Raw genomic sequence first — 248,505 nt, forward strand, 5'->3', positions numbered from 1 at the left:
CAATAAAGACATATTTAAAAAAAAGAAAAAAAAGATTGCATCAATCTCTTCATTATTTTTTGAAAAAATTTTCAGTACCAGTTGACATACAATATTATATTAGTTTCATATGTACAACATAGTGATTAGACATTTAACTTATGAAGTGATCCCGATAAGTCTAGTACCCACCTGACCCCATACATAGTTATTATAATGTTGTTGGCTATATTTCCTGTGCTGTACTTTAAATCCTGGTGACTGTTTTCATAGCTGGCAATTTGTCTATTTTAATCCCATCCCCCTTTTCACCCACTCCCCCAACCCCCCCTCCCATCTGGCACCCATCAAAATGTTCTCTGTACCTATGAGTTTGTTTCTGTTTTGTTTGTTCACTTATTTTGTTCATTTGTTTTTCAAAGCCTTTAAATAACGTGTCTGAATTCCCAGTGTAAGAAGCTAAATCTCAATCGTGGCTCACTTCAAAGATACTGTGATGAAAGCACTGTTTCCCCAGGGCCACCCATCCCACCGAAAGATCCTGTTAGGTTTTCAGGCTGCACCATGGAGGGTAAGATCATGTGTTTTAAGCAGAGAACACAGAATTCTAAACAGGGTTAGAATTCTGCACCACCATGAGACAGGTTTCTAAACAGCCCACCTAAAGAGCACCTGCTACCTTGCTGATGGCTTCTCCCTCCCTCCCCCTTGGCAAGGGAGGAGACACATTTCCTGGGCGGTGGGTAGGAGTGAGGATCAGCTGCCTGCTGGTGTGGGCAGACCCGTTTTCTCAACTGCGGGAAAGAATGCCAATATTTCAGGTTAAATGGGGAGGCTTCCCATGAACTCTTAGCCTCTGTGTCATTATGGGGTTGCTGGGTGGGGAGATGGCTCCTCAGGCCACCCACCTGACCTTACCCTCTCCAGCCAGAATCTCTGAAGCATATTTGGATTGACAACATCCAAAGTGAGTCACAATTGGTCCGTAAAGATATTTGTGGCAGTAAGGAGAAAAGTTACCCACTGTGCTGATTTACCCATCCTCTGGGTCATACACCTAAGGATGACCCCAGGGACAGGAGTTTCTGGCAATTACATGGCATTGATCCAGGAGCACATTCAAGGAATCCCAGCGCCGGGATCGGCCTGAGGGAGAAGGCCAGGGGGAAAGAGAGAGTGAGCTATGTTAGCTGTTGAGAAGATTCAGATGGTTATCATGGCTGGGGAATCGATGAATACTGGAATCCAGCCCTGCAAGGACCCTGAAGGAGACAGATGCAGGAGGAGAAATGACCAAGAAAAGCAGCACAATGCTGCACCATGAGCTAAATACTGTGTCTCAAACTTGCAAAAACATTACGAATCCATGTCCCCCTCCAGATCATATTCCAGTACCCAGGAGCCCCACCCCCCAAAAAACCCCAAGCTTCTTCCCTGGTGGTGTGCTGGGTCCAAGAGGTGGCCTAGGGTGGCTGTTTGGAGGGGAGGGGTATAGATACATAACGAGCTGCCATGGGAGGCTGGAGTGTCCATCCTCACACCAGGAAAGTCCTTCTTGGTGCAGGATGAAGCAAGGGGTGGGTGGGGCAAGAAGGGATGGGGGAGAGGTCTCTTGTTGTATCCATAGCCCAAACCCCACAAATGTCAGGGGCAGGCCTGCCCTCATGTGACAGCCAGCAGCGTTGGCTGTCAGTGTCCCAGGGGAATCAGGCCCAGGAGCTGAGTGGAGAGAACCTGTGACACTGGTCAGAGTAACTCCTCCTGCCCTGGCAACCAAGTCTCCACAGCTGGTGAAGCTATGCTGGCCAGTTAGACGACACGGTCTATAGGGGACGTGGCTAAGATGACCAATGGTTGTTTCCATGGGTGGGTTCTAGGATCCCCACCGGGCCAGGAAAACAGGTAAAGTGGCTGAAGCCCTTTCCTTCCAAAGGCAGACAGACAGTGGTCTTGGGGACCCCTGATATACCCCCATCCTGGGCTTCCAGGTAGGGCCTGAGACACAAAGTGCCCGCTACTGGCCTGGGCCTCAGGACTCGGTCATGGATGGGAATTACCGATTCTGCTGCTGAATTCCGTTCTCTGCCCAGGCTCCACACCCACACTCCAAGGACCCTCACGAGTTGAGGAATGTATTCCTGGGAGCAGCTCTCTCCAGGCAGCTCTCCAGACAGTGCTGACATAGAAGGTAGCAGGACCTTCCAGTCCTGAGCCTCCTGGGCCCTGAAGCTTCGGACCAGAGGACGCTTTCCTACCTTAGATCCAGCTGGCCTGCTCACCCAGCACAATCGAGTGACATTGGGATCACACAACCAATACCCAAGGGCGTTCAAACCCATGGCAACAGCCTACAGAAGCCCTCTGCACCAGGGCATGAAGGGACCTCAGACCATTCATTTCCCAAAGGGGAAACTGAGGCCCACCTGGGTTATGCCAATGCTGCTGCGTCCCCATGCGATCCACTGTCCATCATGCCACTGTTCCCAGTCTCCATCTCTCTCCCACATGGGATCATGAGACCCCAGGGTATGGCCGAGTCTAGGCACCCCGGGAGTGCTGATGGATCTGACTCGCCCCAGGTGACACAGCTCGTCAGGGGAAGGACGAGGATTTGATGCCAGGTCCCCCGCCTCCCAGGGCGATGCTCTTGTTAGGGGGCTGTTAGGGGGGCTCCCTACTGACAGCTGAAAAAGCTACAGAGTCCACCCCGCACTCAGAGCATCCACACAGGAAAGAATTTGCACAGGGAGGCCCTCGAGAGACACTGCAACCAGCTGTGAGGGCCGGGCTGTGCTTTCTCCCTCTGTCCCTGCCTGGATTTCGGGAGGCACAGAAAGCTCCGCCCTGGTCAGCATCAACCAGCTGACCAGAAAGAGCCAGCCCAAGATTTACCCCTTTACTCTCGGAGTGGAGACTGGAAACAAATAAGTGGACGGCAGCATGTAAGAGAAATGATTACAGTTTATAAAAAATGTGATAATACAGCAAGATTTGATTGGGGGTTTTTTTCCTGGCAAATGAGGTTTATAAAAAACACCTGGAATAAAAATTAGAAACATAACTAATAAAAATCAGAAACAAACATTTTGAGGAAATAGAGTCATTTAGAAAGACAGTGAAAACAGTGAGCAGCAGAAGCAGCAGCAACAGGAGAGAAAGCTGGTTCTGCTGAGATGACAAAACAAGGGGACCGAGCGGAACCTGCCCTTTCGCTCCAGGCTGGCCCGAGGGGCTGGGGAAACGGTGGGCAGTGACCGCGAGAGAGGCATGAAGGTTCGCTGAGGGGACCCTGCTGATGGCCGCTGGCCCGGAGAGGCGGGGGAGAAAGCAATGCCTCCTGCACACAGACCCACCCCACCCTCCTCTTACAGGGCCCCACCCATGGGCAGTGATTCCCAGCCATGTCCCCAGGACTGGACTGTATGACCAGCCTCCTCCTCTGTCCACCTGTCCCTAACCTGCGTCGCTGCAGGTCCCTGTCCCACCGTGGTGAGCTCAGTGGGAGACAACTCACCGGAATGTCAACCTAAGCTAGGATGATAAACTCGCCAGGGAGAACCAAGGAAACTAGACATACAAGGCTACATACAAAACACTTTCCAAAATGTCTGTGCCGCAGCCGAGGCAGAGGGAGGGCCCCCTTGGCAAGGCAGGCTGGGAAGCCCCAGCAAAACCCCCAGCCTGTCCTTCTAGGGGAAGGTCCTACAGCTGGCGGCTGGTGGCCCAAAGGACGCTGGGGACATCCTTGACTACATTCTGAGGTAGTCTAACCGTGACTTGCACAGGTAGCTGAGCATGGGGGGGGGGGGGGAAGGGGGGCAGAAAAGTTGCCACAGAGAGAAAAGGTTAATGTATATAAGGAAACAAACTGTGCTACAAGTAGGCTTAGAGATGACCAGACTGTGGCTTGGGATCAGGCAGGGGAGGCGGCAGGGCCCACACAGACGTGGGCGCACACAGCTCTTGTTGCAGCCATGTGGAAGGAGATGAGGGAATCCCTGGGGGGATTTCCTGGCCCAGGGCAGCAACAAACTCTGAGGTGAGGGGGTCCCTCCTACTGACTCATGTCGTGATGGTTTTGAGTCAGAGACCTTAGGGGCTTTGGGGTGAAGAGTCCCCAGGTTCCCTTCAGGAGGACTCCTCTCATCTAATGAGTTTTAGGGGAAATAACTGCTAAACTTGAGCTGGGAAAGCACTAGAGGTCCCCGCGCTGAGGGAGCAGTCAGACCCTAAGCCACATGGCAGAAAGCAAAGAGGCTGCTAGGCTCCCCTACTTCTTTATGCTAACTGACAGTCTTTCCTCTCTGCCCCAGCACTCAGACTTCCAAGTCAGGACGGAATGTTCCGAAGGTTCAGACAGCAGCAGCTGTGTGGATCTTAGTATTTTCTCTGCTTTGCATATTTCCGCGGACGCCTTCTAGGACGGAGCTCACCAAAGTCCTCAACTTCATTTTCATAATCATCTTCCTGAATGATTCCTATTTAACAAGCAAACAAATAAAGAAACAATGTGCAGAATGGTGATTTTTTTTCCCCACTCCGGTTCAAAATATAACACCCTAGCAAAACCTCATGTCTCTGTAATTGTTGTCGTAATTTAAAGGGAAAACGGCCTTCCACCAGGGTTCCAGAGAGTAAGGATGTATCCTGGAGCACTGATATTGCTCTCCAGGATAAGCCAAAGCCCAAGGAAGCCCTAGTCTCTAGAATTAAGCTCTCTTACAGGCTGGCTCCTCTGGCCTTATTTTAGAGGCCACTGAATGAAAGAAATCAAACAAAAGCTAAACTCAACCAGACTTGAGTCGATACGTCAGTTACCCTCCTTTTGAAACAATAACAAAAATCATAGTCCCAGATTTTTTTATTGGCACAGACATTTGTGCCAAGTCCCCTCAAGTTTTCCCCAGCTCTGAAGTCTGGATTAAAATGACTCACAGAAGGGCAACCTGAGACAGGTGAAATACTCAGAGCAAGGAGAAATGTGAGCAGGTGGGGAGGGGGCAGCAGTTGGGATGGGCAAGAGAGAAGACTTTGCAGATCAAACAGAATTTGGCAAGATAATTCTTACTGTCAGGAGAGAAACCTGACTCATCCAACACCGGCCTTACTGCTCTGAGAAGACGCATGCAAGCTGCCCCAATGATTTTGTTTGTTTTATATCCCCAAGCCCAGGACACTAGTGACACATACTAAACACTCATTAATAATCATTAGCCTACATAAAAACATATTTATTAAGGAATGGCTTTGCAATACTTTGTGTATCCCCAGGAGTCACTGTTCTGAGCATGAGTAGTGGCCGAACATTATGGATAATAGCTTTTGAGTGGCAAGAGGTTTATGAGAAAGCAACTAACATGGGCCCAGAATAACACCCTCACAGTCCGATGGAGAAACTCAGATACTATGTGACTAATAATCTGACTCGGGGCAATGCTCCTAGACAAAGAGTGGCCAATGCTGACATCATAGGCAGCCCTGCAGCAGACTGACCTGAAAGTCAGCAGAACCAAGAACCACGGGGCCCAGAGCACTATCCTAGGGTAAAGGGCTCCTTACCTTCCTCCTTCAAGTGCAGCTCTGTTTTCCTTAGCCACTCCCTCGCATCCTTGACTGACAGGCTCAGGATGTGGACCAGCTGAGTCATCACCTCCCCAGCTGTGGGAACCAAAGAACAGGGCTCTGAGCGAAGGGGCCGCTGTAAGGCCTCGAACACCCACTACTAGAACCAAAGACCCCAAGAGTTTGTCTCTGTGCTTTAGCTGAGGAAAACAACGGACAAGGACCCACAGCCACCAGAAGCATAAACTGCCATTAAATCCCAGCCTGCCGCCATAGCTGTGTGTCTACAGACTGCCAACAGCAAGCCTTTAAGGAAGCTTTGTTCAAAGTGTCATTACACCTTAAACTGCAGTGTCTGAGTTACAGAATGATTCTAAAATATGCAATTTCACTAATCTTATACATAAAAGAACTTCTACCCCGTGTTGCTGAGAAGTAGCTAACAAGGGAGTTAGAGGAAATCTGATTCAGAGACCACGTTAGAATTCTTATCGTGGCCCGGCCGGGCGTGGCTCAGCGGTTGAGCATCGACCTAGGATCCAGGAGATCAGGGTTCGATTCCCGGTCAGGACACATGCCCAGGTCATGGGCTCGACCAATGACTCTCTCATCATTGATGTTTCTGTCTCTCTCTCTCCCTCTCCTTTCCTCTCTCTAAAATCAATAAAGATATATTTAAAAGAAAAAAAAAAGAATTCTTATCGTGAACCCTGGCCAGTGTTCTCAGTGGTTAAGGCGTCAGCCTGCCCACAGAAGGGCTGAGGGGTGCCTGGGCTGCACGTTCAATCCCTGGCCCCAGTGGGGGTGAGAGAGGGAGACAACCAATCAATGTGTCCCTCTCACATCGATGTTTCTCTCTCTCCCTTCCACTCTCTCTAAAAATCAATGGAAAAAATATCCTCGGATGAAGAGTAACAACAAAAAAGAATTCTTATCCTGAAAGCTCACACTGGGTGTGGTTTAAGGACGCTCCAAAAAGGAAGCGACCACTATGCACCTCCAGATCTTAGTACAGAGCGGGTGCTCAAGAAGTGATCACTGAACGAATGAACCAGAAGCTTAAAGAGTTTCCTCAGGACTTTAAACATTTCCCTGTATCGTCTTCACAGAACTATTCAACAAGGCCAACTATAGTGCCAGGGGAACCATCCTGGCCCAAGATAATCAGAAAGTTTTAACTAGGGAAAGGATGGTCCAAACCATGGGGTTTTGCTCTAGCTTGAGAACACACAGTTCTCACTTGTATTTCTGCAAACGCCAAGCTCCATCATTCCAGGTCAGACCTCAACGCAAAGGGCTTGGCTCTGATGTGTGTTCTCAAAGCCCAGTTCTACCACCACCTGGGCCCCATTTCCGAGGGCCCCTTACCGCGGGCCCAGGCCTTCTGCCTGTAGAGGTCCTCCACCACGTCTGAAACTCTCCTGATGTTCTCCTGGACCTTCCTCTGCAGCATGTGGCTGTGCTCCTTGGAGCCCAGGTGACTGCGAATCAACACGCTCTGCTCGATGTCCTGCACCACCTGCTTGCCTTCGTGAACAGCCGGGTCCACCCTTTCTCGGAAAAATTCCAAGTATCTCTGGTAGGCCACCTGCTGCCTCTGGTGGCCTTCGAGGAGGATGTGGTGCTCATAAGACTCGCTATTCCTCTCTGGACCTTCCTTGTCATCCAGCTCAGCCTCGGAAAGGGCCACCGCCTCGGAAGTCTCTCCTTCAAAGGCATTACTGGGGCTGAAGTAGCTCTCAGGGCCCCTGGTGAATTTCACTCCGCACAGGTCACACTGGGTCCTGTCAATGTCTGCCTTTTTGAAGATGCCAGGCCCGGGCTCCCTGGTGTCCTCCCTGGAGCCCTCCGTGTGGGCACCCACCCTTCTCTTCCAGCTGACACACAGGGCCACCACCAGGCATGCTCTCTTCAACTTCCGCTGGATGGAAGCCTTCCGCTGCTTCTGGGACAGGATGGTGGCCAGGAGGTGGTCTCGGTCTTCTAACGCCAGCTCATCCGTCTCATCGTGACCAAACTCACACTCCGGTTCAGCGAAGCAGTCCACGGGGCCCAGGCAGAGCAGGCGGTTTAGCTTGACCTCCTCGTGGTAGAGGCCGCGGACCATGACCCCTTTGGTGTGCGTGCTGTCCCACCGCCAGTGGCAGTCCATCAGGTACTCTTCGTCCCGCTCAAAGAGCAGGTCCTGCAGCGCCTCAGCCACAGACTTCACATCGACCGCCATCAAGACCCGTGTTACCACGTTCCGCAGCCTCTCGGGCACCTGGCCTGGGTGGTCCGTGCTCATCAGCTGCAGCCTCTCCTCGACCTCCTGGAAGTGGCGGCGCAGAAGCGACTTGCAGATGGGCTGCAGAACCACCTCAGCGTTCACCAGCATCACCAGGCACAGCACCAGGGTCCGCTCGGCCTCCCCGGAGACCACACAGTCCATGTCACTGAAGGCATCGAGCAGGACGTTGAAGTTCTCATTCTCGTAGCCACAGAGCACCTTGACGAGGTAGGAGAGGTGGAACCGGAAATCCTGGATGGCTCTTGTCACGTCCTTTGGTTTGTATTCCTGAATGATGGAGAACACGTCCCCAAGCTCCTTGTCCTTCTTGCTGAACAGAAACTCCCAGTAGTGCACGAGCGAGATGTAGCTTTTGGGAAGGCACAGGATGGCGCTCTTCCGCAGGCGGGCCAGGACCATCCCGCAGTGGACGAACTGGGACTCCAGCAGGGCCACCGTGTTCCCAATGCTGGGGATGAGCGGCTCTTTGCACCTCTTGACAAGGACATTCATGAACCGGAAAAAGAACCTCTTGTAGTTTTCCGGGTTCCTGTGCACGTAGAGCTGGTCGATGCAGCTCTCCAGCAGCCGGATGAAGCACAGGTGGATCTTCTCGGCGCTCTCCTCACCCTTGTTGGGCGCCAGCATGCCGAACTTCCCCTCTATTCCTTTCACCCTGCTGCCCCTCGCCCTGCCCCGTTCCTCCTTCTCAGATGCTAGAGCTTTGAGCTCCCTGTGGTAGTCGTCCTCCTCCTGATGGAGCAGCTTTCCAAACTCCTCCGGGTAGCTGGAGGACAGGAGGAAGGCCTGCATGGCACTCAGCCACAGGTCGGTGGACTCCCGGCGGCTTCGCGCCCGTTCGTTTTGAAACAGAAAATAGACATAGTCTTTCAGAGCGAACCTGTAGGATCGTAAGGATTTGTAATTGGGTTTGAGGATTTCTTTGCATGCCATGGGGTTTTCGGACAACACTCGCTGATGGAAATGCTTAGGGAAGGCTACATTCACGAAGGATCTGCAATGGCGATACATATCTGGAGACAAAATACAATCAATTCTTTTAAGTTCTTCAGCTAAGATTTTAGGGAATACTTTTTTGGCTTCCAAAAGCAACCCATTGATTGCCACCTGGTACATTTTTGACTGAACCAAACACTTGGCCTCACAACGCCGCAAAGGCCTGTGGTAGTCTTTACAGTTTTCATCCTCACATTTTAAGCCAACAATAAACCTCATGCAGATGCCCGGGTAGGTCTTCCCAAGCAGGCTCTGCGTGATCTGACACAGCCTGTTCAAGAGGTGTTTGTTTAGGGCCAGTTTTACTTGGTCAGTCATTATCAAGAAGTGGTCTTTTGTTTTCTTCTCTCTCAAGTTCAAATCCAGTTCAAAAATTATTTTTAATATAGGGCCAGGGTCATTCTGAGCTATCTGGCAATACTTGGCATCTACTTGAGAAACCCCAAAAAACTCAAAGCAAGACTTGACCATGTCCTTCTCAGCATTGTTGGTCACTCTTTTGAGGGCCCTGACCAGATTGAGGAGGACTTCCAAGCCCCCTGGAACCAGGGCCAGAATCTTCTGAGGGTCAGCCTCATAGTGGCTGGTGGCTTCATAGAGCACTTCCACGACGCCGGCTGGGTGGTTGAGGGTGTCAAACTTGAAGAAAGCATCCTTGAGCTTCTGAAAGTCTTTCAGGATCACCCCCAGTAGGAACTGGGCCTCAGCGATGCCAAACAGCTGGTTGGTTTGATAGCAGAGATCGAGGGCTTCTCTCAGAATGGCCTTGGTGTGTTCTATGTCTGAATCCATGGCCACATTGAGGCGGGCAACCTCCAGCAGACACGAGGCCTGGAAGCCCTTGTCAGCAGTGAGCCTGGCGGCCTCCAGGAGGAAGCCATGTTGCTTCATCAGCAAGGCAGCCTCTTCTCTCCGGCCTTCCCTGTTCAACAGCTCTGCAGCCTCTGCTAGCCGTTTCCGAGACTTCAGGAACATCAGCTGGTCGTCTGTGTCCAGCTTCGAGAGGACAGCCATCATCTCCTTGATCTTATTTGCATTCAGGTACTTGGCTGCAGCTTCCAAGTAAAACTGACTGGCGGAATAGGAGAGCTTGGATACCGGTAGGGTCTTGGCCCTTAGCATTTCTTCATACCTGCAATGACAAATGACCCAAATAAGAACTCATTACCACCCAACCAATGGAAAACCTCCTCCAAAATAGAGCACAGAGCAACTTAAATAAAATTGCCGTATGTAGATATAAACGACAAAATAGGACCTCAACATATTCAGCTTCTTTAGAAATGCTTATTCTACAATGATAAAATATAGTAGAGCTGCAACCTAATCAAGTGAGAGGTAAGTTTGAAAGTCAGTCTCTAGGGCAAAAATTATGCATAGTCAAAATTACCCCTTAAACTTTCATAAAGCATGCTAACTCTTCTGGGTATGCAACCCCGCTCAGTTAGTTATGTGCTTACAGAGAGTATGAAGGCGGGGGCCCACACCTATGATTGCAGTAGTCTTTCTAGGTTCCTTGCTTTTCCTAGATTTCTTATCAACCTTTAACCCCACCCATCTCCACTTTCCCTCTGGAATATCAACCAGGCTAAAGGCTCAACGGAGCCTCCACTGGGTCACATATGAAATGTTTGTGTCCTACAGCTGAGGGTGTGTGCACATACATATCATACACATATTTATAAGTACATGGCTGAGCATCTACCAGTAGATCACAACGAAGCAAAATCCTGACTGCCCATACTAGTGCTCTCACCTCTAGCCACATCAATGAAACTGTCATCTCAGTAGGTAAAGGTAAGAAGACAGAACCATCATTAAACACAAAATTGCTGTGCATTTTATATACACACTTGTAATGTCTTCTTCAGCCCCTTCTCTTCATGACCCTGTGTCAAAGCTTATAAAGAGCATGGACGCCTGGCCAGTATGACTCAGTGGTTGAGCATCAACCCAGGAACCAAGAGGTCGCTAATTCAATTCCCACTTAGGGCATGTGCTAGGGTTTCGGGCTCAATCCCCAGTAGGGGGCATGCAGGAGGCAGCCAACCGAAGATGTTTCTCTCTCATCAATATTTATATCTCTCTCTCCCTTTCCCTTCCTCTCTCTAAAAATCAATAAAAACAGATTAAAAAATAAAATAAAATGTTTAAAAAAAAAAAAAGCACGGAGAACACAGGGTTCTGCTCTGAGAGCTCTTGACCCAGCATAGAGGCCACCACTCAAGTGGAAGAAGGGTGACATGGCCAGGCCACTGTGGAGAACAGGGCAACATCACCCAGGGCAGGCTGCCCCAGAAAGCAGGGGGTGGGCAGGGAGAGAATAAAACCACCTACTTTTCCACTGCAACAGCTGCTTCTTCATAGAGCTCCTCTTGACAGTACATTTTGAGAGCTAGATCAAATTCCTGAATTTGCTCAAAGCATCTGAAAGCATCTTGGTAGCACTGGCTTCGCTTGTAGAAATAGGCGGCATCTTTTATCTAAGACAAAGCAAAATTTTCCCTTGAGTATCCAGAACATAACTTTTTACCTTAAAAGGAAACTAAACACCTTGAATAATAAAGAGGATGGACACATGTCTTGCTATTTGTTAGAATCAAGTGAAAAACACCGAAACACAGGTAATGTGAGGAACACTAATTCTTTAGAGGGAGAAAAACAAAGTTAGATCCCAACCTCACACCATACACCACACACAAACTGAAGCTCCAGATGGGTTAAAGCTCTAAATGTGAAAGCTATTGGGGAGAAATGTATGAGACTATCTTTTGTGACTTGAGAGGTAAAGAAGGTCTTCAACAAAACCCAAAACACACACTTCAGGGGAGAAACTGATGGATTTGATTACATCAAAACTGTTGAAAAATGGGCATGTGAAACACAGTTAACAAAGAGAAAACAAACACTGACATCTAGATAAGCACTGTCCAATCGACTTTTCTGTGAAGACAGAAAAGTCCCATATCTACGAATTCCAACATGGCAGCCACTCGCCATGTGTGAATTGTGAGCACATGAAATGTGAGCAGAGCAACTGAGGAATTGATTTCATTTAATTTTAATTAATTTTAATTGCCACATGGGGCTAGTGGCTACTGAACTAGAATAGGCAGGTCTAGAACATAAAATGGAATCCTGCAACCACACACACAAAAAAAGGCTTTCCTGAAAACACAACAGAAAACTAGGTCAAGGATATAAACTGGCAGTTCACAGTGGGGGAAACTTAACAAATGAAGATGCTCAGCCTCACTTATAATCAGAGAAATGCAAATTAAAACCACAGTGAGATCCATCCATCAGGTTTGCAAAAAACAGAAAATCAGTACCTACTGAATGTGGTCAAGAATGTGGGGCACAAGGAATCTTTGGACACAAAGTGGCATGAACTATTCTGGAAAGTTAACACCTTCACTTAGTGATATTAAGTATATGTGGACCCTGGAGCCAGCAAGTCCATTTCTAGCACCATACCTCCCGGTCCCACACAGAACTGGAGGAGACATGCTATGTCACAGTACTATGTGTGGCAGCCAGGAGTGGGTGGCCACTTGGAAGTCTACCCACCACTAGGGAAATGGGTAAGGAATACAGGAGATGCCCACTGTGGAATACTATGAGCAATCAGAAACCTGGCCAGACATAACACTATAGCAGGAGGTGAAAAAAATTAAAAACAGTAAGATGCTATTTAATAAGCTTAAAATACATATGCAGAGAAAATACTACTATTTATCCTTCTGTCACAGATGCACATGGGGACATACAGCAAATGCATGGGGATGGCTGCCAATGAGAAGAGAACAGGAATGGAGAGGGGCTGTGAAGGGGAAGAGCATGAACAAAATGTGCAATGAGGGCGGCCCTGTGCCATGTTCACTGGTGAGTTTGCCACGAAGAGAAGAGTATATTCCACTCCTCTTCCTCTCATACTTCCCGTCCAGCCCATCGGTTAATCCTGTCTGCTTAGCTCTCCCGTTGTTTCCTAGACATGACCCCTTCCCACCACCCCCATCACCATCGTGGCAATCCACGCCACGTGTCTCAGCCTCAACCACCACTAGGCTCTTTTGACATGTCTGCTTCTACTCTTCCTGCCTACAAACCTCTTGACAGAGCATCCAAATAATTAGCTTCATGTCACTACTCCAATCCAAACTTCCCCCTGGCTCCCCACCACACTTGAACAAAGTCCAGTCCCCTATCATGGACTCTGAGGCCCTCCATGTTTTGTTCTTGCCCCCCTCTCTTGCTCATTTCACCATTTCTACCCCACTTGCTCTGCTCCAGCCAAACGGCTTCCTGGTGTTCTTTGAACTCGCCCACATGCTCCCACCTCAAAGCCTTTTGCCTGCAGGGATCCCTGGCCTGCTCTGCCCTCTAGCATCTGTTCTCACAGTCTCTGCTCAAAAGTCAGCCCCCCAACACCCCCTGTCTAAAACTGCAACCCTAACACCCTCTCTCCTCTCACCTAGCCCTCATCACCGCTGACATCTTACACGCCACTGGCTTATCTATCATCTCTCTCACACCAGCAAGGGAAGCTCTGCAGGGGCAGAGCCCCTGCTTTGCTGCCTGCTGCTTGCTGAGCACCCACAGTGCCTGGCACACAGCACGGGTCCATGGATTTGTTGAATATTTAGCTTCATAGCTCTACTTGCTGCACCTGAGGTCTGAAGAGAAAACAAAATCAAAATGAAACAAAATACAGATGCCAGGCCCTCTAATAAATCTCCGCTGGGTTTTATTCAACAAGACAAGCTCCCTGAAGGGCCAAAATATACACAAGATTCGGGTGTGACGGTGTTCTGTGTCCAGAGACCCCAGACCAGGGAGCTCTTAGGCCCGTCTTGCAACATCGATAAACCCCACATCCAGTACATCTAACCACCCTGCCTCCTTGCCACCACCGTCCAGAGCAAGGGCTCGGAGAGGTTTCCAGGGAAACCAGTGTTGCTCTCTGGAGAGAAGCAGGAAGGGTCCAGGCAGAGGAATCCCTGAAGGAAACCTTCCACGACCATACCTCTCACAAGCATTTCTTCCCAGGGGCAGCACCTGGGTGGGGGCTGGGAAAAGGGAAGCGATGTGGCTGAAGGGTTCTCACAAAGGCTGCTGCCAAGCTGCTCAATTTGAGTTGGGCTGGTTGTTAGGGGAGATGACCTCAAGAGGCCTGAAGCTGGCTGAGGGTCGAATCCCCTTCCAGGAAGGGGCCTGAGCCCAAAAAATAGGGGGGAGACCAGACTTCCCTGGCGGTGGTGGGCTTGTAGCTGCTAAATATGCTGATCAAGCCTGTGAAGATGGAAAGAAAGGGGGAGGCTGTGCCTCTGGGAGCAGGGTGGCCTCCACACAATGAAGGCACTGAAGTCCTGGAGAAGGGAACCTGGGCTCTGCTTATGGCCTCCTGGGCCCATCACCCCACCCACTTTCAGAAGCAGAGCTTGGCAGGCTGGGGAAGGCAAGGTGAACTGATAGGAAGGGGGCTCCGGCCCATTCATGACAGGCACTGGTAGGCAAAAAGGGGAAAGCAGTAGGCTTAGGCCTGTAATTGTCACTGCTTGGGGTCCAGTGGTGACATTAGAGATTGGAGGGCGGGGCATTAAGGAGCATGGAAAGGTTGGAAACTCTTCTAGTTTCTGGAATCTTAGGACCCAAAACTTCCAGCCACACTGAAATCCCTATTCCACCCCCACCTCCCACATCCTAAGAAGGCCCATCCCATAATAAACACGGGGCAGGGCAGACAGCATCAGGGCCACACTTCAAACTTCCCAGTAGGTCCCACCCCCACCCCACCCAATGCCTGGCGTGCTCTGAGGATCCAGGAGTTGCTACATTTCACGTGCAGACATGGAAACCCACCTCTCTACTGAAGGGTCATAAAGCCCATGAGGGCAAATGCACCAGCCGCAGCTGGATGCTGCAGAGCACAGCCTCTCAGACCACCTGTGGTGAGAGACCCAATGGTTTTACACGTCCAGTCCATTGCCACTGATACATTAAAACAAACAGCGTAATGTCCAGCATGGTGACTACGGTCAATAATGCTAACCACTCTGTGAGCTGCTGTACTCTAGACCAGCATCACTGTCCAGCAGAGCTTCCTGCGACGATGGAAATGTTCTATAACATTGTGGCTAGTGAAGCTAAGGAAATGATTTTTAATTTTCTCACATTCTAATTAACTTAAATTTTAAATTAAATAGACACATGTGGCTAGTGGCTGCCAGAATGGTCAGTGCCGATCTAGAGCAATCACAGGGAGCAGAGAAAAACTGCCATGCAAATACCACGCCATTCACCCGGGCAGATCCAGACTGTGAACACAGGGAAAAAGAAGGAAGGAATATTTTAAAGCCTGTCTTCCCTTTGATTTGAACATATGGCGTCCCCATGGTTAATATCAGGTCTCAAACATTCACACAGACATAGACATGAACACACACACACACACACACACACACACACACACCCCACATGTCCTTGGAGCCCTCTAAACACTTGTGCAAGTGGAAAAAGGACTACCCTAGAGTTGACAGAGCCAACCTCTCCCTCTTTGGAGGACTGGAGCCCCCTCCTGAAGCAGCAGAGGCAGCCCTCCTACCCCTCAATCTGCCTAAGGGGATCCCAGTTCTCCCAGGAGCAGTCGTGGGCCGGGCTGTACCTTCCCCAGCCTCTCACACAGCTGAGCGGAGAGCTGGAACTCCTTGGCGTAGCTCAGACACTTAAGGGACAGCTTTGGCTCATTGCATTCCAAATAGGTCTTAGCCAGTTCCAAGTACTCCACCTGCTTTTCCCTGGGAGGGGAAAAACAAAACAAAGTTTCCATGGGATGCTGACCTAACACCAATATATTTACCTACTGAGCTCATCAGAACAAACCCAAAATGACTTAAGACTTACTTGGGGCTGACTTTCTTGGATTTCATGTTGAGGGCGGTGTTGTGGGCCAGCGCAAGTTTCTCCTTCTCATATGCACCTCCTTTTTGGTAACATTTGGCTGCAACCTGGAAAAGGCAAAAGGTTTTGATTCCCGGAAAGGTAATGGAAGTGACCAGAGTTAGAGCATGCATTCTGTGTCTGCACTGACAAAACAGTGAGTCTCATCCCAGCCCAACCTGAGAGGGAGAAGCAAGAAGGTGCTGGTGAGCTAAAGGAAACGGCCTCCAAGGATAAAGCCCAAAAGTGTTACCAGCTAACAGTTCACACTCAAAGGTTCCTTCTGGCAGTACCCAGAACCATGGAAAGGGTACATAGTTTATATCTTTACAGGCCACCATAATAACACCCTTGGTTAATCTTCCAACAGCCATGCATGAGAAGTTACAGCCTTCTCTTGTATAGAGCAGCAACTTCAGGTAAGAGACACAGAGTGATTGGCCCAAGGGCACCCAGTACCCAGTGGCTTTTCTGGATTCAACACAGGTTCTCTCCTGGTGTTAACTACAATGGCTAACTGTTGGCGGAACAGCCTCAGTGCACCTACTGGGGGTAGAAGTGGAGATAGAAACATTATCACAACAAATCCCAGAAGATAACTAAGCAGATCCTTGGGACATGCAGATCTGTGTAAACCAAACAGAAGGTGGGCAACAAGTGTCACAAGGAAGTCAGCCTGCACCCCAATCCCTGCCAGCAAAAAGCTGCTTTCTCAAACAGGAATGCTGCCACCATGTCTCCACGCACAGGTTACAGGGGCAGAAAGTTCACATTGTGTCCAGTAGGTAGACTGGGTCTCAGTGTAGGCAAGGGAAGGGTTAAGTGGCACTTGCTGATAAGATGGACAGGATGTCATCTCTTCTCCTCAGGCTCTTTGCTGCAGCCTCCCCAGCCTCATGGGCCTCCTTTCATTCCTGTGATCTGTGCCATGCCCCTTCCTACCACAGGGCCTTTGCACATACTGTTCCTCTGATTGAAATGTTCTTCCATCCCTTCTCTGCCTGGTTAACTTCATTCATCCCATAGGTCTCAGCTCAACATTCCCTTGCTCAAAGCAGCCTTCCCTGTCCAGGACAAGTGGTTCTAGGGGCAGCTGGTCTCTCATGTACGACATCTGCAACAGCTGGGACAGTGAGCTCTTCAATATGCCTGCCTCACTCACCATCATATCCCCACAACCTAAACACAATGCTGGCTAAGAAGAATCTATTGAATGAAGAAATCTCAGGCAGTTTTCATTTCTGAAACATTCACTGACATGCAGCCAGAAACTCAATAAACCACCTGAGTCCTGCAGTCCTTTAGCGGAATCGAAATAACCTTTGCATCTGTGCTGGCTCCCCTGAAAAGACTTTAGATTCAAATATTCAATAGGCATTTTTAAAGGGCTAAAGAATTGGAAATCCATGGGCAACCGGTATGGGTAACACCAACAGTGTCCTGAAAGAATAAAGGGACTTTATATAGTTTTCCAATTATTACCACTCCCTTCTCTCCCTACCCCCTCTCCAAAAAATAAAAATAAAAAAATTCTTGGTTGTATAACAATAGCCAAGTGTTTGATATTTGTTTGCAGTTATAACAAGGATGGGCAGTGAATAAAGTTTTGAGGCTGCGTCTACTTCTGCAGCTAAATACTACATATTTATGGAAATACTTTGCAGACACGACCAACAGTACAAATTCTGTTTTCTCACCCCTTAGGATTGATTCGAGGGTGGCCACAGTCCTTTGTTCCTCCCTGTATCTGTCCACATCCCTTTACCGAATAACCCTGCACCCTCTCCCATCAAAAAGACTGCCAAGCCCTGGCCAGAGTTGCTCAGTGGTTGAAGCATCAGCCCGTGCATCGAAGGGTCTCAGGTTCAATTCCTGGTCAAGGGCACATACCTGGGTTGAGGGTCCCCTCCTCCCGCCCCAGCTGGAGTGCATGCGGGAGGCAACCAGTCCATGTGGCTCTCTCATAGCGATGTTCTTCTCCTCCCCCCCTCCCTTCCACTCTCTCTGAAAGGCAATGGGAAAAATATCCTCAGGTGAGGATTAAAAAAAAAAAAAAGGCTGCCCATTTCCCCTCCCTTCTGATCTGAGCTGTGACTTGCTTGGCCAGCAGAACACAGCGGAAGCAACACTGGAACAACTCCCAGGCCAGGCCAGGTCAGGCCTCGAGAGGACTGTATGTCTGCCACCCTCTTTGAACCCTGCTCAGGCATCATGTGAACAAGCCCAGGTCAGCCTGCTGTAGGCTGAAGGGCACGTGATCCAGGAACCCATTCACCTCCAACACCCAAACCAAGAGCCAGCCAACCCCCAGAAGCAGCCTGCTTGCCAACTGGCAGCTGAGTTCGGACATGTGAGGCCCCCAGCTGAGACTAGAACTACTCAGCTGGACTCAGCTTTGCCAACCCACAGAACTGGGAGATGCATGAGTGACTTGTTTTAAACCACTAAGTTTTGGGGTTGTTTTTTATGCAGAAAAACATGAACCCCAGATATGACTTACTTGCTGTAGACTTAAAACCACTTTCCCTGCCATAGGAGACAAAATTCTCCTAAAAATTGTGGGGGGAAAAAACTCTTGGGATTCCTTCTCCAGGCAGGTCAGACAGAAGGCACCTCCAAAAGTGACTTCCAGTAAGTTCTGACTTGCATTTTCATTGCACTCCTCACTTCCCAGTACCTTCACTCGGGTCCAATGCTAAGAAATTCCAATGAAAAGAAGGATCATTAAAGCAGCCGGACAAGCTCTTTGGAGAAATCACTCTCTCAAAACATTTGCTCAGGTGCAGCAAGAGAAACTGCAGGCACTTTTCTGGTAACATTTGAGGACCTGGACCAAAGCCCAGCGTGAGCACAGAGGCAATAGGAAGGACAAACAGTGCTCTGCCCCAAACTCAGCCCCAGCACTTGCAAGCACGGGGCCCTCCAGGGACCTGGGGGAGTGAGATCTTAGGGAAATGTGCATTTCCGTGTGGTCATGCCCATGGTGGCAGACACTGTTGGTCTGCTACCCACACCCACTCCTCCATTTCTTGCCCTTGTCTCCCATGAAAGACCCTAACTACCAGATGAGATTGCTCCCCCAGGCTCCCCTATAGCCAGGCATGAGCATGCGACCTAGTAGTGACCAATGAGATGTAAGGAGAAGTCCACTGGGGACTTCATCATAAAAAAAGAGACCCGTGAGAAGAAAGTGCCTGCCCTTCCTTCCTGCTTGGGATGCTGCTGAGATGGCTGGCACTGCCACAGCCATCATATGACGGTGAGGGGGATGCCTCTGACAAGCTGCAGATGACCCAGGAGGAGATGGAATGAGACTGGGCCCATGTGGACTTGGTTGAACTGAAGGTGTTTGTGACCTGCAGGTGAAGACGCCATTAACACAACATCACGGCAGACATAACATGCCTTGGTACCCCACCCGAGACCACGTGATCCACAGGGATGCTGTGAGGGAAAGGAAGGGGCTCTTTAAGCTGGTTCCAATATTTCAAGAGGACTGCCAGTGATAACATTTCTCGGAAGAAGACCGCTCAGGCTTACTAAGATGTCCTGTGGCTAGAAATTAGTCAGCTCAGTCCAGTGAAAAAGCTTAACCTATGCCCACCAGACTCACATGGGGAGTGAAGTCTGTCCGATCAACTTTTTAAAAAAAACAAGAGGACCAATCCATTACTGTGTTAAAATGTCATATGACTGCCCCGGCCAGGCGGCTCAGTTGGCTGGAACACTATCCCATCCACCAAAAGTTGCAGGTTCGATCCTCGGTCAGGGCGAGTAGGGGAAGCAACCGATCGATGTTTGTCTCTCGTATCAATGTTTCTCTCCCTTGCTCTCTCTCTCTCCCTCTTTTTCTAAAATCAATAAACATATCCTCAGGTGAGGATTAAAAATAAAGTCATATGACTGAGCAAAAGCTTTTAAGAGTAGAACACAGGAGGGAAAGAAAATAACCAGAAGTGTTCCTCAGTGGGGCAAAATCTTCCATTTTCCTATCACACATGCTGGCGCTCGGGCAACGTGAAGGGCTGTCATGGTTGTATTGGGGAAGGAGCACAACAGGGAACACCCCTCATCAAGGGGTGACCTGATGCTTCAATAAGCACCAGCACCCTCGCCCTGCCCTGGTGGAAAATATGACCAAGACCTCCCCCGCCTCCTGGCCCAGCTCTTACCTTCCAGCACTGGTGTTTAGCATAGTATTCCCCTTGTGCGATCCACTCCTCAGGAGTTGAGGTCTTAACAAACATGCTATCATCGAAGTCTAAAATGGAAAAGAAAAGTTAATTTCTTCTCTGGGCATCTGCCCACTTAAACCCGCTGTTGTGGGGTGAATTGTCCCCCTCCCGTCCTCTGAGGATGTACAGGTTGAAGCCCTAATCTAGTCCCTCAGAATGTGACTGTATTTGGACATCGGGCCTAAATGAGGCTGTTCTGGTGGAGCCTGATCCAATCTGACTGCTGTCCTTATAAGAAAAGGAGACTGACTCATAGGAGAGATGCCAGGGGTTCCCACAGAGGACAGGCATCTAGAAGCCAAGGAGAGAGGCCTCAGAAGAAGCCGAATCTGCCGGACTTGTAGCCTTCAGTACTGTAGCCTAAATGTCTGTTGTGTAAGCCACCCAGTCTGGGTATTTTGTTATGGCAAACCTAGCAAACAAACACACCTGTGGCTATCTTCCTGGCATTCACTTACAGATATACCACAGCTTACCGGGCCAGGCTGCTGTGGGTTTTGGAAGGACAGCGCAGAGGTGAGAAAGATGCTGTTTGGTTTTTGAACACTGCTCTGCCTTCCTTTTCTACGGCTATGGATTAGAAGGCAGGTAGCATTTCTAATTCCTCCTTGAAAATCCAAAGCCATGTAGCTCTTCGCAAACTCACGTCGGGGCCATAGCAAGGGACAGGTGACAGGATTTTACAGTGCTTCCAAATCTGCAGACACTCCCCTTGGTGGACAAACTATTGTAACCACCTGCTGTCAGACCCACCTGTTATCCTCACCAGTCAGCTGGTGACTGTATCGGCTCCCCTCCCTCCACCCCCTGAGCATCACCAGCCGTGGGCAACACTCTCTGTGAGTTGAGCCACAGCTCCATCAAGCACATGAATGACAGTGACGACCAGGACAACTTGGACAGCCAAAACTGAGAGTAAGGGGTCAGAGATGCCCAGGACAATGGATATAAACCAGGGAGCAAGGCAGATATGCCGGCTTTGTTTAGAAGGTGCAAAAACACACGTTAAGCCTTGCAACCTGCCCCTGCCCCATGGGCCCTCTGCCATGCTCTACAGCATTGTGTGCAAAGATGACTTCGCAGCATCTTGTCCTGACTTGGTGTGCACTATCAGTGCCCGGGTGATTTTTATCCCCAAGCAAAGCTCTGTAGTTTCTCTGCAGAGGGCAGTGAATTCGGCTGGCACCATGTTGAAGAAACCCAAATCGCAGTCACTACACTCATCCCCAGCTCCCTTGCACAGAGGGAACTGATGTTCTCGAAAACTTTATCATATGCAACTTACAACACAATTAAGACTGTACTTTCTTGTATTCTTAACGCTACCAAGACATAATGAATTATAATCCTTTTTCATTTTGAATGTTTAAATTTCTAAAATGCCTATCTTGATGATCTCTTATAAAGGGTGCCTGAACAGGTTTTGAGAATGAAAGGCGTGCAGGAAAGATGAAGGATGGCCACAGTAGGCTAATCCACTCGTTTTCCTTTTAGCTGAGGAAGTGAAGGCCCAGCGAGAGAAAGTGGGGCCTGAGCAAGGTCCTGTGGCCACACAGGTGGAGAATGCTAATAAGATGCTAGGTTAACCCCAAGCCCTTGGCTTTTCCCACACCAGGGACAGAACGTCTGATCCTGGGTCCCAACTGAGCCATTGGCTGTGACCAGAAATAGCCTCCACAGAACCTGCCGAAACATGCTCAGGAAGCCAGCGAATACCTCTGTGCAGCAGCCGAGACCTGCGCTTGCTCCCGTCTTTGGAGAAATTAACTAAGACCTGGAGGAGCCAACTCAACAGCTAACGCACAAGAAAGGCCAGTTTTCTCCCTCATGAAGGACTGATCATTTCTCCCCAAGTTATCCTACCAGGACACCTTCACTCCATTTTTTAATTAGTTAGTCTTTGTAAATTATGAAAACAATGTATGAAAATGTTTAAAAAACAACACTGCAACCAGCATAGAGCGTATAAAGGGGAAAAGTAAAAGGCCCACATCGCCACACCCACCTGTGAACAGTTTCACACTGGGGGGCATGTAGGTCATTTTTAGTTTTGTATAATCACAAACAGGGCTATGATGAGCACTCTTGTTCATGTATCTTTGAGATTTTATACAAGAATATCTCCAGCCCAGCTGGTGTGGTTGCGTGTCATCCCATGCACCAGGAGGTTGCCAGTTCGATTCCCAGTCAGGGCACATGCCCGGGGTTTTGGGCTGGATTCCCAGTAGGGGGCGTGCAGGAGGCAGCTGACTGGTGTTTTTATCTCATCAATGTTTCTCTCTTCCTCCCTCTCCCTTCCTGTCTCAATAAAAACATATTTAAAGAAATAAAAAAGAGTATCTCTAGATTCCTAGAGTGGAATTACTGGGTCAAAAGGTTTGCTCATTCTTTATTTTCACAGATACTGCCAATCAGCGATCCAAAAGCCCACAGCAATTTGGATTCTCTCAACAGACCCTATCTCCTCTAACCCTTGATCATAAGCCTCACTATGAAAGGACAAATTAAAAATCTTCCCTAAAGGAGTTAACCTTCCCAACACCATTACAAGCACACTGCCCAGCACACCTCACCAATAAATAGGAACTCACTTCTCAGAACAGAAGGAGCTTTCAAAGCCTATACCCTTTACACCTGACCATAAGGACAACTGGGAGTAACATACTTTCTGTCCCACAACCAAAATATGTTAATGAGATCTTACCTTTATTTTCATCTGTCTTCACAACTTGTACAAAATTTCTTCGAATGAAATATTTGAAAGCAGGAGCCCGCTTCTCCGGGTTTTCATCGAAGATCCAGAGGTTGGCGCGAGCCCGGGTGATGGCCGTGTACAGCTGCTTCAGCTCTCCGTTGAGGAGCTAAAGCCAAGATTGAGGACAAAGATGATGAGCCCTTTGTCTGGAGCTATAAGGGGACACACTTCAATGGGCTTACTCTGATTCTGGAGAAATACAGAGAGTAAATTATAGGGAAGTCTAGCACAGGCCATGAAGACCTGAGGTGCTCACCATGGCCTCAGCACAGATAAGCACAGTTAAGCTCTAGCAGGGAGCACACCATTAGTTCAGGACCACCCTTGAATTTGCGGTAATTTTATCTTTTGAAATAATCATAGATTCACAGGAAGTACAAAGATCGTATAGAGGTCCCATGTACCTCCACTCCACTTACTCCAATGGTTATATCTTACACAGTTACAGCAACTTAGTTTTAAAAGTGAAACCAGTCCTATACTTCTATTATAACTATCGCTAGGATGAATAACTCATGGCCTACCCCATGACTGAGCACTGTGGATACAAGGAGATTATGACTTGGACACAGGGACAGCCTCCTTGATTAAATAGCACACCTTTCAAGACAACAATGGATTTGCGGCTACCTAGAAGTTTGCAAAGCTTGGCAGTGATTTAACTTCTATTTCCCCAGAGACTTCGAGGCATTTACAGAACTAACCTTATAACTGCTGTTCTGTTTATTTTATACTCCGTTTGAGACATGAAACTAAGATAGTACTTTCTCCTAGTTGTTGGTTTTGCTGGTTCAACTTTGTGTGATGCCACCCTCACTTTCTTGAGTTACCCATCAACCCCACTGTAGAGAACTCCAGAGAACTTCTCAGCTTTGCCTCCTTCTCCGTGACATCACTGGATGTAAAGGGCAAGGAAAGCCGAGTGCCTTAACAGCCAAGGCTGCTGCACAAGTCTCTACTAAATATAGTTCCGGACCTCACTTCTGAGTTCCCATCAGCAACATCGAAATTTCTAAACAGAGCCCAGTTCCCGAGGGGAACAGAGGTACAACCCACCCCTCCACTTTCAGACAGTGCCCCACCCATCAGGCCCAGCTCCCGGCTGAGACAAGGAAGTTTGAAACAGGGAGATCCTTGCTGCTCCCTCGCCTGCCTCCACCCCCAGGGCTGATGTAGAGGAAGGCAAGCCAGGTGCCAGCGTCCATCTTCCATCTCATCTTCTCGTCCAAGACTGTTCACTGGCTCGCTGTCAAACACTCGTGCGCATGAACAGCATAAAATCACCTTGTACATTTCTGGATTCACCATGAGAGAGCGACTCTGAGACGGGCTGGGCTTCTCCAGGGGCACGTCAACCAGCGGCCCGCTTTCCTCTCTGGAGTCCGATGACAAAGGTGTAAATGAGGAAATGACCTTCCACTCCTTGTAAGCCTGAACAACAACGACAAATTAAAGACCAATGGAATATGCTTTTCAACTCTACATACAGCCACCCTGGGCCTCATAGAGAACTGAGCCCCCCTCTTCCTGGCCTGGGAGCCAGGCCATCAGCCCCAGCTGTGAGGAGGGGCCATCCTATGGCCTCAGAATGGTGGGATGGGACTCAGGTTGTGCAGGCAGGGATCAGGGAAGCTTCCAGGAAAACTCCCCCAGAGACTTGGTCAGGAGAGCTGAGAAGTCAGGCACATTGCCCACTTCCAGAAGGCACACTAAGGGCCCAAGAAGTTCTCGTTGAAAGAATTTCGACAAGTAGCATGGAGAAAAGAACACAGTGTCCTCACCCCTTTTCACTATATGTTTAAGAGATGCCCTTAGAGTCAGAAATACAGTAGGCAGAATTTTCTAACTCAAGTATTCAACCATGGATGGGAGAATATTCCAGAGCTGCTGATACACTGCGCAAGGTAGACTCTGAGCTCAGACAGAACAAATTCATATCTCATTCCTTTCACTTACTAGCTGTGTGACCTTGCACAAACCATTTGTCTCTTTGGTCTCATTTTTCTGCTCTATAAAATGAGGATTCTGGAACTACCCAAGTTTGTTGGGAAAATAAAAGATCATCAATGTCAAACTCAAACCACAAAACCACACTGACTATATGGACCAGAGGTAGGCAAATTTTTCCTTTAAAGGGTCAAATAAATATTTTTGGCTTTATGGGCCCTGTGGTCTCTCTTCTAACTACACAACTCTGCTACTGCAATATAAAAGCAGCCATGGTCAGCATGTAAATCAATGGGCATGGTGTGTAAATTTCAAAACTAAAATTGAATTGAAAATAATTGTCATGTGTCACGAAATATTACTTTCCTTTTAATTTTTTTTAACCACTTTAAAATGTATAAACCACTCTTAGCCCACAGGCCATACACAAACAGCCAGTGGGCTGGGCTGGGCCCTGGGGCCATGGTTTGCAGACCTGGTGAAGCTAACGTGCCCAGATCACATGCAGTATTTAGAGTCCAGAATTCCTATGAAATGTCAGGCTTCATACTTTACCTGTCTTATGTTAGTAGCGTGTTAATTCTCCTAGACTTTTCTATTCCTAAAATGGTGCTACCCGCCACCTACGTATCTTTTCAAAGAGGAGTAAAAAATGGAGTGAATACAGTTCATTACCTCCTGGAAGTTACCCCAGAACATAAACTATATGAACATTAGGTGAAAGGCTTTAACACTAACAAATACGAAGGGTTATGCTCGTAACCAATTATGGGATTAATCACCAGGTTCTGAAAAGAGATGTGAATCATGTAATCATTTAAGTAGTCGGAAGTGAAAAAGTCAGCTTCAGGACACACGATGACTGTCCTCTTTGTAAAGCTGCAAGCCTACCGTGGTGGCGCCTGCTCTCTAGGTTAGTTAAGCAACCCACGAAAGTTGTGGTTTTCAAAGTTCTTCCTGTGCTATTTGCTCATGAGTGTGAAGGAAAGAACTCCCCACTGGGGCAGACTGTAAGTGGAAGGCATCCTTCCAAGTCCCCACAGGAGGGGAGTTTGGGGGTGACAGGGAGAATTACTGTCTCTCCCCAAAATGAGGCAAAATTCTATAGGAGAAGGACTTGGTGTAACATTCCCTGGTTCCTTCCCCATCTCAGAAAGTGGCCCTGGTGGCCTGCGGTGGAACGGGTAGTAAATGCTCCAGAGAGAAGAATCACAAACCAGGGCAATGAGAACCCCCCACTACACGTGCACACATGCACACATACCCAAGTGGCAGATTCTGCAAAGACAGTGGCTGCCAGAGACATAAACCAGGGCGGGGTGGGAGAAGAGACAGAGGATGGAGAGGAGCTCTCCACAGTTCCTCCACCCCACACAACAATCTCTATTGCACGCCTTCATCCAGTCCCCCGAGAGAAACCCCACTGAGCAGCCAGCCCACAGGCGACCAGGGACTTATGTGATCCCTGTCTTTCCTCTGCTTTGATTAAAGCTTTTCCTCTCACATGCTGAATGATGCTTTGGGGTCTTGAGGTTGTAAATGACAGACTGAGGGTGTGCTCTGTACCAGGGATGCACAATTACATTCCTGGTACGTTGGGAAGCACCACATCAGAGGTCCTTCTATAAGTCTTACTGTGTGCATAGGAGGAAGTGGATGTTACCCAAAGATTCCATTTCTGATTGTTTTAATTTCATGCAACTCACTGAGCCACTGGTGGGAGCACAGGGTCAAGGTATTGGGCCTTTGCCATTTCCAGGATCAAGGTGAGACAACCACTGGACTTTTCTTTCACAAAACAGAGGCAATCACAAGTTACAGATCTGTAAGTCCAGAGCTCCTTGAGCTTCTTACTGGCACAAGCATACAACTGGCATTTAATAAGGGACAGGAACAACAAAGTCTTACCCCTTCCTCTTTGGGAGAGCCTCGGTCCAACCATAACCAATGGATGTATTATGAGAGAAAACAGTTAGTCCTCAGAGATTAAAAATGGTCCCAGGGTTAAGGAGAGTGCATCTGATTTTATTAGCAAAAGTCAATAGAAAAGGAATGCACTTAAGGTACGGCAACGATATACTACTCACTGTGGAAGGTTCTGGAGGCTGATTTGCATGCAGGGCTTTAAAAGGAAAGGGGTACAGCAGAATTTAGAACTCAAAGCATCTGAGTTCATTTCTAGGCTCTGCCACCTACATTATGACTATAGGCAATTCACTTAATTTTCATGACCCTCAGCCTTATCTGCAGAATGAGGGTAATAAAAATACATACAAACTCAGAGGGCTGGTGGAGGGTAAAGTGAGACAACACATGCAGAAGGTATTTCACAAACTGTGAAGCACCCATAACAATATTAGTCGTAGATATTAGCAAGTCAAAAATGACATTTTCTCAAAGATCACACAAAAAATAAATAAGGACTCCACGTAACGGGTCGATTCTGGGGCAGAGTTTAAGGTGTCAAAGCTAATGGTCCTCCTGACTTGGCTATGAAAACAGCCCTTCAAGCATGCGTCATGTGCAGAAGTCTGCAATAGGGACCAGGGCACAGCCATTTAAGTCCCCAAAGAAGATGCCACAGCAGTCAGCAGCCAGCAGCCAGCCTGAGTCCCCACCAAAGACACTGGTGAAGAGAAATCAGTGAGTAGAAAACCAAGGACAATGGTCTTGAATTAGTGGCTCTACCCATAATGCACTGGGTTTGGGGAGAAAGACCATCAAGTCAAAGCAGTGAGCTGGCACAGAGGTCACTGGGGGTCAGTCTGGGGACATTTTCGCTGCCGCTGTCTGCATGGGTGGCAAGCAGTGGAGGCGAAGCCGTGCCAGCAGGGAGCTCCCGGGCAGGGCGGGCGGCTGTCCTCATGCCCCGCATTACCTGATCCAGTGGGCAGGAACCAAGCCTCATCTGTCCTCCTGGAGTTGTCTCTCTCTACGGACTGACCTTGCCCAGTTCTGTCCTCACTGGTGGACACTGCTAACCTTGCCTTCATTTGTAAGGCTCTCCTTAGAGCTGACTCCAACTTGAGCATCCTTGGGAGTCAAGGATAACAGTAGCTTGTGAAAACCAGAAGCTGGCACTTGGGTACCAGGCATTCAGAAGAAGACTACAAGAGAACAGGGAAGGGAAGGGCACAGGGAGAACCAGCCCAGGACACACCCTGAAACAACCCACAGCCATTGTCAAAACCACACTGAACACTCCAAGCCCCACACTAAATGGGTGATGCTCCAAAAAGAAACAGGCACCTGTGACAAACTCTTCTACTCAGCTCCAAATTCTCTTTCCTGGAGTGGCAGTGTAACTCACACATATACATGCGGTGTGTGAAAAGAAGTGGGTGTGACGTACCTCGGAATCGGTGAAAAAGTTGTAAAGGAGGACATCATCAAATTCTAAGCCTTTTGCTTCATATACCGTTAGCACAAGTGCTAACCCCAGCTCTTCTGGAATTTTCTCCTTTGCCATTTCATTGGCTACAAGGATTACCTAGAAAAAGAAAAGGGAGATAAGAGAAAAAAACACATCAAATTCTACAAAGACAAATCTGGCGAAGCTCAGACCATTTCTATAGGAGGTAGGAAATGTGATTAGGAGAAGTGGCCAGTGTGGACTTGGTCAGTCAGGCTAGTGGAAATAGTAATAACAATTAGTCACTCACCCATCTCTGAAACTTACCCATTCTGGGAGAAGGGCTACTGAATTCTACCTTGTAGAATAATTTAGCCTCTCAAACCTTTTTTCAATTGCAAACTGCCTTTTATTTCAAAGCATACAATCCCAAGAAGCTCACCTGGTGCGCCCCAAATTCAATGGTCTGGGTTTTCCTCTTGTTCCCTTGTAGCAAAATTGCTAAGTCGCTTACACTACAAGACTCCAGGACCGTCGGTTTGGGACCATCAAAGAGGCCAGAATCCCTTGGAAGGCGATCAAAAGATTCTGGGAAATAGAACTGAAGCAAATCTACCACTCCTGATGCCAGATTAAGGATTCCTGGGATAAAACAGAAAACACAAGTCAGATATTGAACAACATGACAATATGGCTGAGTTTTGTGGAGCTTTTTTTTTAGGGGTTGGTTTTGTTTTTGTTTCCTAAGAAGCAATACTGGCTCTGATAATACATATAATTGCAGCCAACCTCCAGTTCTCATTAGATTATCACTTCAACCCTCAGCATATTATCCCTGGTACAATGGATAAAGGCAGAGATATGCTGCTGTGCTAAGAAGGTTTTGTGGGATCTCATTCCTGACCTATATTCATATCAGAAAAAATTACCTCATAAAGAAGAGTCAAGGCAGAAATGACTTGAACAATCAGAGCTGTCAGAATGCTAATAGAAGGGGCTAGTATAGATGGTAAGGAAACAAGACTTAGCTTATCCCCTCATTGGTATTTAGAGCACAGGAGACAATGTTGCCATGGTAACAGCAGTGCTGGCTATTAGCTGGGGCTACACCAAGGCCACCATCGCCCTTTTCCACCAGGTTTATAGCCAGCTGAGAGAGGACTCTACCAAGAGAAATCGTCAGAGCTGGAGAAAAGATTTTCAAAGCTGGGCTGAGCTGTGTGGTATATGCTATACTCTGGTAGGCCACCTGGCTTCCAGTCATTTCCTGAGTCTTTGGCTAAGCAAATCAGAATTTTAGTTTAATTTTACAATGTGGGTGTATATGAGTATGAATGTGTATGTATATGCATGTATGTGTATATGCATGTATGTGTGCATGTATGGATATGTGTCTGTGGTATGTATGTTTTCTATTTCCACTAAATCATAGCCTGCTTCAAATGCATCTAGAAAAAGAGCACCTATCAAAAACGTACAATAAACATCACACTTAAAATGATGAAATGTTATAAATATTCCCATTACCTTCAGAAATAACATACAAATGCCTGTTATTGCTTCTATTTGAGATCCTAACCAATATGAAAGAGAAATAACATGTAAAAGAAAATAAAAACTGCCCTTATCTGCAGAAAAATGCCAAAATCTGTAAGTTAGAATATTCAGCAAGATTGTTAGATACAGATCAACAAACAAGAACAAACAGCATTCTCCTATACCATTAATAACTGATTAGAAAATGTAAAAAAAGAAAAAAAGGCAGCCATGACAGTAACAAAAAGTATAAGAACAAATCTAACAGCTGTGTAAAATGTCTGGAGGAAATTATAACATATTCTTGAAGGCAGTAAAAGACCTGAATAGAGAAATATGTCATGGCTCAGAAACCCCAAGTGATGTAAATATGTGATTTCTTCCCCAAAGAGCAGTAAATTCAATGAAATTCTAGTCCAAATTACAGAAAGTCATTGAACAAGTTTGATGACTATCATAAATAGTACAGTATTAACAGCACAAGAATAGACAAGTCAAATAAACTAGTGAGCCCGGAAACAAAATCACAGACATGTCGGGGAAAAAAGCATTACAAATCAGAGGAGAGGGTGGACTATGAAGTAAATGGCGTCAGCACAACTGATTCTCTATATGGAAAAAGTAAAATTAGATTACAGAGGGTTATATAGCGCCAAGGTGGAGAAACCCTGAAATAACCTTGTTAATATTCCAGTAAGATCCTATATTTCAGGACCCTTGAATGTGTAATTATATCTTGAATGGTGTAAATAAATGGAAAGTATTTGTCGGGTAGGTAGCCAATTTTGAAACTTAATTCACTCCAGGATGGTATGTCACAGTAAAAAACTGGCAGGAACCTGATGTCCATCGCTGGAAAATGGACAATAACCTGTTATAGTCACAAAATGGAATACTAACAAGTTAGAAACTCATGGACTACGGCTCCATGTCATCGGCATGCAGAAATCCCAAAGTGTAAAGTTGTGCAGAAACACGAAGTTGCAAAAGGATACCTCTGGCGTGATCCCATTAAATAAAATTTCTAAGCACATAAAATAATACTGTATATTGTTCATGGACACATACAGGACACAGGAGGTGAATTTGTGAGCATTCTATAAACCACAAAGTAGTATTCTGGGATTGCTGTTATGTTATTTAAACCCTCTGTGCCTCACTTTCCTTCTCTGTAAAATGGGAATGATGCCTACCTGATGGGTTGAGGAGAAAGCACAGGTATTAGATGAAAACTGCCTGGCATCATGCAGGCACAACTGAGGTACAAGTTCAAAGCACCTGAGAATGTGTTATCTCCCACCTGCCACTCCTGTTTTTTGGCTTCTCTTTAATAGAAAAGGTAGTTTAAGAATTAATAACTTGTAATTCATGCATTACTTTCCATTGCATAAGCAGGTGCTCCCAAAGTGCTTTAATGCAAGTTCTCAGCAGTTTAAACATCCCCCTGAAATGTTTTCATGTCATGGGAAACTCCCTAAGATATAATTACATAGCCTTTATCTGATGAAAGGGAACTTTAGTTCCTGGCAAGGAGTGGGCCCCGCTGGCCGAATTTAAATGCTGACAGAATTTAAATGCCGTCTTTTAAAGGTTAAATACTCAGAAACCTAAGCATATACGTTCTTTTTTACAGGCAAAAGGAAAGAAACCATTATTTGTACAGTTGATCCTGGAAAGTATATGGAGTTTGTATGATGCTGTCTTTTAAATGCCATCTTTTAAAGGTTAACTGTCCATTTCCACTCAACCACAGCTTAATTATCAACCTAGAGATAAGTGGTGGCAAAAATCATAAGACCTTGTTTGTGAGTGTATTTACTTACTAACAAACTCCAAAATACTACCCTTACTGAAGCTACAAAAGCCTAACAAAAGCTAGCCTACAGCTCCCAAAGCAGCCCGAGGTAAGTTCCCAAGCCCTGGTCATACCCGAATGGGACCGGTAGTTCTGGTACAGCTGGTGGATCCTCTTGGGCTTCCGGACGGCCCACTGCTTGTCCACGGTGCTTCTGCTGGCGTAGTGGAACAGGGAGCGCAGGTCGCTGAAGCGGAAGGCCACGCCCTTCATGATGCTCTGGGCCGTGTCCCCGGTGAGGAACATGGCATTGGGGTCATTGATGCACTTCATCAGCAGCGCGAGCTCGGCCTGCGTGAAGTCCTGAATCTCGTCACCGTAGAGCTCGTGGATGGACCACGGGAGCACCCTGAGCTCTGACAGCCGCCGGGACAGGTTGAACAGAACGTCCTCCTCGTCGAAGTAGCCTTTCTGGGACCTGATCTGCTGATACAGGCAGAAGAGGCTGTAAATCTCGCTCCGGTCTTCCTTGAAATTGGGGCACCGCTTCCTCCCTAGCTTCTTATATTCTTCTTCCGTGAGTCTCCCCTGGGGGCAGCTGAGGGCCTCGAAAGACCCCTTCAGGAAAGATTTTATTTCCTTCCAAATCAGCGCAGGGTTGTAGGAGGTTTTCCCTTTGTTCATCTTGGGCCATATTTCACTGGAGAACACCTCGAATGTCACGTACACCCGGGGGTCAACGTCGCACGACCGCGATTCCACAGCCCTTTCCTCCTCCCCGCTGTCCCCATCCACCTCGGGCTCCTCCTCCTCGTCCTGCCAGTTGGAGATGGACGACTCTTCCTGCGTGGACCACCCAACGATGGTTCTTTTCAAGCTGCCGTCCTCGTTTCTCAGGAAAAACGGATTGGGCAGGGAGGCGTCGAGCAGGAGGAGCAGCTGCTTGGAAGTGAGGAACAGGGGGAAGTTCTCGTCCCGCAGGTCCTGGAGTCTGTGAACGCTGGGCTCCAGCGGTCTGTAGTGACTGGTGGCCTTGGAAGACTTGGAGAGCTCAATGAAGTTCCTCTGCACCTCCTGGCACAGCACATGGTTCTTGGTCACGAAGATCTGGTGTAAATGCTCCAGCTGCTGGGGACCGTCTGAGGCACCTGCTTCTGCCCCCTGGCCGGGCACCGCAGGGTCCCCACCGGCTCCCCCCGCGCAGGCGTCACTCTCCTGCTCCTCCTCTAAGCTGCCCGCCGTCTCCGCTTCCATGGAGTCTTCCTCCTCCCCCTCCTCTTCCTCCCCGTCCTCCTCCCCGCCCGGTCCCTCAGTCCTGGGCGTCACGTCTAACCTCCTCCTCAGCCAGACCTGCCTGGCCAGCAGCGGGCTTCCTGCCTGCTCGGCTTTTTCCCAGTAGCTGTGGAACTTCTTCCACAGTCGGTACAAGCAGCAGGTGGTCTTCCCGGTGCCACTGCGCCCGATCAGGATGATGGGCTCTGGCGGCTTGGGGTTGAGGTGGATCACGGCGTACTCGAGCTCGCCCACGCGGAAGGGGTACTCCACCGTGGCCGTCATGTCGTTGAGGATGTTGAAGGCCATGTTGGTGCTGAAGCTGTGGAACTTCATGATGTTGTACTCCGTTTGCACCGCGCTGGCCGGGGGGAAGTACTCGGGCTCCACGGGATCCCCGCCCTTCTCGGCCTCCGTGTCCTCCACGTAGCAGCGGGGTATCCGCTTTCGGATTTTCATGTTGGCCAACACCTGGCCTTTGTTGATGCCCTTCAGCTTCTTCCGCAGGATGCAGGACAGGCCCCGGTTGTAGGCGCTGCAGATGGCCCTGATGGAGTCCGACAGCTTGCAGTGGTCCAAGACGATGTCCCAGATCCGGATGATCTCTGTATAGATCCGCCCCGACTTCTCCGTGGAGTGTGAGCCCCGCTCCGTAGCGATGATCTTCTCCGGGTTCTCACTGCAACGGGGGGAGAAGTCAATGGCGAGCTCCCACAGCATCCGTGCTCCTTTGTCCAGCTTGGCCTCGAAGAGCTGGATGTTCCCTTTCAGGTTCTTCAGCCGCTTCTGCAGGCCCTGGGTCCACTCGCCATTCCCCAGCCGATGGATGGCTAGGATGACTTTCTTCTTCATGACCTTGGTCATCACCTTACTGGATAGCTTCTTCAGCATTTCTGAAGTACACTCAATCTCCCACGTCATATTCTCGAAGTCCTGGAGGCAGGTCTCCACCTCCTGCCAGTTGTCCTGATCACTGCTGTTCTCCCTGCCTCTGGGACCAGCAGGAATGAGCTGCAAGGCAACAAGGTCCGCCTGAGCATGTTCACCCCCTGCCTCAGGGCCAGCAGGGTTGTTCCCAGCACTGTCAGAGCACGCCACCCCCAGGGCTCTCTGGAGCTCGTCCTTCTTCACTTCTGTGCCAGCTCCTGTCTCCAGAGGCTTAGAGTCCTGGAGACGGTCCTCTGGGAGGGGCGCATCCAATGCTAGCTTCTTGATCAGATCCATGATGTCCTGCACAAGGCAGTCTCTCTGAGAGCAGGGCGTGACCACTGGGGGCTCCTGCTTCGTCACCTGGGCATCTGGAAGAGTCTCCCAGCTGTCAGGGACCTTGGCTCCTTCGGGCAGGGAGCTGGCAGTGACATCACACAGCAGAGGCTTGGATGGAACCTGGGACTTGAGCTGAGACGTGTGACCAGGGGCATTCGCCCTCGGGAGCTTCCCTGGGTGGGCGGCAGAGTCCTGCCGGGTCCTCCGCCGGCTCTCCGACACAGCTTTGTTCCAGGCCACGAGCAGAGGGTCATTCTTCTTAATCCGGTGCCGTGCGTCCTTGCCCTCTCTGTTCTTCAGGTTGAAGTTAATGTCGAACTTTGCCAGCAGGTCCAACAGCTTCTTCATGCGCTTCAGCATGCCCCGCTGGAAGAGGGTGTGCATCAGTGTGTTCCCGTTGCCGTCCTGGATATTGGGGTTGAGGTAGTCAAATTTGGAGGGGTTGGACCAGAACAGACCCAACAGGTGGTTGAGGAAGCTGAAACCGATGTCGGCTGAAAGACACAGACAAAACCCTGTGAGTGCTGAGCATCTTCTCGGGGAACAGAGACCCCTGGATTTAAGAGAGATGCCGGCCAGGGGTGTCTTAGAACACCTAACTCCCCTAAGTATTTGATAACCGGGTGGTTCCCAACCAGAGGCAATTTGCTCCCCAAGGGACATGTGACAAAGTCTGGGGACATTTTTGATTATCACAATCTGAGAGATGCTACTGGCATAGAGTGGGTAGAGGCCAAGGATGCTGCTGAACATCCCACAGAGCACAGGGCAGTGCCCATGGCAAAAAATTATCCAGCCCAAATGTTAACAGTGCCAATGAGAAACCCTGAGATAACCTTATAATATTCTAGATCTTTATGTCAGGATCCCTGAAAACGGTGTAAATAAACAGAAAGTATCTGTTAGCTATGGAGCCAACTTTGAAACTTAAGAATCCTCCTCAATCGACCCACCCTGATCATTCACCATGATGGTTACTCCATCCCATCAAGCCAGGGGCAGGCCTTGCCAAGAAACAGGCTTTTTCCAGATCACTGGTTTTCCCAACAGAAAAAAAACACACCAGAGCATGGGTTCTAATATCCAGCCTCCTTCTTGAGGAAAAGACAGTTTGAAAATAGAGGCCTACCGTTGACATCTAAAAAGATGTGGAGAGCCGCATGCAGAGGAGTGTCACCGTCTGAGAGAGAAATGCCACGGGGGTCCGCACCCTTGGTTAGAAGGAGAAAGGCCAACTCAAAGTCCTTGTGCTTCAGGCTCGTGGCCAGCGGCCTTGCCTGGCTGTCCTGGAGACCCTCTGGCAAGGCTGGGGGAGAAACAAAAGGGCACCCGTGAGCTGCATTTATGTGGCAAGGTATAGCCCGGCTCACCTGGGAAGGGCAGGACCACCTCTGCCATTTATCCCCTGGGAAGAGCTGATGCTCACCTGACTTCTGAGGCCCCGCTACCATCTTCTGGGAGGCAAAGGCTTCCCAGCACCTTCAGAGTGAAAGCCCAACTCCTTCTCAAGTGCCCTCCATCTGCCTGGTTTCTCCCAGCTTTCTAGCTCCCCCTGTGGTCCCACCACAGGACACGGACTCCAGCATCAGCACTGATGGGGAGGAGGGACAGGGCCTGCAAACAACTGAACCCCAGTGCTTGCCTGGCACCATACCTACCGCACAGTTGGTGATCAGGACATGAGCACTACTCCTAACATCCTATGTTTCTACGAAGCTTGTTCTCGAGAATGCTCACCTACCCACAGCTGCATCTTCCCTGACACCTCTCCAGCCCCACACACCTTCCTTTAGCTCAGTCCATGCCTCCCCTCTGCACTGCAGGCTCCCCAACCTGCACCCGCTGGAGATCTGCAGCCCTCCTGCACAGGCCTCCAACAGCCATGCACTCACTCTCTGTCTGGGCCCTAGCACCTGATCCCAGGTTGATGCTCCATAAGGGCTCAGTGACAAAGGAATAAAACTGGAATCCCGCGAGAGTCACAGTTTCTGGGCAAAGGGAGTAACACTCCATACAAGGAACAGGTTTAAAGAAATAAACTATCGAAGGCATCCATCCACTTCCTGAAACCTGTGGTTGGAGTCAATGCCTGAGGGCTTCGTATGGCACTTTGAGAACTGAGGACCAATGTGTTATCACTCCCCTTAAACAGCAAACCAAGCAGAAAACCCACAGCCCTGGTGCTATACGAGAGCCAATCTGTGAACTCACTTAATATTCAAAACATCCCTAAGAGGGACTATAATCATTCCCATTTTATAAACGAGGAGACGAAGGCACAAATAGCAGGCCCAAGGCCACATAGCTAGCTAACAATGGCATTAGTGGGGATGGGGGGGGCGGGAGGAGGTTGGTGTTTCCAAATTTGTTTTAAAATAAAACCCAGTCCAGCAAGATGCTGCACACTCCAGACGTCCATCCAACCAAGTGTGATTGTGCTGACTGAAGAGGCAGGTGTTTCCGCCCACCAATTATTTGAGTGTTTCTTTGAAAACAAGCATCTGAAATCCCAATGTGTTGATTAGAAAAGAAAAACCACCGAGTGGATCAGGACCCATGCAGTATATGCAGTGCAGGGAAAAGTCCAGCCACGGGCTAGGGGGGGCAGTGACTGCCGAGGACCAAACCAGGGCCAAGGACTGCCTCCATGTACCTGAGGTTTCTCCTAACTGTAATTCACAGAAATGTAGACTTCCTAGGGCAACACCCACTGACAGGCCTCGCTGTTTCAAAATGAGAAGATACAGAGGAAGGGAAGGAGGCAGAATTTAAAGGAGTCTCCAAAATCGAGTGAAAAACACAACAGGCAGTGACCTGAGCTCTCATGGGAGGGAACCCCCAGTGCTCAGCACCTCGGCATTCTCACCTCCACTGTCTATCAGGCACTCCAGGAGCTGTATCCGGCGCTGGTCCCAGGCCCTGAGCGGGGGGATGACAGAGCAGAGGTCGAGGTCCGAGAAGTTACAGTCTTTGAGGAGGCTCTCTCCGAGTGGGGGCTCCCCACTCACTTTGCGGGTCAGCAGAAGAAGCACTTCAGGCCATCTCTGCTTTTCCAGTAAAAACTTGATGAAGGTGTTGGCACAGTCACGGTTAATGTCACAGACCAGGTCAGGAGGAATTTCTTTCAAAAACAAGAACACACCAAATTCCAAAAAGAGGTTCATATAGTTTCTGTCCCCAACCACAACTTAACACATATATATGCAATTAACACAAGTTACTGATCAGTAGGGTTTTTTTGTTTGTTTTTAAAATGTTTTTATTGATTTTAGAGAGAGAGGAAGGGAGAGGGAGAGAGAGATAGAAACACTGATGAGAGAGAAGCATTGATCAGCTGCCTCCTGCACATTCCCTACTGAGAATGGAGCCTGAAACATGGGCATGTGCCCTGACTGGGAATTGAACCGGGGACCTCTTGGTGTATGGGAGGACCCTCAACCAACTGAGCTACACAAGCCAGGCTGATCAGTAGTTTTAAGCACTGGAGAAACTATAAACAAGTAATGAATTACTCTCAAAGCTTCTTGGGAAGGTTAGAAATACTCTAAGGAGAGTAGAGTCTGGTCCAGGAGGAGAGCAGAATTTTGACTGTCTTAAGGAAGAATACTTGAGTTAAGGTAGTCTACTGAGATCAAAGGGCAGGAGCCCGGCTTAAATTCTGCATAATATAAAGAGTTTGTCCTGCTTAAGGAACACTGAAATACAGGGAGGCACTACAGAATAATTAAAAAGTCAAGAATTACAGATAATGGTGAGAGGATGGTTTGACCCCCAATTCCTAATTCTGTTCCCAGAAACCTAAATGTTTCCAGCTGGTCTCTAATGTCTAGGGACAGGGTAATGGTTATCCCTGTTCATGATGCTGGTGTATCTTAAGTGTGGAAAACTTAGCAAGTACATTGCCAGATTTAGGAAATAAAAATATAAGATGCCAGTTAAATTGAAATTTCAGATAAACAAATTTCAGATAAACAAATTTTCAGCATTTGTATGTCTCTTGCAATGTTTGGGACATACCTATACTAAAAATATATTCATTTTTTATCTGAAATTATAATTCAACTGGCATCCTGTATTTTGTCTGGCAATTCTATCAGTAAGAAAAGCAGGAAGGAAGGGAAAGGAAGAACGATTTGATTTGTATTTGCTAGTTTTTGCTTCCCATCTTTTCCTAAGACTTCTAAATGAATATTCATTTTAATATTTAAAATGTTCATTTGAAAACAAGAAAAAAATGTCAATACAGGCTATCCTATTATCTTAACAGGAACCAGCAAAACAAAAGCATAAAATATAAACTTTTGTAACAAACATTTGCAACTTTTGTGCCCCAGAATCTATGCTCTTGTCTTCTGATAAAAGTGTTCTCCCACCCGTCAGTACTGTCACAGATCTGGTAAGTGGTAGAGTTAAGATCCAAAACTCCAAGCCTTAAACTGCATACCCTGAAGAGCATTGTGGGTCTTCTAGCCCTGCCTTCCTGTATTCTCTGTAGACTTAAGAAATTTCAGCCCTACACATGGTCCAAGTGAATGCTTCATAGCCCATACTGACTGCCGATGTTAAAAACTAAATTTCACCTACTTGGTATTTCTAGAATCTTCCCTAATTATCTCTAGTTTGTCATCTAAAATTCTTTTCTGGAATTTCTCGGATTTCCTCATAATGAAAAAAATTAACACTCAATTCTACAATAATTATATGCCCCAATGTTAGCCAGTATCTACAGAAGAGAGACATCTGTGGTATTTTTAAAAGGATAGTCTACGCAAAGAGTAATCTAGGAGGAGGCATGAAAAACTAGTGATGGAGGTTGCCTTGGGGACAGGACTTAGGGACTAAAGTTCATGGGTGGACGACGAACTTTTCACTGGTAATAATTGATGTTCGGAGCTGTCTGGCTATTTTACATGTAGGTTATTACATTTTTAAATCCATTTCTAAAATATATTCAAAAAGAGCTTTAATGAGCATAAACCACCTTGCACACAATTGAATCTGTGAGAAAATTTACCTTGCAGAGAAGAAAGGAGGCGCAAGAACTTCTGAACTACATCTTGCTTCAGAAAGTTCTTATGCAATAACTGGCTTCCTGAGTTCATGTACTTCACCAGCTCCGCAGAGGCCCTCTGGAAAACGTCGCTCTCACTAACGGGTCCTTCACCATTACTCAGTCCTGCAAAAAACGCCAGGGGATGCTGTCAAATTCAGAGATCACAGCTGTGGAAGACTGCAATTACAATTCTGTACCCCTCCAAGTACCCACATGCTTTGCCATGTGACTTTGCAGCTCCTCCCATCGAGAGGCGGAGCCTATTCCCCACCCTTGATTCTGGCCTGGCTGCATGACTAGTTATGACAAATAGAATGCAGGGGATGTGATTTTTGTGCCACATGTGAGCCTAGGCCTCAAGAGGTCTTGTTTAGTTCTATTTGCTCTCTTGGGACCTTGGTCTCTGCCATGTGAACGGGTCCAGGCTGGTCTTCTGGGGGATGAGACAGCATAGAACAAAGAGGAATCAGTCCAGTTATCCCAGCTGAGGCCCCATAGATGTTAAGGAGCCTGGCCAAGATCAGCAAGGTAGAGACACTTGAAAGCGTTCAGTTAAGACTATGAGAACAGCCCAGCCTAGACTGCTGATCTGCAGGATCAGGAACTGAATACATGTTTATTGTTTTAAGCCAGTAAGTTTCGGGGGGTCTGTTATGCGGCAGCCAGTAACTGATATCACAGTTCAGGGAAGTAACAGAGGAGGATGACTTAAAGCAACAGCAATGTCTAGCTACAACAGTCCCCCCTTATTCATGGACAGCCCTGAAGCAGGGCCGGTCTTGGTGCTGAGAGATGCGAAGATGGGAAACCACGCCTCTGAGCCACAGGCTCCCTCTGTGAGGGAAACCAACACACAGAGAAGGTTCCAGTATCCTCCCAGTCCGTGCTATAGATGCTGGCACCAGCACAGAACAGAGAGCAACTGGCTCCCCCTGGAGGACCAGGAAGGAAAGCTTCAGAGGGCTGCATCTGTTCCCACTTGAAAAGTCCTGCATTATGAGTGAGAGATCAAAGCTTGTCCTAGGGCCCTAAAGAGAGTTGAGCTGCCAGGGGTGGACATGCTGCCATCTGGTGGTGAAGGCGGGTAAGACAGTTACATAATCCTGGCTCCTCAGGACTGAAGCCCTCCTCAAAGTGGGCTCTGGCTCCCACTGGCAGATTGTGAGAATCTTGAGTCCTGCTCTGAACCTGCTGAATAAAAATCTACCCTCTTAACAGGCTCCCCAGTGATCCGTGTGCATTCACACCTGGAAGCTCTGGTTTAAAGAACAGCAGAAATCTTCAGCAAGACCCTTTATTTCTCACCCAGATGCAAAAGCCATCCTATCCACAGACACCATCACTAGCTAGCTCTTCCTGATAACTGTCATCCACTTCTTTTCTGATTTATATCAGTTCCTTTTGCTTCTTTTAACTCAGTGTTTCCCTGTGGCCATTCAATATTCCTCTAGAGCAGCAAGGAAACCTTCCTGGTCAATGATCTGGAAAACTTTAAGGTAATCAAACATCCGGTAAATTTACCAATGAGCACTGGGGACTTGAGACTTGACTACATCTACTGTCATCGCAAACTACCCAGTCAGCCCAAGGGCAAGCCTGGAACAGGGCACACCCCTCCTGCATGTGTTTCTCAGCCAAGCAAGTGCAGTTGAGTCCTAATAAGTAAGAAAGGGACCAGCTGCAATTCTGAGTGTCTTCTTGTGGTTCCAAACTGGACCAGAATTAGTGGTGAAGGAGGGGAGGAATGGAGAGCGAGACCCTGTCTCAGTAGATGAGATGTTTTTAAGATCAGCAGATATTCAAAAATTCTACTATACAAAGAAATTGAAATATAAAAATTTTAAAAACTAAATAAAAATGAATGACTTACACTAAAGTCTATAACACTAAATATAACATACATGTACACATATACAGTATTCTAAGAATATTAGAATTAATAAACAATATATTGGCAAACGAAGCAGCCATTTTCTACCATTAACTGGTGGTGGTTGTTTTTTGTTTTTAAAACTTGGAAATTCTTTGGCAAAGATAGTTTCAGTTTCTCAATTTAACAGACCATTAACCCAGGGCACGTCAGTGATGATGAAACACATTCCAATTTCGAAGATGTTAAGATCGGGGGGGGGGGGGGGGGGGGGCGGCAAAAAAGTGTAACTTGGAATCGATGAAATACAATGCCTACATTCAGACATATTATCAACCAATAAAGGATAAGAAAAGGCCTTTTCCAAAACTCCGTAAGTCTGCTACCCATGACTCTTCCAAGAAAAACTTACACGAGTCGGTCCTCTCAGAGCACAAGGGAGAAATCTAAACAGACAACAGAGCCACAGGAGTCCTGTATGCGTAACAGAACTAAAAGAGGCATAATGTACACATGCTGGGAATAAAGTCCAAATAAAGTCTAAAAACTGTATGTGTGTACATGCACATATACACATATATACAATAATGTATATGTATGTGTCATTAAGCTGGAATGCCTAAACAGAGCCATATTTTTTTAATTTTTTCATCTTTCAATGAAAACTGACATTCAATATTCTATTAGTCTCAGGTGTACAGCACAGTGGTTAGACATTTGCATAACTTACGAAGTGATCCCCCCAATATGTCTAGTACTCACCTGACACCATACATAATTATTTCAATATCTAAAGAGCAAAGTTGTCAGGACACTTGGTAATTCCTTTTTCTGTGGGTCCAGTTATGCTACTTATTGTAGAAAGTGTAACATTTACATAATCATTCTACCATGCAAATGCCATTTACTGGTTTTCAAGTTTTAGAATCAATCTATAGATGAAGCACAGGAAACTTAAAGAGTTAAGCAACAGAATGTAAATGACACAAGTAACATCAGTAGACAACATTCAACAAGTGGGGCTGACTCGCTGTACTTCATCTTACATACCAGCCAGTCAATGGATGCTGTCCCAAACTAATAAATCAAGAAATAGAAACGTAAGTTAATATATAAGTGCCTAAGTGTAATTTAATGTAATATAAGTGTATTTTAAATTGTTGGCTGTGGCTGTTTCTGAAGAGTAGGATTGATTTTTGTTATCTCCTGTTCTGTCTGAATTTTTTTTTTTTTTTTTTTACTGTGTGCATGCATTATTAGAAAAAAAATCCCCCATAGAATTTAAAGGAGAACCTGGCGAAGTTCCCAGGATGTGGCAGGTGCTCTCTCTACATAAGAAAGAGTTGTCTCATTCTAGCTTCCAAAAAAAGGCAAACAAGTTTTCCAAAGATTGGGAGTCTCATTTCCATCTTTATATACCAAGAAAAAATGAACTGATTTGTATCTAATATCACAGAACCAGTTTTACTCCCACCCCCCAAAAAAATTAATTCACTGGAAGCTGTACCTGACAGGTCCTTAGAACACGCAGCCAGTTTTTCTAAGTGACTATTGATTTTCTCGATGGCTTTGAAGTTCTTATTCCTCTTCAGGACATCCACGGGGGTCCGGGACTGTCGGTCCAGCAGGGTGGGGTCTGCCCCAAAGCGCAGGAGCATCTGCACATCCTCTGTTTGTCCTAGGGCAGGCCAAAAAGGAAAAGGGGACATTGTCATGGTTCCTTCCCTAAGGAGATGTCCCCATGAGTGCTCGTCCTCCCAGTTTCCTGCCCAAGCAGCCCAGGGCAAGGGGACCAAGGTCCCTCTGCCTACAGAACCTGAACTGCTGGCCTTGGGCAATTCACCCAACTGTCTGAAGCAAGGAGTCCTGTGTGGAGTGAGAAGGACAATAGCTTTCAAGAGGTTTAGAAGTGCGCTCCTCTATACCTTTCTCCCCTCTCCTTGGCAACAAGCAAGGAGAGGGGGAATCTGGTTACTAGGCAACAGTTACAGCTGCAAGGATAGCAGCAAGCTGTGACTTTAGATTTCTTTATTCCCTGGAAACAAAATATTCTTCCAAAAAAAGCCTGTCTGGGGACAGGAGAAGAAAGTGGTGATTGCTTTCACATCAGGGTCTTTTTGTCGTCACTGTTTCCACCCTCCCAGCCGCTACCCTCTGGCTGCCAGCTCTATTTACTGCTTTGATGAATCTATTTGCCAGGCATCAAGGTGTCTCTGTGATCAGAGATGCAACAGTTTTCAGAAATGGAACAGGTGTATCTCTGGGGTACAAAGACTTATGTGGGCATGGAGAGTTAAATGAATCAATGCCTGATCCCCAGCTTCCATACCCATGCCTTCCTAAAATTCACTGCCTTGACCAGGCACTTGTCCAGGTATTGTCCTGCTCATGGTGGTGTCCTTTCCCATCTTCCCAGTAACAACTGCCCTTCTGCCCTTTACAAAACTAAGACAAAATTTAAAAGTTCTACTTTTTTCTCCCCCATCGAATATCTCACACTCGCAGGCAGAATTCTAAGACACTTCTTAGATTCCCAGCACCTGGTATACACATACCTTCTCCCAGTTCTTCAATCAAATACTAATCCAGGTACTGCTTTGATGAGGCTCTGAAAATGTAATTAAGGTCCCAAAACAGCTGACCTTAACATAGGGAGATTTTCCAGGTAGGCCTGACCTAGTCATTTGAACTTTAAAGGTCAAAAATGTAGAGCAGAGATTCAAAATACAACAGGGATCTGACACACAAGAAATTCTCCCCTGCCGGCTTTGAAGATAGAGGGCGGCCCCATGACAAGGAATGTGTGTGGTCTGTTGAAGCTGACAGCAGCCTTTGGCTGATAGTGAGAAAGGAAATGGGACCCCAGTCCTACAACCACAAGGAACTAGATTCTGCCACAACCATGTGAACTTAAAGGAAGGCCTGGAACTCTAAGTAAGAACACAGTCCCAGCCAATACCTGATTTCAGCTTCGAGAGACACTGAGCAGAAAACTCAGTCATATGGAAGCCCATCTTCTAAAAGGGAGGCTGCTCTGTGTCCTCTAGGGAGGAAGAGGGATGGAACCCCATTCCCATCCTGTCACTCATCTGGAGAGTGACACAGGTTCTAGCAGCCTGAGCTTCGTCATCTGTGAAACTAGCCTCCTGATACCTTCCTCACAATTGTCCCAGAGGGTGTATGAGAAAACCTGCCTAAGTATATGGCATGTGGTGACTCAATGACCCTTGAAGTGTTGGGACACAGCAGCAGGGGCTGGCTGAGCCTCAGGGCCAAGGCTGGCATTGTGAAAAGTCATTTCTCATTGTTTCTCCTAATGAGAATATAGGCATCTTTTTGAAGGAAGCAAGTATTTCTCAGACATGCCTTCAGTTCAAAGTTTTTAATACATACAAAGTAGACTTTTTTAAAAACTGAATAGACAATGTGTGTGTGTGTGTGTGTTTTTGTTCCCTCTAGCTCTATCACCCGAAATACATGCTCACAGTTGGAGCTTTATCCTCAGTTTAGACCGGAGCTGGACTTCCAATCTCAAGGTTAGATATCCCAGAAAATGTGCTTTTATATCCTAGAAAAGTGATGGATACAGAAGGATTGCTCCAGTTAAGTGAAAATCCAGAAACGCTGGCTGTACCCACAAAGTCAAGCCCCCAACCTCCATCCTTCCCAGCCCCCTTGCTGAGCCCCCATCTGAGATTCTCAGAACTGAGATCCTGAACCAGGCCACCAGGTGGCACCACGTCTATCTCCATTTTTGTTCTTTTTTACTGAAAAGGAGTACATTTTGCAGAGTGAAAAAATATCATGAAACAGTTTACTAAGATACCAATTATGTTTCAAATATTCATATGTACATTAAAGCAGTTCCCTCTGCTGCTGACCCTCCACCAAAAAAAAGAAAACTCAGTCACATCACTCTGGACTATTGACCCATAGAACTGTGAGCTCATAAATGTGTTGTTGCTTTTTTTTGCTTTTTAAATGTATCTTTATTGATTTCAGAGAGAGGAAGGGAGAGGGAGAGAGAGAGATAGAAGCATCAATGATGAGAGAGTCATTGATCGGCCGCCTCCTGCACGCGCCCGACTGGGGATGGAGCCCGCAACCGGGGCATGTGCCCCGATCGCCTGGATCCTAGGTTGCTGCTCAACTGCTGAGCCACACCCGGCCAGGCATGAGTGTTGTTTTAAACCACGTAGTTTATGGTGGTCTGTTACATAGCATAGAAACTAACACAGTTACCATAGCATATTGTCCCAAAAGAGGTGAAAGCTCTGACCTCCAGGGTATCATCTAAGGGAAAATTAAGTGCCTAGCAAGCCCCTTTTAAGCAGCTCTATAACCCATTCTCCTCTTACTTTGCCACAAATTTTTATTCTCATCTTGAATATTTATTAAAAAATGTAATATATTTCTGTTGTTTCAATAATTTCTGTAGTAATAATTTTAGAAATAATTCAATCCCCCAAAAAATGAACCCTTACAGTATTACACTCACAGAAAATTTTGAAATTTAAAGTTATAATACTTATTGTTCCAGGCCTGTCTCACTAAGAGAGTTTGAAGCATAAAATACATTAGGGCAAACTTCTGTTCATATACATAAACTGGAAATATAAATCAAAAGAGAGAAATTCACATTTGGTATTTTTGACTACTAAAGAACTTGTCCATAATTTTTAAATGGATATTAGAAGATATCAAATCATTATGTACTTATATTCTACTATATATACAAGTAAAGGAGATAAAAGTTTTATTTTAAAATATCAACGTGTTCAAAGTTCTGAAAATTAACTTTTCTTACAATTATTTAGACTTACACATAAAAAATTCTAGATGTCACCTTAAAAACATATAAAGCGGTATACAGGTTTTTTAAATTCTTTAAGGGAATAAGAAAGCAAATTTTAAAGACCACTGACATACTCGACTTTTAATTTTTTTATTTGACTAGCATCCATTCTTCTTTTTCCTGAGAATGACACCCAGTTTTCCTTTAGGAAAGCACCTCTGCCCATTCCCTGCCTACCTGATTTGATAGAAGTGAACACACACGCCTCCTCCTGGCTCTAGTGACTTGTTCATGGGGGGAAACAGAGGGTAGTGTTACCAAAGTCAAATTATCAGACTCTTTCCCAGGACTTTGACTGAAATATTTGAAGGAGGTACCCTCTTTGGCTGTGATTGGCAAAATGGCAGAATATAATCCTGCAGAGTCTGGTGGCCTCAACTGAAAGAAAACCTGTCTACGAAAGGACCTAACACAGAAGAAGCAGAGTTCAGAGGTGAGACAGATTCTGGAAGATACCTTGGGAGCACCAGACCAGACTCAACTCTTCAGTCACATAAGCCAATAAATTCCCCTTCCTGCCTAAATCAGTTGAGTGTCTGTAGCTTGTAACCAAGACGGATGCCACTACTCCGGATCCATCCTCAATTTTTCAGTTCGAGGAGATGACCATTTCTAGGCTTTGGGTCCTGCTGCTGCCTGGCTCTGGTGATTCCCTGAGACTCTGTCCCTGGGTCTTTCAAACCACTGCTCCAGAGCTAGGGGGCCATCGTAACAACCAGCATCCACCAAAACACCAACAGAACCGAAGACTCCTAAGGCCCTATGATGCTGCAGTTATTTCAAATGGTGGATTTGCAATTCAGGCCACCTTAGAGAATCTGCAGAGTTCTTGACTCGGTGTAACGAGAATATATTCAAGCCCAGCTGGCATGGTCCAGCGGTTGAGAATCAACTTTTGATCCAGGAGATTGTGGTTCGATTCCCGGTCAGGGCACATGCCCAGGTTGCAGGCTTGATCCCCAGTCCGGGATATGCAGGGGCAGCCGATCAATGACTCTCTCATCATTGATGTTTCTGTCTCCCTGCTTGTCCCTCTCCCTTCCTCTCTCTGAAATCAATAAAAACATATTTAAAACATATATATATATGTGTGTGTATATATATATATATATATATATTCATTTTCAAGGTGGAGATAATTTCATACACCACTGGGCAACCTCTCTGGGGTTCAGGTAAGCAATAGCTTTCAAAACCCAAATACATATCAACATGCTAACACCTTAAAACTGAATATATGCTTTACATACGTAAAATATGTGTGGAAGAAAACATCAGTTATTAATAACATTGGTTCCTGAGTGGCTGAAGGACAGACATAGGATAGAGACTCTCAATGTAGACCTTCTGTACCTTCTGATTTTTTAAGGTAGTCTATTTAAAATTTGAATAAAGTTAGAGTTTATCCAAATAAATAAAGTGTACAAATTCTTTCAATTAGCAATTTCTCAACTAAGAAATTATCCCATAGATACATTCATAGCAGTTCACAAAGATGGGTGTAGAAAATGTGCCCTGAGCAATGTTTTCAGTAATGAAATAACAGAAAAACATTTGAATATGCATCAGTCGGGTAAGGACGGCACAGTGATAAGAGGCACAGACTTTAACCACAAATTATAGGCTAATGGAAGCGCTGGACCAGCTCAGAACAGCCCATGAGGACCAACTGTTCCATGTCCAGGAAGGCTGCAAACATCAATAAACATAGCCATCATTAACAACTAAGTTATTTAAACTTACAACTAAATTATTTAAATATAAGCAAATAAATAATATTAAAAATAAAACTCATCCCTTCCTAATTATCTTCCTACATTTTGCAATTACCTATGATGAGGTTTCTTTACATATCTCTACATATCTCTTAACATGTTTCGAGTGTAGAAAATGCAATATAATTGTGCGCTATTGCACATTACCCAGTTCAGTGGTTAATGACATCAGCTCGGTAGCTTGAAATCAGTCAGGGAATTTATACCAGGGAAATCAGCAAACACTACAATTCAGGGATTTTCTTTGTGAGGAACCCATTGTCAAACACTTGCCAGGATACCACTCTCTTTAAGAAGGTACTAAAATATATAGGACATCAAAAAGATATAGAGTAACAAGTGCAGGCAACAATATAGAAAAATTAGACCCTCACACATTGCTAGTAGGAATGTAAAACGGTGCAGCCTCCTTGGAAAACAGTCCAGCAGGTTCTCAAAAGATTAAACATAGTTACCATAGGATCCTGCAATACCACTCCTAGGTATCCACCTGAGAAAAAGGGAAATATATTCTAACACAAAAGCTTACAAATGTTCATAGCAGCATTATTCATAATATCTGAAAAGTGGAAGCAAGCCAAGTATCCATCAACTGATGAAAGGATAAACAAAATGTGACATATCCATACAATGGAATATTACTTGGCAAGAAAAAGGAATGAAGTACTGATACACACTACAACATGAATGAACCGAGAAAATGTGCTAAGTGAAAGAAGCCATTCACAAAAGACCACATTTACAGGATTTCATTTATATGAATGCCTAGAATAGTTAAGTCTATAGAGACAGAAAATATATCAGTGGAATGCTTAGGGCTGAAGAGGGAGGGGAAATGGGGAGTAACTGCTAATGGGTGTGGGGTCTTTTTTGGGGTGATGAAAGGTTCTAAACTTGTGGTAATGGCTACACAGCTCTGTGAATATACTCAAAAAGCATAGAGATGAACACTTTAAAAACGTGAACTATATGGGATATAAATTATATTTCAATAAAGCTCAAAATAAAAATCTATAGGAAACATCTCAGACATGGATTCCTGGAACCCAGGTCATAGGGGGATAACAACAGAGAAACAAACTGCACGGGCTGGTCCTGGGACACACTGAAAAGAGAAAACTGCGATTTCCCAGGGGGACCCACCAGACCAGAGGTCCCCAACTGCAGGATTTAGGCTGTCAGTCCACAGGCACGTTCAATTTCAAGCCAACATGCTATAATTATGAGTTTTCATATTTTTTAATCCAGCCTTCCAATGTTTCTTGCTATCAGAAGACAGCAGCATGATCTGGTCCCCATGACCAGTGAGTGCCAAGTTACGGTCACACCAGGCACAAGCTCCCCATGGCTCCCTGTCACCTCCCTTTAACTGGGGCTGAGAGTCCATTACCATTATCATCACAGTGATCCCTTATTTCACAGAGCTGGGTGTGAGTGGACACACTCTTCCCGTTTCACAGGCTAACGAGGTACCTCTGCATCAGAGAGCCAGTTTTTCCTCACATGTCAACCCCACTTTTTCACATGGCCTGTCTGGCCCTGGTGGGTACAGGAAGATGCAATTCCTGTGTTAGCTCCTAAGGAAGGCAGGACTATGTCTGTTGAATGGTGCACAGTTTATCTCTGCTGGAGCACAGATGTGGCATAAAATAAAGCACTTAGTAACCACATGGTGAGGGTGAGAACAAATGCAGCCAAAGCCCAGGTCCCGGAGTGCTTTAACCCCACAGACGCCATTCAAAGCCAACAGAGCACACAGAGCCCAGCAACCCGTCCTTCTCTCACCCCACCCCCTTTCTGCACACCGCCTACCCTCCCCCCTCCCAATCACATTTAACTCAAAGCAAAGTTTACCCCCCAAGCCTGTCACAGGATGGACTGGGGAAGGTGTAATGGCCTTTCATGTGGGTTCTCCTGCCTGGAGTCCTCCAGCCCACAGCATGGCCCCCACCATAGTGTTGCCACTTACGCTTGATGAGGTATCCGGAGGAATGGGCTGCAACCATGTGCAGGATGGTGCAGCCGTCCTGGTCCTTCTGGTTGACGCGGCCTTTCCACTCGGGCTGGTGCTCCATCAGCCACCGGAAAAGGTGGTTTTCCCCTGCAGGGCATTAACAGGAGTCATTGATGCTCTTTCCAGCATACAGAAAATCACCAAAGCATGTCCATGTGTACTACACCGAGGGAACCAAGTGGGGAGTCCAATACACGTTGCCACTCACCACACACAGGCATGGGAGACACAGGAGCTTGTGCATTGAAAGGATGAGTTTTAGAAAGTTATCCATAATGTGCTTAAGTCAGACTCCCCAAAAGCAAAGCCTAAGCCAAAGATTCTTGGCCACATGACTTAACTGAGTGAGGGAGCTCAGGAGACAAGAGTTGGGGGAGCAGGACAGGACAGGGGAAGGAGGCAAGCAGAGATGTGGTCCCAGCGGCATCCATCTCAGCCTGACCCCACGGGAAGCTCTGGAGCATGAACTGCACCGCAGAGCTGACCCACCTGGAGGCAGAGGCTGACCTCTGTACCCCCAGGTGAGTCAGTTGAGACCTATGTGATGTCCCTGGGAGAAAGGTGAGGTTGAGGAAGAACCGCCCTGGGATGTAATGCCTGTTGGCAAAGAGCAGTTCTCTATTCCCTGTCGGAGCCTCCAACACGCAGAGCAAGTGGGGGTGAGTACTGGTTGTAAAGAGGACCTGGACAGGGTCAAAGAGTGCCCATCAAGTCAGTAGCTCCGAACAGATGACTGCACTACTATCAATAGGACATATATTTTAAATGATTTTCCCAGATTCCTTTCCTTGTAGCTCCCGGGATTGAGGAAAAGTCACACACATCTGCCAGCTCAGTGGACACCACCTGTCACCATGTCAGTTTTCCTCTCAGAAATGAATAGGAGATGAACTTGAAGACCTGATCTTATCAACACCCGCCTATACCCACAGGAGCTACTTTAAAGAGTGGACACAACGAGAATCGTGACTTTCTTACCCAGAGGCACACTTCTCTGGGCTCCAGATTCCTAATTTGAAAGTGGGAAAACTGGATTAGATTGCTTTCAATCAAACTTTACTCGGTGTTTTATCCACCAATCCCTGTGTAAGAATAAAATCTCTTAGAGGTTCCCCATCACATAAACTGAATGATGGGAACGCAATCTGGCTGCAGCAAAGATGGGGGCCCAAGTCTTCAAGCCTCTGGCGACCACCACTCCCTCACTCCCAGGGAGATGGCACAGCCTAGAAGAGGAAGACTGTCTAAACCAGTTCTCTTGGCCCTTCCTGCTCTAAAATGATACGGTACATGTCCAACAGTGATGCCACACCAGCTTGGAAAGGAAAAACAAGCTCTGATCTAAAGTATAAAACGTGTGTGTGTGTGTGTGTATTAATAATAAAAATATTTTAAAGACTTTTATGGAAACAGGAGTCCTTTAAAAGAACCACAAGCCATCTGTATCAGCAATAGCCAGTGTTTCCCTTGGAAATCTACCCTACCCCCCCCTCCCCCTGCAGTCAGCCCTCTAGGCCACAGAGAAAATGAACCTGGACCTAGACAACGACCACATCTGCCTTGGCCAATGGGAGGAAACTCCACAGATCTCCTGGAAGCTCTGCCCAGCAGGGGCTATCTGTCTGTCCCATCCCAGTCCTTGGGTCCCGAGGCTTCAACCTACAGCCAGGATCTGTTTAGGAACACAGAATCCTTTCAATCCAGCCTCCTATAGCTGCGAGGTCCCAGGAGAAATAAAAATGATGCCGTTTCCCTGCTGCCTTCATGCATTTGAATAATCAATCACTGAATATTCAAAACATCTGAATGGTCTCCACTCCAGTGGCTAAATTCTGCTCTTACTTGAGCTCAGTGGAGCACCAGAGCTCAGAGCTGGAAGGGCACCTGGGAGGCTGTGGAACCAGGAGGATACTCACTTGCTTGGATACAGAGCCGCATGAGGGCATGGAGAGGATACGGTCCTATCGTCTCAATACTTGCACCAATGGAGATAAGCCACTGGACTAACTTGGGCACCTGTTCCATTTTCTCATAAGATCCAATGAAGACATATTCCTAGAAAATAGAACACACAGGAGCAATCATGAAAGTCACTGTATCAACATGAAACTTCCAACTCCTTCGCCCATAAAAGTTCAGAATCAGTAAAACCTGGATTTGCTGTGGCCCAAGCCTAAGATTATTATAAATAATAAATCTGCAGTTAGGCAGCAGAAAAAGAAGGTCCCAAATCCAAGCCCAAAGGAAAATCATAGGCTTCACAAAACCACCTTACCTCAAAGAGACTCTTCAGTGATAACTCTGGGACACGGATGTTTCTCGGTAGTCGATCTTTCTTTGCTGACAGAAGTAGAAATGACTGATGAGGCAGAAAAAGAAAGGGTTGGAATAATGTGTTCTCCACATAGGCTACTAGAGTAGAAGTTACCGTAAGCTTTAAAACGGACAAACAAAAAACACCCTCCGGCCCTGTCTCTTTCAAGCCACCTGGCTAGTTTTTCAGCCTGAGCCATGATAATCAAAGTCTCCCTGCGTAGCCAACTTCCTGTTCTTGTGGAGAGCTAAACTCTCATCCCCCAAATCCTGCTGAGGACAGAAGCAGTGGATATCAAGCAGGACTGCAGAGAGCACGGTGGCAGTGGGGTAAGAAAGTAATTCCCTGCAAAGTTCTTAAATCTGAGCAAGCAGAAGAAACAAGTCCTTTAGAAATAGCCCAATTAATTCTTTGGCACGTAAGCCCCAAGTCTTGGGGGCCCATGGGACCCTATCAAGTGGTAGGTTGGAGTTGGCTCCTATCAGCTAGTGAGAGTTGACTGTGCACATCTCTTCCCAACTCCAAAGCCTGTGGTTGTTTTAGTAGCTTGAAACTGGCCAGGGTCGAGAGTATTTACACCACAGAAACTGGCAAACACTACATATCAGGACTTTTTTTTTTCTCAGAAAGCACCTTGTTAAACCACTGAAGAAACTGAATCCCAGAGAGGTTAAGCAATTTTTCCTGGGTCACACAGATAGCAGCACATCCTTAGAGGCCCTTTATTGAGATCACCCAGGTATGCCAACAGGTCTGAGTCCCAGGCACTGGTGTGGCCATGACTGGAGACCCAGTCTCAAAATCAACTGCCCTCATGTGTTCTCTTGCCAAGAACTGAGCCTATGACCACACTTGCTTTCAGTTTCTTTCAGTTTGATACCCACTCTCAACCACTCACTTTTTCTTGTATAAGTGCCTCTGTTTTTAATATTTGAAAATGACCTGGGCCCCACTGCTAGTAGGATATTGGACCTGCCACTTGGGCTGGATTCCTGGGTCTTCCTAGGCTGCCTGTCTTCTCAAGATCTTTTATTATGGGAATAAGCTTCCAGGAACTCATGGCTGGACACCCTGAAACCATACCCATAACTGTATATGTATGCTAAGAGAGTTCCACCTATTTCATTAGACTTTCAATGGGGTACATGCCCTTCCCAAACTTGAAGAATTCTGTATTCTAAAGTCATCCAGACTGTCTGGCTCTAGAGTCTTTACAGGTGGCCCTTGCTTTGGTGACTTTCCTGGAATTCAAAGCTTTAGAAAGCTCAGTGGGTCCTTTCTAATGAAACTCCCAGCCTTGGCCAGCCCATTCTCAGGTGCACTTACAGGCCGCCACCAAGGACAACTACTATTCAGCGAGCACTTAGCAGATGCCAGATATTATAAAACTTCTTTAGCTCAGTTCCTGGCACACTGTAAACCCCGAATAAACATTAACTGATATTCTTAGTAGGTGCTCTTGGTCCATTATTTTGAATCCTCACCAAAACCCTGAGGAAATAGGTTTACATCCTGCAACTTACAAATGAGGAAATGAGGCTGAGAGGGGAAGTAATTAGTCCAAAATAGAAAGTGGAGGGTTAGGATTCACAGAGACATCTGTGTGACACTGTAGCCAGGCTCTACAGTCCACTCTACTACTCCATTCCATGGAGTCCTGGCTCTGGGTTTGGGTCCTAAAGCCTCAAAGCTACCTCTGGGTAGCAGGCCCTTAAAGCTGCACAGAAACCCTCCAAGCCACACAGGCAGGTCACCAGGGCCCACACTAGCAAATGCAATGTGACAGGATTATGAAGATGGACATGCATTGTTTCTTTCCCTCGTTCCATGTCACCATTAGCACTTGGACTTCACATTCCTTTGATGACGATGGCAATACAGAACAAGAAGTGAGGTTGCCACAAACTAAGAATATTTCCTATCTTTTAAAAAAATGGAAGCTAGCTAATTAATATATCTCAGTGACTTTCTATCTTTAATGATGTTATAGTTAAGGTTATTTTGGCATCAAGATAAATAATAAATTACAGTCCCCCAGGCTGGCAGAAAGAAACCACTCAATGTAGAACGTGCTTTCCCCACAAAGGAGCCATCTCCTTTTACTTACGTGCCACAATCCTTTCTTTGCCAACTTTTCTATTACAGATTGCCACACTTCTGTGGAGAATCCAGTAGTGAAAATGTGATCAAAGCAGGGCAAGAAACTTTGCAAAACAATGGGGTCATCTGAAAGAAAGTTCCATCGTTTAGAAATTTTAACCTGGGGAAAGTCTAAAACATTTGGGAAAAGATCTTCCAATTAAGACCACACACAGACAAATGGTAAATTAAAGATGTGTGAAGTTGTAATAATCTTGAATTCAGGTGACAACCAATCCCCTAAGAGTCAGACAGCATAATGTGAGCCACCATTCACTTAGTTTTTCTATTCACCAAACCCAGTAACTTGTGTTTATATTTAATCTCTCAAACAAACCACAAGGGTATGGCTATTATCCCCATTTATGCGGGAGGAAACGGAAGCTTAAGGGAAGTTTCACAATTCACTTTCTTGAAGAAAAATGTGACAAATCTTATTCTCATCAACAGATGAGAAACCATCATGAATGAGTGTCATGATGATGGCAATACAGAGCAAGGAGCAAGGCTTCATGGGCATCATGCTGCTACTTCATGACCAAAACCGAGACTGGAACCCACATCTGACAACTCTTTTAGTCAACATACATTCTTCTAACCTGGGGTCTGTCAACCTTGCACCCGTGATCCTTCAGACCACATTTCTCAAACCCACAGATAAGAACACCCAAGCGGACCAGCCAGACAGAATAACATGGCACCTCTTCCAGGGCCATTAAGTTCCAACAATAAGTAAATATCAAAATAATCATCTATTATATAAAAGGATACAAAAGTTCCGTGTTTTTCAAAATTTAGAAACTGGGCATGGGCATACTTTCCCCCTCCCAATAGGAGTACCTGGATAGAAAAGTCTGGGATGCACAGCCCTAAGAAGTCCTGCTAACTGCTCCCTCTAAGGATGGGGGCAGAATGGAAACCATCCAGATTTCTTCAAGGGACAGTCACCAAGAGCTGTTGTATAGCCAGCCTGCCTTCTGACATTACAATGACTTCCAGCAGATATAGACAAGACAATGAGGAAGTGTAGGGAAGGACAAGCCATCTGGTTCTGAAAACGGGAAGCAGGCTGCAGGCACTGTCTGCAAGTGGACAGCTCAAAATCTGAGGACCTTCTACCTCTCTGTCTAGGGGACATGCTGTGCCCACCTCTAACCCTGTCCCACTTACTGCCTGGCACTGCTCTTACCCCTCTCTGTGCCTAACTTGCCAAAACCTGTAGGACTCCACCCACAGATCAGAGAAGTCACTTTCCCACAATTGCAATGGGAATGGCTGGATGCATGACAGCTGAATCTGTTGCCAGCAGTAATTTCCCCACTTCTGAAAGCTGAAGACCACATGCCATTTTTCACTTTCTAACATCTCTAGAATTGGGATATGTGTTACAATCGATGTTGCCTTTCAATGGCAGAACATTGACTAACGGCACATCTTAAATCAGCGCAATCTTAAATCTGATCAAACATAATATTTGAAAACACTGGCCTGGTTACTGGCGGAACTTTAGAAGGAGGCCCTTTGTCACTGGCAAGGAGTATACTACATGTGCTTTATGATTCTCTGTCCAGGCCACTGACAAAGCACCTCAAGGGCCAGGTCATTAGAGTAAGAATCTAGAGATGCTCAAGGCCTCCCAGGCATCCCTCCCAGACTGAGCAAAGGTCGTCAGCTGCAGTGAGCATCGCAGCCCCGACACCATCAGCTTCATAGGACCCTCTGCCAGCCCTTTCGAGTTATTTTCATAGCAAACCAGAATATTTTCTGAACACATTGGAGAAATATGCAAAATTCACATGGAAGAGCAAAATCACATAAAGTAAGTAGTATAAATAGGGAAAACTATGAATAGCAATAGGACTTAGTCATTTTTACAAAGGCATGAGCCACCAAAGCTTTCAAAATGCTTTCTAATGTGAAAACAAGTTTCATTCAAACTGCATAAATTAGCAACCAAAAAAACACCTGTAATTATCTCCCCAGGAGCCTGAGTCTGCAGAAGGAATTCAAATAAAATAACTAGGACTGTAATATTTTAAACAAAAATATAATTTAAAAAAATAATTTAAAAAAATAATTTAAAAAAATAATTTAAAAAAATAACTAGGATGGGGAGGGGAGGGGAGGGGAGGGGAGGGGAGGGGAGGGGAGGGGAGGGGAGGGGAGGGGAGGGGAGGGGAGGGGAGGGGAGGGGAGGGGAGGGGAGGGGAGGGGAGGGGAGGGGAGGGGAGGGGAGGGGAGGGGAGGGGAGGGGAGGGGAGGGGAGGGGAGGGGAGGGGAGGGGAGGGGAGGGGAGGGGAGGGGAGGAAGGCTTCCCCAGTCAGACTTACTGCCCATAGTGGTAAACACTCCCACAAGGAAATCAGCAAACTGGCTCTGATCGTTGCTGCCCTGCAGAAATTTAAGACCCTTAAAAAACATGTGAGCAGCTTCATAATGTTGGAGCAACTGCAGCAAGGAATAGCCAGCTCGGTAGTATCCCTGGAACGAGAAAAAGGCAAACCTCAACAACACTCATCTCCTCTCTTGTGCTGCGGAAAGGACGAGCAGGACTGAGGACACGCGGAAATGGACTCTAGAAAGGATCTCACCTCTGTGTAAACAGATTTCTAACAGGCACTGCACATGGGTTGCCACATGAGGTTCTGGACCACACTTCCTCTGTCATTTTCTAACTGCTAAGAAAATAATCACTTTCGAATCTGTGATATACACAACATCTACCATATGACACAGAGAGAAGGAAGCTGGCCTGCTTCCAGTTACATGTGTGGTTTATTTATCCATGACTCAAATCACAGCCTGAGCAGGAAGAAAGGAATGAAAAAATCCTAGACTACAGTGTTCCGGGAAAGGAGGCTGTCAAGTAACACTGAAGTTGTTCCCTGCTCCCTTCAATCAAAGTAAACAATCTGCACTGGTATGTAGCTGAAAAAACAATCAGATGGTTATTTATTGACCTTAGGGTCTTACTAGCCTCTCAAACTCCCCTAGATCCCTCCAAAAGACTTTATTTCTACTGTAAGAAATGCTGCCTCAAGAATCAGTGTCATGTCATCCACCAAGCTTGCATCAGAAGTAAAGCTTTGCTAAAGTGAAACCTACAAACAGCAAAAAACATGAACAGACTGAATTTGGGTGTCACTAATTCATAACAAAACAAGCTCCAAGAGGATCTCCACCGCACTCCTTCCACCAAGAGGCCCAGCTCTGCTCTCCCATACAAGGGCATTTCAACACTTGGCCATCACTGGTTTCACTTTTCTCTGGGTACCACTCACAGGCCCCATGGGCATCTGTTTGAAGTGCAGAGACAGTTGGGAGAAGCGCTCTCATTTTTAAAAGAAGGGAGGGAAGGAGGCAAGCTAAGAGGAAGGAGGCAGCAGCCCCCAGCAGTCACTCGCATCATACCTTCACGTAGGTTGGATCCCACTGCAGACACTCCTTGGCAGCCACAAATGCCTCGTTCCACTTTCGAAGGTTGTAAAATGCATTGGATTTGTTGCACAGTAGCACAGCCAAGTCCCTGGGGGGAACCCTGTGAGAAAAAACAAGCTGGAGATCCATAAAACTATCTTCCTGCAAATATAGAAAATAATCCTTGAAGACCATCCCTGCTGCTGCCATCCTGATGGGGTTTCAGCAGAAAATGTCCCAGGTATGCCTATCAGAGCTGACCCTTATAGATCCCTAAAAAGCCTGAGATACTTTCATGGTACAAATTTGTTCTCACTCCCAAATCCTCTGCTCCCAGCTTTTAATGACATTGAATTCAAGACACACAGCAGGGGAAAGGAAGACTTATAACTTCTTTTCTATTGAATATATTTTAATTGTGAATATGATACAAATCACCCCAGTGCTTTGAGTGTCCGGCTTCTCTCAGCACCCATCATTCCATCTAGGGCAAGAGATGAGGCCCCAGAAACACAGAAGAGGAAGTGGGGCATCCAGTGGGTGACTGGCAAGGGAGCTGTGACTGGTGTGTAGTAGATGTCCTGTGGTGTCCGGCCCAGACCCAGGCCAGTGCAGCCATCCCCACCTGCAGTGAGTGTTGGCTGCAGCTAGGGGCTCCAGCGATTTATCCTCAGCTTAATGGGAGCACCCTCTCCCCAGGAAGTTATGCTCCAACAATGGACTGAATTGTGCGCCCCTCCACATCCCAATTCATATGTTGAAGCCCTAGCCCCCAATGTGATGGTGTTTGTTTGTTTTTATTGTTCAAAATATTACAAATGTCCCCTTTTCTCCCCATTGACCCCTTCCACCCCGGACCCACCCCCTTCCCCAGTGATGGTGTTTGTTGATGGGACTTTGGGAAAGGAGATTAGGTTTAGATAAGGTCATGAGGGTGGGGCCTTCTCAATGGAGTTAGTTCCCTTATAAGAGACACAAGAGAGCTTCCTTGTATTCTCTCTCCATCATATAAGGACAGAGTGAAAAGGTGGCCATCTGCAAATCAGGAAGAGAGTTCTTACCAGGAACTGAACTGGCCAGCAGCGTACCAGGCTCCAGAACTGTGAGAAATAAATTTCTGTTGGTTAAACAACCAGTCTATGGTATTTTGTTATGGAAGCCCAAGCTGACTAATACAGCCCCACTCCCTAGCACAACTCCCAGGGGCCCAACAGCCTACAACCAATGATGGACTAACATGGGAATCAAAAGGTCAAATCCCTGCCCTGGCTGGTTTGGCTCAGTGGTTAGAGCATTGGCCTGAGCACCAAAGGGTCATGGGTTCAATTCCAGGTCAAAGGCACATACCTGGGTTGCAGGTTCGATGCCCGGCCCTGGTTAGGGTGCGTGCGGGAGGCAACCAATAGATGTGTCTCTCTCACATCAATGTTTCTCTCTTTCTCTCCCTCCCTTCCTCTCTCTCTAAAAAAAATCAGTGGAAAAACGGGTAAGGATTAACAACCAAAGAAGGGTCAGCCCCCTTGCCCCAAAGCAGGGCCAGCTCTGCAGTACAACTCATACTCCAAAGTTCCCGGGGGACCAGGCTGAAGGGAACTCTGGATGAGACAACATCTCTACTTGGAGCCTTCCCCTGCCCTATCCTGCTTCTCTCAGTCCCCTTCTCTGTAAACCACATGCGTCTAAATCCCTATGTCTGCAGGAACGCAGGCAGCAGGTAATGGGCAAGAGACGCAATGTCGGGAAGGTCCATGAAAAGCAACCTGTGAGGGTCCAGGCAGAAGTCCCATTAGTAGTCATACAGCTATTAAGTGGTGGAGCTGAGGTTTGAGCACTCACAGTGTGGGGTCGGTCTGTCGCCATAACCACTTTCCACCACCTTCCTCTTTAAGAAAGCCCAATGTTTTGCCCTGAATGAGAGCTCCAGGCCCGGTTCTGACACAGTTCTGATCTGAATCAGAAGGGGGCAGAATGACAGAAATACAGGCCCAAGTCGATTACACTCAACTCAAATCCAGGCAGAGTATAGATACCATGGTGAGAGGGAGGTAAGGAGTGGGAGCCATGTTTCAGTAATTTAATTCAGTGCCATTTCTAAGAACAAGTTTAGGCTGCATCTACCCTACAAATGCCAAGCTCTGTTTCTTCTGCTACAGCTGTTACCAAAATATGATCTGGAAACTTCAGGGGGAAAGGGGGCCCCCAAGACTATTTCAGGTAGTCCACAAGGTCAAAACTGTAGTAGACTGAATAATGGCCCTCAATAATGTCACCTTTTATGGCAAAAGGGACTTCAAAGATGTATTTAATTTATAAATCTAGAGAAGAGATTGTCCCAGAATATATACAATTACAAGCAACCTTGAGAGAGAGGGAGGGAGTGAGGGAGAAAGAGGAAGAAACTGGGCTATAGCAGAGGAAAAGGTGATGTGATGATGGACACAGCCTGGAATGCTGAGCTTTGAAGATGGGGGAAGGGGCCACAAACCAAGGAAAATAGGCAGCCACTCAAAAGTTCAAAAACACAAGGAAATGGGTTCTCCTCTGCAAGGAACCATCACTGCCAACACCTTGATTTTAGCCTTGTTAAGACTCATTTTGGACTTCTGACCTCCAGAACTGTAAGACAGTAAATTTGTATTGTTTGAAGCCACTAAGTTTGTGGTAACTTGTTACAGCAGCAACAGGAAACTAATACAATAATAATACTAAGACACTGCGTACCTTGTTCACGCTCATTCTCTCACACGTGTTTAGGAGATGTTCAGAGGCTACAAGACGTGTGCTATCAAAACAGATTGAATGTAGAAGCCACATGTCTTCTACTGAGACAGATATTAAAGGGATTTGTAAAAATGTAAAATGTGCCAGTCTTCTCACCAAACTGTTTGTTTGGAAAATATAGTTATTTTTCTTTAAAATGTTATTTATATTAACATGTAATGGATTTCTTATTGATATTTTAAAATAGATAAATAAATGTATACTTTAAATTTCTCTCCATTTTAAGTTCTGATACAGACTATACTGACAGCTAAAAACCTACATAAACAAAAGCTCTTCGGGTCCTCCATTATTAAGCATTATCATGATATTAAAATGTTTGGGAACAAGTCTATTAGAAGTGGAAGGAGCAGGGGAAGAGGTGAGCCTCAGTTCTGAAGTGGTGTGCACTGTGGCCAGGGGGTTAGGGTGTGGGTACTCAAGAAGACGAAATGAATGACAACTGAGAAGTTTAGGGACTTCTTCGGTCATCCCAGGAACTCTGATCCCGTAACCAGACAGAAGGAAAAGTTTTGTAAAGTTTACCAACAGTCCCTCATGTTTCACTTTCCATTTCCCTTAGTGTGCTCTGTTCAGTTTCTGAGCTGGCTACGTAGAGAAGATGAACAGGATGTGGGCGAGAAAGAAAACAGAAACTAGGCAGTGTGATAAGAAACAACAAGAAAACAAAAGCAGCTAAGTTCCAATTTACTTGAGAAAGGTGGGAAGAAAATACAAACACTTACCCCCACTGGTATAACTGCAGGAGAACCTGGATAGCTTCATCGTACTTTCTGATGGCCAAAGAATAGTTCCCATTCTTAAAAACCTGGTTGCCAGATTCTTTCAACAGCTCAGCATAAGCTGCAGGGTCCATCCTGTGAGGAGACAGAGGAAAGGACTGGCTGCCAGGCTTGCATGGGGCGCACTTCCCTTCACATCTGCACTGCTGAGAGTCTGGAGAGGCAGCTGTCCTTTCTGGCTCCACCCACCTGTGGCAGGCACACCCTGACAACACCCCTCGCCACCACGGAACCAGACAGAGTCTGACCAGGTAATTTCTTCCTCAGCTCTTTTCTGACCTCCGGGGTAGAGGCCAGAAGGATTCCATTTAATCTGTCTTAATGATCAGCTCTGCACTGAGCAAGGGAGCTGCAAGACAACATAAGCCTGGAAGGGAGTTTGGCTCAAGAAGTGGCAGCAGTTCCTATAACTGGCACCATTATTATACTCTCATTTACCCGTCACTACAGCCCATAAGGAGGCGCTGTTCAGATAAAACAGTTCTCAAAGAGGGTCATACCACTTGCCTTAGGATCTGCTAATGGCATTTCCCAATTCAGACCCCAAATTCAGGCCTCTGCTCTTGACCACTGTGCAACTCGCTTACTGGTACAAGCAAAACTCAGCTGACGGTCCTACTCAGAAGGTTGGGGAGGTGCAGTGCAGAAGGCCACAATACACAAAAGGATCTAAGTCACAGGGCCCCCATCACTGCCTCTCCCGTCCTCCCGCCCGAAAGCAGTATAAAATAAGGCTTGGAACGTTCGCCCCTGAACTTGCCATCGCCTTCTTACTCGTCTGTGCCCCCTCTCAGGAAGGACTTGCTTCTTTCAGGTCATGACTTCTGTTTTGTTCATTTGTACCCCTATGGCCTAGCATATAGTGGGTACTTAAATATTTATGGTGTAACCAATTTGAATGCTTGACCCAGAGGTTGCCTCTCACTGATTCTCTCTGGTGTGGTCTGAGTAGTCAGAGAGAAGTGCTTGTAGCCCTGCCCACATGATGGGCCTCAGGAAAGCAGCTTAGAGAGCCTCAAGGAGGTAGGGGAAACGGGGGACAGAAGAGATGTCCTTTAGGATTTCCTCCTCCCAAGGCGGCAGCGGGAAAGGGAAGGTCTTAAATATGAGGACTATTCGGGTGTTCCATTGGCGGTCTTACTGACCAACACAATTCTTGGACAGATAATTCTTATTATTTTTATCAGTTCAAAAAAAATTTTTTTTAATCCGCACCTGAGGATATGTTTTCACCAATTCAAGAGGGACAGGAAGGGAGAGGGAGAGAGACAGAGAGAGAAACACTGATCGGTTGCCTCCCATACTTGCCCCAACCAGGAACCACACCTGAAACCTGGGTATGTGCCCTGACTGGAATCGACCCACAATCCTTCGGTGCACAGGACAACGTTTCAACCAACTGAGCCACACCAGCCAGGGCTCTTTATAAATCTTGATGAGGAATTTCTGGCCAGGGAAAGCAAACCCATGTGGGTACAAGTGGTGACTTACTTCAAATCCGTATAAGCTTATGGGCAATGGGGCTTTGTAGCTGAGCTGCATTCCTCAGGCAGAGCCAGAGCCACAGCAGAATGAGGCATGATTCTTAAACAAGTCAGAAGGGGAAATTCCACCTACACTTTTCATTAAATAATCTCTCGGTCCTATGGCTTGAGTTGACACAGAGATGTCTGAGAACATGGAAAAAATTAAAGAAGTGGTTGACCAGAGAATAAAAATAAGATTCTCTTTCAAATATTGTCAGCCATATGTCCCTAAATACTTTTTAAACTGGCCATGATTGGACTAGAAAAAGGAAGTCACTATTAACCACTGACAGAGGGTTAATAGCCCTCTTTTGTAAATATCTTTCCACCGCAAGGAAAGGCCAACACCCCGGCCAACATGTGTAAGGCCCTAAACAGACAATTCACAAGGAATACAAAGAATGGCTAAGTATATGGAGAGAGGAGAAACAGGATCACCTCACTAGTAAGCAAGAAATGAAAAATTAAAACAAGGTATCTTTGGAAAATAATTAAAAGAATGACCCCAAGTGTTGGGCGCTGTCATATTCTGCTTACAGGGGAAATACACTGTATCACGGATAGATTTAGGCCCATGGATGTTTACCACAGTGAAAAACTGGAAACAGCCCTGAATGCTCCATACCGTGTAACACCATGCAATTATTTTTAAAATCATGTTGCAAAAGAACATTTAATGATAGGCCAAGTTGGTAAATAAAGCCTACAAGCTCCATAAAAAAATGTGTATAATGTCAAATTAAAATTTTAAAACCATATAATGTATTGAAAATATGCCAAAATGTTAACAGTCACACCATTGGGATTAGGCAGGGTTTTAATTTTTCCAACTTCCAATTGCTCTACAATGGACTGCCTTAATAATCAGAAATGAGTTTTTTACAGTTCTGCCTCCACTACGCAGAATAAGCCCCACCCTTTATTCATTCTGCTTAGAGTGCAGCTCTTCTTTCATTCACTTATTAATTCGATTAAGCATGTGCTCCATAGGAGTCATGGAGGACCTCAACTCCAGGCGCCAAGCGACTTCTCTGCGTGGGTCCTTCTTTAAACCTCACGAGCTGCCTGCAGGCATCTCAAGGTGGAAGCCATTGTCATCAGCTGGCATATTCTTAAAAACTATTAAAATGCCAGGCCCTGTGTTTCCCCCTTGCTTATTTCTGCAAGTGTGTCTGGTTGACAAATCAGCCTCGGGTACTTATTGGGGGTGGTAACAAGTCCTTCTGGGCTCTCTTCAATGCACGATTCTCAACTACTCTCATTCTCTCCCTACTTGGCCTTGTCACTGTGATCATCTTTTCCCATTGGCTAGTGGGAAGGCATTCTGGTCGTCACCAAGTGTCCCCTTCTCAGCAGCCTCCCTAAAGAGCAGCCTCACTGGGATGGGTGCCTTTCTTCCAGGAAACTCAGACTTACCACCTCCATTCCGGGTTTGGCTCTCACGAATGCCCCTCCACATTTCCATAGACTCAGGTCCTGTTTATGGTCCTAATTTCTCCGGGAAAGATCTCCAAATGTAAACAAGAGGATCTTATGTCTTCTAAATATGGAAGATACGTTATTGAAACCTCACTAGATGGAGCCCTATCGCAGGAAGAAGAATCAGTGAGACTAAGCAAACCTAAGCTTCAAACCCAAAACTCTCCTTCACTGAGTCCCCAGTTGGCTTCCCCCACTATGCCTTCCAAAACGGTGCTTTGGTTTCGCTCTAGAACCTTCTACCTGGCCAAAATTCACTGGTGACCTATTTGGTACTTGGTGGGCTGAGGTACTGATATGGAGTCGTCAGCCCCTTTGAAAGGCCATGGTGCTGGAATTCAGCAACGTGGGGCCTGTTGGCTCCGTGATACCCAGATGGGGCCAGGTAAGTGGTTCCCAAAATGTCAGTTTCCTTGGCGGGGGTGTATGGTTCTCTACTTTCTAGCTGGTCAACTAGAGAGGAAACTCTCTGATGTCCAAAGTCTTTAACCTGGTCCTGTGTGTGCTTTGGCTTCATCTCACAGTGATAAGAGCATTGTGCCTGGTTTCCTCTCAGCCATTTCCTAGCTGTGAAACTATGGGCACATCGCCTGACCCCTCAGCTTCATTTTCTTCATCAGCAAAACAGGGCTGATTTAAGGGTTAAATGAAATAGTGTGAGTTATGCACAGAGTGAGTTTAGCTCAATAGAAATCACCCCAATTGCTCTAGGTCTGTGCTGTCCAATACAGAAGCCACCAGCTCCACATGACTATTATACATTTAAGTTTTTAAAAATAAGCTTATACCCCCTTCACCCATTTTTCCCAATCCCCACCCCCATCTATGGCAACCACCAATTCATTTCCTGTATCTATAAGCTTGGATTTGTTTGTCTTAGATTCCACGTATAAGAGAAATTGATTATACGGTACTTGTCTTTCTCTGATTTACTTCACTTTGCCTTTGAGGTCCGTCCATGTTGTTGCAAATTTCAAGACTTCATTTTTTTTAGAAATAAATAATATTTTTTACCCATTCATCCACTGATGGACATTTAGGCTATTTCCCTATCCTGGCTATTGTAAATAATGCTGCAATGAACAGGGGGTGCACACATCTTTTCGAGTGTTTTTGGTTTTTCTGGATAAATACCCAAAAGTGGAATTGCTGGATGTAGTAGTTCTATTTTTAATTTTTTTAGGAACCTCCATACTGTTTTCCATAGTGGCTGCACAATTTATATTCCCACCAACACTGTATGACCCTTTTCTCCATGTCCTCACCCACATGTGTTGTCTTTTTTATAATAGCCATTCTAACAGGTGATATATCATTGTGGTTTTGATTTGCATTTCCCTGATGATTAGTGATGTTGGGCATCTTTTCATGTAACTGTTGGCTGTCCAAATATCTTCTTTGGGAGAAAAAATGTCTATTCAGATCTGTCCATTTTTTTAATCAGATTATGTTTTTTTCTGCTTTTGAGTTGTGTTCTTTATATATTTTGGATATTTGCCCCTTCTCAGATATATGACTTGCAAATATTTTCTCCCATTCAGGAGGCTGCCTTTTCAATGTGTTGATGGTTTCCTTTGCTATGCAGCTCTTCAGTATGATCTAGTTCCATTTATTTACTTATTTTTCTTTTCTTGCTTTTCTTTTTGGGATCAGATTCAAATGCTCACCACCAAGATCTATGTAAGGAGCTTGCCGCCTAGGCTTCCTTCTAGGAATTTTATGGTTTCAGGTCTTACGTTCAAGCCTTTGATCCATTTTGTGTTAATTTCTGTGTATGGTGTAAGGTAGTGGCCGAGTTTCATTCCTTTGCACATGGCTGTCCAGTTCCCCCACCACCATTTACTGAAGAGACTGTCCTGTCCCCCAGTGTGTATCTTGGCTCCTCTGTCAGACATTAATTGACCATATAGGCATGGGTTTATTTCTGGGCTCTCTATTCTGTTTCACTGATCTCCATGCCTGTTTTTACACCAATATCATACTGTTTTTACTTACTATTTTAAATAACATTTAATCAATGTTATCAAAACAAGACTCTTTAAGGGCTTAATTGAAGAACACAAAATATTTCCACTGTGCTTACAAATATAATAAACACTATTCACATCAGAATTTGGGGGTTTTTTTGTACTCCTCTAGAAACCAAGAGTAGGCTGTTGATATTCTATATGCAAACATCACATGTATTCATGCATTTACGTTTCTGCTTTTTCTTGGTACCATCATGTCACAGGGAAAGTGAACTGCCACCCCAGAAGGCTTTGTGCATCTTAAGAGGATTTACTGACAGTTACATTCTCTTTATAGGGAAGGATGCTCTTTATCTCTGCCTTATAACACAGAGGGCTCTGTTGTTGAGTCTTTTTTAAAAAAAACTGGGTGGTCTATTTATAGGATGAAATTATTAAATACAAGTGGTAATAATTTAACATAATGACGGTACACTTGAGCACTGACTACAGGCTTTACATCATCAAGTCATTTCATTCTTGCAAGAAGCCCCATGAAGTAGGCATGACTGTGTCCCCATTTGACATATAGGAAAACTGAGGCAAACAGAGGTTAAGCTACCTACCACAGTCACACAGAAAGTGGTGGAGCTGGAATCTGACTCTAAGAGCTCAACTACACACTGAAGGGCCAAGACAGAGGCCAAAGTTCAGCACCCAGTCAAATCACTACACTATGTGTTAGTCTGGCCGGCACTCACTCCCCTGCACTTTCGCTTTTGTTAATGATACAAAAGCTGAAAGATAAGTAGAGACGGTTTCACAGCTGCAGCACTGGCTTTCAGTCAGTTTCACTACATACATAAGAGAATTCAAGGTCCAGTTGTTGAGAGGTGTCATCGGCTGCCTAGCTACACCCAAGGAAGCAGAAGTAAGAGAAATACAAGTGCACTGAGTAGTCTTTGAAACAAACAAGTCTGAAGGAAAGCAGACCCAGGTTGTTGTGGTTTTTATCATTCATTGTGTGTATGCCCTTGAAATTATGTAACTAACTTATAGGAACAGAGCAAAAACTGCCAACAGGAGTGGGCTCGGGGGCAGCTGAGGTAGGCAGAGGAAGGCTTTACCTTCATAAGTTATCTGGGTACCACTTGAAGACTTGAAAGCAAATTAGTTTCCTTTTTTGGTATTTGGTAGTTTTCTTTTTTTAAATAAAATCCTTTCAAAGGACTCTAAAAGCAATCACTGATCCAAAATCAACTCTGGTAGGGTCAACAAGAGTTGCCGATGGGGCAACATGGGAATGAAGGGCAGGAAAAACCAACTCCAGAGCTTTTATTCAAAATTTACTTTGCATTACAGAAATACTGAGCTTTGGTTTCAAATATAAATGCATATAATATGGAATTTTTACACACACACACACACACACAGCCTAGCCTCTGAGAGGAACCATTCTAATGGGGTAAAAGTACATGCCCTATGAAGGAATTTGGGGGAAACACATGAAAGCCTGAACATGGGTCACTTGCGACTATCAGGACGTACCAAGCAGAAATACATTCTATAGGAAAATACATCCTGTGAGGCAAATGTAGTATTATGAACCCTTACAGTGTTCCAGCACCGGCAGCAGCCGCCGGGCAGGGTGGGGCAGCAGCTGATACAGGCAGCCTTTCTCCCCTCTAGCAGAGAGGGAGGCATCCCTACACCAGGACTGGAAAAGAGATGTCTCTGCTGCAACCAAGCCAAAGTCAGGAGGTTGCCTCTTCTGCTTGTGTTTAAGGGGTGGGGGTACACCATGGGGAGGTTGAAGAGTTAGGTAAAGAAAAGAGAGCAGAGGTGAGTTTAAAATTTTCTTCAAGTGCCATCTCTGTCGTTACCAGGATATTTAGCAAATTTGGGGCTGCCTCCATATACATTAGTCTGGCAGTAATTTTCCTTATAGCATGCACCAAGGGAGCCATACTGTCCCCCAAAGGGGTGAAAAATGGTTCCTGAGGAGTGAAAATTTTTATTCTTTTTATGTACAAAGCACAGATATGTATACAATGCACAACTAGATATACAATGTATCTGTGGTTTTAAAATTTCATGGGGGTAGAAAGCTGTATTAGCAAAAAAAAAAAAAAAAAGCTTACACGGTTGGAGGCAGTCTAGAAGGAAAAAAATTGTTAAGAAACATTGCCCTAGTGGAACCTGAGATTAAAGAACTGTTAAAAGTAAACAAAAGATCCATCTACAGATGAATGGATAAGCATAATGTGGTATTCACATACAACAGAATTCTGCCTTAAAAAGGCAATTCTGGCACAGGCTACCAAAATAGATGAACCTGGAGGACATACGCTAAGTGAAGTAAGCCAGTCACAAACAGATAAATACTGTCTGATTCCACTTACATGAGATACCTAGAACAGTCAACTTCATAGAGACAGAAAGTAGAATAGTTGCCATCTATAGAAAGTAGGTGGCTGCCAGGGGCTGGGGGAGGAAGCAGAGTTGTTGTTTGATAAGTATAGAGTTTCCATTTTCCAAGTGCTGGAAATCCATCACGCTTAACATTACCGAGCTGTACACTTAAAATGGCTAAGATGGTAACTTTGATGTTGCATGTTTTTTGCCACAATTAAAAATTTTTTAGCCCGGCTGGGCATGGCGCAGCAGTTGAACGTCAATCTAGGATCCAGGCGATCGGGGTTTGATTACCAGTCAGGGCACATGCCTGGGTTGCGGGCTTGATCCCCTGTCGGGGGCGTGCAGGAGGCGGCTGATCGATGGCTCTCTCACCATTGATGTTTCTATCCCTCTCTCTCCCTCTCCTTTCCTCTCTCTGAAATCAATATAGATATATTAGAAGAAAAATAAAATTTAAAGTAAAAACAAACCAAAAACCCAGAAAGGAAGAAAATGAAACACTAATACTCCAGTGTAAAATAATATTTTCCAGCTTGATATTTCTAGTCCAACTCTGACAGAAAATTTATTTCTCTGTGTACTATGCTATAGGCTAAGACAGCCAAAATATGGCAGCAGACCAAAACCTCCCGTCTCACAGTGGTACTGACTTACACGCACATCCAGGAAAGGGAAGGAGGCCAAGATACTAACTTACCAACCCAGGCTAACTGCTGACCCCACCGAGAAGACAGCAAGCAAAACCTATCCTCCCATCAGGGTGATCACTTCATAAGTTACGTAAATGTCTATACAACTATGTCGTACTAGAATATCGTATGTCAATAATTGTACGGAATAATTCTGTGTAATTAAAAAATAAAAAATTATTTTTAAAAACAATGCTCCAAATCCTTTCTCAGTATATATCAAATCATCACTTAAAATAAGTACCTTACAATTTTGTCAGTTACACCTCCATAAAACTGGGGGGGAAACATCCTCCAGAAGGCATCACACGCATGTGGTTGACAGTACTCAAAGGGTAATTTCTGTGACCACAAAAAAAATTATGCAAATAATGTATTTGGGCTTATAGTCAAATTGTCAGACAACATACATCAACACATTACCTTGAAAAGGCCCAATTTATTTCTTTTAACACTGTCACTGAAGTAAAACACAGTACTGTGCATTACATGCATTAATCTTAGGTGCTCAGATCAGTGACGTTTTAACACATGTAACCCCCATACAGATCAATATATAGTACACTGCCAGGTCCCAGACGGTTCCCTCTTGCCCCTGCCTCCTGTAAACATACCTTCACCACTGTTTTGACCTCTAAACTATAAATTAGTTTTGCCTGCTCTTGAACCTCAGTTACACAGTGGAAATTCTTGAGTCTGGTTTCTTTCCTTAAACATTGTATGTGGAAGACTCACCGATGTTACTGTGTGTATCAGTAGTTCATTTATCTTATTGCTGTACAGTGTTTCATTGCATAATTTATACCATAATTTATCCATCCCATTGATGGATGCTGGATTGTTTCCAATTTGAGGTAATTATGAATAAAGTCGTTATATAAACATTCTTGCATATGTCTTCCATCATCTGCATTTCTTTTAAGTGCATAACCCAGGGGTGGAATCGCTGGGTCACAGAGTGCTGTGCTGTATAGTTTTGTAGATACTACCAGTTTTTCAGGTGGTTGGACCAATTTGTAGTCTCAATAGCAGGGTGTTGGGAGTATAAATTGCCAACATTTGTCAATACTAGGTATTATCAGTCTTCTCAATTTTAACCAATGTGGTATCTCACTGTGATTCTAATTAGCATTTTCCTGGTGCCTAATGATGTTGTTTGCTTTGACATAAAGATATTAGCCACATGACTGTCCCTTTTTGGAGGGCCAAACAGACCCAACCTTAAAAGTAAAGAGTTATTTGTTTTGTTTTTAATAAGTAACCACTAGACAACAATATGCCAGACCCACTTTAGCTCATTATTTAATCAATATATCACTACTTGACAGCAGGGAGAGGAGTGGACTCTGGCCTGGACACCCAACAACCATTACTCAACTAAACAGCACACAAATAACAAGGTCAGGAAATAAATTTTCTAGGGGCTTTACAAATAAGTGGCTAATGAGACTTCAGTGGATTCTATAGCAATAGCATGGTGTCACTGTAAAAACTAAAAGCAGGTTAAACTTCTATGGCAGAAACTAGAAAGTTGGCCCTGAATATCAATTAATGGTGCTTATAACTCAGAAAGCCCGGACACTACCCATCTGGCTGTAGTGAACCATCTTGGGGCCTTTAAAGTGGCTACTCCTGCCTAACTGAACCCCTGTTGTTTCCATTACCGCTCCCTCACCCCTAGAGCTGCTGGCCTTTTGGGAAGCCGACCCCAGCCCTGGTCTCTGAGGAGGGTCTAATGAGCAAATCCCATCTCCCTGCCAGGGACTGGTTCAGGACTGGGTGTGGGACTCAATTTTGACCCTTGAAACTTAGAGATGTTTGTTGGAGGCTTCTGGGAACAGTTTTTCTAACCATTCTGAATAAGCTTCCAGAAGCAAATCTCTGTCATTTAGGGCGCCAGCCAGTGTAGACGTGAGGCTGTGAATGTCGACACCGCATGCGCACATGTGCAGCCCCAAACTTCAGCCTGAGGACAAAGCCGACACCAAATGGAAGAGAAGAGAGCCCAGGGAATCACAGGACAGTATGTGGGTACCACTGCTTTGGGAGAATCCTGAGACCTGCCTTATTTGTGTGTCTATTTACATTTTAAACTAAAATAACTAAAACTAAACTCAATTGAAAGTTTCAGTTCCTCAGTCATTGTCACCACATTTCAGGTGCTGAGTAGTCACATGTGGATACCATACTTGACAGATACAGAATATCCCCAACCCTGAGAAAGTTCTATTGGAGAGTAGGTTCCAGATAGAATAGTGACCTGGGTACAACATCTGGAACATTATTTTCCTACTCAGTCAGAAATGCAGCCTTTGTTGTGTGAGAGTGGTAGATATGAGGGTGCTGCCCCAGGTATTGGTGTGTGCAGTCTCTGCCCAGGACTGGAGACCCCCACATCACGCACTCCCATTCCCACCACTGAGCACCGTGTGTCTTTCCATCCCACACAACACCTAATACGCAGAGATTAGTTATACCTGCAGCCAGGGACTAAGTTCTCTGGGAGTTACTTCTGCAGCCTTTTTGGATAGAATGTGGGGTCGCGGGTTGTGCTGAGTAAGCCGGGCCGGATCTCCTCCAAGCATCCCTTAGTGCCCGCAGCAGTACAACTAGAAACCAGCACACTGCTCCACAGCTTCCCCACAAACCCAGAACCTTAAGTTTCTATCTCGCTTACTCCCTTAACAGAGCAAAGCCTTGCAAAACCAAGGGGCAACCTAAGAGAACTGCTACTGCCTTGTAAAGCAAGCATGGAGAAAATCTCCTGGCATGGTGTCACAAAGCAACGTGGGTTTTTTTATTTGAGGGGGGATTAAATCGTTTTCTTCTGCCCTTGCAGTCTTATCCCTGCTGAGTAACTGTTTAGAATTTTCAATACAGCCAACTCTAGAGCCCTAAGTTTCCCTGGATATGCACATTAAGGCTTGACTCACCTCCAACTGACTCCTCTTGTTCCCCCAAACAACCAGTATTTCAAAACATGGGTGTTTTTTAAATTCTAGATCATAAATGAAACACTTTGCTATGTGGAGAAAAGCAGGAAGAGGACTCCTGGGAAGGTTAATTATATTCACACTGCTTTACAACTGAATTTTATAAGCTTAAATTAATACAGGAATAAGATAACAATATATCTGTTCAACCTGAGGGGACAGACACAGATTTTCAAGGAAAAACTAGGGTAATAAAAAAAAAAATTTAATGAAAAAATATGTAAGTATAGGTATATAAAAATTTCTCATAGATTTTTTTAAAGGCTCCAAACAGAATAACCACTAACACTCATAAAATTGCAAGACTTAAATGGATTAAAAAATTTTAAAAAAATACTTTACTCAAAAAAAGTCTTGATTTTTAAAAATACCCAACACATTTCTGTTTGAGCAAATTCACTCTTATAAAATGTCAAATCCTCTCCATATTAATGAAAGTATAGTTTCAACAGAATTTCTATTTAAGAAACAGGATGTCTGCCTTGCTGGAGTGGTTCAGTGGTTGAGCATCAACCTATGAACTTGGAGGTCACAGTTCGATTCCTGGTCAGGGCACACGCCTGGGTGGAGGGCTTGATCCCCAGTGGGGGGGGGGGGGGTGCAGGAGGCAGCCAATCAATGACTCTCTCATCACTGATGTTTCTATCTCTCTCTCCCTCTCCCTTCCTCTCTCTGAAATCAATAAAGACATAAAAATTTAAAAAAAGATGTTTAAGGAAATTAAGGAAAAAATTCTCAACTTCATCAAAAAGAACAAACCAGAATAGCTAAGATATTTTTAATAAGAGAAGAAGGAAGAGAAAATCTTCTCTACCAACTTTAAATTGCATTTTCAAAGTTATCTAATTTTTAAAGTGTGATACTAACATAAGAGTAAGGAGATCAATGGAACAAATGGAATATAGAGAAATAACGTATGCTACAAAAGAATTCCATCCATGATAACAGTGGCTTTTTAAATCAATAGGGAAAGAATGTATCAGTTGGTACAACTAGCTAGATATTTGGAATAGAAGTTAAATCTCTCCTTCATACCATGTGGTAGACCAATAATGGGCACCCCCCCACACAAATGTCCATGCCCCAAACCCCAGAACCTGTGAAAACATTACACTACAGGGCAAAAGGACTTTGTAGGTATAATTAGGATTACAGACCTTAAGATAAGAATAGTATCCTGAATGATCTGATGAGCTCATTCTAGCTCATGAACCCTTGAAAGCAGAAAACTTCATCTGGCTAGAGGGAGGAAGGAAGGAGAGACTAGCAGCAGCCATGAGAAAGACGACCCATCACTGCATGAATTGAGGATGGATGTGGCCTTGGAAACTGAGAGGTTCCTGGGTGACAGTCAGTAAAGAAACAGGAACCTCAGCCCTACAGCTGCAGGGAACTGGACCCTGCAAACAGTATGAATGAACCCAGAGGAGGATTCCTTGGGACTCTGGAAGAGCCCAGCCAACACCTCGATTTCCGCCTGTGAAATGTGCCAGGTTAACCCAGACTTCTGACCTACAGACTGTGAGATTATTACATAATGAGTATTGTTTTAAGCCACTAACTTGGCGATCATCTGTTATGGCAACAATGGAAAACTAATACACATCATACAGCAAATTCGTTCTAAATGAATGAAAAAATGTTAGTGTAAAAAAAACACACACCATAGCATAAATTGTTTAATTGTCTAACTACTATGTTGTACACTTGACACTAATATAAAATACGGAATGTCAATTGTAATTGAAAAGTAAAATTTTTTTTAAATGCACAGTAATAAAAAGCAACAAGCTGCTGACACACACAGCAACATAAAAAATATCAGAAACATTATGTTAAGCAAAAGAAGTGATTCCACTTAGATCGAGTTCTAGAATTGGCAAATTTAAGAAACTGAAGAGAGGGAGAGCTATAGACTGGAAAGGGGCTCGAAAGCACTTCCTGGGCGACAGAAATGTTCTCTGTGACTGGGGTGGTGGCCACTTAGGTATATACAATTGTTAAAGCTTAATGGACAGTACACTTAAAATCTGTGCCTTTTATCACATGCAGAAACTTTATTTTCTTTTTTAAAAAAGCACTGAGAGAAAGAAACCATAAAAGTGATACCGTGGTAAATAGCTAGTTATTAACAACAGAAAGGAGCAAAGGGAGGGAGGGAGGGGGGGAGGAAGGGGAGGGGAGGGAGGGAAAATGAAGCCGCTTTCTATGTACTGATTTGGGAAAGTTTTCAAAATATATTTTTAAAAAGCAAATGCAGAATAGTGTGTACATTATGCTCCCTTTGGTGTAAGTTTTTTTGAAAAGAGGGAAGGGCTGAATAAGAATACATATTTGCATTTGCTTGTATATGCATGAAGAAATTCTGGAAGGATCTACCAGAAATAAAGCTATTTACCCTTACTGTGGGGTGAGGGGTGGGCTGAGAAGGGAGACTACTCCCTCCTTTTCACTGTAAACTTTTTATATTTTTTTTATTCTTAAAATTACATAAATTCACAAGTTTTAATGCAACAACAAAAAATTTGTATGTAATCTTCACATTTGAGAAAGCCATTCTAATGACAACAAAAGCGGAAACCATAGAGTGACAGTCCTGAATTCATAAAAAATTTAAAACTTCTGGACATCAAAAAGCCTGGAAAGTAGTTTAATAACTAACACCCTCAATCAGCAAGCTTATGGGTGGGGAGTCACTGTCCTGTACTGCTGATGGTAGAATTAAGAGGTGAAGCTCCTGCCTACAGAAATGTTAAACACACAAACTTTTCACACAGCTCTTTAGCAGCTGGGAGTTGACTCTACAAACCTATCTTGTTCCAGTACAGGAGGATATTCACTGCCTTGTTCTTTGTAAAAGCAAGGGCCAGACAAATCCAAAAGCCCAACAACTGCGTTTTATATTTTTAAAAAGGTACAGCTTAGTACAGAATACCATACAGTTGTGAAAAACTACAAGGCAGGTCTAGATAGAGGAAGAGAAGTCAAAATGTATAATTAAGGAGAATAAAGCAAGTTGGAGAACAGTTTGTAAAGCAACTTGGAGGGCCTGAGGATATATATTTGTGTGCATGTGTGTGTGCACTTGACCTATGAGGAGGCTTTCTGGAAGGACACTTAAGAAACTAACGAGAGTGGTGATCTGAGGGAAGTAGCTCTGAGAATAAGACCACTCCTGCCTGAACTATGACACAATAAATTTCTGCATGTAATGCGAGTGTAAACCCTGCAACATTTACAGAACCTTTGCTTTGTTGACTCAGCATAGAGAAAATATTTGTTAGAAACATAGCCCTAGTATTTGCCTGTTTTCTCAGGGCTTTCCTGAAATGACCAGTCAGCTAAGCAGCTAAGAGAATCTATGAGACTCAGGCCTCGGATGAGGGTGGGAGGGGTCAGAGCTGGAACATCTGAAAAGGGCCCCAACTCTTCCCTTGTGATTGTTCCTTTGGGCTGAAGGGAATAGCACCTACTCCCAAACCCTAATAAACCCTTTTCAGCTGGAGAGCTGTCACCATGGTAAGCACCCTCTGGGATGGTTGCTCAGTTCACCACAGGCTGGAGCTCCTCCACAGGAGTGTGCCAACTGGGACTTTGGGAGGAGCTCCTCCAGTGGTGGAGCTGAGGTTGGAGGCTCCTTTTGGTCTTGCCCCTACCCTGTGAAAAAGCCACTTTGGGGTGAGAGAAGGCAATACTCAGACACAGGAGAGGCAGAAAGCGAGATGCCACTGCCTCTGAGGTCCAGCTGCTCCCCGGCCCCTTTCCTAATTACCAAAGACACCAACAGCCTTCCAGAACTTTCCTCTTTTGGCCTGAGTGGTTTGTTTTTTCTTTCATTCACTAGAAAGGAGAGTGGCTTGCCTATTTCACCCCTCAGTACAACTTCACATTAAACAAGGTCTATGTCAGGGGTGTCCTGCCCCACTCTCCTGGCGCCAGGTCTCTGAGCTCCGAGCTAGACCCCTGTTTTCCCGCTTTCCCCAGTATACTGAACTCTTAAGGCAGGAACTAAGTCTTATTATTTCTGCAACCCGAGGACTCAGGGTCGTTGCATGAATACATGATTTTCTGGCTCTTTACTTTGATCAGAGACAGGTGATTAAGCTGAAGGAACGGGAAAGGAAGAAATGTTTGGGGGGGTGGGTAATTTCACTGGTGGTTTTGGATTTCTGACCATCTCCTGGCAAGCCAAAAAATGTTGAACTGTCAGCTGTTCCCTGGGAGGGCACACACTTAATAAAAGCCAACCAAGCAAAATACAAACCAGAAACCACCAGATAAATCCAACCAAAGTAAAACTGCCAAAGCTGCTAGCTACTTGGGGAAAACAAAGGAGAAAGATGTTTACACATTTATAAGTACCTGCTGAGAATTCAATGGTCAGCAAATAGTGCCACATATTCCCATGTGAAATTATAGTCCCTGAGATTCAGAAATGCTCAAAACAAAGAAAAATCCATTGATTAGTTTGGAGCTGGCAAACAGTAACATTTGTATACAAAGAAAAGAAGTTGAAAGAAACCTAAATAGGGTTGCTAGCTCTTTATTTTGCCAAATAAGAACTTTTTTTTTAAAGTGTACCATCTCTCCCCATAATTTCACAAAAGAAGGAATATTTTAACTTCGAAAAAAGGAGGAAAATATAAACTCAGACTTAAGAAAGCCATTCTCAAGGAAGGACGAGCAAAGAACCTTGCAGCACATTTTAGTCTTGGACAGCGTGAAGATGGTTTGGACCTTGAAAGGCAGATGTTCCAAGTCCCTAAAACCACACCAGGCCCCTGGAAGATGCTCACGAAATATTGCTAAAGGGCAAAGATGGATCAATTTCAACTCCTGGTTCTGCAGCGGAGTCTCCACATCACCTGACCTCCAAAGAGAAAGGCCGTAAGGATGCCTCCCTCCCAGCTGGTGGCCAGAGATGGGCACAATTTCTCCTCAGTGTGTGCCACTGACTGGTGTTTTTCCATTTTGCTATTTGAATTAGAGTAGTCCTGGGCAGCTACACAATAAAAAGTAAAATTTATTGAGTACTTACTATATTCCACATACTAAGCTCTTCTTGGGCATTTGCTCATTGAATGTCCCTAACAATGCCAGTGAGAGATGTACAATTATTATCCCAACTTCCCAGGTCAGAAAACAGGTTTATTCAAGGTGAAGGGACTTCTCCAAGCCAGGCACAAATCCAAGTTAGTACCAGAATCGGTGTTCACAAACTCTAGGAGAGACAAGGTGAACAAAGGGAGAGAGCAACAGGGGGAAAAAAGGAAGGATGGCCTTCAAAATTAAAATTAAATCCTGAATCCCTGCAAAAGCAAACCCAAAGAAAGCCCAAAAAGTTAGCATTCCACACTCTGCCTCAAGACAAACGAGGAAGTGAAGCATCAGCCAGCACAGATTGCTCATAAATCCTGACTCAGTAGCTGTGTTAAATCCAGGCTGCCCAACAAATGCCATATTCCTTTCATATTCCCCACTCTCCCCAGAGCATCTGGGAGCTACAGATGATTGTAAAGTTTGCAAAGTTTGGAGCCCCCAAGAGGGCACAAAGGCCTCCTGCAGCAGCCCTTGAACAAAGATGCTTTCTCATTCACAGAGAACTTGAATTGAATGATAGCAATCCAGTCATCCTCTTCTCCAGACCTCTCCCCACTCTCTACTGTAATATTTTAAATGCTGGTTAATGGCCTCCATTCCACCTCCCACCCTCAAAACCAAAGTAATCTACTTCTTCCTCCACCTGAATGAAGGTCAAGACAAACCCAGCAAGGGGGCTAAAACACATCCTCTGTGGCGTGGGGAGGGTCCAGAGGTGTCCAGGAAACCCCCATAAACAAAACAGTTTCCCCCAAACAGGAATCCCTGAAGGGGCAGCCCCTCAGCAGTGCTGGGAAAATCTGAATTCTAGCCCCAGTTCTAACACTAGCTAACAGTCCAGAAACATGAGTCCTTGAACTTGGCCTTGAAAAAAGTAACCAGACTGAAAGATCTATTCATCCACACTCCCAGTCTTCTAAATAAAACTCAGATCTGTTAAAACACACACACACACACACACACACACACACACACACACACAGATACTTTCCATGGCTCCTAACTCTATTTAAAATAAAGCTCAAATAGCTCAGATTCCCATTCCAAGTCCTATATATGCATACAGACTGAGACACATCCTCAACTTACCTTTCTAGCATTCTCCAACACTATGTGCCCACAACGTTGTAGCACATGACCTCAAATTAATCTGGCTCCCTCCCTTTCACATGCCTTTGCACAGCAATGTAACAGGGCTGGGGCTAGTGTCAGAAGGATAGAAGAATATGAATGTGTCCCCCTGATAAAAAGAAAAACCCAGAAGCCTAGGATCAAGCCCCACTTTACCTCTGCCAGGCCTGGTGTCAGGTACCCAAATCACTTAACTCTAAGCTTCAGTTTCCTTACGGGAAAACAGAGACAGTATTGCCTACGTGACTAGACTCCTGTTTCCTCAATCAGTCAACAAACACTGAGTGCCAGGCCCTCTGCAGGATGCTTGGAATACACGAATGAACGAGACTGACCCAAAACACTGTGGCCCTTATGAAGTTTACATTCTGCTACAGGGAGATCTGTAAAGTGGGGATCACTCATAATAGTTCTGTGAGATAATATATGAAACACACTTAACGTAGAGCCTGGCACAGAATCAACTATTATGAAGATGACGAAGACGATGATGATGTTTATAAACCCTTTTGCACACCATTACTCTTAAAAAGAAGCTGCTCCTTTTACCTGGAATGTCTGTCTCTCCCTCATGGAGCCCCTCAATCTGCCTGCTAGTTCTCTTCACCTGTCGAGACACAGCTCAAAACTGACCTCCCAAATGTCCCCCTGGGAAGGATCCAGGGGCTGGGAACTCTCTAGGAGTGCTTGTCTGCATCTCCACTAATCCTTTCTCACGGGTCTGCCTGGCAGTAATTGTGTTCCACCACTGTTAGCAGTGCCTATGTGTTATATGTTTACATCTTCCATGGGACAGGGCCCTGAGTTTTGTGAAGGGTGACACTGCTGTGAAAAACAGAAAGCAAAAAGAAGTGAGAAGAGGTAAGACACTGAGGGGAGAAGAGGCATATTAGACAGAAAGTCTGAGGCCAGAATAAGGGGAACCTTAGTACCTGGCCTGTGAGTTCAGACTTGAGTGAGCCCTAGAAGTCACCAAATTTTAAGCCTCCAGGTAGAGTGGACCCTGATGGGCAGAGGATGAGCTGGCCCAACGGTGGCCAAAGAAGAGTGCCTTACAGGCCACAGCTGGACATGAAGCTCATCCCAGTTCAAGGCTATGATCCAAGTATTCTTGTCACAGAGAATCAAATTACCCAGTATAGCACTGTGAGTCTATTTTCTGTGTTCTTCAGTTTCCTCCAAAATGGCCTGGTTTCCCCAAAATATGTCACTTTGACATGCTAATTGTTTTGAATTAAATGTATTGAGAAATAGCCAGTGCAAGAAGGACACTCTGACCCTCCTTTGTGAGATAAATCTTCCTGTACCAGGAGGGTAGAAGGCATTCTTATCACCACACACAGGGAATTCAGGGCAGAGAAGGCTATATAAACAAACCTTGTTATTTCTTTACCAGTTTACTACCGCAAACCCAGACCCCTTTGTCTTATCATTGTTCACAATATATTGTTTCTTTGTCTAAAAGGTATAAAAGCTTCTTGCTTTGGTCACTTCTTTGAGTCTCATATTTTTATGGGCCTCCCATACACACAAAATTAAATTTGTTTTTCTCCTCTGGATCTGTCTTCTGTCAATTTAACTATCAGAACAGCCAAAGAACCTAGCAGAGAAGACAGGAAAACATTTTCCACCCCCTATACCTCCAAAATGTCATCACCATTTTCTAGGGATAGCAATCCTACCCCCCCCCCTTCCAAATGCTGCCCCCATTGACAGGAGGACCCAGTGCTTAAAAAAATACAAACATCTTAATCTAAATGTCTTTAGAACTTCAAACACAGACATAGCTAAACCTAGAATTGGTTTGGCTGACAGACACACAGGAGTCCCACCAGCTCACCAGGCTCTCAGGAGCTCAGATAAAGGTGCCATAGTGAGTACAAGTGGGCAATGATACTGAGGTTCAACACCCAGGCAAAAGAGGAAGTAGATTCAGGTAAACTGAGTCAGGGTATCAGAGGTAAGGCTCATTCACACTTCCAGATTTTCCACAAAAACAAGGAAACGAGGCAATGTTTACTTAAGAAATTTAGACCCAAAAAAAGGTCTGGTCAAGCAGCATGGACAACCTCACTGACCAAAGGAAGAACACTGCTCTTGGTTTGGGCAACATGACATTTTGGGGTTCCAGAGATGCCTGTTTACCTGGTTCGATGCTTTTAAAATTTTAAACCTGCCACTGCCACTGTCCCCACCTTCAATCTCTGCTATAACTTAAAGTGTCATCTTTGCTAAGGAGACTACTTCCCCTCAAATTCCTCTTTCATTTCTTGTAATAAAGATTTCTTGGCCTTAAGAACCTCAGGCTGTGCTCTAAGGAAACTTGATACAAAACCAATGACCTTACAGTCAATTGTGTCACTGGCTGGGAAATTGCAGGCAAGAAACTGACCTGTCGCTCCACTTCCCCATCTAAAACGGCAGAGAAGAGCTTGTTCCTTAAGGCCAACTAAAACAATGCCATACTCCTGACAACTGCCAGAGGCCCACATCCCAACCTCCACTTCAGTTCTTAAAAACATCCCGGGATCACTTTATCTTCCCCTCCCAAACAAGGGGCCTGCAGGCTTTACTCTAGCTGCTAAAAGAAACTTTATCCCAAGAAGCAAAGATCAAATAAGAGGGCATATACCACAGCAATGGGCCTTTGGTAGCAGCCATGGGAAAACACAAGTAAACAGCAAAGAGAACTTCAAGAATCCTACAAAAGCAAAGTCTCTATTTGGTCCCTCAGAGCCTTGGGCTGGGAAGTCAAGAAAACTGGTATCTTTTTTTTTTTTTCCCCCAGAGAGTGTAAAGCGGGGGGGGGGGGGGGGGGGGGGGGGCATTGATGTGAGAGAGACACATCAACTGGTTGCCTCCCTCACACACCCCAACCTGGACCAGAGATGGAACCCAGGTACATGCCCTTGACTGAGAACTGTACCCAAGACCCTTCGGTGTGCAGGCTGACACGCCAACCACACCGGCCAGGGCAAGAGAACTGGTATCTAATCCCAGATCCCCCACCAGTGACTAATAGGTGATGGGCCTTTGTTTCCTTATCTATAAAATGTTCATGGCCCAGCTCCTGACACAGCAGGTGTGAAATTCTGAGCAGAGACTTAAAGAATCCCCTTTGGAATTTATGAATCCAGAGTTTTGGGCAGCCTTGCAGCACTCTTAAAAAAAGAAGGGAAGCCCGCTGGGCGTGGCTCAGCGGTTGAGCGTAGACCTAGGATCCAGGCCATCTGGGTTCGATTCCCAGTCAGGGTACATGCCCCGGTAGTGGGCTTGATCAATGACTCTCTCATCATTGATGTTTCTATCTCTCTCTCTCTCTCTCCCCCTCTCCTTTCCTCTCTCTGAAATCAATAAAGGTATAAAAATAAAAATAAAAGGGAAAAAAAGCATAATTGAACAAAAACCATTATTCCCCTACACCACCCCTCCTTCCCCAGCACTCACACAAGGCCTCACTGGGCCCAGGGCAAGCAGCCAGGCTGGTGTAGGCAGACAGACCCAGAACCAGAGTAACTAGAAGCATCCTCCAGCCCGCCTTTGCAGCCACTAATGGTGCGAACCACAGAGCCGTGTAATGTGGTACTCTCATTACTCAGGCAAGAATTTCCTTACTCAAGTATGAATATCAGCCTCCATCTCTCCAACACCAACTCCTCCCTTCCCAAGTTACTTCCCCGGGAAAGGCTGGTATTCTCCTCGGCCTCTCCAGAGGTGTCCCAAAGAGAGCCTGCAGTTGCCACCTCAACTGATTAGTCACTCATAAAATCAAGTTAATGGATTATGCGTAGCTTGAAAAAGAAAAGAAAATATCACTGTGCCTCATCCTGTAGAGAGAATAAATACACTGTGAAGCTCTTGCTGCAGTTTTATACTTATGCTTGTATGGGGGTGGATGTGCATGTGGTCTCTGTTGCTGGTCTTTGTCACGCACATGCCTGACAAAGTGGGATCTGACTCTGGGGATGAATGCCACACACCCCAATCCCACCTCCGTCCCCTGTGGAAGACGCAAGGGCCAGCAAAGGGTACTGAGAACTCAAGCACCCATCTTGCAATTACACAAAACAGAACTGACTGGAAAACAACTGAAATAAACTTCTGGCTCTCCAAGGTGGTACTTCCTTTAAGACACAAAACAGGATGCTCAACAAAAAAGCACAACGTCTGCTCAACAGCCTTGCCTAAGAAAGGTGCCCCGCACCTGGGAGGCTCAGCAGCGTCGGAGAATCTGGGTGCTGGGCATGAGAGGCCCTTTTGCTCGCTGGTATTTCTTCCAGCTAAGGATTGATTGGACTAATAGCAACTGGGCTGGCGACCAAAAAAATCAGAGCCCCCTTTCTCTGTCCTCTTTTTAAAATTGTTTCCTTTATTATTCAAATTGCACGTCTCCCTAAACATTTTCCCCAGGAAGCACCAGAGCTCGCTGCCTCCCAGAAACAAGCCCAGCTCGGAAGGGGGCTGGCCGGGGCTGCAAGCGGAAAGAGAGGCGCTATTTCAGCGGCGTTGCAAGTGCTCTGGGCTCCCCGTGGGTGCGCGCCTAGGGGGTGCTCAGCGCGCCTCCCAGGCTCCAAGTTAGAAAACGCACGGAAGCAGGAGCCTCGGGGCTTCTGAGGATTTCCCCTTCTCAGCCTTGGGCCCCTGCTGCTCCCCAGCCCTAGACTCGGTTAGCCGAGAACGTAGGGCGGCGCGGCCCCTTTCGGACAAGCCCCGCTCGCGATCGGGGTGCTGGGCAAGAGGCCTGCCGGGGGCTGGAACCGCGAGCCCCCCCGCCTGGACGCGGCCACTCTCCAAGTTCCCGGCGAATCCCGCCAGCCCGAGTGCGTGCCCGGGGGCGCGTCCGCAGGTCTCCCCGTCACAACGTCCCAGCGGCCCCGGGGTCCCCCAGGCGGTGGGAGGCGGGCGCGGGAGCCTCGGGTTCGGTCCCCGGGTGGGTGTGCGGCAGGCCGCGCGCCGCCGCAGTCCTGTCGCAGCGCGTGCCCTCGTCCCCCGGCGCCCGGAAGGCCGGAGCCGTCCTCCGTCCGACCCCGCGCCACAGGCCCGGGTCTGCACCTGGATGAGCGCGGGGCACGGCCCGCTCGGCCTCCGCCTCTGGGGGCGCGGGCCCCCGCGCGCGGCCGCCTCCCGCCAGGAAGGGTGCGGGGCCCAGAAGGCCGGCGGCTCCCCCCGCGCTTCCCGCGCCGCTTACGCACCTAATTACCCGTGGGTCCCACATGGCCGGGGCCTGAGGGCCCGCGCCGGGCCCGCCGCCGCCGCCGCCGCCTCGGGAGCCGCTTCCCGGCGGGCAGGGCGCGGCGGGCGGTGCGGAAGCCCGAGAGCCGCGGGCCTGGACAGGGGCGGCGCGTGCAGCGGCCGCGCGGAGCCCCCTGCTCCGGGTGGCGCGGCGCCCGGGCCGTGACGAGCTGGGCGGGGGCGCGGGAACCCCGGCGGCCGGCTGTGTGCAGCCGCAGACCTATTCCAAGTTTCCACGTAGTTGCCAGAGCCCCAGCCTGTCACGTGCACGCCCCGGGTGGGAGGGGGTGTTTGTCCCCGTGTTCAATAGCGGCGTTTCGACGTCCCTCACGCGGCGCGAGTGAGCGCCCCAGGGGGGCCCTCCGCCGCCCCGAGGGCCCGGGCGCACACACTCCCCCCCACACGCTCGGGCGCCGCGCGCTCTGCTCTCCTCGGCGGGGCCGCCACGGCCGCGGAAACTGAGGCCGGGCCGACGCCAGGGCCCAGACGCGCCTCTCCTCCCCTCGCCCCCTCCTCACAAAGAAACTGAGGCCCCGCCCGCGCCCACCAGCTCGCGCTCGCTGTGGATCGCGGGCACCCCCGGTCGGACACGGGGCACTTACCCCGAGCTCCAGCCGCCGGGCTCTCGGCGCGGGGCGGCCGACGTCGGGATGCTCGCGGCGCTCATGGCGCCTGCCGTCGAGGGCGCCCCTCGCCGCGGGCCGGAAGTAGCCCGGGGCCGCCTGGGAGCGCGGCGTGGTGCGGGGCTGGAGAGCAGGTAGGACTCCCCCCGCCTGCCATTTCGGCACCGATTGGGCGCTAGGAGCGGCACAGGCCCCGGCCCACGGCCCCTAATGCGCCCTGGGCGCCTCTGGGACGCCTCTCCCACTCGCCGGGACCTGGCCCCGAGAGGAGCCCTCCGCCTCTCCCGAGGCCGGCTCCGGCCTAGACCGCCTCCTGCTGGTCCTCGCTGCCTTCCGAGGCACCACCGCGCCAGGCGCCGTGGCCCAGAGCAGGGCGCCCCAGAGCAGGGCGCCACGGAGCATTCACAGAAGTTTCCAAGGAAGATGAAACGATTTGAGGACAGTGAGCCCAAGGCGCGCAGCCCGCGTACTTCTCTGAGCTGAAAACTAGCCTCTCAGTCTTCCCAGTGATCTCCTTGCTTCTCGAGTCCTACCTCCTCCCCTTTCTTCTGTGCGTCCATCTCCCCCCGCGTCGCTGTGCATCACTTCCCGTGCAGCAGCCGTCCGCGGCACCCCGTTGTCTCCTAGAGACCGTACCGGGTGGCTGGGCCTCTGAGACTCGTGGCAACTTTTCCCTGCCCTTCCCGTCTTAGCACAAACACTGTGCCAGTGGCTCCCAAGCTTGGCTGCACACGGGTATCACTTGAGGGCTCTTTAAAATTACTGATGTCAGGCTCCTACTCCCAGATAGTCTGATTTAATTGGTATGGGGTATGACCTGGGCATGGGGTATAACATGGGGATTTTTAAAAGCTCCCCAGGTGATTATAACATGAAGCAAAACTGGGGAAACACTCCGAGAGAGAGAAATACTGACCTGCTGTATCACTTACCCGTGCACGCATTCATTGGTTGCACTCACTGGTTGATTCCTGTATGTGCCCTGATTGGAGCTTGAACCCACAACCCTGGTTTATGGGGATGACACTCCACACAAGTGAGCTACCTAGCCAGGGCAACACCGCTACTTCTTGTTGGTGGTCGTGTGCCCCCCCCCCCCGTTTTATGTATCATCAGGTATAAAAAAAAAAAAATTTTTACACTGCGCTGGTCTGAAAACCTTCACCCTCCAAATAGTTTGGCTGGGTATAAAATTCTAGGTTGAAAATCATTTTCCTTCAGGATTTTAAAGCTATTACTCCAGTGACCACTAGCTTCCAGAACTGCTATTGAGAATTCTGAAAACATCCAATTACTTGTTTATTGACCTCTTGGGGTGTTTTTTAATTTTTATTTTTTATTTTTTTCTGAAAGCCTGAAATATCTTTTTTCTCCCCAAATGTTTCAAAATTACACAATGATGTGCTTTGATATGGGCCCATTCATCTGTTCCACTGTGTGTTGGATGGATTCTTTCAGTCTTAAAACTCAAGCTCTCTAGTTCTGGGAAATGGTCTTGCAAATTTTTGTTGGTTATTTCTTCTCCATTTTTCCTAGTCTGTCTTTTTGGAAATTCTATTGAACTTCCAATATTGAACTTCCAGGATTGGTCCCTGTGAAACAGTCCCTTGATTTTCAAATCACTTCTCTCCTAAAGTTAAGATTCCCTCAACTTTATCTTCTGATTCTTATTAAAAAGTTTTTTTGTAAGTTTCTGATATCAGCCCAGCCAGGCGTGGCTCAGCGGTTGAGCATCAACCTAGGATCCAGGCGATCAGGGTTCGATTCCCGGTCAGGACACATGCCCGGGTTGCAGGCTGTAGCCAATCAATGACTCTCTCATCATTGATGTTTCTATCTCTCTCTCTCCCTCTCCTTTCCTCTCTCTGAAATCAATAAAGATATATATATATTTTTAAAAAGTTTCTGATATCATACTTTGATTTTTCCAAGTGCTCTTTCTTATTTTGTGAGCATCCCTTTGTTGGAGCACTCCATTCTCTTTTTCATGGTCACTATGCAGCTGGACTAAGAAATGAGGAGGATTGCTATGTAATACTATGAGGCTGAGGCCAGGAAATATTAAGTGGGAAAAAGCTAGGTGAGAACAGTGTTTATTGTATGTCCTCTTTAGAGTAAGGAGGAGAGGTGAATATTTTTATGCATTTGCTTTTATTTCCTGATAGAAGCAGTGGAAGGAAAACCAAAAACTAAGACAAATGGTTACTTATAAGGAGGAACAGAGCAGAGGGAAAAGACAGGGCAGGTAGCCTTCTTTAAAGAATATTAATTTGAAAGAACAGGAAAATCACGTGGCAAGTGTCCACAGGTCTCTCTCCTCCGAGTCTGTAACTTGTCCCTTACTATGATATTTGAGGACCAGAGTCTTGCCCCACATATCGTTCTGCTTCTCACATGGGATTGGTTGGTTGAAAGAATGCCAAGCTCTTCTCCCTTGAAAGTGTACAAGAACTCATTTTGATGACCTTGAATAACTGAAAATTGACAGATGATCTTAGGGACTTAGGGAGGCCAGAATCATTACTATTCTGAATCAAATTAATATTCTTCAAAAACATCAATGAAAACAACTGATGAGTCAATAGTGGACCCAATGGCCACTATGCCAAACGAAGATACAGACCCAACCCTATGTACCCAGGTAGCTAGCCAAGTAAGACAAAGCCCTGGCTGTTTTTGTTCAGTGGTTAGAGCACCAAAGGGTCCTGGGTTCGATTCCGGCCAAGGGCACATACCTCGGTTGCAGGCTTGATCCCTGGCCTCGGTCGGGGTGAATGAGGCAATCAATAGATGTGTCTCTCTCACATTGATGTCTCTCACTCTCCCTGCCCCCTTCCCACTCTCTCTGAAAAGCAATGGAAAAAATATCCTCAGGTGACGATTAAAAAAAAAAAAGACAAATAGATAGATGATAAAGAGCATAAATAAACATCAGTTGACTTTTTTAAAGTGAAGAGTTTACATAATGCCAAGTAAAAAAGGGAGTACAATTTATTTTCATTCAACACTTATATGCCACAAATTTTTAAGTCCTTATGATAATGTAAGCTGTTGTCAAAAGGGTTCTCTAAGAAGTATATTAATTATCCTCCATATAGTTTGGCTGGGTATAAAATTCTAGGTTGAAAATAATTTTCCCTCAGGAATGTCATCCCCATAAGCTAGTATGGTATCAAAGTACAGTATCAGAAACTTAATAGGAAAAGGAAACTAAACAAATGAAACATTAAACAGTTTGTTGTGCAACCAGTTGGTCAAAGGGCTGAGGCTAGAAAACACTGATGAGCTCATAATGGGTTTGGCTGTGCTTCTTGGACCCTGAACTTAGTCCACCCTGGGTTTTGGTGCTAAAGAATGATGTCATTTGGGGCATTTTCTATTCATGACACATTACATATGCCTAGAGGCAGACAGGTCTACACAATAGGAAAAACCATTCTGTTTTCCATTTCCACTTCAGTAGAGCTGATTCTTACTCTGTGTAGCACTCAGAGAATACTAATTGTGTCATATATGATACCTGGCTGTGAGCTTTAGAAGACTCTAGGACTCTGGCTCTCCTCTGACCATGCCCCTCTCTAGGGGGTGAGGAGTCTACTGGCCCAAAAGGGATGTGCCCATCCAGAGCCCACACCTTCCTTCTAGACCTTGAGCTGGGTAATAATTCCCTGCCCAAGGCTCTGAGCTTGCTTTCAGGGTCTAGCCAGGCCTGGTTCTTGAGTCTGTCCTTCCAAGAATGGACCAAGCTTCTGGTGTCCACACCTCTAAGCCAAGGGGTAGCCAAGGGGCAGCTGTTTGCCAGGAGCATGGGGGAGCTGTGACAGAACTTCACTCATGGGCTGGGGTGTCCACACACATGAGCGTCTCATGCTGTTGGACAGAGATGGGACTGGGAAGAGAAAGACAGCAGGCTCTGGGCTCTGGATCTCCATTTGTACTAGTGTCCTGGACCCTGAAATGGTCAGGGGTGGACCTATTTCACCCTCACAGACCAGGATCAGTGTCCAAGGGGTGGGTCCTGGGCATGTTTGTTCATCATTCTCTTTATTCCTGGTGGAGGTTCCAGCCACGGGAGTGCTGCCTCATTTCTCTTCCTTCGTTCTGACCCATCTCCCTGCAGAGGGTGGGACCTCTGGGTGGCCCTCTACACAACCAATCTCAGCAGCTGGGTCAGCTCTTGCTCCCCCCACCCCTTCTTCCTCACTGCCCCCAGCAGTGGGATCTGCATCAGGATTCTTAAGAATCCTAGCCCACACCTGTAGCTGAGACGGGATGTCAAAAGCAGAGGTTACAAACTCAGCTGCCTACAGGGACCAGGCAAGTATCACAACTGAGCATATCTGGCCAGGTGTAAGTACTGGCGAGAGGTAAGATTTGCAGCAAACCAGGACAGCCAGGCTCCTTCTAAAGTGACTCCAGCTGATTGTTGCCATAGGGAAGATGGGCTTGATATCAAAAACCTCTTGATATTTTGATAGAAACCAGAAATCTTTTGGTTGTTATTAATCTTCACCCAAGGATATTTTTTTCTAATGATTTTTTTTTAGAAAGAGAGTTGGGGGAGGAGAGGGGGGGGAGAGGAGAGAAACATCCATTTGAGAGAGACACATTGGTTGGTTGCCTCCCACGTGCACCCCAACAGGGGCCGGGGATGGAACCCGAAACCCAGGTATGTGCCCTTACGAGGAATCAAACCCGCGACCCTCTGGTGCGCAGGCCGATGCTCTAACCACGGCCAGGGTGAAACCAGAAATCTTGATATTATTATGTCAAGTTCCTACTTAACTAATCAAAATTTTTTTTATTTTTTACTAATCAAAATTTTAACACAGTGGACACTAAATAAAAGCCAGTTATCCATAGCCCACACCTTCCTTCTAGACCATGATCTGACCAGGTAGGTCACCAAGTTGATTGCCACTAATAAAACTAAATACGATACCAGGTTAGGCCGGGAAGCTGGGAAGTTCCCCACACGTGGTTTGCCCTGAACTCACCGAACTCCAGACAGTTTGAGGAATTAATAACAATGTTTTCATTCCACCCTCTTCTATCTGGTCAACTCTAAAAGTTCCCCTACATGACTTATCTCCATCACTACCTCCCATGTGTAAGCCTGGGCTGACTCATCTGCCCAGCCCAGGCTTCTCCATTCTCACCACTTCCTGCTCACTGTTCCTTATGTAAGTTTCTATTTCGACCCATATCACATTGTTTTATTACTGTTTACTTGTCATCCATCACTAGACAGCAAGCACCTCGACATCTAGGATTTTATCTTACTCACTGTTTCCAGCTTCCTGGCAGGCAGCTGACACAATGCCTGTGGAATTAATGAACAAACTATATCAGTAGTGAGACTAACGTCACGAACCTGAATTGGTGCCCCAGACAGTAAGTGTATTGACAATGTTTATGAGCCATGAGGAGTGGGGCCAGCTCACATTGGCCACGATGACCAAGCAATGTGCATTTCAACTGGGAAACTGATTCTCAAGGTATAAGGGGAGGAGCAACAGAAGAAACCAGAAATGGAACTGAAGCCTCTGGGAGGGGCAGCAAGACGACAAATGAAACAGCGATGGCGACATAGGCTGGGAAAGGGAAACTATGAGGGGGTTGCGCAGGGACAGCTGAAGGGGCGGGGTGAAAATAAGGAACTGCTTCCAGCACCTCGAGCAGTGCAGCACTTGGCAGGGGCTTTGTTTCCTGGGATGATGTGAGCTCAGCGGTTCCCCGCCTCCGTCCTGAGGGATTCGGGGCTGCCCCTTTCACTGAGGCATGCCGCCACCTAGAGGCTGGAGGGTGCAGTTACACCACTAGGCAACAGGCTCAAATTTTACCTCCACGCAGGAGGAAACCCTGCTCAATCCAGCATGCTTATCCACCAGCCTAAGGACACGTGTACAGCTTTCACAAGCTCCCTTTACATCAGCTGAGGCCAAGCAAAAGGAGACCCTAAGCCATTCTTTTCACACCAACAGGCCCCGCCCTCACCCTTGATGCTTGTCTCCGGTTTTTCCTCTGAACCGGCCTGAAGCCCCTTAGGGACAGAGGTTTATTCGCTTCCCCCACAGGGCCTTACACACTGCAAGTGTTTTTTAAAAATCTCTGCTTAGTGTATTTATATGAAGATGGTATCTAACAGCAAGTTTGTCCAAAGCTCCAAAAACAAGTGAAATAAGCCATACACAAAAGGGCAAATATCGCATGATCCCACTTATGTGAGCTACCTACAATACACTAATTCACAAGCACAGAAAGTAGAACAGTGGTTACCAGGCCCCAAGGGGAAAGGGGAGGGGCACTTGTTTAATGGGTTTGGCAGGGGTGGGGGAACTTATAGCCCCGCCGACTCGAAATTCAGTAAGTCTAGGAGCTTTTTTCATAGCTAATTTTTAAGTCGATAATTTTGTATGGCCCGAGAATGATGTCATAAATATCCAAGCGGCCCTTGGCAGACAAAAGGTTCCCCAGCCCTGTTTTAGAGTCTTTGGAACGATGCAAAGTTCTGGAGTGACACAGTGGTGACTGTGAATCTACTTTGTGCCACTGGACTGTACATTTTAAAATGACTAAAATGGAACATCTTGCATTGTATTTTACCATAGTAAAACAATGCAAGAAAACTGGTCTAGCTCTATTAATATAAGACAAACAGAATTTAGGTGAAAAAAAGCATTGGAGAGGGCCATTTCACTGTGACAAAGGGTTGACGTCATCAGGAAGAATGAACAGTTCTAAATGTATATGTCCCAAACAACTGCCTCCATATGTGCAATGCAAAAGCTGTCAGACTCACAAAGAGAAATTCACAATGCCGGTGGGATATTTTAGCCATGTTGTTTCAGTAACTGGTAGAACAGACAAAAATCCTCCTACACAGCAGCACCAAGCAACATGCTTAAGAATGTTTATAGCAGCATCATTCTCAATAGTCCCAGACTGGAAATAACCTAAATACTCATCAATAATAGAAGGGAGGAATACACTGTGTTAGATTCATGCAATGGAATACTACACAGCAATGAAAATGAATGAACTATATGCAACAGCATGGAGGAATTTAAAAATATGTTGAGCAACTGAGGTCAAACATAAAATAATCCACACTGTATCATTCTATCTACGTGAAGATCAAATTAAGCAAAACTAGACTATGTGTTTAGGGATGCACACTTACATGAAAACATTATTTTTTAAAAGCAAGAGAGTTATTCCCATAAAAGTCAAAATTGTGAATATCTCTAAGAGGGAGGGGCAGCACTGTGATTAGAAAGGGGCATATGAGCTGGGGGGTGGGAGGTGGATCGTGTTGGTGTAGACTTCTAGGGTTTTGACAAAATTTATTTTATGGCCTGGATGGTGACTCTATGGATATTTATAAGTACTGGTTAAGAGACAAATTTGTGCTTATGCACCTTTCTGTATATGCATTCTATGTTGCAGTTTTGAAATTTTTGTAATGAATTAGTGGAGTACACCTTCAAAATTCTTGGGAAAACAATTTTGAACCTAGAAATCTATACCTAGCCAAACTAGCTATCAAGATTGGGGACAGAGTAGAGCCATTTTTACACTTATAAAAATTCAGAGAGTTTATCTACTTATTTACCCTTTCTGAAGGAGATAACTGAAGATGTTGGCCAGGAAATCAAGTGTGAGGAGTGTGTAGAAAACAAGAAATGACAACTAATCTTATTCATCTAATGAAGAGATCCCAAAATGATGGCTTGCAGCAGGGTTTGAAGGAAATCTGCCTAAATTAAAACAAGAGGTCAACAGACTCCAAAAAGATGTCTGAAAGAATTCTAGAATAGACCGTGAACTATTTTAGAATAAAAAAGAAACTCTCAGTGCTATGATGAAAAAGGCTATTACTTTTTCCACTGTAGGGGGCAGGGGACAATAAACAATTCCAAGAAGACAGGAAAGTTAGGATCCAAACTTAAAGCAAACTAAAATGTGGCATGTATTTCAGCAACTACGGCAGTTTAAGAAAATAGAATGCATTTGATGATTTGCTAGGAACATTTGCCGTGACATTGTAAGTACAGGAGAAAATGTAGCACTATGTCACAATTTATTATTTGTTAATTTTAAACTTCTAGCATAAACCTAGAGACCAAGTGTGGGGGATGCTTATGATTTCCAAACAGAATGTTATAAATTTTTTTAATCTTGACAATGTATAAATATAAAAGCAGAGCCCCATAACCCTAGCCCCAGGCTGGATGGTCGAAGGGACTAAGAGATAGAAGAGGGAGGAGGGGCAGAGGCAAGGGCAGGGGTAGAGGAAACACAAATCGTTTAACAATAGAACCTAAATTTGCAAAACCAACCAATGGGACAAAACCCAATACAACTATGAAAAAGTGAAGCAGAAGAGTAGAAGAAATGGTATGGATTTGCTAAGTTCTTATTTCTCGCAGTTGGCCATAGAGAGACCATGTTTAGAGCTGATAAACTGAGTTAGTGACATATAGAGATATATGAAACCAAAAGACCTAATGTAAGAAAAGGTTCCAAGTAGTTATTACTAGAGCATAGCAGTGAGGGAGGAGCGGAGTGAGGGCAGCCAAGCTTTTTATTATCTCGGCAGTTTTGATTTTTCTGTGAACCATCAATAGGCCTGAATGTGCAGGCTGAAAGGGAGTACTTGGGGAGGAGGAATCCTTTCTCTATGCACGCTTGCTGTGGACACATGCATGCCCGCAGCCCCGCACCATTCATTAAGCAGGCCCGTTGCCAGGGCAACCAGCTTTTCACTGAGACCAAAGGTAATGCTGAGGCCTGCTGCTCACCAAGCAGCCTTTCTCTTGAGACACGCTGCCACCTCCCTGAACTACCTCTCGTCCTGGTGTGACGCTGTCCAGCTGTAGGAAGCTTCCACCTGCTGTCTCTTACTTCCTCCCTTGTTGCCCGTGACGCTGGCCAGTCAGCATGACCTGCTGCCCTTGTTTTGTTACAAGCAAACCTGCTCATGAGAAATGAGACGCAGCCGTTTTTAGAAATGATATGCATCAAAGCACAGAGACTAGTATAAAACTACATGACTGTTTCCACAGTTGCTTCATTGGCACCAGGGGCAGACGGAGAGAAGACAGTGTACTTTACAAAAAAAAAACTGATTATATTTACATACAAATAACGTATATTGGGGCACAGAGCTTAAGCATGTAGTTTTGTGAGTTTCGACAAATCTACACACTTGAAGAACCAACAGCCCAGCCAAGATACAGGATATTCCCACCAACCCAGAAAATTCCTTCTCGGACCTTTTTAGTCAGATGTGCTGACGGGCGCGCGCGCGCGCGCACACACACACACACACACACACACACACAACCTGCCCCCGCCTTCTTGCCCTCCCTGTATCCTACCCAGCCTCTCTACCCCCCGACCACCCCTCTCTTGATTTCTACCACCACAGTATCACCATAGCTTGGGTTCTTCTGTTCTTGACCTGCAGGTGAACAGTATGTTCCATCCTGTACCTGGTTTCTTGTTGTTGCTGTTGTTAATCCTCACGTGAAGATCTTTTTTCCCCTGCCCTTCAGAGTGGGAGGGAGGGGGAAGGGGGAGAGAGAAACCTCATGTGAGAGCCACATCAACCGGCTGCCTCCCACACGCATCCTGACGGTGGGGTGGGTGAACCTGCAACCTTGACCGAGAATTGAACCCAAGACCCTTCCTTGCGTGGGCAGATCCTCTAACCACTGAACCACCCTGGCCAGGGTGTATCTGGTTTCTTTTGATTGGGATGTTTTTGAAATTCATCCATATTGTTTTTGTGTATCAGAAGTTTGTTCCGGATTAGTACTCCTTCGTATGAATAGAATATGTTTTATCGACTTCTTGTTGCCAGTTTTTGGTCATTATGAATAAAGTTGCTAAGAAAATTCTTTAACAATGAAGTTTTTTGTCACGTTTTCATATCTTGAGTAAATACCTAGGAGTGAAATTGCTGAGTCATGGGGTGGGCTTATGTTTAACTTTATCGAGTAAACTTAATTCTCTTTAAAAATTGTGGTAAAATACACATAAAATTTTCCACTTTAACCATTTTTAAGTGTACAGTTCGGTGGTATTAAGTACCTTCACACTGCTATGCCATCATCACCATCATCCATTTTTAGAACTGTTCTTGTTTCAGAACTAAAACTATACCCATTAAATCATAACCCCCAGCCTCTGGCAACAACCTTTCTTTCTATGAATTCGACAATCTCTGTCTCATGCTTAACACTCCAGTGAAATCACAGTATTTGTCTTTTTGTGACTGGTTTATTTCACTTGGCATAAGGTCCTCAAGGTTCATCCATGATGGAGCATATGTCAGACTTTTCTTCCTTTTTAAAGCTGAGTAATATTCCACTATATACGTATATACATTTTATCTGTTCATCCATCGCTCCTATCTTTTGGCTATTGTGAATAAAGCTGCTATGAACTTTAGTGTAAAAATACCTCTTTAAATCCCCCTTTTTACTTCTTCGGGGATATATACCCAGAAGTGGAAATGCTGGATCATATGATAATTCTATTTTTATTTTTTTAGGAACTGCTATATTTTTTATTTTATTGTTGAAAGCATTAGATATCCTCCCCTCTTCCCCCCCACTGATCCCCTCTACCCCATATCTGACGCCCCCAGGCCTTCACCACACTATTTTCTGTGTCCCTGGGTTATGCATATATGCATATAAATTCTTTGATTAATCTCACCCTACCAACCCACCCCCACCTTCCCACTGAGATTCATCAGTCTGAGGAACTGCTATACTATTTTCTACAGTGATTGCAACATTTTACATTCCCACCAAAAATACACAAGGGGTCCAATATCTCCACATCCTTGCTGACACTTATGCTGTTTTTTATGTTGTTTTTTTAGTAGCCATCCTAATGAGTGTAAACTTGATTCATTTTTGCTATGCAATTTTTAAACATATACAAAAGACAAGAGACGTCTCCATGTACATACCCTCAAGCCTTAAAAATTATTGACATTTGATAGCAGGTAGAGGACATACTTCTACACAGCTATGAGAGAGGGGCAAAGATCTATTTGGAACTACCAACCACGGGTGAGTAACTGGTATTCTGTCTTCCTGCCTATGTTCAAGTCATGGGATAACAGTCAAGCATCCTTGATAACGGAGCAGCAGAGAAAGGCCACCATCAATGGGCCATGAAGGAACCCACAGATCCATCATTATCCTTCCAACTGTACCCTTCATATTCCAACTAACGAATATTTTCCTGACTTGTCCTGGTGACTCATGCGATCCACGAGAGGGAAACTAAACCAGATGCTGTCGATAGAACTTAATCTGACAGCATTCGTGGGCTGGTGGGCTTTCCTACTTACAAGAAAACTTGAGGAACGCTAGCCAAGCACAAAAGCCAGGACTGAATTCTCCATCAAGCCACTGGCTTGCCCTTGGCTGACATGCCCATGCTTGAAAAACGCCTAACACTAGTTAATCCCTTACACTGGACAACATGACTCAAGGAAAGAGACTAAGGGTATGGCTCTCTCGTGAATTCCGAAAGTCCCAGGTAGCCAGAAATTAAGTTCAGAAAGGCTTCCAAACAGGAAACCAAATATGCAATTCTAAGTACTGCTGGCTAGATGTCACTTCTGAGTCATCTTCCCTGGGGAGGTGATAAGGACAGCCTGCAGGTAGCAAAGCAAGTGAACTTAAATATTCAGTGACCCGGAGGGCTGAGTCACTCCTCTAACATTGTTAAATTTACTTACTTTTAAATCCAGAAGAACAAGAAATTGTCTGTAAAGAAAAACAGCAAGTGAATAGCATGCCACCTTCTCGTAGGACTGATGCCTACAGCAGGAAAGTGGGTATTAACTCTTACGCAGCATTACCCTTCTATATTAAATGTACCTTTCTAATTACTTACAAGTTGTTTTAGTCCATAAACAGCTGTCCAGTATTTTTCATCCAGGTTCCTTTGGAAATTAAAAAAAAATTTGAGGCTTCTGTATCAAGGAGGTAATGACTTAATATTACAGAGTGGACTTATGTATCCCTGGGTTCGAATCCTGACTTTACTACTTATGTTTACGAGGGCAAATTGCAATCTAAGTTTGTTTCCCCAACAACGTTTGAGCCACGTCCCAAGCACCGAGCTACATTCTGGGAATACAATGAGATCCCTAGCTACAAAGAACTTAGTCTCATTCCTTAATTTGTAATATATGGATAGCAATTACCCAGTGAGCAGTCTAAGACAGGACCACAGTGAAGGTCCAACGAGACTGCAAAGGGGCTTCAAAGATTGTAAAACAATACACGAACATTTATTCATTCAAACATTTATTGAAATGTCAGGCATTGTGCTAAACACTACAGATATAACAATGGGCAAGGCATAAGCGCCCTGCCCTTATAAAGCCTACAGTCTAGCAGTGATTAATAACAAGTAACAATAAAGTGGGTTAAGTATATGGTTAGGAAAAAATAAGGTATTTAGGGAGTGCGTAGTAGGGGCACCTAGTCTAGTGGGCATCAATGAAGGCTTCCAAGAGGAAGTGGTATATAAAGTGAGACTTGAAAGATGAACAGAAATTGTACCTTATCCTGAGAGCAATGGTGAGAGCAGGGGAGTGGTACGACCAGACCAGTCTTTTGAAACACTCTGGCTGCAGTGTGGAAAGGGATCAGAGAAAGGGAGATTAATGAGGGGCTGCTGCTATCATTTAGGTAAGTTGATGGCCTGAATTACAGGCCAATAGTAGCATTGGAGGATTAAGAAAAAATTAAACAGTGGACTTAACAGAACGGTTTTTGTGAATGGTATGATGTATGAAGAGGGAAAGTCATGGATGACTCAGGTTTTGGCTTAGGCAAGGACAACTGAATGGTCAGGAGTAGTAGTGCCATTTACCAAGAGGGAACGTGACAGGAGAAGGTTTAGGGGCCAGATCAATGACATGCTGTGGTGCCTATGAGACAGCAAAATGGACTTAAGTTAGTAATTAGATTTATGAATTAGGAAAGGTCTAGAAAGGAGATATAAACTTGGGAGTCATGTGCATACAGGTGGTAACCGAAGCCATGAAAGGAGATGGGAGCAGCTAAGGAGATGATGTAGGATAAGACAGCCTAAAACAAAACGAAACCATTCCAAGAACACAGATATTTAAGGGAAAGAGGCACCTGCGAAGCATACCTGGAGGTGGTATCTCCCCGAAGCCAAAGCAAACATCTTTCAGGAGAGTGGTCGTGGTGTCAGAGGGTGAGAATATTCACAAGGACTTTGTGAGCTTGGTAGAGCAGTTTGAGTGGCAGTATGGGAGAAGGGAAATGCAGACAAATCTTTTAAGAAAACTAGTAGGAATGGGAAGTATAAAGACATATGAGGTTTTTTTTAAAAATAGTACTTATTTAAACTATATTCACTGATACAACAGGAACAGTAACAACTACTTTATAAAAAATATTTAAAAAAAACAAGACTGCCATGCAGTTACAGAATTGCTCAATACAGAAAACAGTAAAATACACATTTTTCTTTTACAAACAAGACTAGTTTATAGCAAATTCTCCTATTACTCAGGGTCAATTTAAAATCCTTGGCTTATATCTCCCCTCCCACCCACTCAATGACTATATGATGCCAACTAATTTTATTACCGTAAGCAAAATATATACTAGAACTTCACAAAATGTACAAGACTTCAATATTTGAGGAACCAGGGTTAGAAAACAGAAGCAGCTTTAGGTCTTCCAATCATCCTTTCAATAAAGCACTTGCCATAAGAGAATGCTCCAAACTACTGGGAAATTACCGGCAGATTTTTGTTTGGTTGGATTTTCACTGTGTTTTTACAAAAATTTAAGCCTAGTCCCCGTTTACCAAAATCTCAACTTGACCATTCTTGGTAAGTATCGTGTTATAACACTTGCTTTTCTGCCCTCAATGAATTATATATAACACAATGGAGTCCTTTAATCTGGTTCAATATCAATTACTGATTTATAAATGCCACTGTGAGCTACCAAAACATGTCAAAGCTTTTACCTTACCAGCCAAACTCAGAATGTTGGAATTAATCTCCCCTATCAAGTTTGCCCAACTTGTCCTTCTAATTTTGTTTCTACCGGTAATTTTCCCTGTCCCTCAAAATAAAATAATCTACACTGGAGGGGGTCCACTGGTACTTCAGAGAGGGATGCTTCTTCAGTGTGCCAGGTTGTCCTATGCACTTAAATGCCAGCAGAACCCCTCCACTAAATGCAACCACCAAAAAAGTCCCCTGTATGTCCCAACATCCTCTGGAAAGAGGGCTTACTGCCTCTGGTTGAGAACCACTGACATGCATTGGTTCTTATGGCACTATTTTGATTGCTGAGGCATCAGTTCCTTCTCAATTCCTGGTTGTATCCTGGTTCCTTGAATTTGCTGGACCAATGACCATAAAATAACGTGTAACAATAGTTAAGACAGGACTTTAGCACACGTTTTCAAATTGTACTTGAGAGGACCTATAAACTGGGTCCTGTTTTTAAGTCATTTTACGTACTTGACTTTGCTGTACAATTTCCTTTTCATGGTTAACGTAAGCTTGAAAATTACTGTTTTAGCACAAAGCAGATGGCTCACTAGAAATATGAAATTGCTACAATCTGAATAAAGCTACCTGGTGAGCTAAATACTTCTACTTGTGCACTATCTTAAACATAGAATGTGGGGGGCAGTTTCAAATTCTCTAATAAATCCACTTCCAGCAGCTAACAAAATCTGCTATTATATCACTATAAAATAGTTTCCTTTAAGCAGGATCTCTTTATAAAGCAGTAACACCCATGCAGACAGGACAAAGAAGCTGAAGTCTCTCACACCTCCTCATCCTGGAGTGCAAAAATCTTTCTGCTTTATCCTTCCTGACAGGGCCAAACATGTGTCTACAACAGAAAAAATTACTAATGGGCAATCATTAAGGTTCTATACTTACCATAGTCCTTTAATAGGTGAGCTGGTAAAACAGTACCCAAATGTGAAAAATTCAGGGGAACCTCCAAACGCTGGTTAGCCTGATCTCCAAACTGCAGGAAGCCTTCTAACCAGCAATTTAAAAATAACTCTTGTTCCTAAAATTGTATTTGATTATTTCTTCTATTAGTAATATCATCATCACTGGGGTGGATAGGGAGGAGGTGAGAGGGAGGTAATCTGTCAATATTACCTCAGGCTCACAAATATGTTTTTTAAAAGTTTCAAATATTTTGACAGTACCTCTACTGAATGTATGTTCTTCCTTTTCAGAAACTTCTGAACTTGCTATGGGAGTTTCTGCAAATTGGATCAAACATACATTTAAAGAGTTGACAATTTCAGACTACATGCATCAGAATTTTAACATTTCATTAAAGACTTAAAATTTCTTTGAAACACCTTAAAAACAGACTTCTAATTCAACTCACATCATCAGTACTAAACTTCTTTAAAAACAATTATATCATAAAAGCAAAAGAAGACCTTGTCATTAAGTTTGAAAAGAGGTGTTCGCATGTTCCAGTCCCATGCTGCCTCTTGAGATGAGGGAGGAAAAAAAAAGTCAGAAGAATCTGAATTGTGATCAATTTGAGTAACTAAATGGTGCTTCCTCACGATCCAGATTAGTCAACTTGAAGGTCAAATTTTTGCTTTTAGAACTGGATTCTCGTGGAGTGTTTCAATGATGTACTACAAAAGCTTATGGATCAGGCGCATTTCTTGCTCTCACAAGAGCATCCCAATGTGGCTCCATTTCAGTTGTGGCAATCCTAAACAGGGCGTGGAGATGCTCATCTGTCAGCGGCTGGCTCAAAGTATGTTGGTTTCTAACCAAATATGAAAAAGCCTTATCACAGATTTCACTACTATCAAACAAGGATGCCACCTTATAGGCAACCCCTTTGATAATTGGGTAGGATTCAGCAGACAAGCCAGCGTAGAACTGCCCCAGGTCTTTGTTTCTGTACTCCTCCCAAAGGTCAGAATTTGCCTGAAGTTTTGTTAGCTCCACCCTTACTGAAATAGGTGCATGTTCGGCTTTAAAGTTAAAAGGATTTGCAAACAGTTCTAAGTCCTTCTTAATGAACTTGAGGTCCTTGAAATGTCTCTCAAATTCCTTTTGCAGGCGACAGATCACCACTTTATACCTACCAGGATCAAGTATTTTTTCTTCTTCTTTAATATGCTGTTTAAGTTCATCGACGACTTCTCGCAAGGCAGCAAAGTGTGTTAGATTTTTTTCCTCAATGTGTCTCTGCAGCAAATTCAGCTTAGCTTCAAAGGAGCAAATATGGTCAAAGGCAGTAGCAGCAAAGACTCTATTGAACCGCAACAGTTCACTGAGTTCTCGAAGGTGGTTCATGATATCCACTAAGAAGCCGAAGTCACAAAGCCACTGCTGGTCTGAGAAATGGATGGTTGATGCCCCTACGGAAGCCAGGAATGCTTCTATCTCTCTCCTTAAGGAAAATATCAGTTTTAAAGTTTTCCCTCTTCTAAGCCAGTTGTTCAGACATCGTCCATTAACCCTCTCGCCATGCTCTGATTCCGATGAAGTTAGCAGAGCCTGAAATTCGGGTCGCCGGATGCCTCTTGTCTTAATCAGAAGTATCCAATCAGATACGGTGCTTATGACCTGATTAACATCTACCTCGTAGGAGCTCAACAGTTCCAAGTGAAGGAATCCCGAATAATGGATGACGTTCCAACAGTTGGGGCTCACAGCCTTTTCTCTCATGTAGGACACCAGTCCCGAGTTCTCGCCGATCATCCTCAGGGTGTGGGTCGTGGTCAGTCCCACCATTCGCTGCAAGCTCAGCCCGGCCGTCTGCAGGGCCTCGAGGATGGCCGCCATGAGGGCGCCAATACTGAAGTGATTGGTCAGGTTGACGATGGTCAGAAGCTCTTCTTGCACCTCCAAGTCCAGGTCCACGCCGCGGACAAAGACCAGGAGGTAGTTCTCATAGGCCACAAACGCCTGGTCGTCCAAGGCGAGGGAATAGGCTTTAAAGTCCTTGACTCGGTTAAAAAGCTGACTGCGAAGATTCTCGTTCATGTTCAAGACCCTCTGCCGGGTGACCTCTGGCGACAAATCGATGCCACCCAAAACGCCTACCTGCTCCGGCAGCACATCACTCAGCATCACCTCCAGGCACTGGTGTACAAAGTCGCCCTCGCCCCAGCCGCGGCCCTTCAGCGCCAGGAGGCGGGCGATGCCGAGGCCGGCGCGGGCAGCCCTCTCCTCGGGCGTGGGGGGGACCACCTCGGGCAGGTCGCCCTGCCGCAGGCGCTCCACCAGGGCCGCGCGCTCGCCCTCCTCCACATACCTCTGGTAGTACCGGTGCTCGGCCTCGTAGTGGCGCCTGACGTCGCGTTCGCAGGTGGGTACGACGAGGTGGGAACACACCAGGCACAGGGCCCCTTCGCCCTCCGGAGGCTCCACCACCAAATAACGCTGGGTCCACTCGGGCCGGAAGCCCCGAGACTCCTCCACTTCCATCTTGCTTCTCTTAGGTGTCATCCACATTATTCTGGAGGCCACAAGCGCGGGGCAGATCTCCCAGCGGCTGCAAAGAGAGGGGCGGAGCAGGAGCAAGCGCCAAAGGCCACCGACGCTCTGCGCCAGATCACCCGAGCCGCGCGACACCAGCCTCCCGCTAGGGGATCTCCGTTCCTATTGGCCGGAGAGCGGACAGTGATTCCTGCCGCGCACGCGCAAATCCTCCCAGCTGCTGGACATTAGCTGCTTTCGGGGGGGACGAAGAGACCCAGGAAGCCACGGACCTCAGAAATTTGACTGGCACCCAAGCTGCCCAATCAATAGCTCCCTGATTCGGAAAGGGTAGGGGATGACGTAAGCACGGAGCTCTGAAGTGATTGGCTGACTGTGCTGCCACTGAGCATCTCGACGTGACCTGGCCGCCTCTGGCGCCAAAATGTCGCTTGCAGCGGGCGTTATTCGGCGGCTGGACGAGACGGTGGTGAACCGCATCGCGGCGGGGGAAGTAATCCAGCGGCCGGCTAACGCCATCAAGGAGATGATTGAGAACTGGTACGGAGGGAGTCGCGCGGGCTTCCTTAGAAGCTGCGACTTAACGGGCCGCTCCTCGAGGGCCGCGGCCACGCCCCCCTGCCCTGGGCGGAGGCGAGCGCGGCGCACGCCCGCCGCGGCGGCGGCCCTGGGGTCCTGCCTTCTCGCGCCCCCCGCGCTGTCGCGAGACTTTCCCAGGCTTGGCGGGGGCGCGCGCAGAGGGCCGCACAGTATTATTTTAATGGTGCGGTTGAGCGGGAGAAGCCCTTTTAAAATCATATACGCAGAAGATGCAAAGTTTAAAATGTATAAGAATTTTCGGTGGGGTTTTCCCTTCCTCCTCCAGCTTATCAGTTACATGCTTATGCCCCCCAAAGTCGTGCACATTCGAGAGGACGATTCATGTTGAGTTTTACTATAAATAAACTGTCGAGATTTTAGGACAGGCCGGTGATCTTTCTCTGGGTTTAACTTGTGATTTTCCTATTGCCAAGTTGATGATCCCCTTTTCTTTTATGGGGGGCACGTGGAAGATACGTGATCCTAGGGAGTTCGGAAGTTTAGGAATGTCAAACACTTAAAAACGTGGAAAGAAAGGGGGTGTAAACTGCAAACCTCAGAAAAGACATACCCATAACGTACCCGAACATTGTGTAAGGTTCTTTATCAACTGATGTTCATAAAATACATACCTTAAAAAAGAAAAAATGCCCCAGCGGAGAAGGGTACATTTGTTAGAGGGATTCATTGTGAAAACGTAAACTGTTCTGGGCAGCGCGGCTGAGAGGACAAAGCGCCAGAAGGCGCCCCACGGGAGGCCGAGACTTAGGAGGGGGGCAGGGGCTCCTCCTTCTTACTTACACCGTTTATAAAGGCTGGCTGGTCTCTGCACTGTTAGAATTCACGCATAGAGCGCCTTGGGCCTGTAATTGTACTGTGCCAGGATCCTGTCTAAGCTGAGTGGCTTATAATTAATTCTATAAGCAGAGACTTTATATGGATCCAGTTATGTTATTTTTAATATGTCAGTCGAGGTGGCTAAAGAACTCCAACTCCGGGGCTGCTGGAAAAGGGCTTTAATAGTTAAGTAACTTACCGTCTTACTTCTAAATGAAGACTTTTCTGTGCGAGGCCCCCGTAACTTCTCTTTCTCTCCCAGCACCAGCCTGAATTTGTTTTCTCTAGCGGATGCTCTGTGCTCGTAGGCTGTTCTCTGAAGGCACAAAAGATTCATTAGCTTCTTAAAGAACTTTCGGCATTGCCATTTTTTTCTTTCCCCCAGCATAAATATATTTCCTTAAAGAAAGGGGGAGATTAGAGAAAAACATTTAGAACTTTTAATGACATTTCACTTGAGTCCTTTAAGAAGCTGAGGCTGAATAAAGTTTGAGTAACAAATGGTTGAATTAGTAGAGGAGAGGGTAAGAACAAGGCACGTGCTAAAAGGACCTACTTCTAACTTCACCTTCTTTCCTGGGGGAACAGAAATGGTGGTGGGTCTCCTATTGGAAATAACGGTTGGCCCCTCCTGCCCCTCCCCTTTCTCTAAACATAACAGTGTAGTCACAGAGCCTGTAAAACAAAGGAAAAAATTTAATCAGACAAGTCTTATATTTATTTGGGATTTGTTTTTATCCCTTGGCTCATATTAAAATTTGTGCACTAGAGTAGTTACAGTCTGATATTTTTTTTTCTGTTTGATTTGCCAGTTTAGATGCAAAATCCACAAGTATTCAAGTGGTTGTAAAAGAGGGAGGCCTGAAGTTGATTCAGATCCAAGACAATGGTACCGGGATCCGGGTAAGTAGACCCTCAGAGGTGCTCCATGTGATACACCTGCAGGAAGTGGCAGAACCTTTCCCTATTCTGGACACTGGGCTTCTGTGGATGGGATTGTTTGACTGAAAAATTCAACATCAACAATAAATGTTTATTAAGAGTTCCTGTTCTGTACTGGGCACTGTGCAGGGATGTCAGGGAGTGAGTCATGAGGCCATTTGAAGGATGAGTATTCTGGACAAAGAGAACAGTATCTGCAAAAACCATGACATGGAAGCATGCCTGACATGTTTGAGGATCAGCAAGGAGGCCAGTGTGTCTGGAACAGGAGATGAGATCTGAAAGATAAGCACACTGATCATGTCGGACCTTGTGGGCCGTTGTGAAATCTTCAGCTTTTACTCTGAATGAGGTGGGGTGCTATTAGAGGGTTTTGAGCAAAGAGTGACATGGTCTAGTGAGTTTTATAAGAATCCTTTGTCTGTAGTATGGAAAATAGACTGTAGTGGGATAGGACAGGACAGAAGCAGTGAGGAGGCTCTTGTAGCAATCCAGGGGAGGGGTGATGGTGCCTTGGACCAGTTTGGTCACAGTAGAGATATAAGAAGCAGTGAGATTCTGGGTTGATTGTGCAGACAAAGCTCTCAGAATTTGCTAGTGAAGGGTGTAAGAAAAAGGAGTCAAGAATGATTTCAAGGTTTTTGACTGTGCAAATGGAAAAAAGTTGCCATTCGCTAATGGGAAAGACTATGGAAGAAGTAGGTTTGAGGGAAGATCAAAAATTCACTTGAGGGCATGAAAAACTTAAGATGCCTTCTAGTTGGATACATGTGTGAGTCTGGAGTGCAGGTAGAGGTTTGAGTTGGAGATTAAAATTTTGTGTATTGCATTTTGATGCTATTAAAAGCCATGAGACTCACATGAAAAGATGCTCAACACCACTAATTAGGGAAATGCAAATGAAAACCTCAGCGAGACACCACTTGACATGCATTAGGATGGTATAAATAAATAAAGGAAGAGAGAGAGGGAGGGAGGGAGAAAGAAAGTATTGGCAAGGATGTAGAGAAATTGGAACCCTTGTGCATTATTGGTGGGAATGTAAAATAGTGCAGATGCTGTGGAAAATGGTATGATTCCTCAAAAAATTAAACAGAATTACCATCACGCAGTTCCACTTCTGGGTATCTATCCTAAAGAATTGAAAGCAAGGTCTTGAAAAGATTTGTACACCCGTGTTTAGACCATGTTAACATTGGCCAAAAGGTGGAAGCAACCCATGTATCAACAAATAAATGGGTTAACAAAATATGATATATACATATGATGAAATATTAGTCAGCCTTAAAAAGGAATGCAGTTTTGACAGATGCTACCACACAGATGGTTCTTCAAGACATTACACTAAGTGAAATAAGCCAGTCACCAAAGGAAAAATATTGTATGATTCCTCTTATAGGAGGTTTCTGGAGTAGTTAAACTCATAGAGACAGAAGGTAGAACGATGGTTACCAAGGGCCTGGGGGAGAGACCATGGAGAGTTTTGTTGAATGGATACAGCTTCAGTTTGGGAACATGGATGCTGGTGATGGTTGTACAATGTGAATGTACTTTATGCCACAGAACTGTACACTTAAAAATGGTTAAAATGGTAACTTCTGTTATGTGTATTTTAGTACAATTAAATGTATTTGTAAAATGTATCTAAATTTTTACTATAGAAGTTTTCTAATAATTTTTGTAAAATCCATGAGGTTGGATGAGATTATCAAGAGAGTGTGTGTAGGTAGAGAATAGGTCCAGGGGTGGCGTCCTGGGTTAGCCCCCTGTCAGAGGAGATGAGACAGAACCAGCAAATGAGACAAGTGAGGAGGAAGGAGCACCAGGTCAGTGTGGTGTTCTGGATGCCAAGTGAGCAAGTTACTGCCTACTTAAAAACTCCTCTCCTAAGAGGAATCTCTTCTTGGGTTCATTAAAGAAGAGGGAAATTTTAAAAGATTTGGGAAAAAATGAGTAACATAACTATTCCCTTATTTTTTGGTATCTTCTAGAAAGAAGATCTGGATATTGTGTGTGAGAGGTTCACTACAAGTAAACTGCAGTCCTTTGAGGATTTAGCTAATATTTCTACTTACGGCTTTCGGGGTGAGGTAAGCTGTGGGTTAAATAAGTGTGTGAAATACCCTCCTGTGGTGACATTCCTGCCCTTTGTCAGCATGTTTCTCAACAGATAAATAAGAGGAGACTTTTTGTTAAATAAATGTAAACCTAAACAAACAAGTTCAATTTGCCAAAACTGAGACTTATTTAGAGATACTTAATATACTATAAACTGTATCTATAGGGACCCCCCCCCCACACACACACGACATTGTGTGTCTTTTGATGGAAGAACAGAACCTGCAAAGGTTTCTTGTCCAAAAATCAAATGTGACTCTGATCAATAGTCAAATCCAAGTACCAGTATACAGAAAATATAGGGGGCAAGGGAGCATTTACTGAGACTGGGAAACTGCATGATAAAATGCTGTTTTCTTCAACAAATAAACTGCAAGGAAAAGAAGAGAAGGGAACAGGAATCTGTAGATTAAAAGAGATGTAAGAGCCATGTGAACCAGCTTAGAAGTATAGCTCTTCCTTGGATTCTGATTTGAGCAAAGTGTAAAAATTTTTTGAGACAGAGATATTTGAACACAGATTGGTTATTTGACACTATTAAGAAGGTATTGTTAATTTTCTTGGTGTAAAAATTAAATCATGGGTTATTTTGAGTCCTTTGCCTTTAAGGTATATACTGAAATATATGTGGATGAAATTATATGATGTAGCATAGGAACATATGATACAGAAAATAGATGAAAATATTTTAAAGACAAATAGTATCATGTGTTTATGACAATATTCTGTGCATATCTTTTCATTCACTGTGTAAGTAGACCTACGTAAATTTTAATGGCTACATACTTTTATATTACATGTAAGTTAGATGGACCAGGTACAGAAGCCAGGTATAGAAAGCCGGGTACAAAAACTCACCAGGGCAGGAAGCCCCGGATGCCTAGCAAGTGGCGAAACTGGGAAAACAAGAACTTTGTCCCCAGGGTAACCTTTCCTCCCCTAGCATATCGCTGGTCACATGGTTTAGACCCCCTGAGCATTCCTCCCTAAAGATAACATCTAGGCCTCAGTTGTATTTCAGCTCCAGGCCCAGAAAAGCAGCAAAACCAGACTAGTGGTGTCAGTGGCTTACTCAGGACCAGATTCATACATTGAAGAATGACCCCCTGCCCTGGCACCAACCAATCAGTGGAGACCAGGACCCTTAAAGAGCACCCCTGGAAAGCTGATGAATATTCTGTTGAGACACTCCCCTGAGATTTCCACCTGCAAGAAAAAGATAAATATGCTCAGGACAAAGGACCCCGTGGGTGCTCTCCTCAAGGGGAACACACCAGCCCCATTTCCATCCCTCCAAGGGGACCCAAGGGGCCTTGCAAGCAGGGGAGCAATGGGCAGCAGCAGCTCATCCTGGGCTTACTCCCTGAACCTGTCTCCAAAGCCCCCTTCTCTCTGACTTCTCAGTGAACCAAAGGATTCCAGTCTAGGTTCTCCTGTTGCTTTGTTAGGGGCGGAGATGTTGATCATGCTCTGTTGACCGTAATTGTTAGCTATAGTTATAAGAAACATTGATTGTGTTCTGTTAACTGTGACCTGTTCTAATTAGAAAAAGCACTTTCTAACCTGGCTGGGAGTTGTACACCCTGGGACATGGGAATTACTTATGGAATGTGGTCCATGCACCTTTTTCCGAGAACTGCCTGTCACCATGGAAAGATTAGCAGCCTTGTTCCCGAAACGGTGGAATCCCGGAGGCACCTGCCCTTTTCAACCCCAGTCCACATTGCCTATAATCTGGTCCTGGAGGCAGGCACCCACCTGGAGTCCCTGAGGCGCCCGCCTTTGCTAGCCCTGAGCTACCCCCAGCCCTCCTTGCCCGCTTCCCCATGCCTGTAATTCCTCCTTTCCCGTGTAATCTTTGTCCTTATACTCAATAAGCAGCTGGCTTATGGGGGGCGGCAGAACAGATTTTTGTGGATGACCATTTCCCATGTTGCCGGCCAGATTGGAATAAATGCTCATATATGACTCAACCCTGTCTCTGCTTAATTGGCTCAAGTGGTGACAGGCAGCCCGGAGCCACTGTTGTCCGGTTTCAGCTTCTATGCTCTTTCTTGTTTCACTGTCCCAAGTATATTTTTGCTGCCATCATGGACCTAATACCCTTTGGCTCGGTGCTGTGTAGCCTTTCCCTTTGGATATCCCCACCCCCTTTTAATTTAATTTTCTTTTACGCACTGTCCGCTATGGCTATTTAGCCTGCCCGCGCATCACGGACCGTTAACCTTTTAATGTGTGTATTGTAGTCTCTTCAGATGGTTTCCTTTTGAATGTTTATACTCTGCCACTTTTTCCTGTTTAAATCTCTGATGAATACTCATGTACCTATACAGTGTTTTGTTCAGTTATTTTCCTTACGATATATTTGTAGAAATAACATTCATAAGTAAACATATGTATACTTTTCAAACATTTGGTTACATTCCTATTGCTGCTGAAAAAAATAACCACAAGTTTAGTGGCTTAAAACAACACAGCTGTTATCTTACAGCCCTGGAGTGAGAAGGGGCGGCACTTGGTCTCAGTACCGGCGTCGGCAGGGCTGTGCTCCTTTCTGGGGGCGCTGGGGCACCGGGAAGCTGCCCTGTAGCTGAGGGGAATGAGCACAAAGGTGGGGATGGGGAATTCGTTTTTCAGTTATTTTGTCATGTGCATGTATTACTTTTATTTAATTTTTTAAAATTAAAAGGCAGCCGCCATCCAGTCACTGTAATTCAGATCAAACCAGAGCGCTGCTCTCAGGCCTCCTCGCTCCCGGTGAGCCCTGAATCGCTGCAGGGTATCTACCCCGAGGCTCCTTGATTTTAAGTTTGCTTCAGGTCGAGCTCTAGCAAAGCAGTTTCATTCTGGCTTTGCGACTCCCTGGGTCAGTTTCTACACCCATGACCTGGAGCCTTTGCCTCTCTGTAGGGTATCTTTGGGGTTATAATTTCACTGTAATTAAAGAAGATTTATTGAGGGATTTCTGTGTGCCACCATGGCTCTCAGCACTTTGTACGTATTAACTCTTTTACTCTTGATGACTCCGCAGAGAAGCTTCTATTATTACCCTGTTTTACATACGAGGAAACTGACACTGAGATTAAGAAACGTGGCGAGCACAGGACTAGAAAGTGGCAGGCTGGGGAGTTGAACCTTGTGTTTGCCCCGAGTCTGTGCTCCTCCCCTGGCCCCAGTGCCGTACAGAGGCCTGAAACAGCGGGACCGGCTGCCAGGGGCACCCTCTCTTCCCGGCTTATGTGGTACTGCGTGTGTTTAATGTCCTTCCTGACACGGTCTGAACATTATTAGCTCAGTTACATAAACCGGGGAAATCTGTTGGGAGACGTTGTTAATCACTGAGCGGAGCCTTTTCCATGCTAATGAACCGAACCCGCCTCGGGCTGCGCTAGGTCTCCAGCGCCTGGGGCGCATTCTTGAGTACCGGGGTGTTCTTGCGAAAGGAGGTACAGATTCCAAAGGGCTAGGAAACCAACCTTGATTCTAAAGGGGAAAAAAGTGGTCATTTTAAATTCGTTTTGTCTTAACTGCATACTTGTAAGTTCACATTTCTGAACATGTAGTTGCTTACAGAAAAGCTTTGAAAAAAGTATGCACTATTGCCTATTTGGAGTGACTCTTCATTTCTGAAGGCAGGTTTTAAAATTGTTGGAAGACAAATCATTGAGAATACTTAACATGCCTCTACATCTAAACAGAATTGTTATTAATACATTAATTCTTTGGTGTATTTCCTTTTGGATTTTTAACATATTTTCCCTTTGTTTTAGTAATTATACTACAGATTCAATTTGATAGCCTCCTTTATTTATTTACTTATTTTCACCCTTGCCCAAGGATATTTTTCCCATTGCTTTTTCAGAGAGAGTGGAAGGGGGAGAGAGAGAAATGTCCATGCGAGAGAGACACATCAATTGGTTGCCTCCCGCATGCACCCCGACCAGGGCTGGGGATTTAGCCTGCAACCAAGTTACCTGCCCTCGGCCAGAGTCAAACCCCGGACCCTTCAGTCCACGGGCTGACGCTCTAACCACTGAGCCGAACCAGTTAGGGCTCTCCTTTATTTTTAAACATGTTATCAAAGTGAGTGAACACAGTGCTCATTGTTGCCATTTGTTAATAGAAAATGGAAGAGGCAGTTTAGATAACCTTTCCCTTAATGATGTAGGCAATTTAGATAACCTTTCCCTTAATGATGTCATTGGGTTGACTCGGCAGTGAATTTTTTTCATTCCATTTCCTTTTTTCCTAGGCTTTGGCCAGCATAAGCCATGTGGCCCACGTTACTATTACAACCAAAACAGCTGATGGGAAGTGCGCATACAGGTATAGTGTGTCTTCTTTCATTTATGTATATTCACCCAGAAATGTGCTTTATGTCTGCATCTCGAAGTAATTTTATTTAAATACCAATGTTACCTTTTTTGGCTGAGATCTTGGGTAAATTTTCTTGCCTCTCTTTGGATTGGTTGATATTCTACAGGGATGGTTATTAGGTTATAATCTTATTTCATGGATTCTTAAAAGATGAGATGTGACAGCCCTGGCCCATTTGACTCAGTGGTTATAGCGTTGGCCTGCGCACCGAAGGGCTGCTGGTTCGATTCCCAGTCAAGGGCACATACCTGGTATGCAAGTTCGATCCCCAGTCCTGGTCGGTGCACATGCGGGAGGCAGCCAATTGATGTGTCTCTCTCCTCACATCGCTGTTTCTCTCTCCCTCTCTCCCTCTCTCAAAAAAAAGGGAAAAATATCTTCTGATGAGGGCTAACAAAGGGGGGGGGGGAGGGGGGAGGAAGGGAGGGAGGGAGGGAGGGAGGGAGGGAGGGAGGGAGGGAGGGAGGGAGGGAGGGAGGGAGGGAGGAAGGAGTGACATATTACAAGTGTCCAGCAAAGTGTCAATTCTGCAGGATGTTCTGAGTGGCCGGGTGTCGCTTGGAGCTGATAATTGGGCCGTGCCCGGGGTGCTGGAGGCTCACGGCTCCTCAGCTGGCTCGGGAGCCACTAGCTTCCTGTCACATGTGCCTCCCTGTGCTGGCATGCCTTCTCATGGTTACCACTGACCACCTGTTGTGCTGGCAGTTTTCGGAGGCTGATGAACGGCCTTGGAACAGAACAAAAACAGGATTCAAGGAATCAAAATCACATCTTTGTTTTTATAGGCACTGGCCACTCACTGGTGGGCAGTTCTGCCTGTTTTCAGTCCCTTGAACAGACAGGTGTGTGAAGTGGTGGAAGGTGGAGCATGTGAGAGTATCCAGCGCTGATCTAGAGGAGTTTGACTGTGACTATAACTACCCCAGGACCTGGGGGGCGGTTAGGGTTAGGATCCCTTTTTACAAAGTGGGAGACCTATGAATCAATGTCCTAACTAGACTAGGACACAACTTCCGTTTCTTCACCTTGTCTTGCCACGCTCGGGACATCTAGTGACTCCCCTTCCAAGGCAGGATGAAATCCAGAGTCATCATAGCAGTGAGCGCCCTTCTGAAGGCTCAATCCACCTCTCAGCCTCCTCTCCATGCCCCCAGGCGCTGTATTTTCTAAAGCCTCCAGGCTCCTGTTTATATTTTTCACTTCCCGTGTGATCTCCCCTGCTCTCTGCACCTGAAACTGAGTCCTCCCTAGAGCCCAGTTGAATCGTCACCTCTCCTGTGACACCTTCGCCTATCCCACTCACCCAGGCTGGCTGTCCTCTAGATCCTTAGCCCATTGCCCTCCACTTTGGGTAAGAGTTGGTGCCCTCACTAGATCAAGAGCTTTCTAAGGCCTGTCTTTGTTACCAGGGCCTGTGCAGGCCTGATACATGGTAGCCCCTCAATAAATCATTGCAGAATTATTGAAAAAAATTCACTGTTCATCTTATGCACTGGCAAAACTATTCTTTGTAGCTCAGAACTCAAGAATTAAAAAGCGACATTTGCTAGAAGAACAGGGATACATATATATTTTTGGTATCCAATTGGAATGGTTATGGGAGTAGTGGAAAAATAAAGAGGGAAATGGTAAGACAGTATATAACCTAGCTATGTTTTAATGTGTCATTGGTATAATGTTCTTTTTTATCCTTTGGACAACTAAGTATCTCTTCTGTTTCTGTTGGATATTTATAATCTTATATTTTCTAATTAGAGCAAGTTACTCAGATGGAAAGCTGAAGGGTCCTCCTAAACCGTGTGCAGGCAATCAAGGGACCCAGATAACGGTAAGAAGGGGACATGGGAGGGTAAACTGTTGAAAAAGAGCTCTGTGTAAATATTGAAATAAAATTGTCTCTGAACTTTCAAAGTAACAGTGAAATGAATCTCTGCTAGTTAATAGAAATCCCAAGATACCACCCTCTGTGCAAGAGAAATGATTATTGACTTTTGTGGCATGGCAGCCTGTCCATCCCCTCATCTATGTTAAGAAGCTGGGAGATTCTTTTCTTGGGATGGCAGAAATCAGCAGCAGGGTAGTTGGCTTTGGAACAACCTTAGGCTTGGCTCCAGAAGATGTGGGAAGTTAGAGTCCCAGCCTTGCCACTCAGTGGTTATGTGTCCAGAGTCAAGTCGCTTAATGTCCCTTAACCTCACTTTTCTCATCTATCAAGTGGAATAAAGAATACCTGCCCAGCCCGGCCGGGCGTGGCTCAGCAGTTGAGCGTCGACCTAGGATCCAGGCGATCGGGGTTCGATTCCCGGTCAGGGCACATGTCCGGGTTGCGGGCTCGATCAGTGACTCTCTCATCATTGATGTTTCTGTCTCTCTCTCTCTCCCTCTCCTTTCCTCTCTCTGAAATCAATAAAGATATATTTAAAAAAAAAAAAAAAAAGAATACCTGCCCACTCAAAGGGAGTTGGAGTAATTCGAGTGTGTCATCAGGAGAAAGTCCATTATGCTGCCTTTTTTCTTTGGTGCCACTTGTGTGCTCTTCCCATTCTGTGATCCCGTAAAGCATCCCGCTGTCTGCATCCCACCTCTCCGCCTCCAGCCCCAGCTAGCGCACATCTCCCTGGAGACGCCAACCCCCGGGCTTGCTGAGGCAGGCAGAAGGGGACATGAACGTGTGCTTCCAAGTTCATGTTAACAGGGATCCAGTCCCAGGTGACCACAGTGTGATTTCCAAGAACCCCAAACGAGCTCAGAAATTTTGTAATTATTCTTATTTGAAAATATTTGAATGCTATGTGATATTATAACTGTCTGTAAATTTATGTCTGCCCCACTAAATCTTGTGCTATTCCGGGCAGGACTGTGCTTTATGTCTTCACATTTCCAGTACAAAGCAAGGAGCCTGACCTAGAGCTATCGCCCAGTGCCTGCTTGAGAAGTCAGCGAATGAATGTGGGAGGCAGGGAGAATATCCCCCGTTTCCTTTGTAAAGGCTGCCCTGGGCTGTCAATAAATAGAGTTGGACTCTTCACTTTAAGATGCAGCTTTAGGTGGACTGATTGGGCCTTTATTTCCATATCTATGAATTTACAAGAAAACTCGGTCTTCTGTTCAGGTGGAGGACCTTTTTTACAACATTTCCACGAGGAGGAAAGCTTTAAAAAATCCAAGTGAAGAGTATGGGAAAATTCTGGAAGTCGTTGGCAGGTACAGTTCAAAATCAGGGTGTGGGTCCCTGAGCTTGTGCACTGAACACAGCTGCTGAGCTGGAAACCAGCAGTGCTGGCCTGCAAATGTTTCTGGCCAAGGTTTGCTCACTACTCCTGGCTTTTCTCTCATGCCCCCAGGAGAGAGCAGTTGGTGTCTGTATCAGTGAGGGTTCTTTGGTGACAATCAAAACAAACTGACTAGCTAACTGGGGCCCAAAATAAATTTCTTGGAAGCTAGGAGTGACTCCGAGGGGAAGAAGCGTGGACAGCTGCTCCTTGGGGAGGAGAAGAACCATGGTAGCTCCCGCGATTTAGTGGAGTGGCCCTGGTCCAGTTGCTTTCCTTCTGTTCTTGACTCTGCTCAAGAGTCTCCTGGGGCAGTGGCTGGTTGGCACAGCTTGGGTCCCCCAGCACATGCTCATGTCCCTGGGACGATTTCTTGGTTGGCAGTCGGACTGCGATGTACCGGGCAGGATGGGGAGGAGGTGGTTTCCCACAGGAAGACCAGGGCTGTTAGAAGGTGAAGGGATTCGGGCGCGGGGGAACAGCATTTCGATAGACTTAATCTGCTGGCTCCGAGGCTCTCGCATGGGCTCTGCGCCTCCGTGTCCTTAGATTGTGACAGACACGTTAACTACTTTGCAGTCTTTCTGAAAAACCAAAAAGGAATAAAACACTTGCCCCTAATAAAGTGGAACAGACTCAGACATCAAGTTTCTGCACTTTTCCTGGAATTGTGTAAATCAGTGTCAGAATATGAATCATCTCCAGGAAATAGAGGAGCTCTAGTGGGTGGTTTGGGTTCTAGGTGTGGTACAGTGAATTATTGTTATGAGTAAATGCATTTTGCTAGACACAACCCTTCAGTTTGTGGGACCCGCGGCGGGGGGAGTAATAAGTAACGGCCACGGAGGAGAGGCTGGGAGATCCCGGCACAGGACCTGGGGCTGGGGAAGAAGCGGGTGGCGAGCAGGTGTCTTGAGGGTCTGAGCGAGAAGAAGAGAGTGCAGGGGGTGTTAAAGCTGGCTTCTCAACCTGTCCTTGAGGCAGTCCAGACCTTTTGAGTTTGTGAAAGTAAAACTGTGGGCGAGGAAATTATACTGAGATACCCTTAGGTGTGGTCAGCAGCCTACAGCTGCAGAGTGGGACCCTGTTTCCCTCTGATCCAGCCGCTTCAGCATGGCTGTCTCCACGAAGTCTCTGCCGCCTTGTTCTCCTGCGGGTAAAATGTACATGAAGATGTTTCCATTTGTGTCTGTCTCTGTTTACATCGCTTCACTCCACCAAGTCACTTAACTGAAAGGGGCTCTGACAAGTTTTGTGCATTTGGCCCCCCTTTGCTTACTGACTTATTTTCTTTTTCTCTTTGCCAGATATTCAATACACAATGCAGGCATTAGCTTCTCAGTTAAAAAAGTAAGTTCTTGATTCATAGGGGACGGTTATGTATTATAAAAGATAAAAGGACTTCTTGTAGTTTGCCTATGGAGGTAAGGTTCCGGTGTTTCCGTTACGCCGTGAGACAGTCAGTCGCCTCTTCTGTTTATCAGCAAGGCGAGACAGTGGCCGACGTTAGAACGCTGCCCAGCGCCACCACCGTGGACAATATCCGCTCCATCTTTGGAAATGCTGTGAGCCGGTATGTTGAGAACTTATGTTTCATCACGTTACGTTGGATAAGATAGCACTTACCTTAAAAGTTTGCTTTAATCGAGCCTGCAGGCTGGTGTTCAGGCCCCACTTCCGGGGGGCTGTTGTCTCTCAGGTGGCCTGGCTGTGAAACCCGTGTTCTTCCTGGGCCTCGGTGTTCGAGGTGTTCAGAGTAGGGATCTTCTTCCTCCAGCGCTCCCTCTTCTCCATCGCTTTCTGTTGTCGCCACTTTAGGACTTCACCTGTTATCGCTCAGCATTCATTCATTGCCTCCCATCATCGTCTAGGCTTTTTGCCAGAAGTTAAGGCTGTAAAGACAAAATATTTCCTGCCCTTAAAGACGTCCTTCTCTGGTGGCAGGCACATTTGTGAGCATCACCAAACCTTCACCGTCAAGGAGAGCCTCAGGCCTGCACTGCAGATTCCTCCTGGCCACCCTCTGTCACCATTCCCACTGCCACCAAAACCGCCGTGTCCATCACACGTTCCCAGCCAAAACCCCAGGACTTGACAAAGTCCAGAATGCCTGTGTCGTAGTCGGAGAGGGGCACTAACGCCCTTCTACGTATATGCCGGGCCAGGCGCTAGATGAGTGAGGCAGCCCCTGACTCCACCTTTTCAAATAGTCTTAAAAGCAGCAGCAGGAGTCGTAGAACCCGGTTTTCTTCTTTGAAGGATGAATTATTCATTCTTTGAGCAAAACAAAGTTTCTGACTAGGGAACAGTTGCTTTTCTTTTGATTACCTTTCTCTTAGTGATTAAGTGTTAATGAATTGTTTTTAAATGGTGCTCCCAGAGCTAAAGGGGAGCTCTAGTGTACTTTTAAGTGAAAGTGTACTTTCTAGTGAAACTTTTAAGAGCTGCTTGACCAAATTTTAAGCCTAAGCATTCGTTGTTATGAAATTCCTGGGGACTGTAAGAGACGAGAAATCTCAGAGAGCAGCAGTTCCCAAAGGGTGTCTCCAGAACACCGAGCCTCTGGAGACGTTTTGGGAAGAAAGGGTTTGCGGGTTCACTGTGCACGGGGAACACCGCCAGCTTTACCCTGTGCCCAGAGGCTCAGCGCACATACTGCCACTGCGTGAAAAGCTTCCTCCAGTCAGCCAGTGCTCAGTGCGTGCCTGCTGGTGGCTGGGTGCTGCGCTGTGTGCTGGAGATACATAGGCGGGAACAAAGCAGAGATGATATTCGCCCTCGGACTCCCGTTCTGCTTGGAAAGACATGAAATAATTATGCCATTCGTTAGTGGTTGCGCTAGTGCTGCAAAGGAAGGATATAAGGCACACTTACGTATAAGGTGCGAGGGAGACTTAGGGGAGGGAGATAGTCAGAGAAGGCTCTTTGAGGAAGTAATCCCTGAGAAGTGAGGGGTAAGGAGGAGCTTCTAGGGACAGGGACCAGCACGCAGGAAGACACTGCCCCTGGCAGAAATGAGTGTGGCTTGTCTGAGGACTTCCTTTCACCTACTAACGTCACCTCCCCAAAAGCAGCCTCTGGGGACACCACACTGGAGCGCCATTAGGTGCGGTTCAGTATAGTACGGGATTTAGTAGAGAGGAGTGTTTTAAGAATCTCATCTTTTGGGGATGTGGTTACTAAGATAAATAAAAGTTTCAGCAAAATAAGGTTTCAGCTTGGCCTTGTCATTCTGCCCCAGCGATTAGAGCAGTGCTCGGCATATAACGTTGGTCAGTGCTTGCAAACACGGACTGGGTGGGTAAGTGGGTCGCGGGCAGGCGGACTGATGGGTGGGCTCAGAGGGCCTCAACAAACCAAGTCACTGGGGTCCTCATTTGGCAGTTTGTTTATGGGAAGGAGCCCTGATTTTTCCAATTCTGATTCTTTATAATGTTTGAACTTTCTGGTGTTTCCAAAAGCCTCACCGTTTGTCTTTCCAACCAGAGAACTGATAGAAGTTGGGTGTGAAGACAAAGCACTAGCCTTCAGCATGAGAGGCTACATCTCCAACGCCAACTACTCCGTGAAGAAATGCATCTTTTTACTCTTCATCAACCGTAAGTGTGGAGGGGCCGGGCGGGCGGTCCACAGGGCCTTCGGCGGGACCGTGGGAAAACTCGTCCACGGGTTTGATTACACACAGACCAGCTCCAGCCAAAGTGTGGTTTGATTAGGAAGCGTTTGTAATTCACTTCTGGCCTAAGTCTGCTCAGCCCTCTGAGTCATGCCGGGAGAGGGCATGGCAGGCCCCTGCGAGCCAGCGCACCTCCGTCACCTGCTGGCCTGGGAGCCTCTCCAGCAGGCCCCTGGGCAGAGCCTTGTTCTTGCCTTAGATCGAGGGCCACTGCTTGAAACCGCACAGCAGGACACAGGTGTAGACAGTGTTATTAAAGCAAAGAAATTGGATGCTAAGTGCCTTGAGATTTTTCTTTTTAAAGAATGAGAATTATTGCCTGGCTGGGCATGGCTCTGCGGTTGAGCGTCGACCTAGGATCCAGGGGATCGAGGTTCAATTCCCAGTCAGGGCACATGCCCGGGTTGAGGGCTCGATCCCCAATGACTCTCTCATCATGGGTGTTTCTATCTCTCTCTCCCTCTCCTTTCCTCTCTGAAATCAGTAAAGATACATATTTTTAAAATTAAAAAAAAAAGAATGAGAATTATTTATAATACAAAGAACAGTACAAAAATTGGGGGGAAATTAACTAATAAATGTGGAGCTTCTCAGATTCCTTTCCTGTCTTTATGTCTCTGCTGACATAGTGTTTACGTGACCACTGCCTGTTAAGCAGATATTACTGTGCATTCTGCTTCTTGTGACTTAACTGCATATAACAGGGTTTTGAGAGACAGCGACAGCGCAGCAACCAATAATCCCAAACACGGCCTCATTCTGTTTTTTATTTTCCATCTACAAACAAGATGCATCTTTCCACTTGTTCAGTTATTATCATTTTTATCCCATAGGTCCTTTACCTTTATTGTTTAAAGCAACTCATAATTATTTTATAGGATTTTTTTTTTGTTTCTTTGCTATTGGAAATGGTGTAGCCTCACTTTCATTTATAGTGATAACCAGCGATAAATGTCCCAAATTATACATATTTGACAGCAATTGTTCAAGTCAATATAGAAGCAAGTAAGGAGAGAGCCAGTATTTTATAGCCACATTCTGTTAAACTGATTTATTTTAGCTGAGTCTTTTCCAGCTTTGTTGGGAAGGACGTAAGCCTGAAATATAACAAAGGTTGCTTTAATCGAGGCTCGGAAAATGTTTTTCATTTGTTTTTTCCTGACCATGAAGAGTAACTGCTTTGTAACATATGTGTTGGCTACAGAACAGACAAGCAAAGATCACTGTAACTGCCATCTGAGTATGTCACGTCCATCTCCTGGGGGGCTGTTCACTGCACAGGCTCCGCGTAACATTAGCTAATCTGGTCCTGAGGCCAAGTTCCTGGTAGCAAAGAGGGGTCAGGCTCTTGTGCATGTCATTTGGTTATCTCACACGCTGCAGGCTCGCTCAGGGGTGGGGACAAAGAACACTCCTGCGGCACGTGGTCGGTAGCCAGTACGTATTTGCGGAATGAAAAGTCTGAGAGCTGAAGTCAGACTGCCCACCGCCCAGCAAGGGCAAAGGTCGTCCACGTGGGCAGGCAGGGGAAGGGAAGTGGACAGGCAGGATTTACGGCCCTGTAGTGTTTCTGGTACTTGGGCGAGCGGAGAGAGGCCCAAGCGCCTAGTGAGATACCGGGAAGGAGCCACAGGGAAAGGGGGCTCTTCCTTTCTGGGAGTCTGATGGAGTCACCCCAGAGGCGGTCTTCCTGAGGTGATCTCATGGCGTGGTATGACTGTTCCCCTGTCACCTCACACATCAGGACAGTTGTGAGCTGGTTCCTTCCCTTTTATTTTTTAGATCGTCTGGTAGAGTCAACTTCCTTAAGAAAAGCCATTGAAACGGTATATGCAGCATATTTGCCCAAAAACACACACCCGTTCCTGTACCTCAGGTAAGGCGGCGCCAGACCCCTCGCCCGAGATGCACGAGAACCAGAACTCCATGGTGCTGCCCTCTGTGAAGGAGCCGGCCCGCTCACAGCCCGGCGGGAGGGCATCCGCGCGCCCCTGGCCAAGGCCTCTGTCCCTCCTCACAGCGAAGGGCCGCTTGCTCTCCTTTGTTCACTCACGAAGCAGAATCTCACTGAGAGCCTCCCTGTGCCAGGCACTGTGTTGGTAAAACAAAGATGAATAACATGTCTTGCTCCTAAACCAGGCAGATGTTGCCCCAAAGCTGGCAGAGAAACCCCTTCCACCTCCTGGGCCCCCCCCAACGCCCCCTACTGACAAAGGCTCGCATTGCAAAGTTCCGTTGTCAGCAAGCAGTGAAACAAGGATTTGGGGCTGATCCTATAAAGCACTAGGCATGTAACTGGCACATTCATCATATGTCAGTTGTTACTGCCATTCCAGAACTAGTGGAAATTTTTATTATGTGACCTGGGGCAAGTCACTTAATTTCTCTGGGTCGGTTTTCTCATCTGTAAGCATGAACCTGTCCCCTACTTATTATTCGGTATTATATGAAGATCAACACAAGAATATACATGAGAAAACTTTCTATCACTAAAATGTAATATAAAAGTCACTTTAGAGGAAAAGAAAGATGATATAATTACCCAAAGCTACATGGCTTTTTCATAGAAGTCAGCTTTTGAATCAGGAAACACAAACTTGACCCTGAAGCTGTGACCATTTTGTCACGTGGCCTCCCCAAGTCTTGGCCACCACATATACCATGCGTGAATTTTCCCCATCCTCCGCCATCTGAGGTGATTGATCTTTTATTCCTGCCAGTCTAGAAATCAGTCCCCAGAATGTGGATGTCAATGTGCACCCCACGAAGCACGAAGTTCACTTCTTGCACGAGGACAGCATCCTGGAGCGGGTGCAGCAGCACGTGGAGAGCAAGCTGCTGGGCTCCAACTCCTCCAGGACGTACTTCACCCAGGTGCGGCGCTGGCACCCAGCCCTCTGTCTCTGGCACCTTTGCCACCTTCAGATATGCCCCGTCAGACATGAGGCCCACATTTTTGCCTGTTGCTTTAGGACTTACTTTCCAAGTATTTGATAGTTTCTTTTTAGTAACATTTCCGTCTTTGGACCTAATTGGGAAAGTGGTGTCACGTTATCCTTGGGCCTGGAGTCGTAGGCCTGACTTCTCCTTTTGCCTCCATCTGGACCTTCGACCGACTTCCTAGGAAAACAAGCCGTCCGGAACAGAGCAGGGCACGTTTTCCACGCGTTCTTCCCCCTTGGAGGTGTCCCAAGGAGGCTGGTCCCGCATACACAGGGCAGAGTGGAGGGGCTGGGCCCTGGGAGGCGGGGGATCCAAGGGCCTGCCTCTCTCTGTCGGTGCACAAGCCGAGCGTTGCTGTGGCTGGTGGGGTCCAAACTCAGCTGTCCCTGCTCCTGTGGCATCCTCAGCCTGCCTTCTCTCCCTGCTAGCAGGAGACCACCCAAGCCCCTGACTTTTGGCCTAGGAGTCACCTTCTGTCTGCTCCCCAGTTTGTACCTTATACTCCACTGACCACAGCTAATGCAGCAAAAGCCCTGGTTTGCTGTGAAGCCACTTGGTAAGGAAATCAGGAACCCTGGGACTCCTGCAGTTTGTTCCAGCGTCATCATATTGACAAGCTAATTCACTGTTCTGGACTTTAAAATTCCTGGTTGCAAAGTAGTTGTGTTAATTTCTGCTTCGTAAAACCCACCTGTGAGTATTACATAGGCAAATACACTGCGAGGGTTTTTAAATTGTCCATGAAGAACGGTTTTTCCTTTCTGAGCAAAGTTGCTGCTGTAACTTTTTCTAATTTAACTCTTTACTATTGAATACTTCTAAATATGCATAAAAGTAGATAAAACAAATACTCATGTGCCCATCACCCAGGTTCATACTGCTTTCTTCCTCCCACTCCCACTTTGGGGTGAGGAAAGGAGTGTTTTAAAGCACATTCCAGCCCGGCCGGGCGTGGCTCAGCGGTTGAGCATCAACCTATGATCCAGGGGATCGGGGTTCAATTCCCGGTCAGGACACATGCCCGGTTTGTGGGCTCCATCCCCAGTCAGAGGCCTGCAGGAGGCAGCCGATCAATAACTGTCTCATCATTGATGTTTCTGTCTCTCTCTCCCTCTCCCTTCCTCTTTCTGAAATCAATAGAGATATATTTAAAATAAAAACACACACACATTCCAGGCATTTATTTTTTACTTAGTTCTCTGTTATGCACTTTAAAGTATTTTTTTCTATAACCCAGTGCCCTTTTTAACTAATAAAACAAATAGTAATATTACTTAATATCCAATCCATATTCAGATGTCCCAACTGTCTAAAAAAGATCCTTTTGTAGTAGCTTTGTTTAAATCTGTATCCAATTAAGTTTCACTCTTTATGTTCGGTTGTTATGTCTTTTAAATCTCTTTTAAGTGTCTTTGAAACTAGGTAAATCACCACCTTCTGTTCCCATTGGCTTACTCTAAAGGTTTCCTGTACAATAATAATTTTGAATTGGCTGCTTCTTAGAGTCATTTAACTTGTTCTGATCCTCCACATTTCCTAAAAACCAGAAAGTAGATCTAGAGGCATGATTATATTCAGGTGAAAAAGTGTTTTTTCTGCAAGAATTCCTGGTAGATGAAGCCACGTACTTTCTATCACATCCCAGCAGGAGGCGCACACTGACTTGTTAGGTCGTTTTGGTGATTCAGCTGGTGACAGTCTGGTCCCTTCCTTGTAAAGCTCCCCACTGATATTCAGATTAATGGTTTCACCATCATGGTGGCCGTTACCTGAATCAGTTATTTCATTAGGATTGCAAGATTAGGATTTTCTGATTTTATTATTCTTTGTGTTAATTATAATTCTTTTGTCTAGAACTTTCCCTCATTTGTTAGAGCTATTTGGTGATCCTGAAATACAGCACATACTAGAAAGTATGGATAATGCTGAATTCTGTCCCTTTAATTATCAGTTTGCACAGGAATGAGGTGTTCTAGCAATCTCCCATGACATCTAGTGACTTTTCCCTGTCTCTTCCTCTCGCTCCCTCTCCCCCTTTCCCTGTTTCTCTTAGTGTATCATAACTGTTAACAAGGCCCTATCATTTAATCCATCTTGAGCATTTCTTTTTGATGTTCAGATTATCCCTTCTTAGGCCAGCAGAAGTCCCTTCAAGCTGATGTTCTTGTCCTTTTGACCCAATTCCATTAGCCTTTGAGAGTTTGTTTGTTTCTGGCATGACAAGATGTTATAGGTTCCCTTTGTACTTTCCAGTCCATTTCTCCAAGGAGCTCTGATTTACTTTGGTAGGGAACTATTTAGAGACTAATCTGGATCGAGGGGTCCTCATTACTCCTGGGTGGCCATGGCTTTGGGGCCTGCCCAGTGGACAGAGCTAGGGAGTGTGTAAGTGAGCAGAACGGCAGCTGTCGGGGGCTGGGGCAGAGGGGACCAGTGAGCGTGATGGGCACCGAGGTCCAGCTGGGAGGAGGAAGTCTGCAGAGGACGGTGGTGATGTCCACAGCAGTGCGGATGTGCCTCATGCCACAGAGCTGTGCACTTAAAATGGTTAAATGGTAAATTTTGTATATTTTACCACAATAAAAATAAAATCCCCTTCCAGCAGCAAAAAAAAGCTTAAAAATAGAACTTTACACTAATATTTCCATTTCAGGCCAATTTTATGATTATAAGGATTTTGCTGAATTTTTAAATTTTATATTTGTATATCTTTACTTTTATACTTCATATTTAGGTCTCAATTGCTTCTATAATAATAATTCCGTGATGATAATCATACCGGGTCTGACTGCTTTCTCCAGCACTGCTCCACTCTGGGACCTGGGCTTCTAGATGTCATATTCTGAATCTCTGTCTTCTCTTTTGTCACAGACTTTACTACCAAGTCTTGCCGGCCCCTCTGGGGAGGTGGTTAAATCCACAACAAGAGTGACCCCCTCGTCTGTTTCTGGAAGTGGCGACAAGGTCTATGCCCACCAGATGGTCCGTACAGATTCCCGGGAGCAGAAGCTTGATGCCTTTCTGCAGCCGGGGAGCAAGGCCAGTCAGCCCCAGGCCATCGTCCCAGAGGACAGCACAGATGCCTCCAGTGCCAGGCAGCGAAATGAGGAAATGCCCGAACTCCCAGCTCCTGTCAGTGTGGCTACCAGGAATGAGAGTTTGGAAAGGGTTGCAACCAAGGGGACTTCAGAAACGGCAGAGAACAGAGGGTCCCCCTCCAGCCCGGGCAACCCCAGGTATGGCCTTTTGGGAAAAGTGCAACTGGCCTCCTTTGTTCTGTAATAAAACAGCCTGTAACTTGGGCTGTTCATGAACCACCTACATCTCCTGTCTGCCTGACTCACCCTCGGCCTCTGGACAGTGCTGGGGCCTTGTCCAGCATCTGCTTTTAACCATGTCTTGAGAGTTACCCATCATAGCGACCTTTGAATTATCTTAAATGTCCACAATTCCAAGCATTAGTTAAAAATATCAGGAGAAAAATCAGATTTACCCTTTATTTTCAGTAATGACTTTGGTAAAGCCTCAACAGCAAAGGTAGTGAGAGAGAAAACCCTAAAGTACCTGGAGGATTCTCTTTCATCCCACTCAGAGCTGCTTCACTCCTTTCAGAAGAAACATACTTGCTCCATTCTAATTACGAAACTCCCTGAAGCACGTGAGCTGGTGATGAGTGGGGTAGAGGAAGGAGGCAGGAACAGGACTAATGACTGTCATTGCATTTTGAGTACATCCAATACATGATCTGCAGGTTTTTTAAAGATATCCACTGAAACCTGTGAGGTGGATTTGTTATTGTGCTCAGATACTGAACCTGGAGCTCAGGGTCATCTGCCCAAGGCTGCACCTCTACTGGTGGCTGACCACCAAATCCCTTCATTAATTGGCCATTGGAACCTGGACAAGGTTTTTGTTGTTGTTGTTTTTAAAAAATACATCTTTATTGATTTCAAAGAAAGGAAGGGGGAGAGAGAGAGGGAAATAGAAGCATCAGTGATAAGAGAGTCAGTGGTCGGCTGCCTCCTGCACACCCCCACTGGGGATCAAGCTCGCAACTGGGGCATGTGCCCTGACCGGGAATCGAACCACTATCTCCTGGATCCTAGGTCGATGCTCAACTGCTAAGCCACACCGGCCGGGCTTGGACAAGTTTTTTAACTCCCATTTGCTCATTTCTGAGTCAGTCTAGCGAGATGACTTCTGAGGATTTTTTCCAGAGAATACTAACATTTATTGAGCACCCGCTATGTGCCAGATACTTTACATGAATTACCTCATTTCATGCTCTCAAATGAGAGCCCTGCCGGGGAAGTAGTACATTTCTATTTATTACTTAGGAAACTGATACAAGTTCTTTAACCACAGAGCAAAGGAAATCTTTTTAAACCGGAAATCAGATGGTATCACTGCTCTGCTGAAAACCAGTGGCTTCCTGTTGCCCTTGGGATAAAAACCCCTGCCCTCCATCCAGCCCACCACCACCCCTCCTCAGGGTGCTTTGGCCACGCTGCTCTGGTGGCCAACCTGAACTCACAGAGCTTCTCACCCCTGTGCTCTCACTGCTCCCTTGGCTTAGGACGATTCTGGCTTCTTTCACTCAGATCTCAACTCAAATGTCGCCTCTTACCAGAGGCCAGCCTTGTCCATTTAAAGTTTTCTTTCACTTCCCCACCATTCTGTTGTTACCTTGTTTTATTTTCTTCATAGCATTTGTTGCTACTTAAATGATGTTTGATGCTCCCACTGTATGTAGTCGGTATGGAGCACTGAATGAATGAGACTTGGGAAGGTCAAGGGCCTGCAGCTCTACAAGGCCGAGCTACACTCCAGAGCCCTGCGTGTGCAGCAGCCAGCTGCTGGGGCCTGAGGGCTGGCGGATAAGCAGCGTGCCAGGGAACAGACTGACCTTGCTGGCCTGCCACCAGGATCCCTCCTAGATGTGCAGAGCCAGCACAGGGAAGCTGCTCCCTTCTCCAAGATGCAGGATACCAAGCTGGGCTGAATTTTTTTTTTTTTAAATTTAAAAAGAATAGTAATGATTTGCCAGTCCCTTACCTTCACTGCAGAAAGAGACACCGGGAAGGCTCTGATGTGGAAATGGTGGAAGATGAGTCCCAAAAGGAAATGACGGCAGCTTGTACCCCCCGGAGAAGGATCATTAACCTCACCAGTGTCCTAAGTCTCCGGGAAGAAATTAATGAGCGGGGACATGAGAGTACGTAAGTGCCGAGGCCTTTTGGGGACTCTGAGGGCCCAAACTGCTAACATTTAGTTTTTGGAAATGCAGAACGTGTTCAGGTTAGGATGGCCACTGCAGTGTGCTGAGCAAACCTCCCTTCCTTTCCTAACCCACAGCAGCAGCAGCTCAAAGAGTTTTCAACTGGGAGTAAAAGGAAAATAGTCTCTGGTTTTAATGGAATTAATAGGTATTCTCATAAAACCACAGGAGTCAGAATAAATTCATCATTTAAATAAGCTTCAGTTAGTTTCTTAACTTAAAGCAGCAAAATTCTGCTCCCGTGGGCTGGCTGGGAGTGCTTTTGCTGACAGCAGCAGGCTTGAGGGCCCCATCCTGGCACTCCCACTTCTGTGTGACCTTCGACTCATGACTTAACCCTTTTGTGCCTCAGTTTTTCCTCCTGTAAAATGAAATTAATTTTACCCTTGAAGATTATTGTGATTAGAGATAAAATGTAAGTAAAACACTTGTTACATATATTTTTATGTCCTAAAGACAGTGATAAAGCTTTACAACATCGTCCTCAGAAGTAGCCTCCCAGGATGCCTGAGTGTGTGACTCCATTCTGGTCCCGGTTACTTCACAACTAACTTTATGGTTTTAGGAAATTAAAGGGGTAAGTCGCCTCCCAGGGATGAACTGACCCAGGGATTGAGGTGTGTGACAGCAACTTGTTCTTCACAGCACTGACATCACTCCGGGCTCCATCTAGCAGCTCTGCCCTGGAGTCTACACGAGTTAGCATGGCTCTTCAGTTTTCCATCTGTAACACATTTCTTGATAAAAAATAGTTAAATTTCAACACTACTATAAAATGTGTCCTAAAATATGACAACCTAGATTAACTTTTAAAGGAAATGGGTGGCTGTAGAGCAGTTTAGTACCTTTCCCCCTAATCTCTAACCTTCTAGAACATCCGCTCTGACTCAGTGGCCTCTCACATTTTCTCTGTCCCAGTCACCACTGGTTTGGGCGAATTCAGGAAGGCCTCAATTTGCCTTTCCCCATTCGCTCTCTTTTCTTAGCACTCTGGGCTTTTGTCTGCATGTGGGGAAAATATAGGGTGTCTCCACTGTTGGGAGGGGTAAAAACTTCCTGTGACTAAGGTCTTGCCAGTGTGGAAGGAGCTGCTACTTGGCTTCTGGTTTTTGTTTCCATGAAGATTTGCTCCGGTTGCTCTTTCCCTGTTATTGGCTTTCCAGCTGGGAGCTTTTAAAACCATTTTAAATAATGTAAGAAAGGTGGGCTGTTACTTGATATATTTAGCAGACTTCCTCACAGTAATTTTAATGGACTCCCTCAGATTTGGAATTGACAGTTTTCTTTAAGGGTTTGTATCCCTCTTGCAAAGCAGGCTATTTAAAGTTAGTTTCAATAAATTTCTGAATAGGTGCAAACTATTTTCATTGCAATATAAAAATAACATGCGTCAGGTTTGATCAGGTTTGGAGTCCATTGCTGAGGCTGAGATGGCGAATCATAGTCACACACGCCATCTCCTGTAATTCTAGAATGGTCTTGTGAGGGAGAAAGAGGAGATGCTGTTCTATTTTAGAGTTGAGGACGTGGGATGGAAGATGGTGAGGACGGATTAGTTGGAACATGCAGGTCCATGCGTTGCTGAGGCTGCGTTGTTACTGGCATGGCCTGTATGCAGGGAGGGCAGCCCAGTCTTCAGATGCAGAACTACATGCACTGCCTGTGCGGGACAAGCACTCTGATCCCAGACAGCTGGGGTGTGCAGACGCGCCGCTGTGGGGTCTTACGGGGGAGTAGCTAGCCGTCTGTGACTTGGGGAGTGGAGTGAGCACTTCCTTGGAGCCAGAACTCTGTGAGGCTCCTGCCAGCCACACCATTCCTGAGCCGGTCGGAAATGTGTTCAGTTTCAGGGCATCAATTTCCTGCTTTGTAAAATGATGCTACTACTGGACTGTTGCAATAAACACCTAAGATACCATATGCAAGCTTCAGAAGCTTCAAGCCTCTGCTTGAGGGGAGGGACCACTGCCTTGGGTCCTGTCCACTGGCATTTGGTTTCCATCCTAGCCCCTGGCAGGGGAAGCTGGTTGTCTTTGAGTTGAAAGCTGTTCAGGGATTTCTCGGAAGCGCGCATTTGGTGAGCTGGGCCACTCCCCTTAATAGGCCAACAGCCTGGCTTCCCCTTCCCCCAGTTGTGCCCCTGGCCCAGGAGACACAGAGGTATTTTCCTTGCGATGACATTCTGGTTGCATTTATTTGTGTGGCTATTTCATCAGCGTAGCGTCTGTGCAGGATCACGCCTGTTGAGCTCACTGCCTCCCCTTGGTGCCTGGCACAATGCCTGGCACGTGCACTCAGCGGGCATTTGCTAAAGGACTGAATGACGGAGGTGAAGCCCGACAATCATTCCGAAAGCCTGTCCAAGTTGTACCCTCAGTCAGACGACTCCCTTGAGTAGATTTACCCATTCCTGGTGGGCATACATTCGATCTACAAATGAGGTTAATTTTTGACCCAGTATCCAGTCCTGTGTCCCGCGGAATTGGGCTCATCTCAGATTAGTAATGCCTGAACTTACTTACTGCTAGTCCCATATTTTTCAGTCTGTAAGTGAATGAGGCAAGGAGTATCCTAGTTATTTGCCATCATTTGAATGTGAAAGTGTGCTTAACATTTTTCTTTTCTTGGTCTTTGGTGAACAGTCCTAGGTCTAAATGTACGTACTCATGTCATTTGTCACCAGATGAGTTTCTTTGGTACAAGAAATCGTTTTAGCAGACATTTGTCAGGTATCTTCTCAATAGAGAATGTGCCACGCCAAGGCCTGAGGAGGACGGGAGTGAACCATGACCCCTGCCTTAAAGGCACCCGGCGTTGTGGGGACTGCGCCCTAGATGACAGGCTGCAGCGGAAGGGGCTGAGGTCACTGGGAGGGCTGCTGGGCTGGCTCAGAACATGATGTACAGGGGCTGCTGCCCCGCAGATGGCATCAGGAGCTGGAGGGTTAGTCACCCTTCCCCCAGGTGTGGCCTCCCTGCTGCTTGGGGAAAGCGCTGAGACCAAGGCCTCCGCTGTGAACTCCCGTGTGGTTACGCTGGAAGCACAGAGGGATTTTGCCGGTTTGCTGCTGGCAGGATGGCAGAGACATGCCCACAGGCTTCGAGTGCTGTGGGGTGTTTAGGGACAGTGAAGTGGGCGCCCTTCAGGTCGGAGAGGAGGCTGTGAGGGGCCCCGTGAGGCCCAGTCAGAGGGGCCCTCCTGGCGTCTGGGTTGATTCTGGAGCCTCCTCGGGAGGCACCTTCAGGAGCAGGGCCTCCAGCGCCCTCGCAACGGCCGTGGAAAGTCTCCCGCCCGCCTCGGCGGCCTCACCGCTCCCTCTCCTCCAGGGCCTCGCTAGCCAAGATGATTTGATGTTCTCCAGCTTTTAAAATCATTTCCGCCCACGCAGAACATCCTGCAGAGACGTTCAGTTTCCAGTGGGAGCAGAGGGCAACACTTACTCGAAAACTGAAGAAAATAAGCTGCTTTTTGTGGGGAGAGCAGGGAGTGTTGCAGAACTTATGTAACAATAGCTTGTGGTGCCCAGGCTTTAAAAAAGGCACAGTAAAAACGCAACGTACAGGCTCGCTGCTGTCCCCAGCACCCCTGCCCTTTGGTCTCCAGGCCTCTTCCCTCAGTCCCCTGCATGGTGGTGTTTTTACATCTCTCATTTAAAAATATACACACGCACACGTATACAGATATGTTAAATGCAAAATCATATTTATAAAATAAATGTAGGCCCTACAGAAGCAAAAAAACAGACACGTGCTAAGGAAGCAGAGCACAGCCTTCCCCTTCAAAGTGCTTAAGTCTTTTTCCTGTCCCACCCGTTGCCCTTCTCCCTGGAGGTAACCATGACCCTAAACTTTGTGATTATTTTCTTTTTATTATAGTTTTACCACCCATATTTATAGCCCTAAAAACACTAGTTTTATAAGTTTTAAACTTTACATAAATGGAATTATAGTGTATTTTTATGAGCTGTAAATACCCACACACATAAATATTCCTAAAACTCACCCACCTCGTTTTGCTTACTGCCCTCTGAGAGGGAGGGGAGTGGGTGTGGGACACGTTGGCACTTCTTTTCCTCACACTGAGGGCGCAGCCCCTTGGGGTCTCAGCTTCGTGTGCTGGGGAAGTGGTTGTGGTCTCTGGTTAGGGTCCCCGTTTCATACTATTCCTAGGCTTCTGTTTTCCTTTCTCCACATCTCAGAGTCTGCAAAAACTAAAGTTCACGATTCCTGAGGACCCTCTGGTGTCTGTGGATAAAGCTGGCATCAGAGCTCTCGTCACTGCTCTGGCTTCCCGCTTTGTCTCAGATGGCGACCCCTGATTATTCCTTGTTGCGTTCTGAAAGATGAGTTGTTTCACTCCTCATGTGTGTTCGTTTTCAGCAAGAGGTGCAGGTCAGGCATCTTTGCTTACTTACCTCTAGTTGGGCGCTCGGTGCTTTGGGCTGCAGAGGTGGTGGTGGGATGGCACTGCTTACCTGTGTTTTGTTTTCCAGCTCTGCAGGAGATGCTGCATAACCACTCCTTTGTGGGCTGTGTGAATCCTCAGTGGGCCTTGGCACAGCATCAGACCAAGTTATACCTTCTCAACACCACCAAACTTAGGTACATCAGTGAGTACGTGGAAAGAGCAGAGCTACTGGAAGAATGGTCCTGGAGGCACAGGCATGATGTAGTTGGAAGGGCCTGGGCTTTGAAGTCAGACATGGTTTCAAATCCAGGCTCAACCATTTACCATGGATGTGATGGTGGGCAGGTTCCTTTCCAAAACTTTGTGTCAGAGTTCTCATCTGTAGATTGGGATAAAGTGTTACAGGGTTTTGTGAGGATAAGAAATGACATATTGGAATCCCAGCTCTTTGGAGGAGATGATCTTGGTGGACTGTTAAAAAGGTTCCCAGCAAGGCAGAGCCACCTGTGTCCCGGCCAAGTTTCAGGGGTGCTCCCTTTGTCCCTACTGCTTGGCTCTCAAGCACAGATTCAGCTTTTCCTAAGGTTGCTTTATTTTTATTTTCAGTGAAGAACTGTTCTACCAGATACTCATATATGACTTTGCCAATTTTGGTGTTCTGAGGTTGTCGGTAAGTTTCTTTCCTACATCCTATTCCTGAAACTTCGATGACTGGTCATTTCTGAAAACAGCTTTGCCCTAATATCTTATTTGTAATGTAAATTTTTCTAAATATGCTTAGAATAGTTTGTGTTGTACGATTTGCATATGGGGGTATCTTTAATTATTATAGTTTTATACAAAGAACAGCCATTTTGTAGCCAACTTTAAACAGATGTTTATTATTATAGAAATTAGTATCTACTTAAGAAAATTTAGACCTAAACACAACCCCAAACAGCAATTTTAGTTCATTTCTTCCAAGACTTTTTCATTGCCTAATTTTAGAGTTAAAAATCATACTACATATCTATGTAGTTTCATATTTTCTTTTTATATGTGACATTACCAAAAAAGCCTTCTGGAACTTTTATTAGGATTGTGTTGAATCTTTGGCATTTTTTAGAAATTCTAAGTTATTTTGCTATACATAGAAATACAAGTGTTTTTGTACATTGATCTTGTATCTTGCAACCTTATTAAACTCATTAATCCTAGTAACATTTTTATAGCTTCCAGTCAGATTTTCTATATAGATAATAGCATCTGTAAATAAAGACAGTTTTCCTTCTCCCTGTCGAATCTGGATGCCTTTTCTTTCTCTTGAATACACATAGACCAATGCTGAATAGAGGTGGTGAGAGTGGAAATCCTTCTTATTCCCGATCTTAGGGAGAAAGCAGCCTTTCACCATTAATTGCTTCCTGCTGTAGAAAGGTTTTTTATAGATGCCCCTTGAGGTTGAGTAAGTTCCCTTCTATTCCTGGTTTGCTTAGACTTTTTATTTAGGAGTGGATGTTGAATTTTTCAAATGCTTTTTCAGTATTTAAAATAATTGTATGGTTTTTCTTTAGTTAATATAGTGAATTACATTCATTGATTTTCATGTATTAAACCAGTCTTACACTCCTGGGGCGAACCGTTTGTACATGATGTATTTCCCTTTTTAAATATTACTGGGATTTGTTAAAATTTTGCTTACAATTCTTGTATCTGTATTCATGAATGATACTGTAGTTTTCTTGTATTGTCTTTGGTTTTGGTATCAGGGTAATCTGCCCTCATGGAATGAGCTGAGAAGTATCCCCCCCCTTTTCCGACTTCTGAAAGCGTTTGTGTAGAATTGGTGTTTATTCCTTAAATGTTTGGTAGATTTCACCAGTGAAGCCATCTGGGCCTGGAGATTTCCTCATAGGAAGGTTTTAAACTAAAAATTCAATTTCTTTCATAGATACAGAGCTATTCAGGTTAACTTTTTCTTCTTGAGTGAGCCTTAGTATCCTGTTTCTTTCAAGGAACTTGTCCATTTAAGTTTTTAAATTTATTGGCATGCAGTTGTTCATATTTTTTACTCTTTTGATGACTATAGATCTATAGTGATATAATCTAATTCCTAATATTGATAATTTATATCTTCTTTTTTTTAACTTGGTCAATCTGGCTAGAGGTTTGTCAATTTTATTGATCTCAAAGAACTGACTTCTCTATTTTTCTGACTTCTATTTCTTTGATATCTGTTCTGATTTTTATTCATTGAGATGTTTTAGGGCCCAAAATATGGTCTAGGTTGGTAAATGTTCCATGTACACTGGAAAAGAATTTGTATTGGTCTTGTTGAGTACAATGTTCTGTAAATGGCAAGTATATCAAGTTGATAGTGATGCTCACATCTTCTGTGTCCTGGCTTTGTCTACTTGTTCTGCCAGTTACTGAGTAAGGGGTAATGAAACCTCCAACTGTAATTGTGAATTTGTCTATTTCTCTGTAGTTCTGTTAGTTTTACCCTTTATATTTTAAAGCTCTGTTATTGAATGTATAAACATTCAGGAGAGTTACGTCCTTTTGATTGAGTCCTCTCGTTATGTAAAAATAAGAACAGTGTGCCGTGGGTTTAAAACATGAAAGGAGAATGTATGACCACAGTAATGACTTCAAAAAGGGAGAAATGGAGGAAAATGGAGGCACCTTATTTTTAACAGATTTCAGTTTTCTTCCACAGCAGATGATTTACCTGAAACGTCATTCTCTCATTCACCCTCCCCATTGCTTCAGTTACGGGCCGCGCAGTAGAAAGAAATGATCTGCCCAGTGATTTTCTAGAAATGTGTGTCCTCAAAGCTACACAGAAGGAAAATGCCTCCTCGCAGTCTCGCCCTTCCCTCCTGTTGAGCAGGCTGTGTGTCACCTCTGCTGAAATGGCCACTGCAGAGCAGGAAGAGGTTTTATTGAGTTTCCTTGGGAATCAGTGTTAGGCTTGTGGCTCTGTGGCTCTTCCTACAGTGGTTTTGTGGAACTTGGGCTTCACTTGGGTGTTGACTCTCCTTCACGTTCTTGTCCTTCCTAGGAGCCAGCACCGCTCTTTGACCTCGCCATGCTCGCTTTAGATAGTCCCGAGAGTGGCTGGACAGAGGAGGATGGTCCCAAAGAAGGACTTGCCGAATATATTGTTCAGTTTCTGAAAAGGAAGACTGAGATGCTCGCAGACTACTTCTCTTTGGAGATTGATGAGGTGTGTGACGACCATTCTTGTGCTTGTTGTGCTCTTCACATGAGAGTCAAGTTCTGTAGTTGGTCCCAAATCAGGGTGAGACTAGTCGTTTGCATGTGTAGGTTACACAAGCTTTGTCATCCTTCAGGCCATTCCTGTTGCCAGGAGGCCGAGTCTCCCCGTCCCTGCCAGCCAGTGAATGAGCCACTTGCTCTCCATTTCTTCCTCTTACCCTGATATTTGGGGCTTTCCTTCCTGATATGCTCTTTGGGTGAGCCAAAGAAAAAGTTGTTCTGCTACATGACAGGACAAAAAGCTCTTTTTAAGTGCTTAGCTCTCCTGCCCCGTCAAGTACCTGGTCACCAGAATCACAGGTGTGAGGACAAGACCTGGAGGAAGCTCTGGGGAAATGGAATCTATTTAAGTTAAACTGTAATAGCATTATTTCTTGTCCCCCCCATCCTGGCCTTTTTTCCCACAAGCAGGAAGGGAACCTGATTGGATTACCCCTTCTGATCGACAACTATGTGCCCCCATTAGAGGGTCTGCCGATCTTCATTCTTCGACTAGCCACTGAGGCAAGTGATGGAGCCAATACTAAGCATGTGGGCACGTGAGTGTGTGCTGGGGGGAGGGCATAGTGCCCCACCTGCGTTTGGAATGATAACCATGAAATGGGCAAAACAGGTAAAGGCCCCTTTCTCACCCTCACCTAACCCCAGCAGAATCCAGCAGTTCTAATTCACGGCTTTCATGCCTAAAAATCGCATTTAGTTTTAAAGTCATCTGTGATCTCCATTTAGCAATGAAGTGCTTTTAAAGCACATACTGATGTTGAGGTATTGAATTCTCTTTGGACCAGGTGAACTGGGACGAAGAAAAGGAATGTTTTGAAAGCCTCAGTAAAGAATGTGCTATGTTTTACTCCGTCCGGAAACAGTATATATCCGAGGAGTCGACCCTCTCAGGCCAACAGGTATTGTGGTGATGACGCTGGCACCCCAGGACTGGGATGGGCCCTCACACAACTTTAGGAGATGAAACTTTCCCATCTCTAAATTCCTAGGATTTCACTGCACATAAGGACACAATGGTCAGCCTTTATTCCTGAATTTTATTTTCTTCTGCTGGTCTAGAAGGTACCTCCAGAGTGATCTCCCTGTGAGATGTAAAGTCACAAGTCATCACAGTGAGACGGGAGGTTGAGTTAGATTGTCCAGGGCAAGTGGGTCTGTATCTCCCATTGGTAGCCCCTGAGTGTAGCCACAGTCTTTAGATTCTTGACCAGCCTCCCATCTCCTTTAGCTTTTGCCTGACTCTACATCTGACCACTGCTTTGCCAGGAAAACAAGGCTGTACTAAGGTCAGGTCCCCAGCTTTTCTTATGGAATGTCAGCTTGACACAAATAGGGTCTGGGTTCCTCTTGTTCCTGTGTCACTTTTTCTAATCAGATGACAGTGCTTTTCAATCAGTAGCTATTTCGGAAGGGTTGGGTGGGTGGGGGTAGTGGAGGTTGAAATGGTCTAAGAATCAAAGGGTAGCAGCTTTTTCTCAGTGATTACTTACAGCCATCCTCTGAGGTGAAGTGACATGCTCGTTTCACAGGGAGAAAACTAAGGGACAGTTGGCATGCTCAAGGATTCTGAGAGCCTGTAGGTATTGGAGCCACGGTTCAGTCCTAGGTCCTGTTGGCCAAAGCCCCTAGAGAATAAATATCTCATTGCAGTGAAGGAGGTAAGGTAGCACACTTACCAAACTGTGCTGAGAGTATGCCAATTGATTGGAAAAGTTTACTTCAAGGAAAAGATGGATGAGAAAGAATATATTCTTGTACATGAAGTAGTTAAGGCTCAGATTTAGGAGAGGAAGGATGGAGCAAAATAATCCCCATTATATTTATTTTCATTTACCTATGGAGCTTTTAGGAAAACGGGACTACATTAAGACCTGTTTTAGAGGTAAATTAGAAATGTACTGCCTACTACTGCTGCCCAAATACCATAGTCAGGACCAGACATTAGTTAGATCCTGCCACAATAACGCATTCTCCCTGAATGGAAACAGAGGTTCCAGGGGAGAAAGTCTCATGAGAGCCGTGGCTTCTTCATTTCCCCCATCTCATCGCTGTGTTCAGGCCTGTAGGGTATGAGAGGCTGGCCTAGACCCTTCACAAGCATTAGGTAGCAACCCATTATAAGCTACCAAGACTTTCCCAGCCCAGTGCATGTCAGCCAGGAAGCCAGCGTATGCCGGGATACAATGGGGAGGCTTATGACATCTGACACGTTTTTCCAGAGTGAAGTGCCTGGCTCCACGCCAAACTCCTGGAAGTGGACTGTGGAACACGTTGTCTATAAAGCCTTCCGCTCACACCTCCTGCCTCCTAAGCATTTCACAGAAGATGGAAATATCCTGCAGCTTGCCAACCTGCCCGATCTATACAAAGTCTTTGAGAGGTGTTAAATATGGTCACTTATGGACTCTGGGTGTGTTCTTCCTTTGTATTCTGACGTGGTAGGTCTTAAGGTTAAAGACTCACATTTGCCTTCTAACTAGTAGCACTCCGTATGCATGGGGATCAACTATAAATAAATTGTCAGATATGTCCTAACATGATTTCTTATTTCATTACACTTGAAAGCTTTTCTAGATTGATTTCGCCTAGTATATACCTGATAGTGTTAAAGAATCCCAAAAGTAATTTGAAAGCCCCCTGGACATCTGATAAGAATTCTAAAGAGGCCTTGAAGATTTCATAGATCATGTTCTGATTTGATTCTTTCTAATATTAGGTGATAGATATTGTTAGTTCAGGTGCTTTTTTAAAAGAGGTCCCTGAACATCGAAGACTCTAATGACACTGCCTATGGAGAAAGCTGAATTGATAATCTATTGGTACCTTCAGTAACCAAAGAATAACTGATTCTTAATTTAAAAAAGACTTGAGAGAAGAACATAGCCCTTACCCAGTCTACACCCAGTATGAGTTTCTAAGGCAGCGCGCTTGGTCAATAGCTATGACTGCCACCAGCTTAAGGTAACTGAAGTTCTAGGTCTTATTTGAAGGATGAGATATAAATACACACTTAGACTCTAAGTGCCATTAAAATAAGCTACTTTAATATTAACCTGCATTAATAGGAATGTGCACGGGGAGGAAGAATGCCTATATTTTTAAGGTAAAATCCAGATTATAAGACTCAATGAAGAAAGTTCTGTTAGAGCAAAAAACTATCTTACGAAGAAGTGGAGCCATTCCACGTGGAAAAGACAGACGACAGACAGAGAAGGGGCAAGATCCAGTTTAACACTCAGAACTTCCACAAAGCAGGCAAGGGCACCTCAGAAGTGAGATTCCACGAGCCTGGGAGGGACACAGGCTGAGTGACCATGGTGAAAAGAAGAGGGGTCTCAAGGCGCAAGAGCTGGACCACACTGCCTGCTGGTTCCAGCTGTGGGATTCTAGGGCAAACCTGCATTTCAGAACATGCCTCCCCAACTAGGAAATCATCTTAGTTCAGGAGAGCAGTTTCCATATTTTAAAAACAAAGGGCTAACTACTCTAAGCAACAGAATCACTGACTCACATTTGAGTTCCCTTTATTATCTAGTTTCAGGTCTAACTTGATTCTCATTGTGGCCTTGATTCATTAGACTTTCCCCAGTATTTTTTCTGTGTAAACACACTGACGATACAATAATATTTCCATAAAACCACCTTGATTCTGAGAGCAAAAGAGGATCACAAATCCTACAAAATGGCTACACTCAGTGACAGAAACCTCTGGGGACCTTAAGATGAAACTGAAGTTTTTAAAAGACAAAGTCCTATATTCCAGAGCTTTCCCTAGGAGGGAGAGAAAAGAAGAGGGGCAAGATCAGGCAGGTGGCCATGATCTCCTTTAAAGGCTCCTCTAACAAAATGAATGTGTCAGTAGCCAATTGTGGTCAGCAAACGGGTGTGTTTAATAGAATCTCCAGGTAGATGTCCCACCTGCCTGTCCTGCCCCCCCCCCCCAATTGGGCTTGTCTGAGGTTTCATTCCACAAAGCAGCAGCAGATGAAATACCTTAAAAGATACAGCACAGTTGATGTTGAAGACTAAGGACCCTACTCTTACTTTAAGAGTACTGGGACCTGGATTTCCCTGCCCCATGCAATAAAGCAAGTTTTATATACACTCCCCATATCTTTTTCTAACATTTTCTTATATAAATTTAAATATTTTACAAAAAAGGCTTTTTCCTCCAAACATATAAATTTTAGTGAAACATATATTCCCCACCTGTGAACTTGTTTCTTCACTAAAATATAAATGCTGTCTGACATGAAGGGCATGCTTTGATCACTGGAGATCACTGAAGTCTGAATTGCACTGTGGAGAAGGCACTTGTGTATTCTCTGAGGTCTCCAGCAAGTAGCTCAGTGAGCACTCAGAATTGCTGTCCTCCACAACCCAGGCAGAGGCCTCCGAGTGCCCAGTCACTGAGGAAGCTGGGGGCAAATGGTGAGTAAATTTGATTCTAAAATTACGGGAATAAAAAAACAAAAAAAACCCAGCATGGACCAGTTCTTAGCCTAGAATTAAACTACAAACAAAATCCAAAGTGTTCATTCATGAAGATTCAAACCTATTTCATTCTCTCATAAATTATAAAATACAAAGGTGGCTATATTAACGACAAAACTCAAACAGTACTGAAAGGGGTTTGTCAACGGACAGAAGTCAGTCCCTCTGGGTGGGGCCCAGGAGAGCAGCCAGGTAGACGGGTGGCGTTCTTATTGCTGGGCCAGAAGTGCTGTCCTGTTGGCCTTCATCTTCTCCAGCCGCTTGGCCAGGTGGCTGTTGGTCATCTCCATCTCCTCAATCTTGTCCAGTGCTGTTCGTAACTGGAGACAGGGAGAACTCGGTCATTTCACAGGGTCAAAAACAAAACCAAGTGCTACTTTATTTCCAACTTTCTGGGACATGGACGCACTGCTGGCTGTGATGGGCTTGCATAGGATCCCACAGCCTAATTTTTTTTCCAGTCAGCTACTGACTGATGTAAAACAATGGTGCTGAGCATTAATCATAGACAGGACCTACAGAAGTTGGAGAAATAGACCTCATCTAGAACAAAAATTAAAAGTATTCCTTTTCTTATTATCTAACTGATCAAAACATAAAAGGAAATGGCAGTCACTGTACAGGTCAAACACCAACACAAAGAGTAAGTGACTCTACCGCTGTTTCCTTCAGATTGGACCCTGGATCATATTCCTTATGCAACAAAGAATTTGTTTCCAAAGGACTTTTTCGTTTTTAGGAATGTTTTCCAGGAAGCATATTAAAACAAGTACCTCTCGTTGTAGCTTCCTTTTTTCTGCTTTCAGTTCATCTTCCACTTTCTCAGCATTCTCAGCAGCAGTTTTATATCTCAGCACCTGTCCCTCAAGCCGGCTAATCTGTAAATATGAGAACACAAGCCTCTGGTATTGGGCACTAGGAACAATCACTTTTTTGCAGCCTAGATGGAAATACAATGTCATTAAAATTCCAAGTAATCTAACACAAGTCGCCTTAGGGTGAGTCATAGGTCCTCTCAGAACTCAACTGCTATTTATAAATCAAGAAAGGTCCCCAAAGGATTACAGCTGTAGAATCATTACAGGGCCAATTTCCCATGGTAAGTTTTATGATGACCATATTGTTTAAGCACCAAAGTAACAATGCAGGAGGAGACACTAAATGGAAAAGATACTAGACGTTTTCAAATGTGCAATAAGGCATTTTGTTATAAACTACGATCTTCCTGAATTCTCATGAAATATATACAAAAACTAAAATTATAGCTAAAGTTTTCTGTATTTTTACAGAAAACAGAAGGCGGATATACCCTGCCAGGTGTTCTCTGCTGGCTTTTCCACTTTAACATAGAGCTTTTCTAGAGATCCAAGTGTATACAGGCAGCCCAAAGGAACCTAGGCACCCATGGGTTAGCCACTTAGAAGCAGGAAGCAGATGTGTTTTAAGGGAATTTAAATTACTAGGCACCATTAGAAAAAGTACTTACACTTTGCTCCAAGGTGGTTATATCCTGTTCTGCTTTTGAAAGCTTAAACTTGTATTCACTAATTTGTCTATTAGCATCCCCTAGAACAGAAGAGAATAAATGAATCACCTCTCAGAGGTGAAGGTGTGACCCATCAGGCAATGACGCCCTCTGCAGCACAGGAGAGGGAGCACTGCGGGGTCTAACAGGACAAAGCAAATGCACATGGGGCGACCATGGTACTAGGGCAGCCCAACCTCTGGAACTGTGGATACTACGAGAAGCTCTAGCACATGTGTTACAACAGCATCCCTTGGGTCAGGGGTTAGAAGAAAACTCACTCTTCACCCCATGATGTCTGTAGGCAGAGCGTTGAGCAAGGAGCCCAGTCAGCCAGCCTTCTCTGCAGCCCTATGGCCCAGGGAGCCTGTGCTCACAGGACTAGGCCCTCGGGCTTCCCAGCCCCTAGCCCTGCACCTTCCCACCTCTCAGTCCTTCTGCTCTCCCATACCTCAAGTGGCCCTTGTTCCCCACCTCTGATTTAAGTCTTAACCAACCTCCAAGGTTATGCTCCATTTTCACCTCCTTCATGACTCTCAGTTAACTATAACTTCTCTTTCTCTTGTATTTTGTTTGCATTCTTTTATAGTATTTATCATGCTTTCTTAACATTACATATGTATATAAGGACAGAGGCCCTGTCTAGCCTTCTTGAACCCACTTCTGTATCTAGCCAAGTGCTTTGTATATAGTGCATGCTTCATAAATATTTGCTGAAATAAATGCTTTTCAATAATGTGGTCATGTGGTATGGGTAGAGATATATAAATCAGTAGATATATATTTGACCCAAGACGGAAATAATTTAAAATAAGAAGTTTATCTTTAGCCAGTCTGGCTCAGTGATTCTTAGAGCATCGGCCCGTGGACTGAAGGGTCTTGGGTTCAGTTCCAGTCAAGCGCACAAACCTCGGCTGCAGGCTTGGTCCCCAGCCCTGGTTGGGGCACCTGCGGGAGATGACCAGTCGACGTCTCTCTCACATCTGTCTCCCTCTCCCTCCCTCCCTTCCGCTCTCTCTGAAAGCAATGGAAAAATTCTCCTTGGGGGAGAATAAAAACATTAAAGAGAGAAGTTTACAAGTGATGGGGGAGAAAAAGCCCTCCAGCAAGGCAAAGTGGACCAGAGTGCTCCGAAATGATTGCAGGGTGGGAATTGTAATCCAAAGAATCCACCTAACTCAAGAACTTCTGTGCTGTCCCACACAGCTAGGTTACAACCACCTACATAATCTTCAATGCCAGAGGCTGTGCTAACTGGATGGTTACTATGACCCTAAAGCCATGAGGTTATAAAACCCTCTCCCCAAAAGCCACCCCTGGGCGTCAGAGAGAAGGATCTATCCTGGGCTCTGAAACAGAAGCTTCAGGATCTAGTTTTTAATTCTTCACCCCAGAAACATGTGATCAAAATGTGCTGCTTCCTTCTCACTCTCAAACCACCCATTCCTCCCTGTTTTCAAAAGTCTATGTCCTTTGTCTCAGCCATTTCATCTGTGTTTGAAATTCCATTCCAAACACCATGCTTTACAGCCAAGGCAGTGTCCAGGTGCAGGACTCCTTTCCTGGCTTTCTGGTGCAAAGGAGCTGCCTGCTTTTGTTGTGGCCTTGTTTTAAATTCCATCTAATAAAAATTAGAGTTAACAAGAAAACAGAGAAGATTCTGAAACTACTCAACATTAGTGTGAGTTAGTTCCAAATATGCCCCTCCAATTATTCCAAGATAAATTCCACAAAAAAATTTTAGGTAGGAAGGGTGCTACATGGGAGCTTCAGGTTGACGTGGGTATGGAAGAAGGCAGTGTGAGGATGTCATTATGTGCAAAATGCTCTCATCCCTGAAGCACACAGGCTAGCAGAAGTTTCTACTTGGCTCCATCACTGACCAGGACTGTTCTTCCAGACAACCTGTAGACTAACCCATCTTTGTAACAGCTCCTCTTAAGAAATGTGAATTATAAGACACCAGCAGTGAGTTTACAATCCCACCTCTAGGACACGGCCCATACAGACTGGGACTGTCCTATCCCTCAGCACTTACTCTGCATTTCGATGAACTGCAAGTCGGAGCCATTTTGCAATCCGGCCAGGTCACCAGCCACCGTGCTGTCACCCCTGAAGCATTTCTGCCGCTCTTCCTCGACCTGCAGCTTCAGTTTTCTAACCTGCAGAAGAAACAAAGGCTTCTCAGCAAGATCCAGTTTGTCAAAACAGGCAGACGACTGGCCCAACGGCTATGTCATAGAAGAAGGCAGACCTTCATCAGCCACACACATCATTCATTCAGAAGCAATTTCCTTGAGTGCCCACCATGGGGACACACTGCTAGAGGTGCTAGGGGAAGCTGTGAACAAACAACAAAAGGAATGAGCTCCAGGACCAGGTGACACATAAAAATAGTTGTATTTTATTATGTGAGTGGGATTTTGGAACACCACTTTTCAGTATTTTTTGTTCCTTTTATTAAAAATGGAAATTCTACTAGCAGATGTTTTTGTTTTGTTTTAGAGGTAGGTTAACACATTGTATGCAGGAAACGTATTTATACGTTTTACGTTGACTGGTAGAGCGAGCAATAAAAACTACCCACAAACAATGTGTTAAATATTCTTATTTAGAAAATTTTCTGTATGCAGAGATAATTAGAAATACATTTTTAAAGTACGTTTAGAGTAGCTAATTCATGTCAGCCAAAACTAAAAATAATACAGGTGTCCGTCAACAGGAGGGTACACAAACCACAGCACAGCTATACAACGGGATCACTACTCAGCAAAGAAGGGGGAAGTGCAACGGAACACCACAACAACATGGCTGAATCTCATAAGTATGTGAAAGACGCATTCCAGTTAGATAAAACTCCAGACAGTGCAAACTAATCTAGAGTGGCAGAAGCAGGTCAGCGGTTGCCTGGAGAGGGGAGAGGGAGGTGCAGGATGGGAGGTCTACGAAGGGCACAGAGACACTGGGCGCTGTATTTTCAGCACCTTGGTTGGTGGCCATTTCACAGGTAGTGCTATGAGCTGAGTTCTGTCCTCCCCGCCACTAGTTCTTGAGCTGAAACCCTCAGAATATGACCTCCTTAGGAGATAGTCACCGCAGACACAGAGTTAAGCTGGGATGTGGTTGTATGGAACAGGGAGGAAGCCTAATCCAATGTGGCTGGTGCCTTTGTAAAAGATCTCGATGGAGAGATAGACACATGCAGAGAGATGACAATGTGAAGACACAGAGAATGCTATCTATGAGCCAAAACATGCCAAAGATGACCAGCGAACCACCAGAAGCCAGAAGAGAAGCATGGGGCAGACTGCCCTTCTCCAGCCTCAGAAGGAACCAACACAGTGCTAGCACCTTGATCTAGGGCCTCTGATCTCCAGAACGGTAAGACGATACATTTCTGTGGTTCCAACCACCCAGTTTGTGGTAGTTTATCATGACAGCCCTAGGAAAATAATACAGGTGCGTACATTTGTACACTTTAACTATGTGCAGCTTATTCTACACAAAGTATACCGTAATAAGGCTGGGGATTTTTAAATTTGAAAAATAAACTAAAAATTAAAATTAAAATGGACTTTGTGTTGTTGAAAAAACAAGGCTCAGTGGAGAAAGGAGCCCCAGGTGTGGAAAACAAGGAGATTAGGGGAACAGAAATGCACTGAATTCTGAGGCCTCTAGTGTACACTCAGGTCCCAGAACACAGACATCTGGGCCTGCACCCTCAGGCAGAAGACTGGAGGATATCTTTAGAACTCTGACTAGCCTAAAATAAAAGACCGACATTCCCACATTGAAGTTCCCAACAAAACACCCAGCCACATAAATCTTCACAAAAACTTGGATAAGCCTCACCCATTTCCTCAGAGCTGCCCATCAGCTTTTAAGTATCCAGCTCTTACACTGAAGACCGAATAAATATACATAAGAGCAACTGGAAGGAAACAAACTGCAGACAGAAGAAAACAAGCCAACCAGCCTATCAATGTCCTCTGAGATAAGTGAAACTATGTACACCCTTGAAATGACTGCAGAAATAGAAACTCAACAAAAGTATTAGAACATAAAGTTGACAAACTTTTAGAAGTAAAACAAGAAACAAAAAGAAATGGGAAAACAGGAGAGAAACAAGCAATCAGAGCATCGCTGCCAGAGGTCTCATGCCCTCTCCTTCAGAAATCAGTCATGTCTCCCTAAATGCCTACAACTCTTATCATCACAGCAAGCACAATTCAGAGCCAATCTGCCCACCCACACACACAAGGGGAGGTGCCTCTGGACTGAGACACAGCCTCCCCATGCCTTCTTTATCCTTCATCAAGGGTCAAGGGTGAGTCTGCATGCTCAGAGTTCCATGTCGCTTCCCCAACTATATCCTCAACTCCAACAGGGGTCAAGGGGAAGCCTGAGCACTAGGAACAAATTTGCCACTCCTCTATTGAGGAAAAGGCAAGCTCAACACTGGGATTACAGCCATGCTTCCCAGGCACTTCTGCCCTTGCAACACACATACAGTCATCACGACTATTTGCCTTGAGTGAACTGAGACTAATCCCAGTATCACCATCATTCTGTCCAGCTCAAAAAGGGTCATACCTTCTCCGGCACTCTTCCCAAAGGGTTCTGCACAACCCCTTCCCTGTCTTCACCTCCTAATCTTTCCCAAATCCTGAAACTCTTCCCCTGTGCCCATTCTATCACCAGCAACCCCCTGATCCTCGATCTCTTCTCTGAGCACTCCCTTTACCCTAGTGCTCTAGTAGGATCTTGCTTCCTCTGCAGCCCTCTAAAGTACTCCCAGAGCCCTTTATTTCTCCCACAGTCCTCCTACTGCTGAGCCTGAAAATGGAATGGTGTCCTTTTGCTTTCCTTGCAGTTGCCAAACTAGTCTCCCTCTAGCCTCCCCAAACTCCCAGTTTGTAATCTTATCTCTTCAAATTATGTATACTAACTACCCCTCATCACTGCCATCATCCCATTCTCTCTTCACTGTTTTAGCTCCTGTCTCACACTCCCTCAAAACTATTCCTGTCTTAATTCTTGGCAATTTCAAAATATATCTAAGTAGAAGATTTCTCCTGCAACTGATCTCAGTTTCCTGGAACACCTCCTCTCCAAGGATCTTTGCCGTCTGTCTTTTCTTGGCCTCAGCCACTCCCACAGTCATGTACTATATATTATCATTAGATAACTGCAATCCCTACATACATCTGATCCACATATCTTCTAACTGCTATTCCAGATCTTTCTGGCTCATTCTCTTTGGGCCCCAATTCCAAAAGACCTTTGGTCCCAATGGTACCTGTAATTCATGGGTCTCAGTTCTTTCCACTGTGTCTTGAGCTTCCCAGATGTCCCCTCAAACCTCCTTTCCAGGTTAATCCAGGTCCATCAACACTCTCTTGCACACACCCGCACCTCCTCTGCCCATTCTACTCGCCTGGTAAAAGCTAACTCTGCCCATTCCATGTCTGCACCGATGCAGCTTAATGAGGATGGAGAAACACAATAAATGCATTCACAGAAACCTCTAACATACCATACAATCTACTTGTTAGTTATATTTGTTGTTTACTGCCTGGTCTCCTACCACTAGAACATAAGGTCCACTGGGGCAGGAATTTTAACTGATTTCTTCACTGAAATATCCCAAATGCCTAGAATAGTGCCTGTTACATAGTGGAATCTCATTTAACATTTGAATGACTCAACAGGAGTTTCACTCAGGACATTTTCCCAGAATTGAAAGATAGGAATTCCTACAATTGACAGGGCCCCACACATGCATGAAAACTCCAAACTCCATCACTGTGAAATTCCAGAACACTATGAAGAAAGAGTATGACGTAAGATTCTAGAGAGAGGAAAAAGGGTCACATACAAAAGATCAAAAATAAAATGTCCTTGAAATTTTCAACAGCCAAAAGTAGAAGCCAGAAGACAATAAAGCAATTTCTTTAAAACAAAAAAAAGATGAAGGACAACAATTATAACACAGAATTCTATACCCAACTGTTCAATCAGCTAAGAGGGTACTCTGAAGACACTTTCAGGCCCACACACCCTGCTCTCAGGAAGTTACTGGGAGATGTACCAAAATAGGAGAATGAACACAAAGGAGGGAGGTGTGAGACTGCAGAGAGGAAAGGCGACCTACACTACAAGCGGGGGAAAGCCTAGAAGGGGATGAAGGGCGGCAGGTCTCTGAACTGCGGGAGTGTGCCGGGAAGTCCAGAACGGATGAGTGTGAGGCTCCACAAATCAAAGGATGGGACCGAGAGAAGACTTCGTGCATCTAAAAACACTGAGAGGACTTAAACTGCTGTTGGAAAGTCTGCAGCTAAATTAGTAATAAACACACAGAAAAGCAAGCAAATGAAAGGAACAGTACAATATTAACTTTGGAGGAATCAAAGAGTCATGGAAGAGAGGAGAGGCAGTCGTGGGGATGGGAAGTATGCGTGTGTGGTACGGACAGGGGATGAAAGAAAGCTAAGTGCTCACCTTCCATAGATGGAAGGCAACAGAGAATGCCAAAAACAGAACAATCGAGAAGCAACATAAGCATGTTATACACAAATAAACAAGAACAGTACACACCAAATGAATCAGCTAAAAGCACCAAGTAGGAATGGTCGGGGGTAAGGGTGGGAGGCAGGGCCGAGCACTTCTGTCTTCATAACAACTTTGGAGAACGGTCTGACCCTCAAACTATGTGTCCTATAAATGTTTTCAAAGAATAGGAAACAACAAAGAGGTAAAATGTGAATTCCTTTTACCCTTCAAATCTGACTTGAGTGCTGATATTTAAAATAAGCACATCTCTTTCTAGTGTGCATTAGTTTGCTAACATTTCACCATGTGATTCAGTCAGTTACAATTAACATTACCTTCCAATGAGAAGAAAGCCTTTACCTGTGATAGCAGCTCTTCCTTTTCTCCAGCAAGTTTTCGTAGCCTTACATCTAAAACAAACAAAAAAGGCTGTAAACTAAATTTGTAATGATGTAGTATATAAACAATTAAAAATAATTCTACAAATTAAATAGCAAACATTATCCAATAAACTTACAGCTCTGACTATCAAGACATGAAGGTTTAATGGTGTTAGGAAAAGTACTTTATTACTCAACACATATTTCCACACAACTGATATTTATCAGGGCACTAAATATATTTGCTCCCAAGAGCAGTGATTTTCCACTTAAAGACAAACTGAAGTGCAAAGATCATTTCCCTGATTCAAAACTTTGCAGCTCTCACTAGTACACATACAACTCACACGCCAAGGGTGCTCCCACAGGCTTAACTAAGCCCTTAGCAGGAGAAAACGAAATATGGGACAGAAGACAGGGGTTAAGAGTGGGACTGAGAGGAGAAGCTGGATCAGAGAAGACAGAGGGCCCGGCCAGGCACAGTGCAGCGGCTGAGAGTCAATCTAGGATCCAGGAGATCGAGGTTCGATTCCGGTCAGGGCACATGCAGGGTTGTGGGCTCGATTCCCAGTCGGGGGCATGCAAGAAGTAGCCCATCAATGACTCTCTCATCACTGATGTTTCTCTCTCTCCCTCTCCCCTCCTCTCTGAAATCAATAAGATACATTAAAAAAAAAAAAAAAAAAGGACAGAGGAACACAATGCTGGAAGAAGTGAAGGCCCACAAAAGCTAGTGGGGGGAGGGAAGGGGACCAGCTCTAAAATGTGAGCCATCAAAGGCTACTCAGTCTCGCAGCAGGATCACTGGGACCACTCCTGACCTGGAGGGAGGGGCTACTTGTTCCCAAGCACACGTATTAATATCGGACCCTTGGGCTGAGGGGATGGATACCAGCAGATAAGTAAAAGCAGCAGCTGAAACCCAGCCAGCAGCCACTACAACCAATCAGGGTCAGAGCTAAATATAAGCTCCAGTTTCTTCAGCACCTTCCAAACAAGCACAGATGCTCTAAGCTGCCAGAGCTGCACATTCAGTCCATTCTCTAGAGCAGCTCCACTCACCTAGCTAGCATCTACTGCTTCATCAAAGTGCTTTACAACTACATTTCTGTAATTCTGACACTAGAGACTGTGCTCACTAACTTTTGAAGAGTTTTTTTTTACTTCCTCCACTCTAATAGCCTACTCTTCTAGGAAACCTACACATCTATGAAAACAAGATGAAAAAGATGATTTTTAAAATTAATTTATTTTTTAAAATATATCTTAATTGATTTCAGAGACAGAAAGGGAGAGGGAGGAGAGAAAGACAGAAACATCAATGATGACAGTGTCATTGATTCGCTGCCTCCTGCATGCCCCCTACTGGGGATCGAGCTCCCAACCTAGGCATGTGCACTGACCAGGAATTGAACCTCAGACTCCTAGATCATAGGTTGATGTTCAACCGCTGAGCCACACCAGCCGGGCAAGATTATTTTTTAAATAAATAAAAGTAAGCTGATGATACAGTAACTATCTGTGTCACTTTCCTCCTGTACAGCAGGGTTCTTAGAGGAGGCCATTGGTGGGCACCTGTGTGGTTTCCTGAGAGAGGTGTCACTAGATTCTCAAAGGGTTAAATTTAAGAGGTTTAGACTTTATGAGGCTCAGAAGCCCTGCTCTGGAAGTAACACTAATATCTACCTTCTTGGTCATCTGTTTCCTGCCTTAAGAAATGAGGTTGCAAAGAGCTATAAGAACCCTGGGATAAGTAGCAGAACACAGAACCAGATGCTCCAGGAAGATCATACTTGGAAAGTGGCCTACCAGCCCACTGGATCCCTGAGACGCAGGTTTTTATTTCATTGCAAAAGCAATGTGCTATCTCTAAGTGAAAAAGCAATGTGTGTATACCCACAGTGCTTCCACCCAAGGGACTTACAATGACCCAAATGCTGGTTTCCCAAGGTCAAGATGTCTGAAGACACTGTGCCCAGATTTCTTCCTGTTAAGGACCTAGATAAGACTCAGCCCTTGTGTTGTTTTTGTTTTCCAAGATGAGATATGAACAAGCTGGAAGTCTAATAGGGTCACATTAATCCAAGTAACATAGCAACCAATGTCTTACCTAGAGGGCCTTCTCCTGCAGACTCTAAGACCTGAGCAGCTTCCTGAGACACCACAGTGATGGCTCCAACCACTGGCTCATGATTAACATCACCATTGGGAGTGCCGTCGGGGATTATAACTAAGCCATGTTTCTGTGGGGAAGGAAAAAAACCCACCATCAAAAAGACGGCCCACATGGAGGCAGTATGCTCTGTGACAACAGGTCTGCCACAGGTAAAACCTGGTGAGAGCCAGTTACACACAATACAGCTCTGTAGAAATGACTTAAACCTAACAAATGTGGGTTGAAGTGCAATTGCTGTGGTGTGTACGCATGCCAGGAAAGATGACAGACGAAAGGAAGGAGAAAGCGCTGAAGGACATGAGCTGTAGGCTAATTAACATACCTCTCCTGTCTTCACCGTCTCCTTCAGGTCAGCCAGCTCCTCTCTGAGCATATCTCGCTCATTCCTAAGGCAGGCAATGTACTCCTTCTGTTTCTCTAGGGCCTGGTTTTAGACAGGTAGTGAGGGAAAGAACGGCACAGAAAAAAAAGCAAGTGAAAGGGAGCAGAGAAGTACCTGAATCGAATCAAGATAAAGGCATAAAAGACAAGGCAGCATTTAGAAGCTTGGAAACGAGTAGTTAGAGATGGGAGGAAATACAAAGTTATATGGATATTCATCTGCAGAGGGAGTTTTAAATGCAACTGGTTAATCGTGCACAAATTCGACAAGCGTGCTTATCACATCAGGCAGGAGAGCAAATCTTTCTTTTCCAGTCAATGAAAGAAACAGGAAATGGAAAATGAAGGCAGCAGTAATATTAAAATAAAGTTGACCTTACTGTCTCCTTAGTACGTTTTTATTTGGTGAATCAATCAAACAAACAAAACCCCCCCATTTCAACTAAAATAGTTTATTCAAAAATACACTTGACCTTTTTTGAGGGAAGAAAAAAAGTTCTACAAGAGAAATGACCAGTACACACAATGTATTTTCATTAAATATAGGCTGTAGTGACTTTTCTCCAAGTAGTATGGCAAAACATTCCTCAAATACTGCTTCATTAAAAATAGCTAGTTATGTCCGGCCAGCATGGCTCAGCGGCTGAGCATTGGCCTAGGATCCAGGAGATCGAGGTTCAATTCCCGGTCAGGGCACATGCCTGGGCTGCAGGCTCCATCCCCAGTGGGGGGCGTGCAGGAGGCAGGCGATAAATGACTCTCTCATTGATATTTCTCTCTCTCTCCCTCTCACTCTCTGAAATCAATAAAAATGTATTTAAAAATTAAAAATTTTTTAAAAAAGCTAATATTCAAAGGAATTCTCGAGAACTTATTTTGTTAATTTAATTAAATACAATTAAGAGTAATTTGGTTTTCTGATATACTTTCTTTTTTTAAAAAAAATATATCTTTATTGATTTCAGAGAGGAAGGGAGAGGGAGAGATAGAAAGAAACATAATGATGAGAGAGTCATTGATCAGCTGCCTCCTGCACGCCCTGGACTGGGGATCGAGCCTACAACCCCAGCATGTGCCCTGACCAGGAACTGAACTGCGATCTCCTGGATCCTAGGTCAATGCTCAATCACTGAGCCATGCCTGGCCAGGCCTGATATGCTTTCAAAATGTGAAAAAAAAAACAAAAAACAGTGACAAATACAGCCCACCTATAGTGGGTAGCAAATATGGTTTTTGGAATCTGACTTTTGAGTCCTGGCACATAGTAACTTGTCTATGCCTCAGTTCCCTCATCTGAAAAAGGGGCAGGGGTAATAGCAGCACCCATCAGGTGGGCACAGGCTTAAAGGGGTGGTCAGTGTAAAGCCTCACCTGCTGTGCATGAGATAACAGGGAGGGCTCTGGAGAAGCCAGCTGGTGCTTCTCTTTGCATTTTCCCTGCCACAGCCTGAAACCCACAGCTGTCAGAGCTGAGGGGCAGTGCAGAAGCAGGAACACACTTTGGTCATCAGTAGCAAATCAAATCTAGTCTATGTAATCAAATAGCCCAGACCTCAAAACATACCCAAGTTAGGCAGTCTATTCAGGGACCTGACAGCTGGGCCTTTCTCTACCCATTTGTTCATATATTTAATGTTTTCTGCCAACATTCCCATTAACCCAAGAAGTTCAACTACAACAGGTCACTTTCCTCTCAGTTTATTGGGGTGGCTAACTGCTTAGTAACTGGTTGCTGAGTAGTTGGACAATTTTTGAAACCATTACAATCATATTCTACAACCAAACTGGGAGTAAGTAAGGAAAGAGAGCAACTACCATTTGCGTAGCTCCAACTATATGGTAGGCACTGTTATATATACATATAATTATGCCTTTATATATATAATTTCTCCCTTACGTACCCTGTATTTTGTCTTATCCCCATTTCACGGATCAGAAAACTGAGGCTCAGAGAAGTTATATATTTTTTTGCCCAAAGTCAGAGTAAGTGGCAAAGCTAGAAAATGAATCCAATTCTTTTTGTTTCTGAAGCCCTTGCATACTTTTCCTATGTGGCAGCACCACAAAGGCCACAATTATGTTCCCTTACTGTCGTCCCAGATGCTTCTGGAAAAGTAGTCCACGGGGCAAGTCCTACTCCTCCCTTACCCAAACTGCAACATCAATATCTTTCTTTCAACAACTGACACCGTATGCCAGGGCTCAAGTCTGCCTGTGAATTAATATGTTTCTCATATCATAAGGCATTACTCTAACACTTCAAGCTAACATTAACACTCCATTACATTAATGACAAGTGTGCGACTATGACAACACAGCACAAGCAATACTCTCCTGTCCATTGACAGTCGCTGGGTTAGATGTTTTTGGTTACTGGTGTCTGCGTGCAGAGGTAAGCCGTGCATCAGCATACGTAACTGCGTCAGTGATCACGGTCACAACATGATCCATGTAAATACCACCACCGAACAGAAAAGCTCTCTCAGGAACCGACCCACGTGAAACTAGGAATTCCAGCAAATGCGTGAGCATGCCATTTGCTCCTCTCCCACATCTTACGGCAGTGGACTTTATCTTTACTTTTGGACTTTTTAATTTCATCTTCCCATAATTAGGGATGGGAAAATAAAATACATCCTGTTAAGTTCTCCAGTTTCACCACAAAGTTTGAAGAGAACTGAAATACCTTATAATTGGAGTAAATGTATTCATGCTGCATCTGAAACCCTCTGTATTACCTGACCGTATAACCACTGCCCTTGTGTTTCCATTCAATAATAGCTCCTATGGTAAATTTTTTCCAGGGGTCAAGTACATGCTTGTGGTGATCTAAATAATTCTTTATCCCTGACCTAACCTCAAATTCTAGTGTCAAGAAGCCTGAAAGATATGTATAACAGGCTGAACTTTGGGCAACAGCTTAACTCTATATAATTGCACAGTGGCACAAATATCTTTAGTCAGAATGGGAGTGAGTCCTATACTGGGCTATACAGATATATAAGCGCTTCATATGTATCTATTCTACACATGGTCACCTGGTGCTTGGAACAGCCTTGGGGATAAAGGCATGAGCACTAGGATCAGTGAAGGAAGAACTAAAGAAAACTGAACTTTAATATGAGAATAATGGCCATGCTCCTTCATGAAGTTACTAACTTTAAGTCTTGAAAATGAAGCTAGAGATGAGTGCAGTAGGTAGTCACTGGCCATGTTGGAAGTGGCTTTATTAGTCAAGGGAGGACCACATCACACGCACTGGAATGGCTACCACCAACAAAATAGAAAACAAATGTTGGTAAGGATGTGGAGAAGCTGGAACACTTGTGCCGAGCTGATGGCAACATAAACCGGTGCAGCTGCTATGGAACATAATAGGGTGGTTCCTCAAAAAATTAAACATAGAACTGCCATTTTATGCAGCAATTCCACTCACAGGTATATTCCCAAAAGAAATGAAAAAAGGGTCACAAAAATATATTTACAAACTCATGTTCACAGCAGCATTATTTGAAACAGCCAAAAGGTGAAAGCAAACCAACTGTCTATCAACAGATGATTGGATAAACAAAATCTGGTATATACATACAATGGACCATTACTGTCTTAAAAAGGACATCTGACACATGCTACAACATGGATGAACTTTGAGGATATATGCTAAGTGAAATAAGCGAGTCACAAAAAGACAAATATTGTCTGATTCCACTTATATGAGACACCTAGAGTCAAATTCAGAGACAGAAAGTAGAATGGTAGTTGCCAGGGGCTGGAGGGAGGGGTGGGTTTTGGGGGAGTTGTAATTTAATGGATATAGAGTTTCATTTCTACAAGACAAAAAGAGTTCTGTGGCTAGATGGTGGTGACAGGAGCACAACAATGTGAATGTACTTAATACCACCAACTAACTACACCTAAAAATAGTAAAGTTTACGTTATTTGTACTTTACCACAGGTTTTAAATTTTTTTTAATGTCAAAGAAGGGACAAACTATTGATACGTGCAACAACTTGGATGAATCTCAAGGGAATTATGCTGAAAGTAGGTAATTCCAAAAGGTTATATATTGTACAATTCCATTTATATAACATTCTTAAAATGGCAAAATTATAGAAATATCTATAGACTAGTGGTTGCCAGGGCTTGGAACAGGGTGGAGGAGGTAAGAGATATGGCTGTAAAAGGGCAACTGGAAAGATCCTTATAATAGTGATGAAAATGTTCTGTGTCTTGACTATATCAATCAAGGTCAATGTCCTGGTTGTCATATTGTGCTATAGTTTTGCAAGATGTTACATTTGGGAAAAACTAGGTAAAGGACATACAGGATCTCTTTGTATATTTTTAACAATTGCAGGTGAATCTACAATTACTTCAAAAATGTTTTAAAAGTTTAATTTTTAACAAAGCCAAAGGAATGCATTATTATATACCACAGAGAAAGAATATACCTCCTTATTCATTTAATAATTCCAAGAAAATTTAAAAGTCAAATAATTTATATCTTAACCATCAGCTCAGCTTTTCGGTAAGAAAAAAATTTTGTTTTATTTTGAAGAGCTATTTTATTGGACTGAGGAGTTTGGAATTTTTCTATGGCTGGTTCAAAATAATAAGTTTAAAATACTGAAAAAATTATACAAAATAGAAACTATGGGCTTGCAGATATGTGCTAAAGAAAATTATGTAAGTTCCTAGAAGAAACCCATCTAGACAGTGACCAGATTTTAACTAAACTGTCAAATTACCTACTCTGTGCCAAACATTTTTTCACACCTCATTTTAAATTTCTCAAGTGAAAATTTAAGTAAAGTTGGTAGCTCACAATTTTCAAACTGTTAACAGAGTTGTTAATTTATACTCCAGAAGACTCTTCTAGTTTTGGGCAGAACTTTAGAAACTTGGTATTTAAGTATTAGGAACTCTAAAAGGTAGCTTTATTTCTTTAAAGCTTTTGGTCTAACCAAACTCTTCAGAGGTAATTTTGTTTCCCATGTGTTCATTAATGACAGGATAAGGTAAGGTCACTGGATGTGTGGAAAAAACTGGATACTAGACCACCCCTAACAATAGAGGTGTGATCCAGAGGGTCATGTCATGTCTATTTTAAGTGCTCTTGGGGATCTTTGCTACCTTTCCCTACCCCACCTAACCTATTCCCCCACCACAGCCCCTCCCTGACAAGGTATACCTCCAGCAGCTATGGCTATGCGGTACCCCAACTGCAGAACAGATAGCTCCTGCCATGAGGCGGGGCTGCCAAAGGCCACACGGGATGAACTGGTGGAACTCTTTTCAGTCTACTGTGTACGTGGAATCTACCTCAAGGGCTTAGCAAAAAAGCACGGAAGACTTTTTCCTCATCTGGGCCCCTGCTCTGGGGAGTTGTGAGGTTATAATTAGAGATGACGTCACGATCTGGCAGCTCTGGTAAATGACATTCCTACCCACTTCCGTAACTAAACTGATGTTAATCTCTTCCTATTTTACTAACCAAGGATTTATGGAATGCTAACAACCCTCCGAGGTCCCCACTCCTTATCCTCTTGCCTCTTATCCAAATTCTTGCAATGTAAGGATATAATGTTAGCCACAGAGCTTGAATTAAATGCCTGTGGCCGCTACTGGGTAAGAATACTGGAGAAATAAAGAGCAACTTCCTTAAAAGTTCCTATTGTAGGTTTCACAAGCCCAGAGGCAGCTGGAAGGAAGAGTTCTTTCCACACATAGTATCACGTTTTCCCACAGAAGTTTCTGTCTTCTGCTTATTTCTCACTGTATAAATGCTAAAAATAGTCAAAAGGACAGACTTTTAGGCACCTCTAAGTTAAATTATATTGGTCTATTCCTCGTCGATGAGCTTTGGAGCAAAGCCCAATTTCACCCATACCCTAATGCTTTTATCTTTCCAAAGAAGTGTCTCCTGCAGCTCAAACAACTCCTTTGTCATGGTGTCTACCTTCTGCTGCATACGATGATTCTCCTGCAGAGGCAGAGGGAGAGAAGTAATGAAAGAGCAAGAAGAAAAAGGGGGGAGGGAGCAAAACAGAACAAAAGCAAGCTGATAAAAAAACGTGAAGGGGGAATGTCGGTGACAAGAAAAGCGGGAGTTGCCAGCTAAAAGGAAAGATGACATCCAGTGTCTTGGAAACACGACTCATTGGCTCACGGCTAAGACAGTAAGTAAGGGGACTGGGAATAAGTGTTCCAACCACAGCTATGCGGCTGCAAGCAGCCAGGTTTCTGTGTACACACTGCTCCACATGTGGACAGGAAGACTCTTCCTGTGATAACTGCCCGTTTTCCAAACACGGAAAACTTACATTTCTAAAGAGGGAAATTCAGATTTGTTTATGATCCTTATCATAAAGAACAAGCAGTAGTTTAAACTTTATTTTCTTAAGCAGAACTAGAAAAATACAAGAGAGACATATCTTAGTTTTATCACTTTGAATTTCTGTTAGCAGAATAGATTATAGAAAGACCATCATGAATTATGAATGAACACACTCACATCGATGTTCAGAAAAACCAGAATTTAGTATTTGGTAATTCTTAAAGAACTCTTCTGTTTAGGCAATGATGCTCAATTGCCCTCTTATGTTTAACAGGTTTTCTTTTATGCATTACTGGTAAATTATCATCTCTTACTCATGCATTTCTTACCTACTTTACCATGCAATTCTGCAGACCAAAAAGCACTGTTTTGTCATACTCAATGTTTTTCAGTTATACATAAATATGGATATTAACATCTAAGAGATGTTAATTCTAAATATAAGAAACACCTAAAACTAATTTAACATTTTTAAAGTTTGTATACCCAGCACCCTGGGCTTTTAAAGAAACCACAGTGACAAATTACAGAAATCACACATTACAATTCCTCTTGAATGCCATCATCAAATTAAAAACTAGAACACTTGACTGATTCTAACTTAAGATATTGAATTTGAGAAGGAGGGCCCAAAGCAGTTTATCATTCTTTTGAAATCATAAAAGGGGAAAAGTATGTGTCTTAATTAGAAAAAGAAATAACACGTGGCTGGCACACTGACACACAAAACACAAAAGGACAGAAAGGGAGAGAAGCTCACACTTTTTTAAATACCAGCAGGAAACAGAATTTGGATAATGTGCTTCTTGCCATATATGGAGAAGCTAAGACAACTAACTTCCCATGTAATTTGATATTTTCAAAAGGTTATCTGTCTGCATTTAGAATTCACAAATTTTACCTGTTTTCAGCACACTAGTTTCAATTCAATTATTCTCAAGAATGAAAGTAACACAAAACCACATATAGAAAAACAGTCATTTCTTTTCCTCCATTAAATGGTTTTTGAAGTCATTTACAGGGAGAGAGATTAAGTGAGACACGTGCCTCCATGGTGAAGGGAAAAAGAGAGGTGGGAGGTAGGTGTGGATGGAGGTGAAGGTGCCTGAGTGACCAGGGATGTGGGTGAGTGAGTGTGGTAACTGAGGCATCTTCTAGAGACCATTAAGGGGTGGCCTTCCTGATACTACTCATATGTCATCAACACTAAGTTAATGTTAGACCTCCTTGATAAACACACCAAGATTAGTGGGCAGGATCCCTTACCAACAAACTTAACTCCATACTTAGAAAAACAACCACCTCAGAAGGAAAAACCGCAATTAAAGAAAAACAGAAATGGCATGTGAGGTAGGAGGCACAGAAGGTTGATAAATGCTTTCAAAGCTCCCTTGGTGGCCCACACCGCTTCCCATTCCTAAAAGGTTGCCAACACTGGCCCTCAGAGTCCCTCTGCCAGCAGGAAGCTGAGCTCAGCATGGGCCAGCTTTTGCCTTTTTGCACATAAGAGGCCTCAATAATTTCTTATTTTCATTTAGCCACCTCAGAAATGTCTATCTCAGTGAAGATCAGGCTTCTTATTCCCCAAGAATCATGTTCCAAAGACAGCTTTTACTACGTCCCAAAGAATGATGGTACTCTGTAATCTTTCCCATTGCCCATTTCCTAAGATGTCTTTAGGAAAGAATGTATTTAGCAATAAAAGACAATTACAAAAGCTTCTATTATTAAAAGGGGGAATGTTTATAGGGTTCATAATATTAATCGTTTAAGCCTGCCTTTATGTTTCATGTTTGTAAAATTGCAGGGTACAGCCAAATATGAAGAGACAAGTAGTAAACTCTCTGTGGCATTTTAACTCCCTTCCTTCTCAACACATACCCCATCCCATTCAATGTATTTTTTCCAAAATTAAGTATTCCCAGAGTTCATGCACATACCTCAATAAGCTCATCTCTTTGTCGAAGGCCTTCTTTAAGTTCATCCATTTTATGCTGCAGCACACTACACATATGTTTCTGCCTCTCTAACTCCTGTGATTAAACAAATGATACGGTTTACACAGGTAACAGCACACAACAAACTGAGACATCTACAATATAAAAATACAGAGGCTAAGTATGACCTCCAGAAACACACCTGAACTGCTGATGTATAGTAACTTAGAAAAATTCTGTGGTCTATGGAAAGGTACAGAAAATTTTAATTTTTCATCTTATAGGGTCATATATCTAGAAAACCCAAACTAATCAATGGCAAAATTACTAGGAACAATGAGATGAATTAGTAAAGTAACAGGTTAAAAATTAGTATACAAAATTCAGTATCTTCATAGATATAAATAAAATCAAGAGAGAAGATATAACACAATATAAAAAAATAAATCTGTAACATACATACATGTAAACTTACAAAAATATCCAAAATCTATATGAGGAAAATTATATAAAATAGTCACAGAAGACAGAAAAGTAGGATTGAACCAATGGAAAGGCATACCATCTTCTTGGATAAAAACACTCAATATAATAAAAACGTCAGTTCTCTCCCAAATTAATCCATGCATTTAATGAAGTCCACATAAAAACACCACCACTAGGTGTTTTTCTCATTAGAGCAAGACAAGTTGATTATAAAGTACATTTGGAAGAAAAACATAAGAAAAAATGGACAAAAAGCATGCTGAAAAGAAGAAAGCTACCCTCATTAGGTATTAAAATATATTATAAGGCCTACATAATGAAAATGTTGTTGTAATAGCTCATGAATAGAGATCAATGGAACAGAATAGACCAAAAATAGACCCAATTACAATATATTAAGTAGACCCAGTAGACAAATCTATTAACAACAAAACAAAAAAGCATCTCAAATCAATAAGGAAAAATAGACTTTTAAACTACTGCTGGTACAACTGGATATCCATATGAAAAAAGAAAACTGGAACCAGCCTGGCCAGTGTGGCTCAGTGGTTGAGCATCGACCTATGATCCAAGAGATTGAGGTTCAATTCCTGGTCAGGGCACATGCCCGGGTTGTGGGCTCAATCCCCAGTGGGGATGGTGCAAGAGACAGCTGACCAATGACTCTCTCATCAATGATGCTTCTATTTCTCTCCCTCCCTTCCTCTCTCTGAAATCAATAAAGATATATTGAAAAAGAAAAAAAAGAAAACTGGAACCAAACCTTGCACCATATACCAGGACAAATTCCAAATGGATCGAAAGTGTTCAGAAAGAAGGGGGCGGGGGCGCGCAACATGAAAGGGAGGGAGAGAGGGAACAGTTACAGCACTCGAGAAAAGATGAGTGAAACCAAGGAATGGGGAAAAAGTGACTCAAAAATCTACAAGCAAGAAGAGGAAAGAGATAATAAATTAGACTAAATAAAAATAAAAAATTTTGAATGGCAAAAGACACTACAAAGTAAAAAGACAAACTGCCAAAAAAATATTTACAACTTACATAAGAGACAAAAAGTTACTACCTCTCCATTATACCAAGTCTCTAAAACTAGAAAGAAACACACACACACAATTATACAGAAAAACAGACTAAGAAGGAGGAGAACTCACAGAAAAAAGAAGAAATTGCTTTGAACATGAAAAGATAATCAGATTAAGAGAAATATAAATTAAAATCATATTTCTCACTAAAACACCGTAAGAGTCCAAAACCTTGACAACATATTCAGGAAAGCACTATGAGGTAGGAAACAGGCTCTCTCCTACGTTTTGGTGGGAATACAAAATGCTATGACCCCTACAAAGGGAATTTGGCAGAATCTAGCAGCATTACCATACCTTTTGACCCCGCAAACCCACTTTCATGACTCCCCAAAATAAAAAAGACCTATACATACATCATTTTTGCAGCACTATTTTTTAACAGCAAGAGACTACAGACAACTCAAATGTCTATTAATAAGGAACTGGTGGGATAAACTATAGTATATCCACACAATGAAATAACTATATAGTGATTTTTAAAAATGAAGATCTCTGAAATCTTCAGAGAAACACTTAAACACATTTTTGATTGATAAGAGTTTTATAGCCAATAGTCTGAGAACAGGCATTCCAGAGAATAAATGTACTGACAAGGCATAGAGGGGTATTCAGTGTTTTGATACTAGAGCATAAGACCAGAGATAAGGCCAATACTCAAAATTCCTATCTTTTGGTACACTAAAAAAAATATTACCTGGTTGAAAATTAATCACTGAAGGTACTTGAACTTGAGGGAGTGAAGAGAGGATAGAAGAAAAAAAAAGAACATCTCTATATACTACAATCACATGGTGATTAAATCAAGGTGCAGAACAGTATTTACAGAAAGCTATTATTTTCTAAGAAATACATGCACATATATATTTGCACATATTTTTTGAATGGCAAGATATATATATATATACCTTCTTAGATTAAAAAATGGAAGAATATACCAGTAATTAAAATTTTTAAGGAAGGGAAATAGGGAATGAAAAGACAGATAGAAGGTTGACTTCTTTGAATATATATTTTTTTGTTGATATGACTTCAGGTATATGTAAACGCTTTCTGTAACTATAAAAAAAAGTAAATTGAAAAGTAATTCCTTGTGGAAGCAACCCAAGTATCTACTGACATGTGAATGGATAAACAAAATGTGGCACTTATATACGTACAGTGGAATACTATCCAGGAAGGAAATCCCATCACATGCTACAACATGAATGAACCTCGAGAGCAGTATGCTAGAGAAATAAGTCAGTCATGAAAAGACAAATATATTAGTCCACTTATATGAGGTATCTAGAGTAATCAAACTCACAGAGACAAAAAGGACAATGGTGGTTGCCAGGAACTAAGGGTAGGAGAAAATGGGGAGTTTGTTTAGTAAGTACAGGGTTTCAGTGTTACAAGATGAAAAAGTTTTGGACATCTGTTGCACAACAATGTGAATATACTTAACATTCCTGAACTACATACTCTAAATGGTTAAGATGGTAAATTTTGTTATATGTTTTTTTACAATTAAAAGTAAAAATAATTTAAAAATAAAAAGTAAAAAAGCAATTTCTAAACACTGAAATAAATTGCAGTGAACCTAACTATATATCCAGTTAACAGCATAAGCACAAGGAAAGAAACTATTTCAAGTAACTTTTAAAAACAATGGTTGGACTATACATAGCCTAGCAGTAAAATAACCACCAAACAGAACAAAACAAAAAGACATATAACTATTTTAAGTAATTATATCGTTGGTGGTAACGTTGGTATTGCTATTCTGGGTACTGTGGGATAAAGCAATGAGAATAGAATATAACATAATTACTATCATCCCCAGTGACTTTTGAGAACTGAGAATGGTAGTGTGGGAAAAAAGAGATATACATATGTAAGAAAGGAGAGGTTAAGTAAAAACCCTGGAGTCCTGAACATGAATGAGAACCACCAGCATAAACTCATATTTTGACTTTTTAAAACGTCTGTTTAATTATTTTTTAAAAATATCCCACATACATGTTCACTTGATACTAAAAAGGCCTATAAACAGTAAGGAGCTTAGTGGCAAGCGCAGCCCTAGCACCCACGCTGTTTCACTAAAAGAGAGGTGGGGTTCCTCAGACAAAGAGCTGATTCCAGGTCTGGAGCAGAAAACACACCAGACGAGCCTGGCGTACCTGCTGGTGCTAGAGAGTGAAGAAGCCGTAAAATGCAGACTCATGTCAAAATTACTTGGGAATCAACCTAACAGAGTTCACATTAGTTAAAGGTCACACAATATGAAAATCAGTAAGAATAAAACCTATAATTGACTGAAATCGTCAAATGTTGAGTACTTGACTTTGTAATATTAAAAACAACAAATAATGGATGACTCTGAAAGAATGCTAAACAACTAATTCTTTATTTTGAAAACTCCTAAATAAAGTAAAAGAATTAAGTCTTTATCTCACCTTTCCTATCTAAATGGTCTCATCAGACCCAGACCTGTGAGGCTCAGTGGTTGAGCGTAGATCCATGCACTAAGAGGTTGCCGGGGGTTGCAGGCTCACTCCCCAGTAGGGGGCATGCAGGAGGCAGCTGATAGATGCTTCTATCCCTCTCTCTCCCTCGTTTCCTCTCTCTCTAAAATCAATAAAAACATTTTTTTAAAACTGTCTCATGTGAGTCATTGAGATAAAGCGACGTTTCTCTTTAAAGATGGAGTTACACTTTAATTTTCCATCTGCACATTTTTAGAATATAGCTTACAGACCTCTAAAGAAACCATATGTTGATTTCTGACCCACATCTCCACAATGCCATTTCTAAATTATTTATTAAAAATTTCTTTCCAATCATTTAGAAAGCAGGTTCTCTTGAAAAATGGGGAAGGAGGGAATAAAAAATGAACCATTGCACTGAAAGTCTTTGAAGCTCTGTAGAATTCCAGCCAGTTAAAACAGGAAGAAATAAGTAATTAACTGCAACTGTCCCAATTAAGAGATAGAAAATAAAGATAAAACTTGAGTTCCATTCTATTTTCAGAAACTAAAGGAAGTCATAAGCTTTTCCTTAATAAAATAAATCTTATAAAAATTTAAAAAGAAAAAAACTTTAGAACCTGTTATTCTGTTAATTTCCTTAAAACCAACAGGTTTTGACAGAAACATCATTCCCAGGTATGCTGCATTTTTCTGTTAAGCCCAGCACTTTTTAAATGGCAAGTTTTAATTTTCTGACCTGAGAGAAAGGCATAACACAAGATGAGCCGTTACCTTTGATTTTTCTTCATTTTCTCTATAAAATTCCGCCATCTGTTCCTCTTGTTCTTCAATAACATCCTTGAGGGTGTCTACCTGGTAGATCAAATTGTTCTTCTCATTGTCTAACTGTGCATTAGAAACCATGGCTTTCTTATACTTTTCTTCCACTTCAGACAAAGACTCCTAGAAGAAAGTCAAAGTCATCAGCCTGATACCTAGAATATGTTTGTTGCCTATATACAATACATAACAGGAAACAATAGCACTGGCACAAATACATGAAGATGCGACCTTTGCAAAACACAAGCAGTCTGGGGCACTCCGTGTTTAGCAACATGCACATGAAACAGGAGGACGATGAGCCAATAATGCCATTCTAAGAACTTTAAACGCTCCCTGCTGTCCACGGAAAGAAAACAAGCAGCAACACAGCCCCTGAACACTGAGAAGGTGTATAGACAACACATATTTGTAAGAGTCACAAAATGAAGAATCATCACTGTTTTCAGAAATGTCACTCTTGTAGTTTTTAACAATAAGCTGTTTGGTATTCAGAATGCGATGATAAAATAGAATGCAGCCTCACTTTACACAAGTAAACTTCATACTCATTTGAATTTTACTACTTCCTGGACATCTGTTTTCAGTACTGCCCTGGACTGCATAATGATGCTAATGTAAATAAATGTATAAACATTTTTTCTAGCAATTATTCAAATTTTAGTCATTTCAAAATAAGTAAACAATATAAAAATGATTACTAATAAGAGAGCTACTACATCCTGGCCGGTGTGGCTCAGTTGTTTGGAGCAGTGTCCTATACACCGAAAGGTGGCAGGTTTGATTCCCAGTCAGGGCACATACCCAGGTTGTGGGTTCAATCCCTGGTCAAGGCGTGTGCGGGAGGCAACTGATCAATGTTTTTCTCTCACATCGATGTTTCTTTCTCTCTTTCTCTTTCTCCAAAATCAATTAAAAAAATCTTTTAAAAAAATACAAGAGCTAAAACAAAATACCTGAAATTTTATATTCTTCTAAATTTTCTGTGTAAAGTAGCTTATAAGTCTGTTTTTGAATAACTATGTCTAATTTGATTCATTATTACTGCCTGGTAACTTTTTTAAAAGAAAAAATATTTCACATAGAAAAAGTCATCACTGCTGGAAATAAATTCAAAAAATACTAATGCAAGTGTTTATCAAACCAAATCAATACTACAGAAATGAGAGCCCAGAACACTTATATTTATGATCAATTCCTTTTTGACAAGGGCACCCAGGCAACTCAATGGGAAAAGAATAGTTTTTTCAATAAATAGTGGTGGGACAAATGAGTATCCACATGTGAAAGAATGAAGTTGGACTCCTATGTCATATCATACACAAAAATGAACCCAAATGGATGAAAGACCTAAATATAAGAGCTAAAACTATAAAGCTCTTCAAAGAAAACATAGCAGTAAATCTTCATGAACCTGGAGTAGGCAATGGTTTCTTAGATATGATACCAAAAGACTGGTAACAAAAGAAAAAATAAAAATTTTAAATGTTTGTGCTATAAACAGTACCATCAAGAAAGTGAAAAGATAACCCATAGAATGGAAGAAAATATTTATAAATCTTATGTCTGATAAGGGACTTATATCCAGACTATATAAAGAATTCTTACAAATCAATAATAAAAGACACATAATTCAATTTTAAAATGGGCAAGGATTTGAATATATATTTTTCCAAATGGACAATAAGCACATGAAAACATGCTCAGCATCAATAGTAATTAGAGAAATGCACATCAAAACCACAATGAGATACCATTTCAGACCTACTGAGATAATAGCTATAATATATAATATGGGGGGAGAAGGGGGATTCACAAGTATTGGTGAGGATGTGGGAAAACTAGAACCCTCATACATTGCTGGTGAGAACGTGTAGCTGCTTTGGAAAACAGTTTGGCATTCCTTAAAATGGTAAACGTAAAAACATCGTATGAACTAGCAATTCTATTCCTAGGATTCTACTCAAGAGAAATGACAAGATATGTGTATACAAAAATTTGTACACAAATATTCATAGCAGCATAATTCAAAATAGCCAAAAATAGGAAACAACCCAAATGCCCATCAACTGACAAATGTGATAAATCCATACAATGGAATATTACTAATACACATAAAAAACACAAAAATATAAAAAATACACACACATACACCCCACAGATACATGTTACAACATTGATGAATTTTGAAAACATTAAGCTAAGTGAAAAGTCAATCACAAAAGACAACAAATAGCATGATTCCATTTATATAACATGTCAGAACAGGCAAAGTCCACAGAGAAAGAAAGTAGATTAGTGGCTACTCAGGGCTGAGTGTGAGTGGGAGAGAAGTGGGGAATGACTGATAATTAGTATGGGGTTTCTTTTTGGGGTAATAAAAGTGTTCCAAAGTTGGGTTGTGGTGTTGGTTGTACTACTCTGTAGCTATGCCAAGACCACTGAGTTGTGTATACTTTAAATGGATAAATTTTACAGTATATGAATTATATCTCAATAAAGACACACACACACTCTTAATGACATTTCACAAACTAGGACTGTATTAACAGGCAACATTTATACTAGAATTGGGAACAAATATAACCCAAATAACAAATATAAGCAAAGTCAATTGTATAATAATTTAAATATAGTAATATCTTAATACAGAATTTAGAATGATTCTGATTCATCTTAAAGGCTAATAGCATTCAAAGTCCTCCTCACAACTCAGTCCATATAAAATGGGGAATAACTGCATGAACACTAGAATCTGAGACAGTTCAAGCAGTAGATGCAAGACACAATATATAACACAAGAAATTTGACATAAAACTTATGTAATGTACTCTTCCTTTAAACAAGACCACAGACAACTGTTTTACATTTAAGTATCAAGGTAGTTTTAGTGATTTCTATCTAGCTTACACAGTGATACCCATTAGGAATTAGTTTTACTTAAATGTGTCTAAGGCAGTGATTTTGAAAGTGTGGGTTCTGAACTAGCAGCAACAGCATTATCTGGGAATTGAATAAAAATCCAAATTTTCTGCCTGGTTGGCGTGGGTCAGTGGATGAGCGTCGACCCATGAACCAGGAAGTCACAGTTTGATTCCCGGTCAGGGCACATGCTCTGGTTTCAGGATCGATCCCCAGTAAGAGGCGTGCGGGAGGCAGCAGATTGATGACTCTCATTGATGTTTCTACCTCTCTCTCCCTCTTTCTGAAATTTAAAAAAAAAAAAAAAAAAAGCAAGCAAATTTTCAACCCCATCCCAGATGCACTGAGTAAGAAAATCTGGGAGTAGGGTCCAGCAGTCTGTGTTTTAACAAGACTGAGGTAATTCTGGATGGGGGAAAGCACCCAAAGGCAGACATACTTAATAAAAAACAAAAACAACAACAAAGTCATAAACAATGACCCAGTATCCTTTTTAATAGGATCTGGATATATCACACCACCATGCTTCATCATCAATCAGATTTTTTTTTTAATGACTTTTCTTCCACTTCAGTCATTTCAAGGATAAATAAAACCTGAAGTCATGTTCAATTATACGCTGACCATAAATTAAGAAAAGGTATCTTATCTGTTCACAGTCTCAAATAAATTTAATCTGTTCTTTTGTAGCCTTCAAAAAAATGCAATAAATGGTAGATCTAAAGGTGAGAAAAACGTTTTAAATAAAATAAAAGCAATAAAAATGCCTGAGTGGCTTGCCTGCTGTCCTGATACATTATATTACACCAGAGACTTAATATGAGCATATGTATTTAATTCTTTTCCTTGATCTAAGATATTTCTAAAAGTCTCATCTTGAAAGCCTTAAAAGGGGGCGTGGGGAATAAATCCTGAGAATTGGAGCAATAAGACTAAATGAGCATATCACCGTACTAACTGTAATTCTCCTGATGTCAATGAACACCTGGCACTGTCACACCAGAGCTTCCAGGCTTCCTTCAAGGGCAGTCTCCACAGGACTTCCCACCCTGTCTGGTCATGAGTCTCAACTCCAAGTTCCTTATGAACAACATTGCCTGCATGAAGATTCTGGCTGGCAGCTGGGCTACCTCACACCACACAAGGGAAGCAGATGAAAGCTTTGCCCATTAGCGCCACACTTTGTCCTTTGGATAACCTGAGTCACCTTTCTGAATGCCTTGCTTACACGTTTTAGAGGTCTATTGTGTTTTCCTACCTCAAATAGGGGCATGTGTGTGTTCAGAGGAACTTAATTTCCTCTCATATTAGGCTTGAACTTCGTAATAAAACATGGGAAGACCATAATAACCAAGTGCCATTTACAACCAAAGTGCTTGCCTTGCATGGACACTTGTACTGAAAACCGGTAGTCATCCTTGTTTGGAAGAGATAAGGCCCATTTAAGTTGATCTCCAAATTCTTTAAGGCACTGAATCTGTGTAATCCTTTCTGACCTATAGGTTAAAAACAAGAAAGAAAGAAAACGCAGGCCTCATGCTTCAGGCTCCTTCCTCCAGAGGGAATACTTATAATAATGCTTATATATTTCTTCCTCCTGCCTTTAATATTGACTGAATTTGGTGACAGAAACAGGCAATCCTCTCTCATTTAGCTTGGAAGAATTTTAAGGTCAGTTCTCAGTTAAAAAAATATTCTCAGAATACTTTTTAGGTGTTTGCCCAATTCAATATTGTATGGCTAAGACATAAGGGACATTCAAGTCTTTTACAAGGTTTAAAAACTGTAAGGTATATTACTGAATAGTACAAAAACCATATACTAAACATTTAAACATAAGCAGAGACTAAAAGTTCACCTTTCCTATGCACTGCAGGCTAAGCACATGCTTGAAAGACGAACGCTGTTAGTAAAGCTATGTGCAGTGGGGTTAATAAAACTCGTGAAGCCACCATTACCAACACTTCTGCGTACAGACAGCATGCTTGGGCTACAGAATGGGCCCTGATACCTTTAGTTCTTTAAGCCCCTGCATGTATCTCCCTTCTACATCCTGTATCTGGTCCTTAAGGTCATAGATATCCTGCAGAACATAGGAATGAACCATTGCATAAAACCATCCACAAATATATCTTAAACCTCAAAGAATTCAGATGAAAATGTGAAATGCGTATGAATAGTACAGACTAAAAGCAAAAAAATCAGAGTGCACGAACGTAACTGCCACTCCCAACCACTACAAGGGGCAAGCAGATCAGGTGACAGTGGGGCTGGAGAAGGCATGGAGTAATGTACCTAACGAGTTAAAACATTTTCTTGGCATTAACCCATGTTGAAAGAGCATTAGCAAATGGGGGTGGGGCTGTATATAGAAAAAAGAAAACTATGTAACACTTTAACATACAAATTTAAAAATTTTATAAATCATTTAAATATGTAGTAAATTAATTCTGAGCAGCAAACTTTACTGACTCACGCAGAAGCTTTTGAAAATGTAATAAATGGATATGAAAAAAGTTTTCTTTCAATAACCTGGTTACCGATCACAATTAATTTGGGAGAAAGAAAGTAAAGGGAGGAAAGTTAAACACAAACATTTTGACACAATGTCAAATGAGAGAGTCTATCTTAAGAACACCATTTAAATGTTGAGAAAAGCACTTGTTCCAAATGTTACCATAATCCTTATAAGAAAAGTGAAGCAGATTGAATTTTAAATGGAAAATACTGTTTCTCTTATACCTGGCCCTGCTACATAAGGTCTATTCTGGATGCTTGATTTAGGTGGGAAATAACTGCCCCAGGGCCCTAACCACAAGTCTGCAATTACAGGCAGGATCAATTATCCAAGGCTGATACACACAGTCTCTGTATTATACTTCCTCTGCCCCCTACATTCCCTTCTTGGTGAGTCTGTCTGTCTTTTATTCATTGATTCATTCAACAGAGATTTAGTGAGGGTCTATTACAAACCAGGCGCTAGGATACAAAAATCTCATTTCTTTCAAGGAAGTCATTCTCTTGAAGAAATAGAAATAAACAGGAAGCACAAGCAAAGTCTGAGGCTGGGAAATGGCAGGTTCCACAAACAGACATTCAAATAAATACATTTTGAAGGTCCCCATCTTTCAAATTAAATGGCTGAAAAGAATGGAGACTCAAATAAACTTTAAATTACTCAGGTATTTCTGTTATCTCAGATATTATTATATTTGTCTTATCATGAAAAATCGAGAGATAACTGTATTCAAGCAGCCAAATAATACCATAATGGCTCAAAAGACTAGTAATTCCCAGAGTCTGGTTCCTTGTCCACCCACATATTTTCCATTTAAAGTATGGCCAATTATTTCTGACAGAATTACTTTTACATCCATTTAAAAATTAGCAGAACTCATTCCAATATCATCAAAAGTTCAGGAAAGAGAACAGAAAGAATTAACGAATCTCCTTCTTTTCATACCAAAGTCACATTCTTAAACCGTATTAACAATTTTCTTTTAAAGAACTCATACTCCTTTTCTTTCTACTGAATCACATTAAATGTTAAATAGTTCCAGGATACTAGTATACTGCAAAGAAGCCAAAAAATTGTTTTTAAAAAGCCAAACAAAATTTTGGTTTACCCGCAATTCACTTAATGAGGTGTCTGGATCTATTAAGCTGCTGGTGTCCCCGCTTCCTCGTCTGGATGAGTTTCCACTTAGAGGGGTTGTTGCTGAGGCAGAATTTCGAGATGAAGGCTAGAGAAAAGAAATACGACACTTCTAAGTCTTGTTTCTTTAAAAATGTTTGCCGTGGAAACTAAAAAAAGAGGCAGGGTGGTAAAGGAGATCTAACACACTGTGGGTGAGAAGTTACCAAGTGCAACCTACAGGCAATTCAGGTTGGCTTTGGGGAGGGGTCCTGTTCAAACATTTTACTGGAATCTAGAATTCATAATAACTAAGAAGGGAATAGTTGGTGTGAGAGTTGTTTCTTAAGTTTATCTTTGCTACACTGTAAACAATACTGGGGTGAGCACATCAGATTAATTTGAAAAGTTTTCGAATTTTGTAACTGGTATGCTAATCAGCAGTCCTGTTTAGTTCCTGAAGCTGCTTCTTTAGGATTTTCTCTTTTTCTGATATTTTGTTAATAAAAGTTGGACATACTATTTGCACCTGAGAGCAACAACACCATGTATCACTATGACTTAGACTATTCTTCCCACAAATAGTTTAAATGGGAGATTATGCTGTTGGATTAATAAATGGCATAGATCTGTACTGTACAAAATAGTAGCCACTAGCCACGTGTAGCTACTGAGCACTTGAAATGTGATTAGTCCAAGTTGAGATTTTTTTTTAAAGTATAAAATACATACCAGATTTCAAAGGCTTAGTACAGAAAAAACAATGTAAAATATCTCAATAAATTTTCACATTATGTTGAAAATATTTTGGTTAAATAAAATATATTATTTAAATTCATTTTACCTGTTTCTTTTACTATTTTAATGTAGCTACTAGAAAAGTTAAACTCACATACGTGGCTTACATTGGTGGCTTGTATGATATTTCTATTGTAATCCTAATAATTTCCCTAAATGACTATCAAAAAATACTTCTAGAAGAAAGTTAGACTTTGACACAAAGTGACTCCCAGAAAAAAATTTATTTTACTTCAAAGAAATAATTTATCTTAGAGGGGAAAAAAAAATCTCAGTGTGTGTCACCACCATTCCTAAAGACACTTCATCTGAAGACACTTCATCTGCAGCATTTTATGGTTTCTTCTCAGGATCAAATTCTAGAGAAATGAAAATCAAAATAACAGCCAAAAGCTTAGGAGGTGACATTCAGGGAAATAAAATGCAGTGTCTTTTCTTCCCAGTGCTTCACATGATTCAACCTCAGAGGAATTCGGAGGTCAATGACAGGAAATAGATGAAGAGAAGAAGAGCAACTCCATTGGTTCAATTGTAGTAAAATAAAGAATGAAACAGTAACAGAAAGTAAGTTCAATAGACCTTGAGAATTTCATTCCCTTAGGACTTCCTATACTCACTCTTGTGTAATTTTCAGCATACTGTTTGTCAGATTTTTCATCCAACTAGAAAAGAACAGAGATAAAAATCAGGAAAGATGCTTAGGCATGTTGATTTTTTTAGGGGGGGGAAAATTGACCTCATTTGAGTTCTCAAGTTCAACTGATGTTTGGAACCTAAAAGTAAACACACTAAAACTGAAATAAAAGTTGAAATACATAAGACAAATGTCAAGAACTTAAATTCTTACCCCAAGGAAGACATGAAGTTAAGCAAGCAAGCTATCCTTTATCAAAAGTTTTCAACGTTTAGATAGATTTTCTTTTCACTGAATTTGAACACATTAAGGAAAACTAAACATAAATTTAAGTTTTAGTATTGCAAATGTTAATACAAAAAAAACTTGTACACACCAACAGGAAAAGTCTGATACAACCAAAAGCCAAAAACTTTGTTATCTAAACATTATTAGGACACATAAATAAGACTAGTACACTTAGCCAAAAAAGTTCAGAGTGGACTAAAGCATGTTAAATATATCATCAAAAAATTTTCCCCACACCATTAAAGATTCAGTTGTTTGTCTTTTTGTTTTGTTTTGTTTTGGGGTTTTCTTTTTGATCATACATGCACACATGTGGAAAAAAAAAATCAAACAGCACAACAAAAGAGTATGTGAAATAAGCGTCTCTCCCTCCCACATCATATCCTGACCTCCAATTCTCACTCCAAGGGTAACCATCCCCCAAGCCTTTAAAAAATGCCAACAATAGTATCCCAAATACATTCTGTATCTTCTTTTCCCCCTTATCAAGTTTCAAAGATTAGAGGAAGTACTTCTTTTTTTTCATAGCATTTATTGCTTCCCGACCCCATGATGTTTATTAATTTATGTCTGACCTCTCTCTTCAATATAAGCTCTATGTCTGTGTTCTTTTCCGTATCCCTAACACCAAGAATAGCCCCTGGCACACAGAGGGACTCACAGTTTGTTGGATGAATGAAAAAATGAATCATACCCCACCTGGACTTGTACACCGACCTCTATCTTAACAGCTGCACATATCCTGTTATCTGGACATACCATCACTGAGTTACCCTATCTGCTGCTGACAGGACTTCAGATTGTTTCAGTTAGACAGTGTTTCAAGAAGTGGGTACCTTAAGGTTAGTCCAAAACCCTGACTTTACAGCTGAGGAAAGAGAAATTCAGAGGTGAAAGATTTTGCTGAAGGTTGAACTACTACTAAATGTCAGAACTGGATCCAGATCTCAGTTTTGTGAATTTTAGCCCAGTATTCGTCTTATTTACCTGCATATACTGTCCCGACTACCACTGGAGGGGGGGAAAGTCCCATAAAAATTAATTACGTAAAAGTATACCCAGACTCCAATTATTAGATCAACCCTCCCAGCCCAATCCAGAGAAGAGATTTGAAAACCTTCATTATCGGTTAATTATCAAAACACAAAACGTCATTATTTCTGGCTCTATTCAGATCACTTCACTCTAACTTCCTCGTATTTGAAATTTTTTGTCTTTTCCATGACCCACATTTATCATATCCATTTTCTCAGTAAATACCTTTCATTATGAGCACTGTATCAACAATATAAATACTATCTTAAACTTTGAACTCTTTTTGTTACATCTTGCTGTAATTCTCTAAAAAGGAATTTATTTCGGTTCACTCTTATTTTTTAAAACTACATACAAGATGTTTTATAACAATCAGGCAATGACAGTTCATATATTGGCAATTTTTGCCATAAAAAAGAATAATCTTTCATTGCATCTATACTAGTAAAATACATTGCTATTATTCAATGTGTTGCTCTTTACAATGAAAGAAACACAACATCTGAATAAAATGCCTTCATTTCCTCAATGTACTCCCAACTCTCTTCTACTAATGAATTAAGGAGAAAAACAAATAGCATTCAGAAACATTCTTGTAGGTCAATTTGAAATCCTGTCTCATATACCCCCCTCACAAAAATGACCCCCAAACCCATCCATTTTTTAAACTTACATTTGAGAGGTTGCATCACTGCACTAGTCCATTGCAATGTTGATTCTACTGCTTTCACTCTCTTCTGACAGATCCCAAATGTCGCAACATAAACTGGTGATGCGCCAAACCTCAGGGATTGTAAAGCCAGCAAAAAATGCCTAGAGCAGCCATGCCGCAGTCCAGTTATTTTGGCTGCAGTGGCTTGGCCAGAGACTCTTCAGTTCCCACTTCTCAGCCTTTGTGCATTCTCAACAAAATGCTAGCTAAAAGCCCCAGTGCTCTAATAGCCAAGAGGTCTACACAGCTACGTTGCCCAAAGAGTCTGCCAGATCCTGAAAAGGCTTTTTAAGTGGAATAAAATTTAATTGTGTTTAATATATGAAAGTATAAAATAGGCAACGGTAGTAAAAGGGTACAAACCTTCAGCTGTAAGATGAATGAGGGTGGAAGATCCAGTGTAAAACATGGTGACTATATTTGATTTTCTAAACTGTATATAAACAACATGGAAAAAATGAGCATGCACTAATATAAAAAATGATTATAGTGAGTGAAAAATCAGAAAGCAAAGGCTATATGTACTATATAATCACAATTCTGGAAAACAAGCAAATTAAAGTGCAATAGTGAAAAATAATAAAAATAAGTCATCTAATTTCTAAAAAAAAAAAAGTAAGTGGCTAATAAAAAGGTAGCTTAAAAAAAAAACTAAGCAAAGCTTTTATTTTCCCCTAGTAAGGCTTTCAGGACTTCTTCATTAATAATGACTATAGCCTACTATTCTCAAAAAATTTCAAGTAAATATTATGCCATTGAGCTCTTAATTAAATAGGTGATTTCCCGATTAAGAAAAGGGTATTTTTCTCCTTGATAGTTATAAATACAGTTAGCTAACAGGCTTGTAGTATTTCATATTAGTATTAATGTGCAAAAAGAATACATGATGGCAAACTTTACATGCCAATTTGAATGCTGAAAGTTCAAAGACTAACATTTTTCTTAAAGGATTTCAAATTATCAACTAGTAAACAAAGTCTTAAATATCTTTCCCATATTTCAGTGATAAATGCTTCTGCCTTATTTATGTCTGGAACATCCAAAAATGCTTTGCTCTTGACATTATATAGAGTGTTTTTTCTTGAAATCTAAACTCCTTGATGATTTCTTAAAATTAGCACACATGAGAAGTATTTCTTAGAATATATATCTTGACAAATCTTTGAAACTGTTTTTTCGTCAAAGATATTTATTATTCTCTGATTAAAAGGACCTTTAAGTTTTATTTTAGCCTACTTAGACAGATAATTTAAAGTATTTATACTATAGTTTGTTTAATGTAGTCATCAGATTATAATCCTGTTAACTTCTAATTTGCATATACTGACTTGATAATGCTATTCAAAAATTGTTTGGGGAAAAAAAGATCTGATTCTCCAAGAATAAAAGGGAAGGGAACAATTAATTTACACTCTCCTGAAGCAAAACTGGCCAAGGATTCCATTCAGAAATGGTCTAATTCTTATTAACGATCAGTAAAACTGAAATTAGCACATTTACATTCTTTTCCTTTAATCCAGCCTGACCTATAGGCCAGAAAGAAAAACCGTGTAGAAAACAAGAGGCTAGAGTAACCATAAATACCGTATAAATTAGAGCCTGGCACCCTTTTTCAGAGCATCCTATACACATATATTTGATCCACAATGGAGAAGCCAGAAAGTACCATTTAAATTTTTGAACTTATGGTCAGTATATTAAATTCAAGATATTTCACATAAAAATGCAGATTTCCAGCTTATCTTTTTTAAAAATGTGTGTGTTGGGAGTGGGAGGAGTCTTACCAACATCAAGTCCACTTTTTATTTGTCTACAATGAGCTGAATTATAGGATACCCTTTAAAGGTATCCTACACCAAGGCAAAATTAAGGATATTATATGTATAGGTTCTTAGATAACCATTTAAAAATATAAAAACCAGAATAAATTGAAACTTTCTGAATGAAAACAGAGCATTTTAATTGTAGTGATAAAAAAATAATAATAATTAAAAAATATATATATATATACCACTGACTCACAAGCTATAAAATTACAAGGGGCTGACCAGATGTACAACCTGCTCTAGAGAATCTTCTGCTTATGTGATGAGGCGTACAAGCTATACACACAGGCTACATATACGGTGCGCATATATATCAAAACATATTATACACTTTAAATATGTACAATTTTAATTTAAAAACATGTAAATAAATAAAAATAACTACCTGGGAAAAGAAAAGTTATATTTAATTAGTAGGGGCAGGGGGAGATTTTTAAAAAATTGTCAACCTTTTCACTTCTGAGTAGTTACTAAAATAAATTGCTAAGAAATACATGTAAGGACTCCATAACCACTAATTCAGACATCACAAATTAGAGGCTAGAATTCAGTTTTAAGAGAAAAAGTGAACACAATAAATTAAATATGTTTATATCTATGAAAAAAACATGGTACTAAATAAGTGAATCACAAAAAGGCAGTATTTCAGGGGAAAGACTTGGGAACCAGTCTTCCAACTTTGTGTGTGGAGATTCCTTGATCTGACCCAGGGTGAAATGGGACTGTTTGAGAGCCAACAATCCAGAATACTTACAGACCACACTTAAAATTACTTCCTATGATTAAAGTCAGAAATAGCTATTTAAATACAATCTATGATGTGCTAAACATAAATAATTATCTCTCCATTAAAAAACTGTCTAACTCTCCTGTGAAGAAACACCGCCTCTCATCTGCTTCAAAGTATTTGACAATCAGAATAGTGTTGGTCCAAGGGCAAAACAACACTAATGCTAGCAAAGGAGAAGAGGTGTCACAGAGGGTAATAAGGCTGCTAGAGAGCTGCTGGTGGGGTTCCTTCATTAAGACAAATGCCACAAGGCATCTACTGGACTGTCTTCCTCCTAAACTCAGTCAGTGATGAATGTGAAAGCAATGGGTAGGCATTTCTTCAAAGCAATGCCATAATCCAAATGTTTAAGATCTATTCAGATTCTTCCCAGTTACTATAAACTAGTGACACTTTACTAAGTAGTATATTTTATTGTTTAATGTCCAAAGTTCACCCAGAACTTTACAGATTCATAAAAACAAAAAGGGTAGAAAAATTTTAAGACCTACCAGGAATATCTAAATATGGGCTAGGTATCAGATAGTTTTCAGGAATTATTTTTAATTTTGTTAAGTAAGATAATGGTACAGTGAGTATGAAAAAAATCCTCAAAAGTTCGGTAGAGATACATACTGAACTATTTATTGGAAAATGACATGATATATGGGATTTGCTTTAATATAATTTGGCGGGGAGGAGGGCAAGGGGAAGAAAAAGATGAAACAAAATTGGCAAAATACTGATAACTGTTGCAGCTATTGATGGGTTTTCTATGGGGGAAATTTTCAACAGAGGAAGTTTTTTAAAAATCAGAACATGTCAATATATACATTCCAAAACAAAACAATTAACTGTATTTCCTGCTAGTGTGTTCAAATAAATATTTCCCACACAGTAAATTAAGTTCCTAGTTTTAACATAGCCAACGTATTAGCCATTAGTAACAGGCCTAGGACAACACAAGCACCCCGTGCAATCCACTCACATTGGTCAAATCCAGGACACTGACATCATCCACCTCAGAGACATAGCTCCCCCTGCGATTGGAGCGACTGAAATAATCGGCAGCAGAAGCCTTTCAGTCAGGAAAAAATGAGACGCTTTAGAAATTAAGAAAAGAGAGAAGAAAAGAATAGGAACATTGGCATATGGGGGGAAAGTCTTTTTGGTATGTGATAAAGTATCCTGAAATGAAGTGAGGAAACTACTGCAATTAATCTACTCAAAAAAGTAAAAAAGACATGTAAAGGGCTTCCCAAATGATATCCCAGCTCCCTCATTTCAGCTTTATTCATCCCAACTAGAGTTCTACAGAGATCAATTACTGCCGGAGGGCCAGCAACACTCCCACGTTGAAGACATGCATCACCCTCACCAGGAGGGTTTCTAGTGTAATCTACCTAACGCCCCTACTATATTTCACAAATTTATTATCCATTATAACTATCAACTCCGTTGAGCACATATATGCTGAACGCAGAATTATTTGCAGGGTATTTACTGCACCCTTTACCCAATTTCCACAGTTCCCTCTTTTTCATATTCCTCAAGACCAAGAACTGAAGAGCAAAATAATCAAAGTACACTGGCCGCCTCCTGGTTCCCCAAACACAGCCGGTCATTTCCCACCTTAGACTTTGGCACCGGCCTAGAAAGCTCTTCTAGCTCTTCAAGCAGCTGGCTCCTCACATTTCATGTCTCAGCTCAAAGGTCACTTCCCTCAGAGAACCCTTTTCTGACCACGCATACCAAAGGGACAGGCACAGGCGCACACACACACACACTCCCCTCAATGTTGCCTGTCTTATCACCTGCCTCTTCTCTACACAGGCCCAAGGTTACCTTCTTTTTGTTCCTTTCTCCACTAGTTTATTTTCTATTTCTTTCACTACGACATCAGCTCTATGGAGTCAGAAATGTGGTCTGGCTTACCATCATTCCCAGCACTTAACACGGTGTCTCACATATAACAGGTACTTCGTAAACATGTATTGAATTAATAAATAATATTTTTTTAACTCACTCATCAGCTATTCCTTACCTCAGAGCTCTGATTACCTTGCTTAAAAGCCCTTCCCTTCCAGGAAGGGAATATGGAAGCCCCCCTACAAAGAAGGTTTACAACTGTGAAGCTCTGCAAAGGCCTAATACGATCAAGCAGGAGTATTCTTATTCACAGTAATAGTAATGCATCGTAGATTTACACATACCGAGTGTTTTATTCGTATCTATGGTCTCAGGATTTTGATAGTTATTCTCTATATAGTAATTCATTTAGTCCATATATTAAGTCTACCTACAATTATTAACATCCATTGTAAAAGTAAAGAAATTGCCATTAATACACTAATAAGTTGTCAAAGTGGTTCAAGCCCAGGCACCATTATTTTAAAGTCTCTGCCTTTAGATTAAGAAGCACAAATTGGCAGTTATAAAAATAGTCATGGGGATGTAAAGTACAGCATAGGGAATATAGTTATTAATATTGTAATAACTATGTATAGTGTACTAGACCTACTGGGGTGATCACTTCATAAGTTATATAGATGTCTAATCATTATGTTTTACAACTAATATCATGTTGTGTGTCAACTGTAATTGAAAATTTTCAAAATTAATTTTTTTAATTATAAAAAATAATAATAAAGTCCCTGCCTTTCCACCCCATCACTTTCTAAGGTTCTTTCAGATGTTCCGGCTTTTTCTTTCTTCTTCAGCTTTGAGTAGAAGCATTAATTGGCTTGCCAATGAACCACAACTGCCATTAATTAGATCACTTGCTGGGTTTTTGGCAACAAATCTCACAAACACTTGGTGTTCCCTTCTCTATGAAACTTCTGGTTTACAATCTTTCACAAAACATGACTCATTAAATAACCTTCCGTTTTTCTTAAAGGAATTAGTCTCTTAGTTATTGGGCTCTTTTTTCTGGCTCTAAGCGGACACATCATCCTCAAATGTACTTTTCAAATCAATTCTTAAATAAAGCAAAAATGTGATTGGCTCTGTAAAATTTCCAGCTTCATCAAAAGAGTAACTTGAAATTACATAATCTGTATTTTAACAAAGCGATTTTTGCCTCTACAATTATTATTCTAGTTGAATTTTAAGACCAGAACTTTAAAATTCTGCCATCAGCTCTTAAAAGTTCACACATCAAAAGATGTACAAACAATGGTTACACTTAAATACACAGCAAAGAAAATGCCTGATGGCAACCTGACTTACAATCCACAGTTATGTGTTTTACACAATTTGGAAGCATTAATTTTGCTTGAGAAACTGTTTTTGGTGAACTGTGCACATAAATGTGCGTAAAACAGTAACAAAGAATAAAAAGAGAAAGTCTTTCAAATACACAACGACCAGCACATAAGGGTGTGAAGAGGCAAGTTATTAATGGAAGCTTACATAGCCAACAGAGAATGTGTACTGTCAGAAACACATTTTTGAAGGCAAATTATTCATATAAGCTAAATTTGAAGAAAATGCTCATTTTGTCAAATGCAAATTTCACCGTTCCACAAATTTCATGTGATCCCACAATGCTGTGATTTTAACTTGTTATGTGTCTGCATGCAAGCCACGCTCACCGCACTCTCCCTTCGCCCACGACTGGAACAGCCAGAAGACGCAATGCTTGCGGTGTCGTCGATACACTATAGATATTAAAAGCAGATCATGAAAAAGGTGCAATTTCACTACAGGTCTTATGTGTAATAAGGACATTAGGTAAGGTTTGGGGAAGCATGCATACACTCTCTATGAGCATTATAATTGGCACCACCTACTGTGCACTAATAAACAGGAAAGGTGTTTCAAGGTATAAGGAGCTATCATTAAAAATCAAAAGACATTTCCAAAAAGCACAAAGAATAAAAAAGTACTTTATCTTTTATTTAAGTTAAAGAAAAGCTGGGAGGAGGCAAGTGTAAACCAGCCAAAACCATCTTTCATGCTTTTAAAACCTCTAGGCCCTTGGGATCCCATTAGGGATCAATAAATATATTTAATGTTTTAGTTTGAGAAATTTAAAAAATATTTTAAAGTGAACTAATATAAGTCAATGACAGAATTTCCTACCAGTATCACACTGAAATTATTCTTATTTTCCTTTATTCCTTCCTATGCAACTTCCTATGCAAGTGGAGGCACTGCTATCATCGCCCTACAGTTTTCTTCCTGTTTCACCAGCAGTACAAGACTTGTCTTCAGTACATGTAGGTTATCTCCATTCTGACATCACTAAGAAACCATTCTGGCATTGCTAAGATAATAACTTTGAACCCAACTTGCAAATGAAACAGCAACTAGCCAGCACACAAGGACAAGATTCTACACTTGATGAAAACATCTTACAATAATTTTGTTTCCAAGAGGCCACCACACTTGGGACATTAAAAATGGTGCTAGCCCCGAGAACTGCCAAGTAGAATTTTATTAGAGGGTGGATTAAAAGTACATTTCCTCCTTATGTGAAAACGCTTTTATCTTCTTAAACATCCCTGAGTAATTTTTTGTGAGTATGGGAGTGGAATTCTTGAGAAGTTCCACTTGGAAATGGCAGGACTGAGCCAAACACATATGTAAAAGAAAGCCCATACAGCTCACCTGTTCCACTCAACAAAGTAACATGTGTTGACCATTAAGACACTGCTTTAATAATGTCTCCAATTTTGAAACTGTCAAGAACAACAAGGTAACTCCTAAAGTCATAATAACTATATAGTTATTGGAACTATGAATTAGTACAGCTTTTTGGTGGGCAATATACATCATAATTTAAATGCATATACTCTTTGATCTTGCCCATTTCATGATTAGCAATTTACCGTAAAGATCTACTCACAGAAGTCCACAAAAATATACTTGTATAAGAATGTTCATTGTACAAGTGTCCACAGTAGCAAAAATCTGACAGCCTGAATTTCCATCATTAGGAAAGTAATTTTTTTTAAAGGTACAGTCCAAGCACAAATGGAGTAATTATCACCATTAAAAAGAATGTGCTGACATAAAACTAACTCTAAGAGGCATTTGGTGGAAAAAGTAAGGAATATGGTTTACTTTTTTAAAAAATCTTTTAAATGTAAAAAAAGAATAAAATACTATTTATGTATTAATATAAAAAGATACTTTAAGAAAGCAAATTAGGAGCAGTATGTAGGAGTCCATATACATACTGTTCAAATAAAGAACACTCATATATGCAAAAAATATCTCTGAAAGGATATTCAAGTACAGAGGCTGCATATGAGGAATGGAAATAGATGGGAAAGGTCAGGGGACTTTTACACTGTACTTTCCTTGAGCTAATATTACTTTTATAAATTAAAAAAATACTTCAATACTGCAGAAAGATTAGGTGATTAGAACTGTCGCACTTTTGTCTTTTATGTAACAGTTCTTGAAAGTTGACTGGTTTTATTTATTAAAGTGCTGGCAAGCAAATGATATGGCTCAATGCAGGAAACAGATGGCCAGGAGAAACACAGGTAGCCGACTCAGACATTGACTTGTGACCACTGAAGAGACAAGAAATTCCACACAAACAACAATTAAATATAAATTTTAAAAAATTCCAATGACACTGACTCCAGACTCATTTAGGAAATTACATGCTAAGTCACTTCCTTACAGAAACCACCAATTGGGACAAATCAGTACTTGAGCTTGTGTGAAGGAAAACGATAATCCATGCATCAGAGTGAAACACACCACATCCTCAGGCGTCTGAACTGCGAGCACAGATTAACCAAGCAACCGAAGGTTTCTAAGAAGCATGCAGAGGCTAACCGCTCACCACAGGGCTGCTTCGGGCTGAGCTTGCTCTGGATGAGTAATAACTGTATTCAGATGGCTAAAAAGTTTCCAAGAAGAAAGGGTTTATAATAACAATCAGCTCCTCATCCTGCTGGGAATATATTAGTGACCTTGGACCTAACTAGCTCCTGGCTCCCAGAGTTAAGGTAACTTATTCCCTGGTCTGAAATTCCACTCACTCCCACCCTCAAGGTCCACCAGCCCACCGCAGGGGGTAGAAGAGGGTGCCCTGAGAAATACCACACTCCTCTTCCTGAGGAACGAATGAACAAGACAAGAGGTTTCTCTATTATACTTTAAGCCATAATTTCCAGCAGGCACTTCCTCATAGCCTGGGTGAGAATCACAATTGGCTAGCTGATGGAGCACAGCTTGTAGAGTAATCACAGGTCAGATTAAATGACCTTTACTTTGTAAGTGAACTGCCCACCTATGCATCACCCTCCTCACCACCTTCTCCGGTTAAACTTACAGTTCGAGAACCATAAGGGGTATACAATCCACCATCACACAGTGACACCTACAGAACAAAGGAAATACCATTTATCTATTCAGCATCAAAGTTCATTTGCAGTGCTCAGTTACAAAAAAGTTTTGAAGAATGGTGTAAGTGCACAGCCTCTCAAGGCGAAGGCTGTGAAGTGATACACACATTTACATGCATAAATTCCCGCATCGGTCTCATTAAAACTTCAAGCTCACACTTCATTAAAAAGCACACTGGTTACAGTATTTCCTTTAACCCATCATGTCAGGAGAACTAACATTCATGAATTCAATCTCTCAAAAGAGGAAGCAGAGCAGAAAAGGTAAGTGAGATCCAAAGCATTTTGCCTACTGTCACAGTAAAATTAAGTAATAAAGCCTCAGATTCCCAGTCAACTAGAACAGGCCACAACACAACAAACAGCTTGAAAGCAACCAACTCATAACGCGCATATTACAAAGAACTATTGTTTTGCTTTCTAGTCAGCCTGCTTTATTAGAGCCCAGTATTAACGTGGCCAAGACCACAGCTGTCCCAAAGAAAAATATGACATCCCAAGCATGGGCAGTCATCTCACAAAAGTAGGCAAGTGTAGTGGGACCCATGCAAATGTATCTTCTCTACAGGAAACCAATTCTAAGAGCCCACCAAAACCAGCAGTATCTACCACTGTGAAGAGAAGATGCTTATTTTTACTCTCCTAAAGTCTTATATGTTAAGCACAAGCAGCACATTCTGCAGTGCACATAACATTAAAGCCAAATGTCCTTGAAGGAATGTCTATTTTGAAGGAAAGTTGTCAAGCCAGAGTCAGCACCATGACAGTGGCCCTACCAGGAGTATACACAGGGGAAGAGGAATATACAGACCAGGCTGGCACTTCTCAGCAGACCAGAGTTCACAGTAGGGGAGGCCTATGAAAAAAAGCACATGATTTAACCCAAAGAAAAGCAACTAGTGGCTTTGAAGGCAACCCACTCCTCAGAAAGTACTAACCCTGGTACTCTTAGATGTTGCCAGAGGGTCACTGTACAGGGAAGAAGACTGCTAAGAAACAAAAACAAAATGAAACAAAATAATTAAGGGGAGAAAGAGAAAGAGAGAGAGAGAATTGGTCTCACCACCATGAGAGTAGAAAGCTTATGTCTATTTCATACTCCATAATTCATTAGCCACTCCTGAATGCTTAAGGTACTTAAGTAACGCATAAAGTGGGAAAACTTAATCACTAGAAACCTTTTTAAATACCAATTTTAAGGGATAAGAAAGAAAAACACTTGGAATAGTTTTCTATGAACGTGTTTCAGTCCTGTTGGCCTTTGAACATTGTTAGGAGATGGGACAGCACTGTAAGAAGACTCAGAAACGAGGGCCACGGCACAGGGAGGGTGGCAAACAGTGGCCACATTTCAGTCACCAGCAGCTCCTGTGATGTTTTCAATGATCTCATGACACACTCCAAATGGTCTTAACCTGACTATTGGGGAACCAGAAGAAAGAGCTCCGAGTTATCACTATAAATACTCTTTTCCAAATGTTTGGGGAAAATTAGAAAAACCTGTATTTCAAAACAAGCCATGGACAAAGTGCCTTAGTTTAATCAGGTAAGTATACTGGTCACAACGAATCTGTGCACTATCAAGGCACAGCATTTCATAAAAAGGACTCAAATCTTTCTTTTCCTGATGTCATTTGAAGACACAATTTTCAGTTCTTTTTTACCAAGTCAAATCAGACATGGAAAGTAAGAGTATCTAAGTTGTGTGTGCAGGTTTGGACAACTGAAGTATTTTAAATGTACTGTGTGCAAAATGCCTTGAAAAAAACAAGGATTTTAACACTTAACAAATAATCACATTCTCCCCATCCCACTTATAGTATAAATTTTCACATGTAACTTTTATTAAAAGGGCACCCACATGCTGTGTACTGATGCCTACAACTTATTTGAAATGCATCCCCCCAAAAGATGAATGGATGGAGGGACAGTCAGATAATTATATAATAAAGGAAATAGAGTAAAATGTTAATTACAGAATCTAAACAGTAGTTACTCGGTGGTTACTACGTAATTCTGTGAACTTTTTTGTATGTTAAATATTCTTCATTAGAAAAATTTGGGGGGAAATGGTACTCATTTGCAAACATGGTGATTTAATAATTCCCAGTTTAAATTTACACTCATATAGTCTATATAAATTCAGTTACCACAAACTAGTATTATACACACAGCCATTCACAGGTTAGTTTTAACTAGTCAAAGTGCAAAATAGGAAATTAGAAATGTGTTGAAGTCGGATAAAACACACGAAGCCAAAAAACTGTAGACAAACCCGAGTGTGGTAGGCAGAGCTGGGTTTGCTATGTCTAAGACTGCTATAGTTTCTCTGGTCATAGTAGAGGCCACTCTGCAAAAACCAAATCAAACACATTTTTCTTAAGTTAAATGTTGTTAACAACACACAAAGGCAAAATATGATATTGGCAAACCCCTTCATCTCCAAAACAACGAGTTACGGTTACCTGCTTACAAACCAAGTACTTACTTGTTTTTACTTTAAAAACAAGAATATAAACTCTCAGGCAAATGAAATGGAAATAAGTGACTTATTCTCATGACACACTTAGGAATGTCCCTGAAAAACCCAGGACAACTGAATAATTACCACTTTTATAATCCATTTGGCAATGCCACAGATATTATTAAACAGTGATTTTTTCCAGTCTTCCCCTAGTCCCATTATTTGTCAAAATAAACTAATCAAATTAAATTACCAGAGAGAAAGAGACAGCACACTAAATATGGTTTGGTCTAGAACATCTATGGCAGGTCATTTTCAATACACTGCACAAAACAGTAATTTTATGTACTGTGGTTACTTGAGAGGGAGAAAATTCTCTTTCTAACCTCTCCAGCCATCTTTTTTACCCAAGGTTAAGGAAATTTGGGCAATCCCTGACTCCTCCACTGCTGACGTAACCAGGGACACTCCTACTCTGACCCCACCCCTGCCACTTCTGGCCCAGCCTTCCTGTGCCACACCCTCGAGGAGACACTATGACTCACCTCTCCTCAGAGCTCCCAGTACTCCACTACTCGACCCTCCAGGGCTTCTCACCAGCATCCTCTCCATTCTGTTCTCTCCTCCCTCCCCTTTCTACCAGCCAAGGTCTCCTGGCCTTCTCTCCACCCCAGCAATGGTCAGAGCAGGGAGCTCAGAACTACACCTCCTCTGAGGGTACAGTGCACCCTCACAGGAAAGAGGTGTTCCTAGCACCCCAAACGGGCATTCTGGACATATTTCCCCCCCAGAGAAATGTTGTTTAGCAAGGTGGCTGGAATGGAGAGCACTATTAGTTCAGCAATTTAATTACATTACAAGTTAAAAGAGTTTTCTGCAAGACAGCATGGAAACTCTGCCATCACATGCCTTAATGTTTCTACCAGAAAAGTCATTCCACATTCCCAAAATCTGATCTACTAACAAACTTTCAGAATAGAACCCATTTGTGAGTTTGATACTGCCTATAGTACCACAACTAAATCAATTTAAATGTCTAATATAAGGATAAGCAGCTCACTAAATCTACTCTTGAGGTACATTCCAAAGGACAGACCATAAATGAAAATATGTTGTTAATGAACTTTTCTGACACCTTCCTAACTCTAGCCCCTGGGGTTAGCATATATTAACTTGATATTAAATCTTGTAAATGAAAGCAAAATTATTTTTAAATAAGGTTCTGATAAATCAAGTTTCAGTATATTATCAAATTTCAATAATGCCTAAGGAGCACACCAAAGCAGCCATAACTCTTAAGTTCCCTAAGAGTAATCCGTGAAGTTTACAGCAGCACAACATACTGTGATAGGAGACACAACAGAACTAACCAGTGGGTCTTTATGGGAACCAGAAGATCTCTTCTTCATTCCATAAGAGTGACTGTAAGAATGATTCTAGAAGTAAATTTTTGAAGTTAAATATCTGAAGATGAATGATCATACAGTGAAGTTTGAAAAAAAATAATTTAATAAAATTATAGACAGAAAGGTCCATATGAGATACAGAGTAATCCACATGCAGTCTAATTCCATCTGTTAGTAAGTGATCCACAGCACCTGACTGGCTAAGATATACTGCCTCTCTACACATCTGCATTTCCCCTGACCTCCCCCACCTCTATGCCATCCAGCTCAGCGCCCAGTCAGCTGGAAAAAAAAAAAGTAATTAGGACACAGAGCCAGGCAGGATATTTGTGAGGACCTTCACCCCACACCTCACTTGAGTCCCTCTATCTTCATTATAAAGGTATGGGTGACAAGAATCCTTCTTTGGACCAACAAAAACAAAACTGAGATAACAAAGAACATGATATTGCATTGCCCCAGAAGTACTCTTAACCCAAGTGAGGGGTCCCACAGCATGTGCTGCTCAGGAGCACAGAGCGAGATGGTATGGGGATTCCGCATAACAGCAGCATTACTGGGTAATAACCTTCTATGAGTCCTCTGAAGATAGCACTATCTCAACACATACCTTCACCTAGGAAAACAGAGCCAAGTGTGTATGCCAGGATAAAGGACAGCAATAGTACTGACCAAGTCAACTGGCAGACAAGAAATCCAATCTAGGTGTGTCTTGTTCCCCTGAAATGAGGAAGTACAGCTAGACGTGTCCTACCTAGGCCAACCTACTGACATGCACAGCTAGATCCTGAATCAATAATTATGTACTCATTTCTTTTTTGAATATGCTTCTCTCTCTTTTTATACATTACCCTGGACATTTTAAGAGATGTCTTACATGTTTAGAAAATCTATTGACATAATATTAATCCAAGAAAAACATGCTATAGCTTATCTTCCTTGGCTAAAATGACATGCCATAAAAAAAAACCCAAAACAAGCAAAAATTAATGGATATAACTGATGTTTCGGGAGTTATCTGTCACTGCTAGACATTTTCTGTCACTGCTAGCTGTGACACCTAACATTAAACACAGTGAAGCCTGTGCTGCCATAGTTCAGTGCGTATCAAAACCCTGCTATAAACACGCTTCAAGGGCAATGAATATATGTTAGCTGAGTGATTCATCGTCTCAAGAAAATACATTACTACCAATCTTAGTCCTGAAGAGGGAAGCAAATAATTTTTATCTGATCCTAAAATTCTAAAAGAAAAAAGTTATTCAAATGTTAATTATGCCACAATTGCAAAACAATAGTTTTTGCTTTGTTAGTCATACGTATTCCCCAAAACATCATAACAAACCTGTGAAAGTTAGTCATAATCCATGATTAGCATCATCAGGGGTTTATAAAGTAAAACTACATTTAACAAAAAGTCATGCACTACATACTAATGATGAAAGTCTTGATGATCTATCCTTGAGAGGATCATACTGATTTCAGAAAAAGATGAAAGTAGGGTTATTTCCAAAGTCAGAAATACAAAAGGGGGAAAAACTGACATTTGCAAGTTATTAAAAATCCAGCACTATTTTAAAAGCCCCAAATTATTAAACACCAAGGCTATTAAATGTGAATTAAAGAATATCCGCCCCACTGCTCTTTCCTAGTATAAGTTATTGCTAAGCTATATGTAAAGTTGCATGTTCTCTTTAAATACAGAGCCCATCATCAATAATAGTGAGATGATTTGATCTCACTACACTCTGGCACAAAAAACCCTAAGGAAGGCTTTAAATACAGGAATTAAGCCTTCTGAAGCCAAAAGATGTTTTGCTTTTTATTACTGTGACTGTTACCATCATTTCCCATCGTTTGAACAAGGAAAAAACAAGGCATGGACAGTCAGTGAGGCAAGAGCACATAACTCATCAAGCTCACATAAAGCAAGGGCCGCAGCAAAATAGGGGTAATTCCCTTGCACCGGCTCATGGATACACACCTAAAACACTTCTCTTCTCAAGAACCTTCCCTATTAAAAATGCTGAACCGAACTAGAAAGTTGGTCAGTGCACAGTATAGAATGCACAGCATACATACAATTGTGGCATTAAATATAAATCAAAGAGAAATATATAAAATCTATAATCAGAAAACCATACTTCATGGAGGATCTTTAAGAAAAGAAGATGCCCTGGCCGGGTGGCTCAGTTGGTTGGAGCATTGGGGACACCAAAAGGTCGTGGGTTCGACCCCCAGGCAGGCGTGTAATGGAGACAACAGACAGATGTGTCTTTCTCATATCAATGCTTCTCTCTCTCTCCCCCTTCCTCTATCTCTGAAATCAATAAAAACATCCTCGGGTGAGAATTAAAAAAGAAAAGAAGATAATGGATTACCACATTTCAAATCCAAAAAACTGAATTAGATAGTAACTGGTTAGATTTATGGTCTCCTACCGTTCGTTTTTAAGCATTCTAGTTTCTATTTTTATGCAATCTCGCCCAGAAGACCAATGAATTAAACACATAAAGGCAGTAAGCCAGTGCCTCAGGTCCTTTGTTAAACACATCTTTCTTCTTACAACTCTTACAACCATTTATGATTTTAGGGAATAATGTTTAAAACCTAAAATAATGTTTTCCTACGTGTAGGTTGCAACTAAATAGTAGGTCACGAAATCAATTTATGGGTTCAACCAGCACTTAGAAAAAATGAAATAGAAAATAAGAGTTTATTGTGCACAGTAAGAATAAATATTATTTTGTGAAATTTTTGTTTCAATAATATATCCTGTATACTTATATAATATACAAACACACTGGCACATATCTGCATGCATATACTGGGTGACAGTGTAAAATGTATTTCTTGTTGCAGAGATTGCATTTTCCAAAAGTTTAAATTTCAGCAGAAGATCAAACTGTCAATCCTAGTTCTAATAAAACATTACAGTAAGAGTTCAAACAACACCCAGGTCCTCCCTTCATGCCCAATGACATGGTCATTTACAAAAGATATTGGAGGGGAAAAAAACAAAATATATTTCAATAGTATAAGGCTAAGTGATACAATTTTACCACTGGTATAAATTCAGTGAAAATGATACTGTAATAAATACCAAAAGGTATTAAAACAAAATATCTGCATTTGCAATGGTTTTCTCATATTATCCTGAAGTTAACAGAAAAGGCAAACAATGAAGAGTGTTATTCCATGTGTGAAAAATCTTATTTATCCAAATTTTTCTAAAATGTCTAAAGATGGGCATTTAGTAAACGATGCACAATGGTAAAATATCACTATGAAGAGTAACATTTCCCTGAAAATAAAGTTCCTTCTCAAAAGAAATTTCATTTACTTCTCATCTCAATTAACAAAATATCTTTTTTGTTTTAAAAAATACCACAACCAAAACATGTATCACTCAAGCCACACACTCTAGCATATAAACTATTCTATTCTCCCAACCAGATACATTCACTGAAGATAACAGTCAGGTCTTATTTCTTCCCATTCTCTCTGTTGCATCAATGGCATTTCCCAAAGGCACAGGATTTAAGCTGAACTGAAATTAACCTGTTTCAGTTTTCCCTTGCCAAAATATAATGCACAGGTCAGCAGGTTTAAAGAGATCGCTGAATACATCTGGTAGGGAAATCCGTAACTTGGACACCCCAATTGCTATTAGAACGGTTAGGTAAAAAAAGAACACCCCCCCCAAGAAGTGATAGTTGGTATTTATGTTGTTTAAAAACATAATAATTCACAAAGGAGGGGGAAAAAGGAAATACAAAGGGCTCTAGCTAAAACACTTCAAATCTGCTATTATAAGCTATCAAAAAGAGTGTTTTTTAACTCAGGATACTTGTCTGAAGATTTTCACTTGGAAAAAACAAAACAAAACAAAAGAAAGTATAGCAAACAGGTTGTAGAAATAAAGTTCAGTAAGTGTCAGTTTCCATTAGAATGTACCTATTACTCAGGCCCCAGAACTGTGAGTCAATAGTGAATGCATAATACTAACACTGCACATTTTTCTGGACTACACACCATGATGTCTTTCCTTTTGGGTGTACTGGCTCTGCTCCAATGTGTCCCAGATATGTCCTTCGATGGGTTCTTCAGCAGAATTAAACAGTGTAGTAGTAAATGACAAAACACAAATTGCAAGCATATTAAAATTATACTGAGGCTATTGACACATAACCATGAACCAATACATACAACAATAAAAATCTCCACAGTGAGAAAAAACAATATATCCTACTGCTCTGATTCAAGATCATCTCACATTCTAATTTTGGATGTCTATCTTACAGTATTTCAGTATATAAAGTGGTGACCAAGCAGTTGCAAGATATTTTTTAAGGCATATTGTTTTTAAAGTAACAAACTGTTTCAATTCTAAACCCAGGGCTTTGATTTAACCCTCCCTCCCCCAAACCTACCATTCACAGTCTTGAACTATGTTTCCCCTTTTTATTTTTAACACAGAATGTATAAAAATACACTGACACCATTTTTAGCCCAAACAGCTTCTGGCAGGCCACCTTTCAAGAAGGTAGTAATTGGAGAGTTAATTGGACAAAAGGAAACATCAAAGTTCTAAGAATGCTGCATAAAACCACATCTGCTTCACATCCAGGTACTTCTAACGTTCATACATCAAAGTCCAAAAGTGTTAGACTTTTAAATACACAGCTCATAAGAAAAATATTTTTTTGAAAAATAACAGGCAGAGAAATACCAAAACCCAAAATTTTAAACAAATTCTAGTAAAAATTAGGTCAGTATTTTAGGCTATCACATTAATTTTTACAAAGAATAAAAGTTGTCCACATATTCAGCTTAATGTAATCAGTAAAGATAATTTTAAAAGCAAATAATCTGATGAAAACTTAGAACTTTCAATATTATCTAGTTAAAAGGAAAAAAAACTAGTCTCAATTATATTTCTTTTAAACAATGTTATTAGTGAGCTTTCAAATTTATTTCCAGGAAAGTTTAAATATTTAAAATGTGCTGAATGTACACTCATACACAGTGAAGTACTAAAGTCTTCTACAGTGTAAAATTTTTATTAATATTTAAGTTTGCACAGATTTTTTTTTTTAATATTGGAAGCTTTACTCTTTTTCCCATAGTAACAAATTTTTCTTAATTACCATAATGAATAAAATACTGTGAGAATTCTAGTTATAACTTAAATGCATTTAATGATATTATTTCCATAAAAAGAAAATCAACTCATTACTTTATAGACACTCTGTGTAAACAATTTCTTATTAGTTTAGTTTAGAATCTCTTTTTTGTTTGCGGACTTGTTTTAAAGGCTTCTGAATTAGGTCGAACTTGGATAGTTTTATGATTAGGTTAAACTAATATATTATAATCAAGTTTCCCTGAGGCCACATACAAATTTACAAATAACCAGCTTGATAATAACTATGAAAAACTGTATCTATGAACATTATAATAAAAAGCAAAGGAAAAAGCCAGGGGAAAGGGATTATTTTCAAAGCCCTCAAAGACATTCAACTTCTAATCTTTTGTTGACTAACTCCTGTATGATTCTTCTTGAAGTATTTAAATATATATATATAATCTATCTATCTCCAGGGAAAATGACAAACTTACTATCTTAAAGTCTTTCTCCTATAAAATCATTCTGAAGCTGCTGATTTGTGTAAAGCTTTGTTAATATTCTTATAAATTTAAACTTTCATAATTAACCAAAATATTTATGACTCAAAAACTAGCTTATTAACTTACTCTAAAAAGACAGCAGATTATATTCATCAAAAGTAATATAACCAGGGTAAAAAACTATTTAAGAATACAAACGCATCAATAACTAACATATTGGGACATACTCAGTTAATTACAGTATATTTTTATACATTATGTAAGACGGGAAGAAAACTAGACTTAGAAAATAGACAAATATAGACCTTAACATGATAGATTATTTTACTGATGAAACATCTGGATGTAAGCATATATAGGTAAAATATTATCAATGTGCACATTAGAAGAACTGCTTTAAAGTTTAAAGCACAATTTTTTAAGAGAGAGATCAGTGTCTTGGCACATATGCAAGCCTTTAACAAGCGATTTCTCATTTATCTTGATACGCAACAATGCATGTTAAAAACCTGAGACACACTACCAAATGTTAGTAGAAATGTTGAAGCATGATAATTTCTGTAAATATGACAAGCAGGGATTTTTCAAATTAGTAGCTTCATTTTTCCATGTAACAAAACTATAATTAGTCATCCAAACTTCAAAATATTTCTCACTTAATAAATTATTTAAAAAACTATTAATCGCTTCTTGGCCTTTTGGCTAAGATCAAACATAGTATCTGTTCTTATCAAGTTTAATATCTACCCAAGGACAATGTATTAAATGGATTTTTGGAGCAAGAAAAAAATTTTGAAAATATAAAAGTAGGAAAAATCTGAAAGTTAGAACCATGCAGATGTTATTCTACAAAATCAATCATAGTATTTTGTGATAATTTCCCAAAATCAAAGGTCCTTTTATAAAAAGAGTAAATACGATAATAGATGAAAATATTTATGATTTTAGCATTGATTTACTTATAGCAATAATTGAGAGAAAGCATCACTTTCCAATGAAAGAACTTTGCCAATATATTCTTTAAAAAAAGGTGGGGGGAGGCAAAGGAATATATGAGCATTGTCAGACTGCTTAGGCAATGGTGCTGCAGAAAGCGCAGACATATAAGCTTTGCTATTGTGTAAACAACTTAAAATACCAACCCTGTGACTGCCAAGACTTCGAATGGACAATGCATCCTCAACTCCCTGATAAAAATAAAAACAAAAGATTGTGAGTGACTACATTAAGTTAAGGAGGAAAAGCATTAGAGGCAAGTTTATAGGTTATTACAAACCAGATAAGGACGATGATGACTGGACCGGTGGGAATACCTGGCCCTTTCTGAATCTTCCTGGGAGAGGAGAAAGTACATGGAGAATTAATCACTGAACAGAGGATTGCCTGTCAGAACAACTGAGTGAAGAAGAGTTAGTTCAGAGCACAGCCGCATATTCCTTACAGCAAGCAGGTATGCGCAACTCCGTTTCAAAAGCTGAGTCTGAGGCAGCCACATGCTTCAGTTGGAAAGAAAGCAGAAATAATCTTGAAACTATTTTATTTTAGCAGTGTATGTTTGTCTGACCACTTGTAGAATGTAATCTATATATGATGAAGACAGCTCAATATACCAAGATAAAAATAAGTATACTTAAACAGAAATGGAGTTTAGCATTAAAAGTAGATTTTTATCTTTTTTTTTTTTCCACTATGAATGTTAGTTTATGCAAGGCAAGAAGAAATGTTTACTGTGTTAGAGATGTATTAAGGAGACAGTGTACTGCTTTTAAAAGACTTGGGTTATAATTTTCTGCTCACTGCAAAGAATTTTTTTTTTCCTTCACTGGAAAAGAATAACTAAATGAAGTAGCCCCTGACTGTGTATTGTTATATGAAAAACTACTTACAATTAGAATTAGATAAATATTTTAGAGTTGGTAAAGTTAATAGGAGGTATGCCTTATAAAGAAAGCAAAGAAAACTGACCACCACCTAACAGTTGACTAAACTAAATGCAATTCTCAACTTTTCCATTCAGCTATTAGCATTGGAGCATTAAGTCCTGAGTCATGTGAAGTCAAATGACTAGTCCCTAGAACCTAACCAACTGAAACAGTAAGAAACTTCTGATCTTTCAGATTTTCAAAGCTCAAAGGGGGCCATGGTTGATGACAGTGATGAATCAATACCTCAAACACCCCATGGCCATACAGCATGAGCATTATGCAGATGTAACAAATAGATGTGGCAATGCCTGATGATTCACTGCAAATACAGAAATAAGAATTCAACTAAAACACCACATTTAATGCCCTAATTTGTTCATGACTTTGAATATAATTGCAAAAAACTGTTATCTGCTGTGTACATTGACACATTTGAGGAAATCTGTTCAGAAGTCTATTTATAAGCACTAATAGGATTCAATGAGTCAATATTCAATAGGATGTTACCTTTAGGAATTCATCAATGATTTACATTTCCATTATATAACAGACACATGAAATCTGCGAGAAGCCAAGCAAACTTCTCTCCTTTCTTTAACTATCAGGTGATACCACAGAAGTTTTGGGGGCATATGCATTAGCCCAGCAGGATATGTACAGCTTATTAAGTGGTGACTAGTTCTAGACTAGTTAGCTTGGTTAATTTAAAGAGCCCTGTGCTACAAAAACAATTCTACATGCTCCCTCCCAATATTATTTGGGATACTAGAGTGACATACATGGTTTAATGTTCAGTCTCCTTTTTATTCTGTCCTTTCTTTCCATTCCACCTACCACACAAGAGCACTTTTTAAAACCCCACCTTTAAAAAGCATATCCCACTAAAGATGAATTCATATTTATTTTCAATTATACCTATTATAAAAATAATGCTAAACAAAAATACCTTATTAAGTATTGATATACCTCTATATTTAAACAGCTTTTCTTTTTTAGCCACTTTTGAAAACTGGCCTAAAAAGACTTCAAAAGACTACAGAATAAAATGTGAACCCCATACAAGCCAGTTAATTTGGACTGAGCAAATATAGCTTATTGCAGTCATAAACTACACCAACAAACCAGTACTGTCCCAACAGAACTCTGTAACAATGAAATTGTTCTATGTTTGTACTGTCTAATAGTCACTAGCCACATGTGGCTATTGAGCATATGAAATGCTAGAAGTGCAATTGAGAAACTAAATTTTTAATTTTAATCAATTTAAATCTAAATTTAATTACACACATATGGCTAAGTGGCTACTGTACAAACAGTAGGGCAAGTTCGAATCAAATATTTATTACACCAAAAAAGACCAAAACCACATATTTTACTAAGAGTCTGCCACCAGCACCACTCTTATACAGAAAGACAGGTATTTAGGTAGTTTTTAACTACTCTCCCTACCTTGAATACTTTTGCATAGTGGTAAATATGAGGCAAACAGAAGGAAAACCTTGCATAAAAGAAAAGACCTTAGCACCACCATAGAATTATTCTTAAGTGCTAGAACGGTCCTTAAAGATCAATTAGTCTGATCCCTTCAAAGTCATAAAGCTGGGACCAGCATTCAGCTCTTTTGACTCACCAGACAACTAAACCATAAAGATTCCATCCTACACTGGCTAACTCTACACTGATTACATAAAAAGAACATGAAGTAGCAAGGAATCCTGGTTTTTACTCAGAGATTTCTCCTTGTCTGAAAGAACAAAGAGCTTCATTCTCCAGGTACTTCTGCAGTAGTATTTAAATTGCCAGTTGGCTTTTCTTGAATTAACAGCACCAGGGACCTATAGAAAAAAATTTCAGCAAACTGTGTTTTTTGGTGTCAATTACAAGGCAGAGTATCCCTCTCTTCCAGTCAGGAAAACAGTGTATGTTCATTGTCCTGGGAGTCCTTATCAGTATAAAGGATCCTAGGTTGAACTTATAGGTCAATGCCTTAAAAGATGGATGTACATATGTTTAAGGCTTTCTGGAAAATCATGTTTTGATACATTTAAATTAAATTAATGGTAATGAAACATTCTTGTTTTTAAAAGTTCACTTGAAGTGAGAACAACATGGTTTTATTTTTTAAAAAACCATACCCCCAAGAATACACATGGCCATCTTCTCTGTCAACAAATAATACTTAAGTCAGGCTGGAGCCATTCACTTAGTCTCAAGCTGCATTTGCTATTTCAGATCACCAACATGCTACTGATTAAGACAGCCTGTTTAAAAATAGAATCGCTGACTAAACACCATATATCTGAAGGCTCAGACTTAGGCCTTTTCTTGTTGGTCCTTTTGTAACCAGAAATGATAGGTTTGGTTGCCTGTCACAACAAAAACAAACTCGTAAGACAGGTGACGGTGCAAAAGGAAAAAGTTTATTCAGGTGATGTGACCTGGGAGAACAGTGGACTGCTGTCTCAAAAACCACCTCCCCTTCCCTGCTCAAGCCCACAGTTCTTATAGAGATAGGCCGGGAAGGGCTTTCTTTTCTACCCAATTATCTTGCTAGCTTTTGGTGTGCTAGGGCGCTCGCTGTCCATTCATCTTTTTAGCTTTTGGCACGCTTAGGCCCTATCCATTGATCTTTCTAGCTTTGGGTGCACTCAGTGTAAGAGCCTCCCCCTGTACCATCTTGTCGAACGGGTGAGACACTTCAGTGTTCCCTGCACTCCCTGTCTATGGTAACACTTTCACCTCCTAGTCCATTAGCATATGTGGTACTCTCTCATACCTTCAAATTCTGGCTCTTCCAATGACTAAGCAAGTTGTTTATGTTACCAATCCTTTATCACCTTAACTGTAAAGTGGAGACAGTGGTACCTATCTTACAACATGAAATGAAAATATATGTAAAAAGCATTAGCACAGTGTTGACATATAGAACACACTCAAAATGAGCTTCATTTCTAAGTCTTGTGCCCTTGCTTTCCGTATCCACATGCCAATATCCCACACACACACAAAAAAAAGGATTAAAATTAGAAATTTTTCTATGGGAAGATTCTTCCTTCTAATAACCAACAATCCTATTGTTTGTATATACATTATTTATTTTATTATAAATTTATTAGTAATTTATATTTCATATTGTGACTATCATATACCAACTTCTACTATAGGCTCATTGACAGAAAGTAGCCAGAGAGACAAGAATAAGATATAGAGGTTAGAAGTGATAATTATTCCCATCTGAAACTAAACCCCACCTTCTCTGCATGTCCAAGTCTGAGCTTTCATTCAAAAAAGCTGCCACCTGCATTTAAACCTCTAATCCAAATTGTTCCCCCTTCCATGAAAATCTAGCAGACTCACTGCGTGAACTACACACATTTCACAGAGATGAAGCTATGTTTATCTTCATGACCTTTGAATATGGGAATCAAATACCAAACTTTTAATATAGGCTTTATTCTTATGTTTTGGTCTGCCCTAAGGTATTAAAATCTTAAACAATTTAATTTTAGAACTATAATACATAATTAAAAGAAGAAACTAAACTAGTATTTCCATGGAAAATTTGCAAGCAACAGTGATTTCTTTTATTCACACAAAACATTCTTAATGCACCATTAGTAATATTAATCCACTGACATGCAGAAGGCACTTTACAGATTCCACTCCAAAGTAATCAAACATCTTTTCTCTCTCTCTTCTAAACTATTACAAGGAGAAGTACGAGAAAGTTTTAAATTTATAGGTCAATACAGTCATAAATATTTTAATTCTGGCTGTATCGAAAAATGCTGCTATAGAAGGGATTTGCTTATGAAAGTTGCTGACTTAGCAGCAATTAAACAGTGGTTCTTAATCCTTTAGGGAAACAGACACTCCTCTGAGTATCTGATGATTAAAATATCCATGGGGGCCCGGCCAGGAGTGGCTCAGCAGTTGAGCGTCCACCTGGGATCCAGGCGATCCGAGTTCGATTCCCGGTCAGGGCACATGCCCGGGTTGCGGGCTTGATCAATGACTCTCTCATCACTGATGTTTTTCTCTCTCTCTTTCCCTCTCCTTTCCTCTCTCTGAAATTAATAAAGATATATTTAAAATATATATATATATCCATGGGCATTTCACATTAAAAAATATATACACACACACACACACACATATATGTAGTATCCCAAAAAAATGTATACACACTTAACAGCTGGTAGCTCAATTGATGCTTCTTTCTTTTCAGATATAACCCACTGGAATTAATAATTATTCTAAGTGTGTATACATTTTGGGGGGACACCCTGTATACAGCCAAAATTTTGTGTGAGATTTTATGGTTTCATGCCCCATCCCCAAGCCTATACACATACCAAGTTAAGAACCCTTGCAATAGGAAACAACCGGGAAACTCATTAACATTGAAAAAAATTTCAAATTTAGAAATGATTCAAAGTAACTAATATTCTACTGATTTGCAACTTGTTCTTATAGTTAACAATTCTGGGAGCGGTAGTAGAAGGTAGTAGAAGGCTTGAAAAGGAAATGAAAGAACTGAAAAATTAAGAGTAATTTTCAGAGGAGATGGAAGAATGACTTGGGTCATCTTTCAATAAAAACCCTGCTTAGTTTATAAAAACAGAGAGGGGGTGGGGGAAAGGGAAGGCAGGGGAGGGAGAGGGAGAGGAGGAGAGAGTGAGAGAAGGAGAGAGGAACAAATTTAAGGGAAGGAAGAACAAACCCATAGAAAGAAAACTCAATCTTTCTTGGTCAGCAGTATTCCTGAGATGAGTGTGAGGCCGTAGACTACAACAGAAATGGTTTGACTCCAAGTACAAATTTTGTTCACTATAGACAGAAGAGAGAATCTCTGACCTTTCCGTTCAAACATGCCAACCACTCCTACTTTGCAAACTGTTAGTAAATGTTTTACTTCAAGATTGCATTATTTCAGCAAGTGATCACAACATGCAGGACAGGCAATCCTGGCCTACCAGCCACTTGTGAATCTGTCCCCACTTCCGATCAAAGGAATGATGAGAATGCTACAAATGCGAAAGATTCATAAACTGAAGATTTTCCAAGTTACTGCATTCTCTGAAAAGTCCTAATCATATACATTGCCCTGAAGGGCAATGATTGTTGACTCAAAGTTACACATTCAAAAGAGAAAATTACTAAGCTAAATATGTTCAATAATGAGAGACCTCGGGTTGTCTGTAGTTTAGACGACCATAAATAGACCTTATATTTAATAATTATCTCCTTATCATTGACTATAATTTTAGGAGTTTAAAAGACAATGCATTGTAACATTTTTATTTCAAGCCAAGAATTCAATATTTGAAACGACATATGAGGTTAAAAAATATTACAACATATTGACTGTTTTTGCTTTTGGTTTGCAGCTGTAACAATAGAGAAACTATACACTTCTATTTAATCCATTAGCAGAAAATCCACCACCAATATCAAAATAAAGTATTTAATACTATCCTGCAGGTTTTTCCCCCTTTGTATTAATACAGCATCAGAAATATTTTTTATGGGAATTTTCAAAGCTAGGTCAATGTCAGAAGGAAAGGGTAAAAAAAGAATATTTGTTTCATTTTTAAGCAGCCTAATTTTTATATGCCTATTTTTTTAAAAGTTGGCTTTGCTTTTCTTTCTGATGATAAAAGCGTACTGAAATTTATAGAAAAGCATAAGAAGAAAATAAAATCAGTAACCACTTCTTTCCAGTAGTTTTTGATCCTGTATATGGGTACCAGGTTTTTGTAACACAAAATTAGAGTCCTACAAGTCTTCCAGCTTGTTGTTCTTTTTCATTTTATTACATAAATATTTTCCCCCATTAATAAATATACTTAAAATGACTTCACAGTGCTTTACTACACAGGCATCACAGTAAAAGTAACTGAAATTCTAGGACAGTTAGAACTATAGTAAATAACTTTGTCATCTCTAAGCATACTTTAGCTAATAAGTTAAGCACTTATAACACTATAATAAATAGCTTACAATATTGTACATAGTAAGAGCTATATATGTGTTTGCTGTTATTATTTAAAACAAAAATTGCATTTAACTGGCCGACCTAGAATGGATTGTTAAAATACATAAAACAGGTTATATACTCTTCCCAGTGTTTCAAAGGGAACTATATTTACTGCAGAAGTAAACTAGCCAAGTATTGATTTTTTTAGACTAGCACAAAATTAGGGCTGTTCCCCCCAATTACCTCTTTTTGCTGTCGCTCCAGTTCTCTCATGCGTATATCTCTTGCTTCTGCCCGGGCGGCCCGTTTTGCTGCCAGCCTTGCCTCTGCCTGAAAAGTAATATAAAGATTCAGCTTCATTTAAAAACAGCAACCACCACTACCTCTACATCCGCTTGGAGGACAGGGCGCAAGTCAGACAGGACCTTCCATGGGCTGGGGGCTGCGGGGGGACAAGACACCCTCTATCAGCAGTGTGACTGACTTCAGTCAACTCCTCTACACTCATTTCTCTCTCTAGTCCCAGAGACTCTCCTGAAATCCGGGGCTTTACCTATTAACTGCTTGCCTTGATTACACATTCAAAACATTTCACACAATTCCTTACATGTAGTTCCAAATTTGCTTTTTCAGAATGTCTTTCCCTAGCAACTTAATCATACAAATTAGAAACATCAGAACCAGCCTCTATTTCATTTTGGGCATCGCCAATGTCCAGTCTCCAAGTATTGTCAATTCTCTACCACTGAGTTCTTGCAAACACTTCTTGGCCTTTTTTACTCCACTGTTTCTGCTTGTTTCAGGAACTCTTCATATCTCTCTCTCTTTAAATTGAGATATAATTCACATATTATCAAACTCACCACTTAAAAGTATACAATTCTATGGCTTTTTAGTATATTCACAAAGTTGCACAAGTATCACTACTAATTCCAGTACCTGCCCACATGTACCATCTGCCAACATTCCTGGACTCTACTGTGCTCTATTAAGCCTCTCTGCACAGACCGCTTGCTTGGCAGGAGGTATTCTCTCTTACTCAGCTAAAATATTTCCTCTTTCATCAAAAATACTGTATGCACATGCCTCTGTTGTGGCTTTACTATGCTGCATTCAAGTTACAGGCTTCTGTCACCCCACAATTTGCATGCCTCTATGTCTACTAAGTAAACAAAAGAACTTCAAACCACTGGTGAAAGTCTCAAGGAAATGAGACAAGTAAATAGCTTGATGCACCACAAGAAACAAAAATCTCTCTGGTTTCTATCTTGTAGTGGTTTCCTCTGTTCTTGGCCACATCCTAACTCTGATTTTGATCTCCCCTTCTGATATCTACAGCAGTTGTTTCTTCTCATTTGTTAAAATGGTACCCAAGTCTCACACTAAGAAGTGATTCAGCCAATGTTTAAAAGGGTCTACTGTGTGTAAGCTATTACGCTAGATGCTAAGGATACAGAGTAAGATATGAAATCTCTGCCCTAAAGAAGTTCACAATCCAGTTGAGGGAGACAGAAACACAATGCAAGAGGGAGCAATTAAGTTTGCCTGGCAAGGTCACAGCAGGCTCCTAAGAGGAAGAAACAGTTTAATAGTTAACACTTATTCAATTACCCTATTTTGGCAATTTCCCAGTCTGCTTAACTGGCCTTTCAGTAGCAAAAACCCTACGAAGTAACTGCAGTCTACCAACCTCAGGCTCTAAACACTGACATGAATTTTACACTGGCCTCTATCTTTTAAAAATCTATACCCCCACCCTGGCGAGTGTGGCTCAGTTGTTTGGAGCGTCGTCTGTACACCAAAAGGTTGTGAGTTTGATCCCCAGTCAGGGCACATACCCAGGTTGCAGGTTTGATCCTCAATCAGGGCGCATGCAGGAAGCATGCAGGATCAATGTTTCTTTCTCACACTGATGTTTTTCTCTCTCTCCCTTTCTCTACGATCAATTAAAAATAAAAATAAAAAACCTACACACCACCTTCTTTTTTGGAAAAAACTATGCTCTGCCTTCTTTATCCCTCTATGAGGGAGCATCACTTTATCACTAGAGTTTGTATTTTACAGAAAAAGACTACAAGTCTAAATTAATGCTTCAGCAGATAGCAAATATACTTCTAAATTACAAAGTATCATTTTTCCTGGGAAAAATTTTCAAACCTCTTTTTTTAATTTAAGAAAGGCATAACAATGTGTAGAATTTCCATTTCCATGTATATTAGTAGCTTTGTACTTGTAGCCTCCCTTAGAAATTTATCAAGAATGCCAATTTCATCTTTCTAACATCTGTGGCCAATTTTGCACAATAGATACTAAAATGGGACTCCCCTTACCAAACCGAAATTATAGATCATGGAAATCTATGTTCTAACAAAACTTTTTTCACAGCAAAAAGGAAAGAAAGCTGACTACTGAGCAACAGAAAGAACATGGAATTCAGAGCCACAAGAACACTTTCTTTCCCTTTGTCACTTAGCCAACTTGATCAAAACTCAGATGCTACTTCTCTTGGACTGGTCTTGAGGAAGGCCACTAAACAAGCTTAAGAGATTTAAAACTACTTTATCTGGTTCTTTGGATACATTGCTACCAGATGCCTAAGGCCGCGCTGACAGTAGAAGATTTCGATCTACCAGACAAAATCTGACCCCAAAAAATTAGGTATAATGTTGATTCATTCATCATTGTGCTGGCTGTTGTCATTCTTTATTTGACTCTCTAAGGAAAAGGGGTCAGTGCCCCTGACTAAACAGTCAAGGTACTGCATGTTTTAAAAATTCTTGCAGCACACCGGTTGAAAATCTGAAAATCGCTGCTTACACTGGTACATTTTTACACAAAGCATACTTCTAGGAAGTAACACTAGCATTTGCCCTTCAGAATACAATAGCATGAAAGAGCTGCTACAGACTTCCCACCTCACAACATAAAATAAATGGGACATAACAATAAAGGACCATAAAAATTTACCTAAGTTCAAAACAAAGTTGGTTAAAAAATTAAACACAGAATTACCATTTGATCCTATAATTCCACTTCTGGGTACACAGACCATAGAACTGAAAGCAGACTGAAACAAATATTTGTATGCTAATATTCATAAGCAGCATTATTCATTAGGGTCAAAAGGTAGAAACAACACAAATGTCCATCAACAGAGGAACAGATAAACAAAATGTGTTAGATATGTGTACGAACAAGGAGTTGCTATAATAAATCATAAATTGCTTACTGGGCAGGTCCTGGTAGACAGTCATGCCCCAGCCCTGTAACTTCTTTGGTGAAAGGTTTTTTGTTGTTGTTTTTTTGGTGAAAGGTTTTTAAGCAAGCCCTGTCTATTGTTCTTGCAAATCAAGGTGCACACACCTTTGAAATGCCAGAAGCAAGGCAAGATCTACCCAAGCCACTGGATAGTGCTTACTGTTTCCTTGGAATATAATCCGCAAGTGGAATTTCATTTGGGACTATTATTTGGAAGGGGAAAAAAGGCTATGTTTGTTTTTTCTAAAGTTTGATTCCATCATCCTAAGATTCAAAGGCAAGAGAATTATGTTATACAACAATATACAAATTTATATTGTTACATAACTTATAAATGCCATCCTTCCCAGGGGCTTTGCCCCAACTATCTGATCTTCTGTCTTCACTTTCTCCCTCTACTGGTTTGTTCTTCTCATCATAAGTAGGTTCAAAGTCTCTCCCATCATTTTTTAACTGAGGAAGTTTTACAGTTCCTTACCAAACATTGTAAATTCGTGTTTTTTATGTATCCACGGTTGATGCCATTAAACAAAATCTCTATTAAAAAAAAACAAAAAAATCGAACAACAAAAATCCCATCCTGGTTAATTTCTACCTTGCCTTCTCTTTATAGCCAACTTTTCTAGCACCTCCTCCTTCAGTTCCCACTCTCATCAAAAGACTGCATTCTGGCTTTTGTCCAAATCGCTTCACTGAAATTACTCAAGCAAAAGTAACTAATGACCTCTAACTACCAAAGTCAAAATTTTCTAGTTTTACCTCACTGGTCCTTTCTGGGCTTCCATCACTGACCACTCAGTTCCTTCTGAAAAATCTCACTTCTTGGCTTTCTGCAATGCTAGTCTTTCCTGGTTTTCCTTTTGACTCTCTGACCTCTCTTCCTCAGAATCATTCATGGGTTCATTTTTCTCTGCTAGCTCCTTAAATTTTAATATAACCAAAGCTTCCTGGTTTGATCCAACTTTTTTTACTCTATGTTCCCTCTCTGGGTAATACTGGTAGTCTGCAAATCTTTATGTCCAACCCAGACTTTTCTCCCTCCGTCCTAATCTAACTGGCTCTTAAACACTGGGGCTGTGTTTTCCATTCCCCTACTTCACTCCAGCCATACTGAGCTATTATTCTGGCAGTTTGTCACACTGTTCTAGTTGTTTCACATCCCTATGCCTGTAGAGTGCTTAGGAAACAATACACAAAACCCCATAAAACAATGGAGAGCTTTTATATATTTTATTTCTTTAAAAGAATTTTATTGATTTTTAGAGAAGGAAAGGGACAGGGAGAGAGAGAGAAACATCTATGTGTGAGTGAAACATCACTTGGCTGCCTCCTGCACGCCCCCTACTGGGGATTGAGCCCACAACCCGGGCATGTGCCCTGACCGGGAATGAAACCTCGATCTCCTGGATCATAGGTCAATGCTCAACCACTGAGCCACACCAGCTGGGCCTGCCTATCTTTTTTAAAAAAGATCAGAAACAACTGTCACAAAATGTTGACATCAGTTGGATGGTGGACTCACGGATACTTATATTATCAAAACCTCTCAGCATTTAATAATTTCCAAAAAGAATAACACATGAAAATGCACAAGTGCCTTTATAAAAAGGGAAACCTCTTGTTTCAAAACTTTTGCCTACTGTGATGTGATAGTTTTAAAGAGAGGCAAATTAAATTTTCATAATTTGACAGAAATGCACGAACTGAACCAAATCTGGAATTGCCAGCCTGCACATATATCCATACTATAAAACACCACGCAACTGGCATGAGTAATGTAGGTATAATCTGGACCTTTCCAGGCTATGCTTTAATTTCAAGAAATCTGAAATACAAAATTCTAGAATGTGAAACATTCCCAGAAAATGACTAATTCAGGTAGCTAAGACTCAGAGTTTACTGTGTTTAATTATGTTTATTCTTTCATGGCACGTATGCCAAAAGAAGCCTGAAAGACAAATTAAGAGACATAATATTTATTGTGTTGCTATGGTTTCCAAATTAACAAATAAAAATCATCACTCAATTTCCTAGCAACATCCTTTTAGTAGAAAATCTTAGGTTGCATTTTTCCTTAGATCTTACAATGTAATTATGTTTAACCCCTTTTTTAAAGCTTTTGATAACTGAAAACCAAATATTTAAATTTTTCTGAGCATAAACACCAATATGTATTAGATAAAATCTAGACATTTTAACCCATTTTCTTCTGATGTCAAACAACTATATTGCCTTCTATTCAAAGACCTTTTCATAACAAAATATACTTTTGGAATGAGAGAGGAAATTTAAGGTTACAAACTTGATTACTGAGGTCTAAATACAATCTAATAAGAAGATGGCACAGGAAAACTGAAACTTTGAATCTGCAATGACATATCTAACCACAGGAGAAAATGTGAATCAGTTCTAGCAGATATACTGGGGGAGGGGGGTTGCCAATATTGTCTTCATATTTAAGTTAATGATACTGTGCTATTTGAATGTTTTTTCCCAAATTCCTGTAAGTCACGGGAATGATGAAGATTATCAGAGTGAACATTATACCTAATATTTTTTTAATCACATTGATACAAAACTAAGTCTTAGGGTTTAATAATCCTCCCTTAATTCTGGTTAGAGGGAAGAATCAAGGAACAGAGAGATACCGAGTAACACTGGCCATCACAGAGCCAGGGCCAGGATGTGCAAGGGGGTGGGGCAAGGGGGCAGGTAGCACAAAGAGAGTGCTGCCCCAACTACATCTCCCACCCTGCTGTGCCTTAGTTCCAGTGAGTAAATGTGGAGGGGGGGGGATGGAGAGCAGTCTGCACTGGGTGGGAACTGGCTGAATTCATGCACTAATGCCAATAGAAGGAATTCCAAATGACTAAAGAACTTAGATTTACTCTTTCAAAGGATTTGTCTAATAAAAGCAGCAAGTAGAAACTGGGAGAATTGTTTATTTTTTTTAACTGGGTAGAAAAGGAAAGAAAAATATTCAGTTTTTGTAACTCTGAAAAAATAACTCACATTTCATAATCTTTCATAAATTTTTGTATACTACCACTGAGAACACTTAAAGGTATTTTAAATAACAGTAATTCTGCCTCCTGTGGAGTTACGTTTTCAGACAAATCCAATTTGCATGGAACAATCTGAACCAAGCACATACAATGACCAAAAAAGTGTCAGAATTAAGAAAGACTCAAGACTTGACTTGGAAATCTTAGCTCTTAGGGATCGGCCTTAGGAGCGATTTTCTTCAACTCCATACTTTCTCCCTAAACAATCTCATCCACACTCTCATTTAAATTACATCACTCTAGGCCATGCCACCACACTGCCTCTGCAAATCTGGACTCCTCCTCCTCATCTGCTGATGCCTCTTTCTGCTATAATATCCAACCTGCAGTAAAGTTATCCTCTTATGACACAAATCTGATCATGTCGTACCCCTGCATAAAACCCTTCCATGTTTTCCCACTGCTCTAAAGACACAGACCAAAATCCTAAATACATTCTATAAGAGTTTATATCAGGGTTCTCAATCTTGGCCCTATTGACATTTGAGCCAGCTATTTCTTCAAGTGAAAGATGGTATTAATGCTCTTAATTATTGCTGATTATGGTAATTCTTCACATTTTTTAAAGCTGCTATCCTTGCCTTAAGTTTTTTATCCTTAATCAGACAAGGCCTAAAAATGAGTAAATTACTCAAATAAAACAACAAAATAACTATGAAAATATTATTAGCTCTATTGAGCAATTACAACTATCAATCCATAAAACAATGGACAGTATCTTTTTAAACTAAGCACAATTGTTCTCTTTGTATCCTTCTTTTCAGACTGCAAAACCACATCGTTGATGTTTCTATCTCTCCCTCTCCCTTCTTCTCTCTGAAATCAATTAAAAAAAAACACAAACATTAAAAAAAAAAAAAGAAAGAAGAAAATATTATGAACTATATGTGGAAGAAATGGATAAATTCCTAGAAACATACAGTCTCTCAAAACTGATTTGAGGAGAAACAGAAAATCTGAACAGATCAATTACATACAATGAAATTAAAGCTATAATCAAAAACTCTCCAACAAACAAAAGTCCTGGACCAGATGGCTTCACAGGTGAATTTTACCAAACATTCAGAGAAGAACTAACACCTATCCTTCTCGAATTACTCTAAAAAATTCAAGAAGAGGGAAGGCTGCCCTGACTCGGTGGCTTGGTGGCTCAGTTGACTGGAGCACCTATCTGGTACACCAAAAGGTCATGGGTTAGATTCCCAGTCAGGTCACATAGCCAGGTTGTGGGTTCGATCCCTGGTCAGGATGCTTATGGGAGGCAACCAATTAGTTTCTCTCTCACAATGATATTTCTCTCTCTCTCTCTCCCTTCCTCTCTCTAAAATCAGTAAAAATAGAAACATATCTTTGGGTGAGGATTTAATAAAAATTAAGAGGGAAGACTCCCAAGCTCATTTTACGAGACCAGCCTTATTCTGATTCCAAAACCAGATAAGACAGGACAAAGAAAGAAAATTATAGGCCAATATCCCTGACGAATATAAATGCAAAAATCTTCAATAAAATATTAGCAAACTGAATTCAGCAATACATTAAAAAGACCATACACTGTGACCAAGTGGGATTTATTCCTGGGATGCAAGGTCGGTACAATATTTGCAAATCAATTAACATAATACACCACATAAACAAATATGATCATATTAACACTTAGAAAAAACTTTTGACAAAATCCAGTACTCATTTATGATAAAAACTCTCAGAAAATAGGAATAGAGGGAACATATCTCAACATATAAAGGCCATGTATAACAAACTCACAGCTATCATACTACATGGGAAAAAACAAAAAGTGTTTCCCTTAAGGTCAGGAACAAGACAGAGATGTCAGCTTTCACCACTCTTATTAAACACCGTACTGGAGTCCTACACATAGCAATCAGACTAGAAGAAATAAAGGCACAATTGGAAAGGAAGAAATAAAACTGTCGTTATTTGTAGATGACATGACACTGTACATAGAGAACCCTAAAGATTCCTCCAAAAAACTACAGGAACTGATAAATTCAGTAAAGCAGCAGAATACAAAATAAATCTCCAGAAACTGGTTGCATTTTAATACACCAATAATGAACTATCAGAAAGCAATAGGAAGAAAACAATCCCATTTACAAATGCATCAAAAAATAAATTACCTAGGAATAAATTTAACCAAGGAGGTAAAATTATTAAAATTACTCAGAAAATTATCAGACACTGAAGAAAGAAACTGAAGAGACAAATAAATGGAAGCATATACTGTGCTCATGGATAGGAAGACTTAACATCATAAAATGCTCATACTGTGCTAGCTCATATGGGTTAGTTGGTTGGAGAGTCGTTCTATGCACCGAAGGGTTGCAGCTTCCATTCCTGGTCAGGGCACATACCCAGGTTTCCGGTTTGATCCCCTTTTAGGGTACACGTAGAAGACAACCAATTGGTATCTCTTTCTCACATCAATGTTTCTCTCCCTCCCTCTCTCTCCCTCCACTCTCTCCTCTCTCTTCCTTCCTCTCTCTAGAATCAATGAAAAACATATCCTTGGTTGAGGATTTAAAAAAAAGAAAGAAAATGTCCATACTATCCAAAGCAATGTACAGATTCAATGCAATTCCTATCAAAATACCAATAGAGTATTTCACAGAACTAGAACAATCCAATTTTAGTATGTATATGTGCGACACAACAATCTAATTAAAAATTGGCTAGAGGATCTGAATAGATATTTTTCCAAAGAAGACATACTGATGGCCAACAGATACATGAAAAGGTGTTCAACATTACTAATCATCAGGAAAATGCAAATCAAAGCCATAATCAGACATCACCTCACACCTGTTAGAAGGCTATCATCAAGAGGACAAGCAATAACAAGTGTTGGCCAAAATGTGGAGAAAAGAGAACTACTGTGAACAATTAGTGGAAATAAAAATTGGTGCAGCCACTATGGAAAACAATATACAGGTTCCTTAAAAATTTAAAAACAGAACTCCCATATGGTCCAGCAATTCCTGAGTATCTAATGAAAATGAGAACACTAACTCAAAAAGATATATACACACCCCTGTTCATTGTAGCATTATTTATAATAGCCAAGATATAGGAACAACTTTTTGACATTTATCTCTCAGCTTCATCTGTTTCCTTACCTATAAATAAGGCGAATAATACCTATCCTACCTAACTCATAAGGTTATTGTGAGAACCAAGATATGAAAGTACTTTCAAATCATGAAAAATTATAGAAAAATAAGCTATTAATGAAGGAGTTGAAGAAGATTCAGAAACAGTATAGCAGAGTAAGTGGTTAAATACTCAGATTTTGGAGCCAGAGTTCATTTGTTTGAATCTAAGCTCTGCTATTTCCTAGTTATCTGATGACTTTAGGGAAGTTACTTTACTTTTCTATGCAATGGTTTCTTCATCAGTAAAATGAATATAATAATAAAACCAATCTCATAATTTTATGAGGATTAAATTAATTAATGCATTTTTAATACTTAGAACAGTGTTTGTCACATAAGTACTCAAATGTTGGATGTTAGAATTTTGTAAATGAAGCATCATACCCTAAAAAAGAGTTCAAATACATAATGACAGTACAAAAAGAGTCTAAAAGGTGCTGGTATTCTCTCTCCTAACAGAATTTAGGTATATCCCTCCAATTTTGGAAGTAAGCATTTTGTTTCAATTTTCAACTAAAACTATGTGGCTTCCAAAATACTTCACTCATGCAAATACTTATCATTGTTGTAAAGCAATAGCTATTTTATTTCATTTTTAAATATCCTTTACTTTTTTATCTAAAAATATCTCATTGATTTTTTAATTTTGTTAAAGTAATATAAATTTTGTCATCAGTTTTTAGATTACTTTTCTTTGCTTCAAATATCCTCCTACAGAATTTGACTTCTAATTTAAAAGCTAACTGAGTAGCTTAAAAGAGGAAAAATGTAACAATGAACTGGGCCAAAAAAGACTGTGTAATATGTCAAAAGGAAACAGCACAAGTTCTAAATGAGTTATTTACTAAAATAACAAAGAGGAAGTGATGAGGGAATAATTCTCACCAAAAAAATATAATTTAATAATGCAGTACTCTAAGCAATTCTTGTACCAGATTAGTTTATGGTCAGGTCTGGAGCTATAGACAGAGTCTGAAATAAAGTTGGCACCTCACTAAGAAATCACAGCTAGGAGTTATCTTAAATTTCCAATATGTAACAGGAAATGTTGCCACTGATTCAACAGGTGACACCCCTTTCCTTTTTTTTTCTTTTTCTGAGTTGTCAACAAACTAAAACAAAAATGCTCCAGAAGCCCTGTTACTAGCTAAAAGTTAAATGTAAAAATTCCACTGCAACATTTAAAAAAACTGTTAAGACACTGAATCTGAGCAGATACCTAATAAGGACTGTTTCTGTCAACATTTACACAGTGCCTCCTGGAATATATTAACTGTATATAGCCCAATGAGCACCTATAATATAGTTATCATATCTTCAAGATTCTAATCACCTTAAGTTTTGATGTGAAGGTTAATTATAAATTTCAATATATTAGGACAAGTACCTGGAACTCATATTATCCACACACACACACAAAATGAAAAATTAATTTTAAATGAGTTGGATATCCAAGTAAAGAGGTGGCAACTATATTTTATTCTAATACAGTATTTTAGAGGCCAAAGACAACATTATTTATAGCAAACATTCTGAAAGTAGCTCAGTGAATGAAAGCCTATATCTCTCTCACCCCAGCATTTTAACACCATTCTCATCTATACATATCAGTGTCGAGAAGAGGTTTTTCACACACACCTCTCTGGCAATGTTACTCAAAGCTTCATCTTCTGCAGAAAATCGGTCTTTCACAGGTGTTCTTTTCCTTCCAGAACCAGGAGTCCCCATCTTGTCTTCCTGATCGTCTTTTAACTCTGAAAAATGATTTCAGTCTGTTTTTGGCCCTGAAATAAACAGAAACAGAATAATTTGGGATGTTTCTCTTTGTGCAGTTTTAATGCTCATTTATACATTCACTTTTAACAAAGAGAAATTATATTTATGTACTTATGTATATATTAAAATTAATCAAATACGTTTTCTTATCAAATTATTCCAAAAATTTTTAGAGTATTTACATTTGTACTAACTACTGAACCTTTCTCAACTCTTTTTACCATATTAACCATGGTAACCTATGAGAATGTGTTATATTAGCCTCAGAAAACTGCAGACAACAGTAATTTTACTTGTTTAAACTTACTACATCTATTTCTAAAATCTAGTTCCTCTCCGGAGCAAAAAAACCCAAACATTTCAGAAAAGTCATTCAGCCTCAAGCTTTGAGAGAACACATTCAAAAAATTTTAATACAGGCCTTAAAGTCACAAGGTAACTTGGCTTTTTGGTGTAATTTAAGAAACAATTCCAATTAACCCATTACCACATAAAAGGCCAAAAGAAGGTTTATTATACAGCAATTAACAATAACCAACACTGTCCATGCAACAAATATCTGAGTCCTTGCTATTGCCAGGTACTATGGCGGGTGCCAAGTTCAGTGATAAACAAAACTGACGTAGGCCAATGATTAAGAACATATCTATGGATCCTCTATTTTTATAAGTATTATAGGTCTATTTTTACAAGAGAGAAGAAAAATTAATCCTTCAGGATTAAATAACAAGATGATAAAGACCATCTAACTAACCTAACACATGGTGAGTATTGGAAACTAAAGATTCTCGTGAGAAAGCATCCCAGCTTGCACGCCCTCCCTTTCTCCTGCACACGTTCCTGAGAAGTGCAGCTCATTGAGCTAAATACCCATTAACTTAAAAAATTTTTCCTAGCTTTAACAAAATTAACTGGCAAAACTTCATTATACTGTGAGTCACAAAAGAACTCTCAAGTATGTTTGTTCTAACAGAATAAACTATATTAAAACTATAAGTGACTTTAATGTACTGGAATTTATTTGATTCAGGCAAAATAAAACAAAACCATTTCATCAATCAATCCACTCCTCCAAAAAAGTATTCTCCAATGAAAATTCCAGCCATTGCCAGGCCAGTGTGGCTCAGCAGTTGAGCATCAACCTAGGATCCAGGAGATCAGGGTTCGATTCCCGGTCAGGGCACATGCCTGGGTTGTGGGCTCCATCCCCAGTCGCGGGCAGGCAGGAGGCAGCCAATCAGTGAAGACGCTCTCATCACTGATGTTTCTATCTCTCTCTCCCCCTCTCCCTTCCTCTCTCTGAAATCAATAAAGATATACTTTAAAAAAATAAAAATAAAAAAATAAAACATTCAAATCCAAGGCCCAAATAATAAAATGGCCTCAAAGTGGATCACACCCAAATCAGGCACAACATACTACAGAGCGAAGACACAGTGGCTGAAGCCAGAGCCAGGGTGCTCTTCTGAACACATTTCTCTCTCCTCTTTCCCTAGAATCCATCTTGCTTCTTTCTCAACTAATACTTCCTCAGAACTTAGACCTGCCAGGATTTTCCCAGCACACAGGTCTACATAAAGAATTATCTTGGCCCTGGCTGTGTACCTCAGTTGTTTAGAGCATCATCCTGATACACCAAGGTTGTGGGTTTGATCCCAGGTCAGGGCACATACAAGAATCAACCAATGAATATGTGAATAAGTGGAGCAACAAATCAATCTCTCTCTCCCTCTCTCGAAGAATCAATACATTTTTTAAAACCATCTTTTCTTTAAAATGCCTCAAAACAAGGCTACCCAGTCCAGAGAGTAAGAAGACAAAAAAGGGACAGAGGACGTGGGTGAACAGGAAATGGGAAGAGTCCTGGTCTGCCTTCCTAGTCCTAGCTACAGAGGGCATCTAGGTGTTTGTGTGACTAACTGGCCAGGTCCTGGCACCTTTTTCAACTGCACAAGAGGCAGACCAACCATTACCTATTTCAAAAAACAATCTAGTGCTTTTGAAAGAATTATATTATTTGTACTCTGCAGGCAGACATCCTTAGAGGTTTTCAGCTCCTATACAATCTATCTTCTAATCACTCCAGAACATTCTGTATCAGTGACAGGGGAAAAACCTTAAAAGAAGTAAGATTTCTGGCATAGCCAATGGGAAACTGCTTTTCAACAAAATTACATAAATAAGGCTGTAGACTCAAATATATTATTTCCAATTTCTGATCCTAAAAGGGCTTTTAGTAAGTTTCTATCTCAAAGAACACTTTTCCTCAGGAGCCATGTTACTCTCTTCAGCTTTTCCTTAGTGCTATCGACCAAACTAAGGGCTGAACCTTTACACCAACAAAAACAAAACGGCCTGCATTTTGTCAAGTCCTTTACCCAGACAATGTCAAGCTGATTTTCTCCAGATGGTTTTGTCATTACGTACTGGTCTAAGGGAAAGAAGGGCAGTACCTTCAGAACGTTGTGGAATATAAGCCTTCCAAAACAGACAGATACATCAATAAGGCTTTCTCTTCCCTAGTGAACTTCTCATATAACACATTTCTGAAAAACAGGCATTTTGCCACATTAAGTGGCACTTTAATCATGAGATTGTTCCCTTTTGTGAGAACAGAATGTGTATGTAATGTCAGTATGTCACATGCTAAATATAGCACACTTAGTTCTGTCTGGATACAGTTCCCTTATATCTAAGTACTTCATCACGGAGAACTCGAAACACTGGCGTGATAAGTCCCTGCATCAGAGTTGTCATTACAGATAACACTGGTCTGCACAATAAAACACTTGGTAGTTATTCATAAGCAATTCACAGTATCTGGAATGGCACCTGAACTAAAGACTTAGTGGGACTACAGTTGTTCCCACTGGACAGGATTTCAGGTAAAAGGATCGGAGTTCATCGGATTGTACAAGCAACCACTGCACTGCCCTTCCTACCGCCAAAGCCTTGGTTTCTTCATCTATAGAGCAGAAACTGTCCCAACTATTTAACATGGTTAATGTGAGGCTCAAAGGAATTAAGATAAATGCAACCACTTAATAAACTTACAAAGCACTCCATAAATGTTTAAAGTATCTTGACTTAATTACCTCTTTTACATATTTGGTTTATGAAGTTGACAAAAGGGCAATCTTTGCCTTCCTTTACAACTTCATACTTTTAACTAAACAAAAATATCCTCAAGTTATTTCCTCCAGCATGCATTATATGATATCATTAGCTATGGTAGGAATTTTTGCTAAAACATGGAAAAATCTGGAAAATATAAAAATGCCTATAGTATAATCATTATACTATACAGTCTATTTACATAATAAAATAAAATAAAATTTAAGATACTTTGTAGTATTCAGTCTGTTTTTGAAAATCTAAATGAATACACAAGTTTTGGGACTGCAGCCTTATAATGGGTGTTTTTAGTACCTTAAGTGAACACTTGACTTAGAAGGAAATAGAAGACAGAGGTCATTAAATGGTACACTTAAGATCTATGCATACCTTTCTATGTAATTTAAAAAAATATTTATTTATTCTCATACTTGATAATTAAATGACATTTTCAGATATGCATGGTCTCAATAACTCACCTCTTTTATAACCTTTGTCAATCAGCTACTTTATCAAATAAAAGAGAAAAATAAGAGAGAGGAAACATAGTATACAGAAAATAAATTCAACAGAAAAGAGAGGCAAAGGGGATTGATCCCCAGCAGTATGACAGATATTCCAGGAAGAAAGCTACAGATTAAAGCAATGTAGAGTCCTGCCCAGCTGGCTCAGTTGGTTGGAGGACCATCCCGTATACCAAAAAGGCTGCGGGTTTGATGACAGGTCAGATCTGCATTTCACTAATGATTAGTGAAATGCATATACTTTTCATATACTTATTGGCCATTTTTATATCTTCTTTGGAGAAATATCTGTTCAAGTCCTTCGCCCATCTTTGAATTGGGTTACTTGTTTTGTTGTTGAGTTTTAGGGGTTCTCTCTATATTCTGGATATCAATCCCACGTCAGATACATGATTTGCAAATATTTTCTTCCATTCTGTGGGTTGCTTTCTTACTGTTGATAGTGTCCTTCAATGCACAAAGGTTGTGGGTTCAATACCCAGTTGAAGGAGGCAAACCAATCGATGTTTCTCTTTCACAGAGATGTTTTTCTCTGTCTCTAAAAAGCAATGGAAAAAGTATCCTCAAGTGAGAATCAAAAAAAAAGAAAAGAAAAAAGACGTAAAGAATATAATAGAGAGCCCAGAAATAAACCCTCGCATATATGGTCAAATGATTTTACAAGGGTGTCAAAACCAGTCAATGGGGAATAGACAGTCTTTTTCAGCAAATGGTGCTGGGAAAACTGGATATCTACATGCAGAAAAATGAAACTAGGTCCTTACCTTACACCATATATAAAAACTGATTCATAGTGAATCAAAGAAATAAATGTAAGCTAAAACTATAAAACTCTTAGGAAAAAACACACACACAAAAAGCTTTATAACACTGGATTTAGCAATGATTTCTTGGATATGACACCAAAAGCACAGGCAACAAAGGAAAAGGTAGATAAGTTGAATTTCATCAAAATTTAAAACTTTTGTGCATTGAAGGACACTATCAACAGTAAGAAAGCAACCCACAGAATGGAAGAAAATATTTGCAAATCATGTATCTGACATGGGATTGATATCCAGAATATAGAGAGAACCCCTAAAACTCAACAACAAAACAAGTAACCCAACTCAAAGATGGGCAAAGGACTTGAACAGATATTTCTCCAAAGATATAAAAATGGCCAATAAGTATATGAAAAGTATATGCATTTCACTAATCATTAGTGAAATGCAGATCAAAGCCACAGCGAGAGACTGCTCCACATTGATTAGAATGGCAAGAAAGAAGGAGAAAAAAGAAGAAAGAAAAAGAAAGAGAGAGAAACGTGTGTAAAAATAAAGAGAAATTGGAATCCTTGTACATTGCTGGTAGGACTGTGAAATGATGTAGCTATTGTGGAAAATGGTATGGCAATTCCTCAAAAAATTAAACAGAGAACTGCTATATGATCCAACAATCCCACTTATGGGTAGGTACATGAAATAATGAAATAATGAAATGAAATGAAATGAAATAATGAAATGAAATGAAATGAAATGAAATGAAATGAAATGAAATGAAATAATGAAATGAAATGAAATGAAATGAAATGAAATAATGAAATGAAATGAAATGAAATGAAATAATGAAATGAAATGAAATGAAATGATGAAATGAAATGAAATAATGAAATGAAATGAAATGAAATGAAATGAAATGAAATGAAATGAAATGAAATGAAATGAAATGAAATGAAATGAAATAAATGAAATGAAAGCAGGAACTTAAATATTTAGACACTTGTGTTCACAGCAGCATTATTCACAATAGCCAAAGGGTGAGAGTAAATCAAGTGTCCATCAACATACATGGAAAAGCAAAATGTGGTACATACATGCAATGGAAAATTAATTCAACCTTAAAAGGGGGTGAAATTCTCATACATGTTACAACATGGATGAACCTTGAGGACACTGTACTAAATGAAATAAGCCAGACACAAAAGAAAAATATATGATTCCACTTATAAGGTACCTGGTGTAGTCAAATTCATAGAGACAGAAAGCAAAGTAGTGGTTACTAAGGGCTGTGGGGAATGAGGAGTTACTGTTTAATGGATAAAATTTGGGACGATGAAAAAGTTCCAGAAATAAATGGTGGTGATGGTTGCACAACAGTATGAAAGTACCTAAGGCCACTAAATTGTACACTTAAAAATGGTTTAAATGGTAAATTCTGTCATGTATATTTACCACAATTTAGAAAATTGTAGCAAAGGGTGAGTATGGCAAGACAGGTGAACAGTGACAGTCTCATTTCCTTGACTGTCCACTTAGATATAATAATATCCATGACAGAGGAAGAAACATCTACTCCAAAACTGTTTCCCCCCCTTTCTTTCTTTATTTCTTATAATCCTTGGGTCGCTTAACTGAAATACTTTTTTTAAAAAATAGCAACAACATGTATGCTTACTAACTGTACTGTTTGTTGTTATTAATGATTTAAACCATTTAACTGGAAAATATTTAAACATCCTAATCCTCTGCATACAGTATACTGTACTCCTTTCACTTAGAAAACAGAGAGCCAAAAGATTGTTCCTAGCTGTTAAAATGTTTCCACTTAAGAAAGTGGGGGATGTTGAAAGAATAACAAAGAGATCAGAACAAGCAACTTAAAAATAAATTTGTTTCCTAAAGCAGTAGATATATATTATATCAAAAGTAGTTAAACCCTGGCCTGTGTTGCTCAGTTGGTTGGAACATTGTCTCATACACTGGAAGGTCAAGGGTTCAATTCCTGCTCAGGGCACATACCCAGCTTGCCAGTTTGAATGGCAACCAATCGATGTTTCTTTCTCTTTCTCTCTCTCTCTGTCCCTCTAAAAATCAATGTACATGTCCTCAGGTGGGGATTTAAAAAACACACAACTAGTTAAAGTGTTAGTGTTCATAATGAAGGAAAACTAAGATATACAAAGCTCAAAGTGAAAACAATGGAAAAAATAAACTATGATTCTTTTAAAAGGTTTTAATATCCCACTTCTGAGAAAATAAAAACACGCTTCTATGCGATTGTACTCCAAGGCTTTCCCAACCTCATTTTTAACTATCTCACCTCTGTTCTACTCTAACCTTCTCTTTCTTTTTTTCTTCTTCTTTTTTTGGAGGAGGAGGAGTGAAAGGCTACAACAGGAGAGATAACAGGAATAAACCAGATAATAGAAACAGAGAAGGAAAAAAACAAAAAACACGCCAGTTTCTTTTTCTCTCCTCACATTGAATACTAAATACATCTTCATCATCAAATACTAACAACCACATTCTTAAGGGCAAGAATAAATTTCCTGGAGTCACAACCTAATCTAAAGCAAAAGGAAGGATGCAGGCTTTGCATCTGTAAATTGTCTGTATGCCAAATTCTTCAAACAACCTTGACTGCAATACAGGCTACAGTTAAATACGGTGACATGAACCTGGGTCCAAAGGGTGGGGTACTAAGCTCTTTTACAGCTTTCTAGTCCAACAAGTGAGATCAGTTAAAGAACTTTAAACTCAAGTGCTTCACTCACTAAGTATAGAAAACACCAAGGTTTTTATGAGAAAGCTTGGCTATCATCTGATGATAACCAAGAGTTTAGAGATAACTTCATGATATTGCACGATACTATAACAGTTCTATAGGAAGAAGAGAAGGAGAATTTGGGAAGAAGCTAATTTCTCTGTATGAACTCAAAATAATCCTGTAAAACAGCTCATTCATTCCCAGTGTCCTTTTGATCCCAATGACAAGTATGAAGGTCTCTGAATTAGCCTATTTCAACTAGGTACAGGGCCTCCCTATGTCAGTAATAGCAGTGTTTTCTCCTTGTTGTAAAACATGTGCCTGATTCTTAGCAAACACTCTCAGAACCAGAACATAATATCAACACTGGTACAATCCTATGCTCCTGCTTGTGCACATTTTTCTAAAATATTTTCCTCATTTGTTTTCCTTAATCATGCTCTTTCCTTTAAACAGGAAGACAAAACGGATCCTAGGATATGCATGCTGAGCAGATTTTCACCCGAAAATGTAGCCTTAATCTTCTGAAGGCAAATGTCCTTTCAGGCTCCCTCTTCTGTGGATGCCACTTTTCCTAAACCGCAAGCCTTCCTGATTCACAGCAGGTCCAGGACAGATTACAGTTATGTGGTAGGTTCTGTCAGGCAAGCTCTGACAAGGCCTCAAAATAGACCCTGGGCACCAGCCCGGGAAACTGCCACTCACAAGTTCCAACTTCATCATAAAAGGTTAGCCCCTTAGCACTTTTTTCTCTGTAGTCTCTATCATGTTAAAAGGGCAAAGATTCCTGAACGTCCTCCTGGTAATGAGTGAGCTACATAAAACAGAAATTAAACATTTTAAACCTTCTTTATCCTGCTCAAGACACTGCAGAATAGAGACTGAATCTGTACCTACCTCCTGCCTTGGGAAATTAGGCCATCAATAGCACTCTGGTTTGCAAAAGAATTTTTGGATCTCAAACTCCACAGAGGTTTATTTTATTATGAATTGACTAGAGTGAAGAAGATAAAAGAAAAAGAGAAGTGGGTTCTTTATTTCCCTCATGACTAATAACACAGCAGACTTCAGCAGGGCAAGAAGTTAAACTATATATAATGTTTTTAATTGATATTAGTCATAAAGTCCTAAAACAATGAGCCTACTACAAAAGGTACTCATTTAACTATTACCAATTATAAATGAAGTGATTTGTCTGTAGCAGCACCAGTCTTTAAGCTACAGTATATTCACCCTCACCAGGACAAATAAAATTAACCACCCACCACTCTAAAATATTTTAGAGTGCTGCCTTATAAAACACAGTTGCAGCATTCTTAGACGGAAAGGAGGGTAAACAACACAAGTAATTAAGAGCTCCCTTCTCCCTCTGCAAGGCTAGGAAGGAAGTTACCTTTTATTATGAAACAAAGCCCAGTATAGGATTGAAATAAACTTTTAGATTTCACAACTCAAGTCCCAATACCGCAATCACACTTTCAGAAATAAGTTCCATACACATACTTAGGGACTAGGACAAAGACTTATAAATGAATTGTTCATTATAGCAGCGTTTGTATAAAACTAAAAACAATCTAAATGTCTAGTAATAGGGAATGGCAAAATAAATGATGGAAAATGAATAAATTATGGTTCATCTACATTAGGCAGGACATTCAGTTTTTTTAAAAAATCAGATGGGAAACGGGGATAGGGGGAGGGAGAAAGGATATGGGGGGATAAACGGTGATGGAAGGAGACCTGACGGGGGTGGTGAGCACATACTACAATACACGATGATGTATCAGAGAATTGTACACCTGAAACCTATATAATTTTATTAACCAACCTCACCTCAATAAAGTCAATAAAAAAGTTTTTTTGTTGTTTTTGCTTTTTAATCCTCACCTGAGGATATTTTTTCTATTGCTTTTTAGAGACGGTGAAAGGGGGAGAAAGAGAGAAAGAGAGACATCGATGTGAGAGACACATCGGTTAGTTGCCTCTAGCGCACGCCCCGACCGGGGCTGGGGATCAAGTCTGCAACTGAGGTATATGTCCTTGGCCAGAATCAAATCCAGGACCCAGCTGGTCTAACCACTGAGCAAAACTGGCTAGGGCAATAAAAAAGTTTTTTAAAAAATCAGAAGGACATATGTGCTCACATAGAAAGAGCTCTGCCCAGCTGGTGTGGCTCAGCAGTTGAGCACTGACCTAGGATCCAGGAGATGGCGTTTTGATTCCTGGTCAGGGCACATGCCAGGATTTCGGGCTCGATGCCCAGTAGAGGGCGTGCAGGAGGCAGCCGATCAATGACTCTCTCACCACTGATGTTTCTCTCTCTCTCCCTCTCCCTTCCTCTCTCTGAAATCAATAAAGACATATTTTTTTTAAAAAGCTCTCACACATATTAAGGGTAAAAAAGAAAGGTATAGGACATTTCTCTTAAACCTATGTGAGTACATATGTATAGAAAACTTGGACACAGACACGCGGGAAACCACCTGGATTACGGGGAGGGGGAGTGAGAGAAGGCTAGAAGGTTATTGAAGAAAGGAGATTTACTTTTCACCATATAACATTTTCTTTTTAAATGGTTTATCAATTTTAAAACGTCCTGCAAAAATCTACTGAACCCATGAAGTGAACTTTCTCCTTCCACGTATGCCATTTTTCCCCTCTTCCTTTTCCCATTTCTACTCTTACCTACTACTGACCACAATAAAAGCGTACAAATGTGCAACAGGTCTAAGTTTCTCCAAGAAATAAAACAAAATTCTCTCTGTCCCCCCACGAAAATAAAGAAATAATAGAACAAATGAAAAAGTATGACATACAGTAAACCCAGCTTTCAGCCCGTTGTTTGATTCCTTTTAGGTCTGGCCCACTTTTTATTATAGGCCAAAAAGTTTTAAAAGTGCAATGGGCAACACATACAAAAAATCACTTCACCCTGGCCAGGTAGCTCGGTTAGAGCATGCCCCGAATCGCCACGGCTGCAGGTCTGAGCCCCGGGCAGGGCACATACAAGCAGCAGCCCTGTGGATGCATAAACGGTGGGCGACAAATCAAGGTTTCCTTCTCTCTCCCTTCTTTCTCTCTAAAATCAATAAATTAAAAAAAAAATTTTCAATCATTTCCACAGGTGTCCTGTCTATGATCTTAAAGGGGAGAATGGAGGGAAAGGACAGTTATTTTACTCACAGGGTAAACTTGCTCAGTTCCTTTCTTCTGAAGTTTAAAAGTTCTGAATGATGGTCATAAAGGCTATTCATTATCTGCAAACTGGACAAGGTAGTACGTTTTCCTGGTTAAAGGACCTCCCTCCATTCAGATTCTCCAGAGAGAAAGCAACTACCTAAAAGAAAAAAGCTATGAAAGGGCCTCTGTTTTGTATGTGCAATGATCTTACGGTGAGGACAGAAGAATTTTATTTCCTCTTAAGTGACCCTCATCAACATTCCCAGCACACTGCAGGGAGATTTTTTTTTTCCATCCATCATTAATTCTGTTCCTTTTTACACTAAGAACAGGGTAAACAAGTCACAAAGAGCTCTGCAAGAGACTGCTGCCTCCCTCTCATTTCCAATAAAGATCTGTTTTTGGTTTTGTCTTGAGAGAGAAAGAATCTACTCTGTCAAATATATTCTATCACTTTTGTTTTCTTTCACTAAGAGATGCTTAAATCCTGACTAAGAAGGCTTCTCTTGCCCGTCTACCTATCCAGGCTGTCAGTGATGCTGACGGTGGTTTCTACAGGGATTTTCCAAAAGGGAATCTATTCACAGGGAACTGAAACTCTTATGTCACTATGGGCTGGACAAAAATCAAAAGCAGCATTAGGGAACACTCTGAATATAAGAATCAACAATCTAGGAAACAAGATGTCAAAATTTAGTCAAGGAATTAAAGGAATTTGGTAAGCAAGACCAACGGGGTAAACTTACCATTACTTTATCACTGGTAACTAAAGTTCTTTATAAACAAAAATCAAGGTAAAATAAGCTGAATTCCAGAAAGAAGAAACAGAAAACAGGCTCAGAGTATCAAGAACTCTGAGGTTCAAAGTTATTTTGCTTAACAACATTTTAAAAGCCAAAATGATCAAGTTACATTTCAGCATAAAAAGTTATTCCTAGTTTAAAATGAATTCATTCCAACAATAAATAAATCACAACTTCAGTGTACACTTTCTTCTATACCAGAACTTAAATAAGAACTCACCATCTACAGTGAGTCTCATGCCACATTTTTAAGGACAGATTTGCAAAATGGGTGAGACCTTTCACTCAAAAGACTATTTTGTATACTGCAGATTCTTTCAGCGAACTTTCCCCTACCCTGACGATGGTAGTAGCTCTCCTTTCACTGGTGTTTATTTCTAGAGCCCTTCGTTTATCTCCCCACATTGGACAAAACATGGGTAAAAATCACAACCACCCACTTAGGAACTAACAATTCTACACCCAAATATTCTGCAAAAGTTCAATTTTTATTTCCTTACCATACTTCATGACAATAAATATCCAGCAGCAAACCTAACAATGTGTAATACAACACTTTCCATAAAATGACAGGAGGTATCTAATAAAACAGGCAGTAACCAACTTCTAGCTTTCCTCTACTTCAACTGTAAGATCCAAATCAATGATTCACCAAGTAGTGACCTAACTTCCTATGTGAATCACACTTTCCAAAATCCTTATTCTACATCAGCAGAATACTAGCTCAACATCTCTGTATTTGCTAAACAGAACATGATGTTGGTAAAACAGGGTTAATTCTGCAAGACTTTCAAACCCCAGCGAATCCCAAGTCCCTGCCAACTAACTCTTATCTGCAACACTCTGCCTTCTCCAAAAACAGATTTATCCCCAAAATAAAACGTTATCTGGGGGGGGGGGGTAGTTATTTTAAACATTAAGAACGCACCCATCCATCCCCTGCTCTCCGTCTCTGATGCCATCACTGCATCCTCAATCTCTCCCTACTGTGATTGAAAAATAAGTGGCCACTTTGTTGCCCTCACATACATTTTAGTCAATTAACCTACTACAACTTTTCTATTTACGGCAGAAACGCTGAGTCATTAAATGGAAACTCAAGGGAAATGTGCTACAAACTAGTTCAAGTTTAGGATAAAATATTTCTCTTGCCACATCTCAGCAGCCTGATAGTTGTATCTCCCACGGTGGAAAAAAAGTAGAGCAAACACTTGAGCACACACATACCCCCCATGAGAAAAAAAAGGAGGTGGGTTTCCTGGTCCCCCCGCTTCCCCCTGGATCCCCACAGGCCAGAGAAGCAGGCCCGACTGGACTATACAACTTAACCATCTGGGTGTGAACAACACCCCTTATTAGTCAAAGCGTGAAGCCCGACACTCCTAGCAAGCGCCTGCTATGCCCGCACTTCAGTTCGGGTCAAGGAGGAAGAAGAAAAAAAAAATTCCGTAAAACTGCTACGCCCTCCACCGGCCTGACACCGGTCCCGGGCGGGCAGCCTGGGGACGGAACCGAGGGGGTGCCGCGTCGGGGAAGGCGGAGAAGGCGCCACGAGCGCCCGAGGCGGAGGGACAGCAGCCCGATTTCATTTCTCCCGCAATGCGAGCAACACCTTCCCCTCGCGAGGACCGAGGGTGCGCGTTCGAAACCGGCCGCGAAGCCGGAGCCCGCGGGAGGCAGGGGGCGACCCCGACCCCGGAGCACGGAGCCCGGACGCGGCCAGCTCCCGGGAAGCCCGGCCCCCAGCAGGGGTCAGCGGCGGCGCGGACTCGGGGCTGCACAGGCTGGGAAGGGGGCCCCGGTCCCTGCTCTGCCCGGGACAGCGGGAAGAGCAGCCCTTACCTGCCTCTGGGCGCGGGCAGTGGCTGCGGCGCCGCCCGCGAAGGGCCGGAGCGCGGCCCGCCCGCCGGGAGCCCGCCGGCCGAAGAGCGGGGAGCAAAGGGCGAGGGGCGCGGAGGGCGAACTCCGTCCCAGGTCCCCGGCCAGGCGGGCCGGGCTGGACGCGGCAGCTCCAGGTGCCGGCGGCCGGTCAGCCAGTCACGCCGGTGTCCCCTCAGCGCCGCGGCTCAGGCAGCGAGAACCAGCCCCCGGGAGGAGCCGCAGCCCGAGCGGCTGGCGGAGGAGGCGGAGGGGCGGGGCCACAGGGTCGGCGACCCGCTCACCCGGAAGTAGTTGTGGCGGCGGCGGCGCGCGCCGGGGATTGGGCTGATTCCGGCGGGGTGAGTGCGCCAGGCTGCCGGGCGGCCCGCTGCGCGCCTCTCGGGCGGGTCGAGCTCCGGCCTCCCGGCTCCTGCGGCGCGAGCTGCTGGGGCTGCGCGGGAGGGAGACAGGAAGGGAGGGTGTCGGGTCGCGACCGCCGGTGGGGTGGAGGCCCCGGGAGGCCTAGAGGTGGCTCCTCCGGGTCCACGGTGCCCGCCCAGCCCCTCTGCCCCAGGACCGCGGCCCAGAGAGTGAATTGATGCGCGTGTCCGTTCAAGGCCGCCCCTGCCCTGGTCGCCCCTAAACTGCCCGGCCTGGTGGGCTTGGGTAAGTGGGCCCGGGTGGCAGCTCCGACTGTCGGAAACGCGGGTGAGTGGGTGTGGTTGAAATGCTAAAAGCCTTATTTTCAAAATGAAAACGAGTGGTTTTAAATATTATTTCCCGAGAAGAATGCTGGGGGCCGGGCGGGGATAGATCGTCCGTTAGATATCTGGCGGACACGGGCCTGTCATTCATTCCAGAAGTCTCTCTCGAGACCCCCGAGGGCCCAGGCCCCGGAGAGGCACCAGCGTCCTGCTCTTCGTGTGGTCGGGCGATTTCAGCCCGCAAGCAAGGTCACGACGGATTGTGTAAGGCCCCGCAGGAAATAACACAACAGTGGTGAGAGATCGTATACCCCCTGGCACGGTGGGCTGGGTAGACGAGGCCTGCAGAGGAGGGAAGTGGGCAGCGGGCAGCCTCCTGAGAAGAAGGAACGAAATAGGCTGAGATGCAACGTGACAGGCAGGGTGGGCTCCAGAACCCCCGGTGAGCCGCAGATTCCATGTTAAGAACCTGTCTCCAAAGCCTTCCAAGGGCTGTTTCTGTGCTTCTGCAATTTCAGGGGGCTCGTGGCCCTTTTAAAGTGCATGGGGGCTGGGGCTAGGGCATGGATAGGTTCAAGGCATGAATTAGGGAACTTTGGTCTCCAGGCAGTGAGACATCAACGGCTACTTCATTTCATTACACCGTCAGCCTTGAAAGACAGTTTCTTTAACTTTTCACTGTTTCTCTTTCCATGACACTATTTTCCTCAGACCCCTGGGTAGGAGAATAACTTTTACCTGGGATCCAGAGGAGCTTAATCTTCCCAAAAGAGCATAACTATTTTATGATCTGAATGAAGGGTTAATGACGTATTTTGCTAAGTCAGCAAAATTAAACAAAATTAAAAGCCAACTTGCAAGAGAGTATCTATTTGGGTAATAATGCATTACCTGGATAATACCAATAAACTTCATGATGTTTATTAAATATTGGTTTTATATAACTGCATAATTAATGGAAAGATTGTTTGGATAGTATTAGGATGAGATTCTCTTGCCCTTTTTATTTTACTCTTTAACCACTTGCTTTGGCTCAGACCAAACTAAGAGAGAAATATTTTGTTGTGTCTTCTGGGAAAACTAGGAGAGAGCTCACACTTATTGAATACCTGTGATTTGCACACACTGTGATAGCACTTAAATATATTATCCCTTTGCCTACTAGGACAAACCTTCAGGTATGGGGAATACTGTACCCATTTTGGTAACAAAGACGTTGAAGTTCAGAGAGATTGTGACTTGCCTAAGCTAACAAAACTAGTAGCTGGAGGAGCTAAAATTTGAACTCAGATCTTTCTGGCCCTAATTCCCTTTACACCATGTTGCCGTACTTTAATATTTATTTAAGAGGTCCATATAAGTAAAGTCCAGCCAAGCAGATTTCTGTGTTGCTTTTAGAATTTTATTATGAAAACACACTTTTACGTAGAGTATAAATGAGGCAATTTTGGAACTTCTCTGTTTACATAAAAACTACTCCACTTGTTTTAAGAGTTTACACTGTCCTGTGTCTTTTGAACACTCCCAAGAATGTTATTAAGTGTGATGCTAATATTTTGTCATTGCAGAGGGGTTCTGACTAAATGCATCACTCTGAATTATTTCACAAGCAGTCTTTCCCTGCACATTTACTGATATTTCTGCCAAAAATATGTGTTCCCATATCTTGGTGGAATATTCTGACATGTGAATGCCCCCAAGTCTGTGTGGGCTGGCTGCTTTAGGGAAAAATTAATAGATGAAGGAAAATTCTGCAAGTGTTTATACAGTTTTGAGGAATGAGGTAGTAGGATTTGTACGTTTTTGTTCCTTTTATATCAGATCTTTCACATTTTTCTTTGATGATGTCAGGAAACAAAAATTTTCCTTTCTCAAGAGCAAGCACTCTTTTTCATGGTTTTCACAAAACTGGGTTGTCTTTTGTGAACATAATACTATGTTTCACTCTATACACATCTCTGGAAAACGTTGTAAGTTCAAACATTAAAAATAATTGCCACTTTTTAGAGCCTGATGTTTTTATTTGTAAATTGTGTGCATGTGTGTTGGAAGCATTTTTTAAAATTTTGGTTAACTTCTTACAAACCTATGGAAACCTAGCAACTATGTATATCTGTTTTAAATGTAACCAATATTCTCTCTCTAAAAATTTCTTCTTATCTAGATTTACTATTTAATCTTGCTGTCTTTTTTTTTTTTCTTTCTTTCACTTTTGATTTGGAAATAATTGTAGACTCACAAGAAACTGGAAAAATAGTAGAGAGGTCCTGTGTACCCTTTGTCAAGTTTCCTTGACAAAGGTAGGTAGCCTCTTACATACCTATAATAATATATTATTAAAAGTAGGAAATGACATCTGGCTATCTTCTTTAGATTTTTAGTTTATTTTTGTTTCATATCAAAAAATTACCATTTGCCATAATTCATTTCTATTGTATTTTATTTCGCTCTTCTCCCTTTCCTAGACAGTCAGTGACAAAGTCAGTAAGCTTGCCATGGAGCTCGTCTGGAATTGTAAGTTTACTAAAAAATTCTGTGGGTCAACACGCTTAAAAATTATTCATTTTTGTCTTTTTTTTTCTGACACTATTCCATGTCATCCTGCCCAAATAAACCTATACATTAAGACAACCTGTGTATGTGTGTATTTTATGCAGCCTCTGACTAATGAAATGTTTCCAAAGAGTTTGCTATTAAAGTAGAAGAAGAGTGCAAAGCCCCTCAGGTGAATGAAAGAAAAAAAAAAGTTTCTAAACATCTAACTATCCAAATGAGAGTGCCATGGTCTGTTGATTTGGAAGCCAGATCTCATTTTTGGTTCGTTCTGGCTCTACATGGCATCTCCTAACCAGAGTAGCTCACCCTTTACTCCACCAGGGAGTAAGCAAAGCAAAGAGAGATGTGGAACTTAACTTTCTTCAGTCTTTTTTTTTTAACTTTCTTCAGTCTTAGTGATGGGGAAAGGTTAATGAGAGGTGAGAGCTGGACCTTTTGCATAGGTATCAATTGTGTATGAATGCCTAGGCACAGCTAATCAGGTGATGGCTCTTCTGCATTATATAGTCATTGCAAGTGAGAAATGAAACATCCTTCATATTATGGCTCCTTTAGCAAACTTTTTAAACTACTGTGTACCAGGCACCCATTTGAGTGTCTCTCTCACATCGTTGTTTCTCTCTTTCTCTCTTCCCCCCTTCCACTCTTAAAAAAAGGCCCTAAAGAATGCACTTGGCCCTGTTTGAGCAACAAGGAGATCAGTGTGACTGAGGAGTAATGGACAAGAGGGAAGAATGGTAGTAGGAACCATATCTTGCTGGGTCTTGTAGACCATGGTAAGAAATTGGCTTTTCCTCTTTCAATGAGGTGAGTTAGCGGAGATTTTTGAGCAGAGGAGCTACATAATGTCACTCTTTAAAGAACTTTTCTGTTCGTGGTAGAATCTAGGTGGTGAGTATACAGATAGATCACAAATTCTTTCAACTTTGCTGTATGTTTAAATGTTTTCCTAATAAGATGAAGAGACTATTTTAGCTGCTTACTGTGACTAGACCTGGGGTGGGGGAGGGAAAAGGGGCAAAGGTGAGAGCAGGAAGACCAGTTTTGGGCTATTGCAATAATTCAGATGGCAGTGGAGGTCATCAGTGGTTATATTCTGAATAAATTTTGAAGATAGAGCCAGTAAGATTTGTTTACGGAATGGGTTAGAAATGTGAGAAAAATTAAAGAACATGTAAGGTTTTAGACCTGAGCAACTGAAAAGATGGGGTTCCCATCTACTAAAAGGCAGTCTAGGTCAAGCAGGTTTGGAGGAAAAGACTGTTTGGACAAGGTGAGGTTGAGATGCCTGTTGCGCATCTAAGTGGAGATATCAAAAAGGCAATTGAGTATAAAAGTCAGTAATTCAGAGGAAATATCCAGGTAGGAAACACAAATGTATGAATTCCTATAAAGAACAGGAATATAAATACCTATATACCTTGAGAGTCAAATAGAAATACTCAGAGTTTAGCTTAAAGCCTCTTACTGTGCCTTTGTTCTAGGCTGGCTATGTTCGTAGATAGTTATCAGTTGCTTTATATTGCCTTTCAGAATATTTATATGCATTGCTGTCTGCAACTCACTTGTCTTCTAAAGAGTTAAGATTTTTAATGTTGAGTCTTCCCAAGCAGATTATACATTTCTTCGGGAAAGATCTTAGAGTGCCATATCCCTGGAAGACATTTTATAATGCTAGAGGTGTTCTTTTTTTTTTTTCCCCATTTCTTTTGTGTTATAAAGCTTTAATTTTCTTATAAATTTTTAATTTAGACACTTCTAGCTGTCCTGTGAAAATAAGGGTAGAGTTAGACTGTTCTATCTTTTGTCATTCATGCCCATTTCAGGTCAGACAAAGAGACCTTATTGAAAAAAAAGGGTCCAGCTCTCTCCCTCCATGTTGGCATTATACTCAAACTTCATGCCCAGCAAGGTTTCAGTCCAGCAAGAAACAGGTCCTTCCCAGTGGTTCCTGAATTCGCTAGTTGAACCAACATGATGACCTGCCCATCCCTGAAGACATTAACTGTAGCTGGAAAAATCCTTTGCTGTGATTGGCCCGATATGAGTCATATACTTCACCTCCGGTTCACCCACAGAAGAACGTAGATTATAGGAGAGGGTGGGTGCCCAGAAGTACTGTCACCAAAATGAGGAAATGGATACTGAAGGTCAAAAAACAATGAATACTCACCAAGTAACTCAGACACCTAGGCTTTGTTCCTCCCTTAAGCTTTTAAAAGAAGTTAATAATGCCATGGCACTCACTCTGAATCTCTTCCAAATCCTTACACAATACTGCACTTCCCCCTGAATCATTAGGGGGAAACATTCACTTGTCATTGATGAGTGAACGTCCCAAAAAGAAGTGCATGAGTATAGAACTTAACCAGCTGGAAGGATCAGTATTTCAGCACAGGTATTACAGGTAGTTTCTTGTCCTATAGTTCTTTCCTATTGTCAGTCTGCCTGAAACATTTATTTACACTCAACACCCTGGGGCCAGGGTGGCTGCTAGCTAAGATGCCTGGGAAACCACTACAGAAGCAAGTGACAATCAGCTCGAGTTTATCTACTAAGAAAGACATTTACACGGTATAGAATCTTAAAAGCCAAATGTGTATAAAGGTATATCTGTTTTCTCTTAAGCTTCATTTCAGCTTTGCCATTTTCATTCCTTTCTACACTAACAGGTTACTTTCCCCCACAAGATGTCTGACCTAAATTATATGGCATTTTTAACATTTTAGTTCAAATTTTGCTGCAGAAAATGGATAACTTTGGTATAAAGAGAATGTTGGCTCTATTTATTATTCTGGAATTTGGGGTGGCTCCTCTAGTTTGCTGCTTCCCTGGACACCAAACATAACATTCTCTGTTGTAGGACCTGCTTCAAGTTGGTCATGAGACTGGCAGAAAATCAAACCAAACTAAATGAACAGTTGTTGAAGTGAATCTCACATCCTGGAGCTGTGCATGCCATGGAATAGCCAGCTTTTATTAACAAGCAGCACAATTCTGATCAGAATCACTGCCCCATGGTTCTGCTCATCAAAATTTTTTATTTGGAAGTTGGACTTGGGTCTGGTTACCTTAAATATACTGGGTCCTGGCCAGGTAGCTCAGTTGGTTAGAGTGTTGTCCCGATATACCAAGGTTGCAGGTTCGATTCCCTGGTCAGGGCACATACAAGAATCAACCAATGAATTCACAAATAAGCAGCACAATAAATCAATATATCTCTCCCTCTCTCTCTCTCTAAAAATCAATATATATATTTTAAATGTTATTAAAAAATAAATAAACATGATGGAATATAGCCATTAAAACTTCTATTGTAGGAGAAGGTAGCATAGGATAACGTTAACCATGTATTTAAATGTAAAAGGTAGGTTATTAAACAGTATGTTCTAGATGATTCCAATCTTGTTTAATATTATACAGACATAGAAAAAACCTGGAGAAGACACCCAAATGTTAACCTTAAGAAGTGGAATTATCAGTGATTTGAATTGATTGTTTACTTTTCAAAATGTTCCTAGATGACATATATTCCATCTGTACTCAGATAAATTAATTTTTAAAGAAAAGTAGCTTATAATACCAATACCCCACTCAAAATATACAAAAGATATAACTGCAAAGTAGATCTAATTATGATTCTCACTGCTCAAAACCATTGGAGATTTTTCTCTTACCTTGCATACATCATTTGTCCTTTCATTTTAAAAGAAAAACTATGTATTGGATGCTGGATGTAAATGAACAATACAGGTGTGGCTCCTGCCCTCCTAAAACTGTCTAGTGGAGATATAACATGCTGACAGGAGCAATCCAGCACGTTACAGCCAATAACAGAGTCTTATGTGTTGTCCATTCGAACACCTAACCCTCCTTTTGCACATCAGATCCAGCTTTGGTACGTCAGCTGACAGGCACGTTGAGCTTCGGTTTGAGCCACATCTCCACCCTCGTTCCCACAGTAGTGTTCAATTCAGTTATTAGTGTTCAATTATTTGAGTGTTTATTTGCTCTTATTTTATGTAGGTCTTATCAATGTAATTTGAATGATATCAAGATGGAAATCATTAGGCGTGCCAGAAGCAATAAATCTCTGGCCCCAATCAGACAACCAGATGTTCACGGAAGGAGGTGAGTAAATTGTGTGATGGGAAAGAAGAAAATCAGGGAACAAAAGCAGAATCCTGGAAATAGTCATTGTTAAATGTAGTACCTGAAACTTTAGATGTGTTTAAAGATTTTGATCTTTTCAGTTATTCAGGAAAAGATTCCTCGTAGAACATGTAAGTTTATTGTTAGATTTTTAGGTATATTTTTAGGTATGCTTTATGTTTGAAAGTTGGAAACTGCCTGTGGTGGGTCACCACTGCCTACAGAATATATTCTAAATCATCGATCACATCCATGATGTTAAAATTATCACGTTTATAGTGGTACTGAGAAAAAAGTTTACAGGTCACCTATAAAAGTTGCTATGGTTAAGTTGCTAGATTACATGGTGATGGTAATTGGTAAGTGGAGAGGAAGAATCAGATATTTATTCTGCCTTTTTTGTACAAATTGTATTTTAGAGTAGTCAGGGAATTGATACGGAAAATTCTTTTTGTATCAGGTATTTCCAACTAACAAATGTAAAAGGAATGACAAAATTTAAAAATCACCATTTAGGAAACGTAATAAAGTAACAGATTTAAAGAACAATCATCAATGTCTACTAAAACCATTAGATAAAAGATTGACAGGTATAATTTATAATGGTTGGATGGGGTTGGCAACACCTGGACATCACTGAAAGCCGAGCAGCTATACATCATATGCATTCTGATGCAGTGCAATCAAAAATATATAGAATCACCTGCGAATTATTTTTGCCACTCTCCCAAATATTTTTAGTTAGAATCCAATCAAACTTGCGAATGGAGCTGTCAGTTTTTAAGAAAGAAGGGGAATGAACAACAGGAAAGTGTCCACAACAAGAAGATGCAATGAACTAAATCCATAATATGAAAAGTTCTGCAGGACAAATGACAGGATTTCTTTAAGATACAAATTACCTTAATAATTTAAAAGAGATAGAAGAGACCTAACAACCAAATATAGCACAAGGATCCTGATTTGATTAAGCAGTTTTGAACAGACATTTTTGAGACAATGGGGAAATTTGACCGTAGACTAGCTATTAAGTGATATTAAGGAATTATTATTAATTAAGGATTAATAATTTTATCTGTGTCATAATGATATAGTGGTTGTTTTTTTGAAAGCAGTCTTTTGTCTATTAGAGATGTACACTATGTAATTTAAGGGTGAAATTCTGTGACCTCCAGGATATCCTTCAAAATAGTTCAGAGGAAATGGAGGACATATCAGGACAAATGAAACAAGATTAGGGGAAACAGGTTGGTCAGTGTCAAAGCTGAGTGATAAGCACATGGGCGGATGGGGTATAATACCATCGTCTGTTTTGTGTGTGTGTTTTTAATATTCCAGAACAAGGAGTTAAAATTTAAGTCAATCAATACATGACAGACAGACATAAAGGCTTTAGGGCAGCTTCTTTCCATACCTGACTTGTGCCCCTGGGGAAGAAGCTGAGTGAATGAATGTGAACTATAACATTGGGATCCCTGAGCCAGCAGGTCTGGGTGCACTCGTCCAACTGTGTAAACCTGAGGAAAGGAGCACCTCCCTTTCTATTTTGTGGAACCACTGAGGGCAAGTGCACTAGTAACAGCCACCGTGAGCACGGAAGTTCAATCCAAGTCACTTTCAGGTGGCCTGTGTGTCCACAGGTGATCAAAGAAGAGGTAGCTGAAGCTCTTGCTGACACACGTGGAGCTGAGATCTAAATTGGGGTATAATTATCTCAATGGAGGCTTCATTAGATATAAGGACAGTCCTGTGGGCAGCAGAGGAAGTTGACAAGGGCCTTGCTTTCCAAGGGCATAGCCTTGGAATGTTTCACAGTCAGCAATGACCCTGGCTGGCTCCTGGATTCCATCCCAGCTAGAGTAACACCTTCCAGAGCAATCAGCCTTGACTGTGATCATTGTGATTCTTAGTCATGTGAGGGAAGGAGGTGGCCGGAGGAGAGGAGGTCTAGAGTTCCCACTGATCTAGATGTGTGGGGCTTGTGTTGACAAACCAGAGACATCTCTATGGTGAGACACTGTGCGTTCTCGAGTTAGCAAAGCAGGATTTATTCATTACGAGGTTCTTGAATTGCACAATTTTATCATTACATTTTATGGGAACAACTAACTCTGACTATGTTCAGAGGTGTGACCTGAGTTTTCTTCCTACTCCGTTGTGTAATCTTGGGCAGGTTGCTCTTCTCTAAATTAGGTTAATAACTACCTTGCCTTTCTACCTCCAGGGTTGTTGTGAGGATCTGAAGAGATAATATATGGAACTATAATTTTTGTGAACTATCACACACTATACAAATGTCAGGCATCATTATTACTCTAAGTGACTAGGTTATTTATATCTGAAAGCCCCTTATTTCCTTTTATTCCTCGTTAACAATAAGTGTTTAATTAGTACATTATAAAATTAGATAATAGGAAACAACTATAGAGAAGTTTCGCATATAGTGTGATCTTCCTGAATTCTCCTATGTTACATAGGAATTCCTGGGAAATAAGGAAAATCTTACCTAGTTAATATTGTATAGTTATATCCTTGAGCACATTCTCATCAATTGAGGAGACAAATAAGTTACTGTATATTCCATAAATAATGCCTATTACTATTTTATAATCTCAATTTTGTAAGTCAATATTTCTAATGTTTCAGTTGGGGAACTTCCAAAGCCCAAGTTAGCAAACTACTGCCCATGGAACAAATCTAGCCACCACCTATTTTTGTATGGCCTGCAACTGAGAATTTTTTGACATTTTGAGAAATAGGTTGAGGTTTTTTAAAATCAAAAAAATATTTTAGGACACATAAAAATTATATGAAATTCAAGTGTCAGTATCTATTTATTGGAACATAGCCACACCCATTTGTGTACTGTCTGTAGCTGCCACAGCAATTGAGTAGTTGTGAGAGAAACCATATGGCCCACACAGCCTGAAATACTTACTTTTGGTCCTTTACAGAAGAGTTTGCCTACCACTAGAATAGAGAATTCAAAGGGACAGAAATATTTTTTAAAATTTAGGTTCCTACCTTTTAGGATAAATAAAACTGGATTATATGGACTCAACTTACGCATATGCAATAACAGAAATTCACAGTTATGGTTTTAATATGCAATGACTTGACTTGAGTGAATTGAAAATGGACTCAACCATTCTGGGAAGCTCTTTGGTAGTGTCTACTAAAGCTGTACACACTCATACTCTATGACTTACAGATTCCACTTCTAGGTGCATACCTAGGCACTTAACTATTCTTTAATGGGTTTAGGCCTAGGGCCACAATTTCAAATGCACACAGAGAGGGATCAGAAAAGTAATATTAATTGCTGACCAGAAGGGCATTTTCAGTGGCTGTGATTTAAGTGTATACACTGGCATAGCTGCCCTTCACTCTTTTGTTCTGCCACATATCTAGACTTCAAGGTTCTGCTTCTCTCTTCTTTCCCCCTCCCCTCCCCTCCCCTCCCCTCCCCTCCCCTCCCCTCCCCTTCCCTCCCCTCCTCTCCCCTCCCCTCTCTCTCTCTCTCCTCAGTGGCTGATTGCTCTTGAGTAATCCGAAACCGTACCCATGTCAGGTGTCATGGATGCAGTTAGTGCTCTACCCAGGTCTCCTTGCAGGACAGTGCACCATCCCCCAGCTCCTGTGAATGTTGGCTGCTAGCAGCTCACAGCTGCCCCCTTCTCTTGAATCACCTTGCCCCAATATGCTTGAGAAACTATGCCTTTCCCTGGAAGCTGCCCACAGCCAATAACTGATGGACTTGGGGGTACAAAAGGCAGGCTCCACTGCTTCAAGACAGGGCAGCTCTGCAATGTCCCTCACTCTCCAGCTCTCACCGTGGGATCAGGCTGAGGCCAGGCTTGCTCAGTTATATTTTCTGCTGCATCCTGTTCCCTCACTGGGAGCACTCCCTCATAAATCACTTGCACCAGAATCTCTCAGCTTTAGGGAACCTAAGCAAAGTCAAAGGGACCACAAGATCTTCTTTGGCCAAAGAGCCGGAGAGCCGAGACACTCTGAGACCATATCAATGGCAACACAACCATGAACTCCTGGAGCTCCGTTTCTTCCCTTGCCAGTTTTCCTCTGATTTCATAAAAACCCCAAGGAACTTTCCAATAATCCCCTTGTTTTGGTTTAAGTCAGCCCAAGTCCATTTTCTTGCCTTAAACCAATATAACCTTTGCTAATATGATGGGCAATTCAGGCTTGACTTAGCATACCTTTGGAGATATGGCCCAATGCTTGGTGGGATAACATCAGTCTGAATCCTGAGGTAAACGTTAATTGATTACTCTCCTATTCTCTTGGCATAAGTAACTAAAGTGTTGCTGAGAATGCTTCCCATCCTTTAATCCTTCAGGAATTTGCCTTGCTGAGGAGCTCATTTGTTACCCAGGGTTGTGTTTCCCTGAGACCTTCCTGATTCCCCGGGGGCAAGGAGAGCTACATTCCTTCCACTGGTCATCATCCTCTGGCGTATCTCTTTGTTTCCAGTCCCATTCAGGAAGGCTCTAGAATCTCTCAGAGCCTTCTCATCACTAAAATCTACTCTTCTAGATCTTATTGTCTCCATGTGCGTGTGCGTGCATGCACATGCAGATATGCAGGGAGTTTGCATACATGTTACAGAAGCAGGAGGGGGAGGTGGGGAAGTCACAGGAGGGTGGTCAGATTCAAATGACTAAAGTAGGGGTTATAAAGAAAGGGTGACACCACACAAGCCTGATTAGTTCTACTCAGAATTATTCACTGATTCATCAGAAAATGGATCCTTTTGACCCAGACTCTCCCCTCTCAATAGTCAAAGGCAGCTCTGGTTGGAGCTAGGAATTGTGCCTCTACGGCAATTTTATGTAGTTTAGCCCAAGACAAGTTTCCACTTGAGCCAAATGTAGATAGAGAAGGATAATATTTTAAGATATTAACCTGCATTCTGGTTTCCAGTGGGCATGTCCTCCTCTCCTCTCCCTCCATTCAAGCAGACAGTCTTAGGCAGACACGTTATGGAGTGAAGGGTAAAAAGTTGACAAGCCTTTCTGGCTTGTTCTTAATGGTAGGTGCCATAAATGGTAGGTGCCATAAATGGATGATCCATTGTTTGTAGAGCACCTGCTAATGAGGTTAGTTTGGCCCACACAGTACTTTTTAAAAAGTACAATTCTGGCCACATAGTGCTCCGCTTTCCAGTTTACCAGAGTCCCCAGCACTCCCTATTGTCTATTACAACTGACATTACCTGTCCGGCCTCTTTCTGTGTGCACCAGGCCTAAACCCATCATGGAAGATTGTCAGGTGCCCAGGAAGCCAACATTCTCCTCTCTGAGAAAGAAACAGAAAACTAAGAGGGGAAGGTTTCCTCCAGAGGAGGGAGAGCCCAGTTATAGTCAACAATGAGTCAGGGCCTATTCTTAGCATCATGGAGAGTAGGAAGAAGCAGATCCTGCAGTTTAATTTTGGGCTTTCAGACCGGGGCCCCACTTGGATCCAAATGCCTGAGAAGGTAGAGGACTTACAGAAGGGACTATGTTGAAGGAACAGTATTCCCAAGGTAGGAGAGAGAGAAAGAGGTGTACATGAGGGCCTAGAGTCAGCAAGGAAATCCTCCCTCACAATCACTCTTTAACTCTCCTTCCCCTTTCCCAGGATTTATCCACCAAACAAATATTTATTAAGCGTTTTCTTTATGTGTCAGGCATGGTTGCTTTACTTCTTCAGGTTCCTCTATACCCCTTTGCCTTGAACAAGATATAGACAATTTTTTCTTTATTGACTCTTCATATATACTTCTAGAATTTTAGCTCTGAAAAAGCCATGAGAGCTGTTGAAGCCTTCCTACCTTCAAGAAAGAGGCTGGAAATGGCCAAGGAGTATGTGTGACTGAGTAACCCAAACCAGGCCATTCGTGTTCTTTCAGAAATTTGAATCTTGAGCACAGGAACATAAGAGTAGAAAACCTATCCTGAGGGAGGCTCCTTGAAGGGACTGCCCATTAACTTCTGCTACCTGGATTACCCTTATTTCTCTTCTTTCAGGGGCCTGACAGGTCAAATTCTGTAAATTCTGAGAGCTTTCCCATATCATTCTAATGAGGTCATTTAAAGGTCAGTGTCTGTTGCTGGCAACCTGAGAATCCTGCTTTGTACAAAAAGTTTCTGGAATATGTGAGATGTGAGCCTTACATGAATAGCTGGGAAGGAAGAGTGGCTTGTTCCAGGTGAGGAGGACATTACTAGCAAAGCCTCTCAAGACCTCTGATTGGCTTGGCTCAAGGGGAGGCTTCAAGGAAGGGTGAGAAAGATGAGGGTGGAAGATGAGGGTGGGGCTAGAGTGGGAAAGTCCTTTCCTACTTGTCTGGAGGGTATATTTCTTTTCTCTTAGAGTGCTGTTGTTGGACACACTTCTGGGCCATAACCAGAGCTACAGATGGAGTTGGAGCCAGCCAACAGAGAAGTGCACAGGACACGTTAGAAACTGGGGATGGGCCCTGGCCGGTTTGGCTCAGTGGTTAGTGTCGGCTCATGGACTGAAGGGTCCCAGGTTCAGTTCTGGTCAAGGGCACCTACCTCAGTTGCAGGCTCTATCCTCAGCCCCAGTAGGGGTGAGTGCGAGAGGCAACCAATTGATGTGCCTCTCTCACATCAATGTGCCCCTCTCTCTCTCTTTCTCTCTCTCTCTCTCTCTCTCTCTCTCTCTCCCTTCCATGCTCTCACAAAGCAATGGTAAAAATATCCTCTGGTGAGGATTTAAAAAAAACAAACTGGGGATGGACTAGGAAGTTTCATCCACCTGGTGAGCTGAGGCAGCAAAGAATTGGGAACGATTACTGAAGAGAAACAAGAGCTAGGGAAGAGGGGAGAAGGTGAGGGTGCGTGATTGTTTGTAAGGAACAGAATGGACTCTTGAGTCAGCCTGCCCAGGTTTTTGAGTCCCGGCTCCATCACTCACTTTGTGTGATTGATTTCTTTACCTTTACATGTTCCCTACCTCAATTTAATTGAGTGGCTTGAAAAAAAACATCATGTTAAAAGGGAAATGGTGGTTTGAGACAGACCTATAGAATGGACAGGGAACTAGGTGACTGGCAGAGTTGGGCAATAACCTGGGCTACTTCCTGTTTTGATAGGATTCTTGGAAACTAGATACAGATACAGCCCATACTGCTTGAACAGGAGTGTGTGAGGGTCCATGAAATACTCGGTGCTCTCAAGGAACCGGACCTGAAGTTTTATCAGTCTTCAAGAATGTAGAGCCCTAGCCAGTTTGGCTTAATGGTTAGAGTGCTGGCCCTCGGACTGAAGTGTCCTGGGTTCGATTCCAGCCAAGGGCACCTACCACAGTTGCAGGCTTGATCCCAGGCCCTGGTCCGGGCGTGTGCAGAAGGCAGTCAGTCAATGTGTCTCTCTCACATCGATGTTTCTCTCTCTCTCTCTCTCCCCCCCCCCCACGCCCCTTCCACTCTCTCTGAAAAGCAATGGGGAAAAATATCCTCGGGCGAGGGTATAAAAAAGCAAAACAACAAACTAACAATAAAAGAATGTGGAGTGATGGAGAAAGTGCTGACCTAGAGTCCACAGAGGGTCTATTAGGTTTATGAGAAGCAATTCATTCTCTCTCAGCACCTGGCTTTCCCGTATTAGTAGCTTTTGACCATGGAATGCACATCTCTGCTCCACCGTTGAATACGGACTACTCTGCCTGAATCATCCTAATCTCATTCCTTCCCCACCTCATCCAGATGTCCCCAGGATGTCTGAATTTTAAACACAATGTGTCCTCCCCCAGAACTGACATTTTATCCCAAAGGACAGTTGGAAAACATGGACATAGCCCTTGGGTGATCATGTGCTAACGAGTGGGCCATTTCTCTGGGTCATGAGGTGTAAGGGTTGAAGCTATAAGGCTATACTTTCCACCACTCTTGCAAGGCAGGAGGGACAAATATTATTAACTTCATTTTACAAACAAAGAATCCAAATCTTAGATGGAGTGACTTGCCCAAGATCTCAGAGCTGGGAAGTGGTCACTCAGCCCACATCCAGGTTGTCTGCCCCTAATCCAGGGTGTTCTCCTTCAAATTCAGTTATATCCTATTGTCTTACTGTCTCCAGAGTCTGAGGGACCTTCTGCACTCAGGGTCTGGAAACAGTTCCCTTCAGGCAGGGGGGAGCCCTTGGGAAGAACCTCAGGGTGTGTCCAGAATCATCCAACGAGATGTTTGGATTATATCTGTGAATAAGGCACGAAGTTCCCTATCCCTGTGGAATTTACACTACATCAGGGTGGGGAGTGGGTTTCAGAAGTATCAGGATGGGAGGAAGTGCTGCAACTTATGAAATGGAGACATCAGAGAAAGTGGCCTTTGAGCGAAGACTTGAAGCTCAGGGACTGAACCACGGGATATGTGGGCAAAAAGGATTCTAGGCAGACAAAGGAGCCAGTACGAAGGCGCTGGGGCAGAAGTAATCTTAGTGTGTGCAAGGAACAGCAAGGAGGACGGGTGCCTGTAGCACAGAAGGCAGAGGCATCTGGTTGAACAGCTGTGTGCTGATAAATGTTTGTCAACTGGCTCTTGACAAAGCCCTGATTGGTAGCATTTATTGAATGCCATGGTTTAGATGCTCCCATCGTGGCTGATTTCAACCTACATGACATTGCTAAATGTCAACTTGGGAAGAGATGTGTGCAGTTGGCTCTTGAGAGTCACTGTGAGTGGGCTCCCCACACCTCCGCCTGCAGGCCGCAGGATGTGGGAGTATTAAGCTCACAGTGGAATGTGGACTGGAGAGACGGATTTGGGGGTCATCTGCAGAGCGGTGGTCATTGGAGCCAGGGGAGCAGCAAGATGATCCACAGAGTTGGTTCAGGGTCAAAAGAAGGGCACAAAGGATAGACTCTGACGCAACACCAGCATTTACTTGTCACGCGAGAAAGAAGCGTCTTTGAAGGTGACAGAAGACTTCAAAGAGAAAGTCAGTAGCACCAAGGCGGTGTAGTGGAAGCCAGGGAGTAGGAATTCTCAAGACGATCCCCACTGCCAGGTAACGCAGAGAGATCCAGTAATGTAAGGCTTGGAGAATGAGTGTCTGCGTCATTTCAACGTTAGCAGGTTATTGTTACTTAACAGGCATGGGGAGGACAGCAGCCAGAGTGCAGAGAGGAAAATGGTTTTTTTTGTTGTTTTTTAACCCTCACCTGAGGATATTTTTTTCATTGCTTTTCAGAGAGAGTGGAAGGGGCGGAGAGAGAGAGAGAAACATCGATGCGAGAGAGACACATTGATCGGTTGCCTCCCACACTTGCCTCGACCGGGGCTGTGGATCAAGCCCACAACAGAGGTACATGCCCTTGGCTGAAGTCAAACCCGGGACCCTTCAGTCTGCAGGCTGATGCTCTAACTACAAAACTGAGCACAACTGGCGAGGGCAGAGGGAAAATGTTTGAAAAGATAGTGCATGTGGCCAGGGAAGCTGGCATTTGGGCTATTCTAATAGTTATCTACAAATGACTTCAAACTAGTAGCTTAAAACAATAAACATTAATTAAACACAAACAAACATCATTATCTCATAGCGTCTGTGGGTCAGGAATTCAGAAGCAGCATAGCTGGATAGCGCAGATCTGGAGCCTCTTGTGAGGCGCAGTGGAGATGCTGGCTGGGCTGTGGTCATCTACAGGATCACCTAGGGCTAGAGGACCCAGGGAGGAAGATGGCTCGTCAATGCTGGTTGTTGGCAGGAGGTCTAAGTCCGAGCCACGAGGAACTCTCCACAGGGCTGCTGGAATATTCTAACAATAGGGCAGCTGGTCTCCTCCAGAGTGGGTGATCCAGTAAGAGTACAACAGAAGATGCAATGTCTTTTTTGGACTTAGTCTCAGGAGGCATACACCATCGCTTCTGCAATGACCTATTGGTCACAGCAATCATCCATGATTCAGTGTGGATGGGGACCGTACGACCCCATAGATACCAGGAGGAAAGGACCACCTGGGGGGGGGAGGGTGCGTCTGGGAGTCTGGCAACCACAGATGGGACCAGGCGTGGCAGGGTTGTAAGGCCTATGGTATTAACTGTCCTCAGGGTTGCAAACATGCCTCTCATATTTTCATGGAATCATAGGTATATTTGGGTTCCCCACAGAGTTTTCAGTCAGGCCCTCAGTGCCAGTCCATCTTCCTGTAGCCCCTGACGTTGGTGTAGGCAAAGGCCTCGCAATGTGATGTTTTTTTGTGAGGACCATAGACCAACACAGGCCGAGGTCTAACATGGAGCTCTGTTGTTTAGCCTGTTTCAAACACAGACCCCTTGAAGGTACTCGATGGCTGGACCTAGAAACCTGTGCAACAAGATAGAAGTAGCATTGTTATCAGAATAAAAGACGTGTATTTCCTGGCCGGGCGTGGCTCAGCGGTTGAGCATCAACCTAGGATCCAGGAGATCGTGGTTCGATTCCTGGTCAGGGCACCTGCCTGGGTTGTGGGCTCGATCCCCCGTCGGGTGTGCAGGAGGCAGCCGATCAATGATGACTCTCTCATCATTGATGTTTCAACTCTCTCTCTCCCTCTCCCTTCCTCTCTCTCTGAAATTAATAAAGATAAATTAAAAAAAAAAAAAAGACGTGTATTTACCCTGATTCATGGTAACCTTAATGATCAGGGTTTACCTCTTTCTACCTTTAGGATTCCATTTTTTTCCAATAGTAAAATATAAGATTTGAGGAAAATGTTATTACTTTGAAAATTTGTGTGTTATAAATGTATAAGGGCTTATAATGGTATACACGACACTCCGTTAGTGTCTGAAAGATATGAGTCAAAACTGTGTAAACTAGAATTTTCTTTGAAATTACCTACCGGTGAATTCGCTGCTGCTTCCATCTCGTGGCCACTTAGAGTAATAACAACTAGAGTGTAGCCTTTGGTCCAGTGAATTACCCACCAGACAATCCCAGAGTTCCTCCTCCTACATCCGTCCGATGGTCGTCTGGATGCTGGGTGACTACTTCCCACACAAGTTGCCAATTTATAAGGCAGTCTTTACCTAGGTTATAAAGCTTTGATTATTAGGGAGTTCTTTCAGATACTGAGCCAAATTCTGCCTTGGTCTAATTTCTATCCAACCTGTCTTTTTTTCCCTATTGTCTAATTTTCTAAATATTTGAGGGCAGCTGCTTATTATATTTCCGCATATTTTTTTTCCTAGACTAAATATTTTAGCTCCTTTCTCTCATCCTTATGTGATATGATTTTTCAGAGCCCTCATCATTCTGTGCTTCTCTCTCAGGTCAGGTTCCTAGAAGGAGAGTCTGAGATCAGGATTCTAGTGCAAGTGACTTCCAGGTGTATGTGTGTATGTGTGTGGGGGGGTGCCCTCAGGGGGCACCTGTAGGATCATAAGGGGAAGGATGGGGCAAAGGACAGAGCTGGAGATGAGCCTCAGGCTGATCCCCGGGGCAGCTCTGGAGCCTGAAAGGCACCCCACCTTGAGGCACATGGCTCAGCCTTCTGTACTCTGTGTCACTCAGCCAACGGCTCTGGGAGTTTGGGGACTGGAGTAACCTTCCTGAGCAGAGTGCTTCCCTTGTGGGCGAGGGACTTCTCAGGAGCAGAGTAGAGGTGTAGGTTGTCAGCAGCCAACAGTCACAGTGTGGGGGGAATGGCTGCCCAGGAAAGGAGATCTGGATGCCTTCTGCTAAGATCTCATCTCAGTCGTTATACCCAGACCAGGACCCACATATCTCAGATGTGGTCTGACGTGTAGAATTTAAGGGGACCATTAAATCCCATAGCTCAGCATGAACAGTTTAGGCTCACGTTGGGGCTGTGCTAATCTAAACCCTGAGGTGTTTTTCACATAAAATTGTTCCCAAACCAAGAGTCTTCCATCATTGCTTATGGCATGGTGATACCAAAAGCCAGGGCACTTCTATTACTTTAAAATGTCATGTTGCTGTTTCGAGTTCACATTCTAGCCACCTGAGTTCCCTTTGAATCTAGACTTTGTTGTCTAACTCAGCACTCTCTGCTGTTACCTGCAGACTTTTATTTATTTTTAAAATTTTATTTATTTTTTATTTTTTAACAATATATCTTTATTGATTTCAGAGAGAGGAAAGGAGAGGGAGAGCGAGAGAGAGAAACATCAATGATGAGAGAGTCATTGATCGGCTGCCTCCTACACGCCCCCGACTGGGGATCGAGCCCACAACCCGGGCATGTGCCCTGACCGGGAATCAAACCCCGATCGCCTGGATCCTAGGTCGACGCTCAACCGCTGAGCCACGCCCGGCCGGGCACCTGCAGACTTTTAGATGTCTCTCTCTGGTGACTTTCAATGTTCTTGTCTGTTCTTGACATCTATTGGCTGTTCATCTCTTCATATCTAGCTCTTCTGAGGCCTGGCTCATCGCCACCACCACTGGGGTTTCTGCTGCCGCCCATTCAGCATTCCCTTTTAACTTCGGTTAAAAGTGTCCAGGAGCAGGCCTGAGGCCAGGGGTCAAGAGAGTGAGCCAAGGTCTAGCAGAAACCTGAGTCTGAGATAAGAAGACAGCCTGGGACTCAGGTAGTTAAGGAGGCAATGCTGGGTGACCAGTTCTGAAAACTCGAGAATACCAGCCTAGCAGCCTTGGCCTTCTGGTAGCTTGACAGAAGGCAGGGCGGTACCTAAAAATAATTCAGGGAATCTATTCAACTAAGATCCAGAGTGGGCTATGCTTGCCTCGAGCTTTATAATTCATAGAGACTTATCCTTGATTATTAACTTCACCCGTCCTCCGGGATAACGTTTTCTGTATATCCAACTACAGCACCACTCTCAGGATGAGACCCAGAGAAGGTAGGCGGCATGTTGCTCTCCCCTTGCCTCCATCCAGCAGCTGGGGTGGGGAGGTGCCCCCTTGTCTCTGACCCTGATGGAGGTGACAGGCACAGCCTTCTCTCCCCAGGCCTCCATCAGCAGAAGGAGCCGGCCCTGCACCATAGCTCTCTGCCGACCTAGTGTAGAACTGGCATGCCCTTTCCCCCGAAGGGCATGGATGAGAAGGGTCACCGTGAACGGCAGGTCATAGCCATGAAAGGACCACCTGAAACCACCTCCTGTACTCCAGAGATACATGTCTCACCCACTCCTTGCAGCATATATTCTGAAGTCGAGAACCATCTAATTATTCCATGGAAATCCATCCTTCCGCCCTCTCCATCACTTCCAGACCAAACACCTACACTTGAGAGCATTGGGAACCACAGTAGAAACCTATTCCATTAACTACCTGTGGACTGTGAAATACATCCCCCCCCCCCCCCCGAGTTAGAGCCATGGAGCCGTATTTACACAAGATAAACCCTCTTTTATTTGTTACTCTGTCCCCCGAGTTCAGCAGGCCTTTGCATATTTGGGCTCTCCCTACAAGGCAGTTTAAATTGTGGTCCTGATGTCAAGCACATTCCAGGGCTAAGGGACGCATGCCCTCCCATGTAGGCACCAGCCAAATTTCGTACTGGGATGGCTCAACCTGCATTTCAGAGTCACTGTGTCTGTCCGCATGTAAAACAGGGAAGCCTTTTTAACTAGACAAAAGCATTCAAGTTAGGAAAGGTCACCGTGAAGAGTAAGTTCCCTTCTCCCGGTTCCCATTCCTGTCCCCAGAGGCAAATGTTGCCAGTTTCTGTGCCCCTTTAATCATGTCTGTCCTTCCACGTATAGGTCAGTTGTGCTGTGTGCATACTGTATTCGTCATTTCCTTGAAATAGGGTCCTAGTACTATTTTAAGAAATCCTCGATCCTTTCCTATCACCTGTTTTAGTTTGGGTTTCCTCAAAACCAGAGCCTGCCCCTGGCCAGTGTGGCGCAGTGGTTAGAGCCCCTGCACCTGCAACCGAAGGGTTGCAGGTTTGATCCCCGGCCCCCAGTCCCGGCACATGCAAGAGGCAACCAATTCATGTGTCTCTCTCACATCGAAGTTTCTCTTCCTCCCTCCCTCCCTCCCTCCCTCCCTCCCTCCCTCCCTCCCTCCCTCCCTCCCTCCCTAAAAAGAAAAAAATTAATGGAAAAAATATCCTCAGGTGAGGATTAATGACAACAACAACAATAACAGAGAGTGAAACAAGAACTTAGGCACAAACAGTTTATTCGGAGGGTGACGGGGGTGGAAGTGAAGGAGTGACGACAGTGAGACAAGAAAGGGAGAAAAGCCAACAGGAACATCATCAGCGAAGGTATAATCAAGACTTTTCTTTCGGCTATATTAAATTTTAAATGATTCGTGCACATCCGACGAAGCAGTTAAGCAGGCCCTTGGTGAACGTGTCTAGTCAGCCACAGCCAGCGAGGTGGAGGCGGTCACCGTTTAAGGACACCCAGGCCCTCTTCACCCTGCGACGGCTCTTAGTTAACTGGAGGCTGTGCATTAAGTCAGACTCTGTTCAGTTATCCAACGTGCTGTTGGGGCAGCTGCTTTCCAGATGCCAAAGTCACCCGTGAGATGTTTTATTGCGTTAAAAAATGGTCCCAGATGCTGCTTTTCGCAAATGTCACACGTAAGCCTTATAGATGTTTTTCAATATCTTAGTCCACAAAGTGGACTAATACCGCGTTCGTTCATTTTTCATGAAGTGTTGTAACGGGAATCGTGGATTTGGCGAGTGAAGCCGAAAGCCGTATTAATAATGCATGTGAAGTACAACTGATAGGCACTCTCGTCGTCTTAACATCACTGAACGTGTTGGAGCAAAGAGGCACCATGTGGCAATGCGGCCACAGTCCGCCTCCCGTCTGCCGGGAGACTGGCAGTGAAGGGGCTAGAGGGGAATCGTTAGTTTTCAGCTTATGAGGACCAGTGAGCAGAAAAACCTTCTGAGGATGATTCTAACTCAATAGGCCTCTGTCTCCCTCCCTCCCCCCCTTCCTCCCAACAGATGTCTCATAAGCTCCTGCCATGTAGCGGACAATGCCTTAGGCCTAGGAATCTGCATATTAACAAGCCCTCTGAATGATTTTCATGTAGGTGGTTCACAGAACACACTGTAGGAGGAGCTGGCCTAAGGAAACCTGTAACTGATACAGTGGTGTTCCTGTAACATCCATTTTATCCACCTGCCGCCCAGATACACAGATGCTGTGCTGTACTTAGATACTCGCCCTCCTCTGCCCAGCCATGTGCTTCAGAGTCTTCTCCTTGGGGTCAAAGATGGAATCCAGAGGCTAAAGACATTTCCCCTCAGTGCACCGCAGCCCGACTTCCATCTGCCAGCTCCTGCAACTCTGTCTGAGGGCTGTTCTCTGGCCACTGAAGCCCACCTTGCTCACCTGTGTGGCAGTCTGCAGGTGTCTAGGAATTACTGTCCCTCCCCTTGCTTCACCCACCCCCCACTAGCCTTCAACCAGTGACTAATGAACTTCCTGTATAAATACCAAAGCTCCTCTCCCTTGGGTGGGATGCCTGAGTCCCAGAATCACAAGTGAGCTCCAGTCGTCCCCATGTTAGACCCCCTTTCTGCCTGCCTTTCCCGTACGGTCTCACGTCCCCTCCTCCTGGTGTTTTTTTAAGCTCCCACATGAGTTACTTGCGCTTGAGTCATTGTCTCAACATCTGCTTCTGGGGGAACCCCAATGAAGACGCCAGGCGAAGCCCACCAGGGCAGTTGTCACTGGGAACTGGGTGAAAATGGACATGATACTGGCAGCTGCCCGGCCCGAGCCCCGGCACCGTCACCGGGGCACAGAGGCTGGAGCAGGAGGCCATGCCTCTGCCTCCGCTGCACCGCTAGTGCAATTCTGGAGCGAAGACTGTTAACAAGGGCCCGAGGCACACAACACGCCTCTTCCTCCCTATTGCTCTTGTCAGCTATAAAGCTGATACTTGGTTCTCCATCTGTCTGACTCCTGTGTTTATCTCTCAGTTGGCTCAGAACCTGAAAGGAGAGTAGCAGGTTATTAGCTGAGCCTCCCCAGACTGTTACAATAATCATGGTAGAAAGATAAGAACTCTGGACGCGCAAAACCCAGGGAGATGGGTCACAGGGTGGCAAGATGCTGGCCGCCGGCCTGAGGAAGAGCGAATCTAGAGCCCGTAGAGGAGGAGGGGGAGCGAGATGGTAGCGTTCAGGAACAGAGACAAGGCAAAGCCAAATGCACAACCAGAGTACTTGGGGATGCCGGGGAGGTGATCCTGCTGATGAGACCAGGGCTCAGTTTTCAGAGCTGGGCCCCTGCAGCCAGAAGGAGGTGACATGACCCATGCCGATGCACAGCCTGTGGGGCAGGAGCTAGGAAGATGCCTCCGTTGACCGGTGATGGTCAGACCTGGGCCGCAGCTATGGACAGAAGTGAGCCAGCAACGAAGGAAACAGGCCGCTACTGATGGATTCTGCAACCAAAGGTTTAAGGCTAGCTCAGTTCTACCCTTCTTGTTTGTAAAGGGGTGGAGAAGAAAATGCCATTCTTTAGCCTCTTTTCTCAGATCTTGCAGACGTTGGCCTTAAAAGCCCTCCTGCCTAGCTTGTATCTGTCATCTTCGCTGTCAAGGTTAGTGAATCAAGAGGGAACACCAGCTGCTCTAAATGACTTCAAAGTTAGCCTGATCCAGACAAGGTGCATCCCATTTACAACACCTTTAATCCCCCAGCAGCCCAACAGTCACAGCCTCTCAAGCTTAACAGTGTCCTCAGAAAGAGATCTGTGTATCACTTCCCGGGAAGGACACTGATTAATGCGGCTGAGATCTTATGCCCATTTCATAGCTCAGCATATAGCAGGCAATTAATAAATACTCTTGAACGAATGACTAAGGTTATAAAGGCTCATGTGACAGATACAGCTCTCATGGTTGTAAATGAATGAACTTTAGTTTATGTGTCTATCTTGAGATACCAGTTCATGTGTACTAGCTTCTGAGAGGTGTCTCCTTTCAGTGCGTTGAGGAAATGGTCTCTGAGCCTGCAAGTTGGAGAGCTTTGCTAAATTCAACAAGGTAATTAAATGCCACCCTGGGAGCCCTCCTGGACCACAGCCAGCTCTGCTTCCTCAGATGACCACCTGGACTATACTATTGGTGAAACATATATCTTTCCCTACTTGACTCACTACACTGAGACCTTAACTACTATGAAATATATGTTACAAACTTATCTTCACAATATCGTTATGAAGTAATTGTCAGATAAGATCTTATTGTCTCCATTTAATAGCTAGGAAAGTTCAGGCATATCTTAGGTAGGTCAGGGTTTTCCAAGGTATGTTTTCCAGAACATAAGCCCCCTTGGTGATCCATGAGAAGGGTTCTGTAGTTAGTTATGATTAGGAAACCTCTGATTGGTTCATAATACACCTTAGTGTAGTAAAGGTTCTCAAAGAAACCTCAGCTAAGAAACCTACACAGTCTCTTTCCACCTATGGCCAGTCCATTCCTATTTTCCCAGTATCATAGCCCCTCCCTATTCTCAGGAATCTTTTATATCTCTTTCTGCGTCAACACTTTCTCCCTCCTGGATCTTTCCAAGCAACATTTATACAAACTCAAGAGTCTCCCTAAATCCTTGCTTTCAACATGGTCCATGGACCAGCAGCATCAACATCACCGGGAGCCTGCTAGAGATGCAGAATCTCAGGCTCCAGCCCCGCCTGCTAAGTTACCTGCAGTTTAACAAGATCCCCAGGCATTCTGTATGCACACTAAAGTTTAAAGAAGCCTTGCTGCTGACCCACAACCAGGTTTCTCTTGTAAAAATGCAAATCAGATCTTATCTGACCTCTGCTAAAAACACCAGTTTTTCCAGATTCCTTCTCTCTCTCCCTCCCTCTTGCAACTGCTAACATTTCGCCAAACTAATTTTCCAAGAATCCTCCTTGGTTAGCACTGCATGAAGTCTTTGGTCCTACCGTGGTGACAGCACCTGAGAATTTTGCTATATGTTATAGGTAGTCTGCTCAGAGTGCACAGTCCACTTGCAGAGGATTTTGAGCTTTTATTTGTTGCAGAAATGACATTTTTGGGGAGTGATTGTCATTTTACAGTTTGTTTGCAGGTCTACTCTCCACCCCTGGAATTGCAAAGGTGCTGACCCTACAACTACAGTTCCCAGGCTCCTTTGCCAACTGGGTGCTGCCAGTGAGAAGCCTGAGGGTGGAAAGAGAAGGAGCCTCTCCACTGAGGTGGCTCCACTTCTGTGGCTCAGGTCCTCTTCTGGACTCCATTGACACGCCTCCTGCCCTCCTACCTCCAGCCCTAGGGATGGGAGCAGCTCCCTGCTCTTGCTAAACTCTAGGTGTCCTCACAGTCCCTTGTTTGGCTTTTTGGTTTTTCTAATACCTATGTAACTAGTAGTCCATACCTAGTAGGTTTTCCTGAGTGGACCCTGACTGATAGACACATGGAAGTATCAGAAAATGGGAGTTGGGAGAGGGAAAACATTTGAGAAATAGGCCAACACTACTTGACTTGGTAGGCTACCTTGAAGTCAAAGCACATCAGGGAAAGTAATGGAGACCTG

The 248,505-nt window shown here is 42.8% G+C and overlaps 4 protein-coding genes across 39 annotated transcripts; 1 reads left to right on the top strand and 3 right to left on the bottom strand.

The window, feature by feature from the left end:
* Positions 1-2,922: 2,922 nt before the first annotated feature.
* Positions 2,923-84,124, bottom strand: TRANK1 (tetratricopeptide repeat and ankyrin repeat containing 1). Of its 2 annotated transcripts, XM_081160380.1 has the most exons (25): positions 84,044-84,124; positions 60,868-60,999; positions 58,423-58,461; positions 57,356-57,482; positions 56,275-56,425; positions 53,913-54,031; positions 51,767-51,850; positions 51,408-51,546; positions 49,447-49,578; positions 42,355-42,525; positions 38,939-39,100; positions 36,791-37,045; positions 35,054-35,230; positions 31,521-34,418; positions 28,498-28,697; positions 28,056-28,193; positions 24,041-24,187; positions 22,706-22,862; positions 19,939-20,027; positions 15,731-15,834; positions 15,492-15,624; positions 11,165-11,310; positions 6,910-9,959; positions 5,539-5,637; positions 2,923-4,457 (listed from the first exon to the last, which is right to left on the bottom strand). In XM_081160380.1, the coding sequence occupies exons 1-25, from the start codon at positions 84,106-84,108 to the stop codon at positions 4,357-4,359; spliced, it is 9,015 nt and encodes a 3,004-aa protein (XP_081016506.1). In that variant the 5' UTR covers positions 84,109-84,124; the 3' UTR covers positions 2,923-4,356. The 2 variants fall into 2 exon arrangements, with proteins under 2 accessions (XP_081016506.1, XP_081016507.1); XM_081160381.1 differs by lacking the exon at positions 58,423-58,461.
* A 12,829-nt stretch (positions 84,125-96,953) lies between these two features.
* On the bottom strand, positions 96,954-101,588 carry EPM2AIP1 (EPM2A interacting protein 1; the record flags this gene model as incomplete). The annotated part of the gene is made up of 2 exons (XM_081159302.1): positions 96,954-97,034; positions 100,107-101,588. The coding sequence occupies 2 exons, from the start codon at positions 101,586-101,588 to the stop codon at positions 96,954-96,956; spliced, it is 1,563 nt and encodes a 520-aa protein (XP_081015428.1).
* Positions 101,589-101,822: 234 nt separating this feature from the next.
* Positions 101,823-135,849, top strand: MLH1 (mutL homolog 1). Of its 3 annotated transcripts, XM_081160107.1 has the most exons (19): positions 101,823-102,140; positions 103,829-103,919; positions 105,950-106,048; positions 110,329-110,402; positions 112,209-112,281; positions 113,566-113,657; positions 115,033-115,075; positions 115,210-115,298; positions 117,212-117,324; positions 119,184-119,277; positions 120,122-120,275; positions 123,216-123,580; positions 125,411-125,559; positions 130,115-130,223; positions 130,636-130,699; positions 133,073-133,237; positions 133,702-133,794; positions 134,079-134,192; positions 135,513-135,849. In XM_081160107.1, exons 1-19 carry the CDS (start codon positions 102,025-102,027, stop codon positions 135,678-135,680), a joined length of 2,265 nt encoding a protein of 754 aa, XP_081016233.1. In that variant the 5' UTR covers positions 101,823-102,024; the 3' UTR covers positions 135,681-135,849. The 3 variants fall into 3 exon arrangements, with proteins under 3 accessions (XP_081016233.1, XP_081016234.1, XP_081016235.1); XM_081160108.1 differs by lacking the exons at positions 101,823-102,140; positions 113,566-113,657 and having other exon boundaries at positions 103,834-103,919; XM_081160109.1 differs by lacking the exons at positions 101,823-102,140; positions 103,829-103,919; positions 105,950-106,048; ... (3 more) ...; positions 115,033-115,075; positions 115,210-115,298 and having other exon boundaries at positions 117,218-117,324; positions 120,127-120,275.
* A 466-nt stretch (positions 135,850-136,315) lies between these two features.
* LRRFIP2 (LRR binding FLII interacting protein 2) lies at positions 136,316-223,054 on the bottom strand. Of its 33 annotated transcripts, none has more exons than XM_081160139.1 (31): positions 222,590-222,836; positions 219,948-220,101; positions 217,662-217,758; positions 209,461-209,606; positions 198,573-198,659; positions 197,326-197,376; positions 191,701-191,757; positions 191,567-191,611; positions 188,829-188,897; positions 186,227-186,268; positions 184,758-184,823; positions 183,199-183,273; positions 181,862-181,909; positions 181,735-181,779; positions 180,851-180,898; positions 180,359-180,415; positions 178,149-178,214; positions 175,541-175,630; positions 169,906-169,950; positions 168,483-168,599; positions 166,868-166,939; positions 161,887-162,057; positions 157,080-157,172; positions 154,693-154,785; positions 148,743-148,844; positions 148,355-148,487; positions 146,225-146,274; positions 141,351-141,474; positions 139,274-139,353; positions 138,561-138,665; positions 136,316-138,107 (listed from the first exon to the last, which is right to left on the bottom strand). In XM_081160139.1, exons 4-31 carry the CDS (start codon positions 209,548-209,550, stop codon positions 137,997-137,999), a joined length of 2,232 nt encoding a protein of 743 aa, XP_081016265.1. In that variant the 5' UTR covers positions 209,551-209,606; positions 217,662-217,758; positions 219,948-220,101; positions 222,590-222,836; the 3' UTR covers positions 136,316-137,996. The 33 variants fall into 33 exon arrangements, with proteins under 33 accessions (XP_081016265.1, XP_081016258.1, XP_081016266.1 ...); XM_081160132.1 differs by having other exon boundaries at positions 181,862-181,912; positions 222,590-222,815; XM_081160140.1 differs by lacking the exon at positions 217,662-217,758 and having other exon boundaries at positions 222,590-222,857.
* Positions 223,055-248,505: the final 25,451 nt, after the last annotated feature.

This window comes from Miniopterus schreibersii (assembly GCF_964146895.1).
Source record: "Miniopterus schreibersii genome assembly, chromosome: 15".
In the NCBI taxonomy this organism is placed as follows: Eukaryota; Metazoa; Chordata; class Mammalia; order Chiroptera; family Miniopteridae; genus Miniopterus; species Miniopterus schreibersii.

What these genes read in the sequence shown, in the direction of transcription:
- TRANK1 (XM_081160380.1), bottom strand. Translation starts at nt 84,108, where the DNA reads ATGAGCGCCGCGAGCATCCCGACGTCGGCCGCCCCGCGCCGAGAGCCC. An exon ending in GCGGCTCTGTATCCAAGCAA is followed by an intron (nt 49,579 to 51,407) that starts GTGAGTATCCTC and finishes AATGCCCTGCAG; the next exon opens with GGGAAAACCACCTTTTCCGG. An exon ending in CTAAACACCAGTGCTGGAAG is followed by an intron (nt 15,835 to 19,938) that starts GTAAGAGCTGGG and finishes TGCCTTTTCCAG; the next exon opens with GTTGCAGCCAAATGTTACCA.
- MLH1 (XM_081160107.1), top strand. Translation starts at nt 102,025, where the DNA reads ATGTCGCTTGCAGCGGGCGTTATTCGGCGGCTGGACGAGACGGTGGTG. An exon ending in TTAGCTTCTCAGTTAAAAAA is followed by an intron (nt 115,076 to 115,209) that starts GTAAGTTCTTGA and finishes TCTGTTTATCAG; the next exon opens with CAAGGCGAGACAGTGGCCGA. An exon ending in TTTGGAAATGCTGTGAGCCG is followed by an intron (nt 115,299 to 117,211) that starts GTATGTTGAGAA and finishes CTTTCCAACCAG; the next exon opens with AGAACTGATAGAAGTTGGGT.
- LRRFIP2 (XM_081160110.1), bottom strand. Translation starts at nt 209,550, where the DNA reads ATGGGGACTCCTGGTTCTGGAAGGAAAAGAACACCTGTGAAAGACCGA. An exon ending in GTTCCCATAAAGACCCACTG is followed by an intron (nt 183,274 to 184,757) that starts GTTAGTTCTGTT and finishes TGGTTTTTGCAG; the next exon opens with AGTGGCCTCTACTATGACCA. An exon ending in GCTCTGCCTACCACACTCGG is followed by an intron (nt 181,913 to 183,198) that starts GTTTGTCTACAG and finishes TTTGTTTCTTAG; the next exon opens with CAGTCTTCTTCCCTGTACAG.